Genomic DNA, 203,375 nt, shown 5'->3' on the forward strand with positions numbered 1-203,375 from the left:
CTCGCTTCAGCCTCCCAAAGTGTTGGGATTACAGGCGTGAGCCACTGCGCCCGGCTGCTGCTTGGGCTTCTATAATGAAATCTGAACTCTCTCTGAAAGCATCACTTCTGCTCATTCACCAGATGCTAAGTGCTTCCATCTAGAATGCTTCTGCCTTCACCTCCATCCCTTGTCTCCACTTCAGTGCAGCCCTGCTTCTCCTGGAGGTGTACATGCAGTGGATAGTGGCTCATGCCTGTAATCCCCGCACTTTGGGAGGCTGAGGTGGGCAGATCACCTGAGGTCAGGAGTTCGAGACCAGCCTGGCCAACATGGTAAGACCTTATCTCTACTAAAAATACAAAAATTAGCCGGGCGTGGTGGCATGCGCCTGTAATCCCAGCTACTCAGGAGGCTGAGGCACGAGAATTGCTTGGACCCAGGAGGCGGAGGTTGCAGTGAGCTGAAATCACACCACTGCGCTTCAGCCTGGGTGACAGAGTGAGACTGTCTCAAAAAATAAAGAAAAAAACTACTGTACATGGAAAGCATTTTAAACAGTCTAGGACATGGTAGGCAGTCAATGAATGTTAATTAGCAAGGATTTTACATGCACTCTTTCATTTAATCACCACCACCGCAAGAATACTACCCCTATTTTACAGATAAATTCAGTAACTTACCCAAGGTCATATAGCTGGTAAGTTGCTGAATAGGAATGCAGACTTGGCTTTCTCTGATTCCAAATCCTGTTATTAACCCTATACTAAGCCTTCCAAGGAAGTGCTTAATAGTAGTTATTAATACCTTATTTCATCATTCAAATTCTCCACCTTTTGAGGCCCTGACCATCTTAGCATAGGACCTAAATCCTTAATTTGGCCTGGCTGAATCAAAGGTAAAATGGATTTGGGATAAAGATCAAGAGACAGAGATCTCATGGCTCTCCAGAGATCTTCCCACAACACAAAGGGATATTATTATTATGATGAAATTTTTAAAGACTGGAGTCAAACTCTGTCGCCCAGGCTGTAGTGCAGTGGCACGATCCTAGCTCACTGCAGCCTCAACCTGCTAGGCTCCAGTGATCCTCCCATCTTAGCCCCTATTTGTAAATTTTTTGTAGAGATGGGGTCTCACTATGTTGCCCAGGCTAGTGTTGAACAGCCTGTTGAACAGCTAGTGTTGAACAGAGGTATCTTTTTTTTTTTTTTTTTTTTTTGAGACAGAGGCTTGCTCTCTGGCCTAGGCTGGAGTGCAGTGGTGCAATCTTGGCTCACTGCAACCTCTGACTCCTGGGTTCAAGCAATTCTCCTTGCTTCAGCCTCCTGAATAGCTGGGATTACAGGCATGTGCCACCATGCCCAACTAATGTTTGTATTTTTAGTAGAGACGGGGTTTCCCCATCATGGCCAGGCTGGTCTCAAACTCCTGGCCTCAAGTGATCCACCCACCTCAGCCTCCCAAAGTGCTGGGATTACAGGTATGAGCCATCGGGCCTGGCCTGATGTATCTTCTTTGGTCACTTTTTCCTCCTCCTTTCACTGTAGTCATAACGTGGCACGGAAGTACATGCAGTTTAGACATTTGTTCCACTCAATGAACAAATCTTTCTTTGTTGTTCATTTTTAAATTCAAGACAATTTTTTTGCAAATGCTGATTCAAAACATACCAAGCCCCATCTATCATGCCTATGCCAATACAATCTGTCACAGAAAAGTTTGCTTCTCATTGTCACATAGCTGTGGGGACTGGTGGCCTTCTAAAATCACTGTCCAGCTGCTGCAAGTGTGAGGCCAGCAACCCACGGCAGGGATGCAGGAGGGAAGCCATGGCTAAGCTGTGGGCCTGGACAAAGGCCACAGATGGGGTTGAAAGGTGAGAAGCGGTAAGCTAGAGGAGACAGACGGCGTTGCCATTAAAAACAATTCAACTTCATTTTAATGTTGCTACTTAAGTTCACAATAAAATCCCTGGAAGTTCAAATTGGAAAGAACAGTTGGGGTCATGGGCTCAACAATATAAAGGCAGATTCAGTGAGGGGTAAGGGCAGTGGCTCTGGGGGCAGACTGACCTAGATTTGAATGCCAGTTGTACCAGACTCAAGACACCTTGGGTAAGTGGTTTTATGAAGTACCTCAGTTCTTCATCAGTAGAAAGAGTGCTAACACCTCCATAAGACTTTTGTATGGATTGAGTAAGATAATGCATGTTAAACCACTTGTATAGTTTCTGGCTAACTGTAAACAAGAAGTTCTAGAAGTTCTAGTTATCTTTTTTTTTTTTTTTTTTTTTTTTAAGAGTCAGGTTCTCACTGTGTCACCAAGGTTGTAGTGCCGTGGTGTAATCATGGCTCATTGCAGCCTTGAACTTCTGGGCTCAAGTGATCCTCCCACCTCAACCTCCTGAGTAGCTGGGAATACAGGCATGCACCACCATGCCTAATTTTTTAGAGATGGGGTCTTGCTATATTGCCCAGTCTGGCCTCCAAGTAATCCTCCTGCCTCAGCTTTCTGAATTGCTGGGATTATCGGCATAAGCCACTGTGCCCAGCTAAGCTGTGACTTTTGAGGCAACCCCTTCCCTTCCACAGAGTTTAGTTTCCTCATTTGTAAAATGAGGACAAACCTAGATATTTTTGGAAGTTTCTTCCAGTTCTAATTGCCTATGATCAGATCACATCTGTTGCAGAGCTTCCTAAAAAGCCTGGAAAAGTGCAACTCTGCCCCCTGGTGGTTTGCAGCTCTCTATTCAAGATGCTATAAATCCCTCATTGGCTTCAAGACCTCCCTACCATTTTGGTTGCTGTACACTGACGCCTCACTGGATTGCATGGTGGCTTCCCCAAATTCCGTATGCCTTAGGATATGATGCTTGGCACACAGTTTTCCTTTAGTGCTCCTTTTAATAATTTTATTAGTATGGCCACAAGTTTGATGTCTACAGTACATGTTAACATAGCTGAGTACAAATATTTGAAATAAGTGTGGCAAGTTTTAAAATGTCAACTCTGAGTTATCATGCATGTCCCATGCATTTACATCTGCATCTGCAAATTGTACAATTCAATCTGTGCTTATCCTCACTGGGTCTCCCTGTGTGCCTCAGCTAGGGCAGGGCAGGGGATCTTGTGCGTTTTTTCAGACCCAGATTTTCAAGAGCAACAGTGTTGAACTCTGGCATGCCATGGTGCATGGTGGCAACACCGGGTTTAGCTTTGGTTCAGGTAAAAATGCAATGACCAACTATTGCATTTGTGTGAGTCACCTGATTCCCCAGGGCCTGGGCTAGCACAAAGGGTATTTTGATATCCCTGTATGAGGCCCCTGGCAGTTTCTGAACCCCTTTTGTCCCACCGTGAAAGTCTAGAAGTGAGGTTCGCAGTCTTCTACCATGCTGTCAGTGATATAGCTGGAACCAAGATGGGATTCGTAGTAACTCTTTTCATCAAAGGTATTAACAGTCCAACCAACAACCTGGATTCCTTTAGCTGACCACTTCTTCAAGTAGGCCCTGGGGAAAGAGGAAAGCCAATCCTGTTAGAATAATAAGCAGCTGTCTCAGGAATCTATAATGGCCAGTAAGTATGGTGTTCACTGCATACCAATAGTGCCCAGAGAATGCCTCCTAACTGGCCTCTGCACTGTGATCAGAGGGACTGTTCCAAAACCCAGGATGCCATGAACCTCCTCTACACTGTCCCAGCTTAAAACATTTCAGTAGCTCACTAATGATCGCCACCCCTAACTGTCCTTGGCACAGCCACTGAAGGTGTGCCTGACCTGGCCCCGACCTGTCTCCTTGGCTTCATCTCACACCACATTCCTCCTTTCTTTTCTGTGCTGATTAATTTTAAATTAATTGAAAGAATATTAATTTTCTTTCACTTCCTAGAAAGAACCATGCTCCTTCCTGCCAGACCACATTACATGTATTTTTCTCTCTGATCTGGATTCCTCCCAATTCCCACTCACCCTTCAGATCTTAGCTTAACTGTCACTTCCTTGGGGATGCTGTTTCTGACAACCCAGACCAGATCAGATTATAGTCCATACACAGTTTTCTCTGACATAGCCTGTATCTTAGTTTTAACTTTATATTGATTGGATTTTTATTTGATTAGCATCTCTCACTCTCCCACTTGGCTATAGATGTCACGAGGGCAGAGATCATGGCTTTGATTCTTTACCCATTGCATCTTCAGCTTCTCAACATGGAACCTTGCAATAGTGTAGGCACTTATCAAATATTTATTGAACTGAATCATGTATGTCTGAAATAATACTAGACCTACAACTCTAATTAGCTGAAATATACAGATATAGAATTGCCAAAGAAATGATTCCGAGATCGCTAGCAGGTTAGGAAATGGAAATTTTATGGGGAGAGGTAGGGGAGTGCCTATAACATAAGATGGTAGTGGGGAGGCTGGTGCCCACAGGATGTCTTCACTGTGGTTCTGCCCAGGATCCTGTGTTGGCTTTCAAAAAAACCAGTCACAGAAATAAAATCCCTTGCTCAGCATAGTTTCGCAGGTTCATTTTTTTTTCTTCAAAATACACTAAAAAACCGAAAATATGTGATCGACTTGGTCTGAAAACAGTGAAATATGCCTGAACTCTTCCCACCTAAGAAGCGAAATTGGCAATCCAATTTAGAGGCATGGTAAGCTTTGCAGGTCAGAACCAATTCAGGTTGTCTACTCTGTTAATCCTTCCTTTCAAATAAGAGCATTCAGGATGTCTGTCTGGGTAAAATAAAAAACCTTCCAACTTACGGGGATATAAAATCCTTTTGCATGAGGAAAGCTGAAATTCCACACAGGTACCACAAGATATTATGCATGCTCCAATCGAGCAAAATGTCCATCATAACAAATATAAAATGTTTCCAGAAAGTATCATAGCGTGGTTTCCCATCTCCTGTATGGCTTAGGCTCCAAGGTCTGTGAGTTAATGCTGTTATTACATCCCGATCTGTTTGTCTCATCTGAAAAGGAATTTGGGGAAGTAAAATAATGATCATATGTAAAGTTGAATACTTATTAGTTTAGATTTAGCCAATGTGCTCAATCAGATGAGGTGGTCATGGTTGGTACCCTGGCCCGGTATCTACTAAATAAGTTCTCAATCATAAACCCTTTGAGAAAATAATGTGAAGAATGTAAAGCACTAATATGCAGCACATATGAGAACTTTTTTTTCCCCAATCCTTAAAAACTGCAATCCTATCTTTAAAATGGAAAAACTAAAACTTCAGGATCAAATTTTAATAATGTCATGAGAATAAACTTTTAATTGGCTATCGACTTAAATCCTGGCCGGAGATAATTAATTAGAACTCAATGAGGATGGAACCAAGGTCAGTTCAAGATGGGCTGTTTAGTTTTGACCCTTTCCAGAGCAAATGGCTGAAGAGTTGTAGGGGTGAGGAGGGGGATGGGGAAGTGAGGTGGGAAGGGAGAGAAGGCATTGTGACGAGAGAATGGGAGAGGACAACAGAGAAATGGAGAGATGTGGATGGAGTTCCTTTAGTCTCTGCTCTTGTGCTCCTCTGGGGGAATGTCTTATACGTTTTAAAGGACTCTGTGGTCAAGGAAGTTTGGGAAACACTGTTCCAAATGTCTGCAAGCCCCATGACCCTATTCAACTCCATGACAGCTTCTATTGATAGGCTCTATCCTCACTGTAAAAATTTTCAATGTATGCTCTGTTGGTCACTGGTAAAGAATGCTATGGAACCAGCTTGTTATTTTGGAAACTGGTAAATAAAAGGAAAGATAAAGCATTTATTCTGCCTATTTGGTAACTAAATAGTAGAGGAGGAAAAGTTTCTTTTTACAGATCTATTTCAGCTAATGCAAGAAGTAATAGAATTAAAATATCAACATTTTGTAGCTCCCTAGAAAATGGACAGATCTGGCCAATGAGCATCAATAGCAGCCAAAAACAACAGGAGTCAACCAGATGTCAAGTGCCTCCTGACGGAAAAACACCCTCATCTCTAGAGTTATCTTGCCAAGAATAACCAACCCTAACCTCATCAAGGCAAGCTTCCAGCTCTCGCTACCAGTTTATAGAAAATAAAGAGAAAAAAATATTAAACCATATCATGGCATAATCAGCAAAATTTGGACTTGGGTAAACTCTACAAAACAATAATCTGGTTTCTTCAGTAAATACAAAACAAGGACCCCCCCAAAACAAACAAACAAAAAAAACAGAGAGAGAGAGACAGAACCTGCAAGTTTTAAGATTTACAGTTGCCGACAGGGCACAGTGGCTCACACCTGTAATCATTTTGGGAGGCCGAGGCAGGCAGATCACCTGAGGTCAGGAGCTCGAGACCAGCCTGGCCAACATGGCAAAACCCCATCTCTTTTTTTTTTTTTTTTTTTTGAGACGGAGTCTCGCTCTGTCGCCCAGGCTGGAGTGCAGTGGTGCAATCTCGGCTCACTGCAAGCTCCGCCTCCCGGGTTCACGCCATTCTCCTGCCTCAGCCTCCCGAGTAGCTGGGACTATAGGCGCCCGCCACTGCGCCCGGCTAATTTTTTGTATTTTTAGTAGAGATGGGGTTTCACCGTGGTCTCGATCTCCTGACCTCGTGATCCGCCCACCTCGGCCTCCCAAAGTGCTGGGATTACAGGCGTGAGCCACCGCGCCCGGCCCCCATCTCTACTAAAATACAAAAAAAATTAGCCAGGCATGGTGGTGTGTGTTTGTAATCCCAGCTACTCAGGAGGCTGAGGCAAGAGAATTGCTTGAACCCGGGAGGCAGAGGTTGCGATGAGCCGAGATCATACCACTGGGCAACAGAGCAAGACTCTGTCTCAAAAACAAACAAACAAAAAAAGATTTACGATTGTAACACGCCGATCTTACTTGGGTCCTATTCAAATGAGCAATTTATGAAAAACAACCATTTATGACATTTCCGAGACAAGTCAAAATTTATACACTGGATATTTGATGATATGAAGAATTTACTGTTAATAATTTTTAGATGGGACAATGGCATTGTGGCTATGTTTTTAAAAAGGCATCACTAGGCTGGTTACAGTGGCTCATGCCTGTAATCCCAGCACTTTGAGAAGCTGAGGTGGAAGGATTGCTTGAGCTTAGGAGTTGGAGAACTGCCTGGGTAATACAGGGAGACCCTGTCTCTACAAAAAATAAAAATAAAAAATTAGCTGGGCGTGGTGACGTGCGCCTGTGGTCCCAGCTACTTGGAAGGCTGAGGCAGGAGGATCATTTAAGCCTGGAAGGTCAAGAGTGCAGTGAGCTGTGATCACACCACTGCACTCCAGCCTGGGAAACTGAGGGAGAACCCGTCTTTTAAAATAAATAAATAAATAAATAAATAAATAAATAAATAAATAAATAAATAAAAATAAAAATAAAATGGCATCACTTTTTAAAGATTCTTAATGCAATTTTATGGATGGAATAAGATTTGCTTCAAAATAACACTGGGGAGGATCAATGGGGTTATGGGTGAAATGAGCTGGATCACGGTTAAAGGGGGGGTACACTACTACTCTATTTTATGCATGTTTTAGATTCTCCATAATTAAGAATTTATTTTATGAAGGTATGTTCTGCTGTTAGTTGGTGAGAAGTAGGGGCTACATAATTCTTTTCTGTTGTGAGAATTTTACCACAGTAATCTGAGTGAGCCTATAAACAACATAAAAGAAGGGGCAAAAGAGGAATAATGGCATTCTGTAAGGGGTATGAGTACATTCCCCTTCTGGAATTTCTCTGGTTAATTTAAAAGAGGAGCTTCTCAACTGTGACCCTGATGCAGTTCAATTTAATAGGCATCTATCCTGTGCTTATGCAGCCCATTGCAATTATCTACACCAGCTCACCTAATATGTACAAGAAAAATCCCGAATGTTACCTTGTAGATAACTTCTGGCAAGAAAGAACAGACCACACTATTATTGTACAGTTGAGGAAATTCCATATACATTTTCTTTAGAGCCTCAGTAGCCTGTAAAATAAAGAGATTCATATATTTAAAATTGATTAAAATGTGATAGATAGCCCCAGCCAATAACTATCACATATTAAGTACAACCCTATGGAATAAAACAGGTTTACTAGAAATGGAGGTACTGAAAGTATTGGTAGAGTCTATTATCCACTGGGATGCATTTTAAACTCACACCAGCAGCAAACAAGGAAGAAGGTGGAGTACTGCTGCTTTACTCCCTCTGAGGGCCTCACCCCTTTTGGAATACTTTTGAAAAGTGTGGTAAGCCATAGGTCAGATGAGGCCAGAGGCAAAATTTTCCTTGCCTTATACCCTAGTTTAGCCACTATGAAAAGTCCTTTCATACCCACAGCTCTATCACTCTGTGTCTTTTCTAAATGAAACATGAGCCAGCCAGTCTGGGAACTACAGAGGGTAGATTTCTCAGTCCAGGGGACTGAGAGGACGCATTACCCATCACCAATATGGAGGGAGAAGCAATGGGGCAAGGGTAGGAGGGACTGGGAAGAGTTAAGGGGCTCCCAATTCTTCCCAAGGTGAACAGAAGTTTCTTTTTATAGTAGTCTAGCTACGAAATGAAGAAGACATGATAGAATTTAAGTATTATTTGGTAACCCCTAGTGAAGTGACATCAATAGCAGCTAACAACAAGAAAGTCACCAGCCATGTGGGATGCAATGCTGCTGCTGCATAATTTGTGAAACACTGCTAATTTTTGGAATGTTACACATACCCCTAACCAAATATGATGAGCAAAATGCATTCCCCCACCAAAATAAAAAAGGACACAAATTATCCATGTCATGCCTCCTCTTCGCTAATGCAACTGAAGGCAAGCTATAGAAAGCTTTTTTTTTTTTTTTTTTTTGCTGTTTGAACAAAGACATGCACTGTAAACTCTTCGCATTTACATTATTTAATTCTCACAACAACCTTATGTGGTAACTGCTTTTAGTATCCCCATTTTACCCATGAAGAAACTGAAGCTCATCAAAGTTAAGGTTACCCTGTAGTAAGAGCTCAGTCAAGGACTATTGGAGTCCCAAGCCCATGATTTTGGCCACTGTGCTCTACTAGCTCCACTTTGTTGCCTACACTTGTGCCTTTCTACTACCATCTTGGTGAATTAGGTCACTATGTTCTACCCAGTCTTGGCTGAACACCCATGAGCACCCATTCAGAAAACTCAAATAGCTAGTTTTTTTTTAAAATGTCTACTTCTTTTTAAAAAGTATTCTAAGAGAAGCCAGGCGTGGTGGCTCACACCTGTAATCCCAGCACTTTGGGAGGCCAAGGTGGGCGGATCACTCGAGGCCAGGAGTTTGAGACCAGCCTGGCCAACATGGCAAAACCCCATCTCTACTAAATATACAAAAATTAGCCGGGTGTGATGGCACATGCCTCTAATCTCAGCTGCTTGGGAGGCTGAGGCAGGAGAATTGCTTGAACCCCGGAGGCAGAGGTTGCATTGAGCCGAGATCGCACCAATGCACTCCAGCCTAGGTGACAGAGTGAGACTCTGTCTCAAAAAATCTAAGAGAATAAGCATAAAAGTCAGCATACCATGGGTGAAATGTAGGACCTATCAGGGTTCCCAAATGCGGGCTGCAACATCAACAATGAGCACCTGAGGTACTCATTAAAAATACATGTTCCTTGAGCCCACCCTAGACATTTTCAGAATCTCTTCCCTAGGGAGAATGGCCCAGGAATTATATTTTAAAATAGGTCCAGGTGATTCTAACGCAGACCAATTGGAAAACCTAGACGTATACAACTATCAGTTTACTAGAATAATAAATTAGTTACCATTCTCTTCCTTCTTTAAAAATAGGAATTAACTGTAATAAAATTAGAGTGTATACTTAGGCTCCACATTTCAGGTTTTTTTTTTTTTTTTTTGAGACGGAGTCTCTCTCTGTCACCCAGGCTGGAGTACTACTGGCGCAATCTCGGCTCACTGCAACCTCTGTCTCCCCAGTTCAAGCGATTCTCCTGCCTCAGCCTCCCGAGTAGCTGGGATTACAGGTGCCCGCCACCAAGTCCAGCTAATTTTTGTATTTTTAGTGGAGACAGGGGTTTCGCCATGTTGGCCAGGCTGGTCTCAAACTCCTGACCTCAGGTGATCCACCCCCAAAGTGCTGGGATTATAGGTGTGAGCCACCGCACCCGGCCCATTTTGGGTTTTAACAACTGGTTTCAATGATATCATGGGATTAATTAAAAAAAAAAATTGGCATCATCAGAATTCTCAACCAGTAGATGGCCCTTACTGATTATTAATATTGCTAGGGGAAAAATACTCAAGTTGCCCAAATGGGGAAAAAAGTGCTTGCACTTGAAAAGCTGGTTATAAGAGAACAAATGTAATCAGAATCATATCTTCCCACTGATTTTCACTGTAATAATATGTTCTTATGAGTGTAAGTGCAGGCCCTAAAATTTAAGCAAAATTTTATCTAGGAATGTCAAATACATTTGAAGAAAATAAATGATTTTCTGATAAAAGTATAACTGCTAAAATTAATGAATAAAAAACTATACATAAGGGATATAAATTATACAAAGGGATAAATCTATGTAAAAGGTATATGTTCTGTTAACTATTAGAAGCTTTTAATATAGGAATTCTCTTTAAATGCAGTCCATAGTTGTCCATATAAGGCCCTTAACTTTTAAGCTAGATAAAATTGGTCTTGTGTATAACTTCGGAATTCCTTTTTTTCAAGTAACTCAAGGTTACTAGAGTGGTTTTTTTCTAGAAGTGCCTTTTTTACTGTTTACTTAATATCTTTTGTAAATGCTTTATGTAAATAATAGAAACTTGACTCTTCCATTTTGTGCTGGTTTTGTAAAGTTTCCATAAAAGGTTAAAAAGTTCCATAATGCACTGTTTCCTTAAATGATATAGATTCCTGCATTGTACACTTCCATTAAACAATATAATTTATAAAAATAAGTTTTAAAAAGAATAAATAACAGAATATATGTAACTTCGGAAATGACCGTCAATGAAATAAGATGTCTTTTTAACAAAGTGAAGTCCACAATTTAAACTGTACCTTGTTTGCATGGCCTTTGACATCAAAGAAGATTGTGAGGTTATGGTTTAGGCACTCTGCAACAGCTTCCCTCAGGGTAGGGATCTTTTCATCAGGGAAATCATTCCTGTAAGAGAAGAGAAAATACGTTGTAGGAAAAAAGAGAAACAGATAAACTGTATTGCAACAAACATTTTGCATATGTCTCTCAATCAAAAGGAAAGAGTGTTTTCTCCAACTTCCTTTTTTCGACCATAGCAAAGTCCAAAGATACTTTACTTTAAGATTTTTTTTTTTTTTTGAGACGGAGTCTTGCTCTGTTGCCCAGCCTGGAGTGCAGTGGTGCAATCTCAGCTCACTGGAACCACCAACTCCCAGGTTCAAGCAATTCTCCCGCCCCAGCCTCCCGAGTAGCTAGGACTACAGGCGTGTGACACCACGCCTGGCTAATTTTTTGTGTTTTTAGTAGAGGCGGGGTTTCACCATGGTGGCCAGGCTGGTCTTGAACTCCTGACCTCAAGTGATATACCTGCCTTGGCCTCCCAAAGTGCTAGGATTACAGGTGTGAGCCACTGCGCCTGTCCTACTGTAATAATTTGAACCAAATTATAGATATTCTTTTTTCCACATTTTTATTGCTATACACTTAGACATATTTTTGTGATATGCGCATAATGTATAATGATAAAATCAGGGTATTTAGGATGTCCATCACCCCAAATATTTATCATTTCTTTGTGTTAGGAACATCTAAATCTCCTAGCTATTTTGAAATATACAACAGATTGTTAACTATAATCACCCTACTATGTTATTGAACACTAGAATTTATACCTTCTATCGAACTGTATGTTTGTACTCATTAACCAAATTCTCCTTATTCTCCTCTTCCCCCAACCCCATACCCTTCACAGCCTCTGGTAACTATCATTCTCCTCTCTACCTCCATGAGATCAACTTTTTTAGCTCCCATATATGAGTGACAACATGTAATATTTGCCTTTCTGTGCCTGGCTTATCTTATTTCATTTAACATAATACCTTCAGTTCCATCCATGTTGCTGTAAATGACAGGATATCATCCTTTTTTATGGCTAACTACATAGTATTCCATTGAGTATATTTACCACAGTTTCTTTATCCATTCATCCACTGATGAACACTTAGGTTGATTCTGTATCTTGGCTATTGTGAATAGTGTTGCAATAAACATGGGGGTGCAAGTATGCCTTTGATACACTAGTTTCCTTTCTTTTGGATAGATACCAACTAGTGGGATTACTGGATTGTATGGTAGTTCTATATTTTTAGTTTTTTGAGAAACCTCCATACTGTTTTCCATAATGGCTGTACTAATTTACATTCCCACCAACAGAATATGAGAGTTCCTTTTGCTCTGTATCCTCGCCAGCATCTGTTATTTTAAAAATCTTTTAAATAATGGCCATTCTAACTAGATAAGATGGTACTTCATTGTGGTTTTGATTTGCATTTCCCTAATAATTTGTGGTGTTTTTTTCATATGCCTGTTGGCCATTTGTGTGTCCTCTTTTGAAAAATGTTTATTCAAATTAGGATTTGAATAGATGTTTTTAATGGGATTATTATTGTTTTTGCTGTTGAGTTCCTTGTATATTCTGGATATTAGTTACTTGTCTGTTGAATAGTTTGCAAATATTTTCTCCTATTCAACAGGTTTTCTTTTTACTCTGTTGATTATTTCCTTTGCTGTGCAGAAGCTTTTTAGTTTAATATAGTCACATTTGCCTGTTTTTGTTGCCTGTGCTTTTGAGGTCTTAGCCATAAAATCTTTGCCTAGATCAATGTCCCAGAGCTTTTCCCCTGTGTTTTCTTCTAGTAGTTTTATAGTTTCTGGTCTTAAATTTAAACTTTTAATCCATTTTGTGTTGATTTTTTAAATATAGTGAGAGATAGGGGTCTAGTTTCATTATCCTGCATATGGATATCCAGTTTACCCAGTACCAGTTATTGAAGAGAGTTCCTTTCCCCCACTGTAATGTTCTTGGTGCCTTCATGGAAAATCAGTTGGCTGTAAATATATGGATTTATTTCTTGGTTCTCTATTGTATTCCACTGGTCTATGTATCTGTTTTGTGTGTGTGTGTGTCAGTATTTATATCAATACCATGCTGTTTTGGTTACTGTGGCTTTGTAGTATATCTTGAAGTGAGGTAGTGTGATATGTCCAGCTTTGTCCTTTTTGCTCAGTATTGCTTTAGCTATTTGGGCTTCTTTATGGTTCCATATGAATTTTAGGATTGTTGCTTTTCTATTTCTCTGAAGAATGTCTTTGATATTTTGATAGGGATTGCACTGAATTGTAAATTATTTTGAGTAGAATGGTCACTTTAGGAATATTAATTCTTCTGATCCATGAGCATGGGATGTCTTTCCATTTGTGTCCTCTTAAGTTTTCTCATCAGTGTTTTGTAGTTTTCCTTGTAAGAGCTCTTTCACCTCTTTGGTTATATTTATTCCTAGGTATTTTATTGTTTTTTTTGGTAGCTATGTAAATGGGATTACTTTCTTGATTTCTTTTACAGCTAGTTCATTATTTACGTATAGACATGCTACTGATTTTTGTACGTTGATTTTATATCCTGCAATTTTACTAAATTTGTTTATCAGTTTTAACAGTTTTTTGGTGAAGTCTTTAGGTTCTTCTACATACAAAATCATGTTGTCGGCAAAGAGGTACAATCTGACTTCCTCTTTTTCCAATTTGGATGCCTTTTATTTCTTTCTCTTTCCTGATTGCTCTGGCTAGTCAATCATTCCATATTTAGCAAAATTGATATGAAGGTTGAAAGAATCATGGAGGAAGTAATTAACCATATTATCCAGAGTTTGCTGTACTTGGAACTGATAAAACCTAAAGTATCCAGTAAGTACAGACTAAATGTAATCATAAACTTCCCTTTTATTGCATAAGACTTTCAAACATGCTGTGGTTGCTTTTAACCACAAGTAGGTTGGGCTGTAATTGTGTAAGAAGCAACAAGTAAATGGTTTGCACAAGCACTTTTAGAAAGGTTAAGACAACTGGACCACATGGTGGTGCCCAAGACATTTTTAATTCATATCCTGGTGACAAGTGAGCATTGAAAACCCAAGACTCGTAGATGAGAAGAATTGAAGCACACAGACACCTGAGCACAGAGATTAGAGACTGATGGTCTTTGGTTTCTTATATTGTATAATGGATGTTATTTTTCTGTTTTTTGTTTTGTTTTGTTTTGATTTGTTTTCCTTTTCTGGTAATTCTGTGCTTCTGACACTAGCTATAAATTGGGGTTCCCACCTCCTCCTCCTTGGGTTCAATTAATTTGTTAGAGTGGCTTGCGGAACTCAAACATGTTTACAGGTTTATTATAAAGGATGTTACACAGCATACAGATGAAGACATGCGTAGGGTGAGGTATGGGATAAGGGGCATAGAGCTTCCATGCCCTTTCTGAGTGCTCCATCATTCAGGAACCTCCATGTGTTCAAATACAGATATTCTTGACCAAAGACCAGCAACAACAACAAAAATCATTTAATTTTTAAGAAATCACTGAATTTCTATTGAATTAATAACATTATTAATAACCCTACTCCCCAAAGGGCAGAGTATATGCCACCTTTGGAAAACTCAAAGACTTAATTTTCAGATTGTAATTTCCCTAATAGAATGCTATGCAGGAGGAATTCTTAGGAATACATAAATCTGTTAACTGTATTGTGTATTTATTTAAGTGCAACTGTTTAAAATAAATAATGTTCTAAGACATAATTTTCTGATAAAGAAAATGAAAACTAAGTGCTTGATACAAAAGAAATTAGCTTTTCTCTCATAATAAAATTATTATTTAACTTAATGCTAATTCAACTGCATTATTTCAACTGTAAGATCATGCTTTTAAAAAAGGGTAAGGATAGGCCAGGTACAGTGGGCTCACGCCTGTAATTTCAGCACTTTGGGAAGCTGAGGCAGGCAGATCACCTGAGGTCAGGAGTTCGAGACCAGCCTAGCCAACATGGCGAAACCCCGTTTCTACTAAAAATGCAAAAATTAGCCGGGTGTGGTGGTACGTGCCTGTAATCCCAGCTATTCTGGAGGCTGAGGCAGGAGAATCACTTGAACCCGGGAGGTGGAGGTTGCAGTGAGCCAAGATCATGCCATTGCACTCCAAACTGGGCAACAAGAGTGAAACCCCAACTCAAAAAAAAAAAAAAAAGATAAGGATAATTTAAACATTACAGGCAATTATCCCAGCCATTCTAATCAATTTCTATTCCCTGAGAGTGAAAGATGGGAGACCTGAATTTGTTATTCCTTTGGCTGATCTTAGGTTCCTCCTTATCCTCCTCTCAGGACAAGCATCTCATCACACTGAGCATAATTCTAGAGAAAATATCTATTTTTTCCCACAACATAATCCGTAAACACAAGCCAATTACTTCATTTAGTTTTCAATCATAGAACACACTCTGTTCCAATAGTGGAGCAAAGACTGGTTGTGTTAAAGACACTGAGATAATATGTTGCCTTTGCTGTCTTCTTAAGGGATTTTTTGAAAATCACAATTTTTTTTCCTAGGATGCACAAATTCCAGAGAAATGGACTCAGTGCTCCCTTAAAGGATTTTTAAGGGTAATGATGACCCTAAACATTTTTGCTTTAAGTATTAACTTTCAACCTGACATTTTATTAGCTGCAATGTCATTATAATATTCAAACCAGCCTTTCCCTTGCATAAGCAGAGCAATACAATATCTGATGACACTCAAGAACAATTCTAGCAACTTGGACTCATAATTCTCAAGTGTTACCAATATTCTTTCCTGCCTACAGTATGACTTCCTTCGGCAGACTAATGTTTTTCAGATCCTAGGAAAACAGGTCTGGATCATCTTTTAGGAAAAAGTATAACTTAATTGTTGGGTCAAATACTTAATTTTCCAAGAGAATCGATCATTGTCTGGATAATTGATATTACATGAATAACCAGTGAGCACACACTTTTCAGTACTGCAAAGATGACAAGCAGAGAGGGATTTAAATAACCACATTCCAAAGTACAGTATATTACTCAGCATACCAATTCCAAGGGTGTTTACCGCTGTAAGTGGGGAAGAGGATGTAGGTTCTGTGATCATGTAAGTTTGCGAAAAGCTAAGTTACAAGTAAGAATCAGCTGATGTGGACTGTTTATCCACAACAGAAGTATTCAGAATACACTGTTTGATCTTACTTGAACCCTGTTTTTGCGGAACATCTTGTAAGATTAGCTCTAGTGTATATACTTTGGAAGCTACGTTTACACTCTACCAGGAAGGAATTAAATTAGACACTGAAAGAACTTTTGCTCTTACAGGGTTGAAAGACACTGGGGGCAGCTAAAAACAGCATGATTTGGACTAAAACTTGGGATAGATTCTAGTTTTGGCTTCTTTATGAACTAGTTATTTGCCCTTGAGTAAATAATTTAACTTTTCTGGGACTATATCTAAAAGCAAGATTCATCTAGATCTATAGTATCCTATATGGTAGCCACACATGGCTATTTCAGTTTAAATTTACATTTAAATTAAAAATTCACTTCCTCGTATCACTAGCCACATATCAAGTGCTCAATAGCCACAAGTACCTACCATATTACACAGTGCAGATATAAAATATTTCCATCATTGCAGAAAGTTCTACTGCAAAGTGCTATTCTAGATGATTTCTAGGATACTCTCTATTCCTACAATTCTGTGATTCCTCAGAAGTTTGTTATGAGGATCAGAAGAATTAAATGGGTTAAGTTAAAATGTGATATTATAATGTTACTTGAAGCTTTTAATGAATGTATAATTTGCTTCTTGGTACACCTGAAGGCAAGAAGATTGCCAAGCAATGGCTTTCAGCCTCATGATTCTATGACTAGACAGTATTATCTTGAGAATAATTTAGCCTCAGTGGGAAAGATTAAAAACATAATGCCAAATTTCTGTTGTTCCTGGCACTTGCTCATTACTTAGGAGACCTACATACAGTTCAAAACAAAACAAGACAACTCTCCTGGGGCAGATGTAATTAGAAGGCACCAGTGTCTGTCATTTCCAATAAAAGCTAAAAGATCTGTTTAAGTAACAATAAAGTACTTACATGAGTCTGTGGTTTGCTGCAGGATTCAGCTTCCTAATTTGTTCAAACGTCAAATCACACAATCGACCAGTCCCATCAGTCGTCCTATCTACTGTGTTATCGTGCATTAAGACAGGAATCCCGTCAGAAGTAAACTCAATGTCCAACTCCACGCCTGTTGCTCCATTCTTAGCTGCCTTAACAAAAACATCAACAATATTACTGTCAAATGGCCGCAAACATTATTTTGCATCTAACCACCCAAAAGACCAGCAGGGCTCCTAAGACAGCTGTCCTTTTTGATTCATTTTCCTTCCACTTCCCCCACCAAACAGCAATCCTGATCTGTTTCTGTTTCCTGTGTATATAACCTTACTTCAATTCCTAACTGATGGATTCCTTAAAAACTTTAATTTTCCCACTCTTCTTACTTTCACAGTGGAAGACTAGGAGACTTCAGGAACTTATGTTTTCTCTGGATGTTTAACTATATGGGTCATCAATGGCTTATGAATACTTAGACAATTCCACTGTTTACCTACACTCTTTGTTGGTACAGCAGTTCTGATGATCACCCTACGGTTGTTGATTAGTCAGATATTTCACTACTTTGGCATAAATGAGTCAGGTTTTTGTTGGTTTAATTCCACCCTCTACCACAAAGACACCACGCCTGCTTCTAGGACATATCACATTTTGTTTATGTAAGCAGCACTGGCTGTTGGCCAATAAGTTGTTAAGCTTGATGAGGTAGATTAGAATTTATCTAAAAAGAGAATTTGAACCTTAAATTACACGAGCCATGCTCCTCTGGAGACACACTATTTAATGTTTGCTTCCTTGGCTTCCTCATCACAATAAAGATGTGAAATGCTCATTACGATGAAGATTTCTTTCTTTTTTTTTTTTTTTTTTTGTTCAGGCTAGAGTGCAGTGGCATGATCTCAGTTCACTAAAACCTCCGCCTCCTGGGCGCAAGCCATCCTCCCACCTCAGTCTCCCAAGTAGCCGGGACTACCGGCACGTGCCACCATGCCCAGCTAATTTTTGTATTTTTTGTAGAGACGGGGTTTCACCATGTTGTCCAGGCTGGTCTCGAACTCCTGAGATCAAGCAATCCTCCCGCCTCAGCCTCCCAAAGTGCTGGGATTACAGGTGTGAGCCACTGTGCCCAGCTATGATCAAGATTTTTAATTTTTTAAAAAATATTTTAAGTCATGGTCTATTGCAAACATCTACAGTAAAAAAGATTTAACATATGTGAATATTTTGACCTAATTTCCTCAGTCTCTTTCTGTACTAAAACAAAAACAAAAACTATTATTTATTGAGCCTTTTCTACTTGCCAGGCACTCTTCTAAGTGCTTTAAATGTATTAACTTATTTGATCCTCACAACCCTGAAGCAGGTACTATTAATATTCTCATTTAACAGATAAGAAAACTGAGACAAAGAAAGAGTAGGAAACTTGCCCAGGGCTGCACAAGCTAGGATGCAGTAGAAGTTGCACTCTTATCCGCTTCAGTTTTACTATGAACACTACAGATACAGCTGAAATTCTCCCTTTCATTCTCCTCCTTTCCTCTCCACAGGTAATTACCATCTTAAAGTTGGTGTATATTATTCTCATGTCACTCCCTTACAGGTTTTTATTTAAGTATCCATAAACAACACAGAGCACTGTGCTAGTGAATAGTTTTCAATAAATGTTAGCCATTGTTATTTATTATGTCCTTTTAAACACATCTTTAAAGGTAATATAGTCAAATTTATCAATAACGTCCTTTATGGGTGGAGATTTTTCTGCTTTATTTAAATCTTTTCCTTTTCCCATGTGATACAGATGTACGACTATTTTGGAAAAACACATCACATTTTCCCTCTGCTCTCACAACAATCAACCCCGATGTCTGTGACCAAAAATGTGGGGGTTTTTCCCCACCAATAAGTAGTGGGCACCAGCTGGGTATCCTCCGACTCAATTTTGACACTATTTACCTGGAGATAGTGTCAGATCATAGGTTGAGGGCTTGGTCCCCAAGACTGCACCCCACCCTCCTCCAGACACAAATAGCAAGCTGGGGCCTATGGAACTTCTGACCAATTGGCTTCAAGTCCTCTTAGGTTTATTTTAGTTTTTATTTTTTTAATTCCTCTTAGGTTTTTATGGAAGCTTCATGATGTCAGCATTCCTTCCCCCAGGGTATAGGGTGGGGTCCCTCTCTGAGGAGGGTCTTAAGACTCACAATTTGAAAGACGGAAAGATTCCAGTCCTGCCTTGGGGAAGGCAGGAGGGCAGGAGAGATTCTGTTTTCCAAGGCCTGCTCCTAAGGCCTAGGATGCCTAACAAAATACTGTAGCAAGGGCTGAGAGTTATGAGCCAGGAACCATGGATGAAAACCTATATATGTGTGTATATGTGCATATATATATATACATACACAATACTTAATAGATTACAATATAGTGTAAACATAACTTTTATATGCACTGGGAAACCAAAAAATTTGTGACTCCCTTTATTACTATATTTGCTTTATTGACTATTTACTCAGGTCTGGAACTGAACTTGCAATATCTCCTATATATACTAATATGTGAATTAGAACCAGGGATTCATCTTTTTATCTCAATTACTGGAATAACATAGAAGTACTGGTAAAGCTGGCCAGGCAGTGGCTCATGCCTGTGATCCCAGCACTTTGCCTGTAATCCCAGCACTCTGTAATCCACTGAGGCAGGTGGATCACTTGAGGTCAGGAGTTTGAGACCAGCCTTGGGAACATGGCAAAACACCATCTCTACTAAAAACAAAAAACAAAAATTAGCTGGGAGTGGAGGAGCACGTCTGTAATCTTAGCTACTTGGGAGCCTGAGGCACAAGAATCGCTTCAACCTGGGAGGTGGAAGTTGCAGTGAGTTGAGATCGCCCCACTGCACTCAAACCTGGGTGACAGAGAGAGACCCTGTCTCAAAAATAAATAAATAAATAAACAAATAAAATTATTGGTAAAGTCGAATGTATACATACATATATACACTTCTGACAGTGCTAGAATTTCTGGTAGATTATAAATGAGATATAGAAGGAAAAACTTGATAAATGTGAGTTGAGTGTATTCCAAAAACAGATACACTACTATAAACAGTGGCAAAGGAATGAAATTACACCCACAGTACATTCTCCACATGGGCCAGAGTGCAGCTTTAAAAGTATAAATCTTGGCCGGGCATGGTGGCTCATGCCTGTAACCCCAGCTACTCGGGAGGCTGAGGCAGTAGAATCACTTGAACCTGGGATACAGAGGTTGCAGTGAGCTGGGGTTGTGCCGATGCACTGTAGCCTGGGAGACAGTGAGACTTCGTTTAAAAAAAAAAAGAAAAAAAAAGGAAATGAGGGAGGCCAGGCATGATGGATGGCTCATGCCTGTAATCCTAGTACCTTGGGGGGCCGAGGCAGGTGGATCACTTTGAGGCCAGGAGTTTGAGACCAGTCTGGCCAACACAGCAGAACCCCATCTCTACTAAAAATACAAAAATTAGCTGGGCGTGGTGGCACACGCCTGTAATCCCAGCTACTCCGGAGGCTGAGGCACGAGAATCGGTTGAACACGGGAGGCAGGGGTTGCAGTGCGTGGAGATTGTACCACTGCCCTCCAGCCTGGGTAAAAGAGTGAGACTCTGTAAAGTTAAAAAAAAAAAAAAAAAAAAAAAAAAAAGAAGAAGAAGAAGGAAGGAAGGAGAGAGAGAAAAATAAAAAAGAAGAGAATCAGATATATTTACACAGATGCAAAACTGCCTAATCCACTGAAAAGCCCTCTCTGTAAGCTGTCATTATTATGAAGCCAGGAGAATGCCAAGAGCTGGGAGGTATCAAAAGTTTCAGGAGTTCCTTGTGAAAAGGAGGGGGCAGAAACTGATGTGAGTCCAGCTGCCAGGGTTGTGCGAGTGCGAATGTGTGTGTCTGGGGAAAAGGTGATAAGGAAATGACTCAAGAGATTTCGAAGACAAGCAAACGTATGTCTTGTGAAGGGTGATCTATTTAGACTAACCTCAATTACTGACCAAGACCCTATTTGACCTGACCCATTTTCTACTTCATTCACACACCAGTCTTTGTTCTGTTCCTTGAAGTCAGGCCAAACACTGCCTCTTCTGTTACCTGAACACCTCTATATTATTTCCATCTCAGGACCTTCTGCACCTGCCTGGCTCCTTATAATTCCGGTTTCTGTTCAAATGTTGCTTCTTCGGAGACGATTTCTCTTGACTATTCCATCTAAATAAAATAGCGTAACTCTTTCCTTCGAGTTCCCCCGATTTCTTCATTGCACCTTTCACTCTCTTAAAGTTATCTCATTTATGTGTTTACTTGTTTAAGGCTTGCCTCCCCCACTCCGATGTACACTCTGTAAACCAGGGACACTTTTGACCTTGTTCCTGGCTGTATGTAACCTCAGCGTCAGGCGCACAGAAACTATATACATATCTGCTGTCTTCTGTAAATATAAAACCTCAAGTCCGGAGATCCCTAGACACTGGGAGGGATCAAGGGCCGGGAGTGTGCCTTGTGGACGAATGAGGAAGTGGGAAGGCCGTCCTGAGAAGATCGGGGAACCCTGGGAAGGAAAAGTAGAAGTCCGAGCTCTCGGGAGGACCGAGGGGCGCGAACGTGGGGGTCTCACCTGCCGAATGGCCGCCAGCGTGTTCTCGGGCGCGTCGTGGCTGCCGCCACGGTGGGCGATGGCAGAAATGCGGTCCCGGGGCTTGAGCACCTGCAGGGCCCTGCAAGAGGGCACCGGCTCAAAGCTGAAGACGCGCAGTAGAACGAAGAGGCTGCCGGTGAGGAGGCAGGCATTGACCGGGCTCCGCGTCACCAGCAGCAGCACTAGCAGCAGGAAGGAGAAAGGGCCCAGGAGGCCGCCCTGGTCCTCCCACAGCCACATGCCGGCGCCCGCACCGGCACGGACGGGAGTCCCGGACCCGCCGGGCTCCTGGGGCAGTAGAACGAGAAGCGAGGGAGAAGGTCCAAGGCACCGGCAGCAGCAGGAACCCTCTGAGGGAACCAGCGCCGCACAATGGCGGCAGCGGACACATCCAGAGAGGGAGTCGGCCGCCCAGCCAATCAGGGATCGGGATTCGCAGCGCCAGCGGGCGGAGCCGCTCCATGGCAACGGGGGAGGGCCCAGGCCCCAGGCCCCAGGCTCACGTTCCAAACCTAAGGTGGGTTAGGGTTTTCCGAGGTCTGAACTTCAACCTGGGCGTTCAGACTCCTAGGCGAGAAAAGGAGGGATAAGAACCGTCCTAAAGCTGTAGGACTGGAAGGGATTTTAGTGACTCCTTTTTCTGCCCTTGAGGAAACTGAATTCCAGGGAACCTGGAGAGGCAGGATGCTGAGACTATCAATTCAATTCAATTCAATTCAGTTCAGTTCAGTTCAATTCAAGATGTGCCAAATACCGGTCCAGGTGCTCCGGACACAGTTGAACAGGACCTACAGGGTTTTTGCTCTTATGGGATTCACATTCTTTGGGAGGAAATAAAAGTTAGCAAGTACACCTAACGTTTACAGAGCACTTACCATGTCCCAGGTACTTGGCGAGCAAACACTTTATATGCTTATCTCATTCTCAATACAGCCTAACAGTTACTATCAGGAGACTGATTTCAATCGACTTTATTTTCCAGATTCTGGGGGACTGGAAGAGCCTAGCAAAGAAGGCACAATCGGATTATAAAACTGGAAGGGGTTTTAAGGATTCCCTTATTTCATAGATGCGGAAACTGAGGATAGGTGAATTAAGCAGTTAATGGCAGGGTGGGGACTGACATAAAGGCCTCCCCAGTGATTTGTGACATTTTCACTCCTCCTCCCCCTAATCTTACTTCTGCTAAGGGCTTTTGTACCAGGCACTGTGCAAGAGTTACCTCAACTGTGTCTCACAACCACCCTTGTGATAGGCACTTTTAAAACCCCCATTTTACATATGCAAAAACAGGCACTGGAAGGAGGGTAAGAGAGATAGACCATGAAGCCGAGTTAGGGAGTGAAAAGGGGCCCCTGGACATATTTTGGAAGGCTGGTAACATTTTTATGTAGAGAACTTTGCAAAAATATTCAGGGATTTTTCTGTTACCTTTTTTTCCTTTAGTGCATTTTCCCACTGATTTGCAAAAGGGGATAGATGTCTTAAGCCTTGCAGTTGGCATCTAGGATTCAGCCTTTTTTTTCTTTTTTTTCTTTCAGACAGTCTCACTCTATCGCCCGCCCAGGTTGGAATGCAGTGGTGCAATCATGGCTCACTGCAACGTCGACCTCCTGGGCTCAAGCGATCTTCCGACCTCAGCCTCCCGAGTAGCTGGGACCACAGGCTCGCGCCACCCCACCCGGCTAACGTTTAAAATTTTTGTAGAGATGCCGTCTCCCTTTGTTGCCCAGGCTGATCTCGAACTCCTGGGCTCAAGCGATCCTTCCGCCTCGGCTTCCAAAATGTTGGAATTATAGGCGTAAGCCATCACGCCAGGTGGGTTCAGCAAGTTTTTACCTACAAGAAAATATTTTGGTGAATGTTACATCTTTTCTAACGGCTGCATAGAAAGGGGTTATCTTTATACAGATAAGAAAAAAATGGCAACTTCAAGGAACACTTCAGGGAGCTTCAGACCCTGAGAGGTGTTCCTATTCTACTAAATAAGTAAATTTATTAATAAATTCTAGTCTCTAGCTTGCAAGGAAGACTACGTTTCCCGGCGTGCAGCGTGCTGGCCGTAAGCATTACGTCCTCCACCGCGGGCGCGCAATGCACCTCGGGGATGGTAGTGTTCTGGTGGGCCAACGGTTTTAACAGCCCGGGAATCAACCACCGGAAGTGCCGGCCCTGAGAGGTGGAGTCGGGGTGGCAGCGGCGGCGGTTGCCAGGAGCCCGCGTTGCAGCCTGAGATCCGTAATATGGCGGGGAGGAGGAGGAGAAGGCGGCGGCGGACCGAGCTGCGCTCTGTCAGTACCATTTGAGCCATTCGCTTCCTGACAAGGCCCGTGGCGAGGGGAGAGGAGCTGAAGGGGCCGTGGGGGATCAGGTGTGTGCATGAGGAGGGGGCTTGAGCCTTGACGGGTCCGGGCTGAGAGGTGGTCTGGCGAGGCGAAATTGGCGCCCTGAGAAGCTAAGGGCGGGCTGTGTGCTGGGCTCCCGGGCCTCGAGCCCCCTGGAAAGGCGCCGGCTGTTGGGAGGCGGGACCCCGGGGGCAGCCAGCACCGGGCGCTGAGGTGATGCTCCGATGCCGGCCCCGCCTGGAGGGCCCTCGGTTTGGAGTCTTAAATCGAAGGAGCTGGAGGAGGTGGGCATGGGGCGCTGGGGAGAGAGCAGGGGGTCGTTCCTGGTGAATAAAACTCGGGCCAGAGCCGGAGAACCCCAACGTGGTGATCGAATTGTTTGGGCCGTTTTTCTTCTCCCTCCCACGGTGCTGGAGAGGGAGGCTTCCCCGGGGTGTGCACTGGCCATTTATGAGCCCCGGTTTCCACAACCAAGGCCCTAGGAGCGCTGCTTACTTCGCCTTTGCCACTCTGGGGCATAAACTTGAGGATAATAAAGTAATCGATTGCCCCTGGAGCTGCTAGATGGTTCCCACCCTTTGATTCTATTCTGGTTACGATCCAAGCTCCCTACCCCCAGTTTAGGCAAATGGCAGCCATCTCGAGATTGATTTGACGGGGAGAGGTCTAGGGACAGGGAAATGAGGAAGCCATTGTCCCCTTTTCTATATTTTTCAGTTTCATTTGAAACCTACGGGGAACCAAGCACTGTCGCTGCCCTCCAGGAATTCATACTCTACTGCTAAAAATCGTCATCATCATTATCCTCTTAATAAGAAAAGCAGTTCCCATTATTTGTTGCTTTCTGCGTGTTCTGCACTATGTTAATTGCCCTACATGCATTAGCTCATTGAATTCTTACAAGATTCCTTTGAGACGGATACCGTGATCATCCCTCTTTTACAGAGGACGAAACAGGTGTGGGGATGGTAATTGGCTTGCCAAGAACTTGCAGCTAGTATGCATCTGAATAAGAAATCTTCCCCTTTACCGCTTTTACAAGAAGTTTGCGTCTTTGGCGGAACTGATGGGCAAAGAAACACTAGGTTCTGCAAAAAAAAGCAGGATCTGTTCTGTGTTACTTTTACCACTCCTTTCAGTGACATGTCTGGCAGAGCACGGGTAAGGAGCAGATAGGACCATGAGTCTACGGGGTTTGCAAAGAGGCTCATTTGCACAAGGGTCAGTGGTTCTCTGTGGTATAAATGGAGAAGACAGGGCATGTCTGAACCTGCTGTAGCTGACAAATTATTACTGGAAGTGGACCAGTGATGCCTGATGGCAAGATATAGAGCAGTAGATTTGTGGCTGGGGTAGCCTTGTAGTCAGGGCTCCCTTAAAATAAAACCTTGCTGACAGTGGTAATTGTAGTGTGAAAGGCATAGTGTCCTCTTGCTTAATCATGGGATACAGACTGCTCACTTCTTAAATGGTTACCTTTGCAGTTTAAGAGGTACCAGTTTCTCTGGGACTAGAGCCATGGTGAAATTTCCATTCTCTAAATTCCACTCTTCCTTGCTAGCTTCGGTGTATAGTCCGCCTTCTTTTTTTCTTCTGGTTTACATTATTGTTTGAGCTTATTATTATTCTTATTCATTTATTCAATACTTTTATCAAGTGCCTTCTGTGTGCTGTTACTGTTCTGTGTAATGGGGATTCAGTGAACAAGACTGAAAAGGTACCTGTACTTATGGCGCTTACATTTTGGTGGAGGAAGACAGACAAAAATCAAGGAAATAAACACGATAATTTAAGATAGTGGTAAGTGCTATGAAAATTGGGAAACAGCAGGGTAATGTGATAGTGATAGAGGCAGAGTTAATTTAGATGGGGTCATCAGGGATGCCTTCTCTGAGGAGGGGATATCCAAGCTGAGACGGAAGAATAAGAAGGATCCAGTCATGCTCTAAGGATCATCTAGTAATTTGTATAATCTCCATATTAGCACTCATATTTGAATGAGTAATGCGTTGTCATATGCTGTGTTGTGCTGTAATAATAATATAGTACTATACATCTGCAAGATGTAGGACATATATGTACTATTTAAGGGATGTGAATAACTTTCTGAAACAATGAGGCATAGCTCTATGATGTTGAAAGAAAAATAAAACTATGGCCATAAAAGTATTATATTTCCTTAATAATTTCCCTCACTTCTAAAATTGAATTTCATGCTTTGCTTGAGTATCCATAGAAGATATATTACTTTATTTGTATAATCTATTTACATTCTGTGTATTGCTGAATGCATGGCATGATTAAAAAAATAAAATATTTGAGCAGAAATGGGGTTAAGAAATAATGTGAGTTGAAACCTAGACCTAAAAAAAGGCTATGCCTTAAGGTGTTTTATTATTTTTACTTTTGCTTTTTTAAAATAAATAAAAGCTTGTAAAATAGTCTCACACTGTAGAGAACCATTTGTTTGTCATTAGATTCCTACTTTGCATAGATTGAACACAAATAATTACAATTGATTGAATAGTAGGAAGAAGTTTTGTTATTGATTAAACTATTTAGAAAAAAATAGCATTGTATCTTATTTTTTTATAACCTGATTATAATTTTGACTATTTTTTTTCCCCATTTCTCATTGCACTATAATTTGTTCCTGATACTTTGGTGTACTGAATTTTTAAGTACTTTGAGGCCTACCGAGGACATATCCTATTTCATCTTTGCATATCCCACATCATGAATTGAATTTCCCTGCCCTCTCTTTTTTTGTTAAGAAGCTAATTATTTTAAAATGAAGACATAAAGGAACATTATTGTATTCTATTTTCTGTTTCCATAGTTCATACCCTTGCTGGTTATGATTCTGATTATGTCTTTTTATTTTCCCTTGCTTATTTAAAGGAAACAGTGCCACACATAATGCTGTGCAAATAAGCAATCAATATTTACTGTTTGCTAAATGAATGAATATGATGCCTAATCCCTTCTGGTTACCTTGTATTTTCATAATCACGATTTCCCAGAAACTGTGAAATTACTGGGATTGTTTTAAGTAGTTTGGTGATGGTTCCAATTTTCAACAATAAAATATAATTAATATCAGAGCCAATCAATTTGCTCTTTTTTACCTCTGACTGAGTTGGCTGGTGCTCATGCAGTCCAAGTATAGTGTTAAGATAGGCAAATTGAGGCAGGAGGATTGCTTGAGTCTCGGAGTTTGAGACTATAGTGCACTGTGACTGAACCTGTGAATAGTCACTGGAATCCAGTTTGGGCAACATAGTGAGACCCTGTCTCTTTAAAAAAAAAAAAGATATGAGAGTAACCTCTGAACTTCAAAATAGAAAATTTTTAAAAGTAAATATTCTTTTATTTAAGTAGGCTTTTTTACTACAGTGTTTGTACCTTTGTATGATATAGTTTTTCTTGTGTAGATAAGTCATGTTAAAGAAAATATAATATCCTGTTTTACAATGTGAAGTTAGTAAAGGTTTACAGAACTTTGTTTCCTTTAAGAAGGTTTTACTGAATTCTTAGCTAAATTAATCCCATTTAAAGATTGATTTACATGCAATAATATTCAGAAATATTTAATATATAAAGTAAATCTTAATTGGACAGGTTCTTGAGGTGAATTACCATACCCAAGAATTAGCTCCTGATCAGTAAGACAATTCTGGGAGGACCAGTTATAGGAATTGTGAATTATAGGGACTCTCTCATGCTCTACAAAATCTGCCAAATAATTAAGATCTGTTTTTCCCAGTACATTAAAAATAACATTTTTCTCTCTTGTAGTGTGACTGTGGGAAGATGGAGGAGTATGAGAAGTTCTGTGAAAAAAGTCTTGCCAGAATACAAGAAGCATCACTATCCACAGAGAGCTTTCTCCCTGCTCAGTCTGAAAGTATCTCACTTATTCGCTTTCATGGAGTGGCTATCCTTTCTCCACTGGTAAACTTGCTTTGTTTTTAAATAGTTTTTTTCTGTAGTGAACAACTAAAACAGTTCGTGGAAAAACAAAAGAAAGGCTTATAAACATTTGAAGAGATGCCCTTATTCAGAATTAGAGAAATGCAAATGAATTAGCATTTTTTACTTACTATTATAGATTGGCCAAGACCTCATAGAACCTTGTGTTGCTTAGATTGTGGAGAAAATGCACTTTTAATGCACTTTTGCTAAGAAAATCAGTTTATTTTATTTCTAGATGAGCAGTTTGGTAGAATTTAAAAGCATACATAGCCTTTGGGTCAGCAGTTCCATTTTTGGGTATATCCTACAATTATATGTGAGCCCAAAGAAATAAGTACAAAGTTACATTAGCATTGTTTAAAATAGCAAAGGTTGACGAACCACCTAAATGTCCATCAGTAGTGGAGTAGTTTAACCATGGTCTATTTTTTATAAAATCTCATACATACTATTACAGTAAGGCAGATGTAAATGTTGAGGCACGGAAGGATCTCGATGATCTAGTGTAAAACACCGTGTGCAGCATGCTGTCAGGGGCAGTATAGAGTCATGATTAGAGGTCCAGACTCTGGGCCAGGCACAGTGGCTCACACCTATAGTCCCAATGCTTTGAGAGACCGGAAGGAAGAGGATTGCTTGAGACCAGGAATTCAAGACTAGCCTGGTCAACATAGTGAGACCTCATCTCTATAAAAACATTTTAAAAAATTACCCTATCGCAGTGACATGTGCCTGTAGTCCCAGCTCCTCAAAGGCTAAGGCGGAAGGATCGCTTGAACCTAGGAGTTGCAGGCTGCAGTGAGCCAGGATTGCATCATTGCCTGGACTACAGAGAAAGAGCCTATCCCAAAAGAAGGAAAAAAACTCCAGCCTGGGCTAACAGAGCAAGACCCTATCCCAAAAGAAGGAAAAAAAAAGTCTAGGCTGTGGAGCCTTCTGGCCTGGGTCCAAATCATTGCTTTGCTACTTACTTGCTGTGTAAACTTGTGGTCCATTTTCTTATTTGTTAAATGGGGATAAAATAGTGCTTACCTCCTAAGGCTACTTTGAAGATTAAATGAATTCGTAGATATAAAATGGTTAGAATACCACCTGGATCATAAGAGGTACCCAATATAAGTTAACCATTTGGGTTTTTCAAAGGATGGCTATTCCTTTTCTGGGGAGTGGTGAGAGAATATAGGATAATAGGGAAGACACTTCATCATACACCCTTTGATACTAATTGGATATTTTAAAAATGCATATGACTTTATTTTAAATCACAAACTAATATTAGAAAAAAGTGAGCTTTAAATTTATTTTTTGGTATAACAGGAGTTAAAAGATTAATTTTAATTAATTGAATTGAATTTTTAAAGACACCAGAGCTAACTGCCAACTTTTTGTAATGAAACTTTCAAACATACAGCAAAGTTGAAAGGATAGTGCAGTGACCACCCATAGATTTACCATTAGATTAAATAATTTTTAACATTGTTGTCATCTTTGCTTTATTGTGTTTGTGATTTTTATATACATGTATGTGTGTGTGTACATATGACATTTTTAAAAATTGCCTAGCTATTTGAAAACCACGGAGACCTGACACTGCTCCCCTAAATATTTTGGTGTACGTCTCTTAAAAATAAGGACATTCTCCTATGTAAAGCCCCAATACCATTATCACATCTTAAGAAAACTAATAATTTTTAATAATATCTAATAATTCTGTTCATATTTAAATTTTTCCATTTGTGCTCAAAGTGCCTTTTATAACTTTATTCCCCCAATCTGGATCCAAAGTTCACAATTAGTATTTGCTTGTTATGTTTCTTTATTTTAATCTAGAACAGCTACTGTACGTCTTAAAAACAATTTTTTTTATCGGTTGAGCATGGTGCCTCACGCCTATAATCCCAGCACTTTGGGAGGCTGAGGTGGGTGGATTGCATTGCTTGATCCCCAGAGTTTGAGACCAGTCAGGGCAACGTGGTGAAATCTCATCCCTACAAAAAGTACAAAAATCAGCTGGGTGTGGTGGCGCGCACCAGGAGTCTCAGCTGCTCTAGAGGCTGAGGTGGGAGGATCACCTGAGCCCAGGAGGCTGAGGCTGCGGTGAACCCTGATCATGCCACTGCACTCCAACCTGGGTGACAGAGTGAGATACTGTCTTTAAAAAATAAACAAAACTATGATACTGAATTTTTAAAGAGACCAGAGCTATTGTCTTGTAGAATTCCTTAGATCTTGGATTTGTCCCATTGTTTCCTAATAGTGTTATTTAACTTGTTTCTCTGGTCCCTGTAGTTCCTATGAACTGGAAGTGAAGTTTGATAAACAGGTTAAAGATTTTTGGAATTCTCTGAAGATAGGGCTGGGCGGGGTGGCTCATGCCTGTAATCCCAGCACTTTGGGAGGCTGAGACCAGCCTGGCCAACATGACGAAACCCCGTCTCTACTAAAAATACAAAAATTAGCTGGGTGTGGTGGTGGATGCCTGTAATCCCAGCTATGTGGGAGGCTGAGGCAGGAGGATCCCTTGAACCCAGGAGGCGAAGGTTGCAGTGAGCCAAGATCCACTGAACCCAGTAGGCAAAGGTAGTGAGCCGAGATCGAGCCACTGCACAACAGCCTGGGCAACAGAGTGAGACCCTGTCTCAAAAAAAAAAAAAAATGTAATCCCAGCACTTTGGGAGCCCGAGATGGGTGTATCACTTGAGGTCAGGAGTTCGAGACCAGCCTGGCCAACATGGCGAAACCCCTTGTCTACTAAAAATATAAAAATTAGCTAGGCATGATGGTGGGTGCCTGTAATCCCAGCTGTGCGTTAGGCCGAGGCAGGAGAATCGCTTGAACCCGGGAGGGATTGGGATCGCACCACTATACTCCAACCTGAGACTCCATCTCAAAAAAAAAGGAATTCTTTGGAGATGATGCCCTGCACTTCATACTAAATTAAATCAGAAGTTACCTAATGTTTAGTTGCCCTCTATTAGTGATGTTTAGTTTGAACACTTGCTTACAGTAGTGACTGCCAGATGGCTCTTTAAAGTACACATCTTCTCCTTTTGATTAGCAAGTAAATTGTATAATCATTCTTTGGTACCATGCAATTAGGAAAAAGTTTTAAAACAACATATTTATCAGCTATTTGATAACACATTGCTTGATTTAATGTGGACCAAAATGTCTGAGGCTTGTTGTGTAGGGTCTATGACTCCGTCTGTTATTTATTTATAAGCAAAATCTGATGTTTATGGACCTAATCCACACTTTTATGTTGTATTTGATAGGTGAATATTGCAACTTTTGAAATAATTTTTTAATGATATATTTTCTATTTGTGTAAGTCTACGATAAGTCTTGACTGTTAACAGTGATTTAATTTCCCAGGACTTAATAATTAAGATTGAAATCCATTATAAAGAGATACAATGCTTAGAAGCCTTCCATTTTTTAGGTACATTATATTTTTATCGGAAGGTAGAGTGAGGTGAAAGAAAAGATGTATTCTGCTTTTGTAGGCAAATAATATATTATCTGTTTATTTTATCATTAAACCTTTGGACATTTTTTGAGGCAGCAAAGAGTTAAATTGTGCACTGGTTAGAAAAGTAAAAGTTGTAGAATCCAGTTGACCCAGTGAAATAAGATACTGAACATGGGCCGGGCGCGGTGGCTCGCGCCTGTAATTCCAGCACTCTGGGAGGCCGAGGTGGGCAGATCACAAAGTCAGGAGTTCAAGACCAGCCTGACCAACATGGTGAAACCCCATCTCTACTAAAAATACAAAAATTAGCTGGGCGTGGTGGCACGCGCCTGTAAGCCCATCTACTCCGGAGGCTGAGGCAGGAGAATCGCTTGAACCCAGGAGGCGGAGGTTGCAGTGAGCCGAGATCGCACCACTGCACTCCAGCCTAGGTGACAGAGCAAGACTCCATCTCAAAAAAAAAAAAAAAGGATACTGAATGTGAAGTAATATTCAAGTCAATATTCAAGTGAAGTAATAAAAAACTCAGCAGTGGCCAAAAGGGCCTTAATTTTATTTCTGTCATTTTAGAACATTTGATTAGTGAACAAACTTTTTTCTTTTTAACTTTTTAACTGAAAATAATTTACACATAGCAAAATGCACAAATCTTAAGTGTTAAAGTTCCATGAGTTTTGATATATGGCATACACATGTATAACTCACACCCACACAGGATTTTCTTCACCATGGAAAGATCTCTAATGCCCCATCCCACTCAGTACCCAGACCATTGTTCTGATTTCTTTCACTATACATTAGTTTTGCCTGTTGCACGTTTTTAATCTTTCTGATTCAGAACTTCCCGATTTTATGATATTTTTATCGTGGGAAATAATTACATTTTTATGATGTTTTGCAGCTTAACATTGAGAAAAGAAAGGAAATGCAACAAGAAAAGCAGAAAGCACTTGATGTAGAAGCAAGAAAGCAGGTTAACAGGAAGAAAGCTTTACTGACTCGTGTCCAGGAGATTCTTGACAATGTTCAGGTGTGTGATTTTAGCTGTTCCAGTTATAATAAAGAAATCATAAGATAAGCGTTGATGATAATTTTTCTGAAATATATTTGCACTTAACTGATTACTAATGTACTTTACTGTTACGTTTGAGAAGCTTCATAATTTGTGATTTTCCATTTCAGTTACTCCAAAGAGAATGTACTTGCTTGTTAGTGATGCCCAGTACTTGAATCAGAGGATATTTACACAATAGAACCATACACTGAATATAATTGCTTATTGTTTGCATCTTATGACTCTAAAAACATTGAATTCTCAGTGACAGAATGACAGAATTGGGTATTATTGTTTACCCCAAACTAATTAGACTATTGACTAAATGACCTTATTCTCATTCTTTGCTTAAGTAAATAACTGCCTCCAATTTTTTTTTGGTGAAAACTCTTAGATACACAAAATGCAGTTTAGATAACATTGAATTGTTTAGATGTATCCTATGTCTAAAAACTATTTAAACAACACATCTACACCTTGTGCAGTTATTTTTAGATTTGTATAAACAATTTGTTCTGACATGTGGATCATTTTGTACTAAAAAGAAAAACAAATGAATTAGATTGAACGAATAATTTCTACAACGTATAGCAGTGTTCTGCTGGTAACATCTTTTTGTTTTTTCATAATCGTAGGAGTTTGTAGTTTGTCTGTTTAATTCGTATCAGATGACACGTGTATAATGAACCTTAAGGGTTCATTTCTCTGTTGGTAGTGTAAACTGAAGAAAATGACTGAGGCAAGTCTCAATCGATTTAGAGGTTTGTTTTGCCAAGGTTGAGGATGTGCCAAGGAAAAAGAGACAAAAGTTACAGTAGAATCTGTGGCTTATGCTTTTCCAAAAGGGGTTTTGAGGACTTCAGTGTATAAAGGGGAGAGAACAGCAGGAGGGGAAAGAGGAAAGAAAAAAAAAGGAGGGTAGGTAATGAGATAAGCGATCACATTTTTGTGAGGCTTTGATTAGCACTCACTGAATCCACAAGTCGCATGAGAAAGGTGGGGGTAGAGGAACAGTCAGTTATGCATTCATCTCAAGCTCAATAAATCTGCATTTTACATAGGATAAAGTAAGCAGAGTAGAGGAAGAAGTCAAATATACATTTGTCTCCAAAGGGATGATTTCTAGTCATCTTTGGTCTTTGTCCGTATCTTGTCAGAGTGAAATTCAGCAGAACTCTGGGTTGGTGCAAAGATTTTGGGGCCTACGAGGAATTTCCTTGTGAGCAATTTGCAAGAGAGTCTACCTGCGTAGATAGGTGGCCTTCTATTTTGCAGCCATCTGTTTAGGAATAAAAGGAAGGCAGTTTTTGTGTGACTCAGTTCCTAAGCTTTACTTTTTCCTTTGACATGTGATTTTCCATTTCAGTTACTCGAAATCCCTATGTAATGAGTCTTCAGAATCTGATGAAAAAGTCAAAGGAATATATAGAAAGAGAACAATCTAGATGCAGGCTGAGAGGTAGTATGAAGAGAATTGTTAATGAGAGTCATAGTGACTCTCATGTGACATAGTTGAGTTTGGGGTCCTGAGATATTATTTCCCTTTCACAGTAGTATATAGTGTGTGGGTAGTAGATTTCATTTTGCAGATTATAATTACTGTCCATATTAAGTTTAAAACATGTATTGAGTAGCACTAATTTAACAATAAGAGATGGGTTTTTTACTTACTACGTATTTCCTGTGATTGAAATGAAAATGGCATATCATTCTTGGTCCATTGAGGGAAGATAAAATATACTACTAATAAAATTGTTAAAAGAGCATGTATAATGTTGAACTGTAATGAATTAATTATTCAGATAGGAAAATTTTATATAATACAATTAGATTTCTGCTTCACTTGTAAAACCTAAGATTCTATGATAGATTTTTTTCTTGTTGTTATTTAACTTGTCTAACTAAAGGCTCATTTTAGTGACGTATAAACAACATAGCTTCCGAATATCACAAATGTGAAATATTTTACGTAAGGAAATCATCTGTTTTACTTAAACCTGTGAACATGTTCATGGATTTCATAAATATGCATCCTTTTTGTTTTATTTTGGTCCTGAGGCTGTGACTAAGTATGTCTTGTACTGTTGATTGCATAGTACCCGGAAACCTTTTTGCATCTTTTTTGTTTTAGTTTGGTTCTGAGGTTGTGACTAAGTATGTCTTATTGTACTGTGTATTGCATAGTACCTGGAAACCATTACCTGTCTTGGGATTTGTAAGGTAAAATAGGAGAGCCATGTGGTCTAGAAAAAAACAAGCACATTCAAAACAACCAAAAAATATTGTAATATTCAGACTTTTTTTTTTTTTTTTTTTTTTTTTTGAGATGGAGTCGCTCTCTGTTGCCCAGGCCGGAGTGCAGTGACGTGATCTCGGCTCACTGCAAGCTCCGCCTCCCAGATTCATGCCATTCTCTTGCTTCAGCCTCCTGAGTAGCTGGGACTACAGGTGCCCACCACCAAGCCCAGCTAATTTTTTGTATTTTTAGTAGAGATGGAGTTTCACTGTGTTAGCCAGGATGATCTTGATCTCCTGACCTCATGATCTGCCTGCCTTGGCCTCCCAAAGTGCTGGGATTACAGGCGTGAGCCACCATGCCCCGCCAATAGTCAGGCTTTTGATGTCTGTATTCATATGATAATACAATGATTTTTGCCAGTTTAATATACGGATGTATAATTACCTTTAGAAACTATCCTAGTTCTCTTTTTATTCTTTTGCAAAGTTGGATTATTTAGATACAAAATATCTATTTTTACATTCATTCATTCATTCATTCATTTATTTTTGAGACAAAGTTTAGTTAAACTTTGGAGTAAGCATGTGGGTGCAGGAGTCTTATTACTGAATCATTTTTGCTTAATCAATGTCCTGGACAAGTTAGTCTTTGTTAGAGAGGGAATCGTTTACGTAAGACATTTCATTACTTGCTGTTTATTGCATATATTATTATCCTTGGATGATAGCTATCCTAGGAGGAACAGCTGGTAATGTTAATAACATATGACTAGAAGAAATTTAAGTGCTTCTATTCTAAGATTAAATTGCACATGGATATATGAATATATGTGTGTGTGTATACACATATATATGTTCATATTTGTATCAGATTAGATGTTTCTTTTTATAACTCTTTTATAACTCTTTTAATAACTTAGGCAGGATGACCAGTAGGCATCTTTTCAATAATAATTTGAGCCCCCTGTGATACAGGATACCGTAGAAACCTGTCATCTTAGTTTTTCTTTATGTTTTGAAATGTCAGAATTCTGAATTTTCAATTTCAATTTTATTTTAGAAAACAGTGAAATCAGAGACTTTTTGTACAATGAGGAAATATTAATTTTTAAATTTCCTGTTTCAGGTTAGAAAAGCACCTAATGCCAGTGATTTTGATCAGTGGGAGATGGAAACAGTTTACTCTAATTCAGAAGTCAGAAACTTGAATGTTCCTGCTACATTTCCAAATAGCTTTCCAAGCCATACGGAACACTCTACTGCAGCAAAGCTTGATAAGATAGCTGGGATTTTGCCATTGGATAATGAGGACCAATGTAAAACTAATGGAATAGACTTAGCTAGAGATTCAGAAGGATTTAATTCTCCGAAGCAATGTGATAGTTCCAATATTAGTCATGTAGAAAATGAAGCTTTTCCAAAGACCTCTTCAGCAACCCCACAAGAAACTCTTATTTCTGATGGTCTCTTCTCAGTAAATGAACAACAGGATCTACCACTTTTGGCAGAAGTCATCCCAGATCCCTATGTAATGAGTCTTCAGAATCTGATGAAAAAGTCAAAGGAATATATAGAAAGAGAACAATCTAGACGCAGTCTGAGAGGTAGTATGAACAGAATTGTTAATGAGAGTCATTTAGACAAAGAACATGATGCTGTTAAAGTGGCTGACTGTGTAAAAGAGAAAGCCCAGTTGACAGGCAAACACTGTGTCTCAGTTATTCCTGACAAACCAAGCCTTAATAAATCAAATGTTCTTCTCCAAGGTGCTTCCACTCAAGCAAGCAGCATGAGTATGCCAGTTTTAGCTAGCTTTTCGAAAGCGGACATACCTATACGAACTGGCCATCCCACTGTTCTAGAGTCTAATTCTGATTTTAAAGTTATTCCCACTTTTGTTACCGAAAATAATGTTATCAAAAGTCTTACAGGTTCATATGCCAAATTACCTAGTCCAGAGCCAAGTATGAGTCCTAAAATGCACCGAAGACGTTCCAGGACATCGTCAGCGTGTCATATACTTATAAATAACCCAATAAATGCCTGTGAATTAAGCCCTAAAGGAAAAGAACAGGCAATGGACTTAATTGTTCAAGATAGTGATGAAAACACAAATGTGCCCGAAATTATGCCAAAGTTACCAACTGATTTAGCGGGAGTTTGTTCAAGCAAGGTTTATGTGGGCAAAAATACATCTGAAGTCAAAGAAGATGTGGTTTTAGGTAAATCAAATCAGGTATGTCAATCTTCAGGAAATCATTTAGAAAATAAAGTTACTCATGGACTTGTTACTGTGGAAGGTCAGTTAACATCCGATGAGAGAGGCGCACACATAATGAACAGTACCTGTGCTGCAATGCCAAAGCTGCATGAACCATATGCCAGCAATCAGTGTATAGCAAGTCCAAACTTTGGAACTGTGAGTGGACTCAAGCCAGCCAGTATGTTAGAGAAAAACTGCAGTTTGCAAACGGAACTGAATAAGTCTTATGATGTAAAAAACCCTTCTCCTTTATTGATGCAAAACCAGAATACGAGACAGCAGATGGACACGCCTATGGTATCCTGTGGAAATGAACAATTTTTGGATAACAGTTTTGAGAAAGTTAAACGGAGACTTGATTTAGATATTGATGGTTTGCAAAAAGAAAACTGCCCTTATGTCATAACAAGTGGAATAACTGAACAAGAAAGGCAACATTTGCCAGAAAAAAGATACCCTAAGGGATCTGTCTTCGTTAACAAGAATAAAATGTTAGGAGCTAGTTCCAAAGGTAAGGAATCTTTGAAGCGTTTGATACCTTCTATGCAGATAATACCTTTATTTTAATACTCTTAAGTGACATTTTTGGGAAAAAAGTGGTCTTTATTCATATGGGCACTTAACTTTATCTTATTAGAAAGCATATAGTCAGCTACAGTTTATTGCCATTTGATAGACTTTCTTAAAGATTTTCTTGAGACAAGGTCTGGCTCTGTCACCCCAGTTTGGAGTGAAGTGGCATGACTTCAGCTCACTACAACCTCCGCCTCCTGGGCTCAAGCCATCCTCCCACCTCATCCTCCCAAGTAGCTGGGACTACAGGCTCATGCCACCATGCCCGGCTAATTTTTGTATTTTTTGTACTGTAGAGATCGAGTTTCCGGCATGTTGCCCAAGCTGGTCTCAAACTCATGAGCTCAAGTGAGCCTCCCGTCTCAGCCTCCCAAAGCTGTGGGATTACAGGCGTGAGCCACGACACCCAGCCGGGATTTTCTTTTTTGAGACAGTCTGGCACTGTTGCCCAGGCTGGAGTGCAGTGGCACAACCTTGGCTAACTGCAACCTCCACCTCCCGGTTCAGGCAATTCTCATGCCTCAGCCTCATGAGTAGCTGGGATTACAGGCGTGAGCCATCATGCCTGGATGGATCTTCTTATTTAAATGATGAAGCTTTCATAGTCCACTTGGTATTATTGAGAATATTAATAATTGGAGGAAACAGTCCTTTTTTTTTTTTTTTTTGAGACAGTCTTGCTCTGTCGCCAGGCTGGAGTGCAGTGGCGGGTTCTCACCTCACTGCAACTTCTGCTTCCTGGGTTCAATTGATTTTCGTGTCTCAGCCTCCAGAGTAGCTGGGATTATAGGTGCTTACCACCTGGCCCAGCTAATTTTTATATTTTTAGTAGAGATGTGGTTTCGCCATGTTGGCCAGGCTGCTCTCAAGCTCCTGGCCTCAAGCGATCCACCTGCCTCAGCCTCCCAAAGTGCTGGAATTACAGGCGTGAGCCACCGCACCCAGCCCCAAACAGTCTTGCCTGAAACATCACTTTCAGTTTTAATTCACTGTATTGCTATGAGGTCTTTCTTTTGGACTATAGTTTCTAATGTTTATTTCAGTTTGCTTTTTCATTTGTAGTATGAGCTTCGTGTAATTGGCCCTTCAGTAAACACTTTAACATCAAATTATTAGACAAAGTATCAGAAATAAGGCTCTGAGTAGGTGGTTCAAGAACGGTTCTTTAGGCCGGCGCGGTTGCTTACGTCTGTAATCCCAGCACTTTGGGAGGCCGAGATGGGTGGATCACTTGAGGTCAGGAGTTCGAGACCAAACTGACAAACATGGCGAAACCCCGTCTCTACTAAAAATACAAAAATTAGCTGGGCGTAGTGGTGCACATCTTTAATCCCAGCTACTTGGGAGGCTGAGGCAGGAGAATTGGATGAACCCAGGAGGCGGAGGTTGCAGTGAGCCGAGATTGCACCATTGCACTCCAGCCTGGGTGACAGAGCCAGATTCCATCTCAAAAAAAAAAAATAATAATAATAATAAAGGTTCTTAAAAATTATTATTTCAGTTTTTTTCTGTTGTATCCATTAACAGCAATTTATTAAAGCACGTTTTTCTCCTTCATTACCCCTTACTTTGTTGTCATGGTTGATAATTCTTTATTACTGATATAGAAGACATACAAATCAAGTAAGTTAAGCTCTTAGGGCTTATGGGAAATACAGGGTTGGGTCAGACTGCTTAAAACCTGTGCAACTTTTTTTTTTTCTTAATTTTTTTTTTTTTTTGAGACAGGGTCTTGCTCCGTCACCCAGGCTAGATTGCTGTGGTGCGATCTCAGTTCACTGCAGGCCTGGGTTCAAGCGATTCTCCTGCCTCAGCCTTCCAAGTAGCTGAGATTTACAGGCATGCGCCACCATGCCCAGCTGTTATATTTTTTGTGGAGACAGGGTTTCACCATGTTGGCCAAGCTGGTCTCGAACTCCTAGGCTCAGGTGATCAGCCCTCCTTGGCCTCCCAAAGTGCTGAGATTACAGGTTTGAGCCACCAGCCCTGGCCCATCCTGTGCAACTTTGTAAGAGCTCTAATAAAAACAACCACTGTTACCTGGGGAGCCAACTTGGATCCTCCAAGTAGATAGCATAGCAAGGCAAGAGGCTGCCTCAGTGAATATCAGAAGTACATAAGACCAACAGAGTGGAAATTTCTTTTTTTTTTTTTTTTGAGATGGAGTTTCACTCTTGTTGCCCAGGCTGGAGTGCAATGGTGCGATCTCAGCTCACTGCAACCTCCGCCTCCCAGGTTCAAGCGATTCTCCTGCTTCAGCCTCCCAAGTAGCTGAGATTACAGGCATGCGCTTGTATTTTTTTAGTAGAGATTGGGTTTCACCATGTTGGTCATGCTGGTCTCGAACTCCTGACCTCAAGTGATCCACCTGCCTTGGCCTCCCAAAGTACTGGGATTACAGACGTGAGCCACCACACCTGGCCCATACTTGGTATTTGTACATTTCAACATGTCTTACCACATTCTATTTAGGAAGCTTGTATTGTCATAATGTTTTCTCTTAGTAACTAAAATATCTGGAATTTTAATGTCCAGTCCTTTTCGAAACCTCAAGCTAAGAAAGCTTTATACCATCAAGGAAACACTTTCTTTGAAAATCAAAACAAGGCAAAACTACAAGCTACAATACCAGAGATCCTGGAGGACAAGTGTCAAAAAAACAAATGGTGGTAGGATGCAGTTGAGGACCACATCTGAAAGTTAAGTAGAGTCAGGAGAATCTTGTCTGAATATATAGTCCTGGGTCTGTCATTTCAGATCAGGATGGGATCTGTTGAATGAGTGGGTAAAGGTGATGCAATACAGGTCTTACTTTATTGAGTAGCATGAAATAAAAGGAGTGTGGTTCGAAGTAGAGACCCAGCTATATCTTGATTGTATTATGTCAGATCCAGGAATACTCTCTTGTCAGAAGGATAATTTAAATTGATGGTATAAAATATCAGACATTAGACTTGTGAATTTTCTAAATTGAGGAAACATGTTTCTTTTCAGAAAGCGAGGAATTACTAAAAAGCAAGATGTTAGCTTTTGAAGAAATGCGGAAGAGACTAGAAGAACAGCACGCCCAGCAGTTATCACTACTCATAGCTGAGCAGGAAAGGGAACAAGAAAGACTGCAAAAGGTGAGGAATGTGGAGGGAGATACAACTGGTAAGTGAAATTTAGCCAAGGATACCTATGAATTTTGGTCATGTATAGAATATGTGTAATTTTTGCCTCCATATATCTTAAGGTAAGGGAGTCATTTTCATACGTGAATGGTATTTTTTGTCAAAATATGAAGTTTGATATTTAGGTCCTTATCTAAAAGTAATTGCATAATTTATCGAGAATATTTTATTGAATCCTTGATTTAAAGCTTAATATTTTAAAAAGGTATTTTATAAATAGGTGCTAAAGTACACATTCTGCAGGAGTTATATCATAAAAATGACACTCATGCTGGGCGTGGTATCATGAGCCTGTAGTCCCAGCTATGCAGGAGGCTGAGGTGGGAGGATCGCTTGAGCCCAGAAATTCAAGGCTGCAGTGAGCTATGATTTCACCTTTGTGTAGCCACTGCACTCCAGCCTGGGCAACAGAGGGAGACCCTGTCTCTATAAAAAGAAAAAAAAAAAGAACGACACTTGTTATAATATTATTATAATTAATAATTTAACTATACATTATCACATATTAAAATAAATTATAGCCTGGGCGTGGTGGCTCACGCCTGTAATCCCAGCACTTTGGGAGGCCGAGGTGGGTGGATCACCTGAGGTCAGGAGTGTGAGACCAGCCTGGCCAACATATAGTGAAATCCCATCTCTACTAAAAAATACAAAATGGTGGTGTATGGACCTGTAGTCCCAGCTACTTGGGAAACTGAGGCAGGAGAATCACTTGAACCCGCGAGGTGGAAATTGCAGTGAACCTAGATTGTGCCACTGCACTCCAGCCTGGGGGACAGAGTGAGATTCTGTTTCTTGAAACAAGAAAGAGAGAGAGAGGAGAGAGAGAGAAAGAGAGAGAGAGAGAAAGGAAGGAAGGAAAGAAAAGAAAAGAGGGAGGGAGGGAAGGGAAGGGAGAAGGAAGGAAGGATAATTTGAGGAAGAAAAACTTGAAATAAATAATAATTGCTGATAATTACATGTACTTTTGGCTAAGCCTAAAATGATATCATTTTGGGACATAATTAAAAGGTTTAGCATGTTACAGTAAACTGTTCATGTATAGGAAATAGAAGAGCAGGAGAAAATGTTAAAAGAGAAGAAGGCAATGACAGCGGAAGCCTCTGAGTTGGACATTAACAATGCAGTGGAATTAGAATGGAGAAAAATAAGTGACTCTAGTTTGCTGGAAACAATGCTGTCTCAAGCGGACTCACTCCATACTTCAAATTCAAATAGTTCTGGTAAATATTTAAAAATCCTTTTACGTTTGGGAAAGTGATCCTACAGTAAGATATTTATTTGGCACACTATAAGATTATATCTCCTGTTTTCAAATGATTCCATGTCCAACCCTCTTTGCCAGCTGCTTAGTAACCAGTGAAAAATGACATGATAGGAGATCAAAGACTTGTGAGCAGATGTTTGTGAGCAAAGATTACCTTTGCCAGGAAAAGATCAGGAAATTTGGCTTAGAGCCCAGTCTGATCATTCATGCAGCAGGTGATATACTTCAAGTGAAAACAGTTTGCTCTCTCCTGAGTGATCTTGAACTACCTCTAATTCCCTAGTCCCTTTAAATAGCTTATCTTCATATCTCAATTATCCTGAGATGCTGTTTGTGTTGAAAGGATCCACCTGGTATGTAAGCTTTAAAGTCCATAAATATTTTAAGTCAGCAGGTGGGTCATTTTTGGAGGCAGTTGTTATTCTTAATGAGTGTCACAAGTATTTATTGGGATGTTCTTCGTATTCTAATTATATGACATCAAGTATAATACTATATGTATGTTTCTCTAGGTTTCACAAATTCTGCCCTGCAATATAGCTTTGTTTCTGCAAACGAAGCACCATTCTACCTCTGGGGATCGTCAACTAGTGGCTTGACCAAACTCTCAGTAACAAGGCCTTTTGGAAGAGCCAAAACTAGATGGTCTCAAGTGGGTAAACTTAATGATACATGTCCATCTATCTATTTATCTTTTCTTAAGAGCTATATTATCTTAGACTGTATAAATGAACACCAATAAACATTGTGTCTGTCTTCTTTCTCCTAGGTTTTTAGTCTGGAAATACAAGCAAAATTTAACAAAATAACTGCGGTGGCAAAAGGATTTCTTACTCGTAGACTTATGCAGACAGATAAGCTGAAGCAACTTCGACAAACTGTAAAAGTAAGATTCCTGTAAATCGTTTGTATTTCACTTCTGTCTTAGTTTCTATCAGTCTTGTGACAGCTGAGCTAACAGATTAGTTCAGAACTTAAACGCTTTTTAGTCACTGTAATCTAGGCAGTTTTAGAAGTCTGATTGTTTGTTGCGGGAAGTCAGGGACCCCGAATGGAGGGACCAGCTGGAGCCGCAGCAAAGGAATACAAATTGTGAAGATTTCATTTTAATATGGACATATATCAGTTCCCAAATAACACTTTTATAATTTCTTACTCCTGTCTTTACTTCAATTGCTGAACATAAATTGTGAAGATTTCATTTTAATATGGACATTTATCAGTTCCCAAAATTAATACTTTTATAATTTCTTATGCCTGTCTTTAATCTCTTAATCCTGTTATCTTCATAAGCTGAGGATGTAGGTCACCTCAGGACCACTATTGTGTTAACTCTACAAATTGATTGCAAAACGTGTGTTTGAACAATATGAAATCAGTGCAACTTGAAAAAGAACAGAATAACAGCGATTTTCAGGGAACAAGGGAAGACAACCATAACTGACTGCCTGCGAGGTCGGGCAAAATAGAGCCATATTTTTTGTCTTGCAGAGAGCCTATAAACGGACGTGCAAGTAGGGAAGATATCGCTAAATTCTTTTCCTAGCAAGGAATATTAATAATTAATACCCTGGGGAAGGAATGCATTCCTGGGGGGAGGTATATAAACGGCCGCTCTGGGAGTATCTGTCTTATGCGGTTGAGATAAGGACTAAAATATGCCCTGGTCTCCTGCAGTACCCTCAGGCTTACTAGGATTGGGAAACTCCACCCTGGTAAATTTGTGGTCGGACCAGTTCTCTGCTCTCGAACCCTGTTTCCTTTTGTTTAAGATGTTTATCAAGACAATACGTGCACAGCTGAACATAGACCCTTATCAGTAGTTCTGATTTTGCCCTTGTCCTGTTTCCTCAGAAGCATGTGATCTTTGTTCTCCTTTTTGCCCTTTGAAGCATGTGATCTTTGTGACCTACTCCCTGTTCTTGCACCCCCTCCCCTTTTGAAATCCTTAATAAAACTTGCTGGCTTTAAGGCTCAGGTGGGCATCATGGTCCTACCGATATGTGATGTCCCCCTCGGAGGCCCAGCAGTAAAATTCCTCTCTTTGTACTCTTTCTCTTTATTTCTCATCCGGCTGACACTTATGAAAAATAGAAAGAACCTACGTTGAAATATTGGGGGCTGGTTCCCCCAATAATTGTTAATCTTTCTCAGATAATATTATGAATAACATGTAAATGAAGCAGTTTGTGTGTTTTTGACTTGCTTGAAAGTGAGTGGTTTGACTTCTGATAAGTAATAGTTTTATTTATGTTCTTAGTACAGTCGGTCCTCTATCTCTGGGTTCCACATCTGTGGGTTCAACCAACCATGGATCAAAAATAATTCAGAAAAAACAAATGATGGTTGTGTCTGTACTGAACATGTACAAATTTTTTTTCCTTGTCATTATTTCCTAAACAATATAACAACTATTTACATAGCATGTACATTTATTAGGTATTTTAACCAATCTAGAGATGATTTAAAGTATATGGGAGATGTGCTTAGGTTATATGCAGATAACTAGTTTATATAAGGGACTCCAGCATCCTTGGATTTTGGTATCTGAGGGATTCATGGAACCAGTCCCCCACAGATACTGACGAAAGACTGTAATTTTGGATTGACTGAGAAAAAGAAAAAAGCAAACTCCAGTGATCACAAATCTTTCTAGAAAAATGTTTTTGAAGGAGCATTTCGTTTTTCAGGATACTATGGAATTCATAAGAAGTTTTCAGTCAGAAGCACCATTAAAGAGAGGCATTGTTTCAGCTCAAGATGCTTCACTTCAGGAAAGAGTGTTAGCTCAGGTAAATACATGGATCCTGAAGGCTTTTAAGACATGGACATATTATATTTCTCCTTTTTTATTTAATCACTGAAAATAGGTTTCAATGAAAACTATTTTAATCTTTTTCTGTAAATAAGTGTACATGGTATATAGTATTCCTGAACTCTAACCTCATCTTTTAAATGTATACAATATTTTCTTCTCTTGTGCCTAGTTGCGAGCTGCCTTGTATGGTATTCATGACATATTCTTTGTAATGGATGCAGCTGAAAGAATGTCTATTCTACATCATGATCGAGAAGTTCGCAAAGAGAAAATGCTCAGGCAAATGGTATGTTATATGATTTCTAATGAATAGAGTTCTTCTGGGTTTAGGGTAATTGATACTAAATGTCAGTTTTGGTTGACTTCAGCACCCTTCTGATAATTCTTAAGCAGAAGTAATTCCTGGAATTACTAGCAGCATTTAAATCTGTAGACAGATTTAAAAGAATTACATCATTTAAGAATTACATATTGTTTTCTGATTGATTTTAGAGTTGAAGCTTTGAATGTTTTGCTCAGATGGCTTATACAATCTATCAGCTGCTCCTGATTGAATTTCCTTGAATTCAATTATAATGTGGGTTTTGCTTTTTTTGAAATCTGAGTTAGAAAACAGGCTCCAAGTTAATTTGAAGTATATCAGAGTATGTGATTTGAATCAGTTATCTTAGTGTGATTGGCAAAGGAAAAGCAAGCAAAATTTACATAATTCTAATTATTTAATTCTTAGAATTAGACTGCTTCAAAAATACAAAACAAGATGATTTAACTAAATTAAGAATGTTAGTAGAGAGAAGCTTTTCCAGGCAATTTGGGATTATAATATATTATAATATAGTGGTATTAATTGGTTCCAGTAGAGTTTGACGTTACTTTTGTACATTAAAGGATAAAATGAAAAGTCCACGAGTGGCTCTTTCAGCTGCAACACAGAAGTCTCTTGATAGGAAGAAATACATGAAGTAAGTTTTTTGTATCATGTCATGTTAGTTATCAAACCAATTAATTTTAGTCATCTGTTGGTCTATTTGCATATTTAAATTTAGAAATAAAGAGTTAATTTTTCTGCAGTTGAGCTGATAGAAATCCCCTTTATATAAAGAAATTTATTAAAATCAGGTGCTAAAATCTCATTTCATCTTAGATGAATTTATTTACTAAATTTGACAACATTCAACTCATATAACTGATAGCTGGTCAATCTTAAAAACAGTTAATCTTTATATTCAGTGCCTAAATATATTCCTTTTCTGATGTCCTAAAGGTTTCTTGGGAATAAAGACTTAATGGGAAAAATATCTTAATAACTTTTTAAAAAAATTCTTCTTTCTTGAATGCAGTCTTTAATATGCTTAGTACAGGTCTTCCAGTAGTACACCAGCTTCTAAATGATGATTTGTTTCTGTCATCCTGTATTACATTTGTAAGCATGTTTTCTTCCCTTCTCTAAATACATTATGTCCTTATTTTTATATTGTGTTAGAGCTGCTGAAATGGGAATGCCAAATAAGAAATTTCTGGTTAAACAAAATCCTTCTGAAACAAGGTGAGAAAAATCACTTAGTCTTAATGAGAGGCTTTTTGTTTTTTATAGAAAAAAAAAATTGGCTGGGCACGGTGGCTCACGCCTGTAATCCCAGAACTTTGGGAGGCCAAGACAGATGGATCACCTGAGGTCGGGAGTTTGAGACCAGCCTGACCAACATGGAAAACCCCATCTCTACTAAAAATACAAAATTAGCTGGGTGTGGTGGCACATGCCTGTAATCCCAGCTACTCAAGAGGCTGAGGCAGGAGAATCGCTTGAACCCGGGAGGCAGAGGTTGCAGTGAGCCAAGATTGTGCCATTGCACTCCAGCCTGGGCAACAAGAGTGAAACTCTATCTCAAAAAAAAAAAAAAGTTAAAAAATTAAAATTTAAATCCCAAACTTCATTTTTGTTGACTTTGTTCTACTTGACATCAGTAGAGCACTTCTTGCTGAATTGGGTCGTGGGTCGTCCTCAGGCTCAAGATTCATACCAATACCTGGCCATATACCTGGTCACATGTCAGACCAGATGTGCCTGGAGCTTTTGTAGGACATGCTATCTGTGGTAGAAATTTTGAGGATGATATGTCTTGAGTTCAGTTAGACAGTCCAGAGGATCTTTGATACTTATTTAAAAACCTTAGAAACTAACTTAAGCTGGGCTGGGAGCAGTGGCTCATGCTTGTTATCCTAGCACTCTGGGAGGGTGAGGTGGGTGGATCACGAGGTCAGGAGTTCAAGACCAGCCTGGCCAAGATGGTGAAACCCTGTCTCTATTAAAAATACAAAAATAAAAGTTACAAAAATAAAAGATACAAAAAGCCGGGTATGATGGCGCGTGCCTGCTCAGCTACTCAGGAGGCTGAGGCAGGAGAATTGTTTGAACCTGGGAGGCGGAGGTTGCAGTGAGCCAAGACTGCACCCCTGTACTCCATCCTGGGCGACAGAGCAAGGGTCCATCTCAAAAAAAAGCTAACTTAAGCTGGGCACAGTGGCATGCTCCTATGGTCCCAGGTACTCGGGAGGCTGAGGCAGGAGGATAGCTTAAGCCCAGAAATTCAAACCAGTACGGGTAACATAGTAAGACCCATCTCAAAAAAAAAAATAAATAAAAAATAAAGCTAAAAAGCGAACTTTAATATTTCTGACCTGTTTTTTACTCCTGTAAAATGAGAGTGATACTTTCTTCTCTCACTGGTTTGAAGGGAGAAGTTAGCTTTTGTAAAGCATATGTATAAGAAAATTATCTAAAAGCACAAGGGTTAGTCTATATGTTGGACATTTCTTTGCTGATAAAAACCTAAGGTTTGGACTCTTAGCAAAATACAAGTATCATATTAATATGCTTTAGTCGATTTGCTCTGATTTGTGGTAATATATAGGCCATATTATTGCATAGTTGACCTTTACCTTACAGTCGTCATCTTTCATCCGTTGAAAGAAAATGGGAAAAAATGGAATTTAACCTATTAAATTAATTTTTCATTTAATTTGTCAACAGAGTCCTTCAGCCAAACCAAGGACAGAATGCACCTGTTCATAGGCTACTTAGTAGACAAGGGTAAGAATGCCACACACGGGTATTGAAAACTACGGAAACCAAGATTAGATTTGAGAGGGAAAAATAAATCTAGTGTTCTTTATGTAAAGGATAATGGTTTTTCAATGGGATTTTTTTTCTTTATAGCATTGGGAAAGATATTTTAAAGTTTTGTCTTCAAATGTAACCCTCTTGGTGTACTGTTGTGTATTCTAATTACTGTCTTATGTTGGGATGTTTTTACTTTTCATTTCATACCATTTTACTCATAAAGTATTTTAAATATCCATATAGTAAGTTCAGCATCACCGAAGTGATTCTCCAACAGAGTATGACTCGTGCTTATAGTCTCCTGCTGAAGCCAGAGTTTAGCTTTCCTTACTGTGCGCATGCATGAGACTTCAGTTCTTTTCAAGCTTATTTGTGCTTTGGACAGTTGATGCAATGTGATTGCTTTCTTTGAATTTTGAACATTTAGACCTTAATGCCAGTGACTTATTAATTTTTTTATATTCAATTAGAACCCCTAAGACATCAGTGAAGGGGGTTGTGCAAAATAGACAGAAGCCTTCACAGAGCAGAGTGCCTAACAGAGTGCCTGTTTCAGGTTTGTAGAAAATAAATTCCTGAAGCCCATTCAATAGAAGGAAGTGCACAAGCTGCCCCATAACTCAGGCCATAGAAGTGGAATAGATTGTCTTTCCTTGCCACCATAATTTTGGCATATTCACAGTCATCTTATTAGTGTTCTTTGGTCTTAGCATTGTATGGCAGTCAGGAAGTCTTAGTAAAAGTGTGATTCCAGTCTTCATTTCTATAATATTTCTATGGAAAGCACCTTGTATTTTTCATTCTGAAAAAATTGTAGAATTTGCCATGCTTAATTCAGAAAACCTTTTAATTTAATGAATAAAAGATAATGATCATCTCTGGTGCTAACTCTGTGCATTGTCTGTTCAGCTTGGGGAAGTGTATCTGCACATAAGGGGATAAAACTTTCTCCCTCAGACTATAAGATCACATGTGAATATGCCAGTGGGAGGAGGGCTTCATATTTTGCTCAGTCCAAAGCTTGAGCTAAATCTCTCCTTATGTTCATTATTTGAGGATTAAGAGCTAAACTAAAAACTGTATTTTAAAATTCTGTTTATGGTGGCAAGAAGACAAACTCATTCTTGAGCAAATTCAAAGCTCTTAACCAAATGCTTTAATATTTTTTAGGTATCTTTGTTAAGACACTTTGATTAAGCTCACTTAAAAATTATGTGATCCATTTAAAAATACTTTCCAAATGTTGTGCTTTAACTATACTGCTTTCTAGACATTTACAACAAACCTAAATTAATCACCAGGCATTGAAGATTAAACCTTTAATCAATTTTAATCTTTCCATTAATATACAATTAGGCAAATTTTAGAGCTTTATTACTAAGTGATTTCCTTCAAATTAGGAGGGAACAAGCTATTGATTGTAACTTTGAAATGATGGCTGACCTCTTGTATGTATGTAGTGAATGTAATTCATAGTGTCACACATATATAGGATAATTTAAAAGATCATCTTTGGAAATCACTGTGAGTGACAGTTAATGGAATTGTCTTAAAGGATTACATAGCTGAAGATACTGTTTACTCCAGAGGCAGTCAGAATAAGCTAGTTTGAAAGATAACCATTTGAAAGGACTCAGACCAAACACCAAACCTGTGGAATTTTAAGACATTTTCTGTTTTTCTCATGTTAGTATTCTATATTGCACTGAAACTTAGCAAGTTGGAAAATCATTGAGGAATTAGTATTGTTTTGCCTGATACCAATTTGCCACAGTGACTACTCTCCATGTTCTTTTCTCATGCATTTCATCTCCACTATTTGTCACTTGTGAACTTATAAGCAAAATAGCAAGTACTGTTTTTATTCAGCAATACTCAACAGTATAAAGGATGTATAGTCAGTCATTGATGAAGTTAGTAACATACAATGAAGTTCATTATTTTGAACTATTGAGGTTAAATTGCATTGCAACATAATTATTAATACAAATGAACTTAACCCTTGAATTAATATGTATCTAAACAAGTACAAAAGTCTGTTGCTGTTGTTTTCTAAAGATTTACTTATATGAGTGCATATTTAGACAATTGAAAGAAACTAAATAATTGTGTTCTTTTTTTTTTTTTGAGACAGAGTCTCGTTCTGTTGCCCAGGCTGGAGTGCATTGGTGTGATCTTGGCTCACTGCAATCTCCACCTCCCGGGTTCAAGCCATTCTTCTGCCTGAGCCTCCCGAGTAGCTGGAATTACAGGCGCGTGCCACCATGCCCAGCTAATTTCTTGTATTTTTAGTAGAGATGGGGTTTTACCATATTGGCCAGGCTAGTCTCGAACGCCTGACCTCAGGTGATCCGCCCACCTCGCCCTCCCAGAGCTCTGGGATTACAGGTGTAAGCCACCGCGTCCAGCCAGAATTGTATTCTTTTATATAAACTGAGAGTTTGGGATATTGGCTGGTTAAAATGCTAACTATGAATCTGAACACAGGAACCCACTGTCGCTCTTGAAAAGATTACTCTTTCCTGCTTAGAGTTTTAATGGTCTGAATTATGTTTTAAACAAATTTGAAATTATGTTTTGATTTGCTCTAAATGGAGGCAAATCCTTTGTTAAGCAATTTATAGAAAACTAACTTTTGTTATGATAGAATATCATACTCTTAGACTGAAGTAGAATTCTAAAATGTTAAAGTATGCTGCAAAGCATTTAGTTATTTATAGTTTTACAAACCTAAATTGCAATCTCTGATGTTATCGTAAGTGATCTTTGACTTACGGTTTTAAAACACATTTCTTCATTTGATGTTTTGTGCTTGACTAGAGTTTATATAGTGAAATTCAGAAACCACTAATCAAAGCAGAGTAGGAGGTGGTCATGCAAAATGGTTAAGTAAAATAACACATCAGGTGGAACTGGGTTATCAGAGTTCTTACTTCTAGCTCTGTTCCTTAGGCAACTGCTCTCCTATGCCTCAGTTTTATTACCCTTAAAATGGTCATAACAATTTCTACCTCAGGATGATTCATATAAGGATTAAATATGATAATGTATATTGCCTAGCTCAGTGTTTGTTCCAGAGTAAAAACTCATTAAATTGTATCATTATAGAAAACCTCCCATTGAGAAGTAATACTGGTTTTGCTCTATTTTTAGGAGTATATGCAGGAAAAATCCAAAGAAAGCGGCCAAATGTTGCGACAATTTAAGAAGACAACATTCATTAGGATAAAATGGGGGGAAGGATTATTATTCATGTTATTTTCCCTGCCCAAGACTTTATTTAACCCTGGACTCCGTTTACACAGACAAAGTGACATCAGAAGGCTGAGCACTTATCTGGATCATTTGGTCAGTTTGGTAATTCCTGCTCCACACCCCTATTTTCCTCTTAATAATACGTTTGGGTGAAGACAAATTAGTGTTTAGTAATTGCATCATCTCTGTGCTTACCTATACAAACATAAGTTTATTTTATATGCCCAGATGTCTACAGAGACCCTTTTTGTAAACGTCAAGGACATTTGGATTTACTTTTACAGAATATTGAAAAGATAAGACAAATTATAAATAAGTTCTAAAACATAAATTTAATTCATCTCTGCATAGTGATTTTTGAATTTGATTCAAAGGGAAATTATTGCAGAAGAATGCCTTTCCCTCATTTTATAACTTTAAAAACTTGGATTAACTGCTCAATGTCCACATTCTTTGACTTACAGTATAACCAGGTAGCCAATTGTGGCCCACTAAAATCTACAGAAGTTAATTTGGGTCACCATTTTGGTCAGAAGCATACATTCCTGTCAGATAACTAGTTGTCTGACAGAAATGTTAGGCTTCATATATGTTACCCCAGTACTGTTAGAAACATTTGTACTAGGTTATAAGATCTTTCTGTGATGGGTAACAAATTTGGGGAAGACAGCACAATCTTCTTGAATGTAGCTCTTGGGAATGCATTATTACATCCATTTCTGTAACATAATAATACGTTGCATGCAGTTATATTTTCTATTTAGTCTGTATATTTTGTTCTTCATAGTCTGTTTTTTCTAGCATGCTTGATTTAGGAGAGAATAAAGGGCTATATAATAATAAATCCAGATTTCAGGATAAGAATATTGCCTGGTTAAAATTCTGCATTGCTTAAAGACACCCATGTTTAAGATTTTTCATCACTAACATATCCATTAAAAGTATCAACTGGCCAGGCAGGGTGGCTCACGCCTGTACTCCCAGCATTTTGTGAAGCCAAGGTGGATGGATCACCTGAGGTCAGGAGTTTGAGACCAGCCTGACCAAACATGGCGAAACCTCATCTGTACTGAAAATACAAAAATTAGTCAGGCATGGTGGTGCATGCCTGTAGTTCCAGCTACTTGGGAGGCTGAGACAGGCGAATTGCTTGAACCTGGGAGGCAGAGGTTGCAGTGAGCTGAGACTGTGCCATTGCACTCCAGTCTGGTTAACAGAGCGAGACACTGTCTCAGAAAAAAAAAAAAATAGTATCAACCAACAAATGTTACCAAAATAACGTGACTTCATGAGGGAGAATGTCACTATTAATTTATCATACCATTTCCAAAAAGGGCTTTGTGCTTTTCACATAAAATTGAGACAGTGTATATTTAATCTAATTTAAATTTTAAAGAGATACTGGTTATTTTGAAAATGCAGCCTATATATATTCTTAATATCCTTTTAAGAATATGGAGATGAAGATTGTTTTCTCCAATTTTCTGTGCCATTTTAAATTTAACTTTGACATCCAGCTATAGACAGAAATAGTAAGCCACCCTGGGTGTAAACTTGATTTTCTTTATTGAGATGTATCATGTATTGAATGAGTGAACCAGAAAATTAGAAGATGGTCAAAAAAAGTCCAAGTTACCAATTTTTTAAAATTTATAGGCAAAGTATCAAATTGTCTTCTTAATATGATAAACTGTGCTTTATCATTCTGAAAACTCAGGATACAGCTTATTCATAGCATTGTGGGTCTCTCCAGTAAGAAAGATGCTAAAAGTTTTGTGCACTTTTTGTGTGTGTAATGCAAATTAGTTAAAACAAATAGTATGTTTTGGAGAAAGTTAAAACTAGCTTTAGAGTAAGGATGAGAAACTTGAGTGTGTTTTTAGTTTAAAGATAAAAGCCTGTGTTTTACACATTCTTTTTTGGTGTTCATAGCTTTTTCTCATACAGGTGCCAGACACTGTTTGTGCTTTTGATGGATTTTTATTTATATACTTTTTTGCTTATTTTTACTTTGAGTGGAATGTTCATTAATGTAAATTGTATTTATTTTTATACTTTTATTTTCACTAGTTTTGCTTCTAGGCAAAAAGCAAAATAAACTTTTCATCTTAAAGAAAATCTAGTTTGTTTTTATTTACCAGGGGAAGGACTATTAAGAAATAGTCCGGGCATGGTGGCTCATGCCTGTAATTCTAGCACTTTGGGAGGCCAAGGTGGGTGGATCATGAGATCAGGAGTTTGAGATCAGCCTGACTAACATGGTGAAACCCCGTCTCTACTAAAAATACAAAATTAGCTGGGCGTAGTGGTGCATGCCTGTAGTTCCAGCCACTTGGGAGGCTGAAGCAGGAGAATCGCCTGAGCCTGGGATGGGGAGGCTATAGTGAGCCGAGATTGTGCCACTGCACTGCAGCCTGGGTGACAGAGCAAGACTCCATCTCAAAACAAAACAAAAAAGAAATCGATATTAGCCAGGCATGGTGGTTCACATCTGTAGTCCTAGGTACGCTGGAGGCTGAGGCAGGAGGATCACTTGAGCCCAGGAGTTACAGGCGGCAGTGAGCTATAATCGCACCACTGCACTCCAGCCTGAATGAGACTTTGTCTCCAAAACAAAAAAAAAGAAACAGATATTGAAAAGTATTAGGCCAAAACAAATATTGTATATAATCATTCTTTACAATTACAAGTTCCATGAAAGATATATCTCATTATTTAATATGTCCCCTGGGCCAGGTGCAGTGGCTCACGCCTGTAATCCCAACACTGGGAGGCCAAGGCGGGAGGATCACCTGAGGTCGGGAGTTTGAGACCAGCCTGGCCAACATGGTGAAACCCCGTCTCTACTAAAAGTTGGACTTTTCAGAAGGTAAAACTCAGGCTGGAAATGTCTTAACTTATTAAGAGATAGAAGCCTGCTAAGGGAAGGAGAGGGAGAAAAGAGAATGCGAAGGTTGAAGCTCACATCAAAGCTGTTAATTTGCACAACTTTAAGAATCCTCCTCTTGTTACTGCCTAATCATGCAGTGTGAGCCTAGGAAAAGGCTCCTCACCTTGACCTCTTATTGAGATGTTGCATGTGATAACATGCATGGCTGTATGAGAAGAGCTCCTCGCTTTCCCTTGGCCACCCTTTAACCCTTGTTCACTTCCAGTGTTGGGAATAGCAGGTATGAGTGGATATACTTTCCTACTCATACTGAGCTGAACACTGGAGGGCCCGTTCTGAAGATGATCCTTTTCCCTGTCATAGGTCACCATCTCATGAACAACCACAGACCACCACCCCCGAATGAAAAGTAAGAGTTATAAAAACATTGAATGCTTTCTCTCTAAGGGACCATAATGGATATCTAAGTAAGTTACAAAAGTAATAATTTTTTTAAAAAAATTTTTTGAGACGGAGTTTCGCTCTTGTAGCCCAGGCTGGAGTGCAATGGCGCAATCTCGGCTCACTGCAACCTCCGCCTCCCGGGTTGGAGCAATTCTCCTGCCTCAGCCTCTCGAGTAGCTGGGATTACAGGCGCCCGCCACCATACCCAACTAGTTTTTGTATTTTTTAGTAGAGACGGGGTTTCACCATGTTGGCCAGGCTGGTCCCGAACTCCTGACATCAGGTGACCCACCCGCCTCGGCCTCCCGAAGTTCTGGGATCATAGGCCTGAGCCACCGCTCCTGGCCTAAAATAATTTTTAAAAACGTTCTGTGGTCGAAATGGATATCCACCTTCCTAGAAACACTGCTTTGCCAAGTTGGACGAAATGCGAACCCTAATTTCCCCACGTGCATTAGCTGTAGTCAATCATATTAGATCTAGGGCAGCCCTCGGTTGCTAGTCGTGGGAAGGGCATTCTGCAAGTGCCTAAAACCGCCCGCAAAGCAGTGGGTAAAGCAGCGACCTAGAGGGGGCATGGCTGTCCCACGCCAAACAGCGTATTAGCCGCAAATCCAGGTACTGGCTGAACCTCAGTTTGCGTCTTCGCTCCGCCGCCTTCTGGAGTCCTTTCTGCCCCTAGAGGACGCAGGTGGGCTAAGCAGCAGTCATGCCCTTTACCATCATGACGCCCGCAGGCGGGACCCCCCGGCACTGTAGACAGCTGCCCTTTACAATCATGACTCATAGAAACTACGGCACTCTGGCCGTGGCCGACGTTGCTCCTCCGAAGCATGGCGCCGGCGGAAGTTGTAACCCACGCTGTCCGGAGCGGGGAGCTGCCCCTCACAAGCATGGCGTCAGCTGAAAATGAAGCCTGTGCTGTGCGGAGCGTCGCCTGCCCCTCACAAGCATGGCGTCTGCAGAAGGTGCTGTGCGGCCGCTGCGGGGCGGGCAGCTGCCCTTCACAAACATGGCGGCAGAGGGGTGCGGGGCGTGGCGGGGTAAGGATGGGAAGCCGAGCAGACGGCCCCAGAACCAGTGGTCATGTGACTGGGAAGATGGCCGTCTTTCCTTGGTAAGGAAGCAGCGGCGGGTGGGCTTTGGAGAGGGGCTGTCCTTACTTGTGATGGGGTCGGCCTGGGTCTGAGAGTGTGAATTCCTCTCTGTCGGGTTCTGGTAGTCGACCGGCCACCCCCAAGTTGTCTTGACCGTAGAATCCCTGGCCGCTACCGCGGTCCAGCGGAGCAATCTGAAGCCAGACTGGCGGGTTCTTGGTTCTCTCCCAGTCTGCTGCCTCTCTGCGCCTTCCACGGGTGCCTGTCCATTCATTCCCTAAAGAAAACTTGAGTTTCCAGGCTTCCGCGTCCCCAGAAGTTGGCACGGGTACTGGGGTCGCTGGATGAGGGTAATGGTGGACTCAGCTTTAAGTCTGGACGAGTCGGGAGATCTGGCTGTTGGTCAGTTTCCTCAGCTCCTCTGTTCATCTGGAGACTTGCTTTTCTCATCTGTAAAATGGCCGCCATTCATCCTACCCTAGGCACAGCCCTCAGACTTATTCCTTGGCCTCAAGGAGCTGACAGTATAATGGAGCAGACGCACAGTAGAGGGATGTCTAAAGAAGGCATTCGGATGAGGCACCAAGAAGGGAGTGATTATCCCCACCAGGGGGCTAGGGGAAGGCTTCAGAGAGGAGGAGTTAAATTGGGTCTTGGAGGATGAATAGGAGTTCACCATAGGGAGGGCGTGGAGTGTGCCTGGTTGGCAGGCCCGTAGGTCCCTTGTGGTTGGAGTAGCTAGGAATGAGTGACGAAGCTTCAGGGTTCAGCAGGTGGTATGTGTGTGAGTGAAGAACTTGAGGAAGTTGTGTTGTTGATGATAGTGGGATTTGGGGACGGGGAATCTCTCCTGCATCTCAGAAAGCGAGATAATTTACTTTCTCTTCAAATGATGTGAAGTAGCTTAGATTAAATGAGCAAATGAAAGACTTTAGAAATAATCAGGTACAACTTTCTGCTTTTGAGCTTGATAAACAGTTCCTTTTGTCTTATTCCTTTCATTTGCCCAACACTTAAGAGACTGCTTCCTTGACAGGCTACATCAGCATTGAATGCCTCTGAGCACTTCCACACCCTGAGTTTTTTTTTTTTCAGTTAATAGTCATGCTGGCTGGGTATGGTGGCTCACGCCTGTAATCCCAGCACTTTGGGAGGCCGAGGCTGGCGGATCACCTGGAGGTCAGGGGTTCGAGACCAGCCTGGCCAACATGGCGAAACCTAATCTCTACTAAAAATACAAAAATTAGCTGGGCTAAATTAGTGATGGCACGCACCTGTAATCCCAGCTACTTGGGAGGGTGAGGCAGGAGAGTCGCTTGAACCTGGGAGGCGGAAGCTGGAGTGAACCGAGATCATGCCACTGCACTGCAGCCTGGGCAACAGAGTGAGGCTCTGTCTCAAAAAAATAATAATAAAAAATGAAAAAGTCATGCTGGCTTAACCAAAAAGCTAACCAAAAACATGAGAAACATTTGACTTCAGTGGATTTATCTGAAGTTTGCAATCAGAAAATCCAGGAAGATGCTGTCTTAATCTCTGCATCCCAGTATATTTCTACCTTTGGAATTTTAATTTTATATTACAAGCAGGCAAACAGGTGCCATAACGCTTTTAGTATTTAGGATCTCTATAGTTCCTAATCTGGCCGTGCTCTAAATATTTTGTTGTTGTTGTTTTTGTTGAGACGGAGTCTCACCCAGGCTTGAGTGCAGTGGCGTGATCTTGGCTCACCGCAACCTCCGCCTCCCAGTTCAAGTGATTCTTTGCCTCATTCTCCCGAGTAGCTGGGTTTACAGGCGATGCCACCACGCCAGGCTACTTTTTGTATTTTTAGTAGAGATGGTGTTTCATCATGTTGGCCAGGCTGGTCTCGAACTCCTCACCTTAAGTGATCCGCCCACCTCGGGTTCCGAAAGTGCTGGGATTACAGGCGTGAGCTACCACACCCGGCCCGTGCTCTGAACATTTCTTTTTGAAGTATGCATTCATCTTTCAGTTTCCCTAATAGACTTCTTGCTCCTTAAAAGTTAAAAGGACTGGCTGGGCGCGGTCACTCATGCCTGTAATCCCAGCACTTTGGGAGGCTGAGGCAGGCGGACCACCTGAGGTCAGGAGTTCCAAGACCAGCCTGCCCAACATGGTGAAAGCCCGTCTCTACAAAAATACAAAAAGTAGCCAGGCATGACGGCAGGTTCCTGTAATCCCAGCTACTTGGGAGGCTGAAGTGGGAGAATCGCTTGATCCCGGGAGAATCACTTGATCCCAGGAGGCGGAGGTTGCAGTGAGCCGAGATCGTGCCATTGCACTCCAGCCTGAGCTACTAATCGAGACTCCGTCTCAAAAAAAAAAAAAGTTAAAGGGACTGAGTTTTGTCCATCTTTGTATGTGGAGCCTAGAACATAATGGTGAGTGCTGAATAATATTTATGAATGAATGAGGAAACTGAGGAGGACTGCAGAGGAGAAATGAGTTTCTGTCATTAAATTTACATTTATCAAGTCCTTATTTTCTGTCAGACATCACTCGTAAAGTGCATAACATGTAACATCATTAGGTTCTTATAACAACCCCATGTTTCGGAGGAAGAAATAGAGGCAGAGAGATGAAGCAGTTTACTTAAATTAGCCCCACAAGGGATAGCTGAGGTTTGGAAGCCAGAGGCTATGATAGTAATCATCCTCATCAGCTGGACTTCAAATCTATATCCTGGGCTGAGGTTTCTGGCTTGCGGGGTTCCCCAAATCCCACTGCCTTGTCATGGGTCTCCCCAGGAATGCCTCTTTTTACCCACAGTTTTTGCTATCCCTGCTATATTTTGGCCTGGCTAGGAGATGAGATGTCCTGTATACCCTAGATCACATTTTCCGTTTAATCCTGTGGTTATAGCACACTTGGAAATACCACCCTTTGGACCGGGCAAGGTGGCTCATGCCTCTAATCCCAGCACTTTGGGAGGCTGAGGTGGGTGGATCACTTGATGTCCGGAGTTCAAGACCAGCCTGACCAACATAGTGAAACCCTGTCTCTACTAGAAAAAAAAAAAAATTCCTCAGGCGTGGTGACGGGTGCCTGCAGTCCCAGCTAGTCCAGAGGCTGAGGCAGGAGAATTGCTTGAACCCAGGAGGCAGAGGTTGCAGTGAGCTGAGATCGCGCCACTGCACTCCAGCCTGGATGACACAGTGAGACTCCATCTCAAAAAAAAAAAAAAAAAACAACCCTTGGAGTCAGAATCTCTACATCATTTTAAGTTTTTTTATGTGTAGCGGTGAAGGGGGCTGGGTAATATTGTGATTGTGGAAGAAAAAGCTGTGTGGTCCGATTATGTGATTAGTAACCAAAAACTTATTTGAGAATTAAAATAGTTGAGCAAAGCATTTAGTGGATTTTGGTGTTTCCAGTATAAGGAGATTAATTTGGTTAATCATAGTGGGATTTCTGTGTATCCATATTATCAGAGGTAAATAATTTAAAAATAGGCCATTGTCAACCTTTAATGTGCATATAAACCACCTGAGGATTTAGTTAAAATGCAGATCTGATTCTGTAGGCCTGGGGTATTTCAGCCCGCCCAGGTGATGTCATTGCTGGTGATCTGTGAACCACACTTTGAATAGCCAAGGGCTAAGCCCAGCCAATAGTGGAGGTGTGAAATGGTGGCCTTTTTTCCTGTGGCAGGTGCCAGTGATCCAGACAAGCCCTTTACATTACTGGGGGTTGGAATTATGGGGAATTTTTACCAGTTTATATCAACTATGTTAGCAAAAAGAAAAGGAATGATTTTTGAGAAAATGCCCACAAGAGGTCGCTATTAGCCTTACCAAAGACCCAGAGATTAAAGAAAATGCTTTAACATCTCAGACTTAGGGATCAGAGAGCAAATTTGAGGAAATCATCAAAGAAGTGGTAGAAAATCAAAATATGATGGTTTACTGTGGGCTTTCAGAAAGGAAAATAAATTTTTTTTTAAGATTTATTTCCACAAGCAGTATTTTTTTTTTTTGAGATGCAGTCTCGCCTGCCGTGATCTCAGCTCACTGCAACCTCCACCTCCCGGGTTCAAGCAATTCTCATGCCTCAGCCTCCCGAGTATCTGGGATTACAGGTGTGTGCGACCATGCCTGGCTAATTTTTTTGTGTTTCTAGTAGAAACGGGTTTTGCTGTGTTGGCCAGGCTAGTCTCGAACTCCTGACCTCAGGTGACCCACCCACCTCAGCCTCCCCCACCTCAGCCTCCCAAAGTGCTGGGATTACAGGCGTGAGCCACTGCGCCCGGCCCAGAAGCAGTATTTTTTCACCACCATCCCCCTTTTTAAAAAAAATAAAATTCGTTCCAAAACTTGGCTCTTTTAAGGGAAATAGACATATGCTTAAATTTTAAAGTTCTCAACATGACTTATAGATAATCTATGGAACTACTGAATCTGATTCTATTGCTGCTCTCACTTTCGACAAGTTACCAACATTCTAACAGCCTCAGCTTCTTCATCTGAAAAATCGGCTTAGTACCTACCTTATTGGATTGATTAAATGAGGAAACAGAGGTAAAGGCTGGCCCAGAGCCTGGTATACAGTAAGTGCATAATAAATGAGAACAGTTATTTGATTGTTGCATATGAAGTCATATTTCTGTTTTGATCTAGCGTTTGCTCAGCTGTTGATTGTTAGTAATTCTAGTAGGGACAAAAAACACATTTGGAACAGACTTTCCTGTCACATTCAATTTTCTACTTTGTTAAATGAACCTTTCAACATTCTACTTTTCTTGACAACAGATAAAATTAAGAGTCATTTGAGGCTGGGCGTGGTGGCTCACACCTATAATCCCAGCACTTTGGGAGGCCAAGGTGGGTGGTTCACTTGAGGTCAGGAGTTCTAGACCAGCCTGGCCAAAATGGTGAAAGCCCATCTCTACTAAAAATACAAAAATTAGCCAGGTGTGGTGACACACACCTGTAATCCCAGTCACTTGGGAGGCTGAGGCAGGAGAATTGAGTGAATCCAGGAGGCGGAGGTTGCAGTGAGCCGAGATCATGCCACTGCACTCCATCCTGGGGGACAAAGCAGTACTCTGTCTAAAAAAAAAAAAAGAAGTGATTTGAAAAGAGGAAAAGTGTACTTTGATGTTTTAAATGCCATCTTGACTGTTGATGACTCTTAGTCAAATTTATCCTTTGTTTTTTTTTTTTTTTAATAAATCGAGGATTGCCTGATAGCATCCTTGATGGGATGGGAGTTTGGAGGAATATTTCATAGGTGATTTCAATTGCAATCTTTTGGAAGATGAAGATAGTGTATATTTTGTAAATATGACCCCAGAGGGACTAGGCAAATTATTGTGAAAGGGATTTTCCCTTAAAAAAATAAAAGTAGGGGCCAGGTGCGGTGGCTCACGCCTGTAATCCCAGCACTTTGGGAGGCTGAGGTGGGCAGATCACGAGGTCGGGAGATCGAGACCATCCTGGCTAACACAGTGAAACCCCCGTCTCTACTAAAAATACAAAAAAATTAGCCGGGTGTGGTGGCGGGCGCCTGTAGTCCCAGCTACTAGGGAGGCTGAGGCAGGAGAATGGCATGAACCCGGGAGGCGGAGCTTGCACTGAGCGGAGATCGCGCCACTGCACTCCAGCCTGGGTGACAGAGTGAGACTCCGCCTCAAAAAATAAAATAAAATTAAAGTAGAACTGGTTCATTATTGTCAACCAGCCTTTCTCCTCCTTTCCTACACTCGAAGCCGAGTTCATTTAGAAAGGATAGAAATGAAATGACATGGGAGCTCAATTCGTTTGTGCTGGCTTGGGTTTCTGGGTTAATGGAGGGTATTGGGTAAAGCTGACTAGTTGCACGGCACAATTAGATCTGGGGTGCTAGTATTTCTTACAAAGGTTAATGAAGTTGGGAATCTAAATGGGAGCAGAAGATGGGGCGGGGGGATGAATTTAAGGGACTTGGAGGCCAGGGAAAGTCCCTGTGCTCTTTGAGGTTCCTCTTTCTGTAAAGTGGGTTGGAAGAGACAAGAATTGTCCCGTGTGCCCAGAAAAGCTGTTTTACTGGGATGGGATATTTTACAAATGAGATGTGCACATGTCTTTTGTTAAAGAAAAACTATTGGCCGGGCTCAGTGGCTCACGTTTCTAATCCCAGCAGTTTGGGAGACTGAGGCAGGTGGATCACCTGAGGTCAGGAGTTCGGGATCAGCTTGGCCAACATGGTGAAACCCCGTTTCTAATAAAAAATACAAAAATTAGCCGGGCGTGGGGGTGTGCCTGTGGTCCCAGCTACTCAAGAGGCTGAGGCAGGAGGATGGCTTAAACCTGAGATGCGGAGGTTGCAGTGAGCTGAGATCGCACCACTGTACTCCAGCGAGACTCTTATGTCAAACAAAAACAAAACAAAACAAAAATATTATTCATGGTGCTTGTTAAAGGAAATGAGACAGGCTTTATTCCGGGGGGCTACTATAGTGGGGTTTTGCAATAGGTGACAGAGATTGGCCTCAGCTCCTAATGCAACAAGGAATAGTGGGAATTTATAGCCAAGTGGGGGTAGAAGAAGAATTCGATCAGATATTGAGGGCAGCTGGATATGGAGGGGGATTCTGGCTCAATCAAGTTGACAGAATTCTTGCTAAAACTGGGCGGTGTAAACACAAACATGGAAATCCAATAGCTGAGCACTAGCTGGGGAGAACTCAGAGGAACCTGCCCAGAGTTTGGTCAAGGAGAGACTTTGTCACTTTCCATACTAGCTGAGATGTTCTGCTTGGAGAGTCAGTGGAGGAGATGAGAAAGGGGTCAAATGGGTTAACTTGTCTATGACTTTGTGGCCCTGACGTTCTGTGACTATGGTAGCTTTTAAAATTATATGTGGATACACACATGGCATAAACAATTTGGTTAAATATGTGAGTTTAAAAAAATTTTAAACCATAACCTATGAAATTAAATTCTCAGATCTTCATAATAGAGATTAAGAAATGTAAAGACAATCATTTAAAAACATTTTCTGCCTTCCCCCCACTCCTGTGTTCCTCTCCTTCAGATTTTTTTTTTCTTTTTAAGAGAGAGGGACTCATTCTGTTGCCCAGGCTGAAGTGCAGTGGTGCGATTATAGCTCACTGCAGTTTTGAGCTCCTGGATTCAAGCGATCCTCCCACCTCAGCCTCTAGAATAGCTGGGACTACAGGCACACACCACCACACCCAGCAAATTTATTTATTTATTTATTTATTTTGTAGAGATGGGGTTTCGCCATGTTGCTCAGGCTGGTTTCAAACTCCTGGGCTCAAGCAGTCCACCCATCTGTACCTCCCAAAGTGCTGGGATTACAGGCGTGAGCCACCATGCCCAGCGGAGAGAATTTCTTAAAAGGAAAATGGATACTTTATTTTCAAAGGAGCAACAATAAGACTATTATTGCAGCACAGAGATGAGCACAGAAGACACAGGGACCGTATCTTTAAAATGTTCAAAGAAGGCTGGGAGTGGTGGCTCATGCCTGTAATCCCGGCACTTTGGGAGGCTGAGGCAGGAGGATCACTTGAGCTCACGAGTTTAAGACCAGCCTGGGCAACATAGGAAGATGCCATCTCTCAAAAAAACTTAAAAAAAAAAAAAAGAAAAGGAAAAATTCTGTTTGGTTTCTATACATTTTACTATAAAGGCTCCAAGTGTGTTTTGTTTAATTGCTTTTGTACTTGTCCTACTTGGGCCACAGATGTTTCTTGAGTCTGTAGCTTGATGTCTTTCTTTGGTTTTGGAAAAGTTTCACCTATCATCTCTTCAGAGACTGTTCTTGCACATTCTCTCTCTCCTCCTTTTTGGGATTCCAGTTATATGTGTGTTAGGCCTTCTCTTCACGTCGCTTGTGTCTTTGAAATTCTGCCTGTCTTCCTGTTCTTTTTCTGCTCCATGCTTCAGTCTCCCCCTTTATTTTCCAGCTCACGAATCCTTTCTCTTTTTGAACCCTCAAGAAACCAATGAAAACACGGTGAGCTCTTCATCTTCTTTCTGCGTGGCTCCTTTCTCTTGCCCTATGCAGCTCAATGGGCGAATACCTTGAGGGGAAATCTGGGCTGGATTTCTGTCTTCTCTGTGCTCTCTCCTCTTCCTCCTGGCTGTCTTGATAGCCCTGAACTCCTGTTTATCTGTGCAGCTCTGTGAGGTTTCCTTAGAGCCCTTTTAGCTGCTCTGCTGCCTCACAGCTGCCCTGTGCTTGGCGTCAGCCTCTTGTCCTGTGCTGAGAATTCACAAATGCCCTCAGCGGGAAAGCTGGGCAAGGAGTGTTAGAGTCACCTTAGTGAGTTTCCCTTTGTTCTGGTGTGTGGCATAACAAGTCCAGTATGCTGGCAGCTGTTTATACCTTCAAATATATATATTTTTTGAGACAGAGTCTCGCTCTGTCCCCCAGGCTGGAGTGCGGTAGCATGATCTCAGCTTACTGCAACCTCCGCCTCCTGGTTGAAGCAATTCTCCTGCCTCAGCCTCCCAAGTAGCTGGGATTACAGGCATGTGCCACCATGCCCGGCTAATTTTTTGTATTTTTAGTAGAGATGGGGATTCACCATGTTAGCTAGGATGATCTCGATCTCCTGACCTCGTGATCCGCCTGCCTCAGCCTCCCAAAGTGCTGGAATTATAGGCATGAGCCACTGCGCCCGGCCAAACGGATTTTTTAAAATGTTGTGTTTTGTTTTTTGTTTGCCACGGAGTCTTGCTCTGTGGCCCAGGCTGGAGTGGAGTGGTGTGATCTCAGTTCACCGTGACCTCCACCTCCCAGGTTCAAGCGATTCTTCTGCGTCAGCCTCCCAAGTAGCTGGGATTACAGGCGTGCACCACCACACCCACCGAATTTTTGTATTTTTAGTAAAGATGGTGTTTTACCATGTTGGCCAGGCTGGTCTCAAACTCCTGACCTCACGTGATCCACCCACCTAGGCCGCCCGAATTGCTGGGATTACAGATGTGAGCCACTGCGCCTGGCCAAAAAATTTGTTTTTAAATGTAGTTTCTTTTTAACTTTGGTGGGAATATTGTGCTGTTCTAAACTACCTTGTCATTGAAGAAGTCTCTTCAGAAGTTTTTAGCGTTTTAAGTACCCCCATCCACTAACTGGCTGTGTTTCGCTGTTTACCAGGCACTCCAGGAATAGGAACTACAAAGCTGAATTTGCATCATGCCGACTGGAGGCTGTACCATTGGAGTTTGGGGACTATCACCCTCTGAAACCCATAACTGTAAGTTTTGTTAAGGGTCTTTCTGAATGATATTCTTATCCCTTGAAATGAAAGACAATCTTCCTGAGTCTTTTCCGTTTTGCCAGTGGTAGCCACTTTTGCATATTTGATTTTTTTTTTTTTTTCAGACAGAGTCTTGCTCTGTCACCCCGGCTGGAGTGCAGTGGTGGCTCACTGCAACCTCTGACCTTTGCCTCCTGGGTTTAAGTGATTCTCCTGCCTCAGCCTCCCGAGTAGCTGGGGCTACAGGCACACGCCACCATGCCTGGCTAAGTTTTTGTATTTTTTTAGTAGAGATGGGGTTTCGCCATGTTGCCCAGGCTGGTCTTGAACTCCTGAGCTCAGACAGTCTGTCCACCTCTACCTCACAAAGATTACGGGTGTGAGCCACTGTGCCCAGCCTGATTTATTTTTGAGATGGAGTTTCACTTTGTAGCCCAGGCTGGAGTGCAGTGGTGTGATCTTAGCTCACGGCAACCTCTGCCTCCCAGGTTCAAGCGATTCACCTGCCTCAGCCTCCCAAGTAGCTGGGAGTACAGGCATGCACCATCACGCTTGGCTAATTTTTGCTAATTTTTTTATTTTTAGTAGAGACAGGGTTTCGCCATGTTGGCCAGGCTGGTCTCGAACCCTTGACCTCAGGTGATCCAACCACCTTGGCCTCCCAAACTGCTGGGATTACAGGAGTGAGCTACCTTGCCCGGCCTGCATATTTAAATCAACCAGTTTGTTCACTGCCTCTTTTTTATAATATTGGCCTCACCCAGCACCATTTTTACTCCCTTCCTTCCTCCTTAGTGAGGTTGCCTTGTGAATGGGATGACTTTGTTCCTAATTTGGCTGTGTCAACAAAATGTATCTTGACTTTTAATTTTTGTATTTGGAATATAAGAGTCACTCTAATTGCCAGCAGAGAGTGCTGTCCTGAATAGCATCTTAGTCTATCTGTGGGTTTATTTAAAAAATAAAAACAAAAGCAGGCAAGAGACTTGGCTGGTTCCTCTCTGCCAGGTTGGTACTGTCTTATTAGCAAGTAATAGAAACTACACAGTTGTCATGTTGGGGAGAAGAGAAGATGTGATTGTCAGCATGGAGGGAGGCTCTGGGAATGTATGCAGATGATTGCATAAAGCAGAAGACCCCAAGACTGAGATTCAGCCTCCCAGGACCTCTTCAATCCCCATGCTGTTGTGTGGCTGTGGGTGACCTCAGCACAGCCACAGTTGTGTTCATTCTCAGGTGCCCGTTTCCCATGTTAAAAGAAAATTCTTGGCCGGGCTCCATGCCTCACTCCCATAATTTCAGCACTTTGGGAGGCTGAAGTGGGTGGATCATCTGAGGTCAGGAGTTCGAGACCAGCCTGGCCAACATGGCAAAACCCCATCTCTACTAAAAATATAAAAATTAGCTGGGCATAGTGGCGTATGCCTGTAGTCCCAACTACTCAGGAGACTAAGACAGGAGAATCACTTAAACACAGGAGGCAGAGGTTGCAGTGAGCCAAGATCACGCCACTGCCCTCCATCCTGGGCAACAGAGAGAGACTCCATCTCAAAAAAATAAAAGGAAAATTCTCAGCCAAATTAAATTTAATGGAGCTTAATTGAGCAAAGAATAATTCATGAATTGGGCAGCCTCCTGAGCCAGAGTAGGTTCAGAGAGGCTCCAGCACAGTCACGTGGTAGAAGATTTATGGACACAAAAAGGAAAGTGACATTCAGAAAATACAAGTGAGGTACAGAAACAGCCGGATTGGTTACAGTTCAGTATTTGCCTTATTTGAACCCAATTTGAACAGTTGGCCCCCCCTTTTCTTTCTTTTTTCTGAGACAGAGTTTCACTCTTGCCCAGGCTGGAGTGCAGTGGCACAATCTCAACTCACTGCAACCTCTACCTCCCGGGTTCAAGTGATTCTCCTGCTTCAGCCTCCTGAGTAGCTGGGACTACAGGTGCCTGCCACCATGCCCGGCTAATTTTTTTGTCTTTTTAGTAGAGACACGGTTTCACCATGTTGGCCAGGCTGGTCTCAAACTCCTGACCTCAGGTGATCCGCCTGCCTCAGCCTCCCAAAGTGCTGGGATTACAGGTGTGAGCCACTGTGCCCGGCCCAGTTGGCCCCCTTTAATTGGCCAAAACTTGGTGATTGGCACAAGAGTAGGTTACACTCTGTTTACATGTCCAGTGAGGTTATAGTTCACTATGTGCAGAGAAACCTTTAGGCCAGACTTAAAATACGTAAGGAGACAGCTTTAGGCTAAACTTGATTTAACACCCATACCATAACAGAATAGCTGAGAAGAGCTGCTGCAGCTCCAGGCCTATCCTGTTAGGTTAGCAACATCAGCAGCAGGAAAATGCTTTTCTCAAGCAGTTTTCATTGACCCAGTTTTGTTATGCGCCCTACCCTGAACCAGCATTGGTGACCTGCTGTATAGAATAAGTTGATAGATTAGGGTAGCTCTAATGCTCAACTTGGGAACTGAGAACAGAGTTCACCCCACCAGGCCTGTAGGAACTGAGTGTGGGGGAGAGATGTTTTCTCAAATAAAAATTGGGGTATTAAGTATTAAGCCTGTGAGGTGGAGGAATGGGTGCCAGGCAAACAAAAACAGCAAATGTACCCCAACGGGAGGTGCTTCTTTCCCTCCCCTAGACTGCAGTTCAACTCCATTCAGGCAGCCATCACCGGCAGTTGGCATCTGACTCGACAGATTTGAGGGCAAGGTCCTCAGTGAGACAGCCCTGGCCCAGTATGGTAGCTCATGCCTGTACTCCCAGCACTTTGGGATGCTAGATGAGAAGATCCCTTGGGCCCAGGAGTTCGAGAACAGCCTTGGCAACATAGTGATACCCCACTTCTACAAAAAGTAAAAAAAACAATTAGCAAAGTGTGATGGTGTGCTTGTAGTCCCAGCTACTCAGGAGACGGAGGCAGGAAGATTGCTTGTGCCCAGGATGTCGAGGGTACAGTGAACCGTGATCACACCATTGCACTCCAGGCTTAGTGACAAAGCGAGACCCTGTCTCCAAAAAAAAAAAAAAGACATCTTCACTTCAGAAACTCCAACTTCGCTACACATTGGGAGTTCCCATGCCTCCCTCCCTCATGTTCAATAATTTGCTATAGTGGCTCACAGAACTAGGGAAACATTTACTTATACTTACCAGTTTATTATTTAGTATTTACTTGTACTTACCAGTTTATTATTAAGGATATTACAAAGAATACAGATGAACAGCCAGATGAAGAGCTACGTAGGGTGAGGCCCAGGGGAAGGGGCACACAGAGCTTTCATGGCCCCTCCAGGTACCTCGATGTGTTCTTGTTCACCTACCTGGAAGCTCTTCAAACCCCCCCCCCCCTTTTTTTTTTTGAGACAGGGTCTCACTGTATCGCCCAGCTGGAGTGCAATGGCACATTCTCAGCTCACTGCAACCTCTGCCTCCCAAAACCCCATTTTTCATGGTTTTTTTTTTGAGGCATCGTTGCATAGGCATGATTGATTATTCATTCGGTCTCCAGCCCTCTCACCTTCCCGAAGGATGGGGAATGGGGCTGAAAGCTCCAATCTTCTAATCATGGCTTGGTCTTTCTGGTGACCAGACCCCATCCTGAAGCTCTGCAGGAGCCCATCGGGAGTCACCTTATTAGGACAAAAGATGCTCCTATCACCCAGGAAATCTCCTAGGGTATTAGGAGCTCTGTGGGAGGAACTGGGGGCAGAGACCACATAAATTTAACAGCTTGGAGGGCAGTGGTGCGATCTCGGCTCACTGCAACCTCCACCTCCTGGGCTCCAGCCATCCTCCCACTTCAGCCTTCTGAGTAGCTGGGACCACAGGCATGTACCACCATATCTGGATTATTTTCATATCTTTTGTAGAGATAGGACTTCACCATGTTGCCCAGGCTGGTCTCAAACTCCTGGCTTCAAGTGATCCTTCTGCCTCAGCACCACAAAGTGTTGGGATACAGGCATGAGCCACTGCACCCAGCAGAAAACTTAACTTTTATGAGGTGTTCAAGGGAAAAAGACAAAAAAAAAGTACCTGGTTAAAGTAGAAATTCCCTACTTAGATGTTAGTTGTTGGTTTTGATTGGTAGTCTCTAGTTAGTGGGTAGTTGGCGATTTGCAACTGATTAAGCTTAAGTTCCATTTTGCTACATATATTGAGTTGGATTTTGGTTTGCTACATAGGGAACCCCAGGTGCTGTAGCCGTCTCAGTCCAGTGACCTCTCAATTAATTTTTTTAACACTTCCTAACCCTAACTTCCTACTTTCCCTTCCTCGACAGTTGTGATCCTGAGTCATGTCCATTTGTCACAAAAACTAAGCATCCCCTGCAGATGGATAAGTCTCTGCTGCAAATGAACCATCCATTCAACTACCAGAATGGGAGGAAAGTACCCACTGGAGTGTTTCACTGGGGAGAGTTGTGGGAGCTCCGTTTTACCTCCAGAAATTTTCCTCACAGGTCACAGAGTCAAAGACAAAGAAAGTGAACCGGAAAGGAAGCACTTCTTCCACGTCCTCCTCCTCCTCCAGCTCCGTGGTGGACCCGCTGAGCAGCGTCCTCGATGGGACTGACCCCCTCTCCATGTTTGCAGCCACTGCTGACCCCGCAGCCTTGGCAGCTGCCATGGTAATGCACCCCAGCCATGGTCGTCCAGTGGGGGTTGGTTTTGTGGGTGCAGGAATGGGTGGTTTTCTTGTGCCCTGCCCTTTTTTTTCCCCTGAGAGACAGAGTCTCACTCTGTCACCCAGGCTGGAGTGCAGTGGTGTGGTCATGGCTCACTGCAACCTCCAACTCCGGGGCTCAAGCAATTCTCCCACCTCACCCTCCTGAATAGCTGGGATTATAGGTACACACTACTGTGCCGGGTTAATTTTTTATTTTGTTGTAGAGGTGGGGTCTTGCTGTGTTGCCCAGGGTGGTCTTGTACTCCAAGCCTCAAGCGATCCTCCCACCTGAGCCTCCTGAAGCTTCTTCCCCTTTTTTAAGTTGCACAAGTAATGCACACGGTACCTTCTGGTTGGAACAGTTCAGGTCATCCTGACATGAGAGGCTGGTGTAGCTCTGTGAAGTCTTTTTGTTTTTTTGTTTGAAAGCATTTTAAAATTTATTTTTATTTTTTAATTTAATTTAATATTTTTTTCAGACAGCCTTGCTGTGTCACCCGAACTGGAGTGCAGTGGTGCAATCTCACTGCAGCCTCCGACTCCGGGTTCAAGCAATTCTCTCACCTCAGCCTGCCGAATTGCTGGGACAGGCATGCACCACCATGCCCAGCTAATTTTTGTGTTTTTTGGTAGAGATGGGCTTTCATCATGTTGACCAGGCTGGTCTTGAACTCTTGACCTCAAGTGATCCACCTGCCTCAACCTCCCAAAGCACTGGGATTACAGGCGTGAGCCACTGCACCTGGCTCTTAAAATTTATTTTTAATTTTAATTTTATTCTTCTTATAAATCTTTTTACATAATTACATAAGTAAATCACTCATTTTGATGTGAAAAAGTCAGACACTACAGATAAAGTCATGTAGAGCAATCCTCATTCCAATCTCCACCCTGGCGGTTGTGAGAATAATGGCTGTAATGTGTCTTCTTCCATAGCTTTTCCCCTGTATTTTCATAGATACTTGCGACAGCAGTTTCTGAGCATTCCCATACATACTCATATATAAATAATTACAGCATCAACTTACTGCATGGCAGGCATTTTTTCGGAGTGCATTTCGTATTTGGTTCTCTTACTACCTTGTGAGAGGTATTGGAATCCTCATTAAAGAGGCAGCCATGGAGGGATAGAGATAACAAGTCACATCCAAGCTGGGATTCAAACCTGGCCAATCTGACTTCAGAATACATGCTCTCGATCATCATCCTATGCTGTGTTTCATATATATATATATATATATATTTTTTTTTTTGAGATGAAGTCTCACACTGTCACCCGGGCCGGTGTGAAGTGGGGTGATCTCGACTCGCAGCCTCCACCTCCCAGGTTCAAGCGATTCTCCTGCCTCAGCCTCCCGAGTGGCTGGGACTACAGGCACGTGCCACCATGCCCAGCTAATTTTTGTATTTTAGTAGAGACGGGGTTTCACTATATTGGCCAGGCTGGTCTCGAACGCCTGACCTCGTGTTCCACCCACCTCGGCCTCCCAAAGTGCTGCAATTACAGGCGTGAGCCACTGCGCCCGGCCTGTGTTTCATATATTATTTACCATTGTTACATAAATGGAACTGCTGTTTTGTGACTTGTTTTTTTGGAGATAGTCTTGCTCTTTTGCCTAGGCTGGACTGCAGTGGCATGATCATAGCTCGCTGCAGCCTTAAACTCCTGGGCTCAAACAATCCCCCTGCCTCAGCCTCTCGAGCAGCTGGGACTTCAGGTGTGCGCCACCGCACTCAGCTAATTTTGGATTTTTTGGTAGAGTCAGGGTCTCACTGTGTTGCCAAAGCTGGTCTCAAACTCCTGGGCGCAAGCAGTCCTCCTGCCTTGGCCTACCAGAGTTGCTGGGATTACAGGCCTGAGCCACTGCACCCCACAACTTTTTTTTTTTTAATTTAATTTATTTTATTTTATTTTATTTTTTTGAGACGGAGTCTCATTTTGTTGCCCAGGCTGGAGTGCAGTGGCGCGATCTTGGCTCACTGTGACCTCTGTCTCCTGGGTTCAAGTGATTCTCCTGCCTTAGCCTACCTAGTAGCTGGGATTACAGGCATGTGCCACCACACCTGGCTAATTTTTGTATTTTTTGTAGAGACAAGGTTTCGTCACATTGGCCAGGCTGGTCTCGAACTCCTAACCTCAAGTGATCTGCCCACACCTCCCAAAGTGCTGGGATTACAAGTTTGAGCCATGTCGCCCAGCCAACTTTTTTTTTTTTTTTTTTAACTTGACCATATGTCTTGGAGAACTATCTATGTTAGTATATTTAGAACAACCTTATTATTTTGACCAGCCATATGGTATTCTAAAGACTGGATTTACGTATTTTAATTTGCCATTCCTCTACTGACGTATCCATCAGATAGAGGATATCCCAGATAGTTTCTGGGTTTTGCTGGTACAAACAGCAGTGCACCATGTGTCTCGAACACACACACATCTTGGTGCATGTCTGCAAGGATTTCTGCAGGATAGCTTCCTAGAAGTTCTTTGCTGGTTGGCCAGGCGCAGTGGGTCACGCCTGTAATCCCAGCACTTTGGGAGGCTGAGGCGGGCGGATGACGAGGTCAGGAATTCGAGACCAGCCGGACCAATGTGGTGAAACACCATCTCTACTAAAAATACAAAAATTAGCCAGGTGTGGTGGCGGGCACCTGTAATCCCCGCTACTCGGGAGGCTGAGACAGGAGAATCGCTTGAACCTGGGAGGCGGAGATTGCAGTGAGTAGAGATCACGTCACTGCACTCCAGCCTGGGCAACAGAGCGAGACTCCATCTCTTTGCTGGCATAAGGCAATGTGTATTTAAGGTTTTGATGGCTATCACCAAATTGTCCTCCAAAAAGAGTTAACCAGTCTGCATTTTCACTAGTGATGTTGAAGAGGGTCTGTTTCCCTGCATCCTTGCCAGCCTGACATCAGCCAGCATTTTAACTCTTTGACATTCTGATAGTTGAAAAAGTGGTCTTTTCCAACTATCCTTTCCTTAATTCTTAATGAGTTTGAGCATTTTTTGATATGTTTATTGTCCATTTGTGATGAAATGGCCTGAATTTTTTTTTGAGATGGAGTCTTGCTCTGTCACTCAGACTGGAGTGCAGTGGTACAATCTTGGCTCACTGCAACCTCTGCCTTCCAGGTTCAAGCGATTGTCCTGCCTCAGCCTCCTGAGTAGCTGGGACTACAGGCATGCACCTGGCTAATTTTTGTATTTTTAGTAGAGACGGGGTTTTACCATGTTGGCTAGGCTGGTGTTAAACCCCCGCCCTTAAGTGAGCCGTTCACCTTGGCCTCCCAAAGTGCTGGGATTACAGGCATGAGCCACCATGCCTGGCGCTGTAATTTTTTTTATGATAGTAAACCTTGAGACAGATCTCTTTTATTCCACAGTAAAGGACTATCTGGCTTCTATTTATATATGTATATATTTAAAGATCAAAATGATATTGCTGCTGAAGAGATTATCTTGCCTTTCTTTAGGACAGCTCCAGAAGGAAACGTGATAGAGATGATAACTCCGTTGTAGGATCGGATTTTGAGCCTTGGGCCAACAAACGGGGAGAAATCCTTGCCCGGTACACCACTACCGAAAAGCTGTCTATTGTGAGTACCAGGAGACCCTCTCCAGGGTCTACTTTGGAGTTAGTAGTAATTTCTTTTTGTTATGTTGCTTCAACTCCTGGGCTCTGTAAGTTTCACTTATTTATTTATTTTTCTACTTCTCTTAAAAGCTCACATATAAGGCTTCACGTAGTATGTCAGTGTTGTTGGCAGAAAAATGTGCTGACAGGTTTCCCAAAAAAATATGTTAAGGATCAGGGATGTGGCACAGGCCAGAGAAAGAATTAGAACAGCAGAGTCTTGTCTTTGGGAGGAGGTTTGAATTATGAAGGGAGGAGGTCGGGCACGGTGGCTCACGCCTGTTATCCCAGCACTTTGGGAGGCCAAGGTGGGCAGATCACTTGAGGTCAGGAGTTCGAGACCAGCCTGGCCAACATAGTGAAACCCCGTCTCTACTAAAAAAATTAGCCAGGCGTGGCGGGCACCTGTAATCCTAGCTACTCGGGAGGTTGAGGCATGAGAATTGCTTGAACCCGGGAAGTGGAGGTTGCATTGCACAGAGATCATGCCACTGCACTCCAGCCTTGGTGACAGAGTGAGACCCTGTCTCAAAAAAAATTAATTAATTAATTAATTTAAAAAATGAATTAAGGGAGGAGAGCACAACACTGGAGGAGAAAGGTGTCACTCAGTAAGTCCCATATAGCTGGGTTTTCTCTGGAGCTGGAAATTTACTATTTCTCTGGATGGCCATTAGGTGAAGTAGTTGGCTTCGGCCTCAAGACACTTAACGAAATTCGAGGCTTACCCTCCACTTGGCAAATTGCTGTGGAAGGAAAGACTCAGGAGAGCTGAGACCAACCCAGTCAGGTTAATGCCTGTGTGAGTTAGGACTGGGTTCGGTTGCTTAGAACTAAAGCCCCTGCTAACATTGTAAACAAGAGTGACCTGTATCCCTCCTTACACTGGAGAAGTCTCGAGGAGAGGGGTCCAGGGCTGGTTTGGCAGCTCCGAGGGCATCAGGGTTCTGCCGCATTCTTTCTTGCTCCTCGGCTGTGTTGAGTGATTGTACCACTGCACTCCAGTCTGAGTGACAGAGCAACCAACATTCATGTTGGTAGACAGAGGGAGGAAAGGGAAAGACAGATGCGCCCCCTCCCATTTAGGAAGACTTCTTGGGGTCCCCCAACACTTTCAGTTACATTTGTCTTGAAGGTGTGATCATGGGCCACGCATAGATGCAGGGAGGCTGAGAAATGTAGCAGCGTGTCCATCTACAAATGGGGCTGTGCCCTGGAGGAAACAGTGAACTTGGTAGGTCATGGGGAACGCTTGGCCTCAACGCCTCTTCTCTTCATTTTTTCCTCCCAGGGTGTGTACTCATTGAACAGAATGATAGGCAGAATTGCTGGACTATTTAAATTGAGTCTTTTTTTTTTTTTTAACTGTACAGAGTTAACTTAGAGCAGTGATTCTCAACCAGGAGTAATTTTTACCCCTGGGTCGTCATTTGGCAATATCTAGAGACATTTTTGACTGTCACAGTTCTGGGGGTGGTACTGACATTTATTGGGTGGAGGCCAGAGATGCAGCTAAACATCCAACGGTGCACAGAATTAATCTCCCACAAAAAGTTATCTGGCCTCAAATGGCAGTAGTGTAGAGGGTGATAAACCCTGATTCAGAGTAGGTTAAAAATAGTTCTATTATGTGACTCCGCTGGCATATCAAAAATTTTAGTATTTGTCTGCTGACTTTGAGAACCCTGACTTGAGTAGAAATTTGAATCTCCGGTGGTTTTTAGTGACTGTATTTTTCTTCTTTGAATATATATTTCTTTCTCTTGGGTATGTAAATGGCTCTGTTGGAAAACAATGAACATACTGCCTTTGATTTTTAAAACATTAATGAATTTTATGTCTCTGCAGAATCTGTTTATGGGATCTGAAAAAGGTAAGATGAGTTTGTTGTTGTTTTGATGGGAAAATTCTGGCATTACTTTTAATATAATTTTACAAAGGAAAAAAGTTTTATGTGATATGATTCTGATATTTGATTCAGTTGGAGCTGCTATTTCTTAGATTGTGGCTAGACGTAGAAATAAAATACATATTTAGAGCATGAATTAAAAAAATACCAAATACCAGCACTCTGGGAGGCCAAGGTGGGTGGATCATCTGAGGTCAGGAGTTTGGTACCAGCCTGGCCAACATGGTGAAATCTCGTCTCAACTAAAAATACAAAAATTTGCTGGGCGTGGTGGCGCACGCCCGTAATCCCAGCTACTCAGGAGGCTGAAGCAGGAGAATCACTTGAACCTGAGAGGCGGAGGTTTCAGTGAGCCAAGATTGCATCATTGCACTGCAGCCTGGGTGACAGGAATGAAATTCTGTCTTAAAAAAAAAAAAAAATACGGCCGGACACAGTGGCTCACCTGTGTAATCCCAGCACTTTGGGAGGCCAAGACAGGCAGATCGCCTGAGGTCAGGAGTTTGAGACCAGCCTGGCCAACATGGTGAAACCCCATTTCTACTAAAAATACAAAATTTTGCTGGGCGTTGTGGTACATGCCTATAATCCCAGTTACATAGGAGGCTGAGGCAGGAGAATCGCTTGAACCTGGGAGGCGGAAGTTGCAGTGAGCCAAGATTGCACTCCAGCCTGGGCAACAAGAGTGAAATTCCGTATTAAAAAAAAAAAAAAAATACGGCCTGGTGCGGTGGCTCACACCCATAATCCCAGCAGTTTGGGAGGCCAAGGCGGGCAGATCACTTGAGGTCAGGAGTTCGAGACCAGCCTGGCCAACAATGTGAAACTCCATCTCTACTAAAAAAAAAAAAAAAAAAAAAATTAGCCAGGCATGGTGACAGATGCCTGTAATCCCAGCTACTCAGGAGGCTGAGGCAGGAGAATCGCTTGAACCTGGGAGGCGGAGGTTGCAGTGAGCCAAGATCGCGCCATTGCATTCCATTCTGGGTGACAGAGCGAGACTCTGTCTCAAAACAAAAACAAAAACAAAAACAAAACCAAAGAGGTTACTAGGAGTAAAATGTAAGCTTACTGTTTAAGAATTACAGAGGAAGTAGTCTCCCCCTCATTGTGCCTCCCTCACCAACTGGGTTTTAGAGAGCCTTTCCCTTGCCTTAAGTCTTTTCCCTTGTGCAATAAGGTATGTTGGTGAGGGGGTGACATGCTTAGTCTTATACGTCGCTGGTCCCTGAATGCAGTTCTCAGCTTCCTCTCCTAAGACACCAGGGTGTCTGTGTAGCAGGATTTCCTGAGGAACTTTTGTATGAATATAGATGCCTGGCCCCCACTTGCTCAATTAATCTTGCAGGATGGGACCCCAGAATTCCTATTTTGATGCTCCAAGGTGATTCTGGAGCAACTGACGGATTATGTGCTGCTGGGTGCAGATGAGCACAATCATAGTTCATTGCAGGTCTCTGATATGGCAGCTGCCACTCTCCCCACGGCTCTGCTGGATGAGACAGCACGTTAGAAATCAAGAGAATGGGAACAGCTTTGTTATGCATAGAATTTTTTTTTTTTTTTTTTGAGATGGAATTTTGCTCTGTCACCCATGGTGCAGTGCAACCTCTGCCTCTTGGGTTCAAGCAATTCTCCCACCTCAGCCTTCTGAGTTACTGGGACTATAGGTGTGCACCACCAGGCCCAGCTAATTTTTGTATTTTTAATAGAGACAGGGTTTCACCATGTTGGCCAGGCTGGTCTCAAACTCTTGACCTCAAGTGGTCCGCCCGCCTTGGCCTCCCAAAGTGCTGGGATTACAGGTGTGAGCTACCACGCCCAGCTTGTTATGGACAGAATTTTGATCCCAGACCATAAAAGGTAAATCATACCAGCATGTACCCACCAGTTTGTAAAGATCAAATAGAGTGATGATACCAAGTGTCTTAGTTTGTTTAGTGGTACTATAAAGGAATACCAGAGGCTGGCTAATTTATAAGGAAGAGAGGTTTACTTGACTTATGGTTCCACAGGCTATATAAGAAGCATGGTGCAGCATCTGCTGTTGGTGAGGGCCTCAGGCTGCTTCCACTCATGGTGAAAGCAAATGAGAGCAGGTGTGTGCAGAGATTGCATGGCAGGAGAAGGGAGGAGAGAGAGGGAGAAAATGCCAGGCTTTTTTCAACAGCCAGTTCTCATGGGAACTAAGAATAAGAATGCACTCATTACTGCAAGGATGGCACCAAGCCGTTCATGGTGGATCCTCCCCTACAACCCAGACACCTCCCACCAGGCCCCACCTCCAACACTGGGGATCACATTTCAACATGAGACTTGGTATGAATATAGAGCAATAGGAGCTCTCATATGCTGCTGGTGGGAATGTAAAATGGCACAACCACCTTGTAGAACACTTTTGCATTTTTTATTTTATTTGAAGACAGGTGCTGTGGTCTGGTTGTTTGTGCCTAACCCCACTCCCCTGCCCCGATTCATATGTTGAAATCCTAACCCCAAGATGATGGTATTAGGAGATGGGCCCTTTTCAGAGGTGCTTAGGTCATGAGGGTGGAACCCTCATGAATGGGATTAGTGCCCTATAAAAGAGGTCCAAGGGCACTCCCCTCACCCCTTCCACCAAGTGAAAACACAGCAGGAGGGCATCATCTATGAACCCAACCGGAAAGCAGGCCGTCATCAGGCACTGGGACCTAATCTGCTGGGACCTTGATCTTGGACTTCCTAGCCTTTAGGACTGTGAGAAATACATTGCTCTTATTTATAAGCCGCCCACTTTGTAGCATTTTGTTACAGCAGCTCAAAGGGATTAACACAATGAGCCAACCCTTTGATCCAGCATTCCACTACTAGGGGTATCCCCAGATCAGGGGTTGGTAAACTGCATGCTGCAGGCCAAGTCTGGTCCACTGCCTGTTTTTTAAGTACAGTTTTATAGGAACAGAGCCCTATCAATTTGTTTACGTATTATCTATGCCTGCTCTTGTGCTACAACAGTAGAGTTAAGTAGTTGGAGCAGACACTTTGTGACTCTTAAAACCTAAAACATTTGTCAGGCTTACAAAAAGAGTTCTGCAGCTCAACCCTAAGTCCACATTTCTTTCTTTTTTCTTTTTTTTTTTTTTTGAGATGGAGGTTACAGTGAGCCGAGATCGCGCCACCACACTCCAGCCTGGACGACAGAGTAAGACCCCATCTCAAAAAAAAAAAAAAAAGTGCTAGAACAGAGGCCCCCTAAAGATGGGGGAAGGATTTTGAAATAGACGGCCGCAGAGGGCAGCAGTCAGCTAGATGCAGCGCCCTGCCTTGTGGCTGGCCTGTGGCCTGGGGGCCCTTCCTTCATCCCTCCACCAGTCCCTGCTGATGGCGAAATTGTGCTGACAGATGCTGGAAGGAGGCACAGCTAGTCCTGTTTGCTCGAAGAGAGGGCTTTGAAGCCCTAGTATTTCCACCCTGGGTAGACAGTGAGATGGTTGTTTTGTTAGCAGAAGAGCACAATTCTGCGCTGTGAGTAAGAGCCTAAGAGGGCCTTTTGTTCATAGAAAACAATTAAATGACGGATTTTTGGCATCCTTATCTGGACTGCCTTTCTTTAGGAATAAACAGATGATACAGAGCAAAGTTTGTAAATCTCAAATGCAGCAGTTAACCTCTTTCAGGCTGGCCCACTGGGCTCCCAGGGGCAGCTTCTAAGTGGGAAATGTTTCGATGGAATTCTGGTTACATAAGGAAGTTGCTTTGAAAATCTGGAATAGTTTTCTATAATGGAATCATTCCCTTGTGTCTTTATTCACGATGAAGTGTAGAGTGAAAGATGCCTCCACTGGGGGTATTGGTGCACGAGAAAAGCCACCTGTGTGACGTAAATTCATTCTGTTTAGGCAAAGCTGGGACTGCCACACTGGCAATGTCAGAGAAGGTTCGGACCCGGCTGGAGGAGCTGGATGACTTTGAGGAGGTGAGCAAGTCATTTGTGGAGTGCAGGGAGTGGGAGAGCTTTTCCTTCCTCCTGCCAAGTGAGATCAACCTCGGTGGCTGCTCTTTGATTAATTCCTGGGCTGCGCATTGTGCTTGGTCCTCTCGAGGCAATGACTCCATCCAGGGAAGGGTGCCAGTGTGCAGTTGGCCGAGCTCACGGAAGCCTGACTGGGGCTGCTTTTCTAGAGGCCTCTTTTCTCATTGTGATGCCTGAGCAAGGCTGGGTCACCTAGCAACAGTGTCTAATGGTAAAAACCAACTGCAAGGCCAGGCGCGGTGGCTCACGCCTGTAATCCCAGCACTTTGGGAGGCCAAGGTGGGAGGATCACCTGAGGTCAGGAGTTCGAGACCAGCCTGGCCAACATAGTGAAACCCTGACTCTACTAAAAATACAAAAGTTAGCCAGGCGTGATGGTGGGTGCCTGTAATCCCAGCTACTCGGGAGGCTGAGGCAGGAGAATTGCTTAAACCTGGGAGGCGGAGGTTGCATTGAGCCAAGATCATGCCACTGCACTCCAGCCTGGGCAAAAGAGCAAGACTTTGTCTAAAAAAAAAACCCAACTGCAGTCACCTCCCTGAGAAGCAGCCTTATGGAGCACAAAGACCTTGCTTTGCAACAGACGCTGCTCAGGCTGGCTGGATATGGCCCACAGGAATCTTTTAATTGGCCTACATGTACTTTGAAACAAAAGTGAGTCTTTTGCCAACACTTAAACAGTGGTAAATGTAACCAACAAATACAGAATTTCTTGAAAAAAAAATATTTGCCAGGCGCGGTGGCTCATGCCTATAATCCCAGCACTTTAGGAGACCGAGGCAGGTGGATCACCTGAGGTCAGGAGTTTGAGACCAGCCTGGCCAACATGGGGAAACCCCGTCTCTACTAAAAATATAAAAATTAGCTGGGCGTGGTGGTGGATGCCTGTAATCCCAGCTACTCAGGAGGCTGAAGTAGGAGAATTGCTTGAACCCAAGAGATGGAGGTTGAGATCGCTCTGTCACCCAGGCTGGAGTGCAGTGGTGCGATCTCAGCTCACTGCAACCTCTGCCTCCTAGGTTAAAGCAATTCTCCTGCCTCAGCCTCCTGAGTAACTGGGATTACAGGCACGCGCCACCGTGCCCAGCTAATTTTTGTATTTTTAGGTGAGAGGGTTTCACGATGTTGGCCAGGCTGGTCTCAAACTCCTGACCTCAAGTGATCCACCCGCCTCAGCCTCCCAATATGCTGGGATTACAGATGTGAGCCACCATGCCCAGCCTACTCTTATTTCTTTAATAAAGCGTTTTTCACTTTGAATTGTAGGAAATATACATATAAACGTGTGGTTCCAGGTCTCATCATGTGTGTTCGCATGACCTTCACTCCTGTGAGTTGTGTAAAGAGCCTCTTAACAATAGCCCAGGGTTAAGGAGCATCTACTGTGTGTCAGGGACCGTGCCAAGTCATTACCTACGTGGTCATTTCATCCCCATGACGATCCCTTGCTCAGCTGCCGAGGGTTTTTGCTATGGTTGTCTTCCTGTCCTGATTACTCTCTCCTTGGTCTAATTAACACCCCCACACTCTGCAGTACCTGTACTCCCCTGAGAGTTTGTCTCAAGTATCAGTCCTCCAGGAAGCCATTCCTGATCCCCCCATCACAGTTTACAGTCCATTTCTTTGTTACTATATTTCTTCCAGTCTGAGATGTACCATTTCTCTCACATTTGAATATCTCTGAAATTGGGGTATATGTTCCTCAGTTGGTTCCTGTCAGTGATCAGCATATTTTTCTTCCTTAGTAGCCCGTGAAACAGTTGCGCTTTTTTCAATGGGCACCTCAGATCCAGTATATGTGTCCCCATAGAATTGTGTTTTCTCCTGAGCATTTATCTCAGTTTGAGTTAATATCCATCTGTCTTCAGAATCTTAAGCTCCATTAGTGCTGAAATACCCTGTCATGTCTTATTGCTTGGGAATCTTGAGCAAAAATGTCTTTGTATCTCGATCATCTAGTCCCATGTCCTGCACACAGGGGGCCCACAGTTGGTTGAATGAGGTAAGTCTTGTTACCTCAATTCACAGATGAGGCTGTGAGAGGAAAATAGCTCACCCAGGGTCACACAGCTACTCGGTGTCCAAGCTGGGAGATGGCTTAGGTCTGACTTGCTTCCAAGGCCAGCCTTTCAACCCACAGCACTCTGTCCATCTTTGTCAGAAAACTCAAAAGAACCTCTTTGATTGCAAATTGCAAGGCAAAGCTGTCAATCCTGGCGGGGATATGAGGAAAATTTAGAGACCAAAACTCAGCCAATACCTAGTATTCTTTATAAGGGTGTAGTCGAGCAATGTTTTTCCTGCTATGCCTTCACCTTCTGCCTTCTCCCCACAGGGTTCCCAAAAGGAGCTGTTGAACTTGACTCAGCAGGATTACGTGAACCGCATAGAGGAGCTCAACCAATCGCTGAAGGATGCCTGGGCCTCAGACCAGAAAGTGAAGGCTCTAAAAATAGTCATCCAGGTTAGCTCTAGTGATCCCCCTGCCCCCACCCAGGATTTCCTATGTAAAATTCCACTGTCAGACTTAGAGTTTTCAGGGGCCTACCTGCAGGGTCTTACTCTTGTTTTTTCATCCCTTTCTTTTTCATATACTTCCTGTGAAAAGCCATGATTATGAATCTGTGTTTTTATGAGATGGCTAATCCCAGGGTTACCATGTGCAGCTGCACAGGTTGTGCACTGCACAACTCCAGGAAGCACTCTTCACCCTAGGTTACAGAACTGATGATACCCCATGTGTTGTGCAGTACATTAACCATGGTGCAACCCCTGACACATTTATGATTTGTACACACTAAAGATTGAGCAACTTTCTTTCGGGATTCCTTGACCGCATTTGCTTGGTGTCTTTGGGATTAATGACGTGTGTCCCTAATAAATGAATATTTCAGACATATTATGCATGCTTATGTGACAAGGAGAAGAAGTTTACAGCGTTGGGAGAGGTACATACATTGAATCTTCTTTGTTGATGAATTTGTTAAGCCAGTGACAATTCTTGAACCACAAGAACAAGTACTATGTGGAAAACAGCTTATATTTCTTGGTCCTAAAGATCCTGCTGTCTCAGCAAAATGTGCTCAGAAGCATATTTGGAAAGGAATAATTCATTAAATTATCATTTTCAGAGCAGAGTCAACAAAGGATTTCTGAACTGCCATTTTAGTTCAAAAGGACAGATCCCATTCTCATTCCATGTTATGATAATGTGACATTTGTTTTCTCACCTGTTCTTTTGAAAGACAGGAGAGTCCGGGAGTCTTCATACTGGACACTTGAAGTCTTTTAAGATGACTCCTTGTCTAGTAGGGGTGATTTCTTTGGTGTTTCATGATGGGAGGCAAACCCACGCCCGTTTCTCTTCAATCACTGTTGTTAGTTTACAGAGTAAATAGTCCCGAAGGCCAGGCCTCTCATCCTGGAAGCCCGTGGAGAGGGTTGCTTGCTGAGTGTCTCGAGTGAGAAACTATCTGAACTAACAAGTACTTCTTCACAATATTTGCATTGGCAGCATCTCTCCATAGATTATTGTAGTTTAGAACCGTGTCTTCTAAGAGGTTTACATCTGGGGGAGATTTGATTCATGTCTTCACAAACAAAATAATCATAAGTGTGTTTCATTAACTCCACATTCTGGCTAATAGTAACGATTCAACAATACATTAAGGACTGCCTTCTTTATCCAAAAGACATAGTCAAGGCTGGGCACAGTGGCTCACATCTGTAATCCCAGCATGTTGGGAGGCTGAGGCGGGTGGATCACTTGAGTCCAGGAGTTTGAGACCAGCCTGGCCAACATGGTAAAACCCGTGTCTACTAAAAATACAAAAATTAGCCAGGCTAATTTGCTATACAGTAAAGTTTTTTTGTGTGTGTTGTGGGGGGTACCCAGTGGCTGCTTTACTAAGGCATATTTTACGTATCATAAAGTCCACACATTATAAGTGTGTAATTCATTGATTTTTTTTTACTAAATTTATAGAGTTGTGCAACTAACACGCAATCTGGTTTTAAAACATTTTTATACCTCCCCAGATTCCCCCAAGCCTGTTTGTAATCAAACCCCACTGACATACCCAACCCCAGAAAACCACAAGTCTGTTTTCTGCCTCCATAAATCTGCCTTTCCTGGATATTTCATATACATGGGATTATTCAATAGATAATCTTTTGGATCTGGCTTCTCTCACGTAGTGTAATGTGCCTTTTTAATTGATACATAATAATTCTACATATTTATGGGGTACAGAGTGATATTTTGATACATGTATCCCGTGTGTAATGATCAAATCCAAGTAATTAGCATATTCATCACCTCACACGTCTCTGATTTCTTTGCGTTGGGAACATTCAAAATCTTCTCCTCTAGCTATTTAAAAATACACAATAAGCTGGGCCTGGTGGCACGCCCCTGTAATCCCAGTTACTTGGGAGGCTGAGGCACGAGAATTGCGTGAACATGGGAGGTGGAGGTTGCAGTGAGCCGAGATCTCACTACAGCACTCCAGCCTGGGTGACAGAGTAAGATTGTCTCAAAAAAAAAAAAGAAAACAGAAAGAAAAGAAAATACACAGTAAATTTTGAACTATAGTCACCCTAGGTGCTATTGAACACGAGAACTTATTCCTCATATGTAGCTGTAATTTTGTACCTGTTAACCAACCTCTTTGTTCTCCCCTTGCCCCTACCCTTCCCAGCCTCTAGTCGTCGCTGTTCTACTCTCCACTTCTATGAGCTCAACTTTCATAGCTCCCACATATGAGTGAGGACATGCAGTATGTATCTTTCTGTGCCTATTTCACTTAACATGATGGCTTCCAGGGTCATTCGTGTTGCTGTGAATTATAGAGTTTCATTTTTTTATGGCCAAATAATATTCCTGTGTGTGTACCATGTTTTCTTTATCCATTCATCCATTTATGTACATTTAGATTGATTTCATATCTTAGCTATTGTGAATAGTGCTGCAATAAACATGGTACTGCTGGTATTTCTTTGATATACTGATTTTCTTTTCTTTAGATGATAACCTAGTTGTGGGATTGCTACATCATTTGGTAGTTCTATTTTTAGTTTTTTGAGAAATTTCCATACTGTTTTCTAGAATTGTTACACTAATTTGCATCTCCACCCACAGTGTGTAAGAGTTCCCTTTTCGGCTGGGTGTGGTGGCTCACGCCTGTAATCCCAGCACTTTGGGAGGCTGAGGCAGGTGGATCACCTGAGGTCAGGGGTTCGAGACCAGCCTGGCCAACATGGTGAAACCCCATCTCTACTGAAAATACAAAAATTAGCTGGGCATGGTGGCAGATGCCTGTAATCTCAGCTACTTGGGAAGCTGAGGCAGGAGAATCGCTTGAACCCAGGAGGCGGAGGTTGCAGTGAGCCAAGATTGCACCATTGCACTCCAACATGGGCGACAAAAGCAAAACTCTGTCTCAAAAAAAAAAAAAAAAAAAAAGAGTTTCCTTTTCTCTGTATTCTTATCAACATTTTTTTTCTTTCTTTTTGTTTTTTTTTTATTAAGAGATGAGGTTGCCCAGGCTGGAGTGCAGTGACTAGTCACAGGCATGATCATTCTGCATTACAGCCTGGAAGTCCCAGACTCAAGTGATCCTCCCACCTCAGCCTCCCAAGTAGCTGGGACTATAGGCACATACCACCATGCCCAGCCTATTTTTGTCTTTTTGATAGTAGTCATTTTCATGTGGTTTTCATTTGATGATTCCCCTGATGATGAGTGATGCTGAGCATATTTTCACATACTTGTTGGCTAATTTGTGTATCATCTTTTGAGAAATGTCTCTTCAGCTCTTTTGTCCATTTTTAAATTGGATTATTTTCTTTAGCATAATATGTTTGAGGTTCATCCACATCATATTACATGTGGGTACTTTGTTCCTTTTTACTGCTGAATCGTATTCTAATGTGTGGTTATCTTAACAAGTTGATGGGCATTTGGGTTGTTCCCACTCTCTGGCTGCTATGAATAATGCTGCTCTGCACATTTGCATACAATTATTTGCGTGGACTTGCATTTTTATTACTCTTAGATAAAATTTTAGGAATGGAATTGCTGGGTCATATGGTAAGTTAGGATTAACTTGATGAGAAACTGCCAAACTATATTCCAAATGGCTGCACCATTTACATGAGGGTTCTAATTCCTCCACATCTTCTCTGACACTCGGTATTGTCCATCTTTTCTTCTGTTTTCTTTTTTTTTTTTTTTTTTTTTTTGAGACAGGGTCTCTGTCACCCAGGCTGGAGTGCAGTGGTGTAATCATAGCTCACTCCAGCCTCAAACTCTGGCCTCAAGTGATCCTCCCGCCTCAGCCTCCTGAGTAGCTGGGACTACAATTGGCCACAACCATGCCCAGTTTATTTAAAAATTTTTTTTTGTAGAGACAGGGCCATGCTGTGTTGCTCAGTCTGGTCTTGAACTCCTGGCATCAAGTGATCTTCCCATCTCAGCCTCCCAAAGTGCTGGGATTACAGGTCTGAGCCATCACACCTGGCCTATCAGTTTTGTTATAACCCTCCGACTATCCTAGTGGGTTTGAAGTGGTACCTCATTGTGGTTTTAATTTGTATATCCCTAACAGTGATGTTGAGCATCTTTGTACATGCCTATTGGCCATTTGTTTATCTATAGTGAAATGTCTATTCAAGGCCTGCCCATTTAAAAATTGTGTTATTTGGTTGAGTTGTAACAATCTTTTTTTTCCTTGGGAGACAAGGTCTTGCTCTGTGACTCCAGATGGAGTGCAGTGGTGCCATCACAGCTCAATATAGCCTTGACCTCCCGGGTTCAAGTGATCCTCCCACCTCAGCCTCCCCAGTAGCTAGGAGTATAGACATATGCTGCCACACCTGGCTAATTTTTAAATTTTTTGTAGAAACGGAGGGTTTTACTTTGTCATGCAGGCTAGTCTCAAACTCCTGTGCTCAAGTGATCCTTTCATCTTGGCCTCGCAAAGTGCTAGGATTACAGGCATGAGCCAATGCACCTGGCCAGTTGTAACAATTCTTTATATATTTTTGACACTATTTCTTTGTCAAGTATAGGATCTCCTAGTCTGTGGCTTGTCTTTTTGTTTTCATAATTGTGTCTTTGAAGTGTGGAAGTATGTATGTATGTATGTGTATATTTATTTATTTATTTATTTGAGACAGAGTTTCGCTCTCATTGCCCAGGCTGGAGTGCAGTGGCATGATCTCAGCTCACTGCAACCTCCGCTTCCTGGGTTCCAGCGATTCTCGTACCTCAGCCTCCTGAGTAGCTGGGATTACAGGAGCCTGCTATCACGCCCAGATAATTTTTGTATTTTTAGTAGAGATGGGGTTTTGCCATGTTGGCCAGGCTGGTCTCGAACTCCTGACCTCAAGTGATCCACCTGCCTCAGCCTCCCAAAGTGCTGGGATTACAGGCGTGAGCCACCGTGCCCGGTCAGAAGTTTTTACTTTCAGCTCCATTCTCAATTTTCTCATTTTAGCTTATGCTTTTGTAGTTGTATCTAAGAACTCTTTGCCTAGCTCAAGGTCATGAAGATTTTTTTGTTTTCTTCTAGAAGTGTTATAATTTTAGCACTTACATTTAGGTCAATGGTTCATTTTGAATTACTTTTTATATATCCTATAAGGTAAGGATCTAAATAATTTTTTTGCATGTGGAGCTACAGTTGTCTCAGCAACATTTGTTGAAAAGACTATTGTATTAGTCCATTCTTGCATTGCTATAAAGAACTACCTGAGACTGGGTAATTTATGAAGAAAAGAGGTTTAATTGACTCACAGTTCTGCAGGCTGTATAGGAAGCATGGCTGCGGAGGCCTCAGGAAACTTAAAATCGTGGCAGAAGGCAAAGGGGAAGTAGGTACATCTTTCCATAGCGGGGGGGTGGGGGGGGGGAGAGAGAGAGAGGGAGAGAGAGGGGGAGGGGGAGGAGGAGAGGAGGTGACACAGGTTTTCAGACAACCAGATCTCATGAGAACTGTCTGACAGGAACAGCAAGGGGGAAGTCTGCCCTCATGGTTCAGTTACCTCCCACCAGGCCTTTCCTCCAACACTGGGGATTACAATTCGACATGAGATTTGGGTGGGAACACAGAGCCAAACCATATTAACTATGTTTTTCTCTACTGAGATCTTGGCACTTTTGTTAAAAATCAATTGACCAAGGCCGGGCGTGGTGGCTTATGCCTGTAATCCCAGCACTTTGGGAGGCTGAGGTGGGCGGATCAGCTGAGGTCGGGAGTTCAAGACCAGCCTGACCAACATGGAGAAACCCTGTCTCTACTAAAAATACAGAATTAGCTGTGTGTGGTGGTGCATGCCTGAAATCCCAGCTACTTGATACTCAAGGTTGAGGCAGGAGAATCACTTGAACCCAGGAGGCGGAGGTTGCGATGAGCCAAGATCGTGCCATTGCACTCCAGCCTGGGCAACAAGAGTGAAACTCCGTCTCAAAAAAAAAAAAAAAAATAATTGACCACTGGTGGCAAATTCAGACTACTTAAAAAACAAAAAAACAAAAATCAATTGACCATAAATGTAAGAGTTTATTTCTGGACTCTCACTGTCATTCTGTTGATCCATAAGTCAATCCTTATGCCAGTTCCACATTGTCTTTTTTTTTTTTTTTTTTTTGAGACACAGTCTTGCTCTGTCACCAAGGCTGGAGTGCAGTGGCGTGATCTCTGCTCACTGCAACCTCTGCCTCTCAGGTTCAAGTGATTTTCATGCCTCAGCCTCCCCAGTAGCTGGGATTATAGGTGCGCACCACCACACCTAGCTAATTTTTGTATTTTTAGTAGAGGTGGGGTTTCACCATGTTGGCCAGGGTGGTCTCGAACTCCTGACCTCGAGTGATCCACCCACCTCGGCCTCCCAAAGTGCTGGGATTAAAGACATGAGCCACTGCGCCTGGCCAGTTCCACATTGTTTTGATTACTATGGCATTATAGCAAGTTTGAAACTGGGTAATATAAGTCTTTATGTATGTATGTATTTATTTATTTATTTATTGAGACAGAGTCTTGCTCTGTTGTCCAGGCTGGAGTGCAGTGGCATCATCTTGGCTCGGCTCACTGAAACCTTCACCTCCCAGATTCAAGCGATTCTCCCACCTCAGCCTCCCGAGTAGCTTGGATTACGGGCATCTCCCACCATGCCCGGCTGATTTTTGTATTTTTAGTAGAGGTGGGGTTTCACCATGTTGGCCAGGCTGGTCTCAATTCAAACTCCTGACCTCAGGTGATCCATCCACCTTGCCCCCCGCAAAGTGCTGGGATTAAGGCATGAGCCACCACGCCTGGCCTGGGTCGTATAAATCTTTTAACTTTTTTCTTCTTTTTTTAAATTATTTTCACTGTTCTGGGCCCTTTGCATTTCTGTGTGAATTTTAGGATCAGCTTGTCAATTTTTACAAAATAAAAAAAACCTTCTGGGATTCTGACAGGGATTGCATTGAGTATGAAATCATTTTCTGATGCATAAATTTTGCCATGTGTTGATGAGCATCTGGCTCTGTTCTTTTTTCACTACATGGACGATGTCGCTGTGAGCACGCTTGGTCACGTCTGCTGGTGCCCATGTAAAGCTTTTCTCTAGATAAGAGCCTATACCTAAGAGTAGAACTGCTCTGTGCCTCTTCAGCTTTTCCAGATAATGCTAAGTTATTTTCCATAGTAGCTGTGCCAACATACGCTTGTAGTAGTATGTGGGCGTGTGAGAGTCTGTGCTATTCAACATTCTACCACCATTTGGTATGAGCAGATTTTCTATTTTAATTTTTCCAGTCATATTTTCTTGTGGTTTTAATTTGCAGTTCCTCGATTACTAATAAAAATGAGCATCTTTTCACATATTTATAGGCCATTGGGGTTTCCTTTTCTGTAAAATGCCCTTTGGTGATTTCTTTTGCCCATTTTTCCATTTTGTTATCTGTGTTTTTCGTACTGAGTTTTGGAATTTTTAAGATGTATTCTGGATAGTAATGGTCTACTTCTTTCCTTCCTACTCAGGTCATCTTTGAATGTATGCATTTGTTGTGGCTATTTAAATTTTTTTAACCTTTTTTCTGAGACAGATTCTTGCTCTGTCTTCCAGACTGGAGTGCAGTGGGGCGGTCTTGGCTCACTGCAACGTCTGCTTCCCTCGCTCAAGTGATTCTCCCACCTCAGCCTCCTGAGTAGTTAGGGCTACAGGCACACACCACCATGCCTGGATAATTTTTGTATTTTTTGTAGATACTGGGGTCTCACTACATTGCCCAGGCTGGTCTTAAACTCCTGGGCCCAGGCGATCTTCCTGCCTCAGCCTCCCAAAGTGCTGGGATTACAGGCATGAGCCACCATGCCCAGCTGGGATTTGTATTGTTAACACATACCTGGGTTACCTGATTCTTATCAGACAAGTTTAGGAAGCGGCACCAAAGCTTTAAAAACTGTGGCATCTTCAAAACAGTAATTTAAAAAGTGACTTCAATTTATAAGATCATTATAGCTTTAACTTTGGATTAAAAACAAAATCTTATTCCTGTTGTCCTTTATAAAATATATGTTCTATGAAACCAGCTTGGGAGAAAATCAATGCACAGATGTTTGGGAAGCCCCAGCTGTGTTTAATTTGAAATCCTCTGTTTAAATTCTCTCTCTCTCACCTCACCAGTGGGCAGTAACTCATCTCTGAGAGACTGTGCAAGCCCAGCTCTGGGTAGAACTCAGAGATGTCACATCCCTAGGAACCGAGAACTGTGTATTGTAAACAGTCTCCAAGATTTGGAGTTGTTGGCTTTTTCCAGCCTTGAAATCTCATGGGGCAGTTGTTTAAGTTGGAACTCTCACAAAGGGCATATGAAAATCGCAGAGCGAGGTGTCAGGAAATGGAATTCCACATACATCCAGTTGCCACGTTTGGTGTCAGCACTATTGTTTTTACAGCTTACATTCCCCGCCCTCCCCCCGCCCCCCAAATAACATATGGGCTGTAAGAGGATGTTTCGCAAATCAGACACGTTGTTTACTTTTAGGCCTGTAATGCTGTGGAGAAACTTGGTGACTCTTAACAATTTAGATGTTGGGTAACAACACCAAACTGAAAACACATGTCAACCTATCTCTTGACATGGGGAACGTTCTCACCATTCTCTGCATATTGGAATTGCATATTAAATAATCCTTTCTAAATGTCTGAACATCTTTTTTTTAATTTTTAAATGACATTTTTCTTTCTGAGGGTCAACCATTGGGGTGATGAAGTGTGGCAGTTATTTAATTCCTTATGCTGACTTTTGAATTTGTAAAGTCTTCAGGGCATGGCATTAAATTTAGTTCTTCAAAGTAGAAAGAGCTTTTCTGTTTCTGATGATAAAAGATAATCTAAGGTGTTTGGGGCCACATTGTGTGACTGCGATCTTCCATTAAGAGTCCTGAACACTAAATAGCAGACTAGTACTCAAAAAAAGAGTTCTGAACATGTTGGCCGGGTGCAGTGGCTCATACCTGTATTTCCAGCACTTTGGGAGGCTGAGGTGGGAGGATTGCTTGAGGTCAGGAGTTCAAGACCAGCCTGAGCAACATAGTGAGAACCTGCCTCTACATAAAATTAAAGAAAAAAAATTAGCCAGCCATGGTGGTACATACCTGTAGTCCCAGCTACTCGGGAGGCTGAGGCCGGAGGATTGCTTGAGCCCAGGAGTTCATTGCTGCAGTAAGCTATGATTGCACCAATGCACTCCAGCCTGAGTGACAGAGCAAGACCTTATCTCTAATAAAATAATAATAAAATTTAAAAAAAATTAAATAAAGAGTCCTGAACATGGCTGTGACCCTTTGGCATGAATGAGAATGTAGAATTCAGCAATTCCCCGCAAAGCTGAAATGTTTTCAGCATTGAAGGTCATATTTCCAGAGTAGCATGTATTCATTGAAGCTTATGTTCCTTTTAGGGGGGAATTTGGGACTGAGTATAAATAATCAGTGTGAGTTTATGAAGCCTTGGGGATTTACTTATGGGGTCATTTCTTAGAAAAGAATGTTTAAGGATGCTGATCACCCTGAAATCAACAGAAGAAGCCAGTCTGCAAAGCAGTTGAACAAAGATGGGGCCACAGATGAGGACTGTGATGAGAGAGATGTCATTCACTTCTCTCAGTGATTTTGAGTGCTTCCTGGTTCAGTATACAAGCAGGATCCTTTTGGATAAGTTTTCCTGAAGAAGGTGATAGTGTATTTTCTTAAGAGACTGTGTTATGGGCCGGGCACGGTGGCTCACGCCTGTAATCCCAGCACTTTGGGAGGCTGAGGTGGGAGGATCCCTTGAGGTTGGGAGTTTAAGGCCAACCTGGGCAACATAGCGAGACCCCATCTCTACAAAAAAAAAAAAAAAGGAAGGGGAAAAAAAAAAGAGGTTCTGTTGTAAGCAGAGTCCGGCTCTCTCTGTCAAAAGCACAGTGGTTTAGCTTGTCATTGTATGCTCAGTGCCTCGCACAGGCCTTGGCACATAGTAAGTATCTCAACTTGTTTATAGAAACCATTAATTTTTCAAATCTGGAGTGTCCTACCCATACCAGACATGCCAGAGTGAATTTTCTCTTTTTTTCTCTTTTTTTAGTGTTCAAAGCTTCTTTCAGACACCAGTGTTATTCAGTTCTACCCAAGCAAATTTGTCCTTATCACCGACATACTTGATACATTTGGTAAGTACCTGTCATATGCATCTTAGATCTAGGAAATGTGTTCGTTTTGTCAAGAATTGGGTGGTAGAGTTACTGTAAATTAGGTTCTGCTGTGGTTTAAGTTATTAAGTAAGTCATGAGAGAGATCAAACCATTCCCCCCCACGCCCATTAATAAGGGCGCTATTTTTGAAACATTCTAAAATTTCTAAAATTTTATTTTTTCTTCTTTTTTTTTGAGTCAGGGTCTTGCTCTGTTATCCAGACTGGAGGGCAGTGGCGCAGTCATAGCTCACTGCAGCCTCAAACTCCTGGGCTCAAGCCATCTTCCTGCCTCAGCCTCCTGAGTAGCTGGGGCTACAGGCTCATGCCACCGTGCCCAGCTAAGTTTTTTTTTTTTTTTTGGTAGAGACAGAGTCTCGCAGTGTTGCCCAGGCTGGTCTCAAACTCCTAGCCTCAAGTGATCCTCCTGCCTTAGCCTCCCAAAGTGCTGGAATTACAGGCATGAGCCACCATGCCTGGCCTGTTTTGCCTAATCTTGTGATAGACTAGTAAAGTGAATGAGTGAAGCAGGGCAGGCTGGGGGCACTAAGCAGCATGGGTCCCTTGCCGTCTCACAGGCACCTGAAACTGAACTTGGCATCTGTTCCCAGCCCTTTCTCTTTTCCCACTGAGTTTCTGTCTCCAGGAATGGCACCACCATGTACCCAGTTGCCTGAGCTGGGAATCTGAGCATCTTCCCCCACATGCCCATGTCCAGTCACCAGATTCTTCGGTCAGCCTCCTAAAGCTCTCCCCAGCATGTCTATTTTTTTCTTTCTTCACTGTTAAAATTTTTTTTTTTTTTTTTTTTGGAGATAAAGTCTCTGTCACTCAGGCTAGAGTACAGTGGCGTGATGTCGGCTCACTACAACCTCTGCTTCCGGGGTTCAAGTGATTCTCCTGCCTCAGCCTCACCAGTAGCTGGGATTACAGGCACGCACCACCACGCCTAGCTAGTTTTTGTATTTTTAGTAGAGATGGGATTTCACCATGTTGCCTAGGCTGGTCTCAAACTCCTGACCTCAAGTGATCTGCCCGCCTCGGCCTCCCTAAGTGCTAGGATGACAGGCATGAGCCACTGTGCCCAGCCTCACTGTTAAAATTTTAATCCTAGCCACAGTCATCTCCCACCTGGATACCTTCCTGCATCACTGTGGCTGCCCCTAGTCCCACACACCACCTCACAGGTAGAGAGAACTTTTGGAGCCAGGTAGAAAGGTTTAGACTGAAGAGAATAACCTGGAGGAGCAGGAGGCCCCTGTGCTGCTTGGCCGTGGTTGGTTAGGCCAGAACATCGTGTCATTAGCAGTTTGCTCAAACCATGCAGCCCTCTAAGCTGTATATGATGTGCCCCACAGCAAGGCACCCCACCAGAACTAGGAAATAGGGGCACCTTCTGAGAGTTGAACACGTGGAAGATCAGAACAGAGACATTCACTGTCTTAGAGGGACTAATGGGCTCCCAACCCAGCAAATCTTATCTGTAATCCATCGAAAGATATAATGTGTCAGAAAGCAGACTATCAATCTGAGAGACTCATTCATTTCTGTGCATCCCATTCCTGTCCATGAGACCGGAGGCCTGAGTGTGCTAGCTAGAACAAGTGACAAGAAAGCTAACTAACCTTGAAAAAGTGGGTCTTTATTGGCTTATGCTGAAAAGTCCAGGGGTAGTTTGGCTTCAGGTGCAGCTGCATCCAGGAACCCAAACAGTGTCATTAAGACCTTGCCCTTGGGCCGGGCATGGTGGCTCATCACACTTGTAATCCCAACACTTTGGGAGGCCGAGGTGGGTGGATCATCTGCAGTCAGGAGTTCAAGACCAGCCTGGTCAACATGGTGAAACCCCGTCTCTACTAAAAATACAAAAATTAGCTGGGTGTTATGGTGCACACCTGTAGTCTCAGCTAATCGGGAGGCTGAGGCAGGAGAATCGTTTGAACCCAGGAGGTGGAGATTGCAGTGGGCCAAGATCACGCCACTGCGCTCCAGCCTGGGCAACAGGGCAAGACTCCGTCTCCAAAAAAAAAAAAAAGAGAAAAAAAAAGACCTTGCCCTTGGGTGGGGTGCATTCTCGAGCTTCACAAGCCGTCCTCAGCTTCTGCTAGCTTTATTGCTAGTGGTCCCAGGGCATGGAAAGAGCTACTTTCTCCAAGCATTCCCACAGAAGTTTCAGAATCCCATCTTATTGGCCTGGCTTGGATCACATGTCAGTCCCTGAGCCAGTTGTATTATCTGGGGGATGAAATGCACTGATTATCCAGGCATGGGTCACCCCAAAACTAAAAGAGTGATACAGTTAGCAGAAGAAAGGGGAGTGGATGCTACCTGGGCAAAAAGAAGAGATGTCCCAGCTGACAGATGAGCCCTGATGGGTTCAGATGGCCCGGAGAGGTGGTATCAGGCTCTCTGCAGGCCACTAGGGAGGTGTCAGCAAATAGAAGGGATAAAAATCCTTGCCTTGGCTAGGCACAGTGGCTCACGCCTGTAATCCTACCACTTTTGGAGGCTGAGGTGGTTGGATCACTTCATGTCAGGAGTTCGAGACCAGACTGACTAACATGGTGAAACCCCATCTCTACTAAAAATATAAAAATTAGCCAGGCTTGGTGGCAGGCACCTGTAATTCCAGCTACTTGGGAGGATGAAGCAGGAGAATCGCTTGAACCCGGGAGGTGGAAGTTGGAGCGAGCTGAGATCGCGCCGCTGCACTCCAGCCTGTGCCACAGAGCTGAGATTTCGTCTCAAAAAAAAAAGAAGAGAAAAATATCCTCGCCTTTGTGGTGCTTATGTTTCCAAAAAAGAGAATTTACAAAACAATTAAGTCAACCCAATTGTATGTTAGACAATGATCCATGCTATGGAGAAAACCAGAGTGGGGTGAGGGGGTGAAGAGGAATGGAGGGAATTAGGTGAGGGGGTAGGGGTGCAATTTTAAGTAAGGTGCTCAGAGGAAGCCTCGTTGAGAGGTTACCTGAGCAGGTGCTTGAAGGCGGTGAGAGGGGAGAGGTGAGCCCTCTGGGTCTATGGGGTGGAGGCCAGGGGCAGAAGAGGCCAAGGAACAGCTTGTGCGGAGATCCTGGGGTGGGAGCATTGGGAGCATGCCAGGCTGGCCTGAGAACCAAGGAGGCCAAGAGAGAGGCGATGAGATGAGCCCGGGAGAGGGGCAGAAACTGACATGGTCAGAGATCATGGTGGCCTTGGGGGCCACTGGAAGGACTTGGGCTTTGACTCTGACTCTGAGGGCAGGAGGGGCCACCAGAGGGTGTTGAGCAGAGGAGGGAGGTGATCCCACGTGGGATTTAACAGGCTCTGTGTTGAGACTAGACTGTAGGGCGGGGGTAGAGCCCGGAGCCTGTGGCAGCACTTGCGGTGAAAGGCAGGGGTGGCGTGGCCCCGGGAGGCGGTGGAGATGGTGAGGAGAGACCCAGGATGGATGAGGGCTTTAGGTTGTCAGGTTAGATGTCAAATCATACACTGCTGGTCCTTGACGTGTCCATGCACACGGCTTACCTTCGGCGAGTGTGAGGCCCTCATTGGTGGGGAGAGGCTGGTGGCTGTGTCTGGCTCCCCTGGCAGTCTCATTCCTCCCGTGAATTAACCTCTTGGCCGTCTGGTTCCCTCGCCCGCCTCTCCTAAGTTTCTTTTGTATGAGTCAGCTTTCCTGAGCAAGATTAGCTCTGAGACACTGATTAGCTCTATCCTGCAAGCCTGGCCAGACCCAGACAGCTCACTCACCTTGCAAGAACTCTGGGCAGCCACTCTGCCAGCTCCTGCCAGCAGCGCTCCAGCGCCGTCCTGGACTCGCTGGGCTGTAGTGCAGATGCTGCTGTCCTTGTTGCGTCCCAGAAAACAGCTGGGCTGGGAGTTGGGAACAGCAGTGGTAAACCTTCAACAGATGATGACCTTGGACAGACTGTTTAGGTGCTTTATAGATATTAAGTCCCGGCCAGGCGCGGTGGCTCATGCCTGTAATCCCAGCACTTTGGGAGACCAAGGTGGGTGGATCACAAGGTCAGGAGTTTAAGACCAGCCTGGCCAATATGGTGAAACCTCGTCTCTACTAAAAATACAAAAATTAGCCGGCCATGGTGGTGGGCACCTGTAGTCCCAGCTACTCAGGAAGCTGAGGCAGGAGAAAAAAAAAGATTATTAAGTCCCATAATCTGCGTAACAGCCCTATGAGATGGGTCTGGTTGTTATCCCCATTTTATAGTTGAGGAACCTGAGGCTTGGAGAAGGAAAGTAGCTTGCCCAGGGTCACCATCATAGTGAGTTGCAGAGCTGAGGCTCAACTAGCTCTCTGCAGTCAAAGCACCTACTTTATTTCTCTTTATACATTGCTTATGGGGGAATGCATATACCATTTTTTTTTTTTTTGAGACAGGTTCTCACTTCATTGCCCAGGCCACAGTGCAGTGGGGTGATCATGGCTCACTGCAGCCTTGATCTCCTTGACCCAAAGGATCCTCTTGTCTCAGTCTCCCAAGTAACTGGGACCTCCCAAGTAACTGCCACCATGCCCAGTGAATATTTTTTTTTTTTTTTTTTTTTTTTTTAGCAATAGGATCTCACTGTGTGGCCCAGGCTGGTCTCAAACTCCTGGAGTCAAGCCATCCTCCCACCTTGGCCTCCCAAAGTGCTGGGATTATAGGCATGAGTCACTGCACCTGGCCTAAATGCATATACATCTAACCCAACAGTTTCACCTCTGGGAATCTATCCCACCTGTAATAGCAAACTATAAGAAGCAACTCAAGTGGCCATCAATAGGAGCTGGCTAAATAAATTATGGTGTGTCTGTATAGTGGAGTACTAGTGGCTCTATGAAATGAAAAGGCTGGGCATGGTGGCTCACACTTGTAATCCCAGCACTTTGGGAGGCCAAGGCGGGCAGATCACTTTGAGCTTAGGAATTCGAGACGAGCCTGGGCAACATGGTGAAACCCGTCTTTACTAGAAATACAAAAATTAGCTGTGCGAGATGGTACACACCTGTAATCCCAGCTACTCAGGAGGCTTAGGTGGGGGAATTGCTTGAACCCAGGAGGCAGAGGTTGCAGTGAACTGAGATCAAGCCACTGCACTCCATTCTGGGTGATAAAGTGAGACTCTGTCTCAGAAAAACAAACCAACCAACAACAACAACAACAACAAAACAACAACAAAGAAGGGAAGGAAAGGGCCGGGCATGGTGACTCACACCTGTAATCCCATAATCCCAGCACTTTGGGAGGCTGAGGCAGGAGGATAACTTGAGTCCAGGAGTTCAACACCATCCTGGGCAACATAGCAAAACCCCATCTCTACAAAACATTTGAAAAAAATAGCTAGTTTTGGTGGTACAAGCCTGTAGTCCCAGCTACTTAGGAGGCTGAGGCAGGCAGATTCCTTGAGCCCAAGAAGTTTGAGACTGCAGTGAGCTATGATGGTACCACTGCACCGTAGCAAAAGTAAGACCCTGTCTCAAAAAGAAGAAAAAAAAAGAAAGGAGGAAAATGTAGACTACATGTTGGTATTCACTTGTGTCTCCCTAAGGAGACATTAAAATGATAGCCAAGAAACCGATAGAAGTGGTTTCTCTCAGAGGGTGTGCAGGGCAGTGAGGTGGATGGGATGGGCCAGGAGAGAAACTGCGCTCGGTACCTTCTGCAGCTTTTTTAAATTTTGAACCAAGGGAATGTTTTACCTATTCAAAACCAAACATTCACACAAAGTAGCCGCTTTCAGCACTTCCCAAGGTCCCCGTCCTTCCTCTCTACTTCAGAATGGTGTTCCCAGGGTGCTGTTGTTTAAGTCTATTGTGAATAATATTCCTCAGGACTGTTGAGGCAGCCTGCATGGACAGATGCTCAAAGAGTCTTTATTAAGGTTTGGGGCTAATGAGTGTTCACTTTATAAAAAAGGAGTGAAACCCTGACTTGCTTGGTGGAAATGTGGAGTCCTGAGCTCCATTTTTCTGCACATGGTCATTACTCTGCTCTAAAAGAAGATGCATGACAGTATAGGGACAGGTGTTTCATGGTTGTTGACATCATTGACAAGAGGGTCAGAGCATCTTGCTGTGCCAGGGTTGCAGGCTAAGGCCCTAGCATCCACAGAGACTGGCATGCACAGTGGGAAGACATGTGCCTGGTTTCTGCTGGGATTTCACTGGAGGCATTGGGTACAGAGGTGGGCTTCTGGCTTCAATGCCTGCGTCTCCTGTTTCAGGGTTGTGTGAACTTGAGCCTCAGTTTCTCCACCTGTAGAATGGGGCTATCGTAGACCCTGCCTCTAAGGGTTTCTGGAGAGGATTAAATGAGAGGATTCATAGGAAGTATAATGTCTTTCCTTTTCTAAGAGCTTGCTGGCAGGATTAAAGTAAACGACCTTGAATAGTGCTTGGCACAAAGTAAGTGTTCAGAAAATGCTAGCTGTTACCGCTGTTATTATTTATCTCTTTTAGTGTCTTTGATTTGTAAGAAAGCAAATCAAGACAGGAAATAAATCTAGGATCAAGTGTTATTTCTCAAAATAGTTGTCTACTAGCTTAATAAACAAATCACTTTTTTCAGTAAAACTAATTTTGTAGTTAAAAGATCCTTAAAATATGAAAGTGAGGCCCAGTACAGTGGCTTATATCTGTAATCCCAGCACTTTGGGAAGCCAGTGCAGAAGGATTGCTTGAGCCCAGGAGTTCAAGACCAGCCTGAGCAACATGGTGAGACCTCGTCTCTACGAAAAATTTAAAAGTTAGCCAGGCAAGGTGGTGTGCGCCTGTGGTCCCAGCTACTCAGGAGGCAGAGGTGGGAGGAGCCCCTGAGCCCAGGAAGTTGAGGCTGCAGTGAGCTGTGATTGCTCCACTGCACTCCAGCCTGGGTGACAGAGCAAGATTCTGTCTCTTAAAAAAAAAAAAGTGAAAAAGAATGTGGAGATGAAATTTTTTTTAAAAAAAGAAAGCTAGTTTTAGAGGGATGGCAACTTCTGTGTAGGAAATAAAGGTGTTTTGTGCTGGGTTCATTCTGTGCACCATGGGAGGTGAGAAGTTATGCAGCCATCTAGTGTGGTTTGCTGTGTGATGGTCCGAGGTAACATTGCATGCATCCCTAATGCCAGGGTTCTGGGGTCATCACAAGGGAGGCCTCTCTCTACACGAGGTGTGGCTGCTATAGGGAACCCAGAGTCACTGATAAGGAAAGCTCCTTCTGCCAGGAGGAAAAAGGCAGGTGGCTTTGAGAACTGGGGCTTGTTCTCTAAGGCCTTCCAGGGGCTTCTAAATGGAGCCAGTGGTTTGGAGCAGTGCTTCTCATACTCGGCTGCACATTGAAATCACCTGGGCAGCTTTACAAACACCCACAAAGTCCCAGCTGCATCCAGACCATTTATAAGAGGACCTCTGAGGATGGACGCAGACATCCACATATTTTCAATTGTCCCAGGTGCTTGGAGTCTGCAGCCCAGTTGGAGAAGCACTGGCTCAGAGGGAAATGGGAAGTTTGTTGCTATTTCTGTAGATTCCAGAGGCAAGGCAAGTTTTAGCTCAGAGACCCACTGGTGTCTGCCTAAATCAGTGGTTCTCACATTTCAGCATGTATAAGGATTTCCCAGCAAGGTTATTCAGAAATCCGTATTCCTAGTCCTCATCCTCCAAAATACTTTTTTTTTTTTTTTTTTTTTTTTGAAGACAGTGTCTCACTCTGTTGCCCCAGGCTGGAGTGCAGCGGCACAGTCATATCTTCTGTCTCTGCCTCTCAAGTAGCTGGGACTACACGCGTGTACCACCACGCCTGGCTATAAAATATTCTTTTCCAGTAGCTATAAGGTGGGCCCCAGGAATCTGCATTTTCAACAAGTGCCTTCGGGAAATGTTAATGTAGGTGGTCCAAGGCCAGGTGTGGTGGCTCACACCTATAATCCCAGCACTCTGGGAGGCTAAGGCAAGCAGATCACTTGAGCCCAGGAGTTCAAGACCAGCTTGGGCTGGGAATATAGGGAAATCCCATCTGTACAAAAAAATAATTAGCCAAGCATGGCAGCGCATACCTGTGGTCCCAGCTACATAGGAGGCTGAGGTGGAATGATTGCTTGAACCCAGGAGGTGGAGGCCGTAGTGAGCTATGATCACGCCACTGCACTGCAGCCTAGTGCCAGAGTGAGACCCTGTCTAAATGAATGAAGGAATGAATGTAGATAGGTAGGTATTTAGGTAGGTGGCTCATACTAGGAGAAGCACCCGGGTGGTACCTCTTAGCTTGGCTGGCTTCCTTCACTTAATCCTGCCATTGTGTCATCTCTTGATGTCACCTGATCCCACGTTCTTTAACCTGAAATGATCTTTGTATTTTCCTGTCTCTTTTTCCATGTATGGACAAGCTGTGTTGTTCTTTATTGCCCTGAATAAAGGGTTATGAAAAAAAAAAAAAAATCTCATAGAGGGAAATACTTTCACATTGAAGGTGACTTAGGAGAGCTTAGAAAATGAATAAGGACTCTAATTTTTTACTTCCACATATTGATAACATTTTGAAAATACATGCACAGAATAAATAAAACTTTTGGTACCAGTTTAGGGGTGCAGGCTGCCTACCTGTTGTGTAGAGTTTTATCGGAACACAGCCACATCAATTTGTTTGCACATTGTGGCCACTTTTATGCTACAGTGGCAAAGATGAGTCGTCAAGAAAGTGACCCATGACCTACAAAACCTCTAGTATGTTCATCCATCCAACAAATATTGAGTACCCCCTGTGTGCCAGGCACTGATCAGTACTAGGAATATGTCAGTGAACAAAACAAGCACAAATCTCTGCCTTTGTGGAGCTTGCATTCTAGTTGAATCTCAAATTCTGAGGCTTCTAGGGACCAGGCAGGTCACATAAAAGAGTGAAAAGCACGCTGATGATGAGAGACAGTAGGGGGTGGTTGAGACTGGCAAACTGGTTAGTGTATATGCCATTTCAAGGGGCAGCTACTAATTTGCTCTAGCTGTGTTATCCTATAGAGATATCACCACATTTTTGACATATTTTATGTGAAGAAGGAGAAAATATGGCATGTGAGTTCTCCCAAGTTGTAGAGTTTGTTTTAGTTTTTGTGTTTGAGACAGGGTCTTGCTCTCTCACCTAGGCTGGAGGGCAGTGGGTGATCATGGCTCACCGCAGCATTGAACTCCTGGGCTCAAGCAATCCTCCCACCTCAGCCTCCCAAGTAGCTGAAACTATAGGCGTGCACTGCCATGCCTGGCTAATTTTTAAATTTTTTGTACATACCCGGTCTCACAATGTTGCCCAGGCTGCTCTTGAACTCGGAGCTGGGCTCAAGCAGTCTTCCTGCCTCGGCTTCCCAAAGTGCTAGGATTACAGGTGTGAGCCACTATGCCCAGCCTCTTCCAGTTTTTACGTGTTGGTAACCAATTCAAAAAATGTTGAAACACTTTGTGGGCTGTTGTGTGTTGTGGTGTGGCCATGCACAACTGGTCACAGGCTGGATTCAGCCCATGGGCTGCCCGTTTTCACCTCTGGCCTAGCATGGAGTGTGGACCATTGTCTGAGTGGATGGAGATACTTGAGACTCCTTTAGATTCCAAAGGGTAAAACGATCACTTTTCTGCCTTTCAAAGAAAGTAAAAGTCTACTGGAAAAACTAAAAACAAAACAAAAAAAATGTGGCTTAAAGTCTGTCCCACCAGGTGGCAGCATACCATCACAAGTTAAAGCCTGTCTGGGAGATGATAGCTCTGGGTCCCTAATTAACAAACATTTATTTACTGTTTGCTCCTGAAGAGTGTGATACTAACACCATCTGTCCTTTTCCTCCCAGGAAAGCTCGTGTACGAGCGCATCTTTTCCATGTGTGTGGATAGCCGCAGCGTCTTACCAGGTAATGTCGCAGCTGTTCCTGGGGTGTCATTCTGTCCTGGAGTCAAGACTAGAAGGCTTTTATTGAGTCAGGATTCATTGAAGCTTGATAAAGGATTTAATTTTGGGTGTGTTAAAGTAAAAGAAACACCTTTGAAGATTTCTGATCATCTCAGTCTTCTAAAAACATTAGAAGGTTTCTAAATGGCCCGTGTAGGAACTCATGCAAGTCATTTGAATCTGCAAGAGTGAAAAGGCCTCACAGTTAGAGTCAGCCAAACTTTCACACCAACATATTTTCCTCTGCTGCTTGACTTTAATATTTTTCCTATGTATCGTTCCCTCCTAAGAAGCAACTTGCTTGGAAAAAAAAAACAAAAACGACTTTATGTATATTAAAGAATGATGTCAAATAGATCAATAGTAATTGATGCTTTGAATTCACAATCTATACCCAAATGATTTTGCATTAAATTGACTGTCAATCAAGTTTAAATTCCCAGGAGGTTATAATGGGACAAGTGGATGATGAATTTCTTTTGTCGTATAAATGGTAAGAATGATGTGTCTGGCAATGCAGGACTCTCAGCTGCAGCATCCTTTGCCTTTATTCCTCTTTTTAACTTCCGAGCACTGCTATGAGGAAACGTTCTCATCTGTCCAAGCTAGAGCAACCAGCTTGCTCCATTGCCGCTCCACTTCCCTCTGCTCCTGCAGTGGGGCTTCCCAGGAGGTGAATAGAAAGTGTTTGTGACAGTAACCTATAACCTGACCTATATTCTTCCTTCTTTCCTCTTTCGTTTATTCCTCCCTCTCTCTCCTCTCTCTTCCTCTCCCTCCTCCTCTCCCACCCTCTCCTTTTCTCTCTCCTTCTGCTTCCTATCTGTCCATCAATCGATCAATTTATCTTTATTTAATTTTTTTGAGATGGACTCTTGCTCTGTCACCCAGGCTGCAGGGCAGTGGCATAATCTTGGCTCGCTGCAGCCTTTGCCTCCCGGATTCAAGCGATTCTCCTGCTTCACCCTCCTCAGTAGCTGGGACTACTGGTGCCTGCCACCACACCTGGCTAATTTTTGTATTTTTAGTAGAGACAGCGTTTTTACCATGTTGGCCAGGCTGATCTCAAACTCCTGACCTCAAGTGATTCGTCTGCCTCGGCCTCCCAAAGTGCTGGGATTATAGGCATGAGCAACCGTGCCCGTCCCTTTTTTTTTTTTTTTCTATTTAATATTTTTACTTTTTCATCTTTGTAGACACGGGGTCTCCCTATGTTGCCCAAGCTGCTCTCAAACTTCTGGGCCCAAGCAGTCCTCCCACCTCAGCCTCCCAAAGTGCTGGGATTATAGGCATGAGCCATTGTGCTTGGCCTGTCTTTTTAATACTATTTAATGTGCACATTTGTCAGAAAGAGACAGAACTCAACAGGCTTTTAGGATTTTTAGGTCTCGAAGTGCTTTAGCTCTCGAAGGCTTTTTAGGTCTCGAAGTGCTTTTAGGACGCATCTTGTTTCATCAGAGATGGGCAGACCCAGTACGGAAGAGTCTTGCCCAGGGCCCTGCCACCAGCTACTGAGAGCCTTGCTCTTTCTTAGTGCTGCATCTACATTGTCCAGTACAGCAGCCACTGGCCACGTGTTGCTCTTGAGCACTTGAGATGTGGCCAGTCCAAATTGAGATGCGACGTAACTATTAAAAAAGGCACCGGATTTCAAAGTCTCAGTACAAGTAAAAGACGGTAAAGTAGCTCACTAATAGTGTTTATGTTGATTACATGTTGAAACGGTATTCTGGATGAATCGGGTTAAAGTACATGATTAAAATTAATTTCCCCAGTTTTTGACCTTTTTAATGTGGCTCATGTGGTTTTTCTTTGGGACGCTCCACGCCACTGCGCCACACCTGTGATGATGTTTTTTCAGCAGCTCCTCCTATGTTCTGGCCATCTCAGGGTTGGAGGCAGTGATCTGGGAGAGGCAGGCAGAGGCCAGCCCAAGTGGAAAGGAAAGGCCTTCTCTGCTGGCTTGAGGATTTGGGAAATCTGAATTGTTTATTTATTTATTTATTTTTGAGATGGAGTTTCACTCTTGTTACCCAGGCTGGAGGGCAATGACGCAATCTCGGCTCGCTGCAACCTCCGCCTCCTGGGTTCAAGCGATTCTCCTGCCTCAGCCTCCCAAGTAGCTGGGATTACAGGTGTGCACCACCACACCCAGCTAATTTTTGTATTTTTAGTAGAGATGGGGTTTCACCATGTTGGCCAGGCTGGTCTTCAACTCCTGACCTCAGGTGATCCACCCACCTTGGCCTCCCAAAGTGCTGGGCCAAAGGCATGAGCCACCACGCCCGGCTGAATCCATTTATTTAATTCACACTTGCCAGCATGTAGCATGCTATACCATTGGCAGCAAACTTGAGCCAACAGGTGGAACTGAACCAACATAGGTTTTTTTTTTTGGCAACAACAGCATTTAAAAGAAAATGACTTTTGAAACAGGCTGTAGTTCTTCCTATTGTTGTATACCCAACCTCTTAAAAATTTTCATATTTACCTGCCTGGCCCCCAGAAGCATTTGAGTTTGCCTCTACTGCAATAATCTTCCTTTCTCCCAGTCCTCAGTGACTATACAAACAACATTTTAGGGCCAATTAAGGAAAAATTACTAATAACTAACTCCTTGCCTAAACTTAAAAGTTCAAAACAACAGATGAGTCCTCGTTTAGATACGTTAATTATAGCACTTTTATCACTAAAATTCTTCCCTCTCCAAATAACTATTTTTGATCTTGAGCAAAGCAAATGATTTGTTTTTTTTTTCTTTAAATGATATCATTGTTTGTTTTCCTTTTAGCTAAAATCTTCATCTGCTTGTGTTAGCTCCAGTTCCAAGAACCTGAAAAGAACAGTAGATTATGTTTTTCAAAGCTGGTGATCTGAGGAGTGACTCTTAAGTATAATTATCATGAAAGCTTTAGAAATCTCCTGTGCAGAATTCTGCCCAAAGAGATTATGTGTGAAGAGAAATTTGGTGGCATTTATACTCATTCTTTCCATTTAAATCAAGTTCTGTTGGGTGAATTTCATACTTGAGCCCTTTGCCTTCAGGAATTTTAACTAAGGTATAGCTCTTCGGAGTTGAGAAAGATACAGTGTCTTTTGGGTTCATGAAAATCACACACTATTAGATGTGGTCATTTTTTCCCAACAGTTCTTAATCCAGCTTATGCATAAAGAGACCATCGACTCTGAGAAGTCAAATCATTTTATTTCCAGCTTGGGAGAGATAATTTGGGCTTATTGTATTATGGTTCCCATCACCATCTTCTCAGCATTCCCATCTTCAGTTTTCCCCTGTGGCTGATGTGGGCCACATTGGGATAAGCAGTGGCCTTAACTGACCTGGCCTTTCCAGCACATGCTAACTAAGATGGTGCCAATCCCTATAACACTGTTACGTAAAGAGACCTCTCTCTGCTAGGGTAGAGACTTGGCAAATAAATGAAAGAACTAGACTCATTGGTCTCCTGCCTCCTCTTAAAATACCCACAGAAGTTCAGGTTTGAAAAAAAGCAGCACCATAAAAGAAAAATAAGTGGGAGCTAGAAAAAAAATCTCTGTTCTTTGTTATATTGAAGTGTCTTCTGAATTAATTTCCAGATTTTGAAGGAGTCCCCATGTAGCAGCCCAAGTGCTAAAGTCTAAACTGTGTCGTGTCATTGCCATTCCTGTGCTCAGAACCCTTCAGGGGGTTTCCATTATGTTTAGAAAAACTCTCAAACTCCTCACCAAGGCTTCAGCCCTGTATGAACTGGCTTGTCATGCTGGCTGCTCCCGTTTCTGCTCAGCAAATTGGCTTGCTTTTTGTTCTTTGACCATAGTGAAGTTATACCTACCTCAGCGCCTTGCAGTTGCTGTTTTCTCTCCCTGGAATATGTTTCTTCCACATCTAGGCATGGCTGGCTCCCTTTTGTAATTCAGGGCTCAGCTCAAATGCCGCCTCTGTGGGAGCCTTCTCTGACCACTGCATCTAATGAGCCCCTTCCCCTAAATCACACTCAAGTCACTCTTTATTCCAATACCTAGTTTAGTATCTTTAATAGTACTTACTGCTGTTAGATATTATCTTATTTGTTTGCCTGCTTATTCTCTTTCCTGTTTAGCATTTGTCTCACCCCACTGGAATGTAAGTTTCATGAAGATAGGATCTACCTTGTGCACTGTTATCTCCCCAAAGCCTGGAACACCACCTTTAGTTGGCCCTTAAGGCGTTTGTGTTGAGCACATGAAGTAAAGGAATATAATATTTAGTTTGCTGTAAGATTTTAAAGTCCCGCATAACATAATCCTTTTCCTAAATTATCTCTTGAGCTGGAAGGAAAGCCTAAAGATTCTGTATTGGTGTATGCAGATTGTCGTATAGCTTGTAGTCAATGCGTGTATGCAAGGCAGCCTGCCTTTAGCCTGATTTCCAACTCTTTCAGGCAACCTGAACCAGTTTGTTGTAGCCATTGCTGAATCTCAGTTCCTTCAACTAGACAGTGAGAGATTTTGTAGATGACCTCAGAGACCTATTTTTGCTTTTGGGTTTTAAGCCACAAGATTCAGTCATATGAAGGGAAATTAACACTGCTCTTCCCTCTCCCCAAAGAGAAGATTGACAAATGAATGTAAGAATAACTGCTATCTTTTCCTGTCTGGATCTCTTGAAAGTAGAAAAAAAAGTTACTTCATGTGTAGAGATCTAGGCTGGAAAGGGGAAAATGGTCATTTCCCATCCTTTTGAAAATGGTAAGCAAATAGTTCTCAAGTGAATGAAGCATGCCAGACATCCAAAAATAGAGTGAGGAGATTGCAATTTCAAAATATCTGCAGTTGTGATTAGTGACTGTTCTCTGCTAGAGAAGTACCTAGAGGTTTATCTTTTTTTGCTGATTCTATGGGAATTTTGATCACCTTCGTATACTACCAAATGACAGAATCAGGGATGAAAATGACTCATTGCAAAACAGGATGAAAGCCAACAAGCTAAGAATCATTTGCTATATTCTAAAGTAACTAACTTCTCCCTTTTAATTTATTTATTCATTTTTTAGAGAATAAATAAATAAGGTCTTGCTCTGTCTTACTCTGTCTCGCTCTGCCCAGGCTGGAGTGCAGTGGCTCAATCATAGCTCACTGCAGCCTCAAACTCCTGGGCTCTATTGATCCTCCCACCTCAGCCTTCCAAGTAGCTGGGGCTACAGGCATGAGCCACTGTGCCTGGCCAGCTCCTCCCTTTTTGAATTAATCCTAAAAGTATAAAACGTCCAGTGGTGGGATAGAGCTCTAATCTTTGCCGAAATCATTTCCATGTGAGAGGTTAACAAAGGCCTTCATGGTGTTGGTAAGTTTTGTGTTTTTTCTTTCATTTCTCCATATTCTCTTCCATTCCTTAAGATGTATGTCAAGTCCAGAACTGTGAGAAATAAATTTCTGCTGTTTAAAAATATGTATGTCAAAATCAAGCTTGGGTACCAGTTCCAGAAAACTCAAAATAACAGTAATGAAGGTCAGGGCCGATGGGCCAGCTAGCCCCTGGTACCAAGGATCCTCACTTCTGTCTTGTTGCTCTCATGGTCAGTATGGCTGCAGAGGTTCCAGCTGTCATGTCTGCATTCCAGTCAGTGAGCAGAAAGAAGAAGTGAGGGAAGGCAAGCCCCTTCCCTTAAAGATACTTCTCAGAAGTTGCCCTTCTATTTATATATCCTGGGACCAGAACTTGACCTGCGTGACCACACCTAGCTGCAAGGATGGCCCTGTGTCCTGCAGGAAAATGCGAGTTCTTTTATTAAAGAGGAAGAGAATAGCTAATGGAGTAAACTGGTAGTTTCACAAGATGACTCTCTTGGAGCCAGTCGTGAGCCGGCAACATAATTCTGGCTGGTTTCTCACCTCAGAGGCCTTGCTTTACCTTCCTCTGGCCCATTGTGATGTGTAGAGCAAAAGCTTAGATCACATTTCATGTTGCAGTCGCAGGTCCGTAAAGCATCTGGAATTCTCAACAATGTTGTCATAGTGACTGGTAGGTAACCAAGAACCTCTGGATTATATTAGAGGCAGTGGCTAAGAATGTCGGCCGCAGGGCCAGAGTGCCTGGGTTGAATTCTAACTCTTAGATTTGCTTGCTGTGTGCCTTGGGTGAGTCACTGCATTCCTCTGTGCCTTGGTCTCTGCATCTGTAAAATAAGATAATAAAACTACATACCTCAGAGGGTTGCTATATGGGATCAGGTGAGCTGTCTGTCTGTAAAGCACTGCGAACGACACTTGGCACTTAGAAAGCCTGTGTTTGTGTAAACTATTGTTATCATCAGTTACTTCCTAATAGTGATATTTGGAAGGAAAGAAACAGGCTGAGTCACCCCCTTTTCTGCTCCAGGGTAATGTATTCCTATCCAGGGACTCACACAGATCCTGAGATTTAGGAGGGCTGATGGGTCTTGTTTTTTGTATTACAGATCACTTTTCTCCAGAGAATGCAAATGACACGGCCAAGGAAACATGCCTAAATTGGTTTTTCAAGATTGCCTCCATCAGGGAACTCATTCCAAGATTGTATCCTTTTTTTTTTTTTTTTTTTTTTTGGTCTGTTGATTTTAAAGATAGGCTAAAAGAGTTGTACTGTTAATAGAAGCCATGTGATGGGATGCCCTGACATTCTTATTGAAAGTTTGGTCCCGTTACGGTTGCTAGCCTGAAAACACATACAGGGCAAGCCACACTGTAGAAACCCTTGGACTCTTGCTCTTTCCAGTTTTTTGTCTTTTACTTTGAATACGATGCCATGTGTCAAGCATTTGTTTCCTTGAGGAACATTCCCACCTTAATTCTCTCAATTAAAATGCTTCATATTTGTGTTTTCTCTGATTCCAAGAACTTGAAAGAACAGGGTCCAGCTTTGCAGGGCAAATGCTACTATTGAAGAACAGAGAATTTGACTTATACATAAATTCCATCTTAGTTACCTAAAGTTCTTTCTTTCCCCATAAAGCATTGATTAGAAATGCTCAAAACCCAGTTTATATTTCAGCATGCAACTATGAATCAACGTATAACATTTTCCACAATTTGTTTTAAATAAGTATGAAACTTTGAAAACCATATGTAGAAACCATAAGCTACCTTAGTTCGCTGGATTGTGGAGGGCCACTGTGGTCCCCATCTCCTAAGACCCGCCTACTTCTATTCATGGATAGTTTAGTCTTTTCTCCACAGGGAGTAGACCTTTCTGGAAAACATCTTCCTTAACAGGATGTTTTTGTAGTTACGTGGAGGCATCCATCCTGAAATGTAACAAATTCCTCTCCAAAACGTAAGGCTCTTCGGTAAAATCTAGAACCATAAAATTTCTAAAAATCTCCCGTGTGTACACAGATAGTAATGGCAATGTAATAGTAGCCATTATTCACTGAGTACTTAATGTGTGTTAAGCACCTTCTGTTCTTTTTCTCATTGAATCCAAATGAAAACTGAATGAAGTAGAGACACCATCCTAATCCCCATATGAGAGAGAGGAAAACTCAAGCCTGGAGAAGTTGGTTAAGGAGGTCATGGAAGATCAGCTCAACTGGATTTGAATCTTGGCTGTACTGGTACTAGCTGTATGGTCTTGAACAAGTTACTTACAGCCTCAGAACCTCTGGCTCCCTCTCCTGGGAACATGACCCTAAGAAGAGGTCTGAGGGGGTCCTTTGGGTCACACATGCAACAATGAGAGTCACCCTGGCACACGGTGGGCCCATCCTCCATGTTGGCTGCTGTTGATGATGATGATGATGAAAATGACGTCAGAAGCAGAAGCCTTTGCCCTTAGTGGCTTAGGTCCATGCTACTCAATTTATCACAATGTTTTGAGAGTAGTTACAGGACGTGGGGGACCCAGATCTGCTTTCTGCAGAGCAGGTGAAATGCTGAGTCATGTTAGATAGCTAGATAATAAATTCCTTGAAGCCCAGGAGTGACTGATTCACGGTGCTCCACAGATAGCTCTTCTGACTGGATTTAGAATTTATCTCAAGTGTGTTGGATTTGGATCTAGGGTTGCCTGGAATAGTTTGGGGGAATAACATGGGGGCTGAAGAAACATTATTTTGCCTCACCAGTTGGAGGAGGATAATGCCTTAGGCAGAGGGAAGACATACGTTGCAGGTGAAATAAATTGTAATTCACATTGTTGGTGGTTGGAGGATGTCAGATGCCAGCCTGAGATTCACGGAAGGAACAGGATACGGGACAGTAAATCTGTGGCAAATCAAAATACATGTGGAGAGAAGATCAAGGGGTGCCCAGTCGATGGAAAATAATTGAAGACAAAAACTGTTAAAATTAATAAAATAAATGTGACCTCGACTGGGGAAAAAATGTGGTTAGCCTCCACCACTGAGCAAATGATAACGATGAAAGAAATCATTCAATGAATGAATTGTATCAGAAGAGAAAGACTGTTGTTACATTGCCTTAGAAAACTGAAACTTTGACCTTGGTTTGTTACTGAAACTTGATTTTTCCCCCCCTCCGTGAAATTTAGGAAGTCTTTATCTTTATTTAAAAAATAAAAGAACAGCGAGTTCTCACGTTGAATATAATGCTGGCCTTTTTTTGTCTCTCGCAGGGGAATTTCAGAGTGCCTGCCCCGGTTGACATGCATGATCAGAGGGATCGGAGACCCGCTGGTGTCGGTGTATGCCCGTGCCTACCTGTGCCGGGTAGGCCATGCGAGTCACTGCCCTTGACGGCACGGCTGCCGCCCGTCTCCTTGAATGTTCACACAGGGCCCTCCTTCCCCACCACCCCGCAAGTCATTGAGAGAAGGACTTTATTAGCGGCTAATTTTAGATCATGGCTCTGCCACAGAAAGTAGAACTGTAGGGTTTCTTTTAAAAATTAATTTTAAAGTAGACCAACTTACCATAGCTCTAATTAGGGGATGTTTAAGGTCATCTTCTTACAAATGAACTGGTTTTCAGAATTAATTGTTTCTCAGTTCTTGCTGGGAAGGAGGTTCCCAGGGCCTTTGGGCTAACAGGTTGCTTTTCATTGACTTCAAACATGCTCTTCCTTTGTCTTGACTTTGATTGCTTTATTAGTTTTCTGCTTGGCAGGGGAGCAGTGTCCCACATGATGGCAGGCCTCAGGGTCTGTGTGGCCTGACTTAGGTGGCTGCTGTGAAAGGGGGTAGAGGGACTGATTAGAAATTACTTGCCCATGCCCTGCTTTAAAGCACCGTGAGGCTTCAGCTAAGCTATTAAGTTTTTTGTGTATGGAAAAATGTAACCAATGGAGGTTATATGGTCTTTCTTTTTTTTGGAGATGGAGTCTTACTGTGTCGCCCAGGCTGGAGTGCAGTGGCGCCATCTCGGCTCATTGCAACCTCCACTGCCTGGGCTCAAATGATTCTCCTGTCTCAGCCTCCTGGGTAGCTGAGATTACAGGTGTCCGCCACCATGCCCGTCTAATTTTTGTATTTTTAGTAGAGATGGGGTTTCACCATGTTGGCCAGGCTGGTCTCGAACTCCTGACCTCAAGTGATCTGCCCACGTTGGCCTCCCAAAGTGCTGGGATTACAGGCGTGAGCCACTGCGCCCGGCCAGTATATGGTCTCTCCATAGTTTTCTTCAGCTCACACAGGGGCTTTGCCTCTGTCAGGACTCCCCCTAGCAACGAGAATCTTCCCTATCGTCCCATCAATATTGCACATCCTTAGAGAGGGATCATTGCACCTGATAAGCCCCAGACTTCCTTGAGGACAAAGCTGCAGTTAGAGCCTCCCCCATGAGTTTGCACCTTATTAAATCAGAAGGCGAGAACATGTAGCCTGTGATTTGCCTCTTCTGCATGACAGCCAGCAAATGTCGGAAGCCCTGTGGTCTCTCAAGTGTCACGAAAAACTAAGTCAGTGCCCTCAGAGTGAGGAGCAGATATCCATTAGGAAGGGCACTTTTTATAGGTCTGTTTCTTGATACTGAGAATGAAAGAAAAAGCCTTTCGTTTAAGGGCATCCTCTTCCCTCTTTGCAGCAGAGGCTGAAGTGTGTATGCATCGCCCACTGCTTGAAACCTGGGGGGGATTTTCCATCCAGAGATATCAGGTGTGTTTCCAAGGACAACTTTTGAATATATTAAAGCTTGAATACTCCTCCCAAGTCAGTGTTTGCTGAGGCCCTACTGTGCACAGAACACAATGCCACATCCTCTGGGAGAGATGCAAAGATATTGTTTGCATATTTCTTTTTCCTTTTTTTTTTTTTTTTTGAGATGGAGTCTCACTCTGTTGCCCAGCTGGAGTGCAGTGGTGTGATCTCAGCTCGCACTAACCTCTGCCTCCAGGGTTCAAGCAATTCTTTTGCTGCAGCCTCCCGAGTAGCTGGGACTCCAGGTGTGCGCTACCACGCCCAGCTAATTTTCGTATTTTTAGTAGAGACGGGGTTTCACCATGTTGGCCATGATGGTCTCAATCTCTTGACCTCATGATCCGCCCGCCCCGGCCTCTCAAAGTGCTGGGTTTGCAGGCATGAGCCACCGCACCCGGCCTTTTTTTGTTTCGTTTTGTTTTGTTTTGTTTTTTTGCACCAGAGTCTCACTCTGTTGCCCAGGCTGGAGTGCAGTGGTGCAATCTCAGCTCACTGAAACCTCTGCCTCCTGGGTTCAAGCGATTCTCATGTCTCAGCCTCCCGAGTAGCTGGGATTACAGGCACCTGCCACCATGCCCAGCTACTTTTTGTATTTTTAGTAGTGACGGGGTGTCACCATGTTGGCTAGGCTGGTCTTGAACTCCTCACTTCAGGTAATCTGCCTTCCCCGGCCTCCCAAATTGCTGGGATTACAGGTGTGAGCCCCCGTGCCCAGCCTTGTTTATGTATTTCTTCTCTGCTGCCTTTCACCTTGTAGAACATAGCAAATGCTTTGAACACATCTTGACATCATTTGAATAAGGCCTGATATCGGAGACCCGGTGATAAAGACTTAGAATCATGCTGTCTCTTATGCAAATAATTCTGGTTATTAAAGAGAAATCAGAATGTGGGGAAGTATGTATTTTTTGCAAGCCTGTTCCCTTTTAATGTTTGAGATCAGGTACGTGAGTTAGGGTACACGATCATGTTTGTTACATATAAAGTGCCTTTGAATGGCAGATGCAACTTGAAACACAGTGACAATGAGGAGAAGATGCAGAGGACAGAGCAGACCCCCCCAGCAAGATTGGTAGTAGAGTGCCCTGCGTCTGTTGAAATTATTTTTGTCAGTCCAGGCAATGCATTGATTCCACTGGTTGGGTAGTTTCTAAAAGTCTCTTTAACATTAAAAGAGTAAGAGAGACCAAGCACGGTGGCTCATGCCTGTAATCCCAGCATTTTGGGAGGCCGAGGCGGGCAGATCACTTGAGGTCAGGAGTTCAAGACCAGCCTGGCCAACATGGCAAAAACCCGTCTCTACTTTAAAAAATACAAAAAAATTAGCCGGGCGTGGTGATACACACCAGTAGTCCCAGCTACTCGGGAGGCTGAGGCACGAGAATCACTTGAACCCAGGAGGCAGAGGTTGCAGTGAGCCAAGATCACGCCACTGCACTGCAACCTGGGTGACAGAGCAAGACTGCCTCAAACAAACAAACAAAAAGAGACAGCCTGTGTATTAGTAAGATTTCTTTCAGTTGCAAGTGGCAAAAACCCAGTTCATACTACTTTAAGCAAAAATAGGAACTTACTGGCCAGTGTCTGGAGAGGCTAGGGGTAGTGCAGGCATGGCTGGATGCAGGCCCTCAAAGGGTGCTGTCAAGAATCAGCCTCTCCCCACATCACTCAGCTCTGCTGTTCTTTGAGTTGGCTTCATTCTGTGGCTTGCTTTTTTTTATATGATGGCCCATAGTGGCCTTGGCTTCCATCCTACCACCTTAGGAACCTTATTGGAAAGTGTGTCTTCTTGCCAGTAGATCTAGCCAGAGCCTCAGGGCTGATTCTTGGTGGATTACCTCGGGTTGCTTGTCCACCCCTAGACTAGTCACGTGGCCATGGGTTGGGGTCTGGGGTTGGTGTCTGGGTACTTACTGACTGGGTCACATGCCCTTGCATGGAGCTCAGGGTGAGGTGGATCCAGCTCCACCACAAACCTCATGGTCCAAGAGGAAGGTTTGATTCCCCAGAGACAAATCTAATTTGCTGATACCAGCAATGGCGGGGATGAATGCTGGGCAGGCCGAAACAGCAGATGGGAATCATGAGCAATAGCCTTGCTGCTCTGGGTAGAAATCTTTTAGACCCAAGCAGATATCCAAGCTGCTCATTTGGCCCGATGAGAAGAGAAAAACAGAAAACAAAAGCTCTGAGTGGGTAGAGAGTGGGGGGAGCTTGAAGCTGTTTATTAAAGGAAGGTATGATTAACTCCTAACTCACAGCCGCTTCAGCTCATCTCCATGGCTCAGCCACCAGGCCAGCCTTTGCTGTCACCTAACAGATAATTATTGTCTTTTCTACAATATGATTAAGTGGAAGGAGAATCAGAACACTGTAGAACTGGATCTGATATTTCTTGTTAGCATATATATATATATTTAATCTATGTGCTTGTCCTTGAAAACAGCACTTCCTGTACCCAGCAATCACAGAGCTGCTCTTGGAATTTAACGCCCTGGTGGTTCTCAAATGCCATCTGAAAAACATTATTATTGTTACCCATCATGACCTCTGGGTAGTGGAAGGTGAATGGGAGAAATCTCTCCCCATTTGAAGAAATGGGGAACCAGTCTCACTTTGTTGCCCAGGCTGGAGAGTGGCACAATCTTGCTCACTGCAACCACCACCTCCCGGGTTCAAGCGATCCTCCCACCTCAACCTCCCAAGTAGCTGGGTCTACAGGCGTGCACCACCACACCCGGCTAATTTTTGTGTTTTTAGTAGAGACAGAGTTTCACCATGTTGGCCAGGCTGGTCTCAAACTCCTAACCTCAAGTGATTGGCCCACCTGGGCCTCCCAAAGTGCTGGGATTACAGGTGTGAGCCACTGCAGCCCAGCCTACGAAGTTGTTTTTGCGGTTAAGCAGCAATTTGGAAATGAAGCGTTTCTGAGGAGCTCAGTTTAAGAAACACCGTGATGTTGTGTTTTAAACCTATGAACTCCCCTCCGTAGCTCATCCCTCTACTTTTCCATCTAACCCCAGTACGGGCACCTTCTCTATGATTAGTAAATTTCTTCAGCTAGAAATGTTACAGTCTGTTTTTTAACAATGAAGTCAGGACCCAGTGGATTATAGCATTGTTACACTTCATGCTCATGTTATATAAAATTGCATAAAATGTATTAAAATTTATGTCTGCTCTTATCTCTGCCTTGCAAAGAATGGATTTGTATAGCTTTTAACTATGCATGTAACGGGGGCAGCACCACATCTGGAATTCAAGCTGACTCTCTCACATACCATAATCTTTGTGCTTCGTCTAATAAGCACAGCCCCATGTGTGTTTATCATTTTTTTATTGTATACACAATCTTGAGAGTACATTCCTTTTTAGTTCTGTATTGATTTGTTCTCTTGGTCGTCTGTTCAGAAATACATTCAATACCTTTGGGGAAGGGCAAAGATGATTTCTGCAAATGTTGCCCTTTTTTATTAAAAATAGCTTCTGTGGTCTTTCTTATAAAAGCAATACATGTTCACTGAAAAAGAAATCAGGCTGGGCGTGGTGGCTCACACCTGTAATCCCAGCACTTTGGTAGGCCGAGGCAGGCAGATCATCTGAGGTCAGGAGTTGGAGACCAGCCCGGCCAACATGGTGAAACCCCGTCTCTACTAAAAATACAAAAATTAGCCAAGTGTCGTGACACATGCCTGTAATCCCTGCTACTTGGGAGGCTGAGGCAGGAGAATTTCTTGAACCCGAGAGGTGGAGGTTGCAGTGAGCCAAGATCGTGCCACTGCACTCCACCCTGGGCAACAGAGTGAGACTCCGTCTCAAAACAAAACAAAAAAACAGATAAGGAAAAAAAAAAATAGGCCGGGCGCTGTGGCTCACACCTGTAATCCCAGCACTTTGAGAGGCCAGGGTGGGCAGATCATGAGGTCAGAAGGTCAAGACCATCCTGGCCAATGTGGTGAAACCCTGTCTCTACTAAAAATATAAAAATCAGCCGGGCATGGTGACACATGCCTGTAATTCCAGCTACTCGAGAGGCTGAGGCAGGAGAATCCCTTGAACCAGGGAGTCGGTGGTTGCAGTCAGCTAAAATCGCACCCACTGCACTCCAGCCTGGCAACAGAGCGAGACTCCATCTCAAAATAATAATAATAATAATAATAATAATAATTTTCTGGACTTTTTCTGTGTCTATAAACATAGGTATATATATTTTTTAATTTCCAAAAATAAAATCATACTATAGTTATTATTTGCAACCAGTTTTTTCCATTTGTCTGGCTGCAGGTGGGAATGGAAGTGGCCCCACATCTCAAAGAAACCCTAAATAAGAACTTTTTTGACTTCCTCCTTACGTTCAAACAGGTAAGAGAACACTATCAGAATAGCTCATCGATATAACAGTTCTATGATAGCAGATTCACAAAACCCAGTTGGTTTTCCAAGTTGAAAATGCCTTAAAGCTCTTTAAATGTGCAAGCTCTGGAAAATTACACTAGCTTCTGTTGTAGACAATTAAAATGTGTTGATTGTACTGAATAAGCGGAGAAAGTTAATATGCATGTGTTAACAGGAAACGTCTCCAGTCGATCAGCCTTGCTTCTGAGCATCTGCTGGCTCCATTTTTATCAGGTTCCTGCTTTCCACAGCGCTCATTCCCAAAACAGCTCGGCTTGGTGACATGAGAAACTTTCTGTGTTTTTTTTTTGGTTTAAAAAAAAAAACAACCAAGAAACCAGGCTATTTCTCTTAGGGCTGTCCACATGCTTACAAGTATGCACAGTCTGTGAGCTGTGTATGTTTTGTTTGTTGTTTGGTTTTTCCCCTCCTTTTCTAAGTGTTTGTTTGGCCTCCTGTAGATTCATGGGGATACGGTCCAGAACCAGCTGGTGGTCCAAGGAGTGGAGCTCCCATCTTACCTCCCCTTGTACCCGCCTGCCATGGACTGGATCTTCCAGTGCATCTCCTACCATGCCCCCGAGGTAACTGCCAGGTGGCTTCAGTGTGACGCTCACCTCCTGTATGGTGACAGCGCCTGCCCACTGTGCCCTTTAACGTTAATGGGACCCTTTCATAACAGCTATAGCAATGTTAGTGCTAGCCAGCCTTTATAGAGGGCTTGCCATGGTGGCTGGTTCTGTGCTGAGTGCTTTTCTGAGATAGTCTCATTTTGACAACTGTGGGAGGGGAATGTGGTAGCTCCAGAGGCCATGTACCTAAGTGAGGCCACACAGCTAGAAAGCAGTTTGGTGGCTGGGTGCGGTGGCTCATATCTGTAATCCCAGCCCTTTGCAAGGCCAAGGTGGGAGGATCACTTGATTTTAGGAGTTTGAGACGAGCCTTGGCAACATAGCAAAACTCCATCTCTACAAAAAAATACAAAAAATTAGCCAGGCACGGTGATATATGCCTATAGTCCCAGCTACTCAGGAGGCTGAGGTGGGAGGACCACTTGAGCCCCAGAGTTCAAGGCTACAATGAGCTGTGACTGTACTACTGCACTCCAGCCTGAGTGACAGAGCAAGACACTGTCTCATTAAAAAAGAAAAAAAGGAAGATGGTTGGTGACTTGATACAAACCCATACAATTGGGCTCCAGGGCAAACAAGCCTTATTGCCTTTTCACTTAACCTTCAGGTACCCCTTTTGTGTTTATAATAATCCAATAAAGTCTGTAGAGCAGGTATTTTATGGAAGGAAAACAAAACTCAGATGCTTAATTTCTTTTATAATTTTATTTTTCTTTTCTTTTTTCTTTTTTTGCCAGTTGAAGTATTGTCAGGAATTGAAGTAACATCAGAATCATAGCAGACACATATTTTTTTTCTTTTCCAAGACTGAGAAGCAGTTTTAGTAGAACACCAATTCAAACTGTCATGAAGACTGTGATAGGCTGGGCACGGTGGCTCATGCCTGTAATCCCAGCACTTTGGGAGGCTGACATGGGCAGTTCACTTCAGGCCAGCAATTCAAGACCAGCCTGGCTAACATGGATATATAGGTATATATCACCATGCCTGGCTAATTTTTTGTATTTTTTTGTAGAGATGGAGTTTCACTATGTTGCCCAGGCCTGTCTTGTGTAAAGACCCTGTCTGTACAAAAAATACAAAAATTAACTGTGCGTGGTGGTTTGTGCCTGTAGTCTCAGCTACTCAGGAGGCTGAGGCAGAGAATCGCTTGAACCTGGGAGGCAGAGGTTGCAGTGAGCTGAGATCGCACCGCTGTACTCCAGCCTAGGCAACAGAGCCAGACTGTCTCAAAAAAAAAAAAAAAAAGACTGTGATAGATGAAGCTTTCCTTGTCTTTATTTGTTCATTGAAAAGAAAAGAGAGACTACAAAACAAGGACATATAGAGCAAAGCAAAGTTGAAAGACATCTGCCTTTTCCTAGATCTTGCCAACACATGTTGAAAGCTGTACAGAAAAGAAAAAAAAGGACATGACTTTAACTGAGCAATCCCACTTTTAAGAATTTATCCTGAAGTTAGACGAGTGCATAAACATTATAAACACACACAGAGATGCACACAAGGTTTGTTCACAGTAGTGCAAAATTGGAGGCAAGCATCAGAGAGGACTGGTTATGGTATGTGCATTCAGTGGGGTGTTAATGGGGCCATTTAAAATGATGGAGACTCCTGATGATCTGTACATATTGACGTAAAGGTATTCATGGTATATGGCTAAGTGCAAAAAGAAAGTTACACACATTGCTGTGTGTGCTGTAAGTGGCAGTGTGGCCTAGTGTTCAGGTGTGGGCTCTGGAGTCGGGGTGCCTGGGTCTGCATCTCAGCTCCGTTACAGCTGTTGTGATAGAGTAGGGAGCAGGTAACTTGTTCCTAACCACTCTGAGTCTTCTCTCTTTATCTGTAAAATGGGAGCAATATTAATGATTCCTATTTTCTAGTCCGTTGCAAGGCTCAAAGAAGTCACTGTATTTACGGTGCTTAGTGTAGCGCCCCACATCTTAGTACTCGCAGACATGATTTTTATATCTGTGCGAGAGAGTTGGGAAGGAGAAATGACAGAACATCACTGGAGTGTGAGATTTGGGGCCAGCGTAACTTATTTTTCTTTGCCTATCTGTTTTTTTTTTCTTTCTTCCTTTGAGACAGAGTCTCACTCTGTCTCCCAGGCTGGAGTGCACTGGTGCAATCTCAGCTCGCTACAACCTCCACCTCCCAGGTTCAAGCGATTCTCATGCCTCAGCCTCATGAGTAGCTGGGACTACAGGCATGCATCACCACACTCAGCTAATTTTTGTATTTTTAGTAGAGATGCAGTTTCACCTTGTTGATCTCGTGCTGATCTCTAACTCCTGGCCTCAAGTGATCCTCCCACCTCGGCTTCCCAGAGTGCTGGGATCACAGACAAGAGCCACCGTGCCCAGCCGCCCATCTCTGTTTTCTAACTTTTCAACAAGTATGCACTGCTTTTTACTTTTTGAGATTCTAAATTATGAGGAGAAAAACTGGGACATCTTGTACTTCAGGTGAATAGTCTTACCATTAAGTAAATTGATTTTAAATCAAGCCAGTATAAAGGAGATTGTTTGAAGTTTTGCTGCTGGTTCTCTATGGTCCTCAGCATAGTTTCAGCAACCACATGCTGTCCCCCGCTTCTGGGAAGGGTACCATGAACTCGACTGTTTTCTTGGTATTCCACTGAACGACGGAAACATACAAGCAGGATTGACGTGGTGAAATGAGAACGCTTTTTTTTTTTTTCTTATTTTAGCGAAAGGCAAAATCAGATTAAAAACAAAATGTCACAAGGCAGTCTTCTTTTTATTTTAAGCCCCAGTCATCTCAAAGGATGGCAGAAGCTGGGAATAAGCTCTAGGAAATCATTATTGCACTAGAATAAGTGATTAAAAAATTAGGTCAGCTGAATAATAATAAACTCTGATTCTTGGGCACACTTAAAGGACATGCAGTGTCTTGTTAAAAAAAAAATAGTCATTTTCAAACTGCAGAAGAATTGATGTCAGTATGGAAGGTGGTGTTAAAGATGCATGTGACAATTTGGTGCCTAAAAGCTCTTTGATAGTGGCCGCTATGAGTCACCTGCAGAGTAGAACTGTGTGTATCCATTAGAGGCCAAGACTTCAAAATAGGGGATGGTAAAGTTCGGCTGCAGCAATTGGTAATATACAGGGCAGGCAGGTGAGAGAGGGAAAGGAGAAATACCTTTAGTTGTGAATATCTCATCTACAGAATTTCAAATCGAAATTGAAATCCAAGGTAAAAAATCAAGGCATGTCTTAGTCCATTCGGGCTGCCATAATAAAGCGCCATAGAATGTTTAAAATAGAAATGCAGCCTTGGCCTGACTTCTTTTCTCTCCTCCTGTACTTTTGAAGTGGGTAAATAATTATAAATAACCTAATCTGGAGATCACCTTAAAAAATCCAACAGTTAAATATGGTTGTGGTTCTCCAACTCCATATATATTGGTAAAATGGTCATTGAATTAGACACAAAGACATGCTCTTTTTCCCCCAAAAAGTATGCATGTAAAACTTGGTGAAATTGTCTAGTTAGTTGTGTTATACTAGTGTCAGTTTCCTAGCTTTAATAATGCATTATAGTTATGTAAATGGGAGAAGCTGGGTGTTGGGTACTCAGGACTTCTCTCTACTGTTTTTTTCAATTACTGACAAGTCTATAATTAATTCAGAATGAAAAGTCTTTTAAAAATCCTTCAATTGGGATGAATACTCCATTCTTCATGATGTGATTATTATGTATTGCATGCCTATACCAAAACATCTCATGTACCCCATAAATATATACACTTACTATGTACCCTCAAAAAATAAAAATTAGGCCCGGCGTGGTGGCACATGCCTGTAATCCCAGCACTTTGGGAGGCCAAGGTGGGCAGATCTCTTGAGGTCAGGAGTTTGAGACCAGCCTGGCCAACATGGCGAAACCCCATCTCTACTACAAATACAAAAATTAGCCAAGTGTGGTGGCATGTGCCTGTAATCCCAGCTACTCGGGAGGCTGAGGCAGGGGGATTACTTGAACCCAGGAGGTGGAGGTTGCAGTGAGCCAAGATCACACCAGTGCACTCCAGCCTGGGCGACAGAGCAAGACTCTGTCTCAAAAAAGAATAAATAAAAAAAAATAAATAATTAAAAATTAAACAGACATCTGTCAGTTAGGGGCAGCTTGAAAAATGATGTTATATCCATGGCATGGATTAAATAGCCATGGATTTAAAAAGTGAGGTAGATTTGTGTAATAACATGGAGAAGAGAGGGCCATCTAGATTCTCCATTAAAAAAGGCCATATTTAAATATCTCCAGCCCAGTATTTATAAGAGTATCCCATTGTGTAAAAACAAAACTAGGCTTCTGTAATAATATATATCCATAAAGCACAGGCAGAATTCTAGATAAGAACATCAAAGTCCTAGATAAACACCAAAGTGTTGACAGTGGTGATTTCTAGGACATGGAAGTTGGGAGGGGGGGACATTCGCATCTTTCTTGATGCATGTCGATGTTGTTGGGACTTTTGTCTATAAAGCATTTCTTATTTTTACAATTTTTAGAAAAACAATCAAATGTTACATAAATAAGTGGCATGTAGGGCCAACAGCAACAATAACAAAAGCCTAAAAAACAAACCAGCACACCAAGCAAATGCCTGCCTTGTGAATCTTCTGAATCTTCAAGTTCTGGTGTGTGTGAAAATGAAAGAAATATGCTGAGCTGCTTTTTCAGTGGTTGATCCCAGCCAAAGGGCTTGTTTCGATCTCTGTCTGCTTTGAGCTGTTGTTCATCGTGTTCTTGCCAAAGATAATCAATTCTGTCACTTCTTAGAGGGGAAAAAATCAGTAACCTGCAGCAGACCTGCCTGGGGATCTATAACATTTGGCTCTCCGAACACTTACATGTATTCCCAAGTTCCTTTATGACAACAGAGCCTTTGGTTTTTTAAAGTTATATTCTTGGATGCATTTTTAGTGCATTCATCTTTTGTGAGAGAGGGAACTTTTTAAGCATTTATCTTGTCTTAGTGGTAAGAATCTTTTGTCCATATGTTGGGATTTGCCCTAGTTAATCTTTCCAGAATTGGTGGGCCAGGAGGTCTCATTTATGTGTGTGTGTATGTGTGCATGTGTGTGTGCACGTGCATGCATATGAGATAGAGTAAACCTCACGAAGGCATGGGTTTCTGTGTTTTCCTCCCATCTTACCCTCAGTGTCTGGAACAGTGGCTGGTATAGTCATCCCTTGGTATACTTAGGGGATTGATTCCAGGATCTCCATGTATATCTTTTTTTTTTTTTTTTTTTTTTAAGACGGAGTCTTGCTCTGTCACCCAGGCTGGAGTGCAATGGCCCGATCTCCACTCATGGCAACTTCTGCCTCCCGGGTTCAAGCAGTTCTCCTGCCTCAGCCTCCCGAGTAACTGGGACTACAGCCACGCCACCACGCTCGGCTAATTTTTGTATTTTTAGTAGAGACGGGGTCTCATCATCTTGGCCAGGCTGGTCTCGAAATCCTTACCTCAGGTGATCCACCCACCTCAGCCTCCCAAAGTGCTGGGATTACAGGCGTGAGCCACTGTGCCCGGCCCCCACGTATATCAAAATCCATGCATACTCAAGTCTCACAGTCTCACAGTTGGCCCTGTGGAACCCGCGTATACTTGACTTTGGTATCTCACAAATACTGTATTTTCGTTCAGCATATGGTTGAAAAAAATCCGTGTCTAAGTGGACCCACGCAGCTCAAAACCATGTTGTTATTCAAGGGTCAACTGTATACTAAAGTTGCTCGTTAGGTAGGCGTTGAATGATTATTTCTGTGTGTCAGGGAGTGTCAGTGTGATGATTACACAGAATCTCTTTTCCTTTCTTAGCCTTTTCCAAAGGCCACTTTGCTACTGGTCTTTAGGAATGACTTTTCAGATGTAAATACCCAAGAGTGGGTTAGGGAAGCCATTTATGATGTGGTCAATTTTGTCACCAGCTAGGGTGCTTTTGGCTGCAAGGAACAAACATCTAACTAGTCTGGCCTCCACATATAATTCCATGTGTCCTCCTCCACAACAAGTGGAGGCTCTCGGGTGATCAGCTTCAGTGCATCTTTTTTGCTCTGCTGTCCCTGATTAGTAGCAAGGTGGGGGCAACCATTCCAGGCATCACATCCAGAGCCAACAGCATCCAGGGAATCTTTGATTCTTGGGTCCTTGTTTAAGAACAGGAAACCTTTCTCCAAATCCCCCCGAAGACTTCCCATCCTGTCTCAGCAGCTAGGAATGGATCATGGGCAAGGGGAACGAGAGCCACTGTGATTGGTTTGGGTCTGTATTAATCTGCTTGGGCTCCCATAACAACATACCACAGACTAGGAGCTTAAACAACAGACTTTATTTTCTCATAGTTCTGAAGGCTAGGAGACCAAGATCAAGGGGCCAGCAAGGTTGGTTTCTGGTGAGGCCTCTCTCCTTGGCTTGGAAACTGCCACCTTCTTGCTGTGTCCTCACATGGCTTTTCCTCTGTGTACACGCATCCTTGCTGTCTCTTCCTATAAGGAGGTTAGTCCTGTGGGATTCGGATCCCACCCTTATGACTCCATTTAACCTAGAATAGTGATATTAGGGGTTAGGGCTCCAACATAGCAATTCAGGGGAGATATAATTCAGTCCATGACAGAAGCCAACCTAGTTTATGTGAGGCATAGATGGAAATCTGAATAAAATCAGGGTTTTGGGGTAGGGATTCCAACAGTATCTCCAACGTCAGCTCTCACTTATTCAGGCAACACGACAGAGAGGGGTGCCACCAGAAAGGGTGGAATTGCACTTAAGAACCCTCCTTTTATTTTTTTACTTTGGGTCCAGACGTAGATATAGATCCCTTTTGTTTTTTTCTTTATTTTTTACTTTTTACTTATTTATTTTTATTATTATTATTATTATTTTAAGACAGGGTCTTGCTCTGTTGCCCAGGCTGAAGTGCTGTGGTGCAGTCTTGGCTCACTGCAGTCTCGACCTCCCAAGCTCAAGTGATGGCCCCACCTTAGCCTCCTGACTAGCTGGGACTATAAGCACGCACCACCATGCTTGGCTAATTTTTAAATTTCTTTTAGAGATGAGGTTTCGCCATGTTGCCCGGGCTGGTCTTGAACTCCTAAGGTCAAGCCATCTGTCCCCATCAGCCTGTCAAAGTGCTGGGATTACAGGCATGAGCCATCGTGCCTACCAGGTCTTTTTTTTTTTTTTTTTTTTTTTTTTGAGATAGGTCTCACTCTGGTGCCCAGGCTGGAGTTCAGTGGCACAATCACAGCTCACTGCAGCCTCCACCTCCTGGGCTCAAGTGATCCTCCCACCTCAGCCTCCTGAGTAGCTGGGACCACAGGCACGTACCACCACACCCAGCTAATTTTTTAAAAAATTTTATGACTGGGCATGGTGGCTTACTCCTGTAATCCCAGCACTTTGCAGGGCTGAGGCGGGCAGATTGCCTGAGGTCAGGAGTTCAAGGCCAGCCTGGCTAACATGGTGAAACCCCATCTCTACTAAAAATACAAAAAAATTAGCCAGGCATGATGGCACACACCTGTAGTCCCAGCTACTTGGGAGGCTGAGGCAGGAGAATCTCTTGAACCCAAGAGGCGGAGGTTCTGGTGAGCCGAGATCACGTCACTGCACTCCAGCCTGGGCAACAGAGTAAGACTCGTCTCTCTGTCTCAAAAAACAAACAAACAAACAAACAAAAACACTTATGTAGAGATGGGATCTCACTATATTGCCCAGACTGGTCTTGAATTCCTGGGCTCAAGCGATCCTCCCACCTCAGCCTCCCAAAGTGCTGGGATTATAGGCATGAGCCACCACCCCTGGCCTGCACAAATCCCATTTTTGCCACTTATTGGGAAGTGGCTTAACCCTATCTGAGCTTTGGCTTTTGCATCTGTAAAATGGGGATAATGTTCCATGGACCTCACAAGGACATGGTGAAGAGTAAGAGAGTAAAGGGAAGTCAAGGACTTAGCCCGAAACCTGGGCAGTGCTCAGTGTCCTGTAATTACCTCTGGTCTTGGGCTTGACCTTCCCCAAACCACTGCCCTAAATGATCCTTCTTCCATTGATTTTCTTAAAAACAGGAGCTTTTTTAAAGATATGTAATTGTCTTAAGATAGCTCCAAAGCCATTAACAGTATTCCAATGAGTTAAAAAAAAAAATCTGCTTCCTTTGGCGGTGTGAGGGAAATAGACTTCAAACTGTGTTGGAGAAGAAATGTATCGAAGAATGTGGCCTTTGATCCCAGTCTGCCCAGGTTCATGTCTGCCTGCCATCACTAACTGTGTGACCTTGGGTGAAAAACACTGCTATTCATGGCTTTGTTTTTCATCTGTGAAATGGGAGAATAGAGCCCCTGCTTCAAGGGTGGTTGGGAGAGGTAAGATCGTGAGTGCAAAGTGCTTCTCACCATGGCTGGTGGGCACTAAGCTCTAGCCCAGTGTTTGTTGCTGATATTACTAAGTGCACCTTGGGCACCTCTTGAAATGGGGAAGAATGTGGGGTTACAGAAGAGGTGGGGAGCAGAGTAATTATCGTTCTCATTCATGCCCTGGAGTGCAGGAGTTATCTCCCATCATCCTGTAGTGACCCCACAGATGAGATGGTACCACTTGTAGCCTTCCAATAAGGACAAGGAGACCCAGGTTCGACAGAGTTGGCAACTCTTCCGAAGTCTCATCATTGGTAGTTGGTGAGGTTGGATTTGAATCCAAGTGTGCCTGATGCCAGGACCCTAGCTTCTGTTGATTGATCAGTTGATTGATTGAGACAGGGTCTCCCTCTGTCACCCAGGCTGGAGTGCAGTGGCATGATCTCAGCTCATAGCAGCCTCCACCTCCTGGGTTCAAGTGATTCTCCTTCCTTAGCCCTCTGAGTAGCTGGGATTACAGGCACCCGCTATCACACCTGGCTAATTTTTGTATTTTTAGTGGAGACGGGGTTTTACCATGTTGGCCAGACTAGTCTCGAGCTCTTGACCTCAAGTGATCCACCCGCCTTGGTCTACCAAAATGCTAGAATTATAGGTGGGAGCCACTGTACCCGGCCCCCTCCTTCTATTTATTACACTAAATGCCATGAAAGTGAATTTTTTTCTCCCCAAGCCTCCCCATCCCTACCAGACACTGAGAATTATCTTAATGGACATGTGGCTACATTCATTTTAGAGTTTGACTTGGGAAATCTCTTAGAAATGTTACTTTAGCTCCTCCAACCTGATTTTTAAATTATTATTATTTTTAACATAATAGGCTCTGCTGACCGAGATGATGGAAAGGTGTAAGAAACTAGGAAACAAGTAAGTATTTTAAGATTCATAAAGCATGAGTTTGAAAATGGCGTTGGCTGCTATTTTTGAGCTTGGCCTGCTTACCTGGGTATGAGCTGAAGAGAGAGAGGCAGGATTGCATGGAGGTTTAGAATGCTGGAGTCCGGTTGCCTGGCCTCAGACCTTGGCTCTGTTCGGTCTTAGCCCTGTGACCTTGGGCCGCTTGCTTGACCTCTCTGTGCCTCTGTCTCTTCATCTGTAAAACGGGAGTAATAATAGTTCTTTCAACTGGGTGTGGTGGCTGATGCCTGTAATCCCAGCACTTTGGGAGGCTGAGGCGTGTGGATCACCTGAGGTCAGGAGTTCGAGACCAGCCTGGCCAACGTGGCAAAACTCCATCTCTACTAAAAATACAATAACTAGCCGGGCTTGGTGGTGTATTCCTGTAGTTGCAGCTACTCAGGAGACTGGGGCAGAAGAATTGCTTGAACCCGGGAGGCAGAGGTTTCAGTGAGCCGAGATCATGACACTGTACTCTAGCTTGGCGATAGAGTGAGACGCTGTCTCAAAAAACAAAAGAAAAAAAGTAATAATAATAGTTATTTCCCCATGGGGCTGTGGTAGGTGGTTGGGCTAGGATGAAATTGATCTCCCTGACTCTCACGAATATGAGGTTGTCTCTCTGCTTTCCTTTTAGTGGTAGATACATGGAAACAGCCTTGCATGGGCTTTGTTTACCACTGTGTCCCCTGTGTCTGGTGCCTATAACGTAAGATCTCTTTACTAAGAAATCTCTTGCATAAACTGGCCAGACACAGTGGTGCATGCCTATAATCCCAGCACTTTGGGAGGCTGAGACAGGTGGATCACCTGAGGTCAGGAGTTTGAGACCAGCCTGGCCAACATGGTGAAACCCTGTCTCTACTAAAAATACATAAAATTAGCCGAGCATGGTGGCGCATGCCTATAATCTCAGTTACTTGGGAGGCTGAGGCAGGAGAATCACTTGAACCCGGGAGGTGGAGGTTGCAGTGAGCCAAGATCGTAACACTTTACTCCAGCCTGGGCAACAAAGTGAGACTCCATCTCAAAAAAAAACAAAAACAAAAAAACAAAAACTCTTGCATAAACAATGTGGATATATATTTACAACATGGATCAATATCGTTACTTAATGTTCTGTCTCATTAGTGCACCAGCTTATTGAATGCTCTCTCTTCTTCTCCTTAAATGAACTGGATCACTTGCTGATCTGTCTATCCACCCTGCCATCTATCCATCCATCCATCTAAACATCCAGTTAATTCAACATTTATTGAGTTGCAGATATGTACAGGACACTGTGTTAGTCTCTCCAGTTTACCTTTTTACTCTGATCTTTTGTTTTTCCCCAACCCTTCCGCTAAAGAGCTGTTAGTCATCCTTCCTGGCAATATATATTCAAAAATTAAAGCAACTTTGATTGAGGAGAAGCCAGGCTGACTTGGGGATCTGTGTCTTGCAGTGCCTTGCTGTTGAATTCTGTGATGTCTGCCTTCCGGGCTGAGTTCATCGCCACAAGGTCTATGGATTTCATTGGCATGATTAAAGAGTGTGATGAATCTGGTTTCCCCAAGGTAGGCTCTTGACTTCATGCTCAGTAGGACACAAATAAGCAGTGTGTATGTGATAGCTCTTGAGAGACAGTCCGGTTTTGGGAACAGCATGGGCCAGCAGGAACACAGGCGAAGGCTCTGTTTCTGAGGAACGCAATGGAAGATGAGTTAGAGATTGGGATTGTCAGATACTGTGTGATTGCTATGCTTCAGGCTCCCATGTGCCCTAAATCTATCAAATTGGCTCACTATGAAGGATTTAAGAAAGACTTTGGTCTAACATATTTAAGAATATATCAGGCTGGGCATGGTGGCTCATGTTTATAATCCTATCACTTGGGAGGCCAGGGCAGGAGGATCACTTGAGGCCAGGAGTTCGAGACCAGCCTGGGCAACACAGCAAGACCCCATCTCTACAAAAAATCAAAACTTAGCTGGGTGTGGTGGTGCATTCCTATAGTCCCAGCTACTTGGGAGGCTAAGGTGGGAGAATTGCTTGGAGCCCAGGAGGTCAAGGCTGCAGTGAGCCATGATTATGTCATGAAGCCTGGTGACAGAGTGAGACCCTGTCTCAAAACAAACAAAAGGATATATCTTCATTCATTATTTATGAAAAACTTTGTCCAGTAGAATATTATGGCCCCAAATTAGACCAACAGATGGAGCTAACTCTGTGTGAGCCTCTCAGTGTAGCTGGGGCAGATATGTGTGATAGAACTTTAGAAGGAGGTTGTTGGAAGATTAGCCCCAAGAAGGATTAAACATTACAATCTTTTCTCTTTTCTTTTCTTTGAGCTTCAAGTTACTTTGATTTAAAATTTCCATAACATGATGGTTTGACTTGTTTCTTAGCATCTCCTTTTTCGATCACTGGGGTTAAACTTGGCCTTGGCTGATCCTCCTGAGAGTGACCGACTTCAGATTCTCAACGAAGCTTGGAAAGTCATCACTAAGCTGAAGAACCCACAGGTGAGTGGCCATTTTATTTTTATTTTTATTTATTTATTTATTTTGAGATGAAGTCTTGCTCTGTCGCCCAGGCTAGAATGCAATGGCGCCATCTCGGCTCAGTGCAACCTCTGCCTCCTGGGTTCAAGCGATTCTCCTGCCTCAGCCTCCCGAGTAGCTGGGATTATAGGTGTGTGCCACCACACCCAGCTAATTTTTGTATTTTTAGTAGAGACGGGTTTTCACCATGTTGGTCAGGCTGTCTCAAACATCTACCCATCTCGGCCTCTCAAAGTGCTGGGATTACAGGCGTGAGCCACTTTGCCGGGCCTGCCATTTAAACTGTAAATCAACCACTTTTTGTCCAAGTTTTGGCATCTACTCTTTTAAAAAATTATCCTTCCAAGCCGAACATGGTAGCTCACACCTATAATCTCAGCACTTTGGGAGGCTGAGGCAGGAGGATCACTTGAGGCTGGGAGTTTCAGACCAGCCTGGACAACATAGCAAGTCCTCTGTCTCTATTTGAACTAAAAAATAAAAATTATCTTTTCATAAGTTATACATTTTTCCCTAAAGAAATCTATTTATTATAATTGTATTATTTGTTTACCTGTAATGGGGAATGGATAGCTTTAAAGATGTAATTTCTTTGATTTTTTAAAAATTCAATTCTCACAGCCTTAAGATGTGCTAAAAGTATAAAATTACATGATCATGCATTCAGAACTGCCATAAAAAATACAACTTAAAAAAATGCATAACATTACAGATATTTGAAACTTTATGAAAGATCAGTTAACTTTATAGTGGGCATCCAAAATGTAACAGTTCGTAAGATTTAGGCTTGAAAATATCGTTAGTAGGATATTCCTAAATAAAAGATCAGCCTTTAAGCCACTAATTAGCAAAAGGAAATTCCCGTTTCCGACCATTGAACGGAGCCAGCTGAAGCCTCTTGTTTGCTGTAATGCATACTATGTTGTACTTAATGTTAAGATGTTTTCCTTTCTCTTTGTAGGACTACATTAATTGTGCCGAAGTGTGGGTGGAATACACCTGCAAGCATTTCACGGTATGTGTGACTGTGGTATTGTTTTTGAAAGAATTAGATTTGTTCATGTTTATAATAGTGAATTAGCCTAGTTTAGGTATTGAGGCATTTGACAATGGTACTTGCTTTTGTAATTTATAAAAATTGCATTCTTCATAATAAAGCGTGATGGAGCATTAATATGTGTACTATAACAAAAAATAACTGTTCCGTGTTTACATTTAAGTTTGGAAAATGCAGCATTATACAAAGTTAAACCTTTTTTTTTTTACCATAGGATACCTTAGTTGCTTATATGCTAAAGTGCATTGCGACTGTACATCAGAGTCTAGTAAGCAGCATTTCCCCAAACAATTTGACTGGCATGTAATTTTTTTCCTAAGCAAATATTTCTTTCCCTAGGCATAGACTAGAAACACAGTTAGGGGAATACTGGGCTTCTCAAAGAGCAGAGACTTTAGAAGCAGATAGAAGTGGGTTCAAAACCCTTGCCAGAGTAATTTGTTTATTTTAATCAAGTCCTAAAAATTTTTTTTTTTTTTTTTTTGAGATGGAGTCTCGCTCTGTCGCCCAGGCTGGAGTGCAGTGGCGTGGTCTCGGCTCACTGCAAGCTCCGCCTCCCCGGTTCACGCCATTCTCCTGCCTCATCCTCCCAAGTAGCTGGGACTACAGGCGCCTGCCACCACGCCTGGCTAATTTTTTTGTGTTTTTAGTAGAGACGGGGTTTCACCATGTTAGCCAGGTTGGTCTCGATCTCCTGAGCTTGCAATCCGCCCGCCTCTGCCTCCCAAAGTGCTGGGATTACAGGCGTGAGCCACCGCGCCCAGCCAAGCCCTAAAAATTTAAGTGTGGCATTGCTATGGTCTGAATGTCTGTGCCCTCCCAAAATTCATATGTTGAAATCCTAGCCCCCAGGATGATGGTATTAGGAGGTGGAGCCTAGGTCATGGCAGGCAGAGTCCTTATGAAAGAGAATAATGCCCTTATAATAAAAGAAGCCCACCAGCCTGGCCAACATGGTAAAACCCCGTCTCTAATAAAAATATTTAAAAAACTAGCTGGGTATGGTGACACCTGCCTGTAGTCCTAGCTACCCAGGAGGTTGAGGGAGGAGAATCGCTTCAATGTGGGAGGCAGAAGCTGCAGTGAGCCAAGATTGCACTGCTACATTCCAGCCTGAGCGACAGAGTGAGACTCTGTCTCAAAACAAAAATAATAATAAAATAAGTCCTAAGGAGCTCACTGTCCCCTTCCATCCCATGAGGACTTGGGGAGAAGATGCCGTTTGTGAGGAATGGGTCCTCACCAGACACCAAATCTGCCTTGATCTTGGACTTCCCAGCCTCCAGAACTGTGAGAATTACATTTTTGTTGTTTACAAGCTTCCTGGTTTATGGTATTTTGGTAGAGAAGTCCAAACAGACTAAGCCAAGCACACATGCAAAAAAGTGCACGTATCATAAGTTTGCTGCTCAATGAATTTTCACAAGGTATGACCATATAATCACCATCCAGAGTAAGAAATAGGAAATAAGTGACCCCGCAGAACCCCCAGAACTGCCTCTCCCTGTCACAACAGCCTTTGAGGAGGTGAAGGTAGACACCATCCTGGCCTCTAACACCAAAATTGATGTTGCCTCGTTTTGAGCATTAGGTAAATGTTGGTCCATTGATTTTTGTGGTTTTTTTTTGGTCCTATTTTTATTTTACATTTTATTATGGAAATGCAAAACATATGCGCTCCCTTGTACCCATCAATCAGGAATTATCAATTTATGACAAATCTTGTTTGATTTATATCATTACCATGTCCCCTGACCCCTGGAATATTTTGAAGCATATCTCAGACATTGTATCATTTCATCTGTCAGTATTTCAGCACACCTGTAAAAATATAAAGATTCCATTGATTGATTGATTGACAGACAGGATCTCATTCTGTTGCCCAGACTGGAGTCCAGTGGTGCAATCATCACTCACTCCAGCCATGACCTCCTGAGCTCAGGCAATGCTCCTGCCTCAGCCTCCCGAGTGGCTGGGACCACAGGCACATGTGGAGATGTAGAGATGGGGTCTTGCCATGTTGCCCAGGTTGCAGGGTTCACTTCCTTAAACCAAATCTAAATACATTATTCTAAGGAAAAAAGTTACTAATTTTTTTTTCTTCTTTTTTTGAGATGGAGTCTCACTCTGTCACCCAGGCTGGAGTGCTATGGCACGATCTCAGCTCACTGCAACCTCCGCCTCCTGGGTTCAAGTGATTCTCCTGCCTCAGCCTCCTAAGTAACTAGGACTACAGGTGTACGCGACCACACCCCGCTAATTTTATGTATTTTTAGTAGAGACGGGGTTTCACCATGTTGGCCAGGCTGGTCTCAAACTCCTGACCTCAAGCAATCCACCTGCCTCAGCCTCCCAAAGTGCTGGGATTACAGGCATGAGCCACTGCACCCAGCCGAGTTACTAATTATTTAATATCATAAATACCAGTCAATATTCTGATTTCCCCAATTGTCTCATTTTTTTTAAGTTTATTTGTTGAAATCTGGTTGAAAATAAGGCTTCTCCATTGCAATAGACATTTTAGGATACTTTTGATGTATAAGTTCTCTCTCAAACTGTCTCCTTCTCTCCTTCCCCTTTCTTTCCCTGTAATTTATTTGTTGAAGAAATTGGGTCTTTTGCTCTATAGAGTTGCAAAGACTGGATTTTTCCCATTGCATCCTTGTGATGGTGTCTGGCGTGCTCTTCTGCCTTTTGTATTTTCTATAAATCAGCAGTTAATTATAGAGACTTAAAAGCCATTCTTAGCTTGTGGGCCTTATAAAAACAGGCCCTGGGCTGGATTGGGCTGCAGTTGGCTGACTCCTGCTATAGGTGACAAAAGTGAACAGTGAGCAGTTAGGTCAGACAGCTTGTAAGGGTGAGCCTGCAGTCTCCCGCAGTGCTTCACTGTTCTCTCTGCAGGCACCTGAGGGAGGGCCTGGGACAGGCAGGTGGAGAGAGGCACGGCCGATTCAACCATCACTCAGGGAAAGCAGAGACAATGTAAAGCCCCAGAACTTTTGAGAACAGCATTTAGTCCTGACGAGGTGTGGGGCTGTGGTACTAGACCGGGTGATATGAGTGAGATTTCCTCCCTTCTGTTATTTTCAGAATACTGAAATTGATTTCCTGGAAGGTGTGTGATATATTCTGAATACGTTAGTCCTTTCCCCCAGGAACATGGTCAGCAGTTGCCATACAGTGTCTAATGCAGGTTTGGTTCCTTTTTCCTGCTTAGAAACGAGAGGTGAATACCGTTTTGGCAGATGTCATCAAGCATATGACTCCAGATCGTGCATTTGAAGATTCCTACCCCCAGGTAACAGATTTGCATTTCTCATTTCAACATTGTTAGGAATTTTGTTCTGTTGAATTAAATAGGCGTGTTGTATGGGTCAGGCTATAAAGGCACATAATCCTGTGTTTGAATCATAGCTCTGCCATATCCTAGCCATGTGCCCTTTGATCAGTTACTTAACCTTGTTGTGCCCCAGTTTTCTCACCTGTGAAATGGAGATAGTAATAGTGCTACCTGAGAGTTACTGTGAGGATGAAGTGAAGCCCTCACACAGTGGCCTGGCACGTGGTAAATGCTCAATAAGCGTTGTCTTCATTGTTGTCACCAGTAAGTAAATCGCGAGTATTTTTAGTTAAATCAACTTTTTTTTTCCCTTTTTTTTTTGAAACAGGGTCTCACTCAGTCACGGAGGCTGGAGTGCAGTGGTGCGATCACCGCTTGGCACAGCCTCGACTTCCTGGGCTTAAGCATAATTTTTTTATGTGGAAATAAATTTAAGCTTATTGGAAAGTTAAAAGAAAGCTCAAAGAATTCCTATTATTCTTTACCCAGATTTACTAGCTGTTAACATTTGTTTTTTTTTTGTTTTTGTCTTTGTTTTGTTTTGAGACAGAGTCTTGCTCTGTTGCCCAGGCTGGAGTGCAGTGGTGCGATCTTGGCTCATTGCAACCTCCACCTTCAATTCTTCTGCCTCAGCCTTCCAAGTAGCTGGGACTACAGGGGCGTGCCACCACGCCTGGCTAATTTTTTGAATTTTTAGTAGAGTTGGGGTTTCACCGCGTTAGCCAGGGTGGTCTCGATATCCTGACTTCGTGATCCACCCGCCTCAGCCTCCCAAAGTGCTGGGATTACAGGCATGAGCCACTGCACCCGGCCAACTGTTAACATTTTACTACATATGCTTTATCATTCACGCATTCCACACGTATATACATGTATGTGTGTACATTTTTTTCTCAGAATTATTTGATAATAAGTTGCATACATTATGTCACATTTTGCTTCTAAAGAGTTCAGTGAGGCAAGGTGTGGTGGCTCATGCCTGTAATCCCAGCACTTTGGGAGGCCAAGGAGGGCAGATCACTTGAGTCCAGGAGTTCAAGACCAGTCTGGGCCATCTCTACAAAAAATATAAAAATTAGCCATGCGTGGTGGTGCATGCCTATAGTTCCAGCTACCTGGGATGCTATAGTAGGAGAATCACCTTAGCCTTGGAGGCTGAAGTTGCAGTGAGCACTCCAGCCTGGGTGAGAGAGAGACACGGTCTCAAAAAAAAAAAAAAAAAAAAAAACCCACTAATGTGAAATACCCATGTGAAAAGGGTATAAGAGCAGCTTGAAGGGGCTCTCACTTGTTCCCAATTTGAGGATCAAATGGAATTAGAACAGTAACGGATTATGGCCCATTGAGTAAAATAGGAATCCAAGAGTCCATCCTTATGCTGAATAGATAAATAGATGAGCGGATTGAGAAATGTGAAAGAAATGGTAGAATTGGAAAAATCACCATTTTGTAGCCATCCCAGTAAAGACAAGAATTGTCTTCCTTTAGGTAAGAATTATCAGTGTATGCTAAACCTGGGAAGAAGAGTTTTGCATGCATTGAGGAGGAGAGAGATTTTGAGAGTTTGATGAGGAGCAGGATATTTGCATATCTCAAGAGGTCTTCCTACTGAGCAGGTATCAATTGCAATGAGGAAAATAGTGACTATACAGCAGAGACACTGGATAGTCCAGTTAATGAGAGTTCATCTCACCATGAGGAGCAAAAGGCCATCATGTGCCTGCAGATGTAGTACCCTAAGAAAGACACAGCATCACCTGTATAGCATTTCAGTTGAGAATGCACAAGGGAATATCACACATGCGCAGATTGAGAAGCATTTTATAATTCTTCAGAAATATCACCATGGCCAGGCTCCATGGCTCACACCTATAATTCCAGACTTTGGGAGGCTGAGGCAGGAGGATTATTTGAGGCCAGGAGTTCGAGTCCAGTGTGGGCAACATAGCAAGACCCTATCTCTGCAAAAAGTTAAAAAAAGAAAGAAATTAGCCAGGTGTGGTGGTGCATGCCTGTAGTTCCAGCTATTCAGGAGGCAGAGCTGGAAGGATTGTTTGAGCCCAGGAGTTGGAGGCTGCAGTGAGCTATGATAGCACCACTGCACTCCAACCTCAGTGACAGAGTGAGATCCTGTCTCTAATTGAACTAAACTAAAAATAAAATAAATAAAATGAAATAAAACCCAAAAACCCCACATATATCATTGCCATAAATGACAAAGACAGACGGAAGAACTTGTAAACTAACACAGACTAAAAAGACGTGAAAATGGAATGCAGTGCGCAATCTCAGACTGGATCCTGCACAGAAGATGGAAAAAATAATGTCAGAAAAGACTAATTGAGACAATCAACAGATTTGAAATGGGTGATAGATGAGATCAAATTAGATTATATTTCATTATATCAGTGTTAACTTTCCCAATTTGATGACAGCAAGTGGAAATGTCAGAGAATATGATTATTCTTAGGAAATAAAAAATGAAGTGTTAAGGGGTAAGGGCATGATTCATGCAATCTATTCTCATATAGTTCAGGGAAAAAATAGTATGTTTTACATAGAGACAACCACAAAGCACATTTGGCAAAATATTAAAAATTGATGGATTTGGTAAAGAATATATGGGAGTTCTCAGTACTATTCTTTCAGCTTTTCTGCAAGTCTGAAATTATTTCAAAATAAAAAGTTAAAGCCAGGTGAAGTGGCTCACGCTTGTAATCCCATCACTTTGGGAAGCCAAGATGGGCAGATTGCTTGAGCCCAGGAGTTCAAGACCAGCCTGGGCAACATGGCAAAACCCCGTCACTACTAAAAAAATATAAAAATTAGATGGGTGTGGTGGCGTGCACCTGTGGTCCCAGCTACCCTGGAGGCTAAGGCAGGAGGATTGCTTGAGCCCAGGAGGTCAAGGCTGCAGTGAGCTGAGATCATGCCACACTGCATGCCAGCCTGTGCAACAGAGAAAGACCCTGTCTCAAAAAATAATAATAAAACAAATAATGATAGAATTGTTTACAAATTCTATCATTAAATGGATGGATAAGTGAGATGATAAAGTAAATGTATTAAATTGCTAGCTTTTGTAAAATCTAAGTGGTGAATAAATGAGTATTTGTATAATTCTTTCAATATTCTTTATTTTTGAGCATTTTTATAATGAAATATTAAGGGAAAAAAATCCTATCTTTTAAAATCACAGTTTATGTGTAGCTGTGCTTAAGTGTTAACAAAAAATTTCTTGTTCTAAAGGGATTAGGTGCTTTGTGCTTCAGAAACTATTTTAACCAGACAGCATTGCAGTGTCTCACAATGGTATGCCTTGGAGCATTGTTTATGATGAAGTTTTGAAGTCCTTTATTAGTTTTTTGCTTGACTGACCTAGTAAGCTACCTAATTATGAAATGGGCACATAACGTTCTTCATGTTCTGTTTTTAGAACATGAGAGATTTTCTTTGGAAATTATTGAAACAGCAGTTTTTTTAGTGTAAACAAATTGTCAGTACATTTTCTTGATAGCAATCAGAGGTGGAGAGTTCTATTTTATTTAGAAACAGCATCTCCTTGGCTCTCCTGGACCAAGGCCCTGTCAGCCTTTCAGTCTGGACTGTGCATCACAGAGTGAGGGGCGGTAACCATCAGTATCTGGGCATTTTTGAGGCAGACCTCGCAGACTGTGCCAGCATCCTTGGGTAATACCTTGGCCTTTAACTCTACCAGCACACTCTGTCTAAATCCTCTCCAGTGAATAATCAAGAAACACAGGGCCACACGATGATGTAGAATAGGGATTGGCCAACCACAGCCCATAGGCTATATGTAGCCTGCCACTTGTTTTTGTGAATAAAGTTTTATTGGCACAAATTCATTTAATGCACATTCATTTAATGTTGGCAATGGCTGCTTTTGCACTGCAATAGTGTTGAGTAGTTGTGGTGGACTGTAGGACGTTTATAGAAAAAGTTTGCCCACTATTCAAGGAATAACAATAGCTGACATTAATGGAGAACTTTCTAAAGGCGGGCACTGCACTCAGGACCTTCCACGAACCATTCCATTGAGTCCTCACTGCTTTGATCTCCAATTCACAGATGAGGAAGCTGAGACTGAGACTCAGTTACTTCCCCAGGACTACGAAGTAGGATGTACAGAGTCATTGGGCAAACTCAGCTTGAGACAGAGCCTACCCTAAGCCCAGTTCACCATTTGTTGAACAATCCAGGCTTACCTTATTGTAGTTATAATTGCAAATTATGAAAGGTGATTGCCTTTTTAAAAAAAAATTTAGGTTTTCCTGAGAGAATGTAAACCAGAAAGAAATTTTTAAAAATTAAGTTTTTAAAAATAAGATTTTTGTTTGTTTGTTTTACAGCTTCAGTTAATAATTAAGAAAGTTATTGCCCACTTCCATGACTTCTCAGTTCTTTTCTCAGTGGTAAGTAGGATTTCTTAATTATCTTTGGAAATTTGTACCTGGCTCAGAGGTTCTCATTGTCTCAGTAATGTTTTCATGATGCCCCAGGCCAAAAGAAATATTCAGCAGTTCCTTTTATAAAGTAGTTAAGTCTGATCAACTTAAGTATTTATGTCCTAACAGATTAAGCCGTATTTGAAAAAATAATACACAAAAACTGAAAGAAAAATATTATTTCTGTTTCATTCCTTACTTATGGGATATGTATAAGTAAGGGCATTACACAACTTCTCAAACCTTCAAAACACTTTGGACAGCCTTCTCTTACTTTGCTCTTCCACAGTGATTTTCACAGGGCGCTTGCTTTTTAATCACACAGCCTAATGTTGAAACTATGAAATACATTGAGCTAGTAGTTGTTTCAGTGTCTGACAGTTGAGATTTACCATGATTCCCTGAAAAATTTAAAATATCCTGCGATGTCTGTTCGAGTTTGCTCAGTGCCCTGGGCAAGTAGGGAATCTAGGTTATTCCCTGTATAGTAACATTCTCTGTCTCTCCCTTCACTTCCCTCTTCCAGGTTCCATTTACCTGTGCTCACAAGATTGTAAGATTTTTTATTTTAATCATAGCAGCTAATATTTATTGGACATATACCACGCTCCAAGCACTGTTCTGGGACTTTACATGTATTGCCTCACATTAGTTTCATACCACCACGGGGAAGTAGGAGTTATCACTGTAGTATTGCCTTCTTATCCAGGGGGAATATACATTCCAAGACCCCCAGGAGTTGCCTGAAACCACAGATAGAACTGACTCCTGTGTATGCTATGTTTTATCCTATAAATACATACCTACGATAAAGTTTCATTTATAAATTAGGCACAGTAAGAGATTGACAACAATAGCTAAAATAGAACAGTTATAACAATGTGCCAGCATTGCTACTCTTGCACTTTGGGAGCATTATTAAGTAAAATAAGTGTTCTTTGAACACAAAAATGCTGTGATACCATGACAGTGAATCTGATGACCAAGACAGCTGCTAAGTGACTAACGAGCGGGTAGCATCTACAATGTGGAGACGCTAGACAAAGGGATGACTCACAACCTGGGAGGGACAGAACAGTATAGCGTGAGATTTCATTACACTACTCTGAGCAATGCACAATTTCAAATGAATGAGGCTGGGCTTAGTGGCTCACACCTGTAAACCCAGCACTTTCAGAGGCCAAGGCAGGCAGATCACCTGAGACCAGGAGTTCCAGACCAGCCTGGCCAACATGGCAAAACCCTGTCTCTACTAAAAATACAAAAAATTAGCCAGGTGTGGTGGTGCATGCCTGTAGTCCCAGCTACTGGGGAGGCTGAGGTTGCAGTGAACCGAGATTGCACCAGGGCACTCGAGCCTAGACAACAGAGCGAAACTCTGTTTCAGACAAATAAAATGCAATAAAAATGAAAATGAAAATGAATGAAGTGCTTATTTCTAGAATTTTCTATTTAATATTTTCGGATGGCTGTTAACCGAGGATAACTGAAACTATGGAAAGCAAAACCGCAGATAAGGGAGCAACTACCATATTCCCACTTTACAGATGAGAAAACTGATGCAGGAAGAGGTAGAGTAACTTGCTTACAGCCACACAGTCACCGAGGTTAGGATTCAGAGCCAGGCGGTCCAATTTCAAGGCCATCTGTGAACAGCTCTACTCTGACACTTCTTCCATTGCTCATCAATATAATCACAAAAAGACTGAAGTCTGCCTTGCCCGGAAAAGCTTGTGGTCATCAAAGGTTGCCTGGATGGCTCACCAAAATGTTAACTGGTCCCAGCACCAATCCCTGGAATGCATATAAGTTGTTTTAATAGTAACAGCTTTTTATTTTGTTTGTTTGTTTATTTTTGAGATAGAGTCTTGCTCTGTCACCCAGGCTAGAGTGCAGTGGAGTGATCTCGGTTCACTGCAACTTCCGCCTTCCCGAGTTCAAGCAGTTCTCCTGCCTCAGCCTTCCAAGTAGCTGGGACTACAGGCATGCATCACCATGCCTGGTTTATTTTTGTATTTTTAGTAGAGACAGGGTTTCGCCATGTTGGCCAGGCTGGTCTTGAACTCCTGGCCTCAAGTGATCCACCCGCCTCAGCCTCCCAAAGTGCTGGGATTACAGGTGTGAGCCACTGTGCCCGGCCCAGTAACAGCTTTTTACAAGCCCAGTCAGGTCCTCTCCCTGATTTCAGAGGAGTCCTCATCTGACCTGACTCAGAGAGATGAACCTCTGTTCTGCTTCTTTGACCTCCACAGAAAAAGAGAACCACAGATTCCTTCCTTCCAATAACTTGTGTCATTTGCATATAGAGTGCTTGCTTTATTTATAGGAAAAATTTCTGCCGTTTCTGGACATGTTCCAAAAAGAGAGTGTGCGGGTGGAGGTTTGCAAATGCATCATGGACGCCTTTATCAAGTGAGTGCCACGGCGTGCAGCAGAAGCCTTGATTCCCAATGTCCTTGTGAAACCTGTTGATAAAAAATCAGTTCTTGCACTTTGAGGCCGAGTGATGTGTACGTATTTCATACAGAAAACCACACTGGAAGGAAAGCGACATTAAAAGCAGCAGTCTGATGAAAGTTTGTAATTCGTGTTTAAGAAGACAGAGTAGCAAGTGTTATCATGAGCCTGGCCAGAAAACCACACTGGAAGGAAAGCCACATTAAAAGCAGCAGTCTGATAAAAGTTAGTAATTCATGTTTAAGAAGACAGAGTAGCAAGTGTAATCATGTGCCTGGCCAGCAGCTCCATTTTACTTTTGATATGTTTTTAGAAGGAGCAATCTTTTGATAAATTCCCTCAAGAGTAACATTTTTAAGGATACAAATCAGGACAGACATACTTACGAAGAAGGCACCGGTGCTAGAAAGGTTTTCATCTTCAGTGTTTAGTTATGTAGCTGACTAATGTGTGATCAGTTTTCAAATTTAGCTCTTTAGCAAAAAAGAAAAAAAATCAAATTTAGTTCTTTTAATTTTTTTGATTAAGTCTGTGTTTCCCAAAACTGCCCGACTGCTAGTGGTACATGAAATAATTTTAAGGTGGTGCATGGAAAAAAGGTGTTTTTGTTTTTGTTTGGAGACAAGTTCTCACTTTGTCATCTAGCCTGGAGTGCAGTGGCACAATTACGGTTCACTGCAGCTTTGACCTTCTCATGCTCAGGTGATCCTCCCACCTCAGCCTCCCAGATAGCTGGGACTACAGGTGTGCCCCACTAGAACCCAGCTGATTTTTGGATTTTTTGTAGAGATGAGGTCTCTCTATGTTGCCCAGGCTGGTCTTCATCTCCTGGGCTCAAGCCATCCATCCACCTCAAAGTGCTGGGATTATAGGCGTGAGCCACCTCGCCTAGCTAGGGTTTCATTTTTATTTTATTATTTTTTTAAAATTTATTTTGAGGCGGAACCCTGCTCTGTCACCCAGGCTCGAGTGAAATGGTGCGATCTCAGCTCACTGCAGCCTTCACCTCCTGGGTTCAAGCAATTCTCCTGCCTCAGCCTCCCAAGTAGCTGGGATTATATGCACCCACCTCCCCGTCCAGCTAATTTTTTTGTATTTTTTGTAGAGACAGGGTTTCGCCATGGTGGCTAGGCTGGTCTCGAACTCCTGGCCTCAAGTGATCCACCCGCCTCGGCCTCCCAAAGTGCTGGGATTACAGGCCTGAGCCACCACACCCGGCCTGTTTTTATTTTTAGAGTTATATATTGATTTTAAATGTATTAGGCAGTTTATAACTAGTTTAATATGATTTCATTTACAATATATTATTTTTTAGGACAGGGTTAAGAAAAAAAGCTAGTTACTTTAAATATTAGGTGTATAGATATGGTTCACTTTGGAAAATTGAGTTTGATATTGCTCAAATGTTTTAAGCTTTTCTTGTCATCTTTCTAAAAGATTAATTCTTTCCTAAGGATTAATATTAATTCCTAATTAATATGCTTGGAATAAATATACCTAATTTACTTACCTAAAGATTTGTTTTAGGAGTTTGCCCTTTTATATTATTTGAAAAACCAAATGAATAATTTTGCCTGGCAAAATTCGCCTGTTAAGAACACAGTGACAGGTTGTGGGCAGTTTCAGAAGGTATAAGAAGCATAGTTAAAAACAAACAAACAAAAACAGGTTTGCCCTTAGCCCACCTGGTTTAGGAAGGGGAACAGTTTTTCTGTGATTTTGCAGTTAGGAGAAGTTATCATGTGTGTAGAAGAGCAAACTTGTTATTTAAAGAATTCTGGGCCAGGTGCAGTGGCTCACGCCCGTAATCCCAGTACTTTGGGGGGCTGAGGCAGGCCGATCACCTGAGGCCAGGAGTTCGAGAGCAGCCTGGCCAACGTGGTGAAACACTGTGTCTACCAAAAATACAAAAATTAGCTGGGTGTGGTGACGCACGTATGTAGTCCCAGCTACTTGGGAGACTGAGGCAGGAGGATCACTCCAACCCAGGAGGCAGGGGCTGCAGTGAGCTGAGGTCACATCACTGCACTCCAGCCTGGGTGACAGAGTGAGACTCTGTCTCAAAAGTTTAAAAAAGAATTCTGAGACAACCAGAGAACATGGCCCGTTACTGGTAAACTGGGCTGGGTGAAATGCCAGCTGGATAATTTGCTGCTTTTCAAGTGTGTACAGTGGATGAAAACTGAATCCACTCTTGCAGTGCTGTCAGTGGACAAAACTTTGACTTTTATCTTTAAATGTCTCCTAGGCATCAACAAGAGCCCACCAAGGACCCGGTCATCTTGAATGCCCTTTTGCATGTTTGCAAGACCATGCATGACTCTGTGAAGTAAGCCATGCTTACAGCTGAAATATAACATGGATTGGGTCTTAATGCCACCTAATAGAACATTAGGGAATGACTGCTTTAAGCTGCCACTGTGAATAATATTACTTTATTGGGAGTATTAAGATTCTTGCTAATGAGGACATTCCAGTCCAGGAGAGGAAGGAGGCTGAGGTTAACCTTCTTGAGAAAGCGACGTGGCAGATGTTGTTAGAAAGGAATTTATGTTGCGGGTAAAAAGCTGGTTTCATTCAAGTGAACTCAAACTCCATGTCTCTTGGAGATTTCTGAGAGCAGCAGATAGTGTAATAATGAGCTCACTCATCCAGTAATATAGCCTTTTTATTTCATCTCTATATTAGCCAATTATTTGAAATTCAAATGAAACTGCTTGAGGCTGAGACCTATCCACAGGCATTACCTTTCAGTCAAAGGCTGAATAGTCACTGCTTTGCTTTCTGGTTTTTGTTTGTTTATTTTTAAAATATGTTTTCGTTTGACTGTGCTTAGGGCAATTCCTGCTTATTTGTGGCTGAAATTTTAGTCCCCAAAGAATTTTTAAACACAGCAGCTTGATTTACTGGAAAATGTTACAAGAATGGAGAAAATTGTTTTGGAACTTAACCATCAACAAGATGAACTGTATTTCTTCTTTGTTTTCTCTGCATTTTAGAATCTTCACTTCCATGATTTTTTGTGCTTTCAAATTCATGGGTAGTTACAAAAATCAAAGTGTCGAGGCATTTCATAAAAATGGAACCGGTAGACTTTAGTTGGACAAAAATAGAAATAAAGACACAAAAAGCATCCAGAAAGGCACTTAGATTCGTGAGATGTTGGGTTTTGGCTTAAGTAAAATAGAATGTTGATTTCTCTCTTGTTAAAATTGTGCATATTAGACAGACCAGAAGGTAGGGGGTAGGGCAGCTCTTCTTTCAAACATCATCCAGGGACCCAGGTTATTTCTGTCATATTGTTCTCCCAGTCTATCTGGGGTGTTGTCCTTGTCTTCTTCCTGGAAGCTGACGTACCTCAACCATGTCCACGTTCCAGGCTGTGGGCATTGGGGAACAGCAGCTTTCTTTTAGGGACAAAGCTGGGAAGGCTCATGCATCACTTGTGTTCACATCCCATTGTTCAGAACTGTCCCATAGCCACCCCTAGCTGGGAAGGAGGCTAGGGAATGTTGTTCTAAGAACAAAGTGGGGCTGGGCATGGTGTCTCACACCTGTAATCCCAGCACTTTAAGAGGCCAAGATGAGTGGATCACCTGAGGTCAGGAGTTTGAGATCAGCCTGGCCAACATGGTGAAACCCCGTCTCTACTTAAAAAAAAAAAAAATACAAAAAATTAGCTGGGCGCCTTGGAACATGCCTGTAATCCCAGCTACTTGGGAGGCTGAGGCAGGAGAATCGCTTGAGCCTGGGAAGCACAGGTTGCAGTGATCCAAGATCATGCCATTGCACTCCAGCCTGGGCAACAAGAGCGAAACTCCATCTCAAAACAAAAACAAAAACAAAAAAGAACGAAGTGGGCATTTGTATTGAAGGACAGTGGGCAATCTTTGCCAAAACATTTTCTCCGAGAACAAACCAACAAGCAAAAACCTTGACTCCTGTTTTCTCTGGGCTCTTGAAAATTTTTCTTAAAATAAATTTGGGGAACTATTGACAGGCCTTCACAAGTATAATCAAAACTATAATGACTTTTTCTTATTTATATTTGTGTTACATTTTCTATTAAATAGAAGCAACTGAGACCTGAGATTTACTTTATAATGTATCAAAAAAAATAAGATGGATTGATGGATGGAGAGGGGAATGGATAATTATGTGTAAAACAAGTAAAATGGTGATGGCAGGATTTCGATGGTGGGTGTATGGGTGTTTACTGGAAAATTCTTTCAACTTTGCTGTACATTGGAAATATTTCTGTTTCCTTTTTGGGGAGAACGGGGTCTCGTCATGTTGCCCAGGTTGATCTCCAACTCCTAGGCTCAAACGAACCTGCTACCTCTGCCTTCCTAAGTGCTGGGATTACAGGTGTGAACCAGCACACCCCGCTGGAGATTTTTTAAATAAAATATTCAATGAAATTACTCTGAAATACAAAATTTGACATTAGACCTTGCTGCCCAAGTTCCAAAGAAGTGAAAGTTACTTTTTCTTTTCTTGTTAATAAATCTATCTTGAGAACAGCATCTTTGAGGGAGATGAGAAACATATTTAAATTATGTTAATTGTGATTATGTATTTTTATCAAAGGAAAAATAAGCAGCCTGTTGGCAGTTTTTTAAATCTAGAAAATGCAAAATGTTCTTACCTGTTACTTACCCCTTGTGTATTTTTTTCTTTAGAAACTTTCGTCTATTACCTCCGTGTTAATTATGTACAATTATTGATTTTAGTGCGCTCACTCTTGAGGATGAGAAAAGAATGCTGTCATATTTGATTAATGGATTTATAAAAATGGTAAGTATTAGGGAAGAAGTTTCAGTGCACTTGGAAGTGTGATGTAATTGTTTATCCTTATGTTGGCGAAAGCAGTTAACATTATGTTCTCTGGTGCTTTTCATTCTTAGTGAGATAAGATGAAATTAGAAAACATCTTACATTAGCCAGGACTCCCCTGGGGGCAAAGAGAGCCAAGACAAACTGGCTTAAGAGGAAAAAGGTGGGGGACGGGAGGGTGATGGGAGGAGGGATTTCTTGGCTCATGTGACAAAAAGTCCAGGGGCTGGAACTCTCCAAAGCAGCAGGCGGGCTCAGGGTCTCCGGGATGTCATCAGGACCTGCCTTCCCTGTCTTTTTTCTTTCTTTTTTTTTTTGAGACGGAGTCTCGCTCTGTCGCCCAGGCTGGAGTGCAGTGGCGCGATCTCAGCTCACTGCAAGCTCCGCCTCCCGGGTTCTCGCCATTCTCCTGCCTCAGCCTCCCGAGTAGCTGGGACTACAGGCGCCCGGCACCACGCCCGGCTAATTTTTTGTATTTTTAGTAGAGACGGGGTTTCACCGTGTTAGCCAGGATGGTCTCGATCTGCTGACCTTGTGATCCGCCCGCCTCGGCCTCCCAAAGTGCTGGGATTACAGGCGTGAGCCACTGCACCCAGCCCCCTGTCTGTCTTTAGCCCTGGGCTCTGCCCTGTTGGCCTCCGGCTCAGCTGGGCTTGCCCCACCAGAGCTCCAGGTTTCCATCCCCCCCAGCTCTGCAGCCCAGCAGGCGGGATTCCAGCAAAGTCCTGGGATTGAGTCTCCTTGGATTAACATGGGTCGTGGCCCCAAGCACACCTGGGTGACCTGAGTCAGGAGGGCCGAGAGTGGAAAGAAGGTGTGTCCTGAAGCAGCTGATGCAGATCATCAGATGGTGATGGAAACTATGCCGGGCAGGCAAAACGCCAGATATCCACTCCCCATCTGTTTTACTTATCTACTGCTGAGTAACAGCTCATCCCAAAACTTAGTGGCTTTAAATAACAGGACTTTTTTTTTTGCTTTTTTTTTTGGGGGGGGGGGGTCGAGACGGGTTTCCAACTCCTGGCTTCAAACAGTCCTCCAGCCTTGGCCTCCCACAGTGTTGGGATTACAGGCCTGAGCCACTGCGCCCAGCATGAGTTTTTTATTAGTTCTCAAACTCTGTGGATCAGCTTGGTAACCAGGCTGCTACAGGGAGTGTGGTGTGGCACTGGCGTGGCACGATTGGGCTGGAGGATCCACAGTGGCCTTGTTCCCTTCTCCAGGGTTTTGGTGCTGGATATGGGCTGGGGCATCTTGGTTTTCTTCCATGTCCTCTCTTTCTCACCGCTGTTCTCAGTCAGTGATTCCAGTTGAGCTCTCTTACTTGGTGCTGCCTTCTATGAAGGCACAGACAGAAGCAGCAAGGCATTTTAAGGCCAAGGCTTAGAAATCACACAGTGAGGCCAGGCGCGGTGGCTCACATCTGTAATCCCAGCACTTTGGGAGGCTGAGGCAGGTGGATCACCTGAGGTCAGGTCGAGACCAGCCTCACCAACATGGTGAAACCCTGTCTCTGCTAAAAATACAAAATTAGCCGGGTGTTGTGGTGCATGCCTGTAATCCCAGCTACTCGGGAGGCTGAGGCAGGAGAATCGCTTGAACCTGGGAGGCAGAGGTTGCGGTGAGCCAAGACCATGCCACTGCACTCCAGCCTGGGCAACAGAGCAAAACTCTGTCTTGGGAAAAAAAAAAAAGAAATCACACAGTAAACCCCTGCCACATTCTACTGCAATCTGTGGGTCAAAGCAAATCACAGTCTTGAGGGGACCCAGTCTGGAGGGGAAGAGGCTCTGCCTTTTGATGGGGGTTAGTCCACAGAGACATTGCAGAAGGGCAAGCACAGTGGGAAGGTTTCCTGCAGCCTCTTTTGGGAACATCCCACCATTATACTATCCCAGCCTGAACAGTCTTCGCCTTCATTCTGGGTGCTCTAAGCCAAAACACCAACTGCTGCAAATATCTTCTATTTTAATAGAAAAGTCAGGACCAAAGCTGACCGAGATGAAAATGACGAGATCACTTTGAAAATAACCTTGAAATTCTGACTTGTTCAATAGTGCGGGTTGATTAGTCCACCTGACTCTGTGGGTAAAATATCAATTTTGATGAAAATTCAGGATTAGCCTTTCGATTCCCGTGTTAGGAAACAGACATATGGATTTTCCCAGGTCGCTCTCCTTTGCCCTTGCTTTTTGTACTCATCATGTGGTATTTATCTTTTTATGGCATTGTCTGAAAGTTACCAAGTTATTATGGAAAAGAATATAAGGAAATCAGATATGAAACATGATAGCTGTAATGGAAATGGCGATGTTAAACCTCATCTGGACAAAAATGATTGATGTACAGTAAAGTTTTTCTTACTAACCAGCTATTCATAAATTTGAAGAAATAGGAGAAGAGAGGATGTTTAATGGTGGAAAAACTTCCATCTATGGCTTCTGTAGCCACCAGTGAGCTGCCAAGGTTGGGTCCCCATCAGGAAGCAGAAAGGTGTGACTGTTACAACGGCACACCTTCTGACAAGTGGCCCCCAATAACCACATTTATGTTCTGTGAAAAGGCCACAGCAGACAAACAATATCCCATTATTCCCTTTCCAGTGGTTTCCTTCAGAGTCTGGAAAATTCTACTTAACACTCTGAGCTTCTGTTTTATACCCTTCGACTTCTTATGTTCTAGTCCAGCGCCCACGTCATAAAGATGAGGTGGCAATAATAATATTTCAGTCATACCATGTGCCTGCGTTCCCTCTAAAAATACCACTGTCCCCTTCAGCGTCTTTCTCCTTGATTCTAGGTTTCCTTTGGCCGTGATTTTGAACAACAGCTGAGTTTTTATGTTGAGTCCAGGTCGATGTTTTGCAATCTGGAGCCTGTTCTCGTGCAGTTGATTCATGTAAGTATTTTCATTCATTAGTTTCTTCTCTCAATAAATATTTATTGATCATCTACATCCCAATCATTTATTTTTATTTTATTTTATTAGAGATAGGGTCTCACTCTGTCACCCAGGCTAGAGTGCAGTGGCGCAATCATAGCTCACTGTAGCCTTGAACTCCTGGGCTCAAGCAATCCTCCCTGTCTCAGCCTCCTGAGTAGCTGGGACTACCAGCTCAAGCCACGATGCCCAGCTATTTTAAATTTTGTTTTGTGTTGTTTTTTGAGAGATGGGGTCTCTGTGTTGCCCAGGCTGGTCTCAAATTCCTCACATCCAGCAATCCTCCTGCCTTGGCCTCCCAAAATGCTGGGATTACAGGAAAGAACCACTGCGCCCACCCTTAATCTGGGTTTTTTCTGGTCCTGTTTTGTTACTGTTCTCTATGGTATGAAAGGTGGTTTCTCAAAGGTTAATAAACTTACAACTTTGGTTTTATTGATCTGTTTTTCTGTGAGATTTGCATTTTCCCATTTCTGCCTGCCAGCAACAGAGGTAAGTGATTTACAATGATTAGTTACAGAAATCTAACCAGAAGGAGCCCCTTCTTACCTAAGAGATTCCCTACTTTCTTGGATCATGGCAACTCTCAGTAACTTTTTATGGTGCCCTCAGACCAAAAGAATTAATAACAGCCCTGTTTATTAAGAAGTTAGGTTCAGGCTGGATGTGATGGCTCACACCTGTAATCCCAGCACTTTGGGAGTCTGAGGCTAGTAGATCACTTGAGGTCAGGAGTTTGAGATCAGCCTGGCCAATATGGTGAAATGCTGTCTCTACTAAAAATACCAAAGTAGTCAGGTGTGGTGGCAGGCACCTGTTCTCCCAGCTACTTGGGAGGCTGAGGCAGAAGAATCACTTGAATCTGGGAGGTGGAGGTTGCAGTAAGCAGAGATCGCGCCACTGCACTCTACACTCTAGCCTAGGCAACAAAGGGAGACTCCATCTCAAAAAAAAAAAAAAAAGAAGTTAGGTTCAGACAACTTAAGTATTTATGTCTAACAACTTGACAGCCATTTGAAGAAAGTATATATATAAATTGAAAGAAAAATAATACTTTTTTTTTCCTTTTCTTTTTGAGCTGGAGTTTTTGCTTTGTTGCCCAGGCTAGAGTGCAATGGTGCGATTTTGGCTCACTGCAACCTCCACCTCCCGGGTTCAAGTGATTCTCTTGCCTCAGCCTCCCGAGTAGCTGTAATTACAGGCACCTGCCACCATGCCCGGCTAATTCTTTGTATTTTTTAGTAGAGATGAGGTTTCACCATGTTGGCCAGGCTGGTCTTGAACTCTTAACCTAAGGTGATCCACCTGCCTTGGCATCCCAAAGTGCTAGGATTACAGGCATAAACATCAAGCCCTGCCAATTTTTTTCTTAACCATAATTAGTAATGATGGGTGTGTACTTATGAAGCATATCACAGCTTCATAAAATTTTGGAGTTAGATTGGTGATGCTGTTCTTATTTCTTGTTTTACATTCACTGTTTTTTACATTTATTCTTGCACAGCGATTAAACTTGCTTTTGATCACAGTAGCCACGAAAAACAAGTTTTACGAATATATGATGTGGCTATAAGGGATGTAAAGCAGTCCATCATCAAATCAGCCTTGCACCAGTGCTTTTTACAATGTGCAACAAACAAGTATTGCTGTTTACAATGTGCAACAAACAAGTATTCCCTAAAAAACTGTGGCACCCCTGTGAGTTTGCTGCAGCACCCCAGGGTGCCATGGTGCACAGTTTGGGAACCACAGGTCCAAACTTTTTATATCTGTGGAAGGGTTCCCTAAGGCTCTTTCATTATTTCATGTCTATTCAAGGAGAATAACTTTCATATGTATTTGTTTGCTGGTTAGCAAGTTATTTAGCACAACTAAACTTAAGACCTAAATTTAGAAACTATCTGGAAATCAGGGGAGGTAATAGTATCCACCCTGCAATTATGAAGCTTAGGTGAACCAATGAATGTATAGCTCTTAAATAGTGCTTGGAACACTATTAGTGATGATGTGGCTACTATCATTATTGTTCTTATTGTTGGTACTGTATAGCTGAATGGTGTGGTCTGATTGTCTAAATGGTGTCCTTTGGAGTTGTCTCTTAAGGTTTCTAAATTCTTAAACTTTGGTGTGGTAGGATTTCTGGAAATGGAGTAAGTGAGCCCCAGCTATTCATTAAGCCAGAAAATGGTCACTAAAATGCTGATCGAAAGGCATGACTGACGTAGCAAACACTGCCTTTTGTTCTACCCTCTTGGAGATGTTTGCTCAAGCCATGATTGGATCAGGCCTGATGACCCCTTTGGCATTTCAAGGTTTAGTGCTAACCAGTCTTGGTCCTAGAAAGCTTGTTCTCATTGACCTGTATGTAGTTAATGTTCAGATCTCTATGGAAGACACTCATCTAAATCGGCCATCACTTCATTACCATTTCTATTTTATTAATAAATTCAGAGTGTGAACCGGTTGGCAATGGAGACAAGAAAAGTAATGAAAGGAAATCATTCCAGAAAGACAGCTGCATTTGTCCGGGTATGTTCTCAAGATAAGGACTGTTGGACCTCGAACTCCAGTGGGCTGTTTAGTTTGCAGGTTACTAAATTACATTTCCCAGAAAAAGATGAGTATGTCATGATAAGAATGGTTTAGTATTGATTTTTCAGATTAATTTTTCCCTGTATCTGTGGGATGATCCATTTTCTAATGTTTTCAAGAGAAATGGTTAAATGAGTCTGAATTTTAATACGTGTTGTGGGGAAGGTGAATGAGCGATGGATCTGCATTTTTATGTGCCAGCTGAATTAGCTTTCATTTTCTCTAATATACTAATATAAGACATATTTTATAACATTATAAAATATAAAATAGTTTTCTAATATAAAAATATGTATAATAATATTGTTCTTGTAACTGAAAGGCCTTTTTTCCTCTAGATAATAATGATGCCCAACTTTGTTTTTGTTTTTCTTGAGACGGAGTCTTGCTCTGTCACCCAGGCTGGAGTGCAGTGACGTGATCTCGGCTCACTACAACCTCCGCCTCCCAAGTTCAAGCGATTCTCCTACCTCAACCTCCTGAGTAGCTGGGATTACAGACGCGTGCCACCATGCCCGGCTAATATTTTTGTATTTTTAGTAGAGATGGGGGTTTCACCATGTTGGCCAGGCTGGTTTCGAACTCTTGTCCTCAAGTGATCTGCCCGCCTCGGCCTCCCAAAGTGCTGGGATTACAGGCGTGAGCCACCACACCTGGCCTGATGTTAAACTTTGAAAAATCATTTTCAGCTGCTTGAAGCTGAAAATTTTATCAGATGTGATGCTGCTCAAAATTTATTTAGCTATTCATTCATTTATTTATTTTTGGAGACAGGGTCTTGCTGTGTCACCCAGGCAAGAGTGCTGTGGCACCATCATAGCTCACTGTAACCACCATATCCGGGTAATTTTTTTGTTTTTCTTAGAGATGGGGCATCTCACTAGGTTGCCCAGGCAGGTCTGGAACTCCTGGCCTCAAGTGATCCTCCTGCCTCAGCCTCCCAAAGTGTTGGGATCAGGTGTGAGCCACCGCACCCAGCCCTGCTCAGAATTTTAAGAAAGAAATATGTGTCTGTGTTTTTAAACATGAAATTATACTGAAAAGATTACAGTAAAAAATAAGCATCCTGGCTCTGCCCTGTCACCTTGCTTCTCTTTCCTCGGTTAGCCACCTCAAACTCTTTAGCAACTGTTTCTAATTACCTCCATATTTTTAAGCAATTGGTTTAAACAGCTGTTTCTCAATTTATCAATGTTAGGTGTTACCTATTTACTTCCCGTGATGGTGGGTGAGGATTTGTTTTTCCTGCATTATCACTCACTCCCCTCACACCCCTGTCCTCCTAGAGGGTCATCAGAGCAGAGTTGTACAAGAGGGGAAAATTGGGGCTCAGAATGTGGAGATTCACTGTTGTAAGTTTCTTTCCTTGGAAATACATGAGGGATGAAAACAGGAGTATGATTCTGCCACCGTGGCACTGCCAGCGTTAATGTTTCTTCCCTTCTCCTAGGCCTGTGTTGCCTACTGCTTCATCACCATCCCCTCCCTGGCGGGCATCTTCACACGTCTCAATCTCTACCTGCATTCTGGTCAGGTGGCCTTGGCCAACCAGTGCCTCTCCCAAGGTAAGTCCATCATTCTCTCATCTCGGGCACTCCCTTGCTGCTTAGGAAAACTGACTCAGGTGTGTGCGTATGTGTGTAGAGAGAGACAAAGATTTCTTTTTTTAGAGACAGAGTCTCACTCTGTCACCCAGGCTGGAATGTAGTAGTGCAATCATAGTTTCCTGTAACCTCGAACTCCTGGGCTCAAGCAGTCCTCCCGAGTAGCTGGGACTGCAGGCGCACACCACCACACACGAGCTAATGTTTTTATTTTTATTTTTTATAGAGATGGAGTTTCGTTTTGTTGCCTGGGCCTGTCTTGAACTCCTGGGCTCAAATGTTCCTGCCTCCCACTTGGGCTCAAATGATCCTCCCAAAGTGCTGGGGTTACAGGCCTGAACCACTGCGCTCAACCAAGAGAGATTCCTTTAAGGCGGAAAGAAAAAAAAAGATGAATAAATGATGAGTTTTAAATTTGTTTCTCCGCTAGGAAGCACATTGGACACATATGCATTTATAGAGTCAGACAGATCATAGAGCACAGATAGCTTCCTGTAAGAACCTTCTTAAATCTGTCTAGGACAGACCAGGTCATGCAGCTCAGACATCCTGAGCTCAGCACACCTGGAGAATGTGAGACATGAGGACTGCTTCACAGTGGTAGATTCATGTTTGTTTGTTGTTGTTGTGGATGTTTGTGTGTTTGAAACCCCAGAGACACACAAGTACCATCTAATCTGTGGTAGAACAAATACCCTACAGTTTGCTGTTACAGATAAAGTTTCTGCCCGAGACTGGTCTTTCCATACTAGAAACCAAAGCCATCCATTAGGCAAGGATGCTCAGGATTGTTTATTTGGGAGAAGGTGATCTCAGTGATATCAGAAGAGTGATGTGAGATGAGACAGGGAAGGAAAGGAAGCCAGAAAAACAGGAACCATTGAACAGGTCGTTCCTGTGGGCAGCTGAAGCTCATTCCCATCTGGGAGGTGTTGTCAGACAGCCAGTGTTTCTCCACCTGAAGGGCAAGGAAGACAGGTGATTTTCCCTTTATTCTCATCTGTCATTGACAGAGTGCTGCTTCTGGGATATTAACCCCCTGGCATTCTGGCCTGCTCCACACTTGAGCCAAGAGAAGGCACTCAAGTGGAAAGCCCAAGTGTTTGCTGCAGGACACCCTGGTTACCCACTGCAACGGTGTACGCCAAGGGCCTGCAGGCAGGTTGGCAGCAGGGTACCCACCCTGCAGGCCATAACACAGAGGGTAAAAGAAATCTTTACATGACATTTATGGAGCGTTTGTTATGTGGCAAGCCCTTTGCACAAGTTATCTCATTTCATCCTCCCAGAAGCCACATGGGGCCGGTGCTGTGGCTGGTGCCTTATTACCCAGGTGAGTAAACTGAGGCAGAGAGTGGCCAACTAACTTGCTTGGGGTAGGTCCACTCCTGAGTCACTGAGCCAGCTCTCAGCCCCTGATCTGTCTGGCTCAAGGCCATGCCCCTTCACCACTGCATTGACTGGGAAGCCTAAAGGAATGCCGGGGCACTTCCATAGCGCCATAGGAGGTGGACTGAGGTTTTCAGTGGTGGTTCTTTTCCCGACACAACTGCACAGATTATGCCAAGGCTGGCGCCTCACCACTTGTTGCCATTGTCTTGGTAGGGCATTCTGGGCCAGTTGGAGAGTGATCACTTCTCCATTCTTTGAACCACTGCCACGGAAGTTCTGGGGATCATCTGTGTCATGATTCAACTGGAGCAGCTCTGGGCAGTGAAGTCTTCATACATGGTTACTGACCAGGAACCTTTAAAACTCGGCTTGGTTTTGCTTCTGACTCATGGGGGACTTCAGTAGCTTCTGAGTGCAGCTGAACACTTGCCTCTTGATTTCCCCTGTGAGCTGGTGCCTGCCCACCTCCATCCTCAACCACCTGCATCCTCATCTCCCATTTGCTTTAGTCACACAGGCCTGCTTCTGTTCTTTGAACACACTCAGTGGTCTCCCATTTCAGAGCCTTTGTGGCTTTGTTCCCTCTTTCTACAATGATCTTTCCCCAGATAGTTGTATTTTTTTTGAATTACAAGGCAGATGGTGAGAACAAGCCACAGCTCCTTACGGAGGCCTCTGCTGGCCACTCTAGCTAGAGTAGCCGCCCCGCCCTACTCTGTCACCCCTGCAGCATCAACCTCATTATCATCATTGCACACTCCACAATACGATGCTTTCTTACTGTGTTTGTTTACTTGCTTATTGTCTCTGATACCTACTCTCCCCACTAGGACAGGCACGTGTCCCCACTAGGACAGGCACGTGTCTTCATTGTGTGTAGGTCAACATGGAACTTTCTCCTACTGCTTGCTTTGGTAAGAATGATGGGTTATCGGGAGGCTGAGGCACAACAATCGCGTGAACCTGGGAGGTGGAGGTTGCAGTGAGCCGAGATCGCACCACTTGAGCAACAGAGCAAGACTGTCTTGAAAAATAAAAAAAGAAACAACAATGGGTTAGTGAGAAACAAAACAAAAATTAACAGTCACCACCAAAAACCTAGTGATGCACAGGATGAAAATTAGAAGACGCTTCCTTGGATATTAGAAATTTTAAATCTGCTTATAAATGGGTTCCTTCTTTAAAAGCTCAGGAATGGTGGACCTAGGTAGGCACACCTGAGTTGGTTTTACCTGCAATACTAGGAACAAATTGTGAGCTGCAGATACCAAAGCTCTGACACCACTTACCAGAACTGCAAGTGGAGGCTTTAGAAGCCTAGATCTTTCTTCTTCCCATGTTATAAAATCAGGACCATGGATCTGAATGTTGTGGATCTTGGGAAATTTATAATTAGATCCCATATAGGGCTTTATGATAATTTTTTTTGAAAAAGCAAAACAAAAATTCTCTACCTGGATAAAGGTATCCACCTTATCAAAGATTTGATGCTCCCAAGAACTGTTGAAGGAGAGCTGTAAGTAGTTTCTCCCTGTTGCGCTTCCTATAATGTCCTCGGTCCCCACCGAGGGACAACTGGTGTGAGAACAGCCCCATACACTGTGCATGGATAAAGACAGCATCCTCGGTGTCAGGACTCTGGGCTCCTCGTCTGCCTCCCCTGTCACTTTTCAGCTACTGCAGGAGAGTGGGAATGTGGAGTCCACTTCACGTTTAATAATTTATCTGATGATTTTTACTCAAGTCTCTAAATGCTGTGGCACTAAACCTTAAAAGCCTATTATTTTTCTCCTGAAAGCCACAGGCAGCAATTGCTGGCCAAAATAAATAATGCATTCAATTACTGAGAATGAGAAGGCTAAATATAAATTAAATGAAGCTCATGGAAATGCGCTGCTTTTGTTTGCCTCCCTAAACATCCTCCCCTTGCAGCTGGTTTTAACATGTCCCTGTCCCTCCAGTTCATTTTGTTGCCTCCCTTAATCCGGCCTTGGTTGTATCTTCTTTGGCAGGCTGTGGCTTTCCCAAGGCTGGGTCCATCCCGACAAGTAAACTTCTGTTGAACTCTCAGGCAGGCTGGCGCAGGATGCCGATGAGGGCTTGTTGCAGGGGAGGCCTGGTTCTGTTCCTTTGTACACACCGGTGCTGCGCATAGACTGGATTGTGCAGGGATTTGGCGCGCATGCCTGTGCCCACCACCCCAGAGTATTTAGGAGAAATGAAGGACTTGCAAGCCAGAGATGTGGTCGATCAGATGCTTCTTAACTGGAGATGGCCTAGCAATGTCTGTTTCTCTTTTCTTTCAGTCCCTTCTCTAGGTAACTTCTTGCCCTTGTTTGTCAATGGCTCTTTCTAGAAAATTATTTCCAGGCCACAGCAAGAGCAGGTTCTTTTTTCCTTTATTTTTACCTTTGTTTCTTTATCTTTACAGTTTATAATCTAGAAAAGGTGGGTGTTTTACAGGCTAGGCGTGGTGGCTCATGCCCATAATCCCAGCACTTTGGGAGGTTGAGGTGGGCGGATCACCTGAGGTCAGGAGTTCAAGACAAGCCTGGCCAACATGGTGAAACCCCGTCTCTACTAAAAATTAAAAAAATTAGGCAGTTGTGTTGGGTTACTCCTGTAATTCCAGCTATTCAGGAGGCTGAGGCACAAGAATCGCTTGAACCCAGGAGGCAGAGGTTACAGTGAGTCAAGATATCACCACTGCACTCCAGCCTGGGCGACAAAGCAAGACTCTGTCTCAAAAAAAAAAAAGAAGAAAATGGGGGCATTTTACAATGGAAGTATGTTTAAGGTGGGTCTTAAAAGAAGAACATGTGTTTATGAGAACATGGGAAGGGAAGAAGGAAGGGTTAGCGTTCCTGGTTGAGTAAATGGCCTGAGCAAAGGCATGGAGATGTGGAATTACATGATGTATTTGGCCAACAGCAGAATGTTGGGATGAGGCCCTAATTAGTACTGACTTTTAAGTCTTCTGCTTGCATTGGTCCCAATCCTGACTCTGCCACCTACAAGCCAGGTGCTTTTGGATGACTCGGCCTTTCTGTCCTGTTTCCCCATCTGTAAAGTGGAGATGATGACAGTGGTACCTATCTGTTGAGTGTTAAATGAGAAAATGGCCTTAGAGCACTTGGCCCACTGGCACGTAGTAGCTGCTTAGTAAGTATTGTCTTAGTATAAACATCTCTCAAATGATGAAAGTATGCCATGGGTTTTAGGAGCTAACTGTATACAGTACGTTGAGAGCTGTTTGATTTTATAGTTAGAAAGCCAGATTATTTTTCATATGCAAAGCATTGGGGAAGCTGTAGGAAACTTGATCTTTGTTTTGAGACCAACTGATGAATTATGCTAAAAAGACTTGCGGTTCCTCCAAAGCTGAAACAAGATAGAACAATTAAAGAGAAATAGTGGTCAAAAGAACTTTTTTTTTTTTTGAGGCAGAGTCTTGCTCCGTCGTCCAGGCTGTACTGCAGTGGCGTGATCTCTGCTCACTGCAACCTCCATCTCCCAAGTTCAAGTGATTCTCCTGCTTCAGCCTCCCAAATAGCTGGGACTACAGGCATGCACCACCACACCGGGCTAATTTTTGTATTTTTTAGTAGAGATGGGGTTTTACCATGTTGGCCAGGCTGGTCTCAAACTCCTGAACTCTGGTGATCCACCTGCCTCAGCCTCCCAAAGTGCTGGAATTACAGGCATGAGCCACCGTGCCCAGCCAAGAATGATTTTATTATCATTAATAATAATGCTTTTCCCACCTTCTGTAGGGATCTCCCCTGTTCTTTTAGAACTTACTTTTATTTTTTGCATCTTCATCCTTCAGAGCTGGGTTCATATGTCATGTCTTTAGAAAAACCATCCTTGGCCTTCCCATTTCTGCAGATAAACAGAAAGTTAGGTCAGGTCATCCTGTATGATATATTATCCGCTCACCTGTGCTTTTCCTCCATTATGCTTATCACTGTTATTTAACAAGTAAATATGTAAGTAGTTGTCTGCTTTTCCCCCTGTAAGCGCATCACCTCCATGAGGTCCTGTCTGTCTGGTTTACTCAAAAAGTTTGAGATTTTGGAGCACTTTGGATTTCAGATTAGGAATGTTCAACCTGTATATGGAGCCCCTGGCTACCACAAACTGTAATGGCTAATGGAAATAGCCAGGGCCATGGTGTGGGAGAGAAAAATTATTTTGCATTTCCTCTTCCTGGAGAGTCAAGAATGGCTTGTGAAGGAGAAAAATAGTTTTCACACATTTACCAGGTCTTGGCGATTTATGTTTAAGTTCCTATTTAGTTTAGTTAACAGAACATCCTTTGAAGAGTGTTTGATTTGATTGTTTTCTCCAACCCTGAGGTCTCTTTGGTGAATGCAGACAAAGTAGGTTGTTTTAGTTGCAACAGTTCACAGCAGGGCAGATGGCATCAAGCTTGTCGCCCATGTTCACATCTGTCCACACGTGATCCATCCATCTTAGGGAGTGTCAAGGCCTGGGATGGATGGCAGCTGCTCATGGAACCCACAGAAAAAGGGCACGGGCAAGTCTCCTCCTGACAATCCCTCGGACCCTTATAATAGTTAAATTATAACCTGCAGTTGCTTCCTCCTGTCAGTATTTTCTGGTCATCTTTTACATGCGGCCCACTGTGCCAAGCATTGTATGGGCAACAGGAATGCACTTAAAGAGACTACAGGCTGGGCTGGGTGCGGTGGCTCAGACCTGTAATCCCAGCACTTTGGGAGGCCGAAGTGGGTGGATCATTTGAGGTCAAGAGTTCAAGACCAGCCTGGCCAACATGATGAAACCTCGTCTCTACTAAAAATACAAAACTTAGCCGGCAGTAGTGGTGTGTGCCTATAATCCTAGCTACTTGGGAGGCTGAGGCAGGAGAATCGCTTGAGCCTGGAGGGCAGAGGTTGCAGTGAGCCAAGATGGCACCACTGTCTCCAGCCTGGGCAACACGGTGAGACCGTGTCTCAAAACAAAACAAGAAAAAGAGACGACAGGCCATTCAGGGAGAGCAAATCTGTTTACAGTTATTACACTAGGCGACACATGATAAAGCTCATGCAGTATGGACATAAAATGTGCTTGGGAATTTTAGAGCAGAGAGAATTAACCCTTGACTTGAAAGAGGAAAAAAAAAAAGAGGTGGGATTGAAGGGCCTGGAAGGTCAGGGAATATCTTGTTATACTGAAGTAAGGTGTATGGCATTCTAGGTTGAGGCCTGGAGGCTGAGAAAACAGTACGTCTGGAAGGAATAAGGAGGAGATCAAGTTAAGGTGATAGTTGAGAGCCTAATTGTTGAGAGGTCTGTCCTCCTGGCAAAATAGTTTTATTCAGTACGTATTATTAGGTAGGTGGTTTATCTTTATTTTGCAGATGGAGAAACTGAGGCTCAGGCCGTGCTCAGGAACATCCAGCTAATAAGTGGCCTTATCTGGATTTAACCACTGTGCCTCTCTATATTAGGTTAGTTCTTCTATATCATAACGTAGGGTTGTATTTCTAATCCCAAGTGCACGTGGTTGCTGGAGGTCAATTATTACGGATTGAGCATTAGATAAACTAGGAAACAAAGAACCAAAATTAAGATAAGGAATACCTAATCCTTTCTGCTTAGGGAAATCTAAGCCTACTTTTCACAGAGACAATACGCAACCTCAAATGAGCTACTGCATGGATGAGAGAAAGGTATGTCATCCTGTAGTATCTCCGAGGTAGGAGTTAGGTAACACATGGGCTGAGCATGCTTGGCTCAGTGAGAGAGCCCTTGACAGTTCAGAGAATAGAGGGAGGGAGAGAGTGCAGGAGCCTTCTGATGGTACTACCGAAGCTAAGAAGTAATTTATATGTCCCAAGTGGATTTTTCACATTAAGTGTTGATATTCAGAATGAACTTAAAAGGCGTTCTGCATAAACCAGGTGGCAAAATCAAAGTTAGATTAAGCCATCATTGGTAGCAATTAAGCATTAATGTATAAGGTATTTAATTGTTCCTGGAGATTCATATTTCTTTACATCTTGCTTTATGTACATATCAAAATAGTGGCCCATAAGTCCTCAAACTTAGCTGTTGGAATAACAAGTTCTATTACAAAAACACAGGCTAGTAATAGATAGTGGTAAATCTCTATCAGTGACTTGCCTGTGGATAACTTGGCCACTGAGACCACAAGGCTTTGCCAAAGGCATCCCATCACTTGGTAACAGCACATCTTCATTGCAGGCAAAGTTTTCAGGGAGAAGATATGTCTGGATGTTGCATTTTATGTGGTAGTTTCCATGATATTGATATTGTCAATCCAAACCTAAACTCATACGGAGATAGAAAATGTTGAAGATAGGTAAAGATGTTTTGCAATGGGGTTTGTATACCTTGAGAGAGAGAGATGATTTTTATAGCCAGAACCCTGCTTTACTAATACACATTCAAGAGATGGGAGTCTTCAACCCCCTGGAACATCTTGTCTTAAGAACTTACGATTTTTGGCCGGGCACGGTGGCTCATGCCTGTAATCCCAGCACTTTGGGAGGCCGAGACGGTGGATCACTTGAGGCTAGGAGTTCGAGACCAGCCCGGCCAACATGACAAAACCCTGTCTCTACTAAAAATACAAAAATTAGCCGGGCGTGGTGGTGTGCGCCTGTAGTCCCAGCTACTCGGGAGGCTAAGAGGCACGAGAATTGTTTGAACCTGGGAGGTGGAGGTTGCAGTGAGCCGTGATTGCACCACTGCACTCCAGCCTGGGCAACAGAGTGTGACCCTGTCTCAGGAAAAAAAAAAATAAAGAAGAAATAATGGTTTTTCTATTCTTCGATCTTCCTGGGCTAGGACAGCTGTCAGTCTGAGTTTCCTGAGTTACCTAGGAGGGTAGTTGGATTGATGGATTGATGGATTGAAGATCTAGGAGTGAACTGAATTACCTTTGAGGTCTTGTTCAGCCTCCGGAGTTTATGACTGATGAGTGGTAAAGATTTTCATTAGCACTGACCTAATGCATTATTGAAAAAAAGCAAAACGCCGATTTTGAAGGTGGGTTGGGTTATCACTTCTTGATTGTCACTTATGATTCATGTATGACTCATTTTCCATATCACCAATGCCAACGATACAAAAGGTTGCATTTACTCTTGTAGGTCCTAGTTAAGTCTGAATTCCTTTTAACATGTATTGAGGGTGTTTGGTGAGATTGTCCTGTATCCAGTTGAAAATCTAGGCAATCTGTATTTTAAATCTTAATGACTTTCGCTATAAAAATTCAGAATGCTCATTTGAAAAACTTCCAACCATACAGAAATGTAGGACTCTTAAAAAGTAAAAAGCCCTGAGATAAAAGTCTCCAATAATATGCTGTATCTCCCCACCCCACCCCCAAATCTGCTGTTGTTAACAGTATGGTCATCTTGATTTTTTTCTTTTATATATCCATTTTAAAATATTCATTATTCTTGTATGCTCTCTGCCTCTCTATTCTCCTTTCTCCTTCACTCTCCATTTATCTATATTCTCCTATATATATATATATATGTAGTTCTCTTTCCCCCTTAGCAATAAATGGAATTATGTCTTCTACAGTGTTTTTCATAAGCCTTTTTTGGCTTCTCTGTAAATCTTGGTGTCAATCAATACCCTCTTTGTAATGGCTGTTTGGTATTCTGTTTCTTCTTCTTCTTTTTTGGAAGTGCTACAAATTATTTCTTCAAATGGCCCCCCTCTATTTTTTTTCCTCCGAACTCCTGTTGAAAAATATATGAACTCTTTGCAAGTTTTTGCTCTGGCAGACAATAAATAACCTGCGTCTTAATTCTGAGCATTTTGAAGCTTTCTGACAGTTGCCCAACTGGTATTTTAGCCTCTTAGAATGTGGAACTCTATTGTTCAGACAGAGGCGTATTGAAAACCTCGGTACACACAACAGATGCCAGTGGGGCTCCTCAGGTGGACATCCCAGTGGGAGGTTACTGCCCCTGAATTATCTACAGGAGCTCGAAGAGGCCCCAGAGCATGATATGGAGCTTTTTAAAGCCTTGAGAAGAAGAACCCTTGCAAGTGGACTGACTGGGGAGCTTCAAGCCTGAAGTCTGACTCATTTCATGGAGAAGCTAATTAGAGAGGACCGTTCCCGCCATCCTCACAGTGCAGTGCAGAACAGCATCCCTGGTTGGTCCCCACAGAGTGTGTATCACCCCTCAGCTTGGTGCTGTGCCTTACGCATACAGGGAACTGGGGTGGCTGCCCCTTAGAACAGCAGGAGTATTAAGAGTCCATGCAGTGTGTGGCCCTGTCCCTACTCCCATCTCCACCTTGTCCTACTCTGGTTAAATAGGGAGTACATTGTTTTGCCATCTTTCTGTTTTATACATTTCTAGGACTGAAGATTTTACAGCAAACTTGTATTGCCTTTGTATGTTCAAGAAAAATTATTTTTAGAAATTTAAGCCTGGGCAACATAGTGAGACCCAGTCTGTACAAAATATGAATAAAAAAAAAACTAAAAATCAAAAATCAGCAGGCATGATGGCACACGCCTGTAGTCCCAGCCACTTGGCAGGCTGAAGTGGGAGGGTTGCTCGAGCCCAGGAGGTCGAGGCAGGAGTGAGCTATGACGGTACCACTGCAATCCAGCCTGGGCAGCAGAGCAAGGCCCTGTCTCAAAAAATAATAATAAAAATAGGCCAGGCACGGTGGCTCATGCCTGTAATCCTAGCACTTTGGGAGGCAGAGGCAGGCAGATCACCTGAGGTCAGGGGTTCGAGACCTGCCTGGCCAACATGGTGAAATGCCATCTCTACTAAAAAAAAAATATAAAAATTAGCCAGGTATGCCAGATCTGACCTGCAGACCCTGACCCAGTGACGGATGAAAGACTGACACGGATATTTTGCCTGTCAGCATGGCTAAGAGGCTCTGCTGCCTGACTGCAGCATTGGCCTCCATAAGCCGGCAAAGTTCGCATTTATTTAGTACAGATTAAATGACAAAGGTCTCGAGTAAACACCACTAGAAGGTAATTAACATTGCCGACCTCCTGAGTAGAGAGCAGTCATACACCCACAGATGATCAAAGGTCGGTCTTTAGGACCACATGAGTAAACAAGCTATTTAGATAAACCCCCCCACATTCACTTACTATTTGCTCTTTTGCTATCAACTCAAGGTAAAGAGGATTAGGCTGCCTTCAGCCATAACCCTTTCCTAAAGCTTTTGTAAAACCTTCCGGCCTTCCAAGAAAGCTTGCATTTCTCCTATAATTTTCTCTTACAATTTCTGACATCACCCTAACCGAGCTCCTACAGGGGCATGGTAGCAGACGCCTATAATCCCAGCTACTTGAGATGAGAGGGTGAGGCAGGCAAATTGCTTGAACCCAGGAGGCAGAGGTTGCAGTGAGCTGAAATCGCACCACTGCACTTCAACCTGGGTGACAGAGCAAGACTCTGCCTCAAAAAAAAAAAAAAATTATTATTATTATTATCATAATAATAATTATTATTATCATAATAATAATTATTATTATCATAATAATTATTATTATTATCATGATAATAATTATTATTATTATCATGATAATAATTATTATTATTATCATGATAATAATAATTATTATTATCATGATAATAATTATTATTATCATGATAATAATAATAATAGGCCAGGCACAGTGGCTCATGGCTGTAATCCCAGCACTTTGGGAGGCAGAGGCGGGCAGATCACCTGAGTTCAGGAGTTTGAGATCAGCCTGACCAACATGGAGAAGCCCCGTCTCTACTAAAAATACAAAAAATTAGCCGGGCATGGTGGCTCATGCCTATAATCCCAGCTACTCTGGAGGCTGAGTCAGGAGAATCACTTGAACCCAGGAGGTGGAGGTTGTGGTGAGCCGAGATCATGCCATTGCACTGGGCAACAAGAGCAAAGTCTCAATAATAATAAATTTCAATTAAAATTCCAAGACAGTAGCCTATCAGTAAGTGAAAAATTTGGTGTCCATCCTCATCTACCACTCCAATATTACACCTAATAGTTTGGCATTTATCTTGCCTGACCTTTCTATGCATCTACATAAGTTTATATACTTTTTTTCCTTTGCAAAGATAGGCTCACACGTATACAGCTGTGTGACTTTTTGTCCTTTTTTTTTCTTTTTTTCCCCTGCCACCCTCCCCCCCGATTTTTTGTATGTAATATGTCATAGATGTCTTTATACCTCAAATATACCTCAAAACATATAGATCTGCCTTATGCTCTTTATTAGCTATATTACTTGCTTGGTGCAACAGTGCAGTAATTTCTTTTTTTTCTTTCTTTTTTTTTTTTTTTTTTTTACATTTTGGAACTTTAAGCTGTTTTTACTTTTTCTTCAAATGATCTTAGAGTTGATATAAAGATATCTTCATCCAACAGGAATGATTGACCCAATCATTTATAGTAGCTAGGCAGCATGAATAATCAAAACATACAGTTTACCTAGCATCTTCAGCTAAGCCCTTATTTTCAGCTTCTGTCTGCATCTCACCCTTTCCCGCAGCTATTTGCTTGTGACATATATTTTGGAGTCCATCTGTGGGGTTTTAATGGCTTTGTGTTCTGAGTGTTTGATTTCTTCCTGTCCTTGCAGAAGTTTCCCGAATATCATGTTCTTTCAGTGGTCCACAGACCTTTTGAAACTACTCAGGTTGAGAACAGGAGACATTTTCAGATGGAAAATGTCAAATGTGATATTTTGCCAGTGAGCATCCCTGGCTTTTACTCATCATACATACAAAATGATGAGGTAGTCTGTCCCCATATTTTTAGCAAGGACCCCAACAATTCTTACAATAGAGCACTCCAAGAGTACTACAGTGCTCTTACAAATATGGGGGCAGTGGCTATGTTTATGCAATTTTTCTTACTATGAATACGGGGACGGTGGCTGCGTTTCTGGAGTTTCTCTTACTACGAATATGGGGATGGTGGCTGTCTGTGTTTGCTCTCTGCCCAGCAGAGAGCAGTGCCATGAGATGCGTCAATTGCTGTGTGGAAAGAACGATAGAATGCTGCTCAAAAAAGTGAAGTCCCTTTTTCAAGAAAAAGGGGTCTCAAATACAGTGACTGTGGTGTTGGGTCAGCAAGACCTGAGTGGGGTTTTTCTGGTTTGGGTTTTGCCTTTAAGATGGGATATGCAATGATCGTTCTGAGACACTGGAAATATAAGCAGGAAAAAAAAAAGGGGGAATATGGAAAAGAAATATGGATGTCCCAGCAGGGAACAGTGGCTCACGCCTGTAATCCCAGCACTTTGGGAGGCCAAGGCAGCCGGATCACCTGAGGCCAGGAGTTAAGACCAGCTTGCCCAACATGTTGAAACCCCATCTCTAGTAAAAATACAAAAATTAGCCTGGCACGGTGGCATGTGCCTGTAGTCTCAGCTACTCAGGAGGCTGAGGCAGGAGAATCGCTTGAACCCGGGAGGCGGAGGCTGCAGTGAGCTGAGATCACATCACCGCATTCCAGCCTGGGCAACAGAGCAAGAGTTCGTCTAAAAAAAAAACAAAAAACATGAATGTCCCATGAACCCCAGAGGACTTGGATGGAGGAAGGCTAGTCCATGTACTTGCTGCTTTTCCCCTTCCTCTAGTGGAACCAGGACAATATATATTTTTTCCTTTTCTAAAAAAATTTTTGTGGGTACTTAGTAAGTGTATATATTTACAAGGTACATGGGATGTTTTGATTCAGGCAGGCAGTGTATAATAATTACATCCTAGAGAATGGGGTATCCATCCCCTCAAGCATTTATCCTTTGTGCTACAAACAATTCAGTTATATTCTTTCAGTTATTTTTAAATGTATAGTTAAATTATTGACTAGAGTCACTGTGTTGTGCTATCAAATACTAGGTCTTATTCATTCTTTCTATTTTTATTTTGTACGCAGTAACCATTCCCACTCCCCACCATGCCCCACCATTACCCTTTCCAGCCTCTGGTAACTATCCTTCTACTCTCTGTCTCCATGGGTTCAATTGTTTTTGTTTTTAGCTCCCACAAATAAGTGAGAACATGCAAAGGTTGCCTTCCTGTGCCTGGCTTAATTCACTTAACATAATGCCCTCCAGTTTCACCCATGTTGTTGCAAATGACAGAATCTCCTTTTTTATGGCTGCATAGTACTCCATTGTGTATATGTACCACATTTTCTTTATCCATTTGTCTGTTGACGGACACTTAGATTGCTTCCAAATCTTGGCTATTGTGAACAGTGCTGCAACAAACAGGAGTGCAGATATCTCTTCGATATACTGATTTCCTTTCTTTTGGGTGTATATCCAGTGGTGGGATTGCTGGATCATATGGTAGCTCTATTTTTAGCTTTTTCAGAAACCTCCAAATTGTTCTCCGTAGTAGTTGTACTAATTTAACATTTGCACCAGCAGTGTGTGAGGGTCCCCCTTTTCTCCACATTCTCACCAGCATTTGTCGTTGCCTGTCTTTTGGATAAAAACCATTTTAACTGGGGTTCGATGATATCTCATTATAGTTTTCATTTGCATTTCTCTGATCAATGATGTTGAGCACCTTTTCATGTGCTTGTTTGCCATTTGTATTTTTTTTTTTTTGAGAAACATCTATTGAAATCTTTTGCCCATTTTTAAAATCTGATTATTAGATTTTTTTTCCTGTAGAGTTGTTTGAGCTCCTTATGTTCTGGTTATTAATCCTTTATCAGATGGGTAGTTTGCAAATATTTTCTCCCATTCTGTGGGTTCTCGTTTCACTTTGTTGATTGTTTCCTTTGCTGTGCAGAGCTTTTTAAGTTGATGTGATCCCATTTGTCCATTTTTGCTTTGGTTGCCTGTGCTTGTGGGGTATTACTCAAAGAGGGGACAATATTCTTTACTACTGGGAATCTGAGTTCTCCTTTTTCTGTAGGTCTTTAAAAAAAAATCCATTATATCTTAAATGAGCTTCCATAGCTCTTAATAGCTACAAAACAAAGTGTTACATGAAGTTGACATGATTATTCTGAACTTTAAACTATAAGGATAAACTGCTCTCACATGGGTTAGGATTTGATTTCTAATTACTAAGATAAGATTGAGAAGTCTCCAGACAATATTTTCTATATGGGGCAAGTCTTCTGAGGATAGAACTAAAAATCTGCTTTGGAACCCCACATGCCCCAAACTTTAAATAACTGTTTATTTTAGCTCCATCCTTTAGAGTGGAAACTGGGCGGGGCGGGTGAGAGGAGCCAAGTTCTGGGGACAAAGCTGCTCTCTTGTTAATGAGGCATAATAATAGGCACATTCTCTGGGCCAGTCAGTAACAAACACATAAATAGAAAAAAATGGTCTTTCAAGTTGCTCTGAGCAGAATTTGCATTCCCACTGAGAACCTTGTTTCATGATATACTTACTTCACTGTGGGACTGCCAGAGGACTAAGGAAATGAACTGCTTAAAGATAGGGCCTAGGAGATCCTGTGGGTTCCATAAGTAGGGCCATGTCTTTCTTTCTTTCTTTCTTTCTTTTTTTTTTTCTTTTTGAGACAGAGCATTGCTCTGTTGCTCAGGCTCGGCTCACTGCAACCTCTGACCGACGGGTTCAAGTGATTCTCCTGCCTCAGCCTCCCGAGTAGCTGGAATTACAGGCATGTGCCACCATGCCCAGCTAATTTTTGTATTTTTAGTAGAGACAGGGTTTCACCATGTTGGCCAGGCTGGTCTCGAACTCCTGACCTCAAGTGATCGACCCACTGGCCTCCCAAAGTGCTGAGATTACAGGCGTGAGCCACCACGCCTGGTCGGGCCATGTCTTACTAGTGGTCACAAGATAGAAGACCCTGCAGGCTCTGACCCTTTCTGGAAGGTTTCTCTATCAGAACCGACATCAGGTGGTTTTTCCTCAAGCCCCATATTTAATGTCTCTCCCCAAAATAATTGAGATAACTGGATTCATAGACCAAAATACGTAACAGGCTTAGAAAATAAGTGTTGGCCCAATGCGGTGGCTCACGCCTGTAATCCCAGCACTTTAGGAGGCCGAGTCAGGCAGATCGCTTGAGCTCAGGAGTTTGGGACCAGCTTGGGCAACACGGTGAAACCCCATCTCTACAAAAAATACAAAAATTAGCCAGGGATGATGGCGCACTCCTGTAGTCCCAGTTACTGGGGAGGCTGAGGTAGGAGGATGGCTGGAGCCCAGGAGGCAGAAGCCGAAGTGAGTCGAGATCACGCCGTTGCACTTCAGCCTGGGCGACAGAGCAAGACCCTGTCTGGAAAAAAAAAAAAAAAACAGAAAAAAAAAATAGTTGTTAATTAGTATGATTATGTTGGTCTCATTGCCACAGTTTATGTTGTCAACGCTTTCTCTCACTTTTTTTTCATCTGTTTGTCCACCTGCCCATGACAGTACCCTGTTCACAGTTGGTGCTTAATAAATGTGGAAGGGGTTTGAGTTTGGGGTTCAGGAGACAGCCAGGCAAAGAAGCTTCCAGAGCAGAGCTAACTTGACTCAGAAAGCTTTACAAGGAGTGTCTTTCTGTGACATGTTTTTTTTTCCCTCTCCTTTGAAGAAGGAAGAGATGGCAAAACTCCACCATCCATCTTCAGACACATACTCTTCTCATTAAACATAGGCCTTTCTTCCCAGGAAAGTGAGCATTTGCTGTTGCATTTGCCCCTCTGGTGTGCTGGCCGGCGTTCCTGTTTTAATTCAGGATGCTGTTCACCCCTACAGTGTTCTCTTTGCATCACTGGAAGTCGTTTTGGAGTGGAAGTCAATTTGGACCATGAAAACATTTGATCTTGTCGGGTAGTTTAAAATTTCATTTGTCAGGTCAGTGTTTTGATTGTTTTGACCTTGAGGCTTTTTCTCACGGTCAATACCTTGGCAGTTTTAGAAAGAACTTTCTCTCCCTCTCCGTCTTCCCCTCCACCTCCCATCCTTCCTGCTCTCCCTCATCCCTTCCACCCCATCTCCTGTTGTGCACACACATTCTCTCTCCACTCCTTTTCTTCCTCTCTTACTCCCTTTGAAGTCTTCTTGTTTTACAGATTTTTTCATAGCTCTTTAAATATCTTCATTTCCCAAACGATTCTATGGAGCTGATGTTAATCAGAAGCCTTTAAGCTGAGTGTGTGTGTGTGTGTGTGTGTGTGTGTGTGTGTATATGCTGTGTTCCTTCAGACATTTTGATGGCTATTTAACAAAAATGGTGTGCACTAGAATAGATTCAAACAGACCTGGGTTTGAGCTGCAGCTCTACCACCAACACTGGAACTTCATACACAGGACACTGTTGCAGGATGAATTGCTTCTCTTTCCTTCCCTTATTTCTCGTCTGTGAAGTACACCTGTTGACAGCACCTTCCTCGCACTGGTAGACATGAGAATTCAACGAACCAATCCAAGTTGAGCTTTAGCCCAGGCAACTGTCATTTCTAGACTTTTTACAAAAATTTGCGACCTGCTTTTTTCACTTAATAATCTAAAGACAATTTAACAGAGGTTCTCTGAGCTGAAGCAGTGCCCTGTCAAGCAAATATTCCTCCAGCTCCATCATGGTTTGCAGAAACCTTCTGCTAGGACCTGCCCTGGGCATGGCCTGGCTTCCACCTAACTCTCAGGACTGGCCTTCAGGCCACGTGAAGAAGAAAGCCAACTAAATTTCCCAGAGTTCTAATACACTGACTTTTATCTTCTGTCTTGCAGCTGATGCTTTTTTCAAAGCCGCTATAAGCCTCGTTCCGGAAGTTCCAAAGATGATTAATATTGACGGGAAGATGCGGCCATCGGAATCGTTCCTTCTGGAATTCCTCTGCAATTTCTTTTCTACTTTATTAATAGTTCCGGTACGTTTCCTCAGCAGAACCGCAGGACATGTCTTCCTTTCACCTGCCTTATAATATTATATGTGTTCTTAGGCCTAAAACTGCAGGAACATTCTATCTAGTATCTTTGTGTTGGTTTTCCAGTTAGGTATTTGAATTGCTTAATGAATTTTCTATTCTTGCTGGGTGGGGATCATACTATAATAGTAGAGGTGAGGTACTGTGTCAGCTCAGGCTGCTATTACAAAGTGCCATAGACTGGGGTCTTAAACAACATTTATTTCTCAGAGTTCTAAAAGCTGGAAGTCTGAGATCAGGGTGCCAGCCTGGTTGAGTTCTAGTGAGGACCCACTTCCAGGTTGCAGACAACCATCTTCTCTCTCTTTCTGTCTCTTTTTTTTTTTTTTTGAGATGGAGTTTCACTATTGTTGCCCAGGCTGTAGTGCAATGGCATGATCTTGGCTCACTTCAACCTCCACCCCCCAGGTTCAAGTGATTCTCCTGCCTCAGCCTTCCGAGTAGCTAGGATTACAGGCACCCGCCACCATGCCTGGCTAATTTTTGTATTTTAGTAGAGATGGAGTTTCACCATGTTGTTCAGGCTTGTCTTGAACTCCTGACCTCAGGTGATCCACCTGCCTTGGCCTCCCAGAGTGCTGGGATTACAGGTGTGAGCCACCATGCCAGGCCTTTTTGTGTGTTTGTTTAGGAGTCTCGCTCTGTCACCCAGGCTGGAGTGCAGTGGTGCAGTTATAGCTCACGGTAGCCTTGAACTCCTAGGCTCAAGTGATTCTCCCGCCTCAGCCTCCTGAGCAGCTGGGACTACAGGCCCATCTTCCCGTTATGTCCTCATGTGACAGAAAGAAAAAGCAAGGGCAAGCTCTCCGGCCTTTTGAGCAATTGGTCCTCTGGGACCTAATTACTACCCAAGGGCCCCACCTCCAAATCCCATCACATTGGGATTAGGGTCTCCATGTATGAATTTGCAGGGGGATACAAATATTTAGTCCACTGCACTCTCTATACTGCCAAGGCAGAGGTGTCGCTCAGTGGGGAAGGGCACAGGCCTCGGAACCAAGATGTCCGACATGGAATCCTGGCCCATCCTTCTTCCAGCTCTGCGTTCTTGGGCAATAATATAACATCCCTGGGCTGCAGTTTCCTTGTCTATAAAATGAGGATAAGAACTGTCACTTCTGGGTTGCCATGAATATTAAGTTAGTGAGTACTCACAAGGTCAGAACCGTGCCTCTGCACATAGTAAACTTTCTAGAAAGCACTAAGAAAGTGGCGACAAAGTTCTTTTGATGGCAAATAACAGAAACTAAAGATAGCAGCAATTAAGAGGGGCATTGTTGGAAGGATGCTGGGTTTTTCCTGGGATGGAAGAGATGTACAGCCAGGCTTGAGTTGGAAAGAATGAGGCCACTCCCGGGACCCAGCAGGAGGAATTCCTGGACCCTCCCTAGCAAGGGTCCTTATAACTTGGAGTCCATCTACTCCCTGGGGGTCTGGCAGAGTGACATGAATTTGGATGAGGAAAATGACAGCTTTATTTTAACAAACCTCTGAGTGAAATTTACCTTTCACTCAATGATGAATTACAGGCAAAAAGCCACAGTAGTAGTAGCAGTAGCTGGGACTTTGTCACCAAAAGAAATCAACAGATATGTTCACATTACATTTCAGATGTGAAAGATATTTCAGAAGATTATGTATGTTCTTCTTCCTTTCAAAGCACAGCAGTTATTAAGCCCATTGCTAGAGCTGTTAATGCATTCACAAAGAAGCAACAGATTACAGTATCACAGAAGCACTGAAAAAATATTTTGCCAGCTGTATTTTAGTGTAATTGGTTTGCTTTTTAGTCTTATGTGTTTTATTTGCTGCATTAAAAATAATATTCCAAGGGCTGGGCACCGTGGCTCATGCCTGTGTCCCAGCACTTTGGGAGGCGGAGGTGGACAGATCACCTGAGGTCAGGAGTTTGAGACCAGCCTGGCCAACATGGCAAAACCCCGTATCTACTAAAAGCACAAAAATTAGCTGGGCATGGTGGTAGGCAATTGCAATCCCAGCTACTTGGGAGGCTGAGGCAGGAGAATCGCTTGAACCCAGGAGGCGGAGGTTGCAGTGAGCCAAGGTTGCACCACCGCACTCCAGCCTGGACAACAGAGCAAGACTTCATCTCAAAAAAAAAAAACAGAAAATGTATTCCAAGGGCCAGGCACGATGGCTCACTCCAGTAATCCCAACACTTTGGGAGGCTGAAGCGGGTGGGTCACCTGAGGTCAGGTGTTCGAGACCAGCCTGGCCAACATGGTAAAACCCCGTCTCTACTAAAAATACAAAAATTAGCCAGGAGTGGTGGCAGGCACCTGTAATCTCAGCTACCAGGGAGGCTGCGGCAGGAGAATCGCTTGAACCTGGGAGGTAGAGGTTGTAGTGAGCCAAGATTGTGCCACTGTACTCCAGCCTGGGCAACAGAGCAAGACTCCATCTCAAAAAAAAATAAAAATAGTATTCCATGGAGTGTATAGGCTTCACCTGGCTGCCGCAGGGTCCATGGCACAGAACAGATTAAGCACCACTGGTAGAGCTTAATGTGCGTGGGAATCTCAGACCCTTGTTAAAATGCAGATTCCCGGGGCCCCTCCCAGAGTCTCACTCAGTAGGTTGAAATAGGCTCACGAATCAGCATTTTTAAAATCATCTATTTGTTTTATTTTGAGAAGGGGTCTTGCTGTATGCCTAGGCTGAGCTCCTGGGCTAAAGTGATCCTCCTGCCTCAGCCTCCCAAGTAGCTGGGCCAACAGGCATGTGCCAGCCACCACGCCTGGCTAATTTTTTTAAAATGTTTTATGCAGGTGCATTCTCACTACATTTCCCAGGCTGGTCTTGAACTCCTGGCCTCAAGCAATCCTCCTCCCTCACCCTCCCCAGTACCCGGGATTACAGGTGGGATCAACCATGTTTGGCAAATGGGCATTTTTAAAAAGCCCCCTTCAGTGATTCAGGGGTAAGTGGTCCTAGGACCATATTTGAGAAACATCACCCTGAACTTGAGCCATAAAAGTGCCTGAGCTCCAGTGGATCCAGGTTCCTTTTTGGGGTGATGATATGTTCCAAAATTGACTGTATTGATGATCGCACAACTCTGTGAATATCCTGACAATCACTGAATTGTACATTTTAGCAGGTATACTGTTTGGCATGTGAATTATATCTCAGTAAAGCTGAGAAAACAGAAAGTGACTCAGCTTCTGACTCTCCCTGTTCAGATTCCAAGTCCTCAGACAGAGGGGAGCAAGGTCAGGAGGCCAGGCTCAAGGACTGCAGACATGGCTTCAGGATGGGGGCCTCTTGTTGTCCTGCAGGGAGGATAGGAGGCACCCCAAGATGGGGCAGCGTGCACTGGCATTTTCTAGAGCCCCTTCACTTGACACTTGATGTCACTGTTTTCAGATCTCCATATTAGTACTCTGTAAGTTTCTCTCTTTGGGTAAGCTAGTTATTTATCAAGTGAGAAGGCAAAAGAAAAAAATCAGGGTTTTGAATTAAGCAGTTGGTAAAAGTGAGAAGGCAAAAGAAAAAAAAATCAGGGTTTTGAATTAAGCAGTTGGTAAAAGTCATTGTTTATTGATTAATCGGGATGCACTCAGCATCTGCAGGTTAAAAATCACTGGAGGCTTTTTGAAAAGCCTCCTCAGATTCAGAAGCTTCTGTTCAGTCCTGACCTGAAGAGTTCATAGCGCTGAGACTTTGGGAAAGTTTTATAACTCCTCAGAGCTTCAGTTGTCACCTTTCTAATGTGTCATCACAGTGCCCACCTCAAATGACTCCTGTGAGGATTAAATAAAATGATAGCTGGGAAAGTGCTTTGTAAACCCAAAACTCTGTCCCTGGGATTACAGATTGATGTCTGGAGGGCAGATCCAGCCGGTAGACATGTAGACACTTGCTGGCCATGTCCTGATGGAGAACATTTGGAATGAGTTTCCTACATTTAAAAATTGGTAGATCACAGAAAATCCCAGATTTGCATCTCCCCTTGAAAAATCAGGTCCTATCACGTGGGGCCCACATCCTGCTACCTGGCCAGTTGGCTGCAGCTGGGTACCAGCTGCCCTGTGCAGGCGGTGTATGCCTTTCTCTCCAGTTTTCCTGGGTACCTCTGGACCCATTAACCCCATTTCTGTTGTCCACTTGGCCCCTTAGGCATTTGTGGAAAGCGCTCTTGCTCTCAACAGATTCATTATTCCTTGAACAGATTTATTTATTCCTTGAACAGATTTATTATTCCTTGAACAGATTTGCGTTATTATTCCTTGAACAGATTTGAGTTATTTTTCCTTGTAGCATTGCATGTGTTTTAGCTGGGGTTTAGTAATGATATGAGACAAAGAATAGCTGCAGTTCACGACACCTCACTAGGTGCCCCATGCCTTGCTAACGCCACTCATTAATACTCACTTCCTGGGAGTCCTCCACCCAAGCCCCCCAAGGTAGGAATCATTGCACCTTTTTCGCTCATGAAACCTGAGCCAGAGGGCCCTTGCAATGTGCCTGAGGTCACAAAGCTTATAAGTAGCAGAGCTGGGATTTGAACCGAGGGCTGCGCTATTCCAGAGCCTGTCCTGCATGACCTAAGCCGGAAACGTTTGAGTGTGCCTTATTTGCTCAAGTTCATTGAGCACTAGCAACCCTATATCCCTCCTTGTGGGACGCAGCATTAGTAACTACTCACAGATGCTACAGGATGTTTATCCTGAATAGCCAGGGCTAAGAGCTGAATAAACTCTCAGGTGATGGGATGCGCCACACCTGAGCCATGCCCATTATGAGTAGATCTAGCATTAACAAGACTCCTACATCTCACTTCTACCTGGTTCAGTTTTTTTCTTTTTTTTTTTTTTTTTTTGGAGAATCTTCCTCTGTCACCCAGGCTGGATGGAATGCAGTGCGCGATCTCGGCTCACTGCAACCTCTGCCTCCTGGGTTAAAGCAATTCTCGTGCCTCAGCCTCCCAAGTAGCTGAGACTACAGGCGCCCACCACCACACCTGGCTAATTTTTTTTTGTCTTTTAGTAGAGACAGGAGTTCATCATGTTGGCCAGGCTGGTCTCGAACTCCTGAGCTCAAGTGATCTGCCTGCCTTGGCCTCCCAAAGTGCTGGGATTTGTGCTGGGATTACAGACGTGAGCCTCTGCATGCAGCCTACTCAGTTCAAATTATTTGTTACCTTTCAGGTCACAGCTTTTATTTTAGTTTTATTGTATTGGGGCGAGAACACTTAAGGTGAGATCTACCCTCTTAACCGGTTTTTATGTGTACAATACATTACTGTTGACATAGAAACTGTGCTGTGTAGCAGATCTCTAGAGTTTATTCATAATTGAAACTGTCCATTGGTTAGTAATTCTTCATTCCCCTACCCCCACCCCCTGCAACCACCATTCTACTCTCTGATTCTATGAATCTATTTTAGATACTTTCTTTATATGTGGACTCATGCAATATTTGTCTTCCTGCAACTGGCTTATTTCACATAGTTTAATGCTTTTGAGGGTCATCCATGTTGTTGCATATGGCAGAATTTCCTTCTTTTTTAAGGCTGAATAATATTCCATTGTGCATATGTGTAATGTTTTCTTTTCTTTTCTCTTTTTTTTTTTTTTTTTGAGACAGGATCTCACTCTGTTATCCAGGCTGGAGTGCAGTGGCATGATCACACTCGCGGCATCAACCTTGACCTCCTGGGCTCAAATATTGTCCCAACTCAGCCTCTTTGAATAGTTGGGACCACATGGGCAAGCCACCAGGCCCATCTAATTTTTGATTTTTGTGGCGACAAGGTCTCACTATTTTTCCCAGGCTGGTCTTGAACGCCAAGGCTCAAGTGCTCCTCCAGCCTTGACTTCCCAAAGTGCTGGTGTTACAGGTGTGAGTCACTGCACCCAGTCTTTTTTTTTTTTTTTTTTTTTTTGAGTCTTGCTCTGTTGCCCATTCTGGAGTGCAGTAGTACAATCATAGCTCACTGCAGCGTGAGCCACTGCACCCAGCTACCTCATTTTTTGTTAGCAATTTATCTGTCAATGGACATATAGATTGTTTCCACATTTGAGCTCTTGTGAATAATGCTGCAATGAGCATGGGAGTGTAGGTATCTCCTCAAGATCCTGATTTCAATTTGTTTGGATATGTACCCAGAAGTAGCATTGCTGGGTCATGTGGTAGCTCTATTTTTAATTTTTTTAGGAAACTCCATACTGTTCTTGTTTTGTTTTGTTTTGTTTTGTTTTTGAGACAGGTCACCCAGGCTGGAGTGCAGTATTGCAATCTCGGCTCACCGTAACCTCTGCCTTTCCGGTTCAAGTGATTTTCCTGCCTCAGCCTCCCGAGTAGCTGGAATTACAGGCGTGTGCCACCACGCCCAGCTAATTTTTGTTTTTTTAGTAGAGACAATGTTTCACCATGTTGGCCAGGCTGGTCTCAAACTCCTGACCTCAGGTGCTCAGCCCCCCTCCGCCTCCCAAAGTGCTGAGATTACAGGCATGAGCCACTGCACCCGGTCCCCATACTGTTTTTCATAGGGACTGCACTATTTTGCTTTCCTACCCACAGTATGCAAGGTTTTCTTAAAGGATGGGTTTGAAAGTTTGATTCATTTTATTTGTTTAGAAAAGATAGGAACCACCAGGCACGGCTGCTCATACCTGTAATCCCAGCACTTTAGGAGGCCACGGTGGGTGGATCACCTGAAGTCAGGAGTTCGAGACCAGCCTGGCAAATGTAGCAAAACCCCATTTCTACTAAAAATACAAAAGTCAGCTGTGCATGGTGGCATGTGCCCATAATCCCAGCTGCTCAGGAGGCTGAGGCAGGAGAATCATTTGAACCCAGGAGATGGAGGTTGTAGTGAGCCAAGATTATGTCATTGCACTCCAGCCTGGGTGACAAGAGCAAAACTCCGACTCAAAAAACACACACACAAAAAGAAAGGATAGAAACCATTTGATACCAGATCAAGTTCCTGGTCCAATTTATTGATTCTTACAAATGTGGGAGTAAACAGTCCCCAGTGTGGCCCTCTCTCCCCTGCAGACAGAGAACTTTTTGGAGCATGTCAAAATGTTCTGCTTTAGCGTCAGTAGTCGCCAGCCTAGTCAGGGACTAGTTTGTGGAATAATCTTCCCTATATAATCAAACTGACTCATTTCATGTAACAATGTGGTAAGACAAAGTAGACTTGACTGAACAAGTTCGGTGTCACAGTTTTGAGGCCTAGTTTTGATTCAGTTGCAATTTGCAGGAAATGGAAATGCTACTACCATCAGTTTTGTAGCACTAACGATCTCGGATCCAGCAGGGAGATGTCTTTTCTCCTTCTTATCCTGGAGAAAAGGTCCAGCCATAAACAGCAAGTTCTCCAGGTCTATGTTTCATCATTCCGTCTATTCCACAAACATTTGTCGATCCAGGAATTAAGGAGTGAGCAAGAGAAGCATACTCCAACTCAGGAGGACAGACTTCATGTTAAACAAATAAGTACACATTTAACTACAATTGCACAAAGCGCCATAAAGAACTACAGAAGCCAACTACAGTTGGCACTGGTCCACCAAGAGGCTGATGACTACTGATTAGTGCTGGAAAACTGATGGTATTAGTAATAACACTTCCAGCTTCTCAGGAGGCTGAGGCGGAAGGATTGCTTGAGGCCAGGAGTTCAAGACCAGCCTGGGCAACATAGCAAGACCTCATCTCAAAAGAAAAAGTTTTCTTTTTTTCTTTTTTGTTTCTTTTGAGATGGAGTCATGCTCTGTCACGCAGGCTAGAATGCAGTGGTGTGATCTCGATTCACTGTAACCTCCGCCTGCCAGGTTCAAGCGATTCTCTTGCCTCCGCCTCCTGAGCAGCTGGGATTATAGGCACCTGCCACCGTGCCTGGCTAATTTTATTTATTTATTTATTTATTTGTATTTTTAGTAGAGATGGGGTTTCACCATCTTGGCCAGGCTGATCTTGAACTCCTGACCTTGTGATCCACCTGCCTCGGCCTCCCAGAGTGCTGGAATTACAGGCATGAGCCATGCGTCCGGCAAGAAAAAGTTTTTTAATGAACCATAGAGACCTCTCAGAGCTCCAGATTTGGGGGACGGGGTCAGATAATCAGGAGAGTTCCCTAAGAAAGTGCCATTTGAGCTGTGATCTGAAGGAACACTAGTAAGTAGTCAGCTAGGCACAGATGGGGAGAGGAGAGGGCATTCTGGGCCGAGGACACAGCGTGGGTGAAATCCTGGAGGTGGGAAGCAGCACTGTGCTCCAGAGGGACTGGAGGAGAGCCAGAGTGACTGGCACATCAGGAGGGCACAGGGGACGCCCGAGCTGCTGGTGAGACGGACAGGACTGAGAGAAACAGCAAGCTGGTCCCTGACAGCTTCCCGTCAAGTGGTGATCTGTCTCCCTTCGTCCTCCCCTGCCCTCCCACTATCTGTTTTCCCCAGTGCCCTTTCTTTCCTTTCCCTGTTCTTCCTTTTGGAAGAACATACGAGCTGACCTGTGTTCTGGTTCCTTTTCTAAAGGGCTTTATGATTACTTAACCAACCTCATAACCATGGACCAGCCAACATTTCACAAATACTCAAAACAAGCCTGTTATTATCACCCTTGTTTCACAGAAGTGGAAACTGGGGTGCAGAAAGATGAAGGGTCAGCAGCTGGTCAGTGACGAGCCAGAGTCCAAGGCCGGGATGTCTGCCCAGCCGCCATGCTCACTGCCTTTCATCTTGGTTCTCCTAGGAAGAGTTAGTTACTTCTAGGGTATTATTAGATTGGTGCGAAAGTAATTGTGGGTTTTGCCATTGAAAATAATTACTTCTACACCAACCTAATACTTTTTTCCCAAGGGGTTTAGTAGAAGGATTCCTGCAGACCAGAAACCCAGAGGGATATTGCTGATGTGGTAGGTGTTGGGCCACAGGGAGAGAGGTCTGAGCCCCTGCCAGGTGCTACCTGGGAGCCACTTTGTCAGCATTTGTTTGTTCTACTTGGGAGGCAGCCCTGCCAGGGACACTTGGGGACACCTTTTCCCACTGGAAGCATCATCTGAATCCAGAACCGTTCTCTTTGTCTTAAGAAAAAAAAAAAAAAAATCTGTGTCTGCCTTACTTCAGCTGTTGGCACTGAACCATCTGTACATTTTTTTTTTTTTTTGAGAGGAGTCTCGCTCTGTTGCCCAGGCTGGAGCACAGTGGCGCGATCTCGGCTCACTGCCACCTCTGCCTCCCAGGTTCAAGCAATTGTCCTGCCTCAGCTTCCTGAGTAGCTGGGATTACAGGCGCGTGCCACCATGCCCAGCTAATTTTTGTATTTTTAGTAGAGATGGGGTTTCACCATGTTGGCCAGGCTGGTTTCAAACTCCTGACCTCAAGCAGTCCACCCGCCTCGGCCTCCCAAGGTGCTGAGATTACAGGCTTGAGCCACCACACCCAGCCCATCAGTACAATTAAAAAAAAAAAAAAGTTACAACCACTGAAGCATGGATGTCACATGGGAAACTTTGTCCATGTACAGAAGGTTGGAAATAGTCTCCCAGCTCTTCGGTTGTGAGCAAAAGCTCACGGAAATGGCTCACTACAAACCTTTACGTCTCCACTGGCCCTTGTACCACCTTTTTGACAGTGTGTTGCATGGTCTGTCACAAGACTTATGCATTTGTGTTGAAATGAAGTTGCTGGAACATTCAGATTGTTGTCTATTCCCAAGGCAGATCCTTAAATAAAATATATTTTTGGACAGCCACATAGCAGAACCGAATAGCCTAGTTAAAAACAGCTGTTAGCAAAAGAAGGCTGGGGGGGCGGGGGTGGGGGTTGGGGGGGCGGAGGGGGAAGTTCCCAGCTGAAACCAGCTCTGAGTGGAAAGCAGATCATGGCATGGGCAATTTTGATGTGTGTAGTTTGTGGATGTCAGACTTTTGAGCATCTTGTATTCTCATTCTTGCCAGTATCATAAGAGCAATTCTTTTTTTCTTTTTGTAAGATGGTCTCACTCTGTCACCCAGGCTGGAGTGCAGTGGTGCCATCATAGCTTTCTGTAGCTGAGACCACAGGCGCACACCACCACACGTGGCTAATTTTTTTTTTTTTTGTAGAAACAATATTTGTTATGTTGCCCAGGTTAAGAACAATTATTTATTTATTTATTTATTTATTTATTTATTTATTTATTTATTTTTTGGAGACAGAGTCTCGCACTGTCACCCGGGCTGGAGTGCAGTAGTGTGATCTCTGCCCTCTCATCCTCCACCTCCTGGGTTCAAGCAATTCTCCTGCCTCAGCCTCCTGAGTAGCTGGGATTACAGGTGCACACCACCACACCCGGCTAATTTTTGCATTTTTAGTAGAGACGGGGTTTCGCCATGTTGGCCAGGCTGGTCTCAAACTCCTGACCTCAAGGGATCCGCCCATCTCGGCCTTCTGAAGTGCTGGGATTACAGGCGTGAGCCACCGCTATCTAGCCCAGGCTAAGAGCAATTCTTACAGATATTAACAGCTTGTACAAAAGATCCCACGCCCCTCCACAATTGTCCTCACCCACTTGAAAGTATGACTGCGATATGTACACACATTCACGTTGGATATAATGGCAATGCTGCTCTCATACTCCATACTTGTATTCTAAGTAGCTGACTGCATGTATGCCTCCCCCTGTTCACAAGTTCTATAAAGTCAGAGATGCTTGGTTTATCTGCAGAGAGGCAGTGCGAATCTGGTACCAGTAGTTAGAAATGTCCACTCTGGAGCCAAACTCCTGGGGCTTGAAACTTGGGTCCCCCATGTACCAACTGTGTGACCTTGGGCCACTTAACCTCTCAGTGGCTCATTTCCCATCTGCGAAATGGGGCTTCATCGTAGTATCACCCTGGAACATAGAAAAGCTATGGTAGCTGCTATTAATATTAGCTGCTGTTGTTTTCGTAGCCACTTCAGTGCCTGACACACAGAAGGTACCCAAAAACTACAATCCATTCAACATTATTCACCCAATGCATGTCAGTGCCCAGCACTGTCCCAGGAGCCAGAGACAGGGCGGGATTGAATGTCATCAGGGACACCATCCACGTTGAGTTCCTGGAGGCGCCATTAACAGAATACAGTGAGCAGCCAGCAGACGTGGCGGTGTATTGGCCAATGCAGTAGATGAAGTGCCTGTCCTCCTGGAGGTTATAGGCTAGCATGAAACAGAGAGAACCAGGAAAACCATGAGATATTGTTGGGCGGGTCATTGAAGGAATACATAAGATCATTTCAGATAGTGAGAAGTGCTCTGTAAAAAAACAACACAGAGGCTGGGCGTGGTGGCGCAGGCCTTTAATCCCAGCAGTTCAGGAGGCCAAGGCAGGTGGATCGCTTGAGCCCAGGACCTCGAGACCAGCCTGGGCAACATGGCAAGACCTCATCTCTACAAAAAATAGAAATTCACCAGGCGTGGTGGTATGTACCTATAGTCCCAGCACCTCACGAGGCTGAGGTGGAAGATCGCTTGAGCTCAGAGAGTCAAGGCTCCAGCGAGCTGTGATTGTGCCACTGTACTGTAGCCAGAGTGACAGAGTGAGACCCTGTCTCAGAACCCGCCCCCCCCCCAAAAAAAACAGGATGATTTGTGATGAAGAGAGAGTAAGAGGGCTGCAGATGGAACGTCAGGGAAGGCCTCATTAAAGAGCTAATGTGTAAGATGAGAACTGCAGGCTACCAAGGAGCCGTCTGGCCAAGCCCTGGGGCACAGACTCTAGTCAGAGAGAATGTGCCTGGCTGGAGGCCAGCACCTGGACGTGTGTGCCAGCCCCTGGTGCCACTCTGTGCCCTTTGTCCTACTGTGTGTGGGGGAGACTGGCCTCTGGGGACTGCCTCACCTATCCTTCCTCTAGCTCCCAATTTGTTCAGCCAGTAGGAGGCAGCAGCATGATGTAGGGCAGGAGGAAAGCGAGGCTGGGGTATTTCTCCCCCATTCCCCAGGGCCGTGTTTTGGCGATGGCTTTGTTCCTGCACGCAAGACTACATCTTGGGCTAGATGGCCTCTTGCCGCTGCAGGTTCCAATCGTGCTGTTCCCCCTGCCGCTGCGGGTTCCAATCGTGCTGTTCTCCCCACCTTAATGTGGCTGGGGTAAGGGAAGGGGACCCGCATGGGGCGGGCTAGCAAGGCCATGGAGGGGGCTGGCTGTGCAGAGCTTCTGCACAGAGTGAGAAGTCTGGAGAGCTTTCAGCAGGGCATCCCCAGACTCACATACAACTTTTTGGAATGGAATTGAAGCTGCTTACTTTTTTACACCCCAAAACTTTTTATAGATTCAGTTTAGCATCTGAGAAACACTGTTTGCTATAAACTCTGTGACTGTCTCTCAGGTTTTGCCTCTCCCAAGAGAGCGTCCTCCATTTGGCTGCTACCGTTGTTGAGCATCCCAAAGAGCGAGGCTCTATTTAAAGTCACTGCCTCGAGTGGTGGCAGGGATCATCCGGGGGCTCACCCAGCGTAGGTGGCTTCTACTGTTCCATCTGCTACGATACCCGCGATCTTGCTTTTGTGGTTGGAACAGGGCTTCCTTTTTTTTTTAACTCCCACCACCCACAGAAAAATAAGAGTGTAATTTTGGAAACAGGCCATTAAGCTGACAGGTAACTTTGCCTTCTCCTTTTTGGGATCCAAAAAGGGATTCTCAAAGCTCGTTTGCCCAGACAGGAGCGTGTTGATTCGTGGGAATCACGTTTTGTCATTTTCCTCTGTATTGTTTAACCAGGCTTGTGAGTGGGTCTTGCCTTTGTTCAGTAACTGACAACGTTAATTTCTCTACAGCTGCTGCGGGAGGATCTGGGTTTCTGTGTTGATTTTCTTTTTCCCTCCCCGCTTCATCTTTGGGATTATTTATCCTTTTTTTGGTTCTCTGCTAGGATCATCCTGAACACGGGGTCCTGTTTCTTGTTCGAGAGCTTCTCAACGTGATCCAGGACTACACCTGGGAGGACAACAGCGATGAGAAAATCCGCATCTACACCTGCGTCCTGCATCTCCTCTCCGCCATGAGCCAGGAGACGTACCTTTACCACATAGACAAAGGTAGCAGAGCCTCCCCCACCAAACCATGCTCCACGTGGATTTCATGAAAGGCAGACAGAATGCTTTCATTTTCTCTTTTATTTTTTCCTCCCTTGTATTTTAGCTTCCATGAACTTCTAGTCCAGGGTCTCACTGTATTTACCTGATCTAAGACTTACCTGGGGCAACTCTTAAGAGTACAGATTCTTGGGCCGGGTGCAGTGGCCCACGCCTGTAATCCCAGCACTTTGGGAGGCCAAGGCAGGCGGATCACCTGAGGTCAAGAGTTCGAGACCAGCCTGGCTAACAGAGCCAAACCCTGTCTCTACTAAAAATACAAAAATTAGCCAGGCCTGATGGTGCACCCCTGTAATCCCAGCTACTTGGGAGACTGAGGCAGGAGAATCGCTTGAACCTGGGAGGCAGAGGTTACAGTAAGCCAAGATGGCACCACTGTACTCCAGCCTGGGCAACAAGAGTGAAAACACCATCCCAAAAAGGAAAAAAAAGAGTACAGATTCTTCAGCCCCATCCTGCCCTTTATTGATTGATTGATTGATTGATTGATTGATTGAGACAAGGTCTCACTCTGTCCCCCAGGCTGGAGTGCAGTGATGTGATCTCAGCCCACTGCAGCCTTTACAGCCCAGGCTGAAGCAGTCCTCCCACCTCAGCTTCCCAAGTAGCTGGGAATACAGGCATGTGCCACTGCTCCCGGATAATTTTTTTAAATTTTTTTTGAAGACGGGGTTTCACCATGTTACGCTGGTCTCAAACGCCTGGGCTCAAGCAATCTACCCGTCTCAGCCTCCCAAAGTGTTGGGATTATAACCATGAGCCACCACACCTGGCCTTCCCTTCTTAATTTACATCTTTAACAAGCACCTGAGATCATGTTGAACATCAGACCAGTCTGGAGAAACAGTGTTTAAAAAAATAATTATAATAATTTCAACTTCTATTTTAGATTTAGGAGGTATACGTGCAAGTTTGTGACAGGGGTGTATTGTGCAATGCTGAGGTTTGGGGTGCAAATGAGATAGTACCCAATAGGTAGTTTTTCAGCCCCTGTCCCCTCCCCTTCCTCCTCCCTCTAGGGGTTTCCAGTGTCTGTTTTTTCCATCTTTATGCCCATGGGTACCCAATGCTTGGGGCCCACTTACAAGTGAGAACATGGCGGTAGTTAGTTTTCTGTTTCTGCACTAGTTCACTTAGGATAATGGCCTCCAGTTGCACCCATGTTGCCACAAAGACCATGATTTCGTTCTTTTTTAGGGCTGCATAGTATTCCATCGTGTGTATGTACCACATTTTCTTTATCCAATCCACTGTTGATGAGCATCTAAGTTGATGCTATGTTTTTGCTATTGCAAATAGTGCTGCAATGAACATACGTGTGCATGTGTCCTTTCAGTAGACCGATCTATTTTCCTTTGGGTATATACCCAGTAATGGGATTGCTGGGTCAAATGGTAGTTCTGTTTTCACTTCTTTGAGAAATCTCCAAAACTGCTTTCCACAGTGGCTGAACTAATTTGCATTTCCACTGACAGAGTGTTAAGTGTTCTCTTTTCAGAGGAACCCTCTTTTAGATCAGTGTGCTACACAATAAACTGGAACAATGGCTAAATATACACATGCATGAGCTTCGTGCCAGGCCTGTTCCTTACCACAGTCTCAGGAAGGACCCTGGTGTGGGTGTTTGCAACTGCTCCTCAGATGATGCCAAGGCTCAGCAGCCCTTGTCTGGGTGCTCTGGAGGAAGGAGGTGGCCTTGATCACCTGCTACCAGACATTTTGAACTTGCTAGTACAAGTTGGGAGCAGCCTCCTCGTGTCCTGGACTTACCACAGGACATCCCAGTTCCAGGCCTTTTCCCACTGAGCCCAAGTATCCTCCTGCCTGGCGGACCCTCAGTTCTAATTTTTGGATTCCAAAAATTGGTCTTAATGTCAAAAGTGCTTTGGCCAGTAATTATATACTTTACAGTTAAAAAACCATCTCTACACTTGCAAGTTGCAGTGAACACATTAGCAGTGCTTAAGGGATGGCCTGCCTTCTGTCATACCTCTCAGGCTTTCTCTAGCTGGGTCTGGGGACTGAGGATAAAGATGTAACTCAGGGAGGCTGGTTCATAGCAAGAATGATGGCGCCTACCCTGATCTGAGCACTTACTGCGTGCCAAGGACTACATCAGGCTCTACAGGCCTTTTTCCCTTAATCCTTACAGCTTTACTATGAGGACAGGCATTCATGTCCCCATTTGATGTATAAGCAAGAGGAGATCCAGAAAGACAATGTGATTTACTCCAGGGTTTCCGGTAGTTAGTGATGGAAGTGAAACTCACACCCAGAGCGGTGGGACGTGCATTACACTGCTTTGTTGATTACAAAATAACAGTGTTGGCTGGGCACAGTGGCTTGTGCCTATAATCCCAGCACTTTGGGAGGCAGACGCAGGCGGATCACCTGAGGTCAGGAGTTTGAGGCTAGCCTGACCAACATGGCGAAACCTCATGTCTACTAAAAATACAAAAAAATTAGCCAGGCTGTTAGCAAGCGCCTATAATCCCAGCTACTTGGATGGCTGATGCAGGAGAATTGCTTGAGCTCAGGAGGCTGCAGTGAGCCAAGATCACACCACTGAACTCCAGCCTGGGTGACACAGCAAGACTCCATCTCAAAAAAAAAAAAAGCAATGTTTTAATTAAAGTGTATTATATAACATATATGCAATAAACTATAGAGCTCAGTGAATTGTCACAAAGTGAACACTCCCAGGTAACCACAGTCCAGATCAAGAAATAGAACACCTCCTTCAGTCAGCATCAGCACCCTACTCTCAAAGACACACCACTGTCTCTCCTGACTTCTAGCATTATTTATTAGTTTGCCACTTTCTGAATAAGTAAATGGAATATTTTGCAAGCATTCTTTGGTATTTGGCTGCTTTAACTCAGCATGATGTCCAAGATTCATATGTGTTGGTATGCAAAACTGTAGTTCACCTTTTGCATTGCTGTATAGTATTCCTTTGTGTGGATGTACCAAAATTGATTCATTCCTTCTGGATGGAAATTTGCATGTGGCCAGGTCCAGTTTGGGGCTATTATGAGTAATGCAGCTGTGAACATTCTTGCATGTATTTCTTGGTGTACATTCCCATTGGCTGTCTGCGTGGAGGTGGCATTGCTGGCTCATAGGATCTGCTTATATTCTGCATTGGAGGATACTGCCTCACAGTTTCCCAAAGGGTTAAACCAATTGACATTCCCGCCAGGCACGAATGAGGCTTCCATTTGTTCAGTTGCTATGGTCATTCTTTTTCATGTCAGCTGTTCTAGGAATGGAGTTTGCATTTCTCTGATGGCTGGCGAGGTTGAACACCCTTTCCTGTATTTCTTGGAGTCTTTGTTTCCTCTTTTGTGAAGTGAACATTGAAGGCTGAACAAGAGAGAAAGCTTTGAGGACCAGACAGAGACCTGGAAGTGAGGCTATCACAGGGGCATGCCCTGCCCTCTCCTCTCCCTCCTCTCCTTCCTCTCCCTTAAACAGATTCAGCCCATCCTTTCTCTGAACAAGGCCGCCAGTGAAGACGACTAGAGCCAGATTGGCAGCAGAGGGAGCGAGGCTATATTTGATAGGCAAGAGTGTAGTTTTCTAGCTTTTAGAGATGAAAACAGAAGGATGGATTTTCTTTTTCTTCTTCTTAGTCCAGCTGTGTTTACTTTGAATGTGCAACTGCGTCCTGCCCGGCGTCTTGGTAGGAGACCCAGGGAATCACAGAGGCTCTGCAGGTTGTGGGGGCTCCTTTTTCCCTGTTCGCTTCCTCATTCTAGGGAGGCTTTTAGACGATGCTGACACAGCTTAGAACTTGGAAGAGAGGGATTAAATAATTTCTGCATTTTTGGAGGATGCCTTGGCCACTTTCTTCCCAGATTAAGAAAAAGAGAAGGCTCTGACATTGCCTGGAGCAATCCCTCCAGTGCTTTTACACGAGGTTACAAGAGAGCGTGCATGTTTGATGTAGAAGTGAAGAATAGTCTTGGATCCTCGATGTTTATGTATTTAGTATGCAGATAGAGTGTGTCTTTATTGGAAGAGTACAACTCAGGATGCTTCTGTGAAGCCAAGGCAGCCCTCCTCACTCTTCCACGTCACCTGCCAGGCCCTCAAAGCATTCGGGTTTGCAGCTTGGGGTGGGACAGATGCAGAGATTGTGGGCTATTTTTAGTGGCCATTTGCAGGGGACATCATTTCTCCCCCTCGTGAGAGCCACGTCTGGACTTGAAGGCCCCCAATACACTCTGACCTGACCAAATTACTTTTAATTCTCAAATGCGCCCTTTTCTCCTTCCCTCTATGACCACCAAGTGTTAGCATGGAAAATAAATTCCTGCCTTCTCACCCCTTTTCCCACTTTTGCTAGCGAATTCCACCTTTAGGACTCAGTTCAGGTCTCACTGATTCCAGAATCCTGTCCCAAGCATAGATTTTAGGATCCCATGATCCCCTGTACTGCCCCCCTTCCTTGAGACCGGGAGGCGGAGGTTGCAGTGAGCCAAGATCGTGCCACTGAACTCCAGCCTGGGCGACAGAGCAAGACTCCATCTCAAATACCTCTGCACACTATTGCAATTGCCTGTTTGTGTGTCTGTGTCTCCTCATAGACTGTGAGCTCTGTGTCTGTGAGGGTAGGGCCAGGTCAGCCTTGTCCCCCACTAGGTTCCCGCTCCTAGCCTAGAAGCTGGCATGAAGCAGGCCTTATTCAGTAGGTGTTGCATGTGTGTGTGAGTGGCCTGCTCTAAACACACCTCTGGCCCCTTGGGGTGGTTGGACCTTCCCTCTTCTCCATTGCTGGGCTGTTCAGAATCAAAGTGAACTCCAACCTGGAGGAAGACTGGGAATTTATGCAGGAACGATTCTGGTCCTCAGCAGCAGACATGAAAAATTCCTTCACCAGCCGCAGTTTTGCTGCCCTGCACAATCAGGTGGTGTTGAATGGCTGAATTGAATTCTTCTCGCTTCTTACAAGAGTAACTGCCGTCCCCCACTGGGGAGGTAAAAGTCATGACACAGCAGCCAGAGCCGGCTTGGAAATTCTGAGATTGACTCCTGCGGCCCAGGGCCAGTAACTACCAACCTGGTGTCAGAGGAGCAATCGCAAAGGAAACCTTGGGGAAGTATCCCAGCAGAGTCCCCATAAACGAGCAGTTTAAGATTGGATAAGAGATTCCTGTGATCAGAGAAGCTGGGGAACAAAGGAAACCAGTTGTTCTCCTTATTCTTAGGCAATATGCCTGCAGCCTGCTTTCAAATGGTTCAGCCAAAAAAAAAAAAAAAATTATGTGTGTCTGTCCATCCTTGTAGAGACAACAAGCAAGAGAGCTTGCACAAAAGTAGCAAAATATTATCAATTGGTGATTCAAGAAGTAGATGTTCATGGCCGGGCGCGGTGGCTCATGCCTGTAATTCCAGCACTTTGGGAGGCCAAGGCGGGAGGATCACTTGAGGTCAGGAGTTTGACACCAGCCTGCCCAACATGGAGAAACCTCATCTCTACAAAAATACAAAATGTAGCCCTGCCTGCAGTGCAGTGGCGTGATCTCTGCTTGCTGCAACGTCTGCCTCCTGGGCTAAAGTCATCCTCCCACCTCAGCCTCCTGAGTAGCTGGCATTACAGGCACACATCACCACATAGAGCTGATTTTTGTATTTTTATTAGAGACAGGGTTTCACCATGTTGCCTAGGCTGGTCTCAAACTCCTGAGCTCAAGTGACCTACCTGCCTTGGCCTCCCAAAGTGCTGGGATTACAGGCGTGAGCCACCGTGCCTAACCATCTCGTGCTGTTTGTCCCTCGTTTGTGCACAGGCCCTACTGTGTTTCTCATAAATATTGTCTCTTTTGAATTGTGTGTATCTGAGACAGTATCCTTCCTACTTGTTTCCTTAAGACAGTGATGAATGTTCTTTCAATGGGGCGAGAAAAGCACAACAAATCACATTCTAGCAGATAAGCTGAACTGGATGTGGTTTATTAAAGACATCCCTAAGCCACAAAACTGGATTAGCCGTGTGCACATGTGGCCGCGTGTACACAACCACACCCCGAGGCACAGGCATGGCTCTTGGTTTATGAGATATCCATGCACTCAGGACAGTGACCCAGATTGCAGGCCCGTGCCAGGTGAGAAGCAGCAAGTGCCGCCGCCGCACCGTCCCCCTTCCTGACCGCTGAGTGCTGTGTTGGCCCCAGAGCTCTCCCTTTAGCCTGGGGGTTCAGATGCTGAACTGGGCTCCCCAGACAGAGTGCTGCTTGTTCACAGCCAGTTATGCTCGGCCACATACAAGTCCCCATCTGGTAGCTGGAATGAAAGCAGCTGTAAGAGGATCCCGTGGAAAAGGTGTGTGAGCTCATGTGGGTGTGGAAGGAAAGAACTGGCTCTGTAGGCAGAGCTGGTGGTTTTGTTGTGAACTCTAGGGTTTGCAGCAGGGTGGCCCTAGCCAAAAAAGGAAGGAAGAAAACCACTGAAGTGTTCACAGTAGGGACCAACTAAATACATTCTGTTCCATCACACAGTGGGATACTACGCAGCCATGACAACAAAGCAAGAGAGCTGTACGCGTAGCGCCCCCTTACCCGGTGTCTCTTCTTTTTTTTTTGAGATGGAGTCCCGCTCTGTCGCCAGGCTGGAGTGCAGGAGCGTGCCAGTAGCTGGGACTACAGGCGCGTGCCACCACGCCCAGCTAATTTTTGTATTTTTAGTAGAGACGGGGTTTCACCATGTTGGCCAGGATGGTCTTGATCTCTTGACCTCATGGTCCACCTGCCTCAGCCTCCCAAAGTGCTGGGATTACAGGTGTGAGCCACTGTGCCCGGCGTTTTTTTTTAGACAGAGTCTCGCTCAGTCACCCAGGCTGGAGTGCAGTGGCTCCATCTCGGCTCACTGCAACTTCTGCCTCCCGCGTTCAAGTGATTCTCCTGCCTTAGCCTCCCAAGTAGCCGGGACTACAGGCGTGCACCACCATGCCCAGCTAATTTTTTGTATTTTTAGTAGAAACTGGGTTTCATCATGTTGGCCAGGCTGGTCTCAAACTCCTGACCTCAAGTGATCCACCCACCTCAGCCTCTCACAATGCTCAGATTCTAGGTGTTAGCCACAGTGCCCAGTCCCAGTTTCATTTTCTGCAGTTTCAGTTACCCCACAGTCAACCTGGTCCAAAAATATTAAGTGGAAAATCTCAGAAATAATTCATAAGTTTTAATTTGCACACTGTACTGAATAGGGTGATAAAATTTCACTTCGTCCCACCCGGGATATCCATCATCCCTTTGTCCAGCTTATCCACACTGATGCGACACTACCTACCAATTACTATATAGGAAAAAGCATAATGTATATAGGATTCAGTACTGTCTGTGGTTTCAGGCACCCACTGAGGGTCTTGGAACGTATCCCCCAAGGATAAGGGGGCATTATTGTATGCTGATATAAAAATAGCACGAAGATTTATTTTATTTTGTTTATTTTGAGACAGGATCTTGCTGTGTTGCTCATACTAGAGTGCAGTCATGTGATCATAGCTCATTGCAGCCACCTACTCCTAGGCTCAAGCAGTCCTCCCACCTCAGCCTCCCAAGTATCTGGGACTACAGGCGTGAGCTACCAAACACAGCTAATTTTTTTTGGAAAGATGGTGTTTTGCTACATTGCTCAGGCTGGTCTCAAACTCCTGGAATCGAGTGATCCTCCTGCCTCAGCCTCCCAGAGTGCTGGGATTATAGGTGTGAGCCACTGATCCCAGCCCCAAGATTTATCATTAAGTTAAAAAAAACAAAGTGTAAAGCAGCACAGAGTGTGGTGTCTCTTTCGTTGCCCAGATTATGCTCTGTGTGAAGTTCAGTTGAGAGGAAGGAGTGGGGAGGGAAGGAGGGAGGGAGGAGGAAGGGAGGAGGAACTCAGACTCAGGCTCTCCTTGGCTGGGCCTGTCTTACTCTAGGCAGTGGTTGTCACAGGATGAGACCCAGCAAACAGTGGAGGAGCTTTTGGCAAGAGACATTATCAAAGGGATTTACACTTCTAGAGTAGTTGAAATAGAAAATCTCTGCAGTCCTTCCAAAGCCAGGTTTGAGGAGAGGGTGACAGGGCAGGCAGCTGGATGCGGTAGCTAAGAGTGTGAGCTCTGGAATCAGACTTCCTGGTTTAGGATCCCAGCTAGGACCACCTCTGAGCCTCATCTCCCTAAAAGGGAGATATTAATATCATCTCTTGGCTGGGCTGGTGGCTCACACCTGTAATCCCAGCACTTTGGGAGGCCGAGGCAGGCGGATCACTTGAGGTCAGGAGTTCGAGACCAGCTTGGCCAGCATGGTGAAACCCCATCTCTATTAAAAATAAAAGAATAAATTAAAAAAATAGCCAGGCGTGCTGGCAGGTGCCTGTAATTCCAGCTACTCAAGAGGCTGAGGCAGGAGGACTGCTTGAGCCTTGAGGCGGAGGTTGCAGTGAGCCAAGATCGTGCCACTGCACTCCAGCCTGGGTGACAGAGAGAGACTCCGTCTCAAAAAAAAAAGAAAAGAAAAGAAAAGAAAAATCATCTCTTCACATACTGGTTGTGGGGGACTCTGCAATAAGGCAGTGAAAGCCCTAGCCCAGTGCCTGGCAGCTGCTGTGATGATTATTATTATTATTAATGTCACCCCCGCTCCCCGCCACGCACACATGGGCTGGAGGGGTGACTTCCACGCCACTGGCTTAGACTGTCCTGCAGGCTGGGTGTTTTCTTTGTGATTCCCAAGGCCCCAGGCCCAGTGGGAAATTTCCACCACTTCCATGTGCCCTGCCACGACTTCCTGCCATCTGCTGACATGGTGTGACATGATAATGCGGCTGCCTCTCCCTGGCCAGCACGGCCGCGGGGCTTGGGTCTGTCTCACTGTTCTTGTTTGTTCAACAGTGGACTCCAATGACAGCCTCTACGGGGGAGACTCCAAGTTCTTGGCAGAAAACAACAAGCTGTGTGAGACAGTGATGGCTCAGATCCTAGAGCATCTGAAAACCCTGGCCAAGGACGAGGTGGGTGCCCTCTGCTGTCCTCCACCCGCCTCTTGCTCTGAAAGCACAAGTTTCCAGGGTGGTTCAACGTTGGTTCATTCTAGAAAGGAAACTATGTCATGTGAGTAATGTGTTTATGTGCAAACCACTTCTCCATTGCTTTGGGGCCTTCACTCCTGGGTTTTCTCTGCCTGGACCGCGCCTCCCCCAGGGCTTCCCCTGGCTGTTCCTTCTCGTCATTCAAATCTCAGCTCAAAGGACCTCCTCAGAGAGGCCTTCCCAGACCCTGTCTCAAGGAGCCACCACCACCTGCGTGCCTCTGCCCGATTGTCCCTGTAGCGCCTGTTCAGTCACCGTCTGAAATGTTTCTGTGTTTGTCCATCCCTCAGCTCCCTGACTAGAATGTAAGCTCCATGGGAGCAGGGACCTGGTGAGTCTTTTTTTTTTTTTTTTTTTTTTTTTTGAGACAATCTCACACTATTGCCTGGGCTGGAGTGCAGTGGCATAATCTCGGCTCACTGCAACCTCCGCCTCCCGGGTTCAGGCGATTCTCCTGCCTCAGCCTCCCAAGTAGCTGGGATTACAGGTGCCCGCCACCACGCCTGGCTTATTTTTTGTATTTTTTTAGTAGAGACGGGGTTTCACTATGTTGGCCAGGCTGGTCTTGAACTCCTGACCCTGTGATCCGCCTACCTCGGCCTCCCAAAGTGCTGGGATTATAGGCGTGAGCCACTGCACCCGGCCTGGACCTGGTGAGTCTTGAAGACCTGCCTGTGTCTGAATGACAAGACAGGGACTCTGGGACCGCCGCTAACTCTCTGCACCACCCCACGTCTCATGCAGAGCCCGGCCTGTGGCAGATGCTCCATCAGCTCATGGTGAATCCGTGATAGCGTGGGATTGCTATACCTGGGCTCTTTCAGTGCCCACAGCAGCCCTGTGAGATGTAGGTGCTGTGTTTATTTCCATTGAATGGGGAGGGAAACTGAGGCTCAGAGAGGGTTATTCAGAGCCGTTGATATTTCCTCTGGCTGTGATGAAACAGCAGAGATTCTAACCCGGATTCCCAAACCTGAACTCTGCACTGCTACATTGCCCTCCTCAACCAAGGCCTTTCCACTTCACTTTTCTTTTTATTTTATTTTTTTGAGACGGAGTTTCGCTCTTGTTGCCCAGGCTGGAGTGCAATGGCACGATCTTAGCTCACTGCAACCTCCACCTCCCAGGTTCAAGTGATTCTCCTGCCTCAGCCTCCCAAGTAGCTGGGATTCAGGCGCCCGCCTCCATACCCGGCTAATTTTTGTGTTTTTAGTAGAGATGGGGTTTCACCATATTAGCCAGGCTGGTCTCGAATTCCTGAGCTCAAGTGATCCACCCGCCTTGGCCTCCCAAAGTGCTGGGATTACAGGCGTGAGCTATTGCGCCCGGCCAATATATACCCATTCTGTCCAGGGTGTTCAAGCGTGTGTTTGAGAGAGTAGGATTTTTTCTGGCCTCCAAGTTCAGGGGCACTGCCCGAAGGGCTGGCCTTAGGGTTAGTAGTTGAAAGGGCAGAGACCTACATACCCAACAGTTGCAGAAATGCTGCAGCCCTGGGGGCCCGTAGCACCTTCTGTAGGGAAGGGAGGGTATGTGACTGTGTCCTACTGACCTTGGGGTCCCCGAGCTGCAGTACCAGAACTCTGAGCAAGTTAGTGCCTGGAGGGCTCTTGGTTGTTTGTGGAAAGGGTGGCATTGGAACCCCAGTTTCTTCTTCAGGAAAATTGGTTTATCAAACCCGTGAGTATCAGACGAGGCAACTCTCCTAGAATGATCAATACCAGAGGCTGGGAAGGGTATGTGGATGTGTGTGTTGCGGGGGGGCAGGGGAGGGCAATGAAGAGAGGTTGGTTAATGGGTACAAAGATAGATACAGTTAGAAGGAACAGGCCAGGCACAATGCCTCAGACCTGTAATCCCAACATTTTGGGAGGCCCAGGTGGGAGGATTAGTTGAGCCTAGGAGTTTGCAACCAGCTTGGGTAACATAGTAAGATCCTGTCTCTATTAAAAAAAAAATTAAAAATTAGGCCAGGTATGGTGACTCACGCCTGTAATCCCAGCACTTTGGGAGGCTGAGGTGGGCGGATCACTTGAGGCCAGGAGTTCGAGACCAGCCTGGCCAACATGGCAAAATCCCACCTCTACAAAAAATACAGAAAAAATGAGTTGGGCGTGGTGGTGTGTGCCTGTAGTCCCAGCCACTCGGGAGGCTGAGGCAGAAGAATCGCTTAAACCCGGGAGGCGGAGGTTGCCGTGAGTCCAGATCATGTCACTGCACTCCAGCCTGGGCGACAGAGTGAGACTCCATCTCAGAAAAAAATTTTAAATTAGCCGGGCGTGGTGGTGAGTGCCTGTAGTCCCAGCTACTGGAGAGGCTGAGGCGGGAATTCAAGGCTGCGGCAGGAACTCGAGGCTGCAGTGAGCTGTGATCATGCCCCTGCACTCCAGCCTAGGCAACAGAGCAAGACCCTGTCTCCAAAAAAAAAGAAAAAAGGGGGAATAAAAGGGAATAAGTTCTAATGTTCAATAGCAGAGCAGAGTAACTACAGTTAACAACAGTGTATTATACATTTCAAAATAGCTATAAGACTTGAAATGTTCCATACACATAGAAATGATAAATGCTTAGGCGACAGACACCCCAAATACCCTGGCACAAGCATTGTATATTCTAGGCATGTAACAAAATACCACATGTACTTCATAAATACACACAAATATTATGTATCAATAATTTTTAAATGTTGCATATCTGAGGCTCATGAATCAAGATGAGAAAATAAAACCCTAAATACACATTGTTTTAAAAGACCTTTTACAAACATGCACAAACACTCAGCAAGGGTTCATACCTCTTCCCTTTTCTGTGTAGATGGTTTTCAGGAGAGAGCCCTTTCAGCCTACAGGAATAATGGAAGCCCATCACCTTTAGCTTGTACTAATTAGATCCCCCCATGGAAAGCTTGTCTTAGCTTTTTCCCCTGATTTCTTTTTTTTTTTTTCCAGAGACAGGGTCTTACTCTGTCATCCAGGCTGGAGTACAGTGGCACTATCTTAGCTCACTGCAGCTTCAACCTCCTGGGCTCAAGTGATCCTCCCATGGTCAGCCTCCCGAGGAGCTGGGACTACAGGCGTGTACCACCACGTCCAGCTAAGTTCTTATTTCTTACACAGCCGAGGTCTCTCTGGGTTGCCCAGGCTAGTCCTAAAATACTGAGCTTGGCCGGGCACGGTGGCTCATGCCTGTACTCCCAGCACTTTGGGAGGCTGAGACAGGCAGATCACTTGAGGTCAGAAGTTTGAGACCAGCCTGGCCAACATGGTGAAACCCCACCTCTACTAAAAATACAAAAATTAGCCGGGCGTGATGGCACGTGCCTGTAATCCCAGCTACTCGGGAGGCTGAGGCAGGAGAACTGCTTGAACCCAGGAGGGGGAGGTTGCAGTGAGCTGAGATCACGCCACTGCACTCCAGCCTGGGTGACAGAACGAGACTCTGTTTCAGAAAAAAATAAAAGACAGAGCTCAAGTGATCCGCCCACCTTGGCCTTGGGCTCCCAGAGTGCTGCGGATTCTGGGCGTGAGCCGCCGTGCCCAGCCTTCCCCTGATTTCTTGAAACCATTGGTTCTGGCTCCGCCTTCTAGTCCAGGGACCTCTTAGAACAATGATGTGTGTTTGACAAGCCACACCCACAGAAAACTTGACATGTGGTTCAAAACTACGTTTCTTCACGCCGAGGCAATAGGCTGGGTTTAATCAGAGGTGGTCACTGACAGCATAAATGATCATAGCCCAGAAGTCCCAAGCTTGCAATAAAAATAAAGCCCAGAACCATATAATTTGGAGCTATTTATATTTCACATTTATGTCTCTTTCTCTGGTGGAGAGAGGGGTTGATGGTGATAGTGATTCTGAAAGAATAGCAAAGATGGAATGTTTCTGAAGAACATTTCACGTGGCATCAATACCAGCGATGTTCACTGAAAATGTCTGTCCATATATGCACATTTATTAGAAAAACATCGGTCAGGCATGGTGGCTCATGCCTGTGATCCCAACACTTTGGGAGGCTGGGGAAGGAGGATTGCTTTATTCCAGGAGTTTGAGACCAGCCTGGGGAACATAGTAAAACCCCATCTCTAAAAAAATTTTAAAAGTTAGCCAGGCATGGTGGTGTGCACCCTGAGTAGCTGGGACTACTCAGGAGGCTGAGGTGGGAGGATCGCTTGAGCCCAGGAGTTTGAGGCTGCAGTGAGCTGTGATTGCACCACTACACTCCAACCCTGGCAGCAGAGCAAGACCCTGTCTCTAAAATAAATAAATAAATAAACACATGGTCATATGGGTGGACCAAGCTGAAACTGAACATGTTAGCCCTCTTTTATTTCTTTTTTTGAGACAGTCTTGCTCTGTTGCCCAGACTGGAGTGTAGTGGCACCATTTCAGCTGACTGCAACCTCCACCTCCCAGATTCAAGTGATTCTCCTGCCTCAGGCTTCCGAGTAGCTGGGACTACAGGCGCGTGCCACCACACCTAGCTAATTTTTTGTATTTCTAGTAGAGACGGGGCTTCACTGTTAGCCAGGATGGTCTCGATCTCCTGACCTCATGATGCACCTGCCTCAGCTTCCCAAAGTACTGGGATTACAGGCATGAGCCACCGTGCCCGGCTATCCTTTGTTTTAATGGTGCAATTTGAAGTTCAGCTCAACAGCCATATTGGAGTCCTCTGAAGTCTGGTACCCCAAGAGCATGAGGCTTGGTATCCAGGCCCATCACAGACCAGGAAGGGCCTGGGGATTTCTCCCCACCGAGTGGGGTGGGCGGCTTCCTGCTGTTGGAAAACCCTGATGCCTGCGCTGTTCTGAGAATCATATCGCAGCTCTGGTAGCAACCCCGCTTCCAAAATCATCCTCTAAGGCCACGTGAAGGTGCCAGCCTCATTTTAATCACAAGCTGTATTTTATGAAGTTGTTTGTTTGGGTGTGGTGGAGCTGGGAACCATGCCAAACCCCGAGAGCTTCCTGGAAATGACAATTCTCATAGGAAAAGCAGCTCTTTTCTATTTAAAACCTCTGTGGCGAGGGGAGGGGATCAGGCCCTGATTTGGTTCCCAAGCTACGTGTTTGTATTTTTCTCGGTGTTTGAATATATCAGCTGGCATGTGTCTCATCCCTCAGACACGTCTCCAGTGATTTCACTTTTAATGGGCTTTGGCATTTAAAACACATGCGAATTGAGCTTTTTGCTAATTGAGAAGATATGGAATGGAGAAATAGCCAATTAGGTATTGTGCTGCTTGTCTGACTTTTAAAAGTTTCTCCCACTTCAGTGAAAGGTAGTCAAAGGGCCTGTCTCCGAGGAGACTGTTAGTTAGCTCTGAAAGAGTTTTATTTTAGGCTGGTCTTCTAGATTCAGGCAGAAAGTAGGGCTCCCGTTCTCCCAGGTGTCAGACGAGGACCAGGTTAAAAGGAGAGCAGGATGGGCTCAGGTTCCCACTTGGGGCATAACTGCATTGTCTGTTAGAACAAATGAAGGCAGAGCAGGTGGTCGCCAGCCAGTTTGCGAGTCCGTGCCCAGCAGGTGCCAGCCCGCGTGCCCCGTGCCAAAGCGCTTTTCTCTTGTAGCCCGCGGGCCTGGGCGCCCACAGCACAACCTGCTCCCTGATGATTGGGCTCTTCGCCGTCGGCTCTGCTGCTTCTGTGACTGTCGCTGCTCTAGGCTGTTGCCAAGGCAGGCTCAATTTTGCCCGGAGAGGGGAGGGGAGGTGCCGAAGAGTCTTAATTACCACTCAGCCACCTTGCCCAACTGCATTTGAAGCTGTTCCTTGACTTTTTCTTTAAGACAGGGTCTTGCTCTGATGCCCAGGCTTGAGTGCGGTGAGATCATAGCTCACTGCAGCCTCAAATTCTTGCCCTCAAGTGATCCTCCAGCCTCAGCCTCCTGAGTAGCTGGGACAATAGGTGTGTGCTACCATGCTCAGCTAATTTTTTTTTTCTTTGCACTAAAAGACTTTAAATTCTCACTTGGGAAAGGACAGTAAGAAGGGGTAAATCAGTTGGCATAGCAGCTAGCAGTCACCATGTGAATTATCTGTGGAACGTTGGATGGATGGACGGTTGATAAGTTGGTTTTAGCCACCAAGAGCAGTTGAGAAAAGCAGGAAGAAATGTATTTTGGTGTAAGCCCAATCAAGCCATTCTTACTCCCTGCATACAACTGCATAGCCGAAGCTGGCTTGCAGCACTGGCAAGTCTCTCAGCCCCTTCTGACTGCGATTCCTGATAAGATGCGACCCTGAGTGTGTGGCCTGGAGAGGGCTGTGAGTACGAGCACAGGCTCTTGAGTCAGAGAGCTGGAGCTCGGACTCCACTCTGCATTGTGAGGATCCATCTGTGGTCCTTGGGCAAGTTCCTAACCTTTCAGAGCCTCAGGTGCCTCATCTGCAGAATGGGAGCATATTCATTTCCTGTTGCCACAAACTTGGCATCTTAAAGCAGTACCCATTTTTGATCTCACTGTTTGGTAGATGAGAAGTCCGTGCTGGTTGGGGCCGGTGTCTCTGTTCTGGGTTTCACAAGGCCAGAATCAAGGTCTTGCTGGCTGGGCTCTTATCAGGAGGCACTGGAAAGAATCTACTTCCTTGTTCCTTCAGGGTATTTGCAGATTGCATTTCCATGTGATCATGGACTGAGATCCTCTATCTGTTGGCCGGGCGTCCTTCTCAGCTTCTAGAAGCTGCCTGTGTTTCTCAGCTCATGGCCAGCACTGGTGGGCCAGGTTCTCCTGATGCCTTGAATCTCTGGCTTCCCTTCTTCCTCCTCTTTCCTGTTTTTCTCTTCCACTGCTTGTCTCTGATTCTGGTCGGAGAAATGCTTCTCCTTTTAAGGGCTCCAGTGATTCGAGGGCCCACTCAGGTCATCCAAGATACGCTCCCTACCTTAATTCCATCTGCAGTCTCTCCACAGCAGCACCGGGATTCATGTTTGAATAACGGGAAGGAATGTTGGGAGACACCTCTAGAATTCTATCATGGGCGGTTAGGAGTGTACCTGCCATGGAGCTGTCATGAAGGTTAAATCAGGCGAGTTGTATAAAGCACAGAGCAGAATCCCTGGCACACTCTTAAGGGCTCTTACACGTATTCACTGTCAGGGAGCGGACACGAGACTCTTGGCAGCACTGATGTTGTGCAGATGTGGGATCTGCCCTGGCCCCATGGGCTTCCTGAACAGCAGGTACCCACCTGTTGATATGGCTTTTCCAGGGGCCTTCGTTTACCTTGGGGAAGTTGTATCCTCTCTCCTGGGCCTGGTATTGCATTCTGGAGATTTTCCCTTTTGTCTTTATCATTCAAAGCTGGCGTTCAGGTTCGGTCTGCCATGACACTGTGGTTAGACTTTTTTTGGCAAGATACCTCTCACATCAGATGATTGAGCAAGAAAGGAAAGATCTGATGTCAGCGTGTAAAGGCTGGATATGGGCACCAACGACTGGGGAGCTCAGTTCGGGAGGAGATGTGTTCTGGTCTTTATTACCGGCAGCCCAGGGGCGGGAATACTGACTGCAGCTTTGGGTAGTTTGAGGACACATCTGAAAGAGGTGAGCTGAAGCCTTTCAGTTTTCAGCTGTACTTGCGTTAAAGCAAGGCTTGTCCCTGCTGGGGTACCCTTCATTCCTCGACCTCACTGACTGGTGAGTTTCTTCCATTTCATGAGTAATGACCATCTGTGGGCACAGAGCTTCGTCATCTTACTGAATCCCCGCCCTCTGCAGGGGTGACCTTACTGTCATTTACAGATGAAGAAGCTGGGACTTTGGGAGGTTCAGCAGCTTGCCCTACAGCAAATACGTGGCAGAGCTGGCACTGGAACTCAGGCATGACCTACCCCAGAGTCAGCACTGCCCACAGCATCTCTGCCGGGCACGGCCTGAGCCCCAGTGCAAGGCAGTAACCTCCCTTTTCTGTTTCAGGCCCTGAAGCGCCAGAGCTCGTTGGGCCTTTCCTTCTTTAACAGCATCTTGGCCCATGGGGACCTACGCAACAACAAGCTTAACCAGCTCTCCGTCAACCTGTGGCACCTGGCACAGAGGCACGGCTGTGCAGACACCAGGACCATGGTGAGGCGCTCGGAGGGCCCTGTGGTATAAGCCCACTGGCCAGTGCACAACCACCCTCAACACAGCATTGTGGCCTGGACATCAGACAGACAACTCCATACTGCCCTTTTAGAAAAGCACTTGGTCCATTTCTACTGGATCACTTCCTAGCAGTAAAAAGCAGAGCTGGCCAGGTGTGGCAGCTCATGCCTATAATCCCAGCACTTTGGGAGGCTGAGACAGGAGGATCGCTTGAGGCTAAGGGTTTGACACCAGCCTGGGCAACATAGTGAGACCAGGTCTCTACAAAAAATAAAAAATTAGCTGGCCATGGTGGTGCACATGTGTAGTCCCAGCTACTCGGGAGGCTGAAGAGGGAGGATGGCTTGAGCCCAGGAGTTCGAGGCTGCAGTGAGCTATGATCACACCACTGCACTCCAGCCTGGGTGACAGAGCAACACCTTGTCTCCAAAACAAAGAACAAAAGCATAGCCTTAAAAGTCTATTCCCTCTGAATAGAAACCATACATACAAAACATCAGTCATTTCTGGTCACGTCCAAATCTGATTTTTAGGGCAAGCTGCAATCCAAGAAGTTAAAGACTTTGATTTCTTCCCTCCCCTCATCCCTCAAAAAACTCACTCTTCTCTGCTAAGAAATCTAAGCTCACATAATGGCTGATTCATTAGAGCCTTGGGCTCCAAGGATAATGAACCAGAAAGGAGATGGATCGATCTTTTTCCTCATAGGTGAAAACGCTAGAATACATCAAGAAGCAAAGCAAACAACCAGACATGACTCATCTGACGGAGCTGGCCCTCAGACTCCCTCTGCAAACAAGGACCTGACCCCCGGGCCCATCCCCAGGCTCAGGGACTCTGGTGCCAAATCCAGAAAGATCTGCTCTGCTGCCCTGAACTCTTACTGCAATTTAGGTTTCTCATTTTTCTTTTCTTTTTACATATGTACAAATTGTTCTAAGCTTTGGCCTCTATCCAGGTTATTCTGACAATGAAGAAATGGGAGTTGTCAGAGCATTAAAATGCAATCTTCATTAAGAAGCAGTCTCCGTGTTGTCTTTGCACAAGTGGCCTTCGGTCTACTCAGCCCGATCTGATGGGCCTTTTTAGCAAGAGAGAAACAAGAATGCAAGTAACATCTTTCTTCTCTGGAAGGTGTTTGTTTTTTCATAGTTTAGAAATAAGGACTTTAAAAGTGGACTGCTTTTCAAAGTGCCACTGTTCCAGACCCATTCCATTCCAGACTTTGTACCTTAAAGTTAGAGCACACCCAAAGTCTGGAACTGTGTTACCTGAACCCCTATGGAGGATTTATAAAAGGCAGAAATAGCACTCCATTAACTTTTTCCTATCAAAAGGAGCTCTTGATTGGACTTAGAATCTGTGTTGGTGGATCAAAGGAGAAAGCGAGGTCAAATTTGAGATTCTCTGTGGCTTCAGTATACAGTAACTGAATAAATGTCCTGAAGGAGCATTTATGTTCATGACTGTTCATTTAATTACTTCTGACTGTCTTCCTCCAGAAGAGAAAGACCGTGTCTAAATATATTAGCCTGGTTTGTTTTGCAGCCACAATTCTAAACAGCATGTGATTCTGTCTGCTTTTCTTCCAACAGTTTGGTGGAACCTGATTCTTCTATTACGGCTGGTGAGCTTGCACCGACATTTCATTTTGAATCAGTAAAAACATTCATACTGATTGGTGATTCATCATCTCAGCCACTGCCATTGTGAAAATGCATCCACATTGTGGATTAAAAGTGCCCCAAACTATTGTGCTTCTACAAGATCCACACTGGAACTGGACATAGATTACATTTCATCTTTACTCTGAGAAATACAAGACTACAGTTGAACACTCAGTTAACCTCAGACAGTAAAAGGGGCTAAAAATTTTTTTTAAATCAATTTATTGGCTGGGCACGGTGATTCATGCCTGTAATCACAGCACTTTGGGAGGCTGAGGCAGGCAGATCACCTGAGGTCAGGAATTCGAGACCAGCCTGGCCAACGTGGTGAAACCCTGTCTCTACTAACAATACAAAAATTAGCCAGGCGTGGTGGCACACACCTGTAATCCCAGCTACTTGGGAGGCTGAGGCAGGAGAATCGCTTGAACCCAGGAGGCGGAGGTTGCAGTGAGCCGAGATTGCGTCACTGCACTCCAGCCTGGGTGACAAGAGCAAAATATCATCTCAAAAAAATTAAAGGACAGCAGACACTAATGAATGCTTCTTTCCCTCCCCTCTACTAAATAAATCATACAGAAACTCAGAAAGCATTGTGGGGTGGCTCAAATACTCCCAAGTGGCCTTTATTTCACAATTCTGTTTTTTTTCTTTTTTTGAGACAGTTTCACTCTTGTTGCCCAGGCTGGAGTACAATGGCGTGATCTCGGCTCACCCCAACCTCCGCCTCCTGAGTCTAAGCAATTCTCCTGCCTCAGCCTCCTGAGTAGCTGGGATAACAGGAGTGCGCCACCACACCCAGCTAATTTTGTATTTTTAGTAGAGATGGGGTTTCTCCATGTTGGTCAGGCTGGTCTAGAACTCCTGACCTCAGGTGATCCGCCACCTCGGCCTCCCAAAGTGCTGGGATTACAGGCGTGAGCCACCGCACCTGGCCCACAAACTTATTTTCATTAAAATTATTTTATCTACTACTTTTACTGTGTGATGCTATAAAATGAAAAACAATTGGCAAATTCACAAATTATGTTCTTCAAGTCATTTCTTCTCCTCTGAGGCTGAAAGTAGTGGGCAGCATTAGTTCCCAAGCCTAGGCCAGTGAATTCTTACCGCTCTCACATTACACCTGAACTTGGACTTTCACATAAGGTCGGGTACCCATTATATCAAAGGTACTTCTGAATCTTGTCATGTGGCCCAGGCAGAGGCTTAGATTTTGTATGTCCTTGTGTGTGCAGTTTCCCCCAGCCCTTTACTGAATCAGTAAGCTGGTCTCTGAAAACACTGGTCTATATGAGATGAAGTCTATCATTAGCAAGGATGGAGCAATAAGATGTCAGCCAGAATTGTAGAAAATAAAAATGATGGGGCCTGGGTGCGGTGGCTCACGCCTGTAATACCAACACTTTGGGAGGCTGAGGGAGGTGGATCATGAGGCCAAGAGATCGAGACCATCCTGGCCAACATGGTGAAACTCCATCTCTACTAAAAATACAAAAAAAAATTAGGTGGGTGTGGTGGTGCTCACCTGTAATCCCAGCTTCTCAGGAGGCTGAGGCAGGAGAATCGCTTGAACCCTGGAGGTGGAGGTTGCAGTGAGCTGAGATCATGCCTCTGCACTCCAGCCTGGGCGTGGAGTGAGAGTGAGACTGTCTCAAAAAAAAAAAGAGAAAGAAAGAAAAAGAAAACTATGGCAACTTCCACATGAGACTTATATTAGGTCTTCTATTGTTACTTTAACAAATTGCCACAATCGTAGCGGCTTAAAACATAATGTTGTCATCTGACGGTTCTATCGGTCTTAAGTCTGCCTGGTCTCACTGAGCTAAAATTAAGGCATCAGCAGGGCTACGCTCCTTCTGGGAGGCTCTAGGGGAGAATCTACTTCCTTGC

The 203,375-nt window shown here is 43.5% G+C and overlaps 3 protein-coding genes across 18 annotated transcripts; 2 read left to right on the plus strand and 1 right to left on the minus strand.

Annotated features, from left to right (window-relative positions):
• Positions 1–2,249: 2,249 nt before the first annotated feature.
• Positions 2,250–22,229, minus strand: GDE1 (glycerophosphodiester phosphodiesterase 1). Of its 2 annotated transcripts, none has more exons than XM_063700014.1 (6): positions 21,841–22,229; positions 17,177–17,352; positions 11,041–11,146; positions 7,883–7,975; positions 4,758–4,969; positions 2,250–3,493 (listed from the first exon to the last, which is right to left on the minus strand). In XM_063700014.1, exons 1-6 carry the CDS (start codon positions 22,099–22,101, stop codon positions 3,346–3,348), a joined length of 996 nt encoding a protein of 331 aa, XP_063556084.1. In that variant the 5' UTR covers positions 22,102–22,229; the 3' UTR covers positions 2,250–3,345. The 2 variants fall into 2 exon arrangements, with proteins under 2 accessions (XP_063556084.1, XP_063556085.1); XM_063700015.1 differs by having other exon boundaries at positions 17,177–17,348; positions 21,841–21,974.
• CCP110 (centriolar coiled-coil protein 110) lies at positions 21,775–53,533 on the plus strand. 13 transcript variants are annotated; one of them, XM_063700004.1, is made up of 17 exons: positions 21,775–22,378; positions 23,403–23,679; positions 28,005–28,160; positions 32,555–32,683; positions 36,072–37,719; positions 40,776–40,906; positions 42,000–42,177; positions 42,734–42,873; positions 42,991–43,107; positions 44,912–45,013; positions 45,209–45,325; positions 45,928–46,001; positions 46,523–46,585; positions 48,071–48,130; positions 48,631–48,716; positions 50,295–50,412; positions 51,314–53,533. In XM_063700004.1, the coding sequence occupies exons 3-17, from the start codon at positions 28,020–28,022 to the stop codon at positions 51,387–51,389; spliced, it is 3,180 nt and encodes a 1,059-aa protein (XP_063556074.1). In that variant the 5' UTR covers positions 21,775–22,378; positions 23,403–23,679; positions 28,005–28,019; the 3' UTR covers positions 51,390–53,533. The 13 variants fall into 13 exon arrangements, with proteins under 13 accessions (XP_063556074.1, XP_055221350.1, XP_004057332.2 ...); XM_063700002.1 differs by lacking the exons at positions 21,775–22,378; positions 23,403–23,679 and adding exons at positions 24,022–24,232; positions 24,924–26,006; XM_063700003.1 differs by lacking the exons at positions 21,775–22,378; positions 23,403–23,679 and adding exons at positions 24,022–24,232; positions 25,864–26,006.
• A 1,906-nt stretch (positions 53,534–55,439) lies between these two features.
• Positions 55,440–200,832, plus strand: VPS35L (VPS35 endosomal protein sorting factor like). 3 transcript variants are annotated; one of them, XM_004057286.5, is made up of 31 exons: positions 55,440–55,866; positions 64,979–65,078; positions 69,556–69,723; positions 73,239–73,361; positions 75,248–75,272; positions 79,190–79,266; positions 81,659–81,787; positions 91,942–92,026; positions 101,848–101,907; positions 108,383–108,479; positions 109,189–109,236; positions 110,536–110,629; positions 116,338–116,415; positions 116,910–117,032; positions 126,349–126,395; positions 127,870–127,981; positions 128,813–128,929; positions 129,930–129,983; positions 133,246–133,326; positions 137,739–137,801; positions 140,161–140,246; positions 142,540–142,620; positions 145,025–145,088; positions 147,927–148,025; positions 150,519–150,596; positions 152,110–152,224; positions 169,361–169,500; positions 182,430–182,595; positions 191,534–191,652; positions 199,648–199,794; positions 200,524–200,832. In XM_004057286.5, the coding sequence occupies exons 1-31, from the start codon at positions 55,583–55,585 to the stop codon at positions 200,620–200,622; spliced, it is 3,159 nt and encodes a 1,052-aa protein (XP_004057334.4). In that variant the 5' UTR covers positions 55,440–55,582; the 3' UTR covers positions 200,623–200,832. The 3 variants fall into 3 exon arrangements, with proteins under 3 accessions (XP_004057334.4, XP_055221355.2, XP_030858656.1); XM_055365380.2 differs by lacking the exons at positions 199,648–199,794; positions 200,524–200,832 and adding an exon at positions 194,679–199,641 and having other exon boundaries at positions 55,635–55,866; XM_031002796.3 differs by lacking the exons at positions 55,440–55,866; positions 64,979–65,078; positions 69,556–69,723; ... (6 more) ...; positions 108,383–108,479; positions 109,189–109,236 and adding an exon at positions 111,941–112,011 and having other exon boundaries at positions 110,566–110,629.
• The last annotated feature ends 2,543 nt before the right edge of the window (positions 200,833–203,375 follow it).

This window comes from Gorilla gorilla, chromosome 18 (genome assembly GCF_029281585.2).
Source record: "Gorilla gorilla gorilla isolate KB3781 chromosome 18, NHGRI_mGorGor1-v2.1_pri, whole genome shotgun sequence".
In the NCBI taxonomy this organism is placed as follows: domain Eukaryota; kingdom Metazoa; phylum Chordata; class Mammalia; order Primates; family Hominidae; genus Gorilla; species Gorilla gorilla.

Coding starts and splice junctions, on each gene's coding strand:
- GDE1 (XM_063700014.1), bottom strand. CDS start 22,101: ATGTGGCTGTGGGAGGACCAGGGCGGCCTCCTGGGCCCTTTCTCCTTC. Junction 7,976..11,040: donor TCAAAGGCCATGCAAACAAG/GTACAGTTTAAA, acceptor TTTATTTTACAG/GCTACTGAGGCTCTAAAGAA. Junction 4,970..7,882: donor TGCCAGAAGTTATCTACAAG/GTAACATTCGGG, acceptor ATTCCTTTTCAG/ATGAGACAAACAGATCGGGA.
- CCP110 (XM_063700004.1), top strand. CDS start 28,020: ATGGAGGAGTATGAGAAGTTCTGTGAAAAAAGTCTTGCCAGAATACAA. Junction 43,108..44,911: donor AACTTCGACAAACTGTAAAA/GTAAGATTCCTG, acceptor TTCGTTTTTCAG/GATACTATGGAATTCATAAG. Junction 45,014..45,208: donor AGGAAAGAGTGTTAGCTCAG/GTAAATACATGG, acceptor TCTTGTGCCTAG/TTGCGAGCTGCCTTGTATGG.
- VPS35L (XM_004057286.5), top strand. CDS start 55,583: ATGGCGCCGGCGGAAGTTGTAACCCACGCTGTCCGGAGCGGGGAGCTG. Junction 133,327..137,738: donor TTGAAGATTCCTACCCCCAG/GTAACAGATTTG, acceptor TTTGTTTTACAG/CTTCAGTTAATAATTAAGAA. Junction 140,247..142,539: donor ATCATGGACGCCTTTATCAA/GTGAGTGCCACG, acceptor AATGTCTCCTAG/GCATCAACAAGAGCCCACCA.